Consider the following 288358-nt stretch of genomic DNA (forward strand, 5'->3'; position numbering starts at 1 on the left):
TAAATTTCTCTTGCTGCTGGCTGGAGAATAAATGCTATCTAGAGAGTGTTTTGTAAATGTAGAGAGATTGCTGCAGAAATCCCTGCCAATGATTCCTACAACTATGTTTATAGCTTTATCTTTTCATCTGAGCCTCATATCCCAACTTTCAATTAGCAATATCCTTTCTTATTAACTATAGTCAGATCAAAACTAATTGATTAAATCTAAAGTCATCTCCCACCCTAAAAACTCATCCTACCATGTTTTGGAGTTTGGATATATATAGAGAGAGTTCATCCACCCATATTCTCCAGCCATAAAATTGAATGATGGTTGTATTAATCAGGGTAATTCTTCCTGCTTTTTAAAAAATACAACTCAAGTACTGGTCTTTTACCTCCTTGGTTAACTTTATTTCTAAGTATCTTTTTTTAAAATATATTTTTATTGATTTCAGAGAGGAAAGGGAGAGGGAATGAGAGATAGAAACATCAACATTGAGAGAGAATCATTGATCGGCTGCCTCCTGTATGCCCCCTACTGGGGGTCGAGCCCACAACCCAGGCATGTGCCCTTGACCGGAATCAAACCCAGGAACCTTCAGTCCTCAGGACAATGCTCTATCCAGTCAGCCAAACCAGCTAGGGCTATTTCTAAGTATCTTAATTTTTTGTTGCAATGGTAAATGGGATTGTGATTTTAGTTTCTCTTTCTGAGAATTCATTATTGGTGTGTAAAAAATGCCTTTGATTTCTGATGAGGAATAACGATGGTTAGCTAGATCAGATGTCTTGTGCTATAAATAAAACAAAACTATATGAATAAACCATCTCATATCTATTATTCTTTCCTGTCTACATTTAATTTCCATTGTAATGTGAAATTTTCTTTTGTATAATAATTGCCTCAAGAATGTAGAAGAGCCGCAGTAGATTTGGCTCAGTGGATAGAGCTTTGGTCTGTGGACTGAAGGGTCCCAGGTTCAATTCCGGTCAAGGGCATCTACCTTGATTGCAAGTTCCCTGGCCCTGGTCAGGGTGCCTGCAGGAGGCAACCAATCGATGTGTCTCTCTCACATCCATGTTTCTCTCTGTCTCTCCCTCTCCCTTCCACTCTCTCTAACAATCAATGGAAAAATAGCCTCTGGTGAGAATTAAAACAACAAAAACAAAAAAAGAATGTAGCAGGGAAGGGAGAAAGGTCTACTTCACAAACTAGAAAGACAACATTATCGAATACCATGGCTTCAGTCTGCCAAGAAATCATTCAGATAGGAACTGGATTCTTTAGTTGGGAGAAACCAGTGAAAATCTCAATGATATCCTGGAGTAACATGGCAGATGAATGAATGAATGCTAAGAGTGGATTTTCCTCAGACTAAAAAAAAAAAAAAAAAAAAAAAAAAAAATGAAGCACAGAACTTAGGGACACTTCATTATTCAAAAGGTCACAGAAGAAATTCAATTTCCGTTACTTCTCATTTGAATTGCTTAAAGTGTACAGGGTAATAGTATTAAAAGGATCAAGAGGATAAGGCCAGAAGTATAAGCTAAAAATCAAATGTTCCCTTCAAACTATGTGTGCTCTCTCATTAATGGTAATGAGAAGAGTGGAGTGAAAAGTGACATAAACTGGTTAATCCAGTCCTCAGTCATCACTCATTTGTAAGTATTTTGTACAGTGTGATGCCCACTGAATCCAATTACCTCCCTTTGGAAAATATGAATTTCTAAACACACTTCTTCCCCACCCCAAAGGTGAGTATATTCATTATACTCGTGTCTGTAATCCAAAATTATTTTAGACATGACTGCCCTAATACTGTTTTAATCATGATTAAGTCCTTTATTATTTATTTTCTCTCTCTCTTTTCTTTAGCTTCTATCTATGCTAGCTTTAACTAACTATCTTCAAAGTTCTGGACTCTTCTTATTCTGACAATTAGGAGAGCATTTGGTATCCAGTTCTTACAGCTAATGCTCAACATTAGGTAGAAAATTAGCCAGAAACCATATAAAATGCAGGGAAAACCAAAACTGGACATTCTTCTCCAGGACTTCAATGCACACCTGATGATGTTAAATGCACACTTGAGCTGATTAATTAAGCTAATCAAAACCTGAAATGTGTGTGTGTATATATAAATATTTGAAGAGTTATTAAAAATGCTAGGGATTTTTCTCTCCAATTTGGGCTGCCCCAGAACACAATTCTAGATACGAATTAGGAGCCTGTTGACCATGAGACTAATACATATACTATGTGTTCAGTTGCTCATCTGTGTTCAAATCTCAAAATTGTCTGTTATTGCTTTCTAATTAATTTCATTGGGGTCAGAGAAAATAATTTATGTAATTCTTTTATTTAAAATAAAATTTAAATTTCTTGAGACTTCTTTTTCTCTCATGGCCTACCATGTGGGTTACCCTGCCTAATGTGTTATATGCACTTGAAAGAATGAGCCACTAATCTCATCTCTCACACACAGAAATGTGTATTCTGCTCTTGCTGTGTGGTGTGTTTTGTAGATGTCTGTTAGGTCTCATTGCTTATAGTTGTTCTATCCATTATTGAAAGTGGGGTATTGAAATCTCCAACTATTATTATTGAATTGGCTTTTTCTCTTTTCAATTCTGTCAGATTTTGCTTCATGTATTTGGGAATATATATAATTAGAGGCCCGGTGCATGATATTTGGGCACTCGGGGGCAGGGGGTGTGTGCCTCAGCCTGGTCTGCGCCCTCTCGCAGTCAGATATCCTTAGCACTGCTGCGGAGGCGGGAGAGGCCTCCCGCCACCTCTCCTGCACCACCACCGCTGCACTCGCCAGCCATGAGCCCGGCTTCTGGCTGAGTGGTGCTCCCCCTATGAGAGGGCACTGACCACCAGGGGGCAGCTCCTACATTGAGTGTCTGCCCCCTGGTGGTCAGTGCCCATCATAGTGACCAGTTGTTCTGCCGTTCAGTCAATTTGCATATTAGCCTTTTATTAGATAGGATTGCCACATCTTCCCATTTTATCTGACCCTTCTATCATCATACAAATCCTTGTTTTCTAATAAAAATTTTTGTCTTAAAGTTGATTTTGCCTAATATTAGTATAGTGACGCTATCTCTCTTTAGGTTGCTGTTTCCATAGTATACCCTTCCCATCCTTTTACTCTTAACCTGTTTGTTTCTTCAAATATAAGATGTGACACTTTAGTCAGCATAGATTTGGATTATGTTTCTGTAGTCATCCTGGAAATCTCTACATTTTGATGAAATGTTTATTCCATTTACATTTAATATAATTACTTATACAGCAGTATTTATAGCCGTTGTTTGGATACATCTTATGCCTTTGTCCCTGTATTCCTACATTATTGCCTTTTTTGTGTCAAGTAGATATTTTCTAGAGCCACAATTTTCATTGTATTGCCTTTTTTCTTTTAATACATTTTTGAGCTATTTTCTTAGTGGTTTTTCTGACAATAACAATTAGCACCTTAACTTAAAACAATGTAACTAAGATCAATACTCTCTTAACATGTTAAGCGTCATGTCAGTCACCGGTGACTGAAAAGGAAAGGAAAACGAAACAGGCTTGGCGCTTAACATGTTAACTTTAGTAGTATATAAAAATGTGGCTGTGATATATCAATAAACATTTACATTTTGTGTGTAAATTCTTACACACATTTTTAAAAATATACTAAGGTACAGATATATGTATTATTAAAACTGGGTCAATAATTTTGTTAAAAATCATTCACAAGTTAGAGGCACTTATCTAGATAAAGGGTTCAGTTTATAGATAGTGGAACAGAGATCATAGAGATGAAGGCAGTCCCCTAATCTTTATATCCTGTTAGTATCAGTGCCAGGACATCTCATCCTTGGATCAGTGCTCTTTCAATCACATGGGATAATGGCTCTTTCTTTGGGGGATTTTAGCTCAAAAATACATTTTTACAGAGGTATATCAGTGATGATCTCAAAATTTTACTGACCCTAATATACAAGGTATTCAAGTGTGAGTCTCTAACTCTCGATAGTTCTCTTGATTTAGCTCACCATGACTAGCAAGGATCCAACCTGCAAGAAAATAATGATTTTCAAGTTTTCTTTCAGTCAATATGAGAATCCCAATATAAAAGTAAAAAGAAAAGAAAATATCAAGTTGAGAACTTGAGCTCCCTCCACCTCCTATATCTCTTCCTCGGGCTGAACAAGTCAGTTTAGTGCCTAGTTTATCTCAAAATCCGCAATCCCTTCCTGTGCAGTCACAGGTATTATTACTGCACTGATCTAACTGCAAACTACAAAGATTGTATTGGAAAGGAAAAAATATCTTAGAAATAATGAGAGAGAAATCTCCCTCTACCCTCGACCCCACGGACACCAGAGAAGTTATGAAAATAAATGAAAAGAGTCCACTGACTACAGAAAGCAGTTGGACACCCTAAGCAGCCACAAAGAGGGCTCTTTATATGATGGCTATTCACACCCTACAGATAAAAACCACTCAAGTTCTGGGCACTTGATAATAGAATGAACTCCAAAATTATTGGTTCTTGTCCTGTTACATGGCTTAACCAGTTCACTCAGGGGCAAACCTTTTGTTCTCTGTATAATAGGCAAACATGATTGTCAACTGCATCATCTTATGGTCTGTGCCTGTTACACTGGCTTCCAGCCCAGCCCTCTACAGAACATCACTGATGAAAATCACTTAGTATCCCTGCTTTCATCTCTGGAATGCTGAAAGAGGAGCCATATTTGTATGTCAGCTGAAGTCAAGTTAGTATGTAATAATCAATGACACTAATAGTGAGCTGAAAAATTAAAAGTTTATTTTCTGCCACATTAAATATTTATTATGAATGTGTTCAGCTCTACTCCATGTCACCTTTACTTGGGGACCTAGAAACAGCCTCATTTTCAAACACAGTTGCATCATTACTGAGAAAAAGATCTCATGGCAAAGTACACACTGGCTATTCAAGTTTCCTCTTAGAAGGTCCACATTTTCATTGTGATAATAGTTCATTCAGCAAAGCAAGTCAGATCATCAAACTTGATGGCAATGGGTCAAAAGTATATATAATTTTTTGTGTAAGGAATAGCACTATTTGCAGGGCACACCATGAAGAGATATGCAATGGAGGGACCACAGCATTCATCAAGGGATATCTTCTCTAGAAAAGCAAAGCTCTAAGGCAGCGCAACCCAAAGAATGCTCACTGATAATGGGAATATTCTATAGCTACAATGTTCAATGTGGTAGCTACTAGCCACATTCATTGAAGCTAGTGAACTAAGAAAATAAAATTATAATTTTATATAATATTTGAAAATTAAAACTGAAATAGCTACATGTGGCTAGCAGCTACTACATTGGGCAGCCCTACTCTAAGACTTAAATTTAGAAAAAAAAGGAATGAGGCTGACCACCACGGCCCTAAATAAAATAAACTTGATAATGATGCTTGAGGGAGAATAGAAGGGGAGGAAGCGGGGAAGGGGTGGAATCACCCAAGAAAGTCTCCACATGGATGATCAGAGTTTAGTGACAAAACAGAGTTTGTTTTTGATAGGTGCCTCTACAAATAGCTGGTTGTTTACCGAACATGGAAAAAAATGTTAAGGTGGGGCATTATAAAACGGTAATATAACCCTGTCAGACTTTTTATTTTTTAATTGGCTCTGTGCTCCTGGGACGGAGACTAAGTACACCTCTCCAATTCCTGGTGACTACCCAATATCACCAAACGGATTTTTGAACTTTCAAGAGAGAAGCCACATGGCCCTATGGCTTTACAATCTCAAGTTTGCCTGTGTGCCCTTGTTGAAACAGGTTTTCCAATCCATCCTCATTGTGGGATGTATACACTGCTTCAAGGCCCGCATTGTGAAACTCTTGCCATTTCGCATGTTTAGTAGAAACTCACCCCTGTCTCAGCCCTACCCCCAAACTTAGTCTCACCTTAGTTCCATTCACTGGCCTCAGGTCACTGATAAAACCGGAAATAGCTAGCCTGGGAGTGGAATCTGACTTTGTGTAACAGATGGTTAAGGATGTAGCTCTGGAATCAGAGACCTGGTTTGATTCTGATTTTTCCACCTAAACCTGTGGACCAAGAGTAAATTACTGAACTTCTCTGGGTCCCATTCACCTCATCTGTGAAATATAGATAATAGCACTTACATCATTTCTTCTGAGGGATTTATACATTAAAGCATGTAAAGAGCTTAACCCATTGCCTGGCACACAAAAACGTACTCAATAAATGGCAAGTTTATGATCGTATTCTAACTCCTCAACTTTTAATGGGAGTTGGCAAAAGGGAGAATATTTACTTTAAATTCATTACGTGTCAACATTACTACAACTAATATATCCATAATACCTCATTGTGACCCCGTCAAATATTTCTTCTACGTATCTGGATTGAAAGGATGCCAGCAAACCTGGATATTAATAAATTCTAGCATTTCCTATCTCTGTGAGGATATGCACACTGACATCCAAGTTAGTCCCTTATCTTTGGAATGGCAATAATTATATCTAACTCACCCTGTTGGTTTGAGGATTAAATGATTAACTAGGTATAAAGAGGCTGCCAAGTGTTGCTCTCTAAAACAGATGACTCTCTTTGGGTTCTGACTCCATTGCTGTATTCAGAGAAAGAGATTTCAGAGAGACAAAAGGCATTCAATATTCTCTAATCCTATAGTCAACTTCTCCCTTGTCAAAGATTTATGACCATGTCTCTCATTTGAAACAAAATTAAGAGGAATACACCTTAATAATATGGAGAGAAATCCTACACAAGTTTAAGCATTTCTTTCGTTGGAGATAAAAAATGCAAAGTTTAATTGTACATTACAGTTTCATAATAAAAGAAGGGGAGGTTGATTTATGTTGATGTTCTCGTCCTAATATAATTTGCAACTAACAGCAATACTGCTCTGGCTGCATGAAACCTAATTGTTCCCCTTCACAGCATCTTGAGAGTTTTCTGTTTAATGTCAAGAGAGAGAGACACAGAGAGAAAGGGAGGCAAGTGCTAGAAAATCAGTGAGAGAAGACCCTAGAACTGTTACTTATTTCAGGTACCATCAGCATCCTTTAAAGCTTGTTTCAGGAACAGGGGATCTTTGACTCACAAGGACTTTGCCTGGTGGACTGAGTTGTTTCACATGAGGCCAGTATTAATTAAATAACAAAAACTGATTACTTGAACACAGATGAAATAGACTACTATAAATTACCCAGACTTTGGCAAGCTAACTTTCAGGCTTTTATAGTCAAGGCTGTTTCAGCATACGCATTGGGTATAGTAGGACCCATTGCAAGAGCTATAATATGTCACAGTGACTTAACCAAATTATTGAAACTCAGCATACTTTACTTGATGTAGTATCTGTCTCATAGAGGCAACATACTTTGAAATGTCTCTATGAGATTTAATTAGTGAATTGTTATTCAAATATATCCCAGAAAGCTCCTGTATGCCAGGTACCAGAATAGGTTTGTGGCAATTAAAACAAATAGAATATACCTCTGGTTCTAAAAGGGTCTTAAGTGTGTTCAAATATTTTTTTTTCCATTGGGGTGGTGATGGATACATGTACAAATAAGTTAAAAATGATTATTCCAAAATAAAAATTAGTTAAATGTATTAGTAAATAGTAGAGGATTCAATCTGACTATACACATTACAACTATAAATCATAGCTAAATCTCATACATGGTGAGGCAGAAAGATGAGGGATCTCCAGCCCAAAAGAAAAGCTTGTAATCTGGCCAGGCTGTGAAACCAACATGGATTCCACAGGTCTCCTCACTCCCACTTGATGTACATTATTACAAGTCAAGGTTTCAGAACAAGCCAATCCACACGGTCATCTATTTTTTAATTTCCATTTGCTCTTGCACCCAAATTTCCACAAGTTTACTCTGAAAGGAAGAATTATTCAAAAATTAGCAAAATGTGGAAAATGGGCGTATTCATCTGCTAGGGCTACCATAACAAAATACCTCAGATTGAGTGGCTTAAACAACAGAAATTTATTTTTCAAGTTCTGGAGGTGAGTTCAAGAATTCAGTTGCCTTCTCACACTGTCCTAATATGGCCTTTTTTCTGGTTGTGCTCTTCATGTTCTTAGGTGTGGCTCTGGGCCCCACCCTATGCATTTAACTTTACCTCCCCTAAAAACCCCACCCCTGTGGGTTAGGGCTTCAATGTATGGATTGGGAGGGGCCGGGGGACACTATTCCCTCAATGACAACAGGGCTGTTGAAAGATGAAATTTTGCAATTGTATCATTCATGGACCAGGAAGGAGCAGAATATTAACTGGGTGCCCATTTTAGATCCTGAATCCAATAAAGACATTTGTAATCACTTAACTGAAACACAATTCACTCTTTAAATAAGTTATAAGTAACACGCTCCTCACTAGGGTTTAGAAAGTAACATTTGCTTTCCATTCCCACAGCTCATATTTGATTGTACTGGCAGGAAGTCAAGGCTCACAGAGCCACCTCCTGTCTAATCAAAATTAATATACAGCAATAATGGAGGGACACTGACACATAACATTGAATGGTGCCAGTTAGAAGCAAATATCACACTGAGTTCAATGTGAATGTTTTAAAAAAAAAGGCTGGAAAAAGCAACTTTAATCTCTATGTCAAAGGGGAGAAATTTTTTTTGAAAGTAGAAAACAAGAATTACTGATAACTCATCCCTCGTCAGTGTATTTTTATGAGATTCCAAAGGCCAAACTATCTCAGGGTCCCCAAGGTGTCTCAGAGTCTACAAAAATGCAAAAAAAAAAAATTGTGTAACAAGTATTATGCAGGGTGACAAAGCCAATAAAGTCTTGAAGGTAGAGATTCATGCATGGTCTTGAGAAATGACATCAGCAGCCTTTCTTCTGTTCCCATTAGAGAAACCGGAATGTGGTCTACAGCAACAAGAAAGCTAAGTAAGCTAAGTCCACCATTTTGAGGCTTCTTTGCTAATTATTAGAAAATTTAAATCACTTTTATTCATGTCCATGAAAGAGTCGGAAGAGGCTAGTTGGGACAATCCTTAACAGTGACGATGCCTTCCAACTCGGAGACAGTAGGCTGGTGGCACTTCTCTCTTGAGGTCTCTTGGCCCCAATTCTTTTTTTTTTTTTAAATATATTTTATTGATTCTCTCACAGAGAGGAAGGGAGAGAGATAGAGAGCTAGAAACATCGATGAGAGAGAAACATCGACCAGCCGCCTCCCGCACATCTCCCACTGGGGATGCGCCTGCAACCCAGGCACACGCCCTCCACCGGAACCGAACCTGGGACCCCTCAGTCCGCAGGCCGACGCTCCATCCACTAAGCCAAACCGGCTTCGGCTTGGCCCCAATTCTGACTAACAGTAGTGATCTGACTCAGGAAAAATTACCTGGTTTATTCTATACAGCCATTCCCTCAGGGGGGTCTCCTAATCACAATCTATCTTTGCCCATGTTGAAACCAAGGTTACAGGATTGAAACCAAGGTTACAGGATTGAATCAGATATATTTTTTTAAATGTCTGGGTTTCTAGCCTGACTTATTTAATAGTCAAATAAATATTTTCTCTGAGAAGGCAATTTGATACCAAAATTAATTATCTGTTGCATGTAAAAAATAAAACAATAATTATTAGTGAGTTAAAATAGCAGAGTTGTTATTTTTCTCTTGTCCTTCAATAAAGATTCTGAAAACACAAATCTGAAAAGATTTGATGATGCATATTAATAAATCTATTCATTTCAAGAGATATTCTTACTGAAATGTAGTAATATCTGTTTGTTTGTTTTTTTGCTTACCAACATATTAACACAGTGAGTTTTTAAGCAAGTCTTCATGATAAATAACTAAAAATGTTAGGAAAAGCGTATACAATGACAACCTTAAAAACAATATGAAAGCTAAGAAGTCCAATGTTAAGAAAAATAGTAATATTGTTTCTTTCTACTAGAGTCTCTAACATTATTTTATTTTCCAAGGACCTTGGCATTCTCTAAATTCAACAAAATATTGGGGCTCCCACCTAAAAATATAATATTTTCTTTTTTAAGTGAGGAATTAAATGCCAGACTTTCCATTAGGTGCAACCCATTGTTATTGGAATTAAGCAGAGAGTGATATCTGGTTTCACTGGATTGGACTGGCAACATGAAATGATGCAGGAGAAAGAGCCAGCATATGGCATCAACCTGCTCAAAGTGACAAAATAGTATCACCTGGGTCAGGGAAGACAAAAGAGTCTATCAATTATGGTTCAAGCAAATGCAGGGCGGGTGCGAGGAAACAGAGTCTACAAGGAAGAGATCAAGAAGTGAATTAATGGGTGTGAGCCAGGTGTCAGAGACTGATCCGTACCAGACAATGCATGGAAGTGGAGAAAATCATACAGGCCCGGATGCTTGAGCCTCTTACAACTCAAAACCCCAGTGTGCAGATCAGCAGCCTTATTACGACCTGGGACATGTTAGAGATGCTTAATCACAGGCCTGACCCAAGAACCACTGAATCAGAATGGACATTTACCAGATCCCCAAATGATGCACACAATATGCATTTAAGAAACACGAGAAGTTCAAGAAGCTCTGCTCTAATTTTCCAGTTCCTGCCCAACATCACCGGAGGAGCTGCCTTTGTTCTCTGCCATTACAGTATTCTTGACCTTGAACGACTTTGCCATTTATCCACTCTCCGCTAACTTTTGTTTTGTTTTCATCTTTACTCTCTAATTATGTACATTCCTTCCTCTCTTATAAGTGTATTAAAATTCTTATTAAAAACTTAAAGCTGACACTCATGTATATTTATGATTTGGGCATCTAACTTTAGTCAAATGATAAATGAAGAAAATTCTTATTTAATAATTACTACGTGATGAAATATTTCCCTATTTGGGAAAAAAATAATGAATTTGTCTTTTCATCATCGTACATGATATGCAAAACAATTTCCAGGTAGATTAAAAGTTCTATGTAAACAAAAAGCCATAATATCCTAGAAAATATGTTGTCTCATTTTGAAGAAAATAACACTTTTTGAAATATAAAATAAAAAATATATTAATCTTACGATATAAAAAATTTGAGATCACTGTAGTTGAAATACAATAAGCAAAAGTAAAAAAGAAACCACAAACTATGCATATTATTTGCAATAGAGTAACCAAAAGAATTGCATGTTTATTAAATCGAAAGCTCTTACAGTCCAGTAATATAAATACCAAAATAGAAAATTAGAAAATGAAATAAGCAATTCATTAATTGCCCAAATCTTAAAAACAGTTCAGCACTGTTAGTTTAAATATATATAAATTTCAAAAATAATGAAAGACATTCTCAAGACCCATCATGCTTTCCAGTAATCATGACATCATGGGCATGGTGGAAGGATACATAAGTGGACTCTGAAACAGAAAAGAGTCCTGAGAACACACCTCGATGGTCCATCGATTTATGAAAAAAGGGCACTAAAGTGCAGTGGAAGAAGTGTGGTCTCTCCAATAAATGATATTTTTATTGAAAAATAATGCATCTTGATCTCTACTTCAAACTATAAACAAAAGCTATTCCAGAATGGATTGCAGATCTAAATATGAAAAGTTAAGAAATAAAACATTTAGGAGAAAGCACAGGAGAATGTCCTTAAATCTTTGGAGAAGGCAAAGATTTCTTTAAACATAAAAAAAAAATACAAAAACTGATGTGTTGGATTTTATTAAGATTAAAATAGTTCAATTTCATAAACAGTGATCATTAAGAGAGAGAAAAGGTAAGCTGCAGATGGAGAGAAAATACTTGAGTTCATCCATCTGACAAAGGACTCTTATTCTTATGTATAAAGAATTTTGTAAATCAGTTCAAATAGACGTTAAATAGAAAAAAATAAGCAAAAGGTTTAAATAAAAATGTCACAAAGAAAACTATCCAAGTTGCCAGGAAACATGTGAAAATATGCTCAAATTTCTTATTAAGGTTAAAGTGAAATATCATTAAACCTCCACCCAAAAGGCTGAAAATAAAAACAAAACAAAAAAAAATAGTGTTTCTAAGACTCTCCAGCTTTCTTGAAAAAAAAAATCGACTCTTCGTATTTCTTTCCCAAGTTTTCTCTTTTTAGTATAATTTTAGATTATGAATCCAAAGATTGGAAAAGATATGGTTACATTTCAATCTTCACAATATAGGAATCAAGTCCAATATTTGTAATTCATAATGTTGCATCGAAAATAACAGCACAAAATCCATGTATGTCTAAACTGATGTTATCCATGGAATTCATTAAAATCTGAATCTTAGTATCAAAATGAAATAATGGATCTAAACTGTCTGGTTACTAAATCATTCATCAAGTCAGCAGAAAATCAGTCACATGTCAAGTGCAAGACACTGTAGAACACACCTCTTAGTATAACTAGCAGAAAAATTTAGATTATCAGGCTCAATTAGATTATTTAAAATGTATGACTGATTAGCATAACGCATAACTCATGGACACAGTGTACACTCGGGCGGTGGGGGCTTGCCCGGGGTGGGAATGGCTGGAGGGGGGGGGGTCAAGCGGGGAAAACGAAGACATATGTAAACCTTTCAATAATAAATTTAAAACAATGTATGAATGTATTGTGATCACATTTTAATTGGGAATACATTTTGTCATTAATGGTGTTCTTCAGACCTTAGCTGAGAAATTAAATGGTACCTTAGGAAAAGTTAAAGGAGATACCTAGGGCAGGAAACTTTTGACCCAAATTGCTTTAGGGATGCTGGAAATATATATCCTCATCTGGCCCCACATCAACCTAGATGTAGACAACCAAAGAAACATAAAAGTAATCGTGGTTAGATTTCAGAAAACCAGAGGTTTGCTTCTTAGATATGTTCTTGGTTCTGTTGAACATGGGCTGACCAAAGAATTGAGTGTCAGTAAGCCAGATAAGAGAAATGCCTACAACAGCTACCACATGGAAGTTGTGGAAAATTCTCAGAGACTTATATATGTACTAGAGCCTGTTGCATGAAGAGATTCGTGCAATAGGCCTTCCCTTCCCTTGGCTGCTGGCACCAGTTTTCCACTGGCACCCAGGACCCAGGCCTTCGCTCTGGCTGGGCTCCGGCCAGGGCCCCCTCCCCCACCACAGCCTTCAGGCTTTGCTGCTCTGCTGATCCCTGGGCGTGAGGCCTCCCGGCTCCGCCCATCCTGGGGCGTGAGGCCTCGCTGCTCACCAGGCTTTGGTACGTTTGGCTTCACTCCACTGCTTGGAGCCTAGTATGCAAATTAGCCGCTATCTTTGTTGGCGGTTAATTTGCATATCGCCCTGATTAGCCAATGGAAAGCGTAGCAAAGGTACAGTCAATTACCCTTTTTGTCTTTTATTAGATAGGATATGAGTAAAATAAGAGATGAGGTTGAGTCAGCTAGAAAAGGATACAAAACTGAACAAGCTCAGAAAATGGAAAATAAATCTTTCAAGTGTGTTTTTTTGGGGGGTGGGGGTGGTATGGGGGGTGGAAATGAAAAAAAACACACACACTAAAACCTAATGGCTTATTTACTCACATTTCTGTAGGTTAATAATTCAAGAAGTATGCATTAGGGGACATCTCAACTCCATCACACGGTGTCTAGGACCTTTCTGAGGTGCCTTAAATACATGGGGGCTGGCTGGATTACTGAATTGGGGTCATATATGTCTGAAGCCTCATTCTAGCTCCCAGTTTTTTCCTCGGCTCTCTTTTATGTCACTTCTCCATATGACTTGACCTTCCACGCAGCATGGTGGTCACAAGATTCCCAAAAGTAGTGCTCCAAGAGGACTAGCCCCATTGAGCAGGGCTGATTAACAATTGGCTGGCATAAGACTTGCTAATGTCAAAATCTCCAAAGAAATTTTTTGTGGCCAAACTTCTATTGCTGGATATTCTGCTTTTCAGGAAAACCTGGACATATAGACATTTAAAGGAAATTATGTTTTCTTGTGTTTAAATAATTCAATTTCTGTTCTATTTCCTTCCTCCCTCCTTCCTCCCCTCCCTCCCTCCCTCCCTCCCTCCCTCCCTCCCTTCCTTCCTTCCTTCCTTCCTTCCTTCCTTTCTTCCTTCCTTCCTTCCTTCCTTCCTTTTTATTCTTGTTGTTTAACATCATACATCTCAATGTTAATTGATAAAACCAAGCAATTTTGCAAATTTTGGGCAACTGGCTTTTTACTTCTGGGCTTCTAAGAGGTGCATCTGTACATTTGGTCTAATCTATGAAAAGTAACAAACATGCATGCCCCTACCTCATTGCACTGCTAGGAATTAATAATTAAGTCCAGGTTCATGCGACTACATATCCAGTATTATTCCCACCGGTGCATGCTGTGTCTTAGGCTAGAGAAATATGATTCACCTACTAAAAGGTGAATCAAAAGGAAGCATCAAAACATATTTTATAGGGACACAAAATTTTAGGTCTATGATTATTGTTAAATATATCTAATTGGTGCATTAAGTACATAAGCAGAAGTCCTTCCATACTAACATTAATAAGAAATATTCTGCATCGGTCCCATATTTTTTTGCTGTAATAGGGTCACACAAAGTTCAATAATGAAACCCCCCTTCCAGAATCTCAGGACCTTGGAAGTTCTGTGGCAGAGCAACTGCCAAGATAACATTGGCGACGGATAAAACCCAACTGCAATATTAATTAACAGGTGTTTCAACCTCCCTAAGTCCTATTGTATTATCTTTAAGATAAAGTTAATATTCTTACCTACCTCAGAATGTTATTTAGAGAGAAAATAACAACAAATGCAGAGACTTCAGCACAGCACATATAAGCACTCAAAAATTAACATTGTTTTTCACCTTATTCTAGAAATTGTGGGTCAGCTTGTGACAAAAATTCCAAATGTTTTGATTACTCTGAGAAGAACTTAGAACATTATATTTGACATCCAAATCACAGGCAATCAGAAGATAACATAATTCTTTTTTTTGTTTTGTTTTACTGCTGCTGCTTTCCATTCTGATTTGTTTTTACAAATACTCCTCCCCCCAAATAAGAAATATCTGCAAGAAACCCCTGTGATGAAGTAATTGTGTGTTTGTGTGTGTGTGTGTAACACATATCTATATTTTCAGACCATATTCAGAAGTTTTCTCATTTACATTTAGAGTATATTTCTATCTGCAGGAGGCCAGTTGGACCTGTCTGCATTTGGAAAACCATTTAAGGAAACTCTAAGTCAGCCTAAATGTCAAACAATTCTTTCTGGGTTGATGAGATTATAGGCTCTATAAAAAATTTATTTTTGTATTTAAAAAAAATTGTCTTCCTTAATGAACATGCAATGTTTTTAAAACAAGAAAAAGCCACTTATTTTAAAATGAAAATAATTAGTTCAAAATAACATTTGCAAGTGTTTAGTTATTCCTGATATACATTAACATGATGAAATAAAATTATATTAGTATTTGCAAGTATTGTTGAAACAATTTTGGCATTGAGAATTTGACCAGAATGACCTGGAAATGTACATCGACAATTTCCTTAAGCAGAAGAGGATAGAAACTCAGGTCAGCACATTTACCTGAAATTGTATAGGAATGAACTTATATTTTTCACTGTAAATGCAGTCAGAGCAAGTGTTTTAATTATTCTTGCTCAAAACATGACAATTTAAATCCTGTGTCAGTTAGGTGTTTCTGCGTAATAAACCACTCCAAACACAGTGATTTAAAACACTGGGGGCATTTTAAGCCCATGACTCTGTGGGTAGGCTGATGGTTGTTGATCTCAGCTGGGCTCACCCATGTGACTGTGGTCCTCAGTCTAGAATGGCCTCATTCACGTGTCCAGTGATTGACTGGTTGCTGGTCCAGTGAGGGGTCACCAGTCTGCCTTCTCCCAACAGGCTGGCCTAGAATTGCTCACACGGTGATCATAAGATTCCAAAGAGAGTGAAGCCTAGGCTTGAAATTGGCACACATCCCCTCTACTCCATTCTTTTGTCCCATGTAAGTTACAATGCGAGACCAGATTTAAGATGCAATAAAGGGGAACTTTGCCTCTTGATAGTAGGAACAGCAAGTCATATGGCAAATGGCATGGATATAAGAAGTAAACATAAATAAATACAAGAGGGTCATTATTAAAATTGATCAACTATAAACCTTGCTCATATTCATAAGACAGCAATGAAGTGGAAAGGCTTCCAATGTTGCTCATATAAAAGACAAAGTTATATTCTAGAATAAACCTTTCTGAGGTTTATACTAGAAGGAGGCAGATGGACTGTTTAAAAATTATGGTTCTACAACTGATTCTTGAATACCTGAATTTCCTCATCTATAAAAGGGAAATATTACCTACTTCAAAAGGTCATCGAGACAATCAGTGCATTACAAAATAAAGATCTATTTAAAAGTAAGAAATAATAAATGAAATAGATTTGGATAAATCTCAAAATCTTTCTTTGAGAGAGAAAAAAATTGATTGCCAAATCCTACATTTACAGTAAGATTATTATAAAATTTTGAAAATTGAAAGATATTATTTGATGTTTTAAAATTATACTTATAAAGTGTAATAATATAAAATCACTCAGGGGCTAAAGAAATGTTGGATTCAAGGTGGTAGTATTTTTTCTGGAAAAGGAGAGATATGGAATTGAGGATGGGTACTCTATAGTCTTCAATTTATATGCCATGTTTTTGCTTTTTTTTAAATCAGAATGTGTAGGATCATAAAACCTTGTTTAAGTGGTTGTTATGGAGACAACATAAGATAATAAAAATAGAAATTCTGGAGTTGTGCCTGACACAATCCTGGAATTGTGCCTCTTATTAAACGCTCTCTCCTGACTCTCCATCTAGTCCTATTTCTTCCAGGTCACGCTCCCTCTCTCTGAGGCTTGTGGTCTGCCTGAGGCAAAGTGAAAAGTTGATTTAATGGAAGCAGAAGGGGAAAAGGGGGCAGCCAATCTGGACTCAAGCATCAGGTCTGCCCCCAACTCCGTGTACCTTGGAGCAAGCCACTTAACCCCACACACCATTCTGAAATGAGAAGGTTGAATCAGGTCATGAGTAACATTCCTTCCATCTTTAATAGTCTGCAGCTCTGAGTTCCACAGGTACACTTAGGGGTCTGCATTTTAGTCGGTTATAGTCATTCAGAGAATATTTGAGTACCTTTCAAAATAGTTCCTGTTAACTCATACCACACCTAGAGCTGTCCTCTACCATAAAGTAAAACCTCTATTTCAAGTCAATGCTGTAATCAGGACGAGGTGTCAGCATTGTCATGAGATCAACAGTTTTGAGGTGCATACCATGATCACCGCACGGGAGAGGACCTGCATGATGGAGTCAGTGATGTACCCGCATCACCCACCACCAACGCCCTGTCCCCCTTGCCAGCTTTATCCTTTTTCTTCTTTAAAACTTCACACCATCAACTATATTTCAGTTTTGTAAATCTTGTTTACTGCCTGTTTTTTCCTACTCTAATGTAGTTCCATAGAAATGGGCTTTTTTGGTCCATTATATTCTCCCAAGGTAACTAGGAAAGTATGTGGCATAGCAGATGCTCAGTAAATATTTGTTGAAAGAATAATTAAGTGAACGTTCTGATGGCAGACTTCAACTTGACAGAGGTCCCTGTTTTAACTACCAATCTATACTGCACAGGTCACCCTGATTTCTATCCATGATCTCCTGCCCCTCTCTTATCACCTCATCATATTGCCCCATAAACAAAACATTAATTCTCCCTCAATTGTGTTCCAAAAATATCATGTATGTACCGCTTATGACATTTAGCAAATCCTGCACTCTATTGTAGTTATTTCATCTCTCCCCTAGTAGACAGTGAGCTAAGCTGGGGGTTGAGTCATCGTGTTCTCTAGCCAGCATGTACTTCACAACAATTTCTTTAACTACTGTATAACCATGGACATTCCTGTCCTCCTCACTATTTTCTTTCTTTCTCCTTCCATTTTGCTTTTGCTCACACTCTTTCTTTGCTTACATACACTTAAATGCATCTCATCTTGGAGGAACTCAATCACCCTCTCTTTTAAATTTTAGGTTGTAGGACCAAAATATCATAAGCACATAGACAGTGGCTATTAAATAGGCCTACTCATTAATCAGGTGGCAATTTCTTTACAAGCTCTTGATCATATTTTGACCCATCCTACAATTATTTTTCAATTTTTTTCACCTCTCATTAAGGAAAGGGTTAGAAAGAGCAGTCTAGGATTTCTGGGCACACACTACTGCAGGAATATTAACGCACAAATCCATGCACACAAATATTTACATGTGCCTCTATCAGTTAAACAGCTTTCCCAAAACAAGGCCATCCTCCCCCCAATCCATGCTTATTACAAATAACAACATTTGCTAGTGTATTAATTGAACACATATATTATAAAATAAACACAAAAATATAAAAGTTAAAAAATAGGTAAAAAACAATAATGATAGAAATGTAACATTTTCTCACTGCCTTCTACCAGAGAATCTCATAAGCCCTGGGACGCAGCTCTTCTCCTGGTATCGGCTGAGGAATAAAGTAGGAGAATCCACTCTCCGCCCATATTGTAAGTTTCTTGGTGTGATGAGTTTCTTAACCTGATTTTCTCCACATCTCTGGAAATACTAGTATTTAGCACAGATGCGTGTGCCTCACAGGCACTCAGCTTTGCTGAGAAGAGTTTTTAAGTACATATCGACTTTACATTGCTGGATAAGAGGATAAATTGTGGAGAAAAGGTCTTAAAGCAGTGGTTCTCAACCTGTGGGTCGCGACCCCTTTGGCGGTCGAACGACCCTTTCACAGGGGTCGCCTTAGACCATCCTGCATATCAGATATTTACATTACGATTCATAACAGCAGCAACATTACAGTTATGAAGTAGCAACGAAAATAATTTTATGGTTGGGTCACAACATGAGGAACTGTATTTAAAGGGCCAGAAGGTTGAGAACCACTGTCTTAAAATCTTTACAGTTCAGTTGGGCTTGACCTTTTACACAGAAGACATAGAGTCAGATATCTGATGCCAGGAGAATGCAGAGTGAATGGTTTTATTTTCAGGAATCCGCAGGTATGGGTTGTCTTTCTGTGGCTACAATGTGCTTAACCCAGAAAAGTCCCACCCATTTTGCTTTAACTTCAAAATCCAGGAAGTTATATTTCAGAAAATTTCATTTGTCAGCCTAGTAGACAAAGAATGCCATTAAAGTTGCCATATCCTTTTTTAAAAAAAAAGTATTGATTTTAAAGAAAGAGGAAGGGAGAAGGAGAAATAGAAACATCAATAAGAAATATCGATCCAGGGGGTAAGGGGGGCCAAAGGAGGATAAGGGCACATATGTAATACCTTAATCAATAAAGAAAATTAAAAAACAAACATCAATCCGCTGACTCCTGCATGCCCCCTACTGGGGATCAAGCCCACAACCCTGACATGTGCCCTGGCCACAAATCAAACCAGTGACCTCTTGGTTCATGGGCTGATGCTCAACCACAGAGCCACACCGGCCAGGCTTCCATATTCTTTTTGTTCTCTTGCTCTCTCAAAAAAACACGGAAGGAGTGATACAGTAACGACACTTCAAACCGACAATAATTCATAAGGTCTTTCTTCACCAGGAAATAATTTTGTAGCTGCTAGATTATTTTTAGTCATATCAATAATTTCTCTTGATTAAGGCAGACATTTATTTTAGTCATCCGTGACAAACTATGAGATGTCTGCTTCATCAGCCCATAAAAACAGCCTTCCTTGTCCAATCCTGGAGGCAACAACAAAGGGAGATAGATATCTTGAAAAGAATAAAGCTATAAAAAAAATAGTAAGTCCAAACCTAACGTGCATTGCTCCTGCATTAGGTGATTCAATCACATATGGATTCGTAGTTTTGAGTGCCAACTATGTGTCAAACCCCGGGCTACTTTCCAATTAACCATCAGCCTTGAGCATAAGGATACATACAGTGTAGCTTTAATAGAAACCATTTACCCAATAAGAAAAAAATGGATGTAGTGAGTTCAACCTGCTCTCTCTGCAGGCCAGATATATGAATATTTTTGTCTTTAACTGCAGAGGAAACCTTGCCAACACAGGCACCCATCCTCTGCTCCTGTCTCCTTGACCAAGACCACATTGGAAGACGGGAGTAACAGAGGATTAAAGCAGTTACCTTGAAAAGGTCACTGAGTGGAATCTCCATTTTCTATGCTCTAGAAAACCTGGCCCTTTCACCCGTGGATCAGTTAGCAAACTATGGCTCCTCCCCACAATAGCTTTCATTCTGTTTGTTTTCTACATATGTCAGCAACTCTTTCTTATCTCCCTCAGGGTCGTTTCCTCAAAAATTTCTTAGAAAACTGGTAGCAAACAGTCTATTTGAACTCTAATTAATTCAATAAGTACATATGAGGTACATGCCAAGTGTCACCCCAGGAACTGTGCTAGGATCGAACTGTATGCTACCCTCCACATGTACATACTTACATGGGGGAGACACACCTCACAATTCAGGGAAGAAGAACGGTGTCTATTATGTTTTAGTTTAAAATATATACATCAGGTTCTTTTTTTAATTTTATAAGCCAGAAAACATTCAAAACAACAACAAAAATAAACATGTCTGGAACTCATACGCAGTAATAGTAAGGTTGCAGGATACAAGGTATTTTGGTTCGCTAGGGCTGCCATCACAAAATACTGCACAGACTTGGCTTAAACAACAGAAGTTCATATTTTTTACCTTCTGGAGGCTGGAAGTCCAAGGTCAAGATGAAAGCAGGATTGGTTTCTTCTGAAGCCTGTCTCTCTCCGGCTTCTATATGTCCACTTTCTTGCTGCATCCTCACTTTATCTTTCCTCTCAGTGTGTCCAGATCTCCTCTTTTCTAAGAACCTTTGAAAAGATAATTGTGTTAAAAAATGAAGTCTTGCCCTCACTGGTTTTGCTCAGTGGATAGAGCATCGGCCTGCAGACTGAAGGGTCCCAGGTTCGATTCCGGTCAAGGGCATGTACCTTGGTTGCAGGCACATCCCCAGTGGGGGTGGAGGTGGGGGTGAAGCAGCTGATCGATGTTTCTAACTCTCTATCCCTCTCCCTTCCTCTCTGTAAAAAAATCAATAAAAATATATATTTTTTATAAATGAAGTCTTTAGAGTTGGCCCTAGCCTAATCTGACTCACACAGGAGATTAGGGGGCAGGCAGAGAGATGTACAAGCACATATCAAGGACCATGTGAAGAGACAGGAAAAGAGTAGCTATTTGTATGGCAAGGGGAGAGGTCTCTGAGGAATCTACCCCTGTCACTGGACCTTGATATTGGGCTTCTGCATCCAGAAATATAAGATAATTAGTTTCGATTCGATTTTTAAAGCCACCAGCCTGTGGATTTTTTGTTATGATGAGCCCTAGGACATTAATACAATAATCAACACAATATTGAAGGAGAAAAACAAAGTCAGAGAACTTCAAGACATACTCTTGCCCAGTTGGTGTGGCTCAGTGGTTGAGCATCGACCTATGAACCAGGAGGTCATGGTTCGATTCCTGGTCAGGGCATAAGCCCCAGTTTAAGGCTCAATCCCCAGTGTAGGGCATGTAGGAGGCAGCTGATCAATGATTCTCTCTCATCATTGATGTTTCTATCTCTCTCTCCTTCTCCCTTCCTCTCTGAAATCAATAAAAAAATTTTTAAGGCTACAGCAATAAAGACAGTTCAGTATTGGTGGAAAAAAAAATAGAAAAATAGTTCAATAGGACAAAATAAAGAGCCCCAAATGAGACACATGAAGATATAGTAAACTTGTCTTCAACAAAAGACAAAGGCAATCAAAGGGAGAAAAGATAGCCCCTTCAATATATGGTTCTGGAAAAAATGGACATCCACATGCAAAAATAAAGAAAAGAAAATGAAAATAATCAAGTCACAGAACTTACACTCTTCACAAAATAATAACACAGAAATGGATCATCAATTTGATTATAAATTGCAAAACTATGAAAAACTATGAGACTGCTAGGACATAACATAGAGGAAAATCTAGATGACCTTAATGATGATTTTAAGATACAGCATCAAAGGCTTGAGCCATGAAAGAACTGATAAGTTGAATTTCATTAAAATTAAACACTTCTGTTCTGTGAAGGGTACTGTCAAAACAATGAGAAGATGAGCCACAGACTGGCGGAAATATTTGAAAAAGTTCTACTGATAAAAGACTATTAGCCAAAATACTCAAAAGAGCTCTTCAAACTCAAAAATAAGAAAACGAACTACCTTTTTTGAAAATGAGCAAAAGGTTTCAAAAAGGAAAGACACCAATCTCAAGAGAATACATACTGTATAATTCCCCACTCTAAGACATTCTGTGAAATGTAAAACTATGAAGACGGTAAAGAGATCTGGTGTTGCCAGGGGGCTGGGGTGAGCAAGGGATTAATCAGTGGAGCACAGTGAACCTATTCTGCATGGTACTATAATTGTGGGCACCTGTCACTTAATTTGAATAAAACCAATAAAATGTCCAACACCAAGAATGAACCCTAATGTAAACTATGGACTTTGGTTGATAATGAAGCGACAGTGCTGGTTCACCAATTGTAACACATGTACCACCCTGCTGTGGGCTGCTGATTGGGGGGGGGAGGGGGGAGGCTAAGAGCATTAGGGGTCAGGGGGTAAATGGGGCACCTCTATACTTTCTGTTCAATTTAGTTGTGAACCTAAAACTGCTGCAGACAAAAAGGCTGTGTTTTTAAAAGCGTTAGTTCCTCCAGTCTCCAGTAACTTCAGAAATATATATAGTACCAAACTTTTCTGAAATCTTCTTCCAATTAAACATACGAATACAAAGCAAACATACAACGTGTATCTACACAAAAGGAGTCAGTGCAACTGATCTGAACTTTGCTTTTATCATTTATTAATAGATTTTAATATCTATTAAACATTAATAGATATTAATATCAATGGGGCCAATGAGGGGGAAAGGGGGGGCATTTCAAAATAAAGGTAAATTTTAAAGTAAATTAATTAAAGTAAAATTGTCTCATATTTCCAAATCACTTTCTAAAGTGGTACAGTTTGAATTTCAATCAAATGACAGTACCCATATTCCAAGACCTTTGTTAAAATTAGTATTACCAATTATATTCACATTTTCCAATTCCATTGGTGTAAATGCTACCTGATTTTATTTTTTATTTATTTAATACTAGAGGCCCGATGCACTAATTCATGCATGGTTGGGGTCTCTCGGCGTGGTCAGTGATCGGGACCAATTGGGGCCAGCCGGCCAGGGGAAGAGACCACCAGAGGTTGGTCGGCGGGGGGAGGGGGGAGTTGGCTGTGGGATCGCACTGACCACCAGGGGGCAGCTCCTGCATTGAGTGTCTTTCTCTAGTGCTCAGTGCATTGTCATAGCGACCAGTAGGTCGATCATTCAGTCCACCAGGCATAACAGTCGCTTAGGCTTTTATATATATAGATAAGTAAGGCTGAGTATTTTTGTATTCGTTAGCAGCTTATCTTATTGTCTGTAAAATAATTACTAAATTTATGACTAGAATACTTAGTAAACATTTTTACAAGACTATTGTACATATTGCAAATATTTTGTGCAACTTATTTTGCTTTTTTCATAATACCATGTTTTTGTCATGATCTAATTTTTAATTTTTAAATAGCCACTGTCATCAATATTTTCTTTATCATATCAGTGACTTTTTTGCCATCCACATTTTCTTATAATATTTTTAAGGTGTTAGTTTTTACATTTATGCAATTAATATATCTCAAGTTCATGTTGCAACAGAAGTAGCCATCCAGATTTATTTTTTCCACAGTCAATTCAAATTTTACAACATCATTTTTTTTTACTAATTCATCTTTTCCCACTGAATAAAAGTCATCTTTATCATCAATAACATATTCATGTATATCTGTTTATTTCTAGGTTCTATATTTATTTCACTGAATCTATTTGTTCTTATTTTTCAGAACCATCATATATTCCTCAAAAAAATCATTTTGTAAAGTTTTCTCTAAGACATCTCACTGGTATTCTAATTTGGATGGCATAGGCTTCATAGATTAATTTTAGAAGATGACATCTTTATGATATTGAGGTTTTTCGACCTAACAATAAGTTATGACTATTTTTCTGTCTTCTTTTATAATCCTCAGAAGAGTTCTAAAGTTTCCTTTACATAAACCCTGACTAGTTTTGTCCCTAGGTTTGTTTTGTTTTAATGTTTTTCTTGGTATTGTAAATGGACTATTTCCTTCACTAAATTTTCTGTTTATAGTTGGTATATAAGAAAACTAATGATTTTGGTATAAATTTGGCAACCAGGGAATTTTCTGAATTCTCTTTTTTATTTCCAATTGTTTTTCCAGACAACTCTCATGAGTTCTAACAGTATACAATTATATCATCTGCAAATAATAATAATTTAATGTCCTCCATTCTCACTTTTATAGATTTTTTCCCATGTAACTGCACTAGCCTACACTTTCAGAGCTATAATAATAATAATAATTAACCTCTTTGACAACTTCCTGACTTCAAGCTACTTTTGGAGTGGAAATACTAGAAACACTGCCAAGCTTCTGGTATTTTTGCACTTTTCTTTCTCAGGATTACACTTTTCAAGACTGTAGTGTGAAGCCGTGCTATTTCATGTGTTTGATTATGGCCAATGCAGCAATAGGGCATCTATTTTTGTTCATAGCATTTAGGCTACATGGAGGGAGGTTCTGACCCAACTCTGCCCCTCCCTCCCCCATGCTGTGGCAGAAATGCCACCCCGGTATTGAATGTGTGCCAGACAATTCCCTGGGACATTTACATTCAGTGGCACATTTAACTCTCACAACAAGCCAGAGACAGTTGCTATTACCCCTAATCCAGTGATGAAGCCTAGAAAACAAGCTACACAGTTTATTAGCAGCTTAAAGCAAAATTCCTGGGTCTCCAAAGCCCACACTCTTTCTTCTGCATCTCCTTGCATTGCCAAATGGCGGGAACAAGGGATGTACAAAATTCTGGGTGAATGTGGAAGAGGGAGAGATCGATTCTCCTAGGGGCTACACTGAAAGGGAAGAATGAAAAACTGATCTCCCACCATGATTCAGGAAATACTCTCCAAACCCCAAAGGGGAAGTAAGCACATCACAACCTCGAAATTGCCCTGGATTGCCTACCCTCTGGGGCCAGGGCAATTCCTCATGTTACCGTGTGCTCAATTATTTTGAAGTCCAAGCTTACATGCCGTAAGAGTGGGCACATGTTAGTAGGAATGGTCATAGGGATGTAAAGTACATCATAGGGGTTATGGTCAATAATATTCTAATAGCTATATATGGTGTCAGAATGGTATGAGATTTATTGGATGATTACTTAATAAGCTATTTAATGTCTAATTACTGGGGTATACACCTGAAATTAAGTTAATATTGTATGTCAACTGTAATTGAAAAATAAAAAAATTATTTTTTTTAAAGTAGGCACATGTTCAACAAGGTTCTTTAGGGAAAAAAATTCATTTTTACCTGAGGAAACTTGGTTCAAGTTTTAAACTCATTTCTTCTTTCAAGTAGTTTCTATTGTTAACCCAATTCTGTGGTGGGATTTATTGAAGCACAGAACAGAAAAGACATTTGCTCAGAAGTAACTCAGGGTTATGATGTGGATTAGAACTTGGAAAAATAATAAATCATAAAGCTACCGAATCCAGAAAACACTGAGACATACTTGAAAGTAAACTGAATTTTGAACAGTGAGCTATTTTTATTGAATTTATTGGGGTGACATTGATTAATAAAGTTATATAGGTTTCAGGTGCACATTCTATAATCCATCATCTGTATATTGCATTGTGTGTTCACCACCCCATGTCAAGTCTCCCTGCATCACCATTTATCTCTCCTTCACCCTGTCCTACCTCCCCACACCCTCTTTTCCTATGTTATCATCATGCTGTTTTGTGTGTCTATATGGGTTTGGGGCTTAATCCTTTCACCCTTTTTCACCCAGACCCCCAAACCCCTTTCTCTCTGACAGCTGTCAGTGTTCTATGTATCTATGAGTCTATTTCTATTTTGTTTGTCAGTTTATTTTGTTCATTAGATTCCACATATCATGAAATCATATGACTGACTTTCTTTCTCTGACTGACTTATTTCACTTAGCATAATACTCTTCAGGTCTATCCATGCAGATGCAAAGGGTAAGATTTCCTTCTGTTTTATGGCTGAGTAGTATTCCATTGTGTAAACATACCACAGCCTTTTAATCCACTTGGGCTGCTTCCAAATCTTGGCTATTGTAAATAACTCTGTCATGAACATGGGGGTGCATATATTCTTTTATAGAATAGGGGGTGCATATATTCAAATTAGTTTTTCAGGTTTCTTCAGATATATTCCCAGAAGTGGAATTAAGGCAGTTCCATTTTTAATATTTTGTGGTAACTGCTTTCCACAGTGGCAGCACCACTCTGTATTCTCACCAACAGTAGAGACAAATATTACCCAGATGATATAGTTAAACAACTATAAAATAATAAGAGCAAAACCAAGTCATAAGTGCTAGAGTGTAAGTCAGAGCCAAAATAAGAGGAGACATCAAGGTGTCTACTATAGGAGTACCTGCAAAGTTAAGACTTGTCTCTACAACACTAAATGTTTCTATTTTTATTTATTTTTTTTAGGAAAAGTCAAACTCTGAATTACCAGTTTACTTCTCTCTTATATGTCTATCACAAGATTGGTTTTTCTGAATAATGGGAAAACAACCGTCATATTTCGTCTCCTATATATGTGAACAGTGTTTTATGTCAAATGCTTTAGGTACTCTCATCATGGGACAGTTACTGGAACAAAAGGTGCCCGCAGACACAGTTAGGGCTGTGCATTTCATTGACCAGCAAAGGACGTGGAACACAGCAATGTGGAGACCGTGTTGTGTATTTCCCAGTTGGAAGTAAAGCTCTCAGGGATTCTGGTAATTCCATCCTTGGGGAATGAAGTTCTGACCATATTGAGAACTACTACTTTGCAATTCTCAAAGGATATCTATAATCTCTGGAAACGAAATAATCATCTTTCTCTGGAAACAAACTAATCATCTTTCTACTCACCAGGTTCTAGTGACTGTGAAAAACCAACCCCAGGAAACTTCTAATAAGTCCAAGTACAGTTTCCCAAGAGACTCTTGACTTTTCCATCCCTTTTCAGGATCAAGCCCCAAGCCTGTCCAAGGTCTGAATTCCTACAAGTACCAAACTAACTTCGTGTGTGTGTGTGTGTGTGTGTGTGTTTTCAATTTTGACTCATTCCCCCTCTTCTCACTCTTTTGTGTATTTTTAAACATCTTTTGTTAAAAACCAATCTTTCAAATAGCCTCAAATCACAGTGCAAAAATATGTGGTAAGAATAAAAATATGCATAGGAAATTAGATCTGAGAACACAGGCCTATATCTTTTACTTCCCTAGAGGAGACCTAAAAAAATGTATGAGGAAAAACATAATTATAACATTAGCATTAAATATTCAAGAGTCTTCTAGGTGAATCAAACTTGTTGAAAAACGATGAGGGTAAAATGCAGAAAGAATCAGCTTGACAGAGGAGACCACCGATCAAAGACCAGCAAGGAAAGGACTGCTGTGGAAAGGCAGGAATATTTCCAGGGTTCTCCAAGTCAGAGGTAAAAGACATAAGGAGCGGGAAGGGATGCTGAGGACTACTACCAAGGTGATTTGGGATGGAACTAAATTTGAATCAAATTTCTACTTTGGTGGCAGAACTCTCGTGTGGAGATGTGGATACTTGTGTGGGAGAGGCCAGGAAGTGTCAAGATGGGCCGTGACATTCTGAAGGAACAAAGAACATGCTCCCTTCAAATACCAGCCAGTGATGAATCGCACTGATGAACTTACCCCATACCATCCCCACGACTGCTGAAGGCAGGCTGTAGTATACCAATAGGAATGGAATCCCAGAGGAAAGTTGAAAAAAATCACAAAGCACCTGACATTTGAAGAAAATCAAGTCGTATGACATAAGGGAATCAAACATGTAAATAAACCACATTTCTTTAATTAATATTTTAATACATATGTTATATACCTAACAAATATTTATTTAATGATGAATATTTCTTAAACTAATGCACAAGAAATTAGATTTACTCTAGAAAATATTTATGGGAAAGGCCCTATTAAGCAAGTCATAAAACTCAGAGCCATAGGGGAAAAACATTCCTGAGTTTAATTACATAAAAGTCATAAAGTTATTTCCACAAGTACCATAAACAATATTAAAATGAAACTGACAGGTGGGAGAAAATAATTGCAACATATGCGATGAAGAATTTATATGAAGACTATCAAAAGAAACTCTATAAACAAAAGAGAAATAAAATAAAAAAACCTGAATCCCTGGCAAAGTGCCTAAGAAACTAAAGAAGGCAGACACAAACTCTCAAATTATCAGAAAAATACAAATGAAAACAATGAGCTAATATTTTTCACTCCCTAGCCTGGCAACAAGGAATGGCATTGATATTCAAAAAACTACCTGTTAAAACATTCTACAAACACAAGTTAAAATAAAGAGAGTTAATGATCTCAAATGACAAGGAATACATACTTTGCAAAAATAGTTTGGAAAACTCAGTTAACGAATGGATGACTACAGCCTTCAACAATCTATTCTTCAAGAAGATATGACAATTATAAGCATATATATGCAACAAAAAACTGAGCCCCCAAATATATGAAGCAAACATGATCAGAATTCAAATGAATTTAGAAATAAACCTTTCTAACACGTGCCTGGGAAACCAAGATGAAGCAGGGATTCGTTTTGCTTTGGTAAGATGATTTGTTTAGGAATTTAAAGGTTCGCAGGAATTTGCCAGACTCTTGAAAGTCAGGAAAGTGAATCCAGCTACAAAAGACAACACGGTAAGAGCTAAGGAAAGGCAGCATCCTGAGCACAGGGCGAGCGATTCCCTGAGGAAGGCTCCTCTGGAAGAGCACAAGGAGTGGAGTGTGCGGATTGGCTGTGGTTTCTTCTGGGGCGGAGCACAGGCATCTCTCACCACATGCACAAGTATCTGAATAGACTTCCAACCTCCCTCTCATCACCTGTTTTGTTAATGGCATAGTTCATATCTACGACTCCGTTTAAAGCTCCCAATTCCAGCAGAACACCCTCATGTTTCTATGAAGTCGGAAACCTTACTGTCACATGGTCCTGGTTACCATTTACTACTACCTTTCCCAACAGAAGGGAAATATTGCTGGCTTTACATTTGCCTCTCAATAGTAGACACCCCAAAACTGAGTTATCAGCTTGGAACGGACACAATTTCTTTAACAGCATTTCCCCTACTGTCACTGCATACCAGCAAAGTTATTTTTCTCCAGGGACTCGTTTGGGGTATAAAATTGGATTCTGGCATAATCTGGATTCTTATTGACTACTTCCTTGTTTATTATTGTTCATCCTTAAGATGTTGCCTCGTTAAAGATGGAAAGGTTAACAGCTGACCCCTGTTTGCCTCGAGAAAAATCACACTCAATTTTCTGGAGCTCGTTGCAAACAATCTGCTCCGAAAGAGCTAATTAGGGCCAAGAATACAAAATGGGAGGCTGGATGGCCCCGTTTGCAGAGTCTCAACTGCAGGCTTTTTCTCCTTCACATCAACAAAGTCATTCTGTGTAAGTTGTTCTCTTCTTTTCTCAGAAGGAAAATGTATGCTGAAGATGGGACCCATGTACTGTGGCATTCCGCTGGCCATGATGGCAGCAGTGGCAGAATGTGGGCCGTTAAAAAAAATCTCATGGGTTTTCTAGGGCTGTGCTAATGGTTATTGGCAGGCTCATAAAGGTGCTGAGACTGCCATTCATTTGATTAGGAGCCACTGAGTGAGGTTTCTAAGTGCAGCACAGTTAAAATATTCTGCCACTCCCCTCACTGTGTGTGTGTGTGTGTGTGTGTGTGTGCTTGGAAAGGAAGGAGAGAATTGTCAATAAATAAAGTAGTTCTTGCTTCATGTGTCAGATTTTGCAGTACAACGGACCACCCAAAATGTACTGGCTTCACACAACAACACTTCACTGGTGCTCTTTTGTCAATGGGGTGACTGCATAGTTCTGCTGATCTGAACTCGGTTGAGATGATCTAAACCAGGCCTACTCATGAGTTTAAAGTCAGCTACTGGGTTGGATGGAGAGTGGACTGAGCTTGGATGGCTCACCTCTAGTCCATGTGGCATCTCATCCTTCTACAGGCTAATCTGAGTTTACTAGCATGGCAGCACAGTAGGGTTTCCAGGGAGTGAACAGAAGCAGGGAAGGCCTCTTTCCCTAGACACGGAACTAGCAAGGTATCCCACCCACTGCATTCTATTGGCCAAAGTAAATCCCAGAGCAAGCCCATAATTAAACTGGAAATATAAACTTTATTTCTTGAAGAGTTACACAATCACTGAAAGAAAGCATAGATATAGAGACAGATGGAAAATTTGCATCATTTTTTTGCAATCTACCTCTAGTCCAGTGGTTCTCAACCTTGGCTGCACATTAGAATCACCTGGGATTCTTTTTTAAATCCTGACTTCTGGGTCTCATCCTCTGGAAATTCTGTTTCTTTGTTATTAATGTTGTGGCCCCACCCCAAAACAAAGAAACAGAATTTCCGGAGGATGAGGCCCAGAAGTCAGGATTTTAAAAAGATTCCAAGGTGATTCTAATGTGCAGCCAAGGTTGAGAACCACTGCTCTAGTCAATAGGAGTTAATAGTTTTGTTCTGACCAAAATAATCAAGATAACCCAAATTATGTGTTGTTTAGTTGTCTTTATAAGAAGATGAGACAGGGCTGTGTTAGAGTATGAGGTAGGGTAGGTTGATTTTTCCATCCTCTTCTCCAACATGTTCTTGTTTTCTGGTATGGGAAGAGCTTTGATAAATTCTGTAGAGCACCAAATTATGAGAGAGACTTTTAGTGTGTGTGAATAAAGAGCTTCTCTGTCTTACAGCACTTACTAAGACACCTTTCTTTCTATTCCATCAGATGTAGAAACAGATCATGGAAACAGTTAAGGACAGTTATGGGAGAGAGCAACCACCCAGATAGCATAGATTCTCTGCCTCTACACAACAGTATCAGATAAGAAGTGATGAGGGTCCTAAAGGATTTCAGGAATTCCAAAAGAATGGGTAAGAACAGCTAAAAGCTGGTGTCGGACTAACTTTGACAAATTCTAGGAAATTTAACATTCAATATTTAGAATACCGAGAGGATTATAGTGGGTTTCACTTAACAAATAAGAAAGAAGGTATTCATTCATGAGAAGCTTTGAAAAAAGCATCATGGCACAATGGAAGGCTGGGGAGGGAGGGGGGAGGACAGGGCACCAGTTTTATAGCTAAATAGGTAAGTTTGATCAGTTTCAATTCCAGGGAAGACGGAAAAATGACACTACACTTAGATAGGAGGCATAATACAGCCATTTAAGAACTCTGAGGGGTACATAATAGAAGCCAAATTGAAGAAGAAAGCCATATTTCAAAGTACCACAGAATCTGTAGTGAATTTACCATCTCTCCCCCATCTCTGGTATTCCCTGACCTGGATTGAAAACAGTCTCAAGTGAAGAATTGGTCATCAAGAGAACACCAAGAGAAGCCCTCTAAGCTAAAGAAGGAAGGGGAATTATCATGCTCCGAGTGGAGGAAATTCCCATTGCTCTTTTAAAAAAAATAAATACGTATTTTCTCCATTCTCTCATGCCCCAATGTCACATAATCGTGTATGGCAGCTGTGATGGTATAGTTCAGTTGCAGAGGGAGACTGGAGGTCCCAACAGTTCTGAGGCAGAGGAAACTATTCCATCAATAGCAGAGTCTGTGGTTCCAAGAGATGGAAATAAACCACTGTTGCATTTCGCCTCTCTGTCCTCGCACCTAAGGTCATGGAAGCAGCCGTACTCATGAGAAATTCACAACACACCAGGCTTACCATAGTCCCAGATTTCTGGCTGGAGAGGAGAACTGAAGAAGAGAGCCTCAGAGATCTGGAAAACATCACAGAGACCACAGAAAGGTGGGAGCTTAGGAAAACAAGACATGAAGTTGGGCTCACCCAAAGCTGCACATGTGTGGGTCCAACTCCAAACGGCAAAACAAAGACTTAGAGAACTGAGTCAAGATAAAAGCCACTAGCAGGGGTGGAGGCTGCACTGTCAATATTATCCTAGAACAGCAAGTTATTTGACCCAGACCTTGGACCAGCTGTTTTTACCAACTGCACTGGAGTATAAACTTGTGAAATGTCAGAGTGGGAAGTCTGCCTGTGCCCCCTTGGAAAATGAGCCAAGAATCCATCTGAGTGCTCCATTGGACATATGGGAGGAAAAGCTTTTCTGAGATAAACCTTTGAACTTTTCTTTCTGTGAGACTCAGCGCCACTAAGGAGTCTTCATAGCAGAATAGCTGTCTATATGAAAGGTTCATATTATTACCTGCAGGACACCAGGACCATAAACAACACCAGAAGACTCTAGTCACATCACTGATGTACTGCATGTTATTCGTTTGTTCATTTTCTTGATTATAAAGTAATATATGTTCAGTATATGAAATTTGAAAATACTGAAAGTAAGAAAAAGAAACTTGCTTATCCTCTTACTAGAGATATTTATGTCAAACATTCTCTGCAAAAATCTTATCAAATTGTAATTATGTGATATAAAATTTCATGTCTTGCTTAATCACTTAACATGTATTGCATGTTTCCACCCCTTTAATAATTTTAAAAAGTAGAATATTTTCAATGACTGTGTAGTACCTCATCCTATGAATATGTTATAATTTATCATTTTTATTGATTATTCACTGTTCAATACTAATATTCTATAAATAAAAATAACAGTATGGATAATGGTGTTCATAATATTGTGTGGTCCTGCCATCATAGTCTAGTGTTAAATTGCTGCAATTTGGAATTACCCAATATGTTCATATATATGGTCAAGTTATCTGTTAGGATCTTTTGGTCAATTCAAAGGCCAACAGGCATGGTACAAGAGAATATAATAATTTTTCTAACTTCTGGCCAAGAATATATATTGTATAGCAATAAACTGTTTTTTCCTAATATAATAGCAATTACCATTTTTTTCCTTAGAAATGGTAAGATTTTTCATATGTTGTGATATCAAAGTGCTATCTGCCATTTAATATAATTTATGTTGAAACATCAATTTCCTGTTTGTATTTTAGTTTGCATATTCCATTTAATTATTTTTCCCAATGGGTAATTTTCAGCTATTTTTAATGTAGACAGTGAAAGCTCTCTTACCCCAACTTTTAATTGTATACATTTTAACTCCCCAGACTTTATGTGTATACTTTAAAAGATTTTTATCTGCATATCCACAAAAATAAGTTTATCTTTATTTATAGTATTTTGTTATTATAATCACTGTTTGACATAATATCTTTGTACCTGTTATTTGATACATGTATAAGTTAGCTAATTTCTCAGAATTGGATTGCTAGATTATATTGTATGTTCATTTTTAATTTCCATAGATAAAGCCAATAAAACTTCCATAGGAATTACACTAATTTATATTCCCACAATGTATGGATTACCTACATGTTTCCCTGAATCCTCATCAACACAGTGTGTTATTGAACTTTAAAAAAAATATTTTCTAATATATTGAGTAAAAAGTGGCATCTTCTTATAGTTTTTATTTGCATTTCTCATATTACGACAAAAACTAAGCATCCTTTCATAACTTAAGTTCCATTTCTATCTCACTTTTATAACATGGCAAATTCATTCAAATGCTATTCTCATTTCAATTAGATAGTTGCTCTTTTACTTTCTGATTTCTAGAAGCTCTTTATATACTAACAGATTAGCCCTTTGTTGGGATGTAAATTACAAATACATTTTCTAATTTAACATTTACCTTTTGACCTTATTTAGTATGTTTTCTTTTTGCAGTTAATTTAATCAGCCAGTTCTGCCGTGACTTCTGATTTATGAGTCACAGTTTAAAAGGACTTCATTCTGTAAGTATGAAAGAATTTGTCACCCGGCCGGTGTTGCTCAGTGGTTGAGGGTCAACCTATGAACCAGGAGATCACAATTCCATTCCCTGAGTTGGGGGCTCAATCCCCAGTAGGGGGTGTGCAGGAGGCAGCCAATCAATGATTCTCATCATTGATGTTTCTATCTCTCTCTCTCCCTCTCCCTTCCTCTTGAAATCAATAAAAATATTTTTTTAAAAGAATTTCTCAATGTTCATATCTACTAACTTTATGGTTTCATGTTTGTGTTTCAATTTTTGGACATTTCATTAAAGGATAACATACATATATAAATATATATATATATATATATATATATATATAAATCATAAGCATGTAGCTGACTGAATTTTCACAATCGGAATGCACCTATGTAATCAGCAGCCACGGGAACCCAGTCCCCAAGGTTAAACACTATCGTGATTTCTGAGACAAAACCCATGAGTTCCTGGCAGAATTCCTTCCACGTCACAGTCTAAGTGCCTAGAAAAGTACTCAATGCTGAATAATTGTTTATTGAACAGGCCACTTATAACAATCAGAATAATTACCCCTATTGCCAATAGATTTGACTTTGTACACACAAAGGAGAGTGTACATTTATAGATGAGTCAGACATTGCTATAAAATACCTAGGACACTGTAAAGAAACTATATCTACTTAAAAATTAAAATCCTAGAAAGACTGCCTTTCCCATCACTGCAAGATCATTTTTGTTATCATTGAGTATGTCATTTCTGGGTTCTTTCCTTTAATAAATAGCAAGATTCTCCCCAATCTCTTTGATGCCCCAAATGAGTCCAAACCATTAACAATGTATTTTTTTTCTTTAATATTGCTCTAACGTGCAAAGCAAACTCCAGAATTTAGAGATGCTTACTATAATCCTTTTAAGAGGGTGATTCACATGTTCAAAGAAAGGCAAGAAAACCAATTTTGATAAGGAAGAAAGTGAGTCATTGTCCGTTATGTAAAGTTAGAGGAACCAAACAATTAAGGGATCACAGGTAACTGAAAAGAGTAGGGAGTATAGGATAAGGTCAGAGAAGGGGGTTGGGGCATCACCAGAGGAAGTGGTATAATCGTTGTCATACAAAAATAAATGCAAAATAAATTGGGGAGACAAAAGCAATAGGGTGAACTGTGCTTCAATCATTGCAATATTGCACAGATTACTTCCCTTAGAGGAAAGGATATGTTACAGTTTATACCCTGGAAATTCAGAAAAATGAGGAAGATACAGAGAGACAGAGGTTTTAAACAAATTTCAACAATGGGAGAAAATCTACTTTCTTCATTGCATTGACAGTTCTATTCCAAAGTTGCCTATAACCTTCCAATAGCTAAATTTGATTCTTTTCAATTCTCATTTTACTTGATCTTTCTATAGTTTCTTATGCTCTTAATCATTGTCTCTCTTGAAATTCATTCATCCTTTGGCTTTAGTGAAACCACTTTCTCCTATTTATCTTTTCACCTCTCTTACCAGTTCTGCTCAATCCCTAAATTTGGGTTCCCCTCAATGGAAGAAACTGAGCAATAAGTGTGCCCAGAGTTGACTCAGGAGGAAAAAGGGTGAGGACAGGGGAGGGTAAAGGAAGGAGAAGAAGACATAAAAGGACATGTTATTGTGTTCACGACTGTGGATAGCTGGGCTTGATTTCATTATGAGCGTCTGATTTCTAGTATCACACCTAATACTGGTTCTCTTAACTCGGGATCCCCTCAAAAGTAGAGTCAGAGACAGGGATTTGTGGGCAGGTGTTTATTTTGGAGTTATTCCAGGATATAGGTGTGAAGGACCCAAGAGGCAAAGGGAAAGAGAGAACCTCCATAAACAGGTTCTCTACTGAGGTCACCCCTGAAGGTATCTGGAGCTTGATCCTCTCTGGAGTCCTCTAGGGAACATATAGGCTACTTCTCAGAATTGTCCTCCTGAAGTTTGACCGTAAGTATTTAACCATCAGCTCCCACTTCATTTCCTACTTGTTGAAAGCTGCCCCTGGAATCATTAACTGCTGTATTTCCAGACTGTAGCCATGTGCTTCACTAATGGGCTCCTGCCTGTGCCTGAAGTGTTAGAGAAACAGTGGCCTATGCTGAAGGCGAAATGCTGTCCACATGTGGTGCATTGAAGATCATGAGGAACTGTCTGCTAGAAAAAAGCCGAAATCAGAAATGAGGATATGATTTGAGGCCCCAGATTTGTTTCATATATACTCTCCTTCTTTTACTCACCAATCAGAGAGATTGTAACTAGGGAGTCTATTCAATCCGTGGTCCTACCCACCTCCACCCCAGAGTTTTTATTTCATGAAGTACCTTAATGCTTCTGTAATGGGAACATGTGATTACTAACACTAGAGCATAGCTGTTTTGCTGGGATATCTGTCCAATCAGTTGCTCTTCTGCAAACTGATGGACTAATTCCTCTTGCATGTGGGACAGAAAATATTTTTTTCAAAATTGCTGTGAAGAGTTGACCACTATAAAAATATACCTATAAGCCCACAGTCTTCTTGCCTTTGAAAGATGGATGTCACCTGGTCTAGACAGCATGTTAGTAGTTAGAACAATGGAATCTGAAACAAAGCATTTCATTCTTAAGTACTGGTCACTGGAGTTATGACCATTAAAGTATCCCTGCTTCTTACTAGCTAATCTGCCAGGCTCTGAACCCCTGCCTCCTTTTCCCATCCTCACACATCTTCTTTCTTCCAAGGAAGTCTTAACCCTTCTCTCATAAGGCCTTTCGGTATCTTTTCCTAATTTTTTTTTACTCTGGGTTTCTTCTCATTAGCCCCAATCTTCTAATTTACAGTGGTATGAAGGTTGCTTTGTAAATTCTTATCTAAATGTTGTCTCTTACACATAAGTACAATTCATGAATTGGGTTCCTCAATGACCTATCAAGTTATAGTTAGGATTTCAATACTTGTCAGTACAACATATTCACGAAAGTCCAGATAAATGCAGGGTAAGGACTATAGGACAAAAATAATATGTTAGAAAGGGCTTAACATGGAACAACCAAGATGCAAAGTATGAGAAAAAGCCATTTTTTTTTTTTGTTAGCAGAGAGGGAGAGGGGGTAAGAAAAGAGATCAATAAAAATCGAATAGGAAAGGACTGCCCAGCTTAAAGAATCAGGAGTGATTTGTGGAGATTTGAAGGGATGCACAATAAATGATAACCGAAGACAATATCACCCTGCTGTGCCTTATGCAGAATGTGTTCTGGTCTAGTTCTATCTGTAAGGAGCTATGCAGAATAGGTATTTAAAAATTTGGTATCGTGGCAGCTCTAATTGTCAAGTTTCTAGTTTTTGTTCAAATTACATTAGTGGGGAAGTTAAGAGTGAAAGAAATTCTGCAAACTCCAAATTATATGTCAGTGATTAGAAGTCTCCTGCATGCAGGGGAACCAGCATAGGAAGCCATAAAGTGACATTAGGTGTGGAAAGGAATAATACACAGGGCAGTGGGGCCCGGGGTGTGGCAGGTTCCACATATTACTAAGAAATATTCATCTCCTGAAACAGGACCATACTTTGCCTAAGAACTGCTGTGAACTGGACTGGGAGTAAACAAAGAATTTGGAGAAATGAAGAATGAAGACATGGAAAGTTTGTAGGAGGGCCCGAGGTGATGGTTTTCAGCAATAACCACCTTCTAAAGGAGAGAAGAAACTCTAGAAGTCAGTGAGGCCATCCCTTGGTAGTAACAGCCAGTAGAAGAAATTTTAAAAATCAGTATTGTTGAGAGAAGCCCACTCAAACCAGGTTAGAATCTAAATCTCGGGTTTATGAAAAATAGATTTTTAAAAAACTGTTACTTGAAGCCAAAAAATATAAAATAAATAAAGGGTTCTTTTTTTGGTTAAGAAGCGAAGAAAGATACTTTAGTCTTTCCCACCTAGGTATGATATAATGACTAGGCAATGAAAATCCACTGCATTCAATAATTCAGTATGGTTTTTTTTAAAGTATAAGTAAAGCATCTACCTAGAGATACCATATGAGAAACTACATGAAAAATAGCAGTAAAACTTCTCTGAAGAAAATCTCTCATCGGAAACCAGAGAAAAATTATAACGCAACATTTCAGCATGAAAAACAACAATAACAACCACCAAACTTTCTGAACAATTTTATGAAGACAGACCACAAAGCATAAATAGAAATATTTGGGAAAGAGATGACCAGATAACAAGAGATGATGGCCTGTCAAAAGTAGAAGGTGAAATAGAAACTGATAATAATTTAGGAAAGAAATGAAACAAAAGAAACACAATTCAGCAATGAAGACTACATATAAAAGAAAACATGGCACAAATGAAAGTTACCCCAAAAGGCTTATTAAAAGATAAAGATAACAGAGACAAGAACAGAGAAAGAACTGAAGAGGAAAATGAATTAGAAATATTATTGGTATGAAAGTAGTCAAAACACATACTTGGGATCCCTGAGGAAGAACATCAAAACGAGGGCACAGGGCAGATATTTAAAATTTAAATTAAGAAACTTTCCTAAAGTAAAGGGAGATTCTAATTTACATATTCTAAGAATTAAGAACACACTATTTTCTAAAGAAAACTGATGCCCCAAAAGTCAATGCAAAAAATAATTCAAGCAAACTTATTGGACTTGAAAGATAAAGAAAGAATACTTTGGCCATCTAGATACAAAGATCAGGTCATTCTTAGGGAAATAAAATTGGGTTAACCATCAGACATTCAAGCGATGCCAGAGCAACACCTCAAGCGAAGGGAAAGAAAGTATGAGCCAAGAATTTTACATTCTGTTAAATAGTAATAGCTACAGGCAATTTGGCTTTGCAAATTCTCAGGAAATATTGTACCTAAGTGCTTTTTTAAGGACTCTGCTAGATGACTACAGACTGTGGGTAAGCATTAAATGTATTATCTATAAAATTAAGAATAAAACAAAATGTTAGCATAGGTAGCTTGTTAGTATTAATATAGGAAGGAAGCAAATGGAATCAGATATTAAGACTAATAAGCTAGGGAAGTGAATGGGACAGTAAGCCTGCTGCATTAGGAAGTTGCAGCATTCACAGCCTCCCAAGAAACAGATACATTGTCCTCCCTCAGGACTTAATCCCCAAGCAAGAGCAATCCCAGCAAGAATCTCCCCAGGGAACAAGGCCAGGTACTGGGATTATGGGGTAGAGGAGGAGGAAAATTCCTTTGCTAGGCACATGCACAGTAGGAGCCAAGATGAACACCATAGAGGGGAGGTGTCTAGCCCAGGAAAAGAATCGATTGGATGAGGCACAAAACCCTGGGAGGTCCAAGAAAGGGATTGGTTGGGGGAAGGGCTCAGCACAAGCCTGGGAAACTCAGGAAATAGGTCGGATAGTTTGAATGGTAAACTGCTTGTTCCCGAAAACCAAGAAAATATATGGAGAATTATCAAGGATCTTGGAACAGTTGCTGCTAGAACCCTGAGGGTGTAGTATTTCCTTTCACCCCAATAAATCTTGCCAATATGTTTTAACTTCTCCCAGGTTGTGTGCCCTTTGAAATTTTTTCCATGAGCACACATTTTCACTGGCAACAGCAGGAGGTCAGAATAAAATAAAAATGTACATGCATAAATATCAGAAAAAAATAAAGAAAACATATGATACTGTGAAAGTAGGGGCATGATCTTAATTTTAAACAGGTAAACTTGGGGCAAAACACATTAAATTAATCAAATAGGGTGATTATATTGCTAAAACGTAAAATACTGCGGTAGTCATAATAATAGCCCCCCTCCCCCAAGGGTGTTCATGTCCAAATCCTGAAAACCTGTGAATACGCTACCTTAATATTTCAAAGAATTTGCTGATGTGACCAAATCAAGAATTTGGGGATTAGATTATCCTGGATTTTCTGTACTCACAAGGGTGCTTATGAGAGTGAGACAGTGGAGTTAGATTCGGAGAGAGAAGATGTACCAATGGAGCAGAGATCAAAGAGGAGATGCTTTGAAACTTGAGGAAGGGGCCTGGGGCCCCACAATGAAGATGGTTTCTAGAAGCTGGAAAAGGCAAAGACATGAATTTTCCCCTACAGTCTCCGGAAGGATCTAACCCGGCTGGCACTTTGATTTTACCCCCATTAGGTTTATTTCAGAACCTCCAAACCTATAAGAGACTAAATTTGTGTTTTTTAAGCCACCAAGTTTGTGGTAATTTGTTACAGCAGCAACAGGAAACAACCATTACAGCAGCAACAGGAAACAAATATGATCGCATTCATTACATAAGAAAAAGCCTAAAGAAAGGGCAACTAGCAATCATGAACACTGCATTTTTTCAAAAATATATTTAAATTTTAAAAATATATCAGCTGTAAAGGAGGGACTGGTTTCTGGTAAATTTTGGGTCGATTCATGGTATCTACTTCATAGCTGGCTTGCTCTGTAATGTACAATAATAAAAACCATTTCTCACAAACAACAATACTAAAAGGTATACATTATCACCATTTGGAGAATAAAATATAAAATAGAATAAAATAAAATATAGTACTGTTCATAAAGGGAAGGTAATTTTCCCCAAGAACAAGCTAGAAATAACTGGAGTTCGATTTTAAACCTTGCTTTGTCTGGCTCCAAATTTATGCTCTTTCTAAAATGGCTTGTAAGACAGTAGAAAAAAAAAAGAAGGAAAATTAGGATTCATTGAGCAGCAAGTAATACTTTGGTCTTTCATATGCATATAATTGTATTCATTTGTCTAATTGGAGACAGAAACTAGAGAAGAATGCTGGATTCGGCAGCATATCATCAATGTAAGTGACCTGAACCCAAATATTTAACTCACAGCTCCCAAAAACCCACTGAAATAAATCCAGTGGATTGTAGGTTATTAGAGGACCTAGTGAGGGTGTTATTCACTCACCTGAATCTTACATGCATTTCAGCAAGCTGCCATTCACTCGCCTCAGAGGAGGATCTAGCTAGCACCTGAGGGATATAGAAGAGGCATGCGGGGACCCTAAGGAGACCACACCAACATTCCTGGCTCATCTTACTGAGAACCACAGGGCAAGGGGTTGAAGGGCAAATCTCAGAGTTCTTTGGAGCCTCTACTCTGGGCACCAAGGTTCACCTCCCACAAAAACTCCAGAGTGTTCGCCTTCTGAGAGGATTCGCCTAAGGCAGATCTGCATGTTCAGGAAAGTGGCTGCGCTTTCAATCCGCTTCTAGCAAGTGACAGAGGGCGTTTGGAAAGGCAGTGACAGCTCCAGGGAGCTCTGGGGTGTCAGAGCAGGCCAGATGTAGCAGTGGGACATGAGCTGCCTCCCTCCCAATGCAACTCTCCTCCTAGACCTCTCAGCTGGCAACAAAGGATTGCAACGAATTTAAACTTCCCATAACTGACGGTGACTTCCCAACATAACTAGAAGTGAGTTATTTAGTTATTAATAACTAAAAATAAACGAGAAAGAGGTGGAGCTGAAATTTTTCATTTTTAAGCATCTCTATTTCTTCTTTCATAGTGATGATCACTCCTATGGACTCTTGGAGAAAGGGAGGAAGGAAGAAAGGAAAAGGGAATAGTGCGGAAGGGAAAAGAAGAGATAGGGAGACACTTGCCCGTTCTAAAAGAAACTGTATTTGATCCAAGTGCATAAGACAATCAAGATCATTACCCCGCCAACATGGAATGAATAATAGAGAAAAGTCACCAAACAGTGTAAAGACTCAACACATTGGAAAAGGCTAAGTGTGAGCAATAAAGATTTTCCTCCCCGTGAGCTTCCATTGCTGAAAAGAGAGTCCTTGACTTGGGGTTTAGGCCGTGAGAAAATGTATTAATTCACATAAAAGGAAATGGAGGTGGGGAGCAGATGTGAGCTTGAATCCACACTCCATCATTAACTGACCGGCCTTGGACAAAGCCTGTCCTTTAATGGAGCCTCTGTTTCCTCAAATTAGAAATGAGAATAACATTTGGCATTATCTGTGGTTCTGACTAACGTAAGCAAAAATGGACACTTGTTAGAAGGGTATTTGTAATTTACAGAATTAACAAAGGAGCACAGGACACAAGACAACACTGTGGGCAAGTTAGCAGGAACACTGTAGCTCATCCAGGGCTTCCACAAAGCAAATGAATCCCAACAGTTTTCAGTAAAGCTCAGCTTAAGAGATATTTACCCAGGAATAACTGTGAATGGCTTGATTTGGTTCACTTTCCTACCATGGCTAGGGCATCTTCATCTACTGTCTCACTGGGTAATGTAAAATGAGGAAAACGTAATTTCCTAAAAGGAAGTCAAGCTACTGTCGCTGGGGGAAAAAAGGTAGAATGAATGTTTAGTGGGCCAAAATAACAAATGCCTAACACCCATCCTCTGAAGGTTGTTATGAAAATCGAATAAGATACTTGGCAGAGCATTGAATCAATGAAAGTTGAAGTCAGACAGGGGAAGAAGAAGGGCCTTACGTTCCTGTGAGCCAGAGGACCTGGCCATCCTGACTCTTTGAAACAGAAAAATGACCTGGGAGGTTTTGAGGTTTTGCTTTCAATTAAGCGCCTGCTAATGGAGAAGATTCAGTTTAGCCATTTTTTCCTTAAACTGATCTGAAAAGAGTCAGCACAATCGGCTTCAGAACGCTTCCTCCTTTTGTTCTAACCTTTATTTAATGTGAACACTTTCCCTCTGGTCTGTGTCCTTTCATTGTTTTATGTTCACGTACCCCGGAAAAGAAAAAATAAAAATTGTAATTGATTGGCGGATGACAATTCTAATTGTGGCTGTATCCTTGGAAACCACAGAAAACTGGCTATTTTAGACTAATTTGTTATTGCGATTTTCATGACAGCAGCCAAGGGTATCTTTCAACTACCGTTTTTACATGAATTCAATTAGAAAATTAGAAAATGTTGAAAGCCAAACAACTCGTAGACTCTCGAAGGCTGTTTCTGTTTCTTTATCTGCCCCAATGGTGAGTAGGATGGGAGCCAGGAGACACAGCCAATAGATAAGTCATTTGCTTTCCTGGACCTAGCTGTGAGAACAATTTGGTGAGAGCAAGGCGATTTATGGCCAACAATGTGTTCAAACCTTTGGCAGGCAGTTCAAGGCCATAGAGGCAGACCTGCCTTGGCCAGTCAGCTTTCTTTGGAGGGCATGAATAACTAAAAGAAAACCATTTCCTCTCAAGGTGTAGGTATGAAATCCATATGTCAAGTTCTTTCAGGCAAGAAATACATAACTGTTGCCAAGGACTAACTGGAGCCCATCCCCTTAAATCTAAACTTGCAGCATGACCTGGGTTGCAGGTAAAGACCCCATATCCTCTCGGCACAAGAACGAGGGATGAAGTCATCCCGCTTCGCTTCATTCATCTTTCTTCACACATCCACCTAGCAGAGGGGAAACTGGGTAGAAAAGAAAGGAAAGGAATGTAGTTTTATCTTACTGTGAACATCTTTATTGCTTCCCAACCAGTATCTCAAAATAAATTGAAAACAGAGTCCTTCCATCCATGCTGTAAGTTCCAAAGAATATAGACATTCCCTTCACCACTCCCTAGCACACAAAATGTGGACACGTATCCTAACCCTGGGCTGTCCAGTACTCTCACCTGTGAATCTGAACCTCCAGGGTAGGAGGTAAAAGCCCAGGTTTAGTCAGGGATTGGTCACCTAGGCTGCTATACGTGGCTGAAAATCCAAAGGCAAGACAGCAATTGTCCTGCCAGCAGAGCTTGGCAAGCTCAGCTCAGTCTGTGGTTATAGCTCCCGTGATGCTTCCAGCAGTGGTGACGTCTCTCCGGGACAAATGCCCCAGCATGGCTTGCTAAACGGAACAATCCCGCCTCACCAACCTGCAAAGATTACTTGATCATAGAAAGAGAAGGAATAAGGAGTAGGGAGGGTGAGACCAAGAACAGCTCCTTTTTTCCATAAGCATTTTTATACTGTTGGGGTATTAAGATTTTATATGTATAGCTTTAATAAAAATTAACATTTCATTATCCTAAAGACTTTGGAAGATAGGAATTTTAGATTAAGTTTACTTTATACAAACTTCCTACGCGCTCTTAAATGCCTCTTACAAAGTCTTATAAAAAGAATATGAAGAAATGCCCTTCATGAAGCACTAAAGAAACTGGAGGGCAAAAATAAAATAAAATAAACTGGAGGGCAGAAAGCAGGCATTTCTTCTGAATATTCTTGCAGTTCTTGGTAAAATATGCCGGATTTGAAACTGACCACTTGACTTTCAAAGAGGCTGGAGGATGCTAGAATAGCATGACCCTTTAGTAAAAGGCAGAACTGCCTGAGGAACAAAATGGTACGTGGCTAAAAGCAACAGCAATAGAGGCAAGTGATCACAATGGTCTGACCCCCAGGAATAGATGGTGATTGTTCATGGATAATGGTGTTCTGTGTGACAGAAAAGGATTGGCCGCCCACCAAGGTTCTGCTTGACATTTGTAACCTCCAAAATTCTATGCCTGCCAGGCAGTAGCTGAGCCATCCCGGTAAGACCACTTGAGTTACTTCCCAGATTCAGACCTCTTTGAACTAAGAGAAGGCTAGTTAAATTGGGGGAGGATGCTGCAACACGTAACAGCTACTTACCATGAATCTTTCTCCTAGCCTTCACCAAAGGCCTTGTGGCCACTAGCCAGGCTACTTAGGCATTGAGTAGAGAGGTTACCAAGATGTTGGGAGCTTGAGGGAAGTTTGATTTAAATCAAACCCCTGGGGACCTAGAAGGTCATCATGATCCATAGGAAACAATGAGAGCTTTACAGAGCTCAAGTATTCAACAGGTTGTGACTTGACTCCACCTCATAGCAGTCCCAGCTGCTATTTCATCTATGTCATGTATATTTCCTTATTCTCAAGTACATTTTAGACTATACATCCTCAGCAACTGGCATAATCGCAGTCATTCTCTGACCCAGGAAGGAAGGTTTATTTTGGTGTGAAGGTGAGTAAAAGGTTCTAAAATGCCCTTTCTGTACTAAAACACTGGTCAAAATTATAACGCATCCCTGGAGAAATCTCAGAAGTGTATGCCATCCTTTAAGACTTGAAAGATTTAGAGTGTTGAGTCTTCCCATCTTGCCGCTCAACTCACCAATCTGGCTAGTACAGAAGATGGATGGTCCTTGTGGAACACAATTAATGGTCATAGGTTTAGTTAGGTAATGGCTCTATTTACTGCTGATTTGCTAAATATGGTCTGTTTACTGGAGGAAATTAACATAATCTACAGCAGCCAGGGTGCTGCCATTAACCCAACCACTTATTTATCCTTGTCCCAAAAGAGACACCAGAATCCATTGCTTTTACCTATCAGAGGAGCTATGCAACTTTACTCTCAGACTTAGCATTATCTCAGTGTTCTGTATCTGTTTCACAATTTAGCTTGCAGGGACCTTGATCTTCTCACCATCCCAGAATATGTCATGCTGGTTTATCGTGTTAGTGAGACTAGGAAGCTAAAAGTAGCAACTACAGCAAATGCCTGGGAAACATATGCAGGATAGTGGGGAGGAGATGAATCCCTTACAAATACAGAGTGCTTTTGGATTTGGAGGACCCAGTGATCTGGAGCATGTTGGCATATAGTTTCTTAGGTGAAAGAAAGACTCCTGAATCTTGCATTTCCTATTACTAAGAAAGAGGCACAGATATCTTGGGAGATTTTTACAGGCAACATATACCATATTTGGTGGTGCTTTTCCAATCTATTTACCAGGTTATGAAAAAGGTTTTCTGCTTTGAGTGAGTTCAAGAGCAAAAGGAAACGACCCAGACAGTCCAGGCTGCAGTACAAGCAACTCTGCCACTTGGCTCTCACAACTGGGCAGATTCCGTGATGCTGGAAATCTGTGGTAGGGAGGTCTGTTAACTGGAGCCTGTGACGACTCTGATGAGAAAATCACAATTCTAAGGACATAATGGATTAAGAAACCTGTGCATTCTTTAAGTAACGATTATTTTGGAAAATACTCTTGCCTTATCTACATTCTGGTTGATGCTTCTCCATGTGCCCATTCAAACTGAGGTAGACATCATGGACTGTGTATTATCTAGAAACTCCAAGCCATGAAGTCAGATGCACCCAGCAGCACACCTTTAGGAAATGGAAAAGGTGTGTGGGGGACTGGACCCAAGCAGCTCCTGAAGCAGCAGAAAGTGGAATGAGCAGATGGCTCATGCACGCAGCATGTCTTCGTTTGGCACACAAACTACTGCTCTAGCAGCTCACAGGTTTGATCTCATGGGGAGTCCCTTATGGCTGGAGCAATTACAATTATAATTTTTCATATAAACAGGGACAATTTTGAGCGCAAACATAGGCCACAAAAACAGATCTAAAATGGGACTGGCCTAGCCACTTAATTATGTATAGTCACCCTACCTCAGTGGTTTTTCAAGTGAGGGTAATCTTGTACCTTCCAACACCATTTGGCAATGTCTGGAGACATTTTTGGTTGTCACAACTTGGGTGGAAGGCATACTATGGGCATCTAGTGGGTAGAAGTCTGGGGTGTTGTTAAACATCCTAAAATGCACAGAAATAGTTCCCTGACCACAGGAATTATCCAACCTAAACTATCAATAGTGATGAGATTGAGAAACCCTTCTATAACCATTTGGCATAACAAAGGAAAAAACTCATCGATTTATAGAGAGTTCTACAGGGCAGGATAGCAGCAGGTGGACATGAACAGCTATAGCATTATAACCACGTTCAAAGGTGGACTGGGTATGAAAGAATTTAAGAAAGAAAAACACTGGTTACAAATTCATTTTCCACTTGGATTGGAAGGAGAGATATGCTGAAGTAATGGTCTAGATAGATGTATGAACATGGGACCATGTCCTTAGAAGGAAAACAGTTGCTGACAAGGAGATTTGGGGAAAACATATGCTAATGTACCACTTGTAAATGGACCTCAGAATCCCATTGCACAAGAGGCTCTTAATTAACAAGATGGCATACTCTGAGCTTGTCGATTAAGCAAGTTTGGTCAATTGGCCCACGTTCCCCAATGAGATTCAAAATATGTGGCCATGGTGGCAAGGATCATCTGGATACCACCTGTGTTGAGTTTGTTGAGTGTCTTATTCATTTTCATTCCCTAATAGCCATGATCAACCAGGAGCCCCAGATATGGTACCATACTATGAGATCAATTCATCTCCTGATGGCAAGGTGATTACATTGGATACCTTCAATCTTAGAAGAGCTAGTAATTAATTTGTCCTCATTCTAAATAACACATATTGGGACTCAAATTTTCTTTATTTGCTAAACATGTTTCTGCCAGCATCAGTCAGAAGTCTTAGAACATTAATATAATATCATATACAATAACACTTCCAATCACAAAACAAAACAAAATGAATAAAAATAACAGGTGCATAGGATTTAATTTTATTTTATGTACATTATATTCCAAAAATCACTTACCCCATAGAATGTGGCCTGCTGAAAAGTCAGTGACAATACCAGCTGGGAATAACACCTTGCAATTTGAGGGCACTACAAAGGAGGAAATGGTTTGTATTCTGAACTAAAGATAAACATGTGGTGATTGTTTTTTCATAAAGCCAAAATAAATAGGTCCATAAATCAGGGAGTTAAAGAAGAAATGGCCATTCAAAGTGATCTAACATTATATTCATTTAGCTTTGTATCTCTGTTTTCTATAAGGCCACACTAATCTCTTGCTCATATAATATTTGTGTTTTTTTCTTATTGTACTTACCATATATAATAAAGTACCCTATATCTTTCTATATGTGACTTTCTATGAGGCACCATACTTTCTCTCTTTGTCTTCCAAGTACTTAGTAGAGTGTGGAGGCACCCAGTAAATATGCTAATAAATGCATGAATAAATTAACAGCTTAGTCAATAAAAGATAAATAAAGCCAAATTGGATGTTCCAATATTTTTGCAAATGACCACATAGGATATTTACCTTCATTTGTAAATGTTCCTACCCAAACCAGGCATGACTTAATGCTAAAAGGATTATTAAGTAAAGGATGTAGTTACTTAACTTTCATTGATTTTACTGTCCACTTTCAGGAAAATTAATGAAAAAACAGAAATGCACTATTAAGGCTTTTATCCCATCACCTTTTCATAGTGATTTTCTATTGGATACAAATCTCAATGATTTAGTACAATCAGAATGCCAATGATTATACTACTACTTAATGCTCATGCAATTAGAACATAATCTACCAATCTCGAATTATACTAGTTATCCTCTATATATCTATCATCTATCTATCTACCCATCATTCATCTTCCTCTCTCTCTCTCTCTCTCTCTCTCTTTCTCTCTCTCTCTCTCTCCCTCCCTCTCTCTTTCTTTTTTTCTTCCTTGGGTGGCACCGAGTGCATGATGAGCAGGCATTACTCATATATCACTTCCAAAAACCTTCTCTATGACTCTTGAGGCACTCTTCTTAGTCCATGGCCTCTCTGCCTTCAAAGAATCCCTTTGCTACTCTAACTTGAGATATTTGACAACTCAAAATAGGGGAAGTGGACTCTACCTACCTTCTGGCTGAGCAGAGTTTCAAATTAAAAAAAAAACCTCAAACTTGATGTTTCACAGACTTTAAAAAAAAAACTCCCCCTGCTCCAAAATTGTTTTCAATGCAACACATGGAACACTTTTAGAGTAGGATCAAATTTTAATGAATACCCGTGAAAAAATAGAAATCCCTTGTAATCATAATAAAGGATGGAAGAGGAATCCAATGTAGGGATGCCCAGGAAGCCAAGAGACAATATGTAGCACCCTGGTAAGTCACTTAACTTTTGAAGTATAGTAAGCCATCCTAAACCTTAGGGACTTAAAAACATACCCCTTTGTTTAGCTCCACTTTGGCAGGTCAGCTTTTGGGGCTGGGTTTATCTGCATGGTTCTTGTGTTCTCAGTTGTGCTCAGTCATGCATCTGCAATCACCAGCAAGGTTGACTGATTACTAGCTGTCCTATGATGCCCCCAGCAGGATGCCTTGGGAGTCCTTCAGAAGACTACCCAAGTCTTGTTCGCATGGCAACGGGAAAGAGTTCCAAGAGAGCTAGCATAGCATACAAAGCCTTTTGGGGCCCAGGTTAGCAACTGCCACATCATTCTGCTGCATTCTATTGGTCCAAGCTATTGGTCACATGGCCAGTTCAGACTCAAAGGGGAAAAGTAGATTTTATATCTTGATGGCAGGAGCTAGAAGGTCAGATTGCAAAGGGCATGGCTGCTGGCAGGGGTGGAGGACAGGGGTCATTTTTACAATTTCCTGCCCCAGTGTCCAGAGAGAAAGATGACTCATTTACAGAGCCTGGCTGGCAATCACTGACTGGCACCATAGAAGAGTTTTATCTTACTGAACTAATGAATAGAATCTGGCGTTTAGAACACAAAGACTCCCATGTGACCAGATATATGACCTTGGACAAGTTATTTAACCTCCCATATCCTCATATTTACATGTGGACAATGATAACATTTAACTCACATGATTATTATGATAATAAATGAGTTAATTTATGAGAAAGTACTTTAAAGTCTGTGAAACATCAAATTAAATATTACCATAAGCAGTAAAAAGTGTGGAAGTTAAGGGCCCTCGTCCTGGAGTCAGACTAGCTAGAATTAGAATTCTGTGCCTTCCATTCATTAGCTTCTTACCCTTATTTCTAATACTCTCTGCAACTTATTTTCTTCACCTGTGAATGACGGGTGTTATTATTTATACTGTTGGTATTAAGATTATCAGTGCTAGAATTTGGGGACAAAGAATGCTAAGACCTGATATAATACTTCACATGTCTTTATTGTAAACCGGGAACATTAGGCAGGCTTTGGCAAGTCACAAACTTTCTGTTTCCTGAGGTGTTAAATAGGAACACTTCATGTGGCTGCTCACAGAAGTATAGAGCAGTGGTTCTCAACCTTCCTAATGCCACGGCCCTTTAATACAGTTCTCATGCTGTGGTGACCCCCAACCATAAAATTATTTTCGCTGCTACTTCATAACTGTAATTTTGCTACCGTTATGAATTGTAATGTAAATATCTGATATGCAGGATGTATTTTCATTGTTACACATTGAACATAATTAAAGCATAGTGATTAATCACAAAAACAATATGTAATTATATATGTGTTTTCCGATGGTCTTAGGCGACCCCTGTGAAAGGGTCGTTCGACCCCCAAAGGGGTCGCGACCCATAGGTGGAGAACCGCTGGTATACAGTATAGTGAGAAGTAATTAAGACATGGTGGTTACAGTTCCCTTAGATGGGATTGCCAGGCTCACAAGTTCTGAAAGCTCTCGGTGATAATGGTAGAGCTTTAGTCTGGATGGACCCTCACCATTTTAGTAAAGGCAGTAAATTAAAATGGGAGAAGCTAGGTTTTCCAGTCTGGTGGAGCTGGATTCAAAGTCTAAATCTGCCATGGACCTAACTTTATGTGACTTCTGAAAGTTGCTAAAGCCTCCAAGATCTTTAACTCATTTGGAAAAAAAAATGAGTTCTGGTGACTGTTTATTCAGGCTCTCTACCCCTCCCCACCTTTCCTAATGGTCCTCGCTTCTTCAGCAGTTCCTGCACCTGACAACTTGGTCAGCTTTCCACTGGTGGTTTGCACTCCTTGATTAAGAATATGCCGCAAAGGTCTGCTAAATATCAGCCTCTCAGCCAAATGACATCGCTCCTGTGACAAGGACCCTTCTGATACATCTTTTCGTGCATCATAAGAAAGCAGACAGATGCTGACGCTGATGTGACTGAAGCCCAATTAAAATATTAATTACTGAACTTCATTAGAACTCTGCAACCTGAGCTACTTTCCAGTGAACTGGTCTCAAAGGCCATTTTCTGAAAAGTTACGCCTTAATCAGAGGTTCCATCTCCTTCCATCTTTATCATCTCCACTCCCACTCAAAACCTACTTCTGGTGTCTCCTACAACACAGAGGCCTGTGACTCAACTTCCCTAACAAGTCTAAAAGTCATGAAACTCATCGAGTGGATCTAAGAGTCCCACAGCAGCCTTATCATGTTTTCTTATATTGCTGTTGAGTCAGCAATGCTGGGAGGAGAACTGGACTGGTTATCAATATCCCTCTAAAACTTCTACCCATCCAAGTACAAAATCGTCTTGCTTCAGAGTTCTGGTTTTGTTATTTTCTGCCTGTGACTTGGGGTTCAAAAACATAAATTGCGAATCAAATGTAGCCATCCCTATTTGGAAAGGCTGGATAGGTATAATGATATCTATGATTATTTACCTTTACTCATAGGGTTTTAATTCTGATAAAGGTAATGTTTTATAAATAATAAAGATACAACTGAAGTCCAGTCAGGTAGATCTGAGGGAAACACTCTACATGCAGTGTTAAAAGGCAGCAATAAATCTAGTCACATCTAATTGTCATTATCTCTTTAGAAGAAATTTCATGTCCAATCTCCTTTGCACAGGCTCTTGATTCCTTGCTCCTAACTGTCCACAGTTTGCTTTTCTCGATAATTATATTAAATTAAATAAATTAGAGTCTAACCAAAACTAATTTTGCATAATATTCTAGTCCATTTGTGCAGAGTCCCAAAAAACCTCTAAGCTATTTCTCTAGGCAGTAGAGTAGCTAATTATTTACCCTCCCAGCAGCCTCCCAGGCACTTCTGATCCTATGTTTAGAACAGAGGATGATTTCATTCGATTAGGAGAAAAAAATGCCCACAGCTTTCCTGAGATAACATGAAAATTCCATCCATCCAAGGGGACTAAGTAATGTTACTCTCTGCGGATTCCTTTGGATCCTGAAATAATGCACAGTGATGCAGAGGCACATGGTCATTACACCCCAGATTTTCTCATTTAGGAAATCAATTCTTAAACATTGGGGATATGCAAATTCAATGATTCCTGAACTGGAGAATAATAATCATGCACTGAAATCTGTATTAGCATATCTACGTGGAGCAGGCTTCACCTCCCCCCAGGGTTCTTTGCCACCTGTTGGATTAATTTGGTCTCATCCCCTGACATCCATCAAATTTCACAGATGATAGGGGCAGACAAACTTAATCTGTTGTCAGAGGAAACTGCAAAGTTACAAGAGAGTCACATCTCGGCAGAATACTACAGAGGAGAGGCAAAAACTAGAGCAAATGCTTAGCCAATCAGTCACCAGATAGCCCTGAACAATGCACCTTGGCAAACAAGGGCCATTGAAACCTAATTAAGAAGTTTCTCTTCTGGCCCACTGGGGACCTGCACAATGACACAGGAACAGTGCTTAACTGGCATGGTGCTTGCTAAGCAAGCACTTGGGAATTAAATTCTTTCTTATTGTTTTTTAAAACTATTTCTGAACCACCGGGGAAATTCTGTTGTCATCATTCTAGAGGAGCAGAAATAAATTTCATTTTCAATCTGATTTTAATGTACACACAGAGCACAGAAGAAAAACATCTTGCATTGTATTCATCACTTCCTGACTCAAAATCTCCCCAAGGCTTCGGACACTTGTTCTATATGAAGATATATACATCACATAACATGTCTGCCCCCTAAGAATTAGTACACGATACACTTCCCAGCATGTCTTGATTAATTTGGGTGGCAAAATTCAGTTACCTAACACTTACTTGCAAATGGGGTATCACTTTTGTTCTCCAAAGAAACAAGTGTTCCTCTCATCACCCTCTCCCCTAGTTTCCCTGATGCAAGGCACCTTCCTTTGACTAATGATGAACCCCACAAAGAAGCAAAAAAAAAATTTATTCCCACTTCCCTTCTAGGTTCTTTGGCTGATCTAATAATTAAATTGACATAAGACAGATTAATGGGAGAAAAATAAATGTTGTATGTACGGAAGCCCCATAAAAATATGAGATTCCCTGGCAGTCTGGTAATTTACTTTAGTATTGGAATGAGCAGTGGGCTTTAGGAGGGAGGTTGGGCAAGGTGATTAGGCCATTTAGGTTTGTTAATTGGTGTTTATCAAGAAACATTATGCCCTGCTTGGGGCTTTTGCCCCTCCCTGTGATTTTCCTGTTATTCTCATTGTAAGTTTCCTGATTAATGGCTTTCAGTGTCCAGTAAACCTCCTCACCCAGTTTCCAGTGGACTGTCTAAACCTGGCCACCACTTGCACCTTGTCCAACTGGTTACTCTGCCTGACCTTTACAAGAGTCATAAATATCCTGATACCCCCTACTCTGCCCCATTGATGCCCTTTTGGTCTCAGCGCTTCTGCTAGCAGATGTAACAATCCTATATAATAAAAGCCTAATGTGCTAAGTGTCCCGTCGTCTGGTCAACCAATCAAAGGGTAATATGCTAATGATATGCTAAGGCCGCTCAACTGCTCACTATGACGTGCACTGACTACCAGGGGGCAGATGCTGCGACCAGTAGGTTAGCTTGCTGCTAGGGTCCAGCCGATTGGGACTGAGCGAGATGGGCCGGACATGCCCTGGAGCCCTCCTGCAGTCCCTCTCTGGCTGGCCAACCTCCTGCATCCATTCCCGGCCCCAATCATGAACCAGTGGCGTCCCTCATTCCGGCCTGCAACCCTCTCACAATCGGGGACTCCTTGGGAGATGTCGGAGAGCCAGTTTCAGCCTGATCCCGCAAGCCAGGCTGAGGGACCCCACTGGTGCACAAATTTGTGCACCGGGCCTCCAGTAAATTTATAATTCTTTACCCCTTTCTGCCTTGTGCGTTCCTCCTTCAGTGACTCTAATGGTAGATAGGCTACTGCCTGATTTATCAATTGCTGAATAAAGCTAGTAAGTTCTTTAAGTTAACTCAGTTAAAGTTTGCTGTTTAACAGGGTTGCTGTTTAACAGGGTTTAAATATAGTACTATTTAAAAACTCACATTAATTTTGAAAAGAGTTGAATTTATCCACATATTAGCAAGGAAACTATTAGCCAAAATGTTATTACTTACTGAAAACCATGTCACAAGTTTAAAGATGTGGCATTTGAACCTATAATTGTCTAACTCCAAACCAATGTTCTTTCTTTGCAGATAGTAAAACCAGTTTCCAACGCTGTTTGGCTGGGGGCATTTGCAAGGAAAATTAGGAAGTGCTCAACGCCCACTGTAATGTTACAGCTGAAAATAAACAAAGTGGAAAAACTCAATAAATCCCAAGCTCCAGCAAGTTATTTGCCTCTAATTTTAGAATGCCTACAATAAAACAACAGTAACAACTAAAGTGACTGCTGTCATCACCTTCCCATTGGAGTGAAGGCTCCACATTTGTGAAACAAGGAAATGTGATGATTATTCAAGAACCGTACTTTTGTATGCACAAATGGCCTGCCTGCCTGTGATAAAAATGAGCTGACAGCCTTTGGCTGTTTTCACATAAAATTTGGGTCCAGAATGTCCCTAGTTAAAACAGGCCTCCCTACTTTTGGCCCATGTGCACATTTTTTCCCAACATAGAAATAAGAATTCTTTAAGACTCAGCACCTTCTACCAATCTTTGGGAGCTCTCTTATACTTCCCCAGCTTCATGTTCATGGTATCACATACATACAGAAAAGTGCACAAATCATAAGGGTAAATTTTCACAATGTGTAAACACTTCTACAAATCATACACACCAGTCAGATTAAGAATAAAATATTACGAGCAACCCAAAGCTCTCCTTTAGGCTCACCCCCAACATGGCCCCTCATCCTCATTTAAACAAACCAGGATCCTGATTTCTAGCTCCATACATTAGTTCTGGCTGTTCTTAAAAAACAAAAGTTAACCTAGAAAACTTGGAAGACCTAATTGTTTTTACTAAATGATTCATGAATTGGGCAGCATCTAATCTAGCAACTAGAGCAGTTGTTCTCAACCTGTGGGTCGCGACCCCTTTGGCATTAGAACGACCCTTTCACAGGGGTCGCCTAAGACCATCCTGTATATCAGATATTTACATTATGATTTATAAGAGTAGCAACATTCCAGTTATGAAGTAGCAACAAAAATAATTTTATGGTTGGGTCACAACATGAGGAACTGTATTTAAAGGGCCAGAAGGTTGAGAACCGCTGAACTAGAGGGATACTCCAAGGTGTAGGAAATGGAAGATTTTTATAGGAAGAGGGCAGGACAAGGAAGCTATTAACAAAAGAAAAGAAAAAAAAATATTATTAGACCAGGGCATTTTCCTTTTTTTTTTTCCTGGGGAGGGGGGACCTGCGAGGGTTTTTATCATGCAGATTGCCTTTGTTTCTGGGGTAAGAGGGTAGAGAGGGCCCATGTGACAGATTATCTCAATTATCTCATTGATGTTACCCAGAAAATTCCAGACTAGTTGATTAAGATTATGTTTTGGGGGAGGTAGATACAGCAATTAGGTTGGATATTAAATCTAGATTTATTATCATGAGTTAGCAAAAGTGATGCCATTTTAGGCCTGTGGTATTCTCTTTAACACTGTGCATAAACTTCATTTAAGATAATCCAATGCCAAAGTAGCATATTTTGTGTTACATATTCTGCTCTTCTTCAGTCTCTATAGTATATTCCTCTTTTTAAAAATATATATATGTATATAGTATATTGATTTCAGAGAGGAAGGGAGAGAGAGAGAGAGAGAGATAGAAACACATCAATAATGCAAGAGAATCATTGGTCGGCTGCCTCCTGCACGCCCCACACTGGGGATCGAGCCTGAAACCTAGGCATATGCCCTGACCAGGAATCGAACCATAACTTCCTGCTCATAGGTAGATGCTCAACCACTGTTCCACATCAGCCAGGCGGTATATTCCTCATTTAAAAATATATATATATTTCTTTGTGTGTGTTTTATTTTGCAATCCTAAAAAAGTTTAAAAGCATTCTTATCTCAAAGGCTATACAAAAATATGCCTATAGGAGGTAGTTTGCTAACTTCTGGGCCTAGAAACAAAAATACAATAGTAGCAATGAATATACCTAGCACTCAAATTTTGGTTCCTAAAAACAATTCCCATGTAAAGGGATCCAGTGCTCTTTAGAGAAGCAAATGGCTCCAGTTCTAGGACCAGGAAAGTACACAATAATCCTGGGACATCTCATACTATAAAGTAAGAAAAAAAATAGCCAGGAGACCAAATGCAATGCTTCCACTGGCAAATTTAGTATAACCTGAGCACAGTGATGAATTATAACACATTTTGGGGTAGGAGGGAATCTAAACAAATTCTGTGAGTGATACCAAAGGAAAAATAATAGGTTTACAAAATCACAATTTTGCTACTAGAATGTGATTATTAATTCAGGCAGTAATCAATTGAAAACAAAGCAAGTGGTAAAGCTTGTTGAGTAATAGGACAATCACAGAGTCTCAAATTAATCACGTAGATAAGTTATAAATTACATAAATTACATGGACAAAGCTGGGGATAACAATCTTAACTAAGTGGTCATGTGAGCATCACAAACTGAAATTGTATTACCTGTGGATGGGATGAAATGAGAAGCACACAATATCATATATGCAATATTATTTCAACAAACTTTTAATCTGAATCTAATCATGAAGGAACAAAGAGACAAGTCCAGACTATGGAACATTCTATAAGATAAATGAACCAAACGTTTATCCCACCCCTATCGGGGGCGGGGCCGGCCAGCCAACCTACCATGTCCCCTCCCCTGTGCTGGCCAGGCCCAATCAGCCCCCATCGTGGCGGGCCGGCTGAGCATGAATTCATGCACCTGGCTCCTGTGTATAAATATCAATATATACTTAGAGAGAAAAAGCAAAAGTGATTAAGTATTTACCATTAGTGACTCTAGAGAAAGGAAAACCGGGGACTCTGTATGCTTACCTTTCAACTTACTGTAGGTTTGAAAATTTCTTAATAAAAATATTGGCAGCCAAAAAAAAAAAAAAGTGTAGCTTTTACTCATGTAACAAAATAATGTAAACTATATCTTTAAGGGTATTTATGGCACTGTTTTTAGTAGCAAATAAACAAAAATAAAACTTTAAAAAACTTAATGTTAAGAAATGAAGTAGATCCATGTATAAATACAACCACAAGCACGCAGACAGGATATATATTTAAGAGGAAAAGTACAGAAGAGTATGAAAGATTGCTCATTCCTGTTACAATAGACAATTTCTAGAGGATACACAAAAACCCATTATCAGTGATTTCCCCTGGAGAACGAGAAGGAGGTCAGGGAAAGAATTTTAATTTTCACATTGCTCACTTAATCACTAATATAATTTGTTTACCTTGAGCAAGTTATCGCTTTTATCATAAAAATAAGTATCCTCTTGGCCCCTCAAAAGAGCACAATCTTATTACACCATATAAAATTCTTAAACTAGGAAACCAAAACTAATAGTTTTGCTCGGTTGCTGAATTAGGCAGTCTTTGGGTTTGGCCAACCTGTATAGGGTCAGGGCTGATATAAGTGGGCACACCGGACTTAGAGCTCAGAACTACTGTCTGGCTAGGTGAAATGCCTTAAACACATCCCATGTCTAGATTCTGGATGGTCCTAAAAATCTGAAGGGAAGTTACCGGTTTCAGTCTTACCTATTTATTTATTTATTTATTTACTTACTTACTTACTTATTTATTTAATCCTCACCCGAGGATATTTCTATCAATTTTAGAGAAAGAAACATCAATGTGAGAAAGAAACATTGATCGGTCACCTCCCACATGCACCCCAGCTGGGGATTAAACCCTCAACTCAGGTATGTGCCCCCACCAGGAATTGAACCTGCAACCTTTTTGTTGTACAGGAAGATGCTCCAACCAACTGAGCTATCTGGCCAGGGCCTCGCTAATTATTGAAAGGCCTTTGTAAAGTGTAAACCAGAATGCACATGTGGATTATTCTCACTTTCTTGGAGTCTTAGCATGACCCTGGAGTCAGAGCTATTCTTAATGCTTTCAAATGGGGAACATGAGTTCAGGGAGATGAAGGGACTTGTCCAAGATTGTGTTCTTGATGCTATACTTCCTCCACAATGTTCTTGGCTCCCACTAATAGCTGGTAAGTGCCAGCAAATAAGAGTATCGGGGACTATTTCATCCTGGAGACGAGCCCATGAAGTTGGGAGAAGTCTGTCCCCATTGTGAATGAAAGGGGATTATGTGCCCCTTTCAAGGTAGCTCTTTTGTTTGTTTAGATACTCACAATCACATCTCTAGTTGAAGCAACCAACTTGCTACATTTTCTCATGAGCCTACCGGAAAATATCTCAGGAGCTTGGAGGCCAAAACGAACTTTTATAGCCACACTTTAAAGAATTTATTTCTATGTAATTTACATGAGAAGTTAAGCATCAGAACTTGATGATAACATCAAACATTACCGATCTGATGATACCTTTTGTTCATTTGTGGATAAAGTCCAGCGGGCCAGAAAGGTTTAGGCAAACACAAAGTAAGGTGATGACGGTACGTCGTACCAAGAGCATGATTCAGTAGCTTTAGTTGAGCCAAAGGCGGCTCAGCATCCCTGATAAGAGCCGTTAGGTCTATAATCAATACGTTACCTCTGACATTCACAAACCCCCTTTAGAAGCAAAACACTATTATAAAACCTTTTAATGTCACTTTATGTGGTTGGTTTCCCTTTAAATGTCTTTTTATTCCTCCTGAGAATTAAATTCATTTCAGGCAGGATCCCTTTTTGATTATTTGAACAGCAATTGGGGTAAGAAACTTAAAAAAAATGAGGGCTCTTACCTGCTTGTAGTAATCTATTGTCATTGTGACTGCCGACCTTCCAACTCTTCTCTTACTGATTCATGAAAGGCAATGACAGCTTTTTTCTCTAATGGAAGTCCCTGCTTGAGAACCAAATGGGACTGAAGAAAGGTATGGATGAGGCTTTTTGGAGAATGGCTTTGACAGAGCCATCAGCCTGCCAGGTCCTGGCACACAGGCGATGCCCATTACTGAGTGCACAGAGGCACATACTTACTCTTAAAGGAGTGTTCAAACGTACAGATCCCTCTGGTGAACATGGCCGGGTACAAGGCGCTGCGTGAGAGGCAGAGGGACTGGACAGAAACCACAATTGAGCGGGACAAAGGCTGGGCATGTCAGCTATGTGGCCTGCGGTTGAGATGAACATAGGCACAAATGGGATCGCATGTGCCTAGATAAGGTGAGACAGGCCCCAGGTCAGTGCACATATGATGCTGTTCTGTTATAGTCCTGAAAACCTCTCTATCTCGGAAGAACCCCAAACAGAGATAGTACATGTCCAATCTCCTGAAGATGAAACTACTGAGGGCAAGACAAAGCAGTTGAGCTGCTTTAACAAAATGGAATAAATTTAGAACGAGACCCACAGCTCTCTCTTTTAAACATATGGTTCACCTAGGACCTTCAGAATAGAAATTTTGGGGAGTCACGAGAAGAAGAAGCAGGAACTCTATGCAAGAAAATTGAGACAGAAGCCAGAGCTAAGCCAACCATCAGGATGAGACTTGATAACATAAGTTTCCCCAGAACACTAACTCTACCCTTAGGATCTTAGTTCAGGTCTTCAGCAAATAATAAAGGCTATATCCTTGGGGCTCAGGTTGTTCTAGTTGTATATATTACAGCAAGAATTTCTCTTTGGAAGGCACGGCCATGTAGATGTATAGAGAATGAGCATAAGAAGTGAGTCAGCTACCACTAGAATGAACAGATCTCTACTCAGTAACAATGCCTGGTGCCCTTCATTTAGACGCATCTACCTAGGAATAACTCACACTGTCCAGCTTAGGACTCATGTGTGTGCATCTGTCCTTCCCAGGTTAACTATAATGAGAAGACTAGAGCTTAATTGTAACTAGCCTGGGACTCAGCATAACCCACACAATTACTGTAGTTGGTCCCTTGGACCAAGACACATAAGGAAATGTCATAACTTGTAAGGATCATACCTGTATAGCTCTTAATCTGTAACCTTGTCAATGAACTTAGTGGCCACTTGCCTACCTCTGTTTGCTTAGATTTCACCAGAGTGTTAAAAGTCATTGATTCTATCCTCATGTTAAATGTAAGGAAATTAAAGCTGACTCAGAGACAGAATGATTTGTCCAAATCTCTATAGTCAATGAGACTCTAAGAGGATAAAGTATTTCTGATTTCATAATTCTCTACCAGCCCTATAGCGAGAGTGAGACAGGAATGAGGACATTCAATAACGAATGTATAACTTGAGGGTTGCCATTGTAGGCAGCTAGGAATCTATTCTGTTGGGACCCTCTTAGGAACCATGAACTACATGACAAAGAATTCTCTCTGAAGAACAGGAGTCTGAAGCATTTATCCACTGACTCCTCCTCCCAACTCCTACAGCGGGGAGGGGTTACCCCTGGAGTCATTACCCAACCCACATCACCATGCTGTCCTGGCCTTCATGAGCCCTAGCACATTTCAAAACATCCAAGGCAGAGAGGTAGGCCATTGGCAGTGCTAGGGACGTGCCGCAGCAGCTAAAATCCAAAGAGGGCCAAAGGACACGATGGAGCACAGAAATATATCTATTAAATTCCTTCATAAAACTGAACCAACTGCTAAGGATCCTTAGATATTTAGGAAAAATTTATAGTACCACAAAAAGCCCAAATGGATAAAAGAATATTTGACCCAGAGGAATTGGAGGTGATCAAGAAACAGAACTTTGAAGTTATTCTAGTGAGTATCTTCAAACAGCACAAAAGCTGTTTCTTCCAAAAACAAAAATAGGCATCTGGGAAGAGACAGCAAACATAAAAAAAAGAAAGTTTCAGAAAAGTAAACATGTTATTGAAAAGAAAGTTCAGTAATTGGACTAAATAATAGAATACATAGGGCTAAATACCAAGACCAAACTAGAAGAAAGTTTCCTTGAATTGGGAAAAATAATGTCATTGCAAATTCATTCAAATAACTACCAAAATCATTGGGGGGGGGGAATCTGCACATTGAATAATTCAGGGAATTTCAGAAATCCTAGAACAAAGAGAAATTATAAAAGCTTCTAGAGTCAGAGAAAAAAAAAGTCATCAAACTAACATCACATTTCTCACCAGCAACAATGGATGCTAAAAGATAATACAACTATTTTTTTTTCAAATTTCTAATTTCTAAACCCTAAAATGTATTAGAAAAAAAAAGCTTTTCAGACATGCCAGATCTCATAAAACATAAGAATTAGATAATTCACATTTAAAAAGAAACCCCTTGCCTGGCCTGTGTGGCTCAGTGGTTGAGAGTCTATATATGAACCAGGAGGTTAAGGTTCTATTTCCAGTGAGGGCATATGCCCGGGGTTGCGGGCTTGATCCCTTGTAGGGGGCATGCAGGAGGCAGCCGATCAACGATTCTCTCTCATCATTGATGTTCCTCTCTCTCTCTCTCTCTCTCTCCCTTCCTCTCTGTTACAAAATAAATAAAAGAAACCTCTTGAAGAGGTACTCCAGGAAAACTATGTAAAAGAAGCTAATGTGACATATACAACACAGCAGTACTGAGTAGTACCTAGAAAACATGAAGAAAACTAAAAAAATAATAATAAATTAATTAATAAAATCTATAGAGTCTTGACACTTGAGTATTTAGGGGGTAGAGGCAGCAGGATTTTAATAATATAGAAATAAAACTCCTTCTTTATGGGACTTTACCTGTTTCAAAATAAGTAATAGTCATATAATCACGATTCTAAGTACTATTTGGGGGAATTTAGATTTTAAAAATAACCTATAGACAAAATGCAGAAACTAATGTTACTGGTATTGGAAAACAATATAAGCGCAATAAACCTCCAAGTACAAAAGTTTAATTAAAAACAAAATAAAACACAATAACAAAAGTTAGTAGGTGAAGGGAAGAGAAGAAACAGAAGCAATTACAAATATACTAATTTATTCTCCCTTTAAGAGTATTCTCTGAAGTTGATAAATCAAGAAATGTGAATGTGAGTATCATTCATAGTTATAAAGGTAATTAGTAGAAGACCTAAAATAATAATATAATTGACCAAATTGAAGCCTTAAGGCAAGAAGATGAGGTACAGAATAGAAAAATATGTTCCTAAAATTTTGATTTTCTTATTGCACAGAGTCGATTGGTGCTGTCTAAAGTTGATATCTCGAGAAATAGAAGCAGAAATTTAAAATAAAATAAAAACATTTAAAATTCAATGGTAACTGCCCAATGAATAAAAATAGAGAATGATTAAAAAAATACTTACCTGTGGAGTGTGGCCTTGGGGTTGGGGAGAAAAGAGGGAGATAGATATTTTTATACTGCATTTTAGACAGTTTTCAGAAACTGGATATTTTTCCAAGTTTAGATATTGCTTCTAAAACGGATACTGGGATAGAGATTCAAAACCCAATAGTTTGCCATCTGCAAATGAATTTTCTGGCCTCAGCCATGTAATCGCTGTGATTAATTAAACCTAACTAGTGCCCAGGATATTGAGAATAAATAACCTTGTCATTTCCAAACCCCAAGCTGTGGCTTCATTTTATACAGCCCTGTTAATTCCACTTGTAATCCCCATGAAGTGCGGGGAGTTCTGCTATTTATCTTTTAAGCCTCTTTTTATCTCAGTTGAACTCAAAGGGATCGGTTTTTTAAAAGCTGATGGGGTAGGGAAAAAAACAACAAGTGACGAGGGTGCTGGGAGATGAAAAGGAATGACAATGATTAGACTAGAATAATTAGATATTTATTCCTCCCCGCACAACTCAAAGGGATCAGCATTTCTCTTGTGATAATAGGAATTTCATATATTTCTAAAGTACTTTAAGAAAGCTTTTGTTTTCACTGAAAGTGTGTAAGATCCTAAAATATTCAATAATGTAGCAAATCAAAAATATATGAATTTAGTTTCTTAGTTCAGGGAGGAAAGCCTCTTTTTAACTTTCTACATTCCTTGGGAGAAAGGGAGGACACAGAATTGAAAGAATGTTGAATTGGTGAGTCTCTAGTTAAAGTAGAACCCAGCTGGTTCTACCAGTTGGTTTTGTGTGTTCAGATATTTCTGAAATCTAGTTCCCCACTAGCACTAATATAGAAGAGAATTTGATGAATGAAATGATCAAATCTCGGTTTCTTCCATTAATAAAAATCATATGGCTCCTGAATTATCAGGGCTCTGTGAGGCTATCAGAATTTAGAAATACATACTCTATCTTTTTGGTAGGGAGGAAAGAAGGGAATGAGGGAGGGAGGGAGTAAAGGAAGGAAGAGAGAGGGAGGGAGAGAAGAAAAGAGGGAGGAAGGTGATGGAAATGTTCTTCAGGTAGATAGTGATGATGGCTGTATAACAATATGAATGTACTTTAAATACCTTAAAATTTGATGTCAATTATACATCAATAAAGCTAAGAAACACAAAATAATGTGAATGTACAAATGCCACTGAACTATAAACTATAGTGAATTAGAGCAAATATAACAAAATATTAATTGTTGAATCTAGATGATATACATTTTGTAATTTTTCTCCATATTTGAAAATATGCAATATAAAAGTTTGGGTTGTGGCAAAATAAGAATAAATTTCAGAGGAGCCAAGATCTAAGAAAGAAAATGTCCAAAGAAGACCAAAAATCTAGAGAGATGGACTGTATAGAGTGCTAAATACCACAACCTATGCCCAGAAATAATCCAAATCTAATTTCATTATTCTATTAAATTTTTGTTGGATATTACCATGTACCAAGTACCAAACCAGACACTTCACATACATTATTTATTGCAATTTTCACAATGTCTCTAAAACTAGAATTATTATCCATATTTTGCTAATAGAAAAAACTAAGGCTGGTAGAATTGAATAACTTGGTCAAAGTTATAGAGCTATTAAGTAGCCGAGCTAGGATGCAAACCAAAATCTATCCAGGTCCAAATCTGGGCTAATTGCCACTTGTTAATTTACCATCAGTAATCCTTCTCCTTTCCATTCAGTAGTGAAAGAAGAAATTAAGTCTTACTAGTAATTACACAAGAGATAGAGACAGACAATGATAATGAGAAGTAGAGAGTGAGGATGAGTATTGATTCTGGCTACCAGGGCTTCAGCAAATATTTTATATTTTGGTCTTCAGGATTATATGGGAAAAGTTATAGGGTTTCAAATCATAATGAGCATAACCCATGGACACAGACAGTGCAGTGAAGGCCTGGGGAGGGGGCAGGAGTAGAAAGGAGGAGGTTAATGGGGGGAAAGGAGGACATCTGTAATACTTTCATCAATAAAGATTTTATAAAAAACAAACAGATCATATTGAAGCCCTACTATCCCTTTGTCAAGCATCAGAATGCACAATGGATTGAGCCCATCTGGCCATGGTATCTTGGAGGTCTTAAAGGGGTTGCCAAATCAGCTCTCTCTCAGCACTCTAGATTTAAGTCAGGTCATTACCATAACACTTAGTAACAGCACTCATAACACTTATTTTCTATTGTTGTACCTTGTCCCTTTCCTTCATAGCACCAACAAAACTTTTATTCTTCCTGTACTTGTTTATTTTCTGTCTTCATCACCACACGGTTGGCTTTATAAGAGCAAGCAATATGCCTGTTCTTGGCACAGGGCACACACACTATGGCTCCTGACCACATTCAGTGAATAGGATGCAATGAATATATCTGATAAGATGATCTGATTTTCTCAGCCCAAGATCAATGAGGAGGTCTTCCAGGCAGACATGCCATATCTGCATATGTCAGGGGCATGACCAAGGCAGATGGAAAGGAGAGATGTTGGGACATTTATTCATCTGTAGAAACTAGAGCCCCCCTCCCTCATTCAAGCCATCCTCTCCTCCCCACAGGAAGATTGGTGAGTTCATGCCCTAAAATAATTCAATGTCTGATCCAGAGTAGGTGCTAAAAATATGTCTGTTGAACTGAGCAAAATACAAAGTCACTATTTCCAAAGATTCCTATTCCAGAGGATGTCACAGAGGTCAAGAGGAATCCAGGAACCAGCAAGATCAAAACTATTAGAGAGGATGAAACTGTGACACCGAGCAAGTCTTGAACTTTAGATCAAGAAATAAAAATGTAGATTTCTTTTTAATAAGTCATTGCCTGAAAATTTTTAAAACAGACGAGAGTATTTTCATACACGAAAGGCAAGTAATGATTGAAACAATCTAATTTTCTGACTCCAAGGGGCCTTATTAAGCTCTGCAAATAAGTCTATTCTAGGTTGTGATTAAAAAAAAAAAATTGATCCCACTCTGGCAAGAAAAAGGAGCCCTATAAATCTCTGTAATGTCAGGAACCAAACAGTGCATTGAATAGGAAACTGATTGGAAGGCCTAAAGAAGAAAATTTGGTTGATTGCAGTCCTTGTATGTGACCGAGGTTGGATTTTCTCAGCCCAATTGTGCTCTACGGGTATCTGACAAGTCTAAACTGCCAGCTTAAAGGCGTTCAATAAATTTCAAGTTGTTTTTTATGTCAAAGGGCTGAATTGAGGCAAGCTGTGTTGACTTGAAATTGGACAGCTGGAATTTGTATTTTCAGTTGCTGGAAATTTCAGTGCAGATTTGACAAGTATTGATGATTCTTTATTGACATGAAGCATTTGTACAGATCATGGGATTCTATAAAGTACCATTCTTTTCAGCTTATAAGAAAAAATTACTTTTTTGCTATTAAAAAGGGGCCCATTCTTCCAATATTTTAAAATCATTTTCAGAGCAGAGAATATAATGAATTGGTAGGAAAGTCAAGACTCCATGTAGCTTAGAATAAGCAAAACTTGTAATGAGGCTGTTATTAATGTTAACTTCCACGGTAGCAGTTTTCAGGGCATCTCACAAATTGCATAATTTGTCTTGTGTTTCTAAGTTCAATTTACAGGTGCTGTAATGTCAGTAGTGTAGGAGCTGTGATTACAAACAACATTGATATATTCTGACTATGGCAAAGGTCAATGCTTCTTCGAGAAAGCCAGAGAGAGTAAAGATGGAAGTCTTCTTCCATAATATCTACACATTAAGCAAGGCTTGTTTGCTCCTGGTGAATAGACTCCCATACAGAAATGCTTTCTTTGGGGAGTTCTTTGCCACCTCTTTCTGAAACATGACTCTCAGAGGAAGGCTGAGATTAATAGTGCATCAGGTTATGCTTAATCTTCCCGCAATATTTCATTTTGCTTTAATCCTATAGCATTTGCATTTCTGAAATTAGGATATGTGATGCATTGGGGTGGGACCCAGAGGCCTCGTTTGGGTTAGATTTATTATCTACTAAATGACTTTCTTAGCAGATCTCTTTATCTCTGTGTCTGCCAGCTAATCTCAATGCTCTATCTTGAACAGATTCTATTATACAAAAATTTATTATTACTTTTTTTTTTAGATCTTCTACATAGCTGTCAGATACTTTATTGTTGATAGTAAACCTAGCTGGCACCTTACGACAGAGTTAGCAGAGCTATGTAAAGTACCCACTTGTGAATGAATATATCTGATAAGATGATCTTGACCTTCCAGGTATCCCCAAATTCTTGGTTTTAGAAAGCAAGTTGAGTATTATCTCCAAACTTTGTTTCAGACCCAACAAGTCAAATTCCAAGGAATAAGGAACACTGATAAGAAGAATGTTTCTTGCACAACGTCATGCTTGGGCAAACAATAATAGACACGCTATTAAATAGAGGTTTGGGTTTTAGGTAAAGAAAAAGCATAGACACTCATATTACAAACATGGGAACAGCCCTGGCCAGGAGGCTCAATTGGTTGGAGCATACACCAAAAGGTTGCGGGTTCGATTCCCGATCAGGGCACATACCTAGATTGTGGGTTCAATCTCCTGTCGGGGCGCATACTGGATGCAACTGATGGATGTTTCTCTCATCTTTTAGCAACCATTGTTGCTGGTGAGAAATGTGATGTTAGTTTGATGTTCTCTTTCTAAAGTCAGTAAAGACATATCAAATTATCCTGGGGGATGAGCATCACTATTTAATTACTAATATTACTAAATGCCTTAGAGGAGTTCAATGAGAACCCCTCCTGAGGTCCTGTGTCCCTGGAGAGCCTGACAGTAAAGTTTTGTTCCAGCCAAAAAGAAAATACATATATATCTTCAGGTGAGGATTAAAAACAAACAAACGCGTGAACAAAGATAGAGTTAAGATATAGACACAAGTGATAGGAACTAGAGGAAACAGGAAAGGGCCAGGGATGTGAACAGAGAAGAGCTACTGAGGAAGCTGGAGTAGCACCTACTCAGCTGAGTATCTGTTACTCACCTAGCGTAAATGTTACTTTGTATCTATCATTTGGCTGATTCCATAGATTATACATGACTGAATGCTATACAATTTGGTTTGGAATTTCACAATAGGTTAGCACATTGAGTCATCCTGTGACTGAGGGTGGTAGTAGGGTGCAGGAAGCTACAAAAATATTGGTGCATAGAGTTGAGGACGGTAGGGTAGATGGAAGTAAAGATGGAGATGAAGATGGGTATGGGTTGAAGATAAGAAATGGGGATAAGGATAAGGATGGCATAACAGAGCTGGTCAACTATGGGAAGGCAAGACTAGGCAGATCTTCGACTGAAAGGTCTGAACCAAAGTCAAGAACGTAAAACAGATTGCAGTTCTAATATAGAAAATTCTAGAATGAGCTAGTCAGAATATTGACAGAAAATAAGTGAATTGTTGCTCAGAGCAGGGCTCCAGACATAGTAGGGTAATTGGAGTTCCATGGCATAAGATAAGGCTGAATTCAGCAAGCCTTTCTTAATGAACCAAAAAGGCTAAATCATGTTGCTGCTGGCTGGACATCAGATGCTAACCTCATATCTACGAGGCATGAGCCCTATAGCTGCACAGCAATTCAGGCCTGACTACGAGAAGACTGCTAAACCCCCTCTGCTAGGTCAGGATAAGAGCAAGATGCAACAGGCTGTGCTAGAAATTTGTAAAAGAGAGGCAGACATGTCAGAAGTGTGTGTGTGTGTCGTTTATATGTCCATCCTAAGACAGCTCCAAAGGCAACAAAGTCATGAAATCTGTTTTTCCTTAAGCAGCAGCCTTATCCAGTAGGAATACCCTAAAACATGTTCACCTCATGTGTGTGTGTATGTGTGTGTGTGTGTGTGTGTGTATTCTACAATTAGGAATAATTTTTAATAACTATAACCAGAGACCACTTGTCATTGCATTTTGCCTCTGATGCAGCAGATAATACTAGACAAGGGTTACGTTCATTTTAAAACCACAAGCAAAAATATGAACACATTTTGGAGGAAAGGCCTTTCCAATATTTAAAATTGAAATAGTCACTGGATTTATTTCTGAGAACAATTGAAGACTCTCACTGGGGGAATATGAACCTGACTTGAGTTCAATTCTGTTGAACATCTAGATGAAAACAAAATATGGCTTGGGTCTCAAAAGGAACATACATTTTCCAGGGCTGTCAGTGTCGGAGCAAATAGATTTGTCATAGATATAAACTAATTGCTCCTCTTGTGTGGGTGCGTCACAATATGGCAGTCAACATCTGTTTTTTCTTCATTCAAGCAAAAGCACTTGTGGAAGACTAATAGGAGATTAACATACAGAGATTGAAAAAAGATACAGGCTGTGTGTGCAAGAAAGGGAAAGATTAGAGCAAGAAACAGGATGCTGAGAGAGACCCAGAAAAGAAAAAGGAGGATTCACAACCCCAAGCAGTTAAGAAAAATGCTGATTTGCAGTGTCCTTTATTGAAAGATTTGTGCCTGCTGATTGTTGTAACTTTCAAAGGAGGACTTCTGGCCAGCACACCTTAACCGTTGAGCCCTTACAGACACGCACTCCTCCTGCATGTTAAGGTTTGTGATGGAGTGACAAAATCAGAGGTCTTTTGTGGTCCTTTATGGCTACATTTATTTTAAGACATTGACAGGTAGAAAAATGACTGGAAATCCAAAGAACAAACTGTGTTAGCTTTCCTCTGTCTCCTGCTGCTTCAAACAGGAAGTCTTCAAGGGCAAGAAGAAGGAGCAAGTGGATTTTTAAGAACAAAGTGCTTTTCTCTCATTCACAGACATTAATAGGCAGCTCAGACTTCAGGGTCATATTGGGTTAGAGTCCAGTTTTTGTAAAAGGATGTATTCACATCCTCCTGGAAACATGTGAGTAAGGTAGCAGCTAGGCAGCGGCTAGGAACAGCCACCATGTGCTACAAAGTTGAGTGTATCACCCGTCCAGTCACCACCACCACCTCCCCGTGCCAACGCCAACGTTAACACAATGCCAAGGACACTGCTAAAATATATTGAAGAACCACGTGGCTTAAGGAAAGGAAAACACATTAAAAAAATCAAATGGTTCATGTCCTGACTTCCAACCCACACATAATCTCACTTCAGAAAGCCAACATCCCTATTTTTAAGATGCCTATCAGAGATTTTCATACCCAAGGAAGCATCTTAAAGGAAACAGCTAGTAAAGAACTGGGATTCAGCATGGCCGGGGTGGCTCAGTGGTTGAGCATCGGCCAGGAGGTCACAGTTCAATTTCTGGTCAGGGCACATGCCCGGTTGCAGGCTCAATCCCCAGTGTGGGGTGTGGAGGAGGCAGAGGATAGATGATTCTCTCTCATCACTGATGTTTCTAACTCTCTCTCTCTCTCTCTTCCTCTCTGAAATTAATAAAAACAATTTTTTTTAAAGAGCTGGGATTCAGAAGTCCTGGGTTCTGTGAAATGGGGCAAACTCACATCACCTCTCTGCACCTCAGTTTCTTTATTTATGAAGAAGAAATCATGTCTATGCATTAGGGTGGTCCTGAATGTGAAAGGAGATTACTTACACTTTGTGAGCTACATGTTGCCAGTGCTAAAGATGGAAGTTTCCATTTTCTTCCACTACATATCATTTATGTAATATAAACTTTTAAAAAATCAAAGAATTTATTCTTCCAATTATTAAATGCAGCTATCATCAGATTTTGAAAATACAAAACTCCTGCCTCCAATAAAGTTTCTGCCTGTGGTCCTACTATGACTTTGTGACCATCTCTCGTGGATAAGCATCTAACATTATTCTATGTTTGACATGTGAGTCCTGAACTTTCCAATGACAAGCAACTGACCATGAAAATAACTCTAGAAACATAAGCCAAATTCTAAGATGGTTTTATCACAGTAAAATCTTATCAGAATGCCCTTCTGAAACAGCCTGCCGTGTCCCTAACTCTGTGCTAAGCACCAGGAGAAATGCAAGAGGAAGAAAAGACACACAGCCCTGTCTTCTGAATATGTCTTACAGTTCTGGCCTCCGGGGTTTTGACATAAACAAATGTAAGCCTGTTGTCCTTTATCTTTCACTGAAAGGCTGAACATAGAATAAGCAGTTCTAAGAACAGACCTTGGCATTACTGGTAAAACATGTTCAAAGACAAGGTCTCTCACCATCATTCAATGACTCTTTATGCAAAGACTCACAGGACAGAGATCATTTTGCATAAAACCTGAGAAAGCATGCATCTTCCAAGACAGTAAGAATAGTTGTTCTTCCTTAGAAAGAAGTAACCCTTCAAGTTGTTTCTTCTTTCTCTGTGCCCTGAGGAAACCCAAAGTGAAGCCACACTGATTGGTTTGCAGGTTTCCAAATTTACCAGGTTGCTCAGACCAACATACCTTTGCTATCATCCCAAGAAAGTTCCCTGAAGAGAAGAACATGGAATAGGGGATGGGGGGGGGGGGGGGGGAGGGGGACGGCACACAAGGAGCAGTAAATGTTCTTAATACCAGTGGAAAGGAAGTGACATTTACTAGTACACATATGAAAGCCCTGTCAAGTTGCAAAAAAATGGGCCAGAGCTTCCACATGTTGACTCATCCAATCCGCATTTCAGTTTTTAAAAAAGGTTTATTATTTTCCTCCTCACCATCATTTTGAAAGGTATGCAATTTCAACATAGAACAAAGCCATCCACTATGTGGTCATTTATGATATCTTTACTCCTGGAAAACTTCGTGTATCGGGTAGATATGGGGAAATATATTATTTATTGAATGCTTATAGACACAGCTAAAAGCTAATATTACTTTCATTTAGAAGTTTCAGGTAGGTTTAGTGCCAGATGGGTAATATCTGCAATTGTGGAGTAAACAGAGAGTTGAATTTGACCAAGGTGGTGCTTTTACCAACAGAGTTAAGTATAACAAAGTCAGAGAGGGCAAGAGAGATAATGATCTATGAGAGAGAGAGAGAGAATAAAATGATTGAACATGGCATTATCCTATTATCCTGCTCCTAAGAAAGACATATTCTGTATTCCTTTTTTTCAGGGTTTTTATAGCTTTTGTGGTTAGGGCAGTGGTTCCCAAACTTATTTGAACTACTGCCCCCTTTCCAGAAAAAATATTACTCAGCCCCTGGAAATTAATTTTTTTTAAATTTTAATAGCAGTTACTCATTGCCCCTAAATGCACCTGTGGCCATCACCGCCCCCCTGGATCGCTGCAGCGCCCACCGGGGGCGGTAGCGCCCACTTTGGGAATCACTGGGTTAGGGAATAGTTAAAGCTGGTTGAAGTTCCTCCTGTATGAAAATCATCTGGGACATGTACTGAAAATGCAGATTCCCTGACTACCCTCAGTCTCAACCAGACTTATCTGACTGAGGATTTTCTGGGTGGTTAAGCTTAGGCCAAACATTTGTATCAAGCTCCTCAGTGATTTGTTTGCACACGAAAACTAGAGAGCCATGGAGATGGATATTAGTGTGGTCCTTCACCATCCTCTACTTATTAGTGAGGTTTTGTGTGTCTTTGGTCATCCAACTTTGGTGATTTGCTGCTGGATATCAAAGAGGCCGCATATGGGTGGTATCTTTTGCTTTAAAAAGTTCAAACCCCAGATCCATTTGAAGACTGTACTACATATGGTATGATGGACGTGGACTGTATTTCACAAGAGCTTCCCCCTCTACCACCTCCCTCCCTTGCCACAAACTATTCTAGAACCTTGAAGAGAAACTACCAAAGCTTCATATATTTTTATCTCTTACTAAAATTTTAACTTTTCTTAATAAATTAATGGTTGTTATGGAAACACTAGAGACCTGATGCATGAAATTCGTGCAAGAGTAGGCCTTCCTTTCCACAGCTGCCGACACCGGCTTCCCTCTGGCACCTGGGACCCAGGTTTCTCTCTGGCACCCAGGACCCAGGCTTCCCTCCGGCCACTGGCAGGCACCTGGGACCTGGGCTTTCCTCCGGCCGCCCACTTTGTCCGGAAGGTCATCTGGAAGGACGTCTGGAAGAACGTCCATTCTAATTAGCATATTACGCTTTTATTAGTATAGATGCTTAACCTAAATTTGGAAGATAACAAAATATATAAATTAACAGAAGAAAGGGGCTTGATTTATTCCTTTGAGCTGGATTTGATATGACACATTGTCTACCCATACAGCATTCACACCATTCAAAGACAAGGACATGTCCACAAATTCTGCAATTCAGACTTTGTATTATAAGTGATAAGTAATATCAAGGAGTCATACAAAATAGGCTTAAATATAAAAGCAAGTGTGGCCTGAAGTTCTTAGAAACTCTGTTTTGCTAACTTCACTTGAACCATTTTGTGTATTTTTACTTACAGTATTTGCTTTCAGACTCCAGGCAGGTTTTCTAGGAGAGTTATGCATCGTGATTCGTTCATCCATCAAACAATTGTGGGTGCTGGAATGAATATGATGAGTACGTAAGATGTCCTGGGACAGAAATGGCATTAATATGGTCAAGAGACACTCCACAAGGAGGTGAGGATGAATACGAATCATCAACAATGAATAAAAAGTTTACTAGTCATAAATCATGAAGTAGGACACACCAAGTCAAGAAAATTGCTCTTGGCCTGCTCAGCAAACAGCATGTAGCTCAGTTTAGACCCAGCAAAAAATTGAAGAAGGATCAAGTTTCGAACGGCATTGGAACAGTGTCATAAGCTGCCTTTTATGTCATGCTGGGTAGTTTGAATTTCACTTGTATTCAAATGGGAGGGAATTTCATCAGAGTAGTAACATGATAAGAATTAACTTTAACAAAATCAATTTGACCAACATTTGGAGAATGGATTAGAGGATAAAGACTGACACCGGATGCCAGTCAGAAGGTTGATGGGGAATATGAAAGTCTAAGTGCTCCTCAATAGCAGACCTTATATTCTTCATTTCACAGTGGTTGCCGAGGCCCCTGTGGAGACATGGTAATAGGTGGTAGCTTTTGTGAAACATTGGATACTACAATGTGTCTTCACCCTTAGATCTCATACAGAGAAACAGACTTTGGTCCATCAGCTGTACAACAAAAGCACTGAGCTTTCTTAGGATGCAAATTTAACCCAAGCTTTACTGGATCTCACTGGATTGGATTGCTAGTCTCGACAAACTGATATCAACATCAATAATCCAAATGGTACTTATTTCTTTTCTCTCTGCTTACACAGAAACTCCTTCCCTCTCCTTTCTCCAAGTCTCAGCCAATTATGTCTGAGAGCCTCTAGGATGCCTCACAGGGAAGACTGGTGATTCTAAGCCAGCCGTGGGCAAACTACGGCCCGCGGGCCGGATCCGGCCCGTTTGAAATGAATAAAACTAAAAAAAAAAAAAAAAGACCGTACCCTTTTATGTAATGATGTTTACTTTGAATTTATATTAGTTCACACAAACACTCCATCCATGCTTTTGTTCCGGCCCTCCGGTCCAGTTTAAGAACCCACTGTGGCCCTCCAGTCAAAAAGTTTGCCCACCCCTGTTCTAAGCATTTCAGGTATCACTGGTATTCAGCCAGCCATCCTTCCAAAGCCTGCTGGGCACTGCTGCCCCTTAGTGAGAAACCACCTCTATGACACTGGAGCTACCCTAGAGCTAGAACAGACGGTTGATCTTCGATGAAGAAGAGGATAATGCTTTAGACTACATTCTGTTGCATGACTATTTTAGCTTGGGTTTCTAGAAGCAGAGTCTGAGACAGGGGGTTAGGTACACATGATTTACTGATGCAGTATTCTCAGAAGAGTGGGAATGAGGTAAGCAGGATGGAGCAGGAGAAGAGGCAGACCAAAGATGTAGGTTCAGCTGAAGACTAAATTCAGGCTGACCCCAAGGGAAGACATTTAGCACAAGTTGCACTATAGAGTTGGTTCCCCCTTCAGACAAGAGGGCAAGCTTTTATATTCCTATTTCTTTCAAGCACTGGCTAAACGGTTGTTGGGGTGACAGGTAGGGGTGTGTGCATAACTCCTGTAGCAAGACAGCCTTTTCTGAAGAAAAGGACGGCTGTGAGCCATTAGCAGCCAGCACCACAGGATGCGTTCACCAGCTCAGTAACAGGGATCTGAGTGGATATCAATAGCACACCCACTCTGTAAGTTTCAGTGCCATTCTGCTTATAGTCTAGGTTACAAGGTTTAATAACAGAGCTCCTCCTATTTCCATTTACACCATTCCTGCTTTCCACAAAAAATAAGGAGGAGGAGGAGGAGGAGGAAGAGGAAGAAACACCTGAGAATGACATATACAGTGAAATAGCCAGGATTACCCTTTCTCTCTAACAAGGATGGGCTGCTGCCCTCATGTACATCACATGGTAGAAAGCGAAAGACATTTTGGGGGTCTACAAACCTGGAGACTTGGCAGACAGTATGTGCAGTAGATTGCAATGATAACCCTAATTTTTTACTCCTTCCCTGTGGCCTTATGTTCCATGTCACTTTGCAGCTTTTCTTACTAAGAGAGAAAGTCTGTTTTCCTACCCTAGCCTTTGAATTTGGGCTAGTCTGCATCTGGCTCTGGCCAAGAGAATGTGGCAGAAATGCCAGTGTCCCAGTTCTGGGTCTACATCTCAAGAAGCTTTGTGTGCCTCTGCCTACCCTTTTGAGCCTCTGCCATCACTACAAAAAGACATGCCCAGGCCAGGCCAGTGGAGAATGAAAGACACATGGTGGAGAGCCAAGTCATCCCAGATATCCCAACCAAGGCCATTCTAGATTAGCCAACAACCAGCCAACAAACCTGTGGACTCATGAGTGAGCCCAGCCAAGATCAACAACCACTTCACTGTCCTCCAGCTAACTCCAGACACAATAATCACTTATTCTTGTATACTACTGTGATTTGTGGTTATTTTGGAGCATTACTGTGGCAAGAAATAACGGTTACAGTGGGTATGCAGTAAATGTTTATTGCCTATGAATCGGTATGTTATGTGAGCAGAGGGGCACAGAGCAACACCATCATGAAAGAGTTGGACTGAGGCAGAGAAGAGAGATTTTATTCCCCCTGTCCACTCCCAGAACTATGTCCAACCAAGGCCTCATCAAAAACCTGGGCAATGCTGAGTGATATTTCTAGAGGGAACTGTAGCAATAGATGTGGAACTGTGGTGATAGATGTTGCTAAAACTGTCCCTGCTCTCGCAATCTGTCATACCTGGTCTTGGCATACGCCCCGTTGGAAGGAGGAATGCAGCGCTGGCATAGAGTAAAATGCAGGAGGGTAGCCATCGGCACACACAGAGCAGGATACTCACTCTTGAGAGATTCTCCGTGTATTTCGAGCCAGCCCTGCACCTTCTCTCTCCATCCCTCCATAGCTGGCAACCAAGGGCAATTAAGTGGAAAGGCACTTAAAAGCTAGAGCCTCGGAAGCATACTTTATATCTGTCTCAGTCTCACCAGGTTCACGGGCCCATTTTTAATTTTGTCCGGCAGCCACTACAGGAAACAGGGAAGGTAAATCAAAGAGTTCCTCTTCATGAGGCCTTTGAGACTGTACCAATAAGTTATTCCTGCGGTTGTTTTATTTATTCTCGTGCTCCAGGCAATTTCGTTTTTTCTTGGATTCTTTCCTCTTGTTGCTCTTCTGCAGCACCTTCTCTCCTGCTCTCAGCTCCATTCTCTCCAGGTAGAATATGGTCCTGGTTAAAAGACAGACTCCACACGCCCCGTCTCCAGTGGTTAATTTCAGCTGTATTAGCAACGCAGCGCTCCTTCTCTGGCTGTGCCTATTAAGGTTCACACTGAGGATGTTTGAAAAGAAATCTTTCCGCAGTGAGAGATCATTTTCTACCTGACAGCCCACCCTACATGGTAACTCTTGTGAGCATCCAGCCATACTCTTCTTTTTTTTTTTCAATTTGAAACTTATCTTGGGGAAAATATGAGTTTTCCAGTTTATTTCTTTCAATCCCAAATAATCATGGCTCCCTGTGAAAACACTGAGTCAGAGCATGAAAGCACTAAGTGAACAGTGAGTCCTGGCAGGACACGGGGCAGTAGGAGAAGCTCTGGGATTTTACATTTGTGGAAAGAAGAAATGCACACCAGTCCTTCATCCAACTCTTCCTGCATCTGTCTCCTGCTTTTGTTGCTTGTTCTTAATCTACCTGATTTGGCTTTGGGTCTCAGGACCAGGCTGGAAATACTTATGTCCTCCAGGTCCTTGGCAAATAATCACACACACCCCACAAAGGCTTAGATACTCACAGGCAAGGGTGCTCCCCTCCCCCACTGCCACAGCCATAGAATGGACAGGAGAGAGCAGGAAGGCAAAGACCTGATATAGGGGCCCTGCTGGGGAGGGGAGAGGAGAAGAGGCTAGAGTTTGAGGCGCCCTTCCTCCAGGCTGGACAGCTGTCCAGGCCACTTCCTTCTAACACCTTACTCCCATTGGCTTCAGGGACCTACAACCTCTTTGAGTGCATTATTCTTCTGAGAGTCTTTTGAAAGTCATAGACATTACCCACAGCTACACCTACTAGTATATGTATATGCATCTATATGTGTGTCTATGGTTCCAGTTATCATGAGTCATTGGCCCAGAAAAGCATTCTCTGACCTAAGATCCACACACAATTGTCTTTCTACTGATGGCATAAATGCCTTTGCCTCATTCCCTCTAGGCCGACTGAACTCAGCTCACCCTCTTCAGGTCTCTACTCTCTTGGCTTTGGCTGACAGCTCTGCCCTTAACCAGCCTGGATCTCCACTACTCAGTTCCAACAAACGCACTTATTACAGAGGAGCATGCACGCCACCCCTGGACCTGACAGAAAGGTGTTTTCTCCAGCCCTTGGGATCTGCACAGCATGTGACTTCATTCAAGGTGCCAGATGAAGGCAACTTTACCAACTAAAATTCATGTGAAAATGAGAAGAGTGTCTAGAGTAGAGCTGCTTTGGTGTAAAATCTAGTCTCAGCACTGTCTAGCTGTTAAGTCCACTTGCTGATGCTCAGATTCTCTCCATTTAAGGGGGAATGATAATAATAGCCCTCACCAAGAGTTTCAGTTGTGATTTAATGAGATGATTCTTAAAAATACAGCCCAGATTGCACTCATATGTAGAATCTAAGTAACAAAATAAACTGATGAACGGAGTGGATCCAGAGACATGGAAGCATGGAATAGAGTGCGGAATCTCAGAGGGAACGCTGGGGAGGGTGAGTGGGTGGGAAGTAATCAACCAAAAACCTTGTATGCATATATTGCATCACCCATGGACACAGACAACAGGATGGTGAAGGCCTGAGGCAGGAGAGAGGGGGTGGGGGCAGACTGGAGGGGGTCAATGGGGGAAAAACAGGGACATACATAATACTTTCAACAATAAAGAATTATTAAAAAAAAAAAAATCAGCCCTGACCAGTTTGGCTCAGTGGATAGAGCACTGGCCTGCAGACTGAAGGGTCCCAGGTTCGATTCCAGTCAAGGGCATGTACCTTGGTTGCGGGCACATCCCAGTAGGGGGTGTGCAGGAGGCAGCTGATCCATGTTTCTAACTCTCTAACCCTCTCCCTTTCTCTCTGTAAAAAAAAATCAATAAAATATATTTTTTTAAAAACAACAACAGCCTAACGTATGGCTCAGCAATAAAACAATACTAAATGAACTACATTATTTTATTAATTACTATTGTTAGAATGGAAAGTCTTCAAAATAAAGATTAAATTATATTTAGTAATAAAATAAATAATTAAATTAAATTAAACATTTCTATAGTTGAATATAAGAAAACTACATATATAATCTTTCAAGTGAATAGTGACTATATTTGTCCAATTCTTCCAGCCTCGTTAAGAAATAGAACTAAGGTGACTCAGGACCCCTCCATGACTGTGGAACTTTCCTGATATTCCTAACTGAAATCTGTCTCTGGTTTTGTTTTCTGGGCTCTCACTCTAAGGTTTTAGAAGCAACATTATGTTGGCTTTTGAAAAATAATTTGGAAGCTTTCCTTTTTACTCTGTGCTTAGGAACAATTTAAATCATAGGGAAGTTTCTGTTCCTTGAAGGTGAAAGAATTCACCCGGGAGACCATCTGTGCCTGGCACTGTTTTAAGGGAAAAGTCTTTAAAACTTTCTCAGTATCTTGTATGTTTGCCCATGCAGAAATCTCTATCTCCCGGGTTTCCTTTTAGTAACTTGTGTTTTCCTAGAAAATTACCCATTTCATCTAGCTATTCCAATTTATTTGAAGAGAGTTCTGTAAAATATTCTTTTACAAATTTTTGGATCTTCTGTCTTCATGGTAAGTTCTCAGTTGTAATTCTGTGTTTATACACTTCTTTCTTCATCCACTCCCACTTTTGCACTCATTTGATTAGGCAACTTGGGGTTACCTACTCTGTTTCACCTGCTTTTCTAAATAAGCTCTTGGGTTTACTGCCTAATTCTGCTGTTTTCCTATTTTCTAAGAAACCCATTTCTGTGTTAATTTGATTATTTCCTTACTCCTGCTTTTCTCAGTTACTTGATCTTTTTTTTTTACAACTTTCTTGATATAGATGCCTAATACATCACATTAATGACTATTACAATTATTGCTGCTATTTTTTATTAAGTTTAAATATACAAAAATATCCATTATTACCTTTGAAATGAAAAAATTTTGGAGAGACTTTTAACCTTTTAAAGTAACAGTTTTATTTGTTTTTAAGCTAATTTCAAGTTGTGGTCAGAGAGGAAAGTTTGAACTATTCCCAATTATGGAATTTACTAGCTATAGGATAAGTATATCTTTGCTAGATCAAATTTACTAATCATATTATCCAGACCCATTATAGCTTTACTAGTTTTTAAAAATATATATGTTTTTATTGATTTTAGAGAGAGAGGGAGGGAGAGGGAGAGATAAAAACATCCATGAAGTAGAAATATCATGATCACGTAGCTGACTCTTGTACACCCCCTGCTGGGGATCGAGCCCCAAACCTGGGCATGTGCCCTAACCAAGAATCAAACCTGCGATCTCTTGGTGCATGGATAGATGCTCAACCACTGAGCCACACCAGCCAGGCTACAGCTTTCCTGTTTTTGATGCCCTGTATTTCATTAGCCCTGGTCTAAGAGGTGACCTTCCCTACTACCATGGTGTTTGCCAGTTTCTTCCCCATTCCTTATAGGTTGTATACTTCAGGTTTTTGAAGCTCACGACAGGTATTCCCCACTTTTAAAAAGTTCGCATTCTGCCAGTTCACTTTTACAAAAGACCTGCATTCGTACTTGTTTTTGCTAACAAAAGAAAATAGGAAGGGGATTTTTATTTTTATTTTTTTTAAAAAAAGCATTCGGCATTTGTTTTACAGCCCATTGTCATAGAGGCAGCGCACACCCGGAGCAGTCCCTCCAGGAGTACACGTCAGCCTCCTACCTGAGGGACCTCTACTCTCACAATTCTCAGCCCCCCGCCCACTCTATTTTCCATTCTCTAGTCAAGAAAAGCTTCATTTGACCCAAAGATGATCATTCCTCTCTCCTACCTAACACATCCAGGGACTTCCATTCACCTTTAAGAAGAAATCTGAACTTGAAGTGACATAAAAGACCCTTTACTCCTGCTGCTTCATCAGTCAGTCGCTCTCTAAACTCTTGTCCCTTTCAACACGAGGCTGCTTCTGTTGTTCAAATACACCTTGGTCTCTGCTTCCAGATCCTTCTGGATGTTGTCTTCCTTTGCCCAGAATACTTGCCCCTCCCTCTTCTTTCCTGCTCACATTCTGTTAATATGATTTGTTTTGCTACAATTGTTCTGTTATTCTCTGTTTTCATGTCTCCTCACTTTTTCATTTAATTTGTGCCTTCTATCACAGGATTGTGTTGTTTTATTTTTTCTAGTGATTACACAAAGGTATACTTCCACTACTGCTAAACTTTAAGCAGTGGTGCGTTAACAACAGGCCCTCTGGAATTTTTTTTTAAAAAGCCTTAATGTGTAGCATTTGCACAGATATTAACATCAGTCAATTTCAGGCCACCAACACAGTGCCACTGAATGCAGAGTTGCAAAGAGATACAATTGGGCCTCCAAAGCCAGTGCAAGCTGGTTTCAGCAGCTCACTCTCTTTAATGTTCATAAAATGTAATTGAACCTACAATTTTCTAATAGCTATGAAAAGAATCAACTAGAATCTACTGAATTCACCCATGCAAAAGGAAGAATTGAACACACAATTTCTTTCTTAACTGCTTCTCTAGCTTCCTGAATTTTATTATTTAACTAGAGGCCTGGTGCATGAATTCGTGCACGGGTGGGGTCCAGCCGGCCTGCCCCAATGGGGGCCGATCGGGCCAGCCCATGGGGGGGAGGGGACATGGGAGGTTGGCCAACCAGCCCCGCCCCCAATTGGTGTAGGGGTGGGGCCAATTGTAGGCAGGGCCACAGGCAGTTGGGGGGTGCTGATTGGGGCCCCGATCGGGCTGATTGGCCTCTTCAGTGTGTGTCATAGAAACTGGTCATTCTGGTCATTCTGTCATTTTGGTCACTTGGCTTTTATATATAGAGATTTGGGAATATAAGTTATTATGTAATTATATTTACATTACCCATTATTTCTTCCAAGTATTATTATTTTTGACATTGTCATACAGATTTAATACTCTGTTTGAAACCATGGCTTTTAGATTTTGTGATTGACTTTTAATTTAAAAGTATTTTTGTGCCCGACCAGTGTGGCTCAATGGTTGAGCATCAACCTAAGAATCTGGAGGTCAAGGTTTAATTCCCAGTCAAGGTTTAATTCCCAAGCCCATGCCTGGATTGTGGGCTCAATCCACAGTAGGGGGCATGCAGATGGCAGCCAATCAATAAGATTCTCTCATCATTGATGTTTCTATCTCTCCCTCTCCTTTCCTCTCTGAAATTAATAAAAATATATTTTTAAAAAAATATTTTTTGCCATAAAAGAGAAAGGCACTTATATACATACTTTCACCTTAATGTATCATCCAGCAGCCCTATGATGTTGGGAATGGGGTTGAGTGTTTTCTGTTTCCTGTGACTTTGTCCTATGGTGATGGAAGTTTGGGCAATAGGTCACTTTTACATGACTATGTCAGTTCATAGCACAATCATTTCTCTCATTGTATGTTTCCATTAAAACAAGCACTAGGACACAGAGCAGCATAGCAAAGTCTCTGGTCATGGGTAGAGGGCTAGTATCCTTGTTTTGCAAGAATCAACACATAACCTGGTCTTAGATTGAGATTTTGTTTCAAGGCACACCATTTAGTCTGTGTAATTGCTGAGTCATTTATTATGTTAAATCAACTTTTCATGTTGGAAACATTCAAAATGTGGTCTGAACAGTTCTGCTTTCTTGGCATTCATTGTCTGGGAACTTCATGCTCAAAAACAATGCTTCTTATACCTGCATGTTTTCAGAAAAATCAGTTAGAGCTACAATTACCTAGACACTTGAATCAAATTCTCCTTCAAATTGTTGATATAAGCTTTGATTTAATCTCTTTTTCTCTCATCTCTGATACTAATTGGGTATATTATAGAAGACTTACATTTTGAGATATAATTATTTTTGCCCAGTATCATTAAGTAAATATTTATGATTTCTACTTGACTATGAGTAAGATACTAAGTTTCTTGAAGGTAACGGCAGTTTAGTCTAATAAAAAGAAAATTTTGAAATCAAGCAGAACTGGGTAAATACATGCCTGTCACATTTTAGCTGTGTGGCTTTGGGCAAAGTGATTAATCTCTCTGATTCACAGAGATTAAAAGAGCATTTAAAACATAATTCTCTGGGTAGTTTTAAGAACTATATAAGAAAATCTATGTAAAACATCCATCCCAGTACCTAGAATTCTTATCAACAAATATAAGCTCCTTTTTTCTTTTTACTTTTGTATTCATTTCCCTGCAGCAAAACTCCATTGATCAATGACAGAGCTGTTATAGGATCTCTTTTATAGGCTTGGAATGTCCCTTTGGATCTGTTTCAGGGGATAGGATTCGACAAGTATTCCCAAGTCCACGTACTATAAACTGGGTCATCACAGAGAAAGTTCTTCCCTATTCTGTCTTCCCTGACCTAAGTCCACTAAGGCAGGGCCCTGAGAGGAGGAGTTCAGTGATTCAGAACGTGAATTTGCATTCGCAGATCACACTGCACAGTCAGAAAGCTATGTAATATCATTAAGAATTATACATCCCTTTATTCGAAGGGATAAAATGGAGGCCCAGAGAGGTTAAGAAATTGACTTAAGATCACACAACTAGGAAGGGTCAGAGTTCCGAAGGAAACCAAGCTCTTTGGCTCCAATCCTGCAATCTGCTCCCATAACCGGCAGCGTTCATGCCTTTGTTACTCCATAAGTCTATGGCAATTTCAAAGATGTAAATTAGTTTTGTTTTGCATGGAGTCCATTCCTAGAATATTCTGCACCTTCCTCGTTGAGTTCACCCAGTCAAGGAATGATGGGTTGGACTCTGTTAGGATCACCCATCTCTGCTGAACCACTGAACCATAAGCCAGATCGATTTTTTTTCTTCTGAAGTAAAACATCCTTGAAACTTCTTGGTGTTTACACCGCTAGTAATTGCAGTGCAGATGTGGTTATGTAACTGAAAGAGCAAAAAAGAATGTGATCCCTAGAAACTTGGAGTTAGGAGATTCAAGAAACAAAAGCATTGACTTTCCAGTCCTACCCTTGCCACACACCTCACTCCACGACAACGGCAGCAGAATGAACTATCAGAAAAACACAGACAGATCACTGGTTAAATCACTCTGATTATTTTTTGCAAGGAAACAATTACACCTAATTACAAGCAAGGCTGAGGTATTTCTTTCCTAGCAAAACAAAAAGGGAAAGTGTAAGTTTCAGATCTCATTATTCAGCTTCGACTAAAGCTTCTAAATATAGCACTAATACACTTCCTGCTGGCATTTTGCTACTGTATTGATTTGGAACCAGTAAGGTCCTCATGAGGTTTTGCTAAAATAAAACTCCACTCTGGGGCTTTCTTCTCATGTGTGACTTTTGGAATTCTGCTGAGATATATAAAACAGAAATCAGCAGGAAGTAACTGAAGGACTGTCAGGGTATAGGCTCTGTATCTGAGGCAAAGAAAAGGCCCTGTTTCTATCTGTGAGTAATCTAGGTCTTCTGAGCTATTTTAAGTAATGATGCAGCCAAAGTATGCAGTCCAACTTTATTTCTGTAATTTAGTTTCCCCAACTAAATATTTGGTTAGGATTTTTCTTTTTCTTTTTCTTTTTTTTTTAGAGCTACCTAGTGAAAGGAGACACATAGATATTGGGGCATGAGATTAATGCATATTTGGTAATATGCATAAAAATTATGGATCTGGTTCTGAGTATTATTTACAGAAATTATATAAGGACTAGAGGCTTGGTGCACAAAATTCATGCGGGGGGGGGGGGGGGGGGGCGGTGTGTGTGTTCCCTCAGCCCAGCCTGCACCCACTCACAGTCTGGGAGCCTTCGGGGGATGTCCAAGGGGAATGAGCCTAAGCTGTCAGTCAGACATCCTTAGCGCTGCCTCTCCTGCCACTGCCGCTGCATTCGCCAGCTGTGAGCCCGGCTTCTGGCTGAGCAGCACTCCCGCTGTGGGAGCACAGTGACCATCAGGGGGCAGCTACTACATTGAGCGTCTGCCCCCTGGTGGTCAGTGCATGTCATAGCAACTGGTCATTCCGCCATTGGGCCAAAACTGGCTCTCTGACATCCCCCGAGGGGTCCGGGATTGCAAGAGGGCACAAGTCAGGCCAAGGGACCCCACCGGTGCACGATTGGGGCTGGGGAGGTTGGCCAGCCAGTATGTCCAGGGTGTGTCCTGATCAGCTGGACCCCTGCAGCAAGCTAACCTACCGGTCGGAGTGTCTGCCCCCTGGTGGTCAGTACACATCATAGTGACTGGTCAAACAGTCCACTGTCTTCTCCCTGGTGGTCAGTGCACATCACAGCAAGCAGTTGAGTGGTCTTAGCATATCACTAGCATATTATGCTTTGACTGGTTGAAAGGCCGACTGGAGGACCGGACACTTAGCATATTAGGCTTTTATTATATAGGATTAAGCTCCTTTACATTTGGTAAGAAGAGAGAGGCACAAAGAGAACTATAAGTCTTGGGTCCATGTAGGATTTTTAAAATATAGATTTTAATCCAATTATGTTTAAACTAATATTTTTTATTGCTGAAACCTGATGTGAAAGGGGGATGTAATCTGGGGTTAAAGGAGAAAGGAATTTGCAGATATGGGAATAACCCTAGAGGAGAAAGGCTTCTAATAGACCCTGAATGATAAGAAACATTTAGAAAGATCTGAGCAAATGAAATTTTGGCAAGCAAAGAATGGGAACATGAGATGGAGCAGCGTGATAAAACATAAGGACTTTCATGGTTACAGAGGGATAGAGGAGACTGTCCCATAAAAAACAGAATTGTGGGGATTGAGACTAGACCTAATGTATCGGCACCCAATATACTGAGCAAGATGGAGCCAGACCAAATTAAAAGCTGGGAAACAAGTGTCAATCCTTGAACAGCGAAGATTCATTAAATAGACTAGGTGAGCTTGGCTGTGGGGGCCAGGCTCAAGATGGACTCTATGGTAGGTAGAAATCTCAAGATCTCTCACACCTAAAATTCCTGTTCCCTGATTATTCTACAAACATTGGTTAGGTGTACCCATAAAGGGATTTTGCAGATGTAACTAAAGTGAGTTGATCTTGAAATATGGGGATTATCGGGTAGACTTAACCCAATTGGATGACCCTGTTCAATGCAGAGAGTTTTTCTGAGCTAGACGAAAGTGGATGTCAGAGAGATATGAAACATTAGATTCAACATGTCATTGCTGACTTATACACGGGAGAGACTTCATGATGAGAAAATGGGAGTGTGATGAAGGATGGTTAAAGAACTTTCAGAACAGAGACTGAATGGCAGCCATGTAAAATGGTGGAGGAGCTGTCCACACAAAAGGAACAGGGAGAGCAAAGAGCCCAGGTCAGAAATGAGCTCAACGTGTTAGAAGTTCAGAAGGAAAGCCAGTGTGGCTAAAAGATAGTATAAAAGGGGGCAGAAAATGGAAGACCTTTAGGTTCAAGAGGAAGCCAGATCATGTAGGGCTTTGTTATTAAACACATCTAGTCTTTTCCTAATGAGGATGGGAAGTATGAGAGATCTCTACAGCAGCCAGACAATGAATTCGAGAGTGGCAAATATGAAAGCAGTACAGTTTAAGCAAATTACATTAATAGTGCTGGCAAAAGGAGACTGTATTTTGAATATATGGGACATGGTGAGAAGGGTAGGACAATATAATTATTTTGATGGTAAAGATGACATAATATTCTGATAGATTAGAGTGGGATGTGAGGGAAAAATGAATCCATGGATGACCCCTAGATTTTTCACCTGAACAAGTAGGTGACTGAAGATGTCTTTTACTGAAGTGTGGGTTTCCAGGGAGAATTGTATTGCAGGAAGCAGAGAGAGGAATCCAGACTTCTGTTCTGTGTATGTTAACTTCAGACCGTCAAGGCGAGATGCTGTGCGAGTATTTAGATAGTCAAGTCTAGAGCTCAGGGTGTGGGAGAAGTCAAGGCTAGACAACACATCTAGTAAGCACTTAATCATGGATGATGAACAAAGGTAGGAAAAATGTAAAGTAGGACTTGAAGGCTCATATCAGACAGCTTCAGGCAGGATATAACTCCAGATCCCATTGTGGAAAAATGAATAAAGAGGTCCCCACCACCCTCCACCCCAAACCTCATTCTCAACCCTTCCTCACAAGTTTAAAAACACATTCTGGGAAATAAATGTTGTTTCCTTGAATACCCTAAATGGATCGTTTTAATTTTGAAAATAATACTTAAGACCATTGTTATCGTCAAGAGAATAAAAAGAAAGAAAAGAAAAGAAAACTCAAGGTTGAAAACAAATCTGTGTGTTTAACCAGACAGAGGCGTCAGGGAGGACCCATTATGAATAAAGAAGCAGCCAAAGAGGGGTATTCTAAAGTGCCACGGAAGCAAAATGTAAAGATTCTCCTTGATGCATATCCAGTGTTTATAGCAAGCACAGAATCAGAAAATGTCAACGTGGATCCTGAGAGTTAACCAGAAAGAGGGCTGCTCTCTCCATCCGACTGAGACCAGATCACCCTCGAAAGCAAGTGTGACCTTGTTCCCAGCACCTATCATTCCAGACTATCCAGACAAGCTGACTGACAAGTGGAAACAATAGGCTACTTTGGAAGAACAAGGAATCTGAAGCCAGATAACCAATCGTCTTTCATGAGCAACACCTCCTTTCTACTCCAGAGTTCCCCCAGGAACACGTTGAGGATAAGTGTGAGGGATATATGTAGTCAGGATCTCAAAGAGTTTGGGATTCAAATCAAGGCACTCAAAGCTACTAGCCTGCAGTAACTGAAATCAATAAACCCTTTGCTTAAAACTCCTCACTGAAATTGACTACCAGACCAACACTTGCTTCCCACTAGGTCACTGGAGAATGGCTGCTGTGGGGAACCCATGAGTACGGAAGCTTTAAAGCTTACAACCTCAGCTTTAAAGTGTACTGTGTGACCTTGAGCAACTTCCTTAAACTCCTGAGCCTTAATTGACTCAACAATAAAATAAGGACTATTTTATATCCCTTCCAGAATTGTTCATGACTGTGAAAGATATAAATAAAATGTCTCATAGGGTTTAAGGCACAGAGTAAAAGCTCAAAGGATGTCATTTCCTTCTCCATAATCTTTCTCTCTATTTCTTGAGCATGATGTGTGTGTCCCTACTTAATTCATTCTACCTGGCAGCATAATTAGCCATTTATTGTCATTCTCTCCCCCCTCCCAATATATTGCAACCTCCTAGAGCAGCGGTTCTCAACATGTGGGTCGCCTAAGACCATCGGAAAACACATATATAATTACATATTGTTTTTGTGATTAATCACTATGCTTTAATTATGTTCAATTTGAAACAATGAAAATACATCCTGCATATCAGATATTTACATGACGATTCATAACAGTAGCAAAATTACAGTTATGAAGTAGCAGCGAAAATAATTTTATGGTTGGGGGGTCACCACAGCATGAGGAACTGTATTAAAGGGTCGCGGCATCAGGAAGGTTGAGAACCACTGTCCTAGAGGGAGGACACCCTGCCATATTCATATCATTATCTTCCAAGCATTTCCAGAGTAGGGACTCTCCCATCATTGGTGGCAACTAAATGTTTGCATAATGAATCAATAAATGAAAGAGTATAAACAGAAATGTCTGTTTTCATGATTCTTCTGAACAGACCCAGGCATCTCATAGCAAGTTTGCCCTGGTTCACAAAGAGGGTTCCCACCAGACTTGCATTTCATCCTCCAATAGCAGCAAGCTCAGAGCCTGCCATGGCATACACCAGTATCAAGCCCCCCACCCCCATCATAAGAGCCTACGGAACCTCATTTTTATCCCAACTCATTGTGTCTTTATGTACCCGGTCAAGTCTTGAAAATGAGATCTCCACTTTATAGAAGGTAGAGAATGGCTGCATGAGAATAATTGGAGGGTAATATGTGAGCATGCACACGATCTTTTTTCTTTTTTTAGTGTTTTTTAAATTGATTTTAGAGAGAGGAATGGAGAGGGAGTGGGAGAGAGAGAAACATCAATGTGAGAAAGAAGCATCAATCGAGCTGCAACTCGGGATGTGCCCTGACCGGAAATCAAACTGGCAACCTCCCGATGCATGGGATGACGCTCAACCCACTGAGCCACACCAGCCAGGGCCGAGCTTTTCTCTCAGTTGTTGTTGTGTGTTATGCATTTAAATTACTTGACCTCAATAGGAACAGCTCTTTCTGCTCTGGGATTCTGACAATATTTCTCCTGATCCCTAAGGTCATCTTTCCTTTCTGATGCTGTAGTCAAGCTTTAATTTCTCCTCTTATTTTTAATTAAAGCCCCCATCACCTATTGACTCTGCAATCTCTTTTGAAAGTGCCTGATGAGACGAAAGGTTCATTGCTTTCAAATCAATTTGAAATCTAGTCATGCTTCCTCTCAGGCAGTGGGACCTGGGCCCTGTGAGTCTGTGCCTGCAGCAATGCCCAGAATGCACACACTGGATATTCCAATGAATCACATGTCCACGAGCAGCTGCCCCTTGCTGATTCCCAAGACATATCCCCTGGATTCCAGTGCAGTCTTTTAATTCTGGTTGACCACACTACCCTCCCTTCTACAGGAATCATAAAGTGACAAAGATGTAATAAGTAGTCAGAGAATGCATTTTATGGAATTAACAACTTGTCCTTCATCTGCAAATAAGGATATTGGATGTGGTGATCTCTAAAATTTGACATACCTCGTTACTTCTCATAAACTCACATAAAGTTCAAGCTTAAAGGAACCTTAGAAATTATCTTCCTAACACCCTCTTTTTAGAGATGTGAAAAAGAGGGCAAAAGATATTTCTGATTAGTCATCCAGTCATGAAGCCTACTATATGGCGGGAATTTATATCCCTATTTATAGGTGAGGAAACTGAGGTTCAAGAATGTGTAAATGCTCTTCAATAAATGGTGTTGGGAAAATTGGACAGATACATGCAAAAAAAAAAAATGAAACTAGACCACCAACTTACACCATACACAAGAATAAACCCCAAATGGATAAAATACTTAAATGTAAATCCTAGAAGAAACCATAAGCAGCAAAATCTCAGACATCTCTCATAGCAATGTGTTTATAGATACACCTCCTAGTGCAAAGAAAATTAAGAAGAAAATAAACAAATAGGACTACATCAAAATAAAAAGCATCTGCACAGCAAAAGAAATCAGCAACAAAACAAATAGAGAGCCCTGTATTGGAGAACATATTTGATATATCTGATAAAGAATTAATAACCAAAATATATAAGGTACTCATACAACTTAACAAAAGGAAGACAAGCAATTCAATTTAAAAATGGGCAAAGGCCCTAGCTGGTTTGGCTCACTGGATAGAGCGTCGGCCTGGGGACTGAAGGGTCCCGGGTTCGATTCCGGTCAAGAGTGTACCTTGGTTGCAGGCACATCCCCAGTGGAAAACATGCGAGAGGCAGCTGGTCGATGCTTCTCTCTCATCGATGTTTCTAGCTCTCTATCCCTCTCTTTTCCTCTCTGTAAAAAATCAATAAAATATATATTTAAATAAATAAATAAATAAATAAATAAATAAATATAAATAAAAATAAAAAATAAAAATAAAAATAAAAATGGGCGAAGGACCTAAATAGACACTTTTCCAAAGAGGACATACAGATGGCCAAGAGACATATGGAAACATGCTCAAAGTTACTAATCATCTGAGAGATGCAAATCAAAACGACAATGAGATACCATCTCACACCTGTCAGAACAGCTATCATCAACAAATCAATATGATAAGTGCTGGCAAGGATGTGAAGAAAAGGGTACCCTTAATACACTGCTGATGGGAATGCAGACTGGCGCAACCATTACGGATAACAGTATGGAGTTTCCTCAAAAAATTAAATATGGATCTGCCATTTGACCCAGTGATCCCACTTCTAGGAATAGATCCTAAGGAACCGGAAGCACCAATCAGAAAGAATGTATGCACCCCTCTGTTCATAGCAGCACAATTAACAATAGCTGAAATCTGGAAACAGCCCAAGTGCCCATCAGTAGATGATGGATAAAAAAAGCTGTGCACATTTACACCATGGAATACTATGCAGCAGTAAAAAAGAAGGATCTCTTACTCTTTGAGACAGCATGGAGGGACCTGGAGAGTATCATGCTAAGTGAAATAAGTCAGTCAGAGATAGAGAAGTATCACATGATCTCACTCATATGTGGAACATAAGTAACAAAATAAACTGATGAACAAAGTGGACCCAGCATGGAACAGAATGTGGAATCTCAGAGGGAAGGTGGGGGGTTGGGAGGTAATCAACCAAAGACCTTGTATGCATATATGTATAACCCATGAACACAGATAATAGGGTACTGAAGACCAAGGGGGCGGGGGGTCAGGCTGGAGGGGGTCAATGGGGAAAAAAAGGAGACATATGTAATACTTTCAAGCAATAAAGAATAATCTTTAAAAAATTTGTGTAAGTGACTTTTTATGTCAAGGTTAGGGACAAATTCTTCTAGTCTATATTAATTTATTATATTCTCATCTATTCTAATTAACTGATAATCATGTTTTCTTCTTAACAGGAAGATGTACTATTTTCTCATTTTTCTTTGGAAATCAGCTCATACCTCAATGTTTTTTCCTGATGTGTGATTCATTTATTTCCCTCAGAGTAATGTTTGCTTAAAGCTTCATTAAATGGGAAACCTTTTGAGCCAAGACCAGATGGACCACACCAATGAATGAGCTCAGAGGGAATAAGATAATGGTGTATTGTCTGCGTGACGACTCACCTGCTCTTCTTTACTGTGGTTGGTGGTCTTGGCTCTGAATATATCTGGGCACTTTACTCATTCCTGGTACCCTCAAGCACAAAAGGAACAAAGCCAGGTCTGCAGCTCTTGGAGAAGGCTGAGCAGATGCACAAAGCTGGAGGTGCATGGATGTAATTGCATGTTCTGAATAACACCAGCCTTAGTTCTTCCCAGATTTATGCTCTATCACTATGACCAGGGGCATTCCTTGATCTGGTCATCAGAGCCAGACTAGGAGACTGAAAATAGTCAGTGAAATGCTATACCTGAGCTCCAGAATTTAAGAAATATGCCAGCTATTGTGTTCCAGGATTAATGCAGTTTTACAGTTTGGATGTGCACAAATGTACCCTTTACCTAAAATACTTTAATGTTTACGGTACTTTATAAAGAACGTTCTGATGTATCCATTCTTTTTTATATCTTTATATTAACCCTGTGATATAAAAAGTTTTATTGCCATGGATTTATGAAATTGAGACTCAGAAAGATTAATGGACTTCCCCAAAGTCACACAGCTAATAGGTAAAATTTAGAAGTAAAAAAAACCAGGATTCTGCTTTTTAGTTTGTTGCTCATTTCATGATGTTATATTTTCATACACACTAATACTAGAGAAACATTCAGTACATGTCCATAACTATAACTTATACATCAAATTATTATACATTTTTCTCATATTAATTTTGTTTGTCTCCTGAAATAAGTACTATTTTTGCCAAAGATGAAGTTAAATAAAAAGTTGATGTCAGCTCCGACTGCAACATTATTTCATCCATAGACGGGGGCTTTCCTTGTGAAGGATTTCTCCCCCTCTACCATCGGAGGGCAAGGCAATACAGTAGACTTGTGCAAGGTGAATAAAATGTACTTTACATTCTTATGTATGCTTTAAGTGCCTTTAAATTATGCAATAAATGTTTACTCCCTAAGTAATTTCACCGAGAACTCGAGACTTCTTTCTTTCTAAATTTGAAACTCAAACCAAGAGGTTATGTATTCTTCCACAAATACTTTTATTTATAGACCAGAGGCCCAGTGCACAAAATTCTCGCATGGATAGGGTTCCTAGGTCTGGCCAGCAATCAGGGCCGATCAGGTTCCCTACCTCCAAACCTCCTCCTTCCCTTACCACCTGTGCCCGCCACCACTGCGCAATTCCCCCCTCCTCCCTGCTTCCCCATCTCTTCCTTCCCTTGCTCCCTCAGTATACCACTGCCACCACCACTGGTCAACCGCCATGTTCTGTGCTGCCCTCTGGTGGTCAGTGCACGTCATAGTGAGCTATTGAACTCCCTTTCTCCCAGTCGAACTCTGGAGGGGACACTTTGCATATTAGCCTTTTATATATATAGATTGGTACACCAACCATCCTATTCAGCATAGAACACAGGTCAAAGTGTATGAAAATACATGATCCTGCTAGACAACCCCAAGGACTTATGTGAAAATCTAGATATAAAATGTGTGCCACATAATACCTTTTTAAAAATTCCCTTTTCTTCAAACGGTGATATTTAACTAAACCTACAGGAAAGAGACTTCAAGGCACACAAAACTTTTGACTGGCTAAATGTCTACTCTCTTGTTTGTGTATTCCTTGTTTACATCGCTTCCCCCCTTCTAAGCTCTCCATCTCCCCATCTTGGGATTCTAGAATAGTAATTTCATCAGCTTCATGTGAATATGACTATTATTGTCTCCCTATTCTGTGGATTATATTGAAAGGTCATCCATCAAAAATATCTTCCCCCTAAATCCATGGTCGGCAAACGGCGGCTCTCGAGCCACATGTGTCTCTTTGGCCCCTTGAGTGTGGCTCTTCCACAAAATACCACGTGCGGTCGCGCATGTACAGTGCCATTGAAACTTTGTGGCCCATGCGCAGAAGTCGGTATTTTGTGGAAGAGCCAAAGAGCCGCATGTGGCTCGCAAGCCCCAGTTTGCCGAGCCACAGTTTGCTGACCACCGCCCTAAATGATGCTAAAAACCACAGGTGTGTGAAAAATAGAAGAAAAAGCTAGATATTCTCCTAGAGACAAAAAGGTACCCCTATCAGATTCATTTCCCTATGGACATCAGCAAGAGCAGCAGTTCCCTCGAATATAAGCCAAAGGTCCAGGGAGGAAACATACACAATATTTCAGGTACTGTACTAGCAATTTTCACACACAAACTTCATATGATACCCTTATTCACTAAATTTTGCAGATGGGCAAATAGTAGTTCATAAAGAAATTTAAAAATGTGCTCGTTACAGCACTACTGAATGGCAGAATCAGAATTTAAGTCCAGTACACCAGCAAGTCCCCATAATGACAACAATTGCTCATTGTAATTCCTGTCCATAAGTCTCCTGGCTTCCCCAGCTGCCCTCACATCTTCAATCATCAGCTAGGAGCCTTAGGATGATGGCTCAATGCTTTTCACTGTAGCTATTTCAGTACCAGGATTGGGGACACCTCCCGTGACTTGTACAGAGGCGTAAAGGTTCATTCAAGGGATTTAAAAAAAAAAAAAAAAACCTGCTAGAATTATCCTGTTTCATAATGTTTTCATCAATTATTCAGAATTTCCTGGGGGAATTGACTCTTCTTTCACCCCCTCATGATCAGTTCTGTTTTCTGAAAATAAATTAATAAAAGCTAAATAAATAAATACATACATACATACTGCTAGAGACAGTCAAATTAGTGAAATCAAAACCCTTAGACACTATGTCTCCAAATGCCTCTGCAATTCTGTCTTTTTCCACCTGAGACAGAACTTAAGACTTAGATTTGTGTTTCTTTTGCAGCTCAGGTAAGCATTCACATCGTTTCACACCCACCAATATATTGCATATTTCTCCTTTAGAGAGACAGAAGCCTTGTCAAAGGACCCCCTTTTTCTTTACTTGTCTACCTTGTATCTAAGCTCTGTCCCAGAAACCTACCATGGGATAGCCAATGTTTCAGCAAACCTCAGAAGTGACAGTGTAAGACAATGAAAAAGCCTCCATGAGAAATAGCATTTCCTTTTCTTCCAGACACTGGAGGAATTTAGTTTCCAGTATCAATTTTATCCTGCAGCTTTAATTAAGACCCCCGTTGTCTATCGATCCATGCAGTATGGAGATTTACCTTGGGGGCAGAAGAATCATAAGCTAAATAAACAATAGTAAGCAGGGTGTCAGGAGGATCAAAGAAAGACTCAGGCTTGATCCAATTGATGTGTTAAAGACAGAAGCAGGAGCTGCAGGAGGGAAAAGATGAGCTTGCCAACTTCCCCAGTGCCCTTATTTGTGTGCGAACACTCCCGTCTGCTTGCCCTTCTGTCTTCGTGTGTCACTGATGGATCTGCGACATGTCTGGTCCTGAGAGGAGCATGGTAGACCAGTAGCTTGAGGTCTTCCCCTTGGAAGCTTATGGTAAAGCTTTCTAATTCCTGACTATCAAAAATTAAAATGCCTCACTCAAGGTTTTCGGGGCCTGCCATTTCATGTATGTTCACTGTATCACTAACATCACCACCAACGTTGTCTAAGAGACCAGTCGCTAAAAGAATTCTGTTCGCAGCCTTGCAGGGATAAAAGTAATCTCATGGGTGTTTGTATAACCTTACAAATCAGGGTGATGGTAGATGTGCTACAGGTGTTTGTTTTTTTTTAATTTATACACTGATGCATGTCCAGCAGAAGATCTTCAGAATGCCAAGTTCTTAAGTAAACAAAGCAATATTATTATTGGAGCAATAACAGCATTCAAGAGGGCTACTGGAGCATGTGTCAAGGTCTGAAAAGGTATAGCCTTAAGGGGCTTCTAACCTTGAAGGAATACTTAGCCATATGATATCATGCACATATGACCCATAAGCATGTATGTTGGAGACAGTATTGAGAAAATTCTGATGTACAAACTAATCCCCTGAGGATGCAAAGGCCTCTGGTGTAGAATTTAAAAAAAAAAAAAAAAACACTAAAAATTGTACCTGAAGAACTATTTATGTAATAAGGAAGAGAAAGAGAAGTGCAGGGGGAACAGACAAGGAGTAGGAGGCTGGTCATATTTGTTGAGCATCTGCTAAGTGCCAGGCATGAGTTTAAATAATTTTTATCCATTAACTTATTTAACCCTCATAACAGGCCTGTGAGTGATTTCCTATTACAATTTCCATTGTTCAGATAGAACACCGAGACTTAAAGAGTAATTGACCCAATGTCACCCAACTGAAAAAGCTTTTAACTCTAAAGCCAATGCTCCTAACCTCTATAAAAAGACAAGAGAGAAAGAAGAGATGGAGGAGGAGGAAAACATGCATTTTAAAGTGCTTCCTCATCAGATTTTCATCTATTTCAGAGCACTGTGGAAGAACACTGCTACAAAAACTTACTATGTGGCCCTCTCCAAAAATATGTTTGCCAGCCACTGAAGTAATGTACAGGAAAATGATATGTAAAAGTGTAGGATGCTTACAAAGAAAGGTAGTCTATCTTTGTTGCGCAGCCCTCACCTAAATCCTTCCTTTTTTCCACTTCCCGAATGGTAAAAGCTCATAATTTCAGACACTTGAAATGTAGATACTGCGGGAATTTATGAATTTTTAAAGATCAAATCTCTTCTACACTCCCAGATGAAAGCCTGGAACGGCTGAAATCACACTTTTGCTTGTGAAGCAGCAACTTGAAAATTTGATTTCCGTGTCTTTCTCCATGCAGTGATCAAAAAAGCTGTCTCCACTCATCAGTTCCTCTGGGATGGGAAGGCATGTGGCGTGATGGCAACTCCAAACAAACTTTAGGATCAGGGCAACAGCGTTAAATTCCTAGCTTTCCTGCTCGGTTGCACAAACTTTGCCTCTTTGAGTCTGTTGCTTCATCTACATATAAATTTCACCCAGGTCTGAACTCAAATTTACATCCTCCATAGAATGTGATTTTTGGCAGCTTCTGTAAAGGCATAATTAATGAAGAACAAGTTTGAAACAGCAAATGCTGAGCATATGGGTATTCCAGAGACATATCAACATCATTATCAGGAAAAATGAGATGTCACTCAGTGTGTGCATAGCAGTTTTCATATCCAACCCAAATGAAAATTAATATCCCTCCCTTTGGTGCAATATGGACCAAGTATCCTATACAATCTGCCCTAATGGCAACATTATAGGTGACTTGGAATATAATAAACTAGAGGCCCGGTGCACAAAAATTTGTGCACTTGGGAGGGGGGGGTCGTCCCTCAGTCTGGCCTGTGCCCTCTCGCAGTCTGGGACCCCTCAGGGGATGACCACCTGCTGGCTTAGGCCCGCTCCCTGGGGGATTGGGCCTAAGCTGGCAATCAGACATCCCTCTGGCAACCTGGGAGCCCTCGGGGGATGTCAACTTGCCAGTAGAGAGCAGGCCTAAGCTGCAGTCTGACATCCTTAGCACTGCTGAGGAGGCAGGAGAGGCTCCTACCACCACCGCTGTACTGGCAGCCATCAGCCTGGCTTGTGGCTGAGCAGAGCTCCCCGCTGTGAGAGCGCAGGCGCTCCTGCATTGAGCGTCTGCCCCCTGGTGGTCAGTGTGTGTCATAGTGACCAGTCATTCCCAGTCTTTCTGCTGTTAGGGTCAGTTTGCATATTACCCTTTTACTATATAGGATAGAGGCCTGGTGCACGGGTGGGGACCGTCAGGTTTGCCTTGAAGGGTGTCCCGGATCAGGGTGGGGCTCCCACTGGGGTGCCTGGCCAGCCTGGGTGAGGGGCTGATGGGTGTTTTCAGGCTGGTCACACCTCGTTCAGGGTGGGGGGTCCCCACTGGGGTGCCTGGCCAGCCTGGGTGAGGGGCTGATGGCTGTTTGCAGGCTGGTCAAGCCCCTCCCAGTGGGGACCCTCACCCCATGGAGGTTTGGCCAGCCTGGGTGAGGGGGTGATGGCTGTTTCCAGGCTGGCCACACCCCCTTTAGGGTGGGGGGTCCCCACTGGGTTGCCTGGCCAGTCTGGCTGAGGGGCTGAGGGCCATTTTCAGGCTGGCCAAGCCCTCCAGCGACGGAAGCTCCCAGCCTCTCCCTTTATTCTTTTTTTTTTAATTCTGGGATTTATTTACCTTCTATAATTGAAACTTTGTTGCCTTCAGTGGAGCTCAGAGCCACTACAGGCAGGAAGCTTGGCTTCCTCCATCACTGGAACAACCAAGTCTCCTGCTCACTCCAGCTCCGTGGCTGCCGGCCACCATCTTGGTTAGGTTAATTTGCATATGGTTGCTCTGATTGGCTGGGGCGTGGCTTAAGGTGTGGTGAAGGTATGTTCAATTTGCATGTCTGTCTTTTATTAGTGTAGATAATATCACATATGAAATAATTGCATGTTCTTTCTGTATTTCTGATATTGGACAACTCCATGGGCCTGGATTGGTGCCAGGAGCAAGGACATGGACTAAAGAATTTTAGCAATTTGTCCAAGCTTTTCCTTAATTCAGATCATTTTTAACTTCCAGCAATATACTTTATTTTTTTACACAAACACATATTTATTTATTTATTTATTCCAGATATTTTACCTTTTTTATATGCCTAGTCCTTTTTAAAAATCTATCTTTATTGTTGAAAGTATTACAGATGTCGCCTTTTTCTCCCCATTGACCCCTTCTGCCCCCTCCCCAGGCCTTCACTGCTATATTGTCTTTTTCCATGGGTTATGCATATCTATATAGGCAGCCCTCGGGTTACGTCAGACTCGACATACATCGTTTCATGGTTACGTCGCCATCTCCCATTTATTTATTAAAAAAAAAAAAAGTTCCATCATTTTGACATATGTACATATATGCTTTATGTTTTTTATTATTTATTTACCACAAGTAAAGGTCAGGAATTGTCATCTTTCTTTTAATTTTTTTTTTTTTTTTACTGTTTTATTTCATTACTGCTGATGTGCTCCATTGAGTGACGTAGGTGCTTATGTAAGTGGGTTCCAACTTACGGCAAAAATCGCATTATGTCAAGCTGTAGGAACGGATTTCCAACATAACCCGAGGGCCTACTGTATATATAAAACCCTAATATGCAAATAGACCAAACAACCGAACAACCGGTTACTATGACATGAGCTGACCACAAGGGGGCACGCACAGAACATGGTGGATGTTGGCAGCAGGCAGCAGAGTATAGAACATGACAGGCATCGGCCACAGTGGGATGATGGAGCAGTGAGCAAGGGCGCCAAACCAAGGTGGGACACTGATCTCTGTCACTGGGGTGAGCCTGTGGTGATTACTGAAAATTCTTTGCTCCCACGTGTCACGGTCCCGCTGGGCGCTAGCACCCGCTGCCAGCACCAGAGCCGCCACTCACACCTGCTACTGACGCCTGGCACTGGCCCCAATCACTCTGCACCATCAGCTGGTGTGAGCAGCAGCTGCCAGCCCTGATCGCCCCTCAGGGCTTCTCCACCTCCCCCTGCTCCTGAGGAGCAATCAGGGCAGCAGCAGCTGCTTGCACCTGCTGCTGGCACCAGCCCTAATTACTCCACGCCATCAGCAGGTGCGAGTGGGGCTAGTGCCGTCAGGGGGCGGGAGTGGGGCTGCTGGCAGACAGGGGACTGGGGACCACAGTGGGAGGGGCTGGGCTGGGGCACGGAGGATGGGCCAAGACCTACCCCTGTGTCCACCACAGCCTTGTGGCCCACAGTTCCTTTCAAGGTGCACAAATTCATGCACTGGGCCCCTAGTATGCATATAAGTTCATTGGTTAATCTCTTTTCACTCCCCAACTTCTCTCTGAGAATTGTCAGTCTGTTGCATGCTTCCATGTCTCTGGATTTAATTTGTTTGTCAGTTTCTTCACAGCAAAAAAAAACTAGCATCAAGCTGAAAAGGGAACCCACTACATGGGAGAATATATGTGCCAATGATACATCTGATAAGGGATTAATTTCCAAAATATATAAAGTAGTCATACAACTCAACAAAAGGAAGACAAACAATCCAATTAAAAAATGGGCAGAGGACCTAAATAGATACTTCTCCGAAGAAGACATATGAATAGCCAAGAGACATATGAAAGAATGCTCATTGTACTAATCACCAGAGAGATACAAATTAAAACAGCAATAAGGTACCACCTGCCAGAATGGCTACCATCAATAAATCAATAAACAAGTGCTGGTGAGAATGTGAAACCTAGTACACTGCTGGTGGGAATGCAGACTGGTACAACCACTATGAGAAACAGGTGAAGTTTCCCCAAAACTAAAAAATGGAACTGCCATTTGACCCAGTTATCCCGCTTCTAGGAATAGATCCTAAGAAACCGGAAGCATCAATCAGAAAGAAATTATGCACCCCTATGTTCATAGCAGTGTTATTTACAAAAGATAGGATCCGGAAATAGTCCAAATGCTCATCAGTATATGAGTGGATTAAAAAGCAGTGATACATTTACACAATGGAATACTATGCAGCTGTAAAAAAGAAGGATCTCTTACTCGTTGAGACAAGATGGAGGGAACTGGAGAGTATTATGCTAAACAAAATAAGCCAGCCAGAGAAAGACAAATACCACATGATCTCACTTATATGTAGAATCTAATGAAAAATATATTTTAAGTGAACAGATTCACTTAGAGTTTATCCATGTGTTGAATAACTAGCCAGATGGGAATTTGAACAGCTTCTATGTCCTCACACGAGGACACAGCATTGTGAAGAGAAAGCTTGTTCTACATCTTCTTGCAGACTACGCCTGTCCCAAACACTCAGGTCCTAATGGAAAGGAAATTACTTTTATTCATAGCTTCCTGCTTGCCAAGCATACCACCAATACTCTCATATTTCCCTCATTATATCCAGGTTTTATAGATGTGGAGACTGAGCTTCCTCAAGATAAGTAAATGTAGCTCAGTAGTTGAGTGTCAACCCATGAACCACAGTTGGATCCTAGTCAGGGTACATGCCCGGGTTGCAGGCTTGATCCCCAGTAGGGGGCATGCAGGAGGCCATCGATCGATGGTGATTCTCTCACCATCATCTCTCTCTCCCTCTTCCTTCCTCTCTCTGGAATGAATCTAAAAAAAAAAAAAAAAACTGGCCCAAGATCACAAGAAAAAAGGAAAATATTCCATCTTTGAGATTATAGGCCTTCAAGTATGAGTCTCTCATGGGAAGTCTCAGGCAACCATGACAGGGAATGATGATTAAGAATTTATGATTAAAAATTCCTACTTAGAGATCCTCAAATGAGCACAGTTTCTACTTCTCTCTTTATCAAAGTATCTGTATCTGCCCAATGTATCAGAATTTTGGGTTCTCTTGGTGTTTGGAGGAGTGTGATTGGCTGGCCAAATAGGCGTCACCAGCAGAGAAAAAGATTTTAAATGCAAGCTTTCTGAACCTCACAGATAAAATCAGCAAGGAAAGTTAGAAGAAAACTTTGCACCTGTGGCCCCTTTGAAAACAGCTGTCAAACCAGAGAGGAGACAACAAATTATATCTTTTATTTCTTACAAAAGTAATCAGAGTAGTAGAACCTTGAGAAGACTAACGCTCTGGATTTTGGGTTAGGCTTTTATCTATCTGTATGTCTGTCCCTTCACACAGCAGTCACCAGTATATACCATAACCGTGAATGACAAATGAGTGAAAAAAAATTAATGCATGGAAGGATAAATGGATTTGTTAATTAATTAGTTAGTTAATTAATTAATTAAGGAAAACTCTCACAAAAATCAGTCATAGACTTCTAGCTCAAACCAGGAAGGACCTACAATGACAATAATGAAACTTAAATTTCAGAAACCTTCATTTTCACAAGGTTCTTCCAAGGTCCTGGGAGGAGCTATAGCAATACGTTCACAAGGTCTAAAGATCTTGAAAAATTTGCGTAAGCAAAAAGTTTAAACCACAATTGCTGAAAACTTTTGTATCTGCTTTCTTAAGTGAGTGACATTAGAGGGGTTGTCTGTATTTGTTGATCAGCTAAGGAAGGACATGTATTTTGTTTGGATTCAGTGTTGCTCACAGTTCTTTTCACGTAAAGTTACTGTTGTAGGAAGGTCATAATAACTTCCAGGAATATTCTTACTGTGCTGACTCACCTGGCATCATGGCACAGGACTTGAGGTGGAAGCATGATACAAACATGTCCTAAGGCTCTTGGCATCGAAGTATGTAGGCAATGGAAGAAAAATAGGTTTGACATATGTGGGGGCAGACACTCATCTGTGGAAATTTCCTCCATTCAACAGACGTAAACCTGTAAAGCAGAGGATTTCATTCAAATCAATCTCAAGTCAAAATGAAAAATTTCTTCTGTCAGGAATATACGTGATGCTGTATCTTAAACAATTATAAGTGCACTCTTTATTGATGTGAGTCATGCAAAATAGACTGTATCGAACCAGATCCTATGTTAGTAAAATGCAAACATGTAGCAATACAACACACAGCACTATGTCAAGATGCATGTTCTATGTGTGCCAATGTATCAAATCGGAGCTTAGCATATCAAATATAAATATTTAAGTACATATCTGTATAGATATATACAAATAATTATGAATCTTGATACAATGTGGCCACAATTTGAATGCATTATTTGTAATTATGCCTCAATTTTAGAATAATTTTGTACATTTTTACAGAATTAACCATATAAATACTTAAATATATATATGTATAGGTATATATACATAAATATATATCTCCACAGATATATATACATAAATATACACTAGCAGTTAAAATTATTAATAGAAATTTACAGGTAATAAATAAAATTTATATTTTCTAGGCTTTTCTTGTCTGTTATTTTTTTTATCATTTTTAATGTTATAATTTTTATGATTTATTTTAAAATAAAAATATGTGAAAATAGGTATTCATTTTTATACCTAATTTTAAATGTATTTTAAATGTTGTTTGTCTTAAGAGATCTACACACACGTGCATACACATACTCACAAACTAGATAAGCATCCACCCTACAAAACCCAAATCCACCTTCGAGCCCAGAGGGGAGAGCTTTTTATCAACTGTTCAGCCTTTGAAATTTTTTTATTTTGATTTTTTGCCCTCCTCTCTCCTTAAGCAGCAGATGATTCAGAGCTAGCTTATAGCAAAAAGCCGAGGAGCATGCTGGGAACCCTGGGACTGGCCAGTGATGGGGCCGGCAGTGGGGAGCAGGGTATCAAGACCTTCTGATCCTTTTTCATTTTCTCCCCATCCACCTGGTCCAGGAAATCAGCCCCTGAAAACTCTCCAGGCCCATGGAACTCACATCCCACCACAACTGCAATCCTGGTTGGTCTGCTTCCTCTCCCTGCTCTGCTCCCCCCTCCCCAACACATTCAGGGGCAGGCTTTTCTGCACATGCTGGCTCATGTCATAGTAACAGATGATTCCTGCTAAAGGGCACTGGCTCCGGGCTGCATTTACTAGCAGCCGTTTCCTGTCATCGCTGGCAGAGTTAGTCCTGAACCTGAGGAGGGAGAACAGCTGCTGAGCCAGTCAGGGGCCTCTGGGTGTGCAGTTATGGAGCCGGTGTGCATGCTTCTGCAGGCGAGCATGGCCATTCGTGTGGCAAGCCATTTCCACCCGGCTAGATTCTCATACAAATTCTCATAACATCGCTAAAAATACAACTTTAAAAAGTCTTTTTAAGCATCTCTCTCAAATACGTATATGTCCATGTCTTGTTTACCCTATGAGCTTCCATGTCCTACGGCAACTATGCATAGTTGAAGTCACGGACAGAGCCCCAGGGGCAGACTCAAACCTGCTGAATGAGGCCAAAGGTAGGACTAGTTTTGATGCTCAGTGTGTGGAAATGGCTAGTTAAGTCAGCTGACCATTGCATCATACAGTGGTTGAGTTGGTAGAGGCATATGTCAACGGCATCCTTCTCTAGAAGATGAGCAGGCTCTTGGCTATTCTTTGCTACTGAGTCACTTAAACCTGCCCTCTCTGGAGAGATATAACTAATATTAACAAATACAATGCTAGACAGAAATACCAAGGGGACCAAAACAGGGTGCCCACCTTCAGAGTTCTCAATTCAGAGTCAGAAAAAAGATAAAGAATAATTTCAAGACAGTGGTGTTACCCAGTTGTGTGGCACGGGAATCTACGGGGGTCGTCCGTGGTGCATCAGTGAAAAGGAAGGTTTCTGAATGAGGAGTGAAATTCACCAGGCAGACAGGCAGCAAGGAGAAATTCACCAGGCAGACGGGCAGCAAGGAGAAATTCACCAGGCAGACGGGCAGCAAGGAGAGTGTTTTGGGAAGAGACGCAACAAAAGAAAAGGTCGGGGGGGGGGGGGGGGGGGGGGGCGCACAGGAGGTGGGGATAGGTGCAGTGTATTCCAAGATATATAAGGAGTTTGGCTTGGCTAAGGGACAGGGTGATACCAGGAGATGCTGCTGAGGGTCTTGAGGCTACCTCCTACAAAACCTAGTGAGGGCATTATTAAAGGTGTTTACCATGTGTTCAACTCATGAGTTTGACAACCAACAGTTCTTACACTTCCCATTTTAAAAATATGAGAAACTTAGTGCCCCCAACTTGCAGGAATTGTATTCCAGAAGTTATTTTGTGTGGTTCAACTAATGATTCCTTCCAGCTCCACCTGGCACTATTTCCTTACTGGAGCACCTCCAAGAACTGACTCAAGCTTCAATTAAATGAGAAAATTGTAAGCACAGGCAAAGCAATTATAGGGCAGCCCAAATGAAATAAGGTAGGTGGGATTTCTTCTCTAGACTGTGCTTCAAATCCAGTGTTAGTTAATTAACTGCAGAGTTTTAGCTTGTTTTCCTACCCACATGGAATCTCCTTCCAACTAGTCAACAAAAATACAGGAAAATAAGATTTTTCAGAGACATCCATCCAAGACATAGAGCGTCCAGCACAGGCATGTGGGCAACCTCATGAGACCACAATGACTATTTCAAGCCTCAGTGAACACTGTCATAGGCTGTATTTGGTAATTACCCTATTATTGGAACTCCTTACTCTGTGCATTAAATAGCTGAGATTGTCAACAAATCCAGGTGGGTATATGGTGTGGGTATACAGAAAACAGAAACCTTTTTGACAAATATATGTGAACACACAAATTCTAATGAGTGTTATCTCCAGGAAAATGAGAAGTTACTAAAAAAAATAACACTTCTTCCAATGATGCTTGCATTGTCAAATATGCTAAGTTTGCCTTTCATTTCGTTGTTGAAATGTGTTGCTTTTAGAGCCTGAGAATCCTGTTAAATGCCATCAGAAACTTTTTTTAAAATCTCTCATCTTCATCTTCCAAATCAGTCTTAACTCTAAGTGTTCCAACTGGGGACAATTGTGTCCTCTAGATAGAAGACATTTGGCAATAGCTGGAGACATGCCTGGTTGTCACAACTAGAGGGGATGTGCTATTGGCAATTAGTGAGGCCAGGGATGCTGCTCAACATCCTAAACACATAGAACAATGCCCTCCACCCCCAACAAAGAACTGTCTGGTCCAAAATACCAACAGATCTGCTATTTCGAAACCCTGCTCTCAGCATAGGTTGAACTTCTGGAATAGTAAACAACTACCAAGGCCAAGCCTGCTCTCTTGATGTTCTAATGGCTTCAACTCCAGCAATTTGGTCCCATGCTCTACTCTAGCAACTCACACCAATCACAATATCTTCTATGTTTTGTTGGTTCCACCTATAAGACTGTGTTTTCCTACTGGCCATTTTTTTTCATTCTCAACTTTGACCTTCTTCATGAATTACCTGAACAGTATTCTGAATCCTAGTACTTAAGTGAGTTTATATATCAAGTAATAGAACTATTTTACTACACAGGATATCTCATCTTTTTACTTTATAGTCATGCCAAACATTAAGAGGGCAAATGCACCAATAATTTGCTGCCCCCCCCCCCCCCCCCGCCCCCAGCTTCATTCTTTGCTTTGTATCTGTGTCATTTTCTGGTCTAAGGCCGTAGAGGGCCAGCATCTATAGATTCTCCAGAAGGTTAGAGTATTAAATGAAGCTGAGTTATCAAAATGATGATACCACCCCGCAACTCCTGTTCTAGCCCAAACAGCGTCCTCTAATTATATTATCAATAACAATATAGAGTCGCAGTCCTTGTACAGACTAATCTTGAGACCTAAGCCCTCCATATGGCAATGCTACATGGACCTGTGACATTTTAGAACATTTCTTAAGTGACTTAGGATAAATGTCACCAGGCTATCGGAAAAGTAAATGGAAGACCTTTAAATATAATCATTAACTAGCTCTTTCCTTGTCCAAGCATGACTTTCACTCTCCTGCACATACTCCAGACGTTAGACTTATCTGAACCTGACCACCCTAATTAGTATAGGGCAAATCTTACTTTGACCATCTCATGTTCAGAGTTAGAGACATTCTCTATCAAGTATAATAACACTTGACTTTTACATTCCATTCAGCATGCAGTTTTCATTTTGTTCATGAATAAATATAAGTGATGTGGTTATAGATACTTACAGATGTATTGAGAAAAGCTGTTCTTTTGGGGGGCAACTAAAATATAGTTTTAAAATTAATTTTGCCTGTTTCCTTTTACCTTTTAATGTAGTTACTAGAAAATTTTAAGACATGCATGCCACATGTTCTATTTCTCTTGGATAGCACTTCTCTGGGCTATAGAGAGAACACCTACTTCAGAGTCTCTGAAATACGGCACATTTACCATATATAGTATATAGTACCATATATATATCTACTGGTTGCATACCACTCAGAGATTTAGCTCAGAGCATTTAGTCATGTGGTGAATAAACTAACTTAAAAAGAAGTCTGTGAACTAAATTGGAAACATTTCAGGGCTCTTTTAATGTTAGTAAAGAAGGCTGAGATCACAGTTAGTTGCATTATTAATAATATTCATTATAGCAATCACGCAATCACAATGCCATCTGGCAGGTAGTGACAATGTGGGACGCACTGCAGAAAATAAACATCAAAAAAGAATCATCTTTCCTACCAGATCAGTCATAGGACTGATCTTTTTTTATTTGTTTTTCCCTAATGCTCACAAGCCTTGTTTTTGGTGTAAAGTATAAGCGGGGGTAACCCTTTCTTTGTTAAACTATTGATTTAATGGTTCTGTCTTATAAAAATAGCAAACACCAAAACCCAAGAAGAGTTTCAGAGTGAGGATTGCGAACTTACTGGAAGGAGCTATTAGATAAAGAGAAGGAAGGGAGGGAAGGAAGGAAGGAGGGAAGGAGGGAGGGAGAGAGGGAGGGAGGCCCAGACTATAAATCAGAGGGTCCCAAGACCCCCTTCTCAGTTGCAATTAATTTACTAGAGTGGCTCACAAAACTCAAAGGAACATTTTACTTATTAGGTCACTGGTTTATAAAAGGATAGAACTCAAGAACAGCCAGATGGAAAAGATCCATAGGGCAAGGCATGGGGCTGTGGAACTTACTCGCTCTCTGCAGATGAGCCACTCTCCCAGCACCTCCAGGTGTTTACCAAACAGGAAGCACTCTCAGTCCAGTCCTCTGGGGTGTTTATGGAGGCTTTATTAAATCATTGGAGGGGTGGGGAAGCTGAAAGTTCCAACCCTCTAATCACAAGATTGGTTTTCCCTGGCAACCAGCCCCAGACCCAATTCTTGAGTTACCTAAGGGCTTTCCAAAGGTCACTTCTTTAACATAACAAAGGACACCCTTATCTCAGGAAACTCCAAGTGTTTGGGGAGCTGTGAGCCAGGAATCTTAGAGAAAGACCAACTATATATGAGAAATATATAATTCACAGTATTACCGATTCAGATGTCAAAGTCTTTCCAAAGGTCAAACGTTATGTGTGTATTAGTACTAATAAAAAATGTGGCAAGCATGGCAACATGTCCCAGCAATTACAAAGGACTTCAAGGACATAAGCTTATTAACCCCTTTCTTTATGCCTAACATGTCATGATGACTGTTAGCCTCCATTCTAATTTCAAATGAAATAAAAAAAATAAACAAAGAAAGTTACAAATATTTTCCAGGGATTTATTTTAGATTGCTTACCTAATTGAGGATTTGAGAAACAAACATCTCATAAAGTTCAAAATAGAACTGACTAGAGAAAACAAATGGACATAATTTTTTTTTTTTTTTTTTTTTTTGCATACCAATTATGCCACTAGGCTAGATGCTTTAAAAACTTTATCTCTCTTCACCCCTGAGATTTCTGGCCCTATTTCTCAGATGAGAAAACTGAGTTGCCCAGGAGCCCTTTAACTTGTTCAAGGTCACCCATCTAGCAAAGACACAGAGCCTGGTGCAAACCCACATGGAACTCCAGATCCAATGGTCTCTCTAACAGTAATCTCCAAATTGTCCTGATTGCTTACCCCATCATAATTAATCTCCACAACCAATATAGAAAGTTCTAATTATTTTAGGACATTTAAAAAATATGAATAGATTTTTATAATAGCAGGTTGCTAAAGGAGTAAGAGCCGAAGCCGCGTTATCCTAGGATGTTGTTATTGCTTACTTTCTTTGCTATCAAATTTATGACTGAAACCTTAAGCAAGACAGGAATGGGGAGAGCCTGTAGGAGGAGCTCTCACACCCTTTGCCAGACCTGAAAAACCTATAGAGAGAACTCTATGGTGATAACAGCCTCTCCCCTTAACTTCCTCCTTCCCTCTAAGACAGCGGTTCTCAACCTGTGGGTCGAGACCCCTTTGGGGGTCGAACGACCCTTTCACAGGGGTCACCTAAGACCACTGGAAAACACATATATAATTACATATTGTTTTTGTGATTAATCACCATGCTTTAATTATGTTCAATTTGTAACAATGAAAATACATCCTGCATATCAGATATTTACACTATGATTCATAACAGTAGCAAAATTACAGTTATGATGTAGCAACGAAAATAATTTTATGGTTGGGGGTCACCACAACATGAGGAACTGTATTAAAGGGTAGCGGCATTATGAAGGTTGAGAACCACTGCTCTAAGAAGAACTTCCTTTTTTCTTCTCTAGGGAACTTGCACATTGCATGCCATGGCTGCACATACCACATTGCAATCCTTTCTCTTTCCTGAATAAATCCTTTCTGCTGGTGGAATACCTAGTCAATTTTTATTTACAATCAACATTACAGGATTAGAATTTTTTTCAATCTACACTTTGCTTTGCAGAAATCTTGTAAAGTCAATTGTCTATTTTGTGAGTGTTGGTTTGGTTAAAACTAAACAGTAGCTAAGAATCCACTTAGCATTGGACAACACTGAGAGCAAATGAATGCAGAAGGGTCCCTGCTTCCCTCAGGAGGCCTTGGGGATCTGCCATACAGTCTGAATGAGGGCATCTTTCTAGATCTATACATTAAGTATGCGTTAGGAAGGCTTTTGTTATTTCTCAAGAGTTCCAGACATCAAGGGATTTCAGATAGAACTTCTATGACTTTCTTTTTGCAGGTTTTGTAGCTGGCCTTTGGTACTTGACTCTTCCCACGTTGCAGACCACTCTTCTACCCCATAATGCTTCCCAGGAGTCTTAGCATCCAGTCATTCTGTAACCCTACCGCTTGATTTCAGCCTTTGCTACCAGATCTTTCCCCTGGAATCAGTATTTGGGTTTTCTTGCTGCATGATAAGACCCATTAAGACCTACTGATTAATTCAGCTGCACGGACCTTCAACTCACCTCCTCGCTGATACCATCAGATGATGACTGAAACAGAGCTCTTCTGACAACCCGCTCTAATGTCTTTGTTTTGGTCCGACTTTAAATCAGAAGAGGAGAATGTGAATTCAAAACTTCCTCTTAAGGACTCTTAAACACATTTACCCATCATGTAAATGACTGACAACAGCTGGAGATGCTGCCCTTACCCAGTGAAATTTCCATTTGAGAGAAAATTAAAGTTTAAAATCCAAGAGCAGGAGGTATAGCTGCAACTGCCTGTGAAGGTTCTCTCAGGGGTTTAGCAGAGCCCTATTCCTATCAAGAACCTTAAGAAAAAGGTTTTCTATTTTCAAACATACTTGGGAAACCTTCTACTGTAAATTCTTCTGTGGAATATTCATTCATAGAGCACATTCAGATGTATAGTTAAGCCACTTATAAAAACCAAGTTAGCTTAGTTAATTCTTTTTCTCCAAAATTTATTTAACTACAGGATTACCTTCCCCCTCCACACCCCACCAAAACACTCAGAAAGGTCACTTTAGTACAGAATATTTACTCTGCACTTAAAAGCAGAACTTGGTGAAGCCTCAAAGGCAGAGCTTCAAGGGGGTTTAGAGTAAGTACTCTATCAGTCCACAGAGCAACTATGAGTGCTAAAGGTATTTCTAAGTCAACCACAAGGAAATATACTAAGTCGTGTTTTATACTGTCATTGCTATTTCTTAGTTTTTACAGGAGAATGGCACATAAGAAGTGTTTAGGGACCTGGTCAGTTTTCCAGCATCTACATTACACAAAGCTGTATGTCTACAAAAATGCAAATCTATATATATAAAAGGCTAAGTGACCGACCATACATCCGTCTGACTGTCCGACCGACTGGCCAGCCGGTACATATGACGTGCACTGGCAATTTAAAAATAAACGTTGACTCACGCATGCACAATACATATAAAGTTCTTGCTGGCGCCAATCTAGACAGAGTAGGAATATTCCTACCTGAACCCATTTTCAGACATGGTCAGTTATATATTGCTTTCTCTCGAGTTCGAAGAGCATGAGACATTAAAGTTAAAGTTGTAAATACTTCATCACAAGAGAAATTAGTCAAGCACTCTGAAAGTGTTTTTACTCTTAATGTGGTATACAGGGAGATAATTGTTTTTATCGATGTTGTTTTTATATCATGCTTTTGTTGTTGTTATATCATGTTGTTGTTTATTTATTAATCAATTTATATATTATTTTCATATACATTTTACTAATTTTCTTTCATCTCTGACACTTCTATTATAGAGAAAGGGTGAATAGTGATATTAAAATAATTCTTCTAATTAATTTCCTTTCAATGTACATGAATCTGTGCACCAGGCCACTAGTATCGATACAATGATTCAGAAATTCAGAGATAAGGTAAGTGTAAAGACCTCAGTGGCATGCACAAACTATCTTCCTTCCCATCAGCCTCTTTTTCAGTTCTACATTGATTTTCTTTATATATGTGTGTGTGTGTGTGTGTGTGTGTGTGTGTCTATTTCAGAGAGAAAGGGAAAGGGAGAGGGAGACAGAAACATCAATGATGAGAGAGAATCATTGACTGGCTGCCTCCTGTACATCCCCTGCTGGCAACTGAGTTCGAAACCTGGGCATGTGCTCTGCTCTGCCTGGGAATCAAACCCTGACCTCCTCATTCATAGGTCAAAGCTCAACCACTGAGCCATGCCAGGCAGGCAATACACTGATTTTCTACCAATTGACATTAGGTTTCCCTTCTCCCTACAGACCCAGGTCACCCCAACCTTCACATTCTCTACCTTTAATTAGCACAGGTATCCCTGTCTTTCTCATATGCTCTTACTGATTTGTCATGGGGCAGAGTGCAAAGAGCCCAGGGCTTGGAGTCCAAGCACCCAGCATCACTTTTTTTACTCTACCACTTTCTTGGGTATATTATATAACTTCTACAAGCCTCAATTTTCTTTTCCTTAAAATACGATAACAGCAAGAGAAAGGAGTTGCCAGATACTTGTCCCTTAATAAATATTAGTCCAATCTAGAATCTTCTCCCTTCCAGGAGTGCACACACATTTATTTCCAAACTACCATTCCATCTTCTTTCTTTGTGACTATGCAAGTATAAAACTGGGTCCCAAAGTTTTATCTCTTAGTCAGTGACTGGCTGAGACAAAGGAATGAAATTCCAGTGTCCTTGCCTCAAGGTGGGCAAACTCTGTGCTATGGCTACTGATCTACTCCATCAGATGGATTTCCACTCTCCCGTCCATTCCATGATGGACCATCAGCTGAGGCTCGGCTGCTTGTCTCCTGTGCTGCAGCATAGATCTGTAGGGCTTAAATCCCAATGGACTTTAAGAAACCTTCTGTGATCAAAAACTTTACTTCTCCAGGAAGAACTACACAATAACTGGCCCAGCTTGCTTTGCAGCTAAATGACCTGAAATTGTCACCCTTCAAATGCTCGAGGAAGTGATGCATTTACTTGTGATCACACAGCTCCTTTGCATGCAGGCTATGGCCCACCTTCCTTAACAGGGAATAAATGTAAAAACTATGTTCTTTCACCTTTATTTAATTAATAGGAACACTTCCCAGAGGATTAACTCCTTTAAAATTTTAATGGAGTCCCTGAGCTCTTGGGTTGCTGTGCCATAATATAGCTCTATAATTGTTATGTTGCTTTAGCTCTTGTAATTGAGTGACTACAATGTGCATATATGCTAGAAGGTTAAATGGACTGAAACATGACAAAAGAGGTGGTTAATGAAGAATAGGGTTTATGGACCCAGCTGTTTCCCTCGCCTGCCTAGAAGATAAGTGAAGGTTTGCATATCTCTGAGATCCATCACCTTTCCATAAAGGGTGGAGTGAGATTGGATGAATAACCCCACATGTGAAACTATGAAAGAGGGGCAAAGTGTAAGTATAAGTCTCTACTTCCGGGAGTCTCTCTTCATGGTTCTGCAAATCTGGGAGTGCATTCAATTCCCCCCGACCCCAATGCAGTTAAAATGAGATCATATTCTGTAAAATCAGAAAATGAAATCAACAAGACACTGCAACCTATTAACAAGGGATGAAAATGATTTAACTGGATTTATGTGAAGACCTGGCTCTTCCTCCCTAGATGAAAAATTTAGCATCATAATTGTGTGACAGGGCTATTCTTACATTTTTAATGGGAATGGCTGTATTTTGGGTTTCAGTTATAAGGGGCTAAATTTTGCTTAAAAAATTAAAAATGTAAGTGCTTGAAAAAAAATAGTGACATTTAATTAAGATAAAAATGAGACCCTGGAGGAAGATGATGGCTACCTTAAATATCTAGAAGACATGTGTCCAGAGAGTAAAAATAAACTATGATTGAAAGTTACATTGAGGTATGTTTTTATTCATTGTTTTGAGCCCCACAAAAGTGAAATGAATGGCTTAGGTAATTAGTGAGTTCCTCATTACCAAAAGTAGTCAAGCACAGGGTAGATTCCATCTTACAAGAGATTTTTAATGTTGAGGAGGTTTGTCCTAGATCTATCATAATGTTAAAATTCTATAATTCTAAGCATGGGCAACAAGTTGAAGACTAATGTTGAAAGGGCCAGATACACCACAGAGTGATCCAAAATATGAACAAATGATCTAACGACTATGATTAGACTATATTCTAACATCAATTATCTCCCTGTGATGATTAAGGCAAATGAGAGTTCTTTCTGTGTAAGTCTACATAGAGAATTTAGAAAAATACACTTACTAACATTTTGTAGAGACCTAAATTTATGTTGCAACCCCTGTTCACTGAGATCTACTATTTTCACCTGCCTTTGGCAGTATGTCAATATTGTTTATAGATCCTTTGGAAAGTATTCAATATGGCAGTAAATATTTGGTAGTTACTCCGTTCCTTCTTACCAAAATCAGTTACGGTATAAAACTTATTTTTTTAAAAATTCAAAAAGAGCTATTTTGGAATTTGCTTTGTGCTTTCACTAAGCAATAATCAAATGCCAAGTGCCATCACGGCTTGGAGCAAAATCAAGTGTCCTGGAGTATAAGCCATGTATGAACCCAGTTTTCAACTGACCTCCACCCCGTTCATTATTCTCAGTATTGTCCCGATGGACTCTGCCACTATAATCCATTTGTCAATCTATAGTCTTTCTCATTATTTTTGTTTGTTTGTCTACTTCATGGACTTCAAATGAAATTATTCTCTCCCAGTTAGATGTCTATTGAATAATGGATTCCACCAACCAAGCCTAATTTTAAAGAGCTAAGATTGTATAAATAGCAGTAGAGTAGAAGTAGAAGAGTATCCAGATGTCCAAAATTCTCCAATGTAATTTGAGAAGCTATAAATGGCATTGATAATACAATCTTTGACCTCAAGGAATTTATGTAAGGGTTATACTTAGTAGGATTATGTTCTAAAGTAAGAAATAATCCTGAAAATATACCCTGTGACTTTTTGAATATTAGGAGTACCTATCTTGGTAAAATGCTCAAACTTTGAGAAGTACATGGGAACTAAAAAAAAAAACCTGCTAAGATCTCAGAGACTTATGTCACTCATCTCAACAGACAGTGAGAACACCAAAAGGAGTTTTAGGGGAAATCTCTCTTCTTCCTCTATTTTGTTTAATTTTCAGAAAATTTTAGATGAATTCATGTTTGGTAAGCATATGTATAATGTAACTGCATAATATTTTAAACAATTTAATACATTGGTCCAAATAGTGCATAAAGTAATTTAATATGGAAATGCAAGGGATTCAAAATAAGAAAAGAATCTTGATAAAAAGTTCTAAGACTTGACAAAGTTATAAGACTCACACCTTCTGATTTTAAAACTTAACACAAACAGCAGTCATCAAGACAGTGTGGTACTGGCATAAGGATGGACCTATCCATCAATTGAATAGATTTGAGAGTCCAGAAATAAATCCTTACACCAATTGATTTTCAACAAGATAATTCAATAAGGGAAGAATGGTCTTTTTAACAAATGGTGCTGCAACAACTGGATATCCACAGGCATCAGATTAAAGTCATTCCTACCTCACACCACATGCAACAATGGCCCCAGAATTAATAATAGACTAAATGTAAGAACTAAGGTTATAAAATTCTTAGAAGAATACCTAGGTGTCATCATGACTACAGATGTGGCAACTCTTTCTTAAATATGACCAAAGGCATAAGAAACATATTTTCTAAAAGTGGAGACTCCAAAGGATTCAAACAAAAAGCCAGCATGCAGGAGGCTGGAAAGTAACTATAGGGCCTCTTCTACTCCCATCCACCTGAGGACTCTCCCTAGCTTATCTGTCTTTCTCTTTTTCCTCTGCAGCCTGTCAGAATGCTCTGAGTCACCTCAAATTTTGTATTTGAGTGGTGACCCATACTAAGGTGAGGACATTGAGGCCGGGCAGGGGGAACAAGACCCTGCCTAACTCCTAGGACCTCTGGAGTCAGGGGTGTAACCATTTCTCCAGATAACAATAAAGTTATGCTTTGCCTTGCTTTGCCTAAGTTTTGCAAAAAAAAAAAAAAAAAAAAAATCATTCTTTTAAGGAATCTCACAGTGAAAAAGGGCAAATGGGGAGAATGAGGATTTGGGTTTCCCTAGCGACCCCAGCCAGATAATGCTGAGTGGGAGGTGCTGGACAGAATTCAGAGGCTCTACACTCTAGAATATGAGGAAATCTCAAGCTAAATAGAAATGCTGATCTGCTTGGCATGGAAGAGAGAGTCAGACCTTGTAGGAGAAAAAGACAAGTATAGAAAAATGCAGAAAGGGAAAGGTTTGCACTATTTTAAACCACAACACTGAAGAAAGCCAAAAATACAGTACAGGTCTAACCGAATAGAGCTATAGGTCTTAGTCACCATTCAGTGGTGTTATAATAAGAATAGCCACATGCAAATAAAGTGTTTTTTAAAAAAGCAGGGCCATATGTCTTCTATTTGATTCACTCTTGGGAGAAAGTCTTAGGAGGTTGGAAAAGGATTATCATTAAACATGACATCAACAAGAGAAGGAATATGACATATTAAGTAACATATTTGTGTCTGTGCTTCTTGCCTGACTGACCAAGTCATGTAACTGCCCTCCACATTGCCTTGCACGGCTCCCTTAAAGGAACATTGCACTGGGAAAATAGAGACAGCAACTTCCTGGTGCATGAAATTTGAATATAGTAGCCTGCTACCCCCGGATAATTTTCACTGCCTTTATCATCACCTCAGTAATGGGAGGCAACACATTCTATAAAATGCTATCTCATTAGCATCCCTTAATCTCACCTTATTGGCAATAACCTTGTTAGTACTAATGGTCATTAAACTGCACAGAATGGTAAAGAGAATATAAAGAGTATAGGGTAGAGATAAAGCTCAGTACGTACAAATGCAAATCGCTCCTTTCAAGAAGAAGAAAATATTTTCCCAGACACTGTGTTGGAAGCCTTGCTATATAGTCTCATTTCTTTTCTCATGGGTTATAGTCAGGATTATTTTTATTTGACAGATAAGGAAACCAAGGCTCAGAGATATTAATGTTGAAGTAGCACTGTTGTAGGGACATTGCCAGAACTGAATGTCAGGTTCCTCTGGTTCAAAGGCCACTCTTTCTATGACTCCCTAACCCATAGGTGAGCCCAAAGTAAGAGCATTTTTACAAAGTGTTACTCAATTATTATTAGGACTGGTTTAGTAATAAATTCAACCGAACTTAAAATACATTTATTTTTAATTATCTTTATATATACATAAACATGAACTGTATGCTTATTGAAAGAGACAGCCTTAAAAAAAAACTTTGATATGATACCAGAGGACATTCTAATTAAAACCTGAGTGGCTTTATACACTGCAACCAAATCAACTATCCTCAGTCAAGTTTAATCGTGATGTCCCTGATTATGGGGATGGCTCAAATATTCGTTTCATCTATCCTCCCCACTTTTTTCTTTGCTTTGTTATTTTAAAACAAATCCCATATATCAGGTCATTTCCATGATAAATCTACAGGATGCATCTCTATATCATTTTTTTGTTTACAGAATGAAACAACAAAATTAAGAATAATTCCTTGACATCATCAAATATGTAATCCATGTTCAAATTTCCTTATTTGTTTCAAAGGATCTTTTTACAGTTGATTTATTTAAATGTGGAAAGTAGTGTCTATACATTGCATTTGGTTATTATGACTTCAGCAATTTATTACTGCATAAAAACTACCCTCAAATTTAGTGGTTGAAAACAATAACAATTTATTAGCTCTACCTTCTACAGATCAACAACATGATCTGGGCTCAGCTGAGTGGTTCTTCTGCAGGTCTTGTCTGGGGTCCTTTACGTGGCAGCAGTCAGCTCATGGCTTTAGTTGTTCTGAGATGGCCTCCTCATGCCTGGTGATTAGTGTTGGCTGTCCCCGGGGTCTCTCTTTCCACATCGTCTTTTATCCTCAAGGAAACTATCCTGGGCTCCTTCACAAAACAATCTCGAGGCTCCAAGAGTATAAAAACAGAATCTACAAGCCTTATCAGGTACAGATTCCAGATTTTGAGTACCATTTATTCTGCCATAGTGTATTTGTCAAGGCAAGTTACAAGGCCAACCCAGATTCAAAGGGTAGAACAATACACTCTAATTCTTGATAAAATGAGAAGCAAAATGATATCTAAAATAAGTGACATAAGGAAGGCCAAGGGACATATGAAAACATGCTCAAAATCACTAATCATCTGAGAGATGCAAATCAAAACGACAATGCGGTATCATCTCACACCTGTCAGAATGGCTATCATCAACAAATCAACAAATGACAAGTGCTGGTGAGGATGCAGAGAAAAAGGAACCCTCCTTCACTGCTGGTGGGAATGCAGACTGATGCAGCCACTCTGGAAGACAGTATGGAGTTTCCTCAAAAAACTAAAAATGGAACTCCCATTTGACCAAGTGATCCCACTGCTTGGAATATATCCCAAGAAACTAGAAACACCAATCAGAAAGGATATATGCACCCCTATGATCATAGCAGCACAATTTACCATAGTTAAGATTTGGAAACAGACTAAGTGCCAATCAGCAGATGAATGGATTAAAAAACGGTGGTACGTCTACACAATGGAATACTAGGTTGCTTAAAAAAGAAGGAATTCTTACCATTTGCAACACCATGAATGGAACTGGGGAACATTATACTAAGCGAAATAAGCCAGTCAGAGAAAGATAAATATCACATGATCTCACTCATTTGTGGAATATAATGAACAACATAAACTGATGAACAAAATCAGAGAGAGATACGCATTGGTCAGACCATCAGACCTCAGAGGGAAGGTAGGGAAGGGTGGGGGTAAGGGGGAGAGATCAACCAAAGGACTTGTATGCATGCATATAAGCCTAACCAATGGACACAGACACCAGAGGGGTGAGGGTGTGAGGCGGGGTTGGGGGGGGGGGGGGCAATAGGGGAATAAAGACATATATGTAATACCTTAATCAATAAAGAGAAAAATAAAATAAAATAAGTGACTATTATTGCACACTATCACATTCTTTTAAATCTTCTTTATTCTCTGATATATTTACCCTTCCTTTTTATGATATTGATAGTGGAGAAAGTCATTTATCCCAAAGAATTTTGTATTTTTGTGGTTTCTTCAGATTATTCATCTATCCCCCGTATTTCCCATAAACTGGTGGTTAGATACAGAGGCCTGTGATAAATTTTAGATTTGATTTTTTTAGTTCAAAATGCTTTTTATATTATATTGAATATTGTTAGTATTTTTATATTATATTATGAGCTACAGAATGACTTATCTTTTCCAATTTAGTGATGCTAAGATTGATCAGTAGGCATGTGTTTTGCACCTGATTCCTCTTTATAAAATCCCCCATCAACCTTTCCTCCAATGGCTTTCACTGAATTGTATCCCTGAGGCCTGTTGCTTTGGACTTCCCTAAACCAGTCTACAGGACTAGCTGTGGCTATGCAGTCTGTGTCGAAATGCCAGACCAATGGGATGAGCCAACAACACACCTTCCTAAGGCACTAGTAAGAACATTGAGCTATGTAAAGGGCCTTTGAAGGGAGTAAAACTTTCTGCTAACCTGTACATTTAGATATTTGAGCACTGGGTTTGGAGATTCTACTAGGAGAGAAAGGTACTCATATCCCAAACTCTAATTTTACAGAGAATGAATTTCCTATTTTCTTACTTAACAGTTTCCTCCCATCAGTTTGCATCACCCTTTCAAACAATGTGTTGAATTGACAGTAATGAGATTGAAATCAAGACTCAAGTCATGATCATACCTGCCACTGTCCTATCTAATTATCCTATAACCTTGTATATGCCACACAAATACTTTATTTTTTTTTTAATTTTTGTTAATTCTTACCCAAGGATATTTTCCCAATGATTTTTAGAGAGAGTGGAAGGGAGGGGGAGAGATATAAACATCAATGTGAGAGAGACACATAGACTGGTTGTCTCCCACATGCACCCCGACCAGGCTGGGGATTGAGCCTGCAACGAACATATGTGCCCTTTACTGGAATCGAACCTGGGACCTTTCAGTCCACAGGCCGATACTCTATCCTCTGAGCCAAAACCAGCTATGGTGACACAAGTACTTTAAAACACATTGCCTCAGCCTTCATCTGTCATATCTACTTCAAGGGGTTGCCTTGACGATAATTGAGGCAATGTGTGGGAAATACCCAAACATACTGAATAATCAATAAATTTTCATTGAATCAAAATCTTTCCTCTACCTCTGTCTGCGGCTTCTCAAAGAAAGAGATATTTTACTTGACACTTTTTTCTTATATATCTAGGACAGATTAGTCCTGAGGAAAGGTCAAACATTATGATATTCCTCTTCTTTCATTGTTTGCCCATGAAGAAAATATCTGTATTTTCCCAATGGCTAGGTTGAACTGAGGCAAGTGCTATATAGTCTTTCTCATACCTCTGGCATACATCCTTGCATTAGAAACAGTTTGCATAATTATAAGAATTAGGCAGTTTTAATGTCTTTCATTTACAATTTAAATAGCTATATCATATTCTTTAGGAAACTGAGTAGGCCAGTTTACAATGTCTACCATATCTGCTATTTGAAACAAAGCCAAAGACTCAGGCAATGACTTTGAAATAGTCCCAACTTATAATGTAAATGATGCACATTGAATGCTGTAAAAAGTAATAATTTTAAAACTCCTACAGCCCATCATATATTTTGAAGACAGCTACACGGAAACTGCTAGGCCAATTCTCTTGATGGCTTTGTGTGAATATATTGAACCAATCCATTAAGCCTCGATAATAATCCAATTAATTGTTTAGAAACATTACCCAGGCTCCTGTGTGTGGTTTTTCTTGCAGAGAGATGAGGTGTCTGTTTATATCACAGAAGGAATGACCAAGTTATATATCAATATTCTCTATGAGCAAGCTCTCTAAAATGGATTCACTATTGATCAGTCTACTTGCTATTGTTAGCAATCTTGCTTGACATCATGAGGCCTCTGAATTTTTTACCCCTTCATGGCACTGTGATTCATTCCTCCTCTAACCAAGCAAAAGTAAAATGAGAGTTTGCATATATACAGTTTTTCCTTCCACAAGCACAATATTAATCCCCCCAAAGTATGCTTTTATTACATATAGATTTTTGAGGATTTAGATGTGCTATTTAAACTGCTATCATTTCATAGTAAAGTTCAATGTGCTGCAAAGTGATGTAGGGAAAGCATATAACCTTCCTCTCATTTTCCAGGTAACATGACTGAGACTCAGAGAAATCAAATGCTTTGGGGTTAGACAGACCTGTGTGGAACTGTGACTCTGAGACTTATCACTAGGAGAACTTGCCCTTTCTAACTCTCAGTTTGCTCACTTCAAAATGGGAATAACTGTAATGTCCACCTCCCCTGGTTTGGTACACATTTAGTAAAATGGCTCATAGAAAGTATGGTAAGGACTTAGTATGTGTTACTACCGTGACCACAGGGCTATAATTACTTCCCTGCCTTGCCTCTTATTTGAACCTTTTCCAATTCCAACTCCTTATTAATCAATTCCCCAGGAACCACCTCTAGGGGCTCCTCAATGCCATTCCCATACACACCCAGGTTAAACTTGTTTGCCATCTCAACTATAGCCTTGTTGATATATGCAACCTCCTTATTCTTGGCAAATACTTTAAAGTCATGGACACACTTGAGTGTCTTCGTCCATATGCCCTTCATATACTCCTTGATGACCTCACTCAAAACCCAAGCAAGGTTCTTGATGCAGTCATGGGTGTTGTAATCCTTCCAGAATTGCACCAATGTCTTCTCAATTGTCCTCGACAGTTCAGCAATAGCCTGGGCTACGGTCCTTCTCAGGGAGAAAGCCTTAAAAGTTGTTACAACTGCTTGGCCGGCGTTGCTCAGTGGTTGATCATCCACCTAGGAACCAGGAGGTCACGGTTTGATTCCTGGTCAGGGTACATGCCTGAGTTGCAGGCTCGAACACCAGTGTAGGGAGTGGAGGAGGCAGCCAATCAATGATTCTCTCTCATCATTATGTTTCTCTCTCTCTCTCTCTCTCTCTCTCTCTCTCTCATCAATAAAAATATATTTTTTAAAAGTTGCAACAAGCCGAAACCGGTTTGGCTCAGTGGATAGAGCGTCAGCCTGCGGACTGAAAGGTCCCAGGTTCGATTCCGGTCAAGGGCATGTACCTGGGTTGCAGGCACATCCCCAGTAGGAGATGTGCAGGAGGCAGCTGATGGATGTTTCTCTCTCATCGATGTTTCCAACTCTCTATCTCTCTCCTTTCCTCTCTGTAAAAAATCAATAAAATATATTTAAAAAAAAAAAAAGTTGCAACAAATCCTCGATCCATTGCTTGGATCAAAGAGATGATGTTTGGAGGGATAAACACCACTTTGATATTGGGATAAAGGTCACCAATAAAAGAAGGATGTCCAAGAGCTTTATCAATAATAAGCAAAATCTTTCAAAAGTATGTTATTCTCTAAACAGTACATCTCCATCTTGCTGGCATAACAATTCAGGAAGGCATCTTGGGAAAGGAGCTGGTTCATCCATGACTTCTTATTGCTCCTGTAGTAACCTGGCAATGTGTGCTGATTGATATGTTTGCAGGCCCGAGGGTTCTCACGGTGCCAGATCACAAAGGGTTTCAATATGTAGCCTGCAACATTGCCCCCAGGTAAGACTGTTCTCCTGTCCTTAAAAGCCTTGAAACCTGGCATTGACTTGGCCTCCTTATGAAGGAAAGTTCTCTCAGGCATCCATTTCCAGAATAGGACAGTTTCACCCATACTGAATACTTTCTCGGGCAAGTGATTATCCTACACAATCAGCTATTTAGATCCCAAAATTCTTGAGTTGCCTTCATACCACAACTCTTGATGCACCAATCACGTTCACCAATGTAATGAATAAGGATTCTTGACTCATTTAAACCACCCAGAGCAAACAATAAAGTCAACATCATAGTTAAGTCTAGCCTTTTCTTTCAACATCACCAACAAGTTTTTGCTTTGGCCATGATTGTCGTGGTGCTGGGTGGGATATGCTTCTGCGCCTGGTCTTCAGCCCAGGTCTTTAGAAGTTTCTCCATGTTTCATTTAGGCCCTTGTCAAATTTTTGTTAGTCTCACTGCCTCCAGTGAAGCAGATCACTTCACAGCTTCCATCATTTGTTCTTCTTTTTCAAGGTCATAGCAATGGTGGAATGAGACTTGCCTGACTGGTGAGCAATAACCATCGCTGATTTTCCACCTTTGTAATTCTTTGACACTTTTATTTCCATTTCCAGGTCAGTTACTTGGTGTGGCCTCTTACTGGAAACATTAGCAGTGGATCTTGTACAAAGAGGCCATGTTGGACAAAACAACACAAGATTAAATCAAACACAAGAGAAAATGATGCAATTAAGAGACACAATAAACATGAGGTGTATAAGGCTGCTGCCAGCATTACACAGCATATTGTTTTACAGCAAACTTATTTTTATAAGGAGGGACTACACTCTAAAATAATGAGTACAGTGTAGTCAATACATAAAAACCATGTAGTAAATACATAAACCAGTAACATAGTCATATATTTTTATTATCAAGTATTATGTACTATGCATAATTGTATGCACTATACTTTTATAGAACAGGCAGTGCAGTAAATCTGTTTACACCAGAATCACCACAAATATGACTAATGTATTGCACCATGACAATATGAGAGCTAGGATATCACTAAACAATAGGAATTTTTCAATACTTTATGAGACCACTATCATATATGCAATCTAGATAATGTATTTATGCTGCTCATGACTATGATGCAATATGGATAAGGTAAAATGTGTATCATTGGACTCCAAATTATGGGCAACACCACTACCTCATCACAGACTTTTTTTTGTTGTTGTTGTTGATTCCATTGTCAGGGTGAGGAAAAGTTCTGTTATGTTGATGGTATAACCCATGAATATAAAAGAGTATTTTGTCTGCAGGATATTTCATGTTTGGTTGAAAAGACAGTGAAAGATGTCTAAGTGGTGAAGGCCTTTGCACAGTCTCCTGAGAGCCTCACACGACAAGATTAAGAAGACACAGCTGCTCACATAAGCCCCAGAACTCAGGATCCTGGACCATGCTATGTCAAGCAGAGATTGTGGAGTAGGAGAACATTGTATGTGATCGCCAATCACGCAACATGAAGTTTGATTCCATCATGGCTGCCTCTGCTGCTCTGGCAAAGTGGAGGGAGTCTTTCAAAGGGCCTGAAGCCCCATGTCAGGTATAAAAAAGCTGCCTCAGTGACAGCAAAAACCAACCGCAGAAATGGAGTTGCATTTACTTTCATCACTTCATGCGTAGTCCACAGCCCTGAGTTCAAACAAGTGAGCTGCTTACCTTTCATCATCTACAGTCAGTCTAATCTCTATTCTTCAGGGATACTGTGAGGGTTAAATAAGATGCCAAACAGCATGGAGGGGAAATGGAGTCTGTGTGTCAACAAGAGACCCATGTTCTGATGAGAGAGATGCTTTCGCCCTGGTGCAGAGCAAGGGAGGGACAGAAACACAGCAACGTGTGATTTTTCAGAAGTGCCTGGACTCAGGGCTTCCCTCCCACAATACTCTTCACACCTATCACCAAATGTAAATCAACCACAAAGATCATGTTTCTATGAAGATTTGGCAAAATGGGCTTCTGATCATTTGATCTTAAAAGGGGTCATGGGAAAGGGTTAACACTTACTAACTCTGATGCAGTTACATGAACCACCTGTGGTGGTTTTACTGTAGTTCTTAGGCCTGACAGTCTGCCTCCAGGCCTCCTGAGCACTTTGGGCGTTCCTCAGTTGCAGAGCATGTCTTACCCAGGCTCTGATACATCTATTTTTTTCCACTTATTGAAATCCAACTTGGGGCTACATTCTTTAGATGTCACATTTCATTGAAGTCTCACAACAATGCAGTTAGACATTTTTCCTTTCGTTTTGAAAGGAATCAAAGGTTTGAAGGGTTCTTAGAGTTTTTAATAACCTCACCCAAGTTCACACAGCTAATGAGCAACAGAGCCAGAATGTAACCCTGGGATAGTTGTGTCTTTGCCACCATGACAGGCTGAAAGAATATTTATTTAGAGGCTGCTTTTCGATAGGGCTGTGTCTCGTTTACTGTGGTGGCCTCAGTGCCTAGGCACTTAAATGTATTTTCAATGAAGAAGGAATGAATGAACAATCAACCATTGATTTCCCTAAGATTCCAGGGCATAGGCAGCATTCACGCTTTCCTTTCCAAGATTGCAGCTAAGGGGGAGAACCCTAAAGTTATGTCCTAGTAGAGACAGGGTTGAACAAGTACCTCTGGGATCTCCAGGCCTCCTCTTGATTTTGCACCAAAATGTGAATCCGGTTGTGGGGGATACGTGCTGTTTGACTTTATGCTTTTCCTAAACCAATTCCAGTCAACTGAGTTCAGTGTAATAGAAAGAGCTAAATTATACGCCCTTGAGCTTAGTTCATGACCTTGGATGAGTCATTTTGCCCATTTGGGCCTCGGCTGAAAAATGCATTGAGGAAAAACAAAGATCTCTGATCTCAGGAAGACATCTGGAATCAGAAACCTATTTTACCCGCCAGGGTGCTCAGTCACTCAGTGCCATGAAGTGGTCAGGCACAGGCACAGGAGCCTGCCTGTCTGGGTTTGGAACCCAGTGCTAGCTTCAACTAACCACATGATCTTGGCAATTTCCTTCATCTTTCTCATCAGGATCAATATTTGTCTCATTTCTCAAAGCTGTATTTTTACAAAGTGACAAAGAAAACAACGTCTAAACATTACTGAGAATGTTAGAAAGCATTAATGGAAATATACATAAAAACCAGTGGCAGAAAGAGATGTTTGGTTGTGTGTAGAAGAATAAAGGGGTGGGGGTTAATTGGAGGTGATGGGGTGGGGACCTTTGTATTTAAAGTCTAGGGCAGGGGTGGGCAAACTTTTTGACTCGAGGGCCACAATGGGTTCTTAAACTGGACCGGAGGGCCGGAACAAAAGCATGGATGGAGTGTTTGTGTGAACTAATATAAATTCAAAGTAAACATCATTACATAAAAGGGTACGGTCTTTTTTTTTTTTTTTTAGTTTTATTCATTTCAAATGGGCCGGATCCCGCCCACGGGCCGTAGTTTGCCCATGGCTGGTCTAGGGGGTATTTTCTATGTGGATTCAAGTTTTAGCTGTTTGAACTTCTTGACATTGATCAGCATAAGAAACATGGCATTCTCCATGTGCTGTGTTTTATCTAGTTAGTCATGAAATATCATAAGACTTTTAATAGAAGTAACAATTGGTCGAGGAGTTGTTAGAAGTTCCACAAAGACTATTTTAAAAAAAAAGATTATAGCGTGGGTAGTTTTATAAAATCACTATGTGACATTTTTAAACTAACATAGAATGTTCATAATTATTCAGTCCCAACATGTACCTTTTATGAATAAGTAAATGAAAAAATACTTGCTTTAAATTGAACACAACTGAATAAAAAATAAAAGAAATGGGGCACAGTGGGTATCGATCATCTACTAATTGAGTAGGATTATCATAACGGTAAGCTTGCTTTTCAGAAAAATGAGAAATTTGAATGCTACCCATGGTGAGAGAACATTTTTCCTCTGTTACACCTTACATTGGTATTCTGTGGCTGCTGTAACAAATGACCACAAACTTAGTGGCTTAAAACAACACAATCTATTACTTCACAGTTCTGTAGGTCAGAAGCCTGACACTGGTTTCAAAGGCTAAATCAAGTTCTAGGGAGAACCTGCTTTCTTGCCCTTTTCTGCTTCTAGAGGCTGCCTACATCCTTTGGCTCGTGGTCCCCACCCATCTTCAAAGCCAGAAACAGAGGGTTGAGTCCTTCCCACATCTCATCACTCTGACCTTCTCTTCCTCCTTCCTCTTCCATTTTTAAGGACCATTGTGATTATATCAAACCCATCCAGATAATCTAAGAGAGTCTCCCCATCTGAAGATCCTTGACATAATCACATTTTAGAGTCCTTTTTGTCATATAAAGTAATATATTCCTAGGTTCTGGGGCTTCAAATATAGACTATCTTTGGGGAGCCATTATTCTGCCTTCTACGTACCTTTTTTGAATCCGTGTGTTGTGGGTAAGAGCATGTACTCTGGAGGCAGACCCTGTAGGTTCAAATCCCAGCTCTGCTGATTATCAGCTGTATAATCATAATCAAATTTCTTAACCTCCCTGGCCTCAGTTTCCTCACTTTTAAAGAAAAGCTTTAATAATTCATACATATCTAGTTTTTGAGACTATTAAATAAATTAATAAAGATAAAGTGACTGGGCATGTTACGTGCTATATAATTGTTAACTGTTAGGAAATAGAAGTATAGCAGTTAAGACAAGCTAACTTCTATCTATATATATAAAAAAGCCTAAGTGACTGTTCAACTGTTCAACCGGTAGCTATGATGCGCACTGACCACCAGGGGGCAGGCGCTCAATGCTCAGGCATGGAAACATGGAAAAGACTGATGAATCTCAGAGGGAATGGGGAGGGATGAGGATGGGAAGAGATTAACCAAAGATATTATATGCATACTAGAGGCCCGATGCACGGATTTGTGCACCAGTGGGGTCCCTCAGCCTGGCCTGTGCCCTCTCGCAATATGGGACCCCTCAGGGGATGTCAGACTGCCAGTTTCAGCCCGGTCACCACAGGCCAGGCCGAGGGGCCCCACCAGTGCATGAATCCCTGCACCAGGTCTCTAGTATGCATATCAGATCTTTGGTTAGTCTCTTCCCACCCTCCCCTCGCCCCCCCTTCCCTTTGAGATTCATCAGTCTGTTCCATGTTTCCATGCCTGTGCACAGAGCATCTGCCCCGTGGTGGTCAGTGCGCGTCATAGCTAGCAGTTGAATGGTTGGACAGTCGAACGGTTGGACAGTTGCTTAGGCTTTTATATATACTAGAGGCTCTGTGAATGAAATCTGTGCACAGGTAGGGTCCCTAGCAGCTGCCAGCTGCCAGCCATGGCCTCCCTTCCTCAACTGCCAACCGGGGCCTTTCTTCATTCCACACTGCCCCCTGGTGGTCAGCACACGTCATAGCAATTGATCAAACTCCTGGTTGGTCAAACTCCCAAGGGGACACTTTGCATAGTAGGCTTTTATATAGAGAGATAGATTAGGAAAAAGTTTAGCCAGAGTCATAACAGAGGAACCGGCACTGCACCATGCAATTAATTTGTCTCAATCTTCCCCTAGGGCTTCTGAGTCCTGACCATTCAGCCAAAGGGATTCAAAGAGAAGAAATGAAAAAATCTCAAAGGAGGTTTTTATGGGTCAGGTCTGCAAATTACTTGCATCACATTCCATTCAGTTACTGCAAAGTAGGTTGGTAAATGTGGTCTAACTAGGTCCCCAAAAAGAAAAAAATGGATTTGGTGAAAAGCTAGGCAGTCTCTGCCACAAGAAGCCACAGGGTCAACATGGACAGTGAAGTTCCAGGGACTCCTGGCCCCTCTGGAAAGCAGACAAGCCATTCAAACCAAGGAACACGTTGGTCACCTTGTGAAAGACCATTTCTGGAGGAGACAGAAGGCTGGATTGGAGATTTCTCCAGCCCAGACTAGATGCTGCTTTGCAAAAATTGGAAGCTGTGACTGTGGATATAAGGGGAATAGTTCCAATGTGAACATAGCCACATGGTTGCTGAATGAAGCAAGGACCACTGTGGAGATAATCAGTAAGCAATTAAGTAAGTGAATCTTGGATGAGAAAACAAATTTGGACTATAGATATGGATCTAATCATTATTGGAAAAACAGTTGACTTTAAAGTAATTAAAGTCAAGGGGTGTGTAAGAGCAAGTACAGCGAGAATAGGACCAATGAAGAACAGAAGGAAAGGAAACCATAGGAGAAGAAATGACTGGGAATGTGGCAGGAGAAGAGAGTGGGGACAGGGGGACAGTTGCAAAAGAAAAGGCACCTTGTCAGCAGTGTCAGATGCCAACAAGAAATAAAATAGCAATGGCCCATTGCCTTAAGAAACTGAGAGGTCACCGGTATCTGTACCAGGAGCTATCCTGGTAGAATTACAGTGGGAGGAATGTTGCTGAAACAGATTGTAGTGTGATGGGAGCGAGGAAAAAAGAAAGGTGAAGGAGATAAGGTACATAGGGACAATTCTTCCAAGAGGTTTTATAGTGGAAGGGAGGAGAAAGATAGGAGATGGTGGTGAAGGGTTCTTTTTCTTTTCTTTTTTCTTTTTTTTTTAAATTTTCTCTTCTTTTCTTCCCTCTTTTCTTTGCTTTTCTCTTCTTTTATATTCTTTTCTTTAATATTGGATAAGTTTGAGCACATTTCCAAGATGAGGGGAAATAACCAGTGAATGAAGGCTTGAAAAACAGAGAAGACAGGGATGATGGACAGGCAGGAGGTGGGAGGCAAATGAAGAACCCCAGCGTGTTCTAGCATTCACCGTCCCATTCTTGTTAGGATACTGAGGGGACAGAGGAGCCCATTCCTGTAGGATGAGGGGGGGGGGGGGGGGACTGAAGAACAATGCAAAGTAGTGGGGCTTGAAAGGCCCTTTCAAGGACATGCACAGTTGATTTTGTGCCACTCGACATCACTACGTGTAATTATGGAAATGAGCAAATAGCTTGATTCACACTCTGCCTAATAAAATGCAACTTCTATTTTCATTCAATAACCTGAAACCTCTCACCATACACCGGAGAACAGAGCAGATCCCAATCCTAATTAGGAGACTCTTTCATTTATTTATACCTACTTCGACCCAAAAGGCTTTAAGGTGATTAATTAAAAAGAAGTAATCCAGATAGTTCACTCCTTTCCTTGGATAAGGATTTAATGCCAGAACAATCACAGCAAGCAAGGCGTTTGGAGCTATTGCACCCCCTTAAGCCCATCACCAGGAGACTATGGAGACCACAACCAAGGCTTTCCAGTGCCTGAAGCAGGAAACCGAAGAAACACTACTCATTTTTTAAGTGATAAGAAAAATCAGTGTTAAATGAACTTGATATAAGTTAATTTAGAGATTAGTAGAATTATTATGGGGTGGGGCCACAACATTAGCAACAAAGAAACAGAATTTCCGGAGGATAAGGCCCAGAAATCAGGATTTTAAAAAGATTTCCAGGTGATTCTAATGTGCAGCCAAGGTTGAGAACCACTGTTTTAAGGGAAGGAAAGAATGAATTAGTAGAATTGACTCATATTTCAGTCTACCACTGTCTGCCATTTCAGCCTCATCTTCCAGTGCTCCCCAGGATCGAGCCACACCCAAGATTCCTGTTCTTAAGTGGCCACTGCTGTTTCAAGCTCCTGTGTCTTTCACACAGTTTCTCCACTGATTTGGCATCTCTTTTTCTCCTTACCCCCTTCTCAACACACACACACACACACACACACACACACACCTTTTTCTGCCCCAAAGATTCCTACTCAATCTTCAAGCATCAAATATCTCAGCTTAAACATTTCTGTCTCCACAAAGCCTTCCCTCACTACCCCAGATGGTTTTCTCACTCTTTCATTCAATATTTACTCATTCGGCTGATGTTACTGAGGGTTCTCCATGTATCTGTTCCTGTGATGGACACAAAGAAAACAGACTTGTGGACCTTGTGTCTGTGGAGTATACAACAGCACCCCTGTGCCTTTCCCATCTCTATTTCAGCATCTGTCAACCTCCAATGCAATTGTGTTTACATCTATCTCCTCAACTGGATGCTAAAGTCCTGCAGGGCAACACCATTTTTTATTTGTTTTCATTTCCCCAGCATCTAGCGCAGTGTTTGCTGCTTGATAAATGTTTGAATGAATGAAACCACTTAATGACCAAAGAACATGAAATGTACTGTTTCTTTCCTTCATGTTAACAATCTTCTTTATAGTCCTGGCATTGTAGATTCCTGGAGCTGTTGATGTTATTTTTACTCATGGTCTTTTTCTCTTTCTATCCACCTTCTACAATGGCTCCCTCTCATTCACTATCTGCTTTGCGCTAGGCACTATGCTAGACACGGTATAATATTAAGTACCTCATTGCATACTCACAACAACACTGCCAAGCAAATAGGATTGTCCCTATTTTACAGAAAACTTTCCTTTTCCTTTCCTAATACCCCTTCTCACTGTAAATATCCTTCCTTCCTTAGTTTTGCCCAGAGCACTGCAGCCCTGCCCCCACCATTAGAGGAAGGCTCGGAAGCCTCCATGTTTTACAGGGAGATCCAGATCCGTTTATCAGTTCGGCCACTCCTCTTCTGTTGCTAAACTTGCCTTTGACCATAAATTGTCCGATACAGATCTGGGCAAGGTAACAAGTCTAGACTGTATTGATTTCCTTGACAAGTAACAAATAGAACATCATGATGAGTTATTTCAGTAAAAACCAAAAAGAGTTACAACTTCGGACAGCTGTCACTGAACCCAGTGCTACCTGAAGATTGATACCAGGTCCTCTCTCAGAGAAAAAGCTAACAACAGTCAGTCCTCCCCCTCAAGCCCTTTGATTGCTGGTATTTATGGGCATTTGAGTTATTTGGCAGCATCTACAGTGGCCTTAGTATGTCACACCTCACCGAGACATTATCCTGTACACAAACCAAAGGGGGTTAGTAATTAAGGTATGAGAATGACCTCACTATACCTCAGCCTCACCTGTAACACAGTATTAAACATGCATCCTCAGTCTGATTGTATGGGGAGGTTTGAGGGTATCTCCAGATTTTGAGTTCAGATAGACACTGTTGGAATCCCAACCCCTCCATTTTTTGGCTACTGACCTTGAGAAAGCAATTTAATGTTTCTTAGGATCTTATACCTTACGGTACAATGAAACACTATTCCCAGCCTCCATAGAATTTCTGGGCCAATTAGATGAAATAGCATAAAGAGTCGAGTGTTTCATGATTCATGTTAATTCCCTCTCCTTCTTTTGCCCTATCCTCCCTATTTCTTTTGCTTTATATCATGGAAATCTAGAATCTTACAACTCTAATGGAATGAGATATCATCGATGTCAAACACCCAACTTCTACAGAGAGTACTCCATTAAAAAGGACATCTCGCTTCCAGGGCTCAATCACCCATAAAATCACCTCATGAAAGCTTACGACTGTCCAAGGCAGTTGATGATGAATGAAGGAATGAATGAGTAAAGAAGTGACAAACGAATGGAAACAAAACACAGCCCCATACTTTTATGCTTCCTTGGCTATGACCCCATGATCCTTGGTAACCCAAATCTGTCTGTTGTAACATCAGCCTTTCTCTATTATGTGTGTGTTTGTCTGCCCCTCTCAGACTGAGGCCCTTTCACCACAGGGTTCATTTTCTCTAGCACCAGGGAGAGTACCTGGTACAAAGAACTGGATCAATACACATTTGGGTGAAACATGAATGAACAGATGTCTGAATAATTTAGAAATCCTCTTTTCTATTAAAAAGATTTTACTATAATGACCTACACTCCTGCTGCTGGGCATGTATATTTTGTATAGTTATGCTGGTGGCGATCATTCTCACACACACAGCCACATTCAGCACCGTGGACAGGGACCCTCTCCCAATAAAGGGGGTTGGGTTCTCCCTGGAATAAGGTGGATGTTCTCTGCATGAGATATTATCATAGGAATTAAAGAGTGTCAATATATGGAAATGTGGATACTATGAGAGCCTGAAGCCTCATAAGCCTCTTTATAGAGTAGGCATCTGATAAATGCTAATTGATGACTGAAGGAAAATGAAATTCCATTGCATCTGATCTAAATTATACATGAAGACTGTCCTGACTCTTGGGGACCGATAATAAATGGAAAAAAGAAAAACACTTTGGAACATAAATTCTTAAAGTGCAGAGAGTTTCTTCCCCTAAACCTTTCCTTAATTCTTTTGTTAAAAGAAGTTTTCTTCCTTTTTAGTGACAACAATCTCAATTCCACAAGGTCTTTGGAGGACTAATTATAAAATATGCTCTGTGCAATTTATAAGCCATGAATTACTGCCCCAAGCCCTGAGTTAGCCCTCGGAGTGGGCTGTTTGGGGAGAGTCAAGGAAGAATCCCTGCCCTTGAGAAGCTCCCAGGTTCATGGGACCAACAGGTAGCAACATAACATAATAAAAACTGTATTGGTTTTCTAGGCCTTCCATAATAGATTTCCACCAAGTAGGTGGTTTAAAATGACAGAAATTAATCTCTCTGTTATGAATGCAAGAAGTCCATAATCAAGGTGTGAGCAGGGCCTCAGTCACTCCTGAGCCCCTAGGGGAGGCCCTGTTCCATGCTTGTTTTAGCTTCTGATGGTTGCTGGCTTCCTGGGCTTGTGGCCACATCACTCCAGTCTTTGCCTCCATCTTCTCATTGCCTCTTCTCAGTGTCTGACTCTCTTCTGTGGGTTTCTTATAAGACTACTTCATTGGATGAAGATCATACCTGAATATTCCAGGATGACCTCCTTATCTCAAAATCCTGAACTCAGTTACATTTACAAAGACCTTTTTTTCCCCCAAACCAGATAACATTCACACGTTCTGGACATTAGGATATAGAAACATCTTTCATATGGGGCCACAACTCAAGCCACTGCAATAACTAAGCATGCCAAGTGTAACTGTCTTCATATGAAGAGCAGAAACTGAGGTTTCAAAAGGTTAGATAATTGGACCAACATCACGGAAGTGGGATGTGGAAGAACTGGGACTTATGCCCAAGTCTGACTCAAAGGCATTTGCTCTCTACTTCTCAACTATACCTCAGTCATGAGATTATAATATAGTATCATGCAGGATCCCAAATGATTATAAGATCTAACTCAGATCAAGTAAGGAAGATTGTGAAAAGCCTTGCTGAGACTGGTCTTGAAAGATGCATGGGTAGTAAAAATGTTGCCTGTAAGGAGAGAATGGTGCATACATAAATAAGAATCAAATACTATATTATGCACAGTTTGCCATAATGAAGGTGAAGTAAACATATTTTTTTTAAAAAAAGGCCATCACTACCGGGATGGGGATGGGGGTAAGAGAGCAGGAAGCTGAAAAGGCTCCCTGGATGGGTAGCAGTTGAGAGAGAACTAGAAAGAGAAATGGGATTTGGATATACCAAGAAGAAAAAGAAGGTACCACAAGCACTGAGAATATTAAAACAAAAGCATGGGAATCTGGACAAATATAATTTGGCTATGGTGCAGGGTACTCGAAAGCGATTATTGAAAGAAAGAGAGATAAGGCTGGGAGGCTTGGTAGGGACATTTGATGAAGCAACTTAATGCTGTTCTTAGGAACTTACACTTGACTCTAAACTGTGGAAGCCAATGAATACTTCTGTTCAAGGTACACAGTGAAAGAAGCTGATTAAAAAAAAAAGTCAAGGAAAATTAGATTTCCCTCTTGTTCTTCTAGCTTCTTTGTGCCTTCATTCTCAAAGTTCAATCCTAATTAATCCTTCCTTTAGCCTTTATTTTGTGAAAGAAGGTGGTAAAAGAAAGATAGGCTCTGAGGTATGTTACGACTGTAGGAATTTTAAAATGGTACAGTGTCAGCCATTTGCTCCCTGTTAGGAAAGTAACTCAATTGTTTCTGGTCTCAGGGCAGAAACTTGATTATCAGCTCCTTTAAGCTCTGCAATGTGTGGTCTGTTTCCATTGACCATCTCTCAACCAGCTGAACTGTTATGTCTAGACACTGCTGCGGCGTAATAGGGCTGGAATGTCTAATGAACTTGCAAATGTTTGATCACAACTTCTTCAAAATTGAGAGGACGTGACCTTCAAGTTCACTGAAAAGAATCTGAAGCAGAGTGAAACAGGGTGAGTAGGGGAGCTGGAGGTCATTTCCTTATACTGGAGGGGCAAGTCAATCCCCACCATCACTTCCACTCTGGCCCTGGATGAGACCATATGACATAGAAACAGTGACTGCTCACCTCTGACAGCACCATTGACTGAGCACCAGCAGCTCCTATGGCTAAAGTCAAAAGAGGAATTAAAAACAAGAATCTAAACAAAGACCCTTCCAGAACACTTCTTCCTTGTCCCCTGAACCCATTCATCTGCTTCTCCCATCACCTTTCCCCACTTAGGTGAGATGAGTAAGAGAAAACTGACCTTCTGCTGCTTCAGCATAAATGAATATCTGGTAACAGAAAGCAGGGAATGGTGTCAAATGAATCTTAGGAGACTTTACTGTAAAGGAAAATACTTAATTATGCCTAGCATTTGTAGAGCATATTATGAAGCACTTTCACATGCATAATTCCATTTTATCTTTACAGAATTAAGGAAACAATACCTTAAGCATGCTTAGGCTTGTGTCTGGAACATAGCAGGTGTTCAATAAACATCATTCTCTTCCTCATTTACCACTGAACTATGCTTGCTGTCTGTCACCTTTTCAGCCTGACTCTAGGCTGTCACTTCCCATTACTCTCTGCAGTGAAAACTAGGGCAATATTGTTCTCTTCCTTTCCTGCTAACAAACAGAATCCTACCAAATCCCTTTAAAATGAACCTGCAGAAGTGCAGAGTGACAGTTTTTGTAAATCATTTTAATGGGAAAAAAATTATTTCTCTGCTCAACATGAACACAGCCTGGGTCTGTTAAACTAGAACAGTCAAACACCGGCAATCTATTTCAGCTGCCTAACAACCAAATTACATCAGGACATATTCGGTCCAGATAATTGCCTCATGATAAGTTATGCAGATGATCAGAAATGTTAGTACAATCACATTATCATGGCTTTTTCTATGTCGTGCAAGTAGGAGACTGGCCCTTTAAAACAAACTCATGGGAAACTTGTGATAAATATAATAATTCATCCGTAGCTAGAGTTCTGCAGGGTGTGGGATATTTATTTCCCATGTGAATCTTTCCTCCACAGAAAACATCTATGCACACTAGCTTACATATGTAGCTCTACTGTAGGAAAACAGTTAAAGAACTGCTGGCATGCACCTCTTTTCTGTTGCCTGCTGTGTTAAGTAGAACTAGCCCCTTTTCCTTGTCTATCAACATTGTATTCATCCTTCAAAGTCATTGCCAAATCCCCTGCAGTCAGAATTAACCACTTTCTGGGCTCCCGCAGCTGGGTGCAGGAATGACCGATTAGCCCTTAATTCTTTCTGCCACGTGTAATACTTGGTTGTTCATTTGTTAGGCTTCTCTACAAACATGAAGGCAAGACAACACCTTCTTTATCTTTGTAGTCTCTCCAGGGCCTAGTGTGGTGCCTGGCACTTGGGTGGTGTTCAGCAAATGCTTGAAGAATTTAAATGCAAGTTGGGTAAAAAAGTATAGCGCAATCATTTTTTGAAACAAATCTGCAGACCCATGTTGTTAGAGCCCTCCTGGTTCAGAAACATGGGAGCCTCAGTGGAGACCTTGTTCATTGCCTACAGTGTGTTCTCAGCAGGGCCTATGGTAAAGGAATCTTTCTCAATACTATATCGATGGTTGGGGCATTATACTGACCCCGAGACACTCTGAGGCCTTTACAAGTTATAAAGAAAAGAAGATTTAACTAAACTCAGCATGACAATCAAGGTGATCAGTCTTTATGAGCAAGGAGTCCCAGGGACCCTCCATTGACATATGTCAGTCAGGCCTGCCAATCAAAGAATTACCAAGTCAGAGGAGTCATCAGGTGATCTGGAGATCATATGATCAATAGATATGGAAAGAACCAGACCCCACTTCCGATGTTTCATTGGATAGAGCCATGGACTCTGAATATTTTAGGACCCTTGGAAATAGGGGTGCTGCTTCTTTTAATCACCTCTCTAATAAGCTACTTGCTCTTGAATTCTGAACTCAGAGTCTTCTGGGAAAACCCAACCTAAGTTCATGTTTAACCACTAAGACTCAATATCCACATTTCCAGCATAGCCTAGTTCATAAACAAAAGTGTATTATATTAAGATGTATGATAATTCTTTGTTAAAACATTATTTGATTACTTTTAATTTTACAGATCATTTCCCTACAAGGTTTAAAAATAGTTAAATGTATTTGTGTATACACGCACACACAGAGAAATCTCATTTGGAATGTTCTACAAATTGAACAAGCCTTTTAAAGTATATGAGTATCAGAAGTTGCCCTTAGAGTCCCTGACTGACAGTTGTGTATCCCAGTCTTGACTCCGAGTGCTTCCCCCAGCACCAAAGCTGCTCCACTGATCAGTGGAATCAGGCAAACAATCTCTCCAACTCCTCCTTCTCTCTTCCTTCTCTCTTCCTCTCCTCCTCCACTTCCTATTCCTCCTCCTCTCTTTCTTCTCTTTCTATTTTCCAAATTCATGATCATTAAAAAATGCTAAGCCATTTGTAATTCCCATTCTTGCTACACTAGCAAATCTGAATTGTAAAGTAAAATCAGCTCTGTAAGATGAAATGGATCTATTATTTCCTGTACTTCTCCATGAGCTGAGAGAGTGACAAATGGGGGACCAACACACCAGGGCAGTTTGCCTTAATTAATACTAAATTTACTGAATTAAACAATGAATTTTAAAGAAATAATTCTCAGATGTCATTTCAATTAAGGCACTGCCGCTGCAATAATGGATGAGGGTGGTGCCCAGCAAAGTTGATCATGGCACTGTTAAAGGGCAGCAAGAAAGAAAAGAAAGCCCTTCTTCTGGAAGAAGAAGAAATCACAGAGCTGCTTGGCTATGAAATCTCCCTACCTTTTCAAACAAAAAGATGTATCTCAATTAAGCTCAATAACCTAGAACAGGTCAACTTAGCAGTGTCTCCATTTCACTAAGGCAAAGCAGAAGTCATTGCCTCCCTGTATTTGAGTGGAAAGTAGAGCAGATTACAGCAGATCCTTCAATAAAGTTGTTTCGTTCATTGTAATTTTGTTATAATGTTGATGAGATGCTGTAGGAACTTAACTCTCGTTTATATCAATTACCCTCTGGTGAAATTGGTGTTGTTATACAAGTCATTTCACTTAAAGTCATAGAACCTATCAATGACATTAAGTGAGAACTTGCTGTATTTAGGGTGAATGTTTCTAACTGACACAGCCTTGGCTTTCCTTCCCAAAATGATTGCCTCTGTTGGACCCTGAGAAATGAACCACAGCAGCTTCATCATGTTTGGGAAACTGAAGCATGAAGGGGAGAGGAATCACAGCCACAGAATGCAGATCAAGAAGAATCTCGTGAAAAGTCATCTAGTGCAACTACAGAATTGTCTAAGCAACAATGAGGATCCAGAAATTGGAGCCTAATCAAGACCACACAGTCCAGACTTCACATCTGCAGCCTGTCATTTCTCCCTGCCCAACAACGTGGGTCTCTACTGGTGCCAAGTATAAGAAAATATACTGAAAAGACTCATTGAAAAATGAACTAGCAAACAAAATAGATAGAGAGCAGGCTGACAGCTGTGGGGTTAGGGTAGGGGGGTGGAGGGGTAGAGCAAAAAAAGAGAGAAAACAATCACGGCATGGATAACAGTGTGGTAATTGCCAGAGGGCAGCAGTGGGGGACTTGGAGGAAGGTATAGGAGGGATAAATGGTAATGGATGGAGACTGGACTTGAGGTGGTGAACACATAATACAGTGTACAGGTGATGTGATGCAGAATTGTGCAACAGAAACTTGTATAATTTTTTTAACCAGTGTCACCCCCAATAAATTCAATAAAAAGGAAAAAAATGCAAAAACATTTAAAAATAAATAATACAAATTTTAATTAAGAGAATCAGTCCTCTAATATGTCAATAAGAACATGCACACAAAACACCTCTTGGTTTCGGTTTGTTCATCTATAACATTGCTATAGTAATTACTAACTGAAGGATAACTCCCCATGTGCACACCACACTCTATCCTCCTTGATTAATATTCACTGTCCCACTAATTAAACTCTGAACATGTTCACTATGTCTGGAAAACAAAACGTGAGAGCTACATGATTGGTCTGAAGCAGGATGGTGAGGAGGATGAGGGAGTGAGTAGCCAGGACTTGTCCTCAAAAGTCTTTCCATCTATGTCCTCTGATAGTGAGCAGTGTAGAAAGGATGGAAGAGACACTATCCATCTAACAGTGTTTAACTAACCATCCATTGCAAATATGTGTATGTGTGTGCACACGTGTGTGTATTTGTCTTCTGTATTTTAGAATTTTTCATAAAACGAATAGCTCTTCTGGCCTGGACACCCCTGGGAATTTCTGTTCATTTTCACAATCTGAAAAAAGAACAATTTCATTTTTTATTATAAATATTCATGTGTTCAAGATTGTGCATGTCATTATAATTCCCAAATTAGTTCAGAAGGAAACTGACATTTTATTCAAATTCCTTTCATCTTCACTGAAACAGAATAGGATGACATTTTACTCTGAAAAGAAATAGAAAATTTTCCTTGTCTTTGTCACCTGAAAGTTTCCTATTCCCAATAAAATTCCATTTACAGAGCTTCCTCCCAGTGTTACTAGAAGAATCCAAGTGATGAAGAGGGTGAGGACATTACAAAGTCTATAAGGAAGGAACTGACCTAGACAATATTAAAGCAAAATGAAGGTGACAGTATGAATCATATATAGTAGCTTATTTAGTTCCTACACCAGCCTATTATTATCCCTCACTCTACAGATGAGGGTCAGAAAAGTTAATGGTTTACCTAAGGTCACAACACTCTGAAAATAGTAGCATAAGAATGTAAATGTTGCTATTTGGACTGCAGATCTAATCATCTTTCCAATCTACGATAGCTGCTTATAAATCCAATAAGCCCCATAGATTATAGTTCTGTTTGTAAAAGCTTCTCACCAGCCTGACTTCCTCCTAATGAGCCACGTGACCTACCTACCACAGTGACTCCTGCTTCACAGAAGAATAAAGGGAAGCATAAAGAAATTAAGTAATTTAAAAATATATTACACAAAAGCACCTGAAGTTATATACATTCTTGTCCTTGAATATTGTCACATAAAAAATATATGCAAGTTTAAGTAGAGGAAGAAAAAATTGGAGAAATTATGTGCAGGACAACTTGTTAACCATACAAGGTGGGGTCCAGATTCCTTTCATGAACACAGCTTTATTAGTTTTCTGGGCTGTGTAACAAATTACAAAGTTAGCAGCTTAAAACTCATTACCCCACAATTTCTGAAGGGCACCGCTTAACTGACTCCTCCGCGCAGGATCTCACAAGGCCAGAAGCAAGGTGTTGGCTAGGTCTCATCAGAGCTAAGCATCTTCTTTCAAAAATCACACAATTGTTGGCAGAATTTATTTACTTGAAACTGAACAACGCAAAGCTAGCAAAAGAATCTAACTTCAAAAGATGCTTAACCCCTCTTTGAAAGGGCTCATCTGATTAGGCCAGACCTACCCAGATAATCTTCCCTTGATTAACTCAAGGTCAAATTAATTAGAGACCTTAATTATATCTGTAAAATCCATTCACCTTGACTATCTATATAAAGATTAAGCAACTGGCCGACCAGCCAACCATTCAACCATCCAACTGGTAGCTATGATGTGCACTGACCACCAGGGGGCATATGTTCAATGCAGGAGCGGAAACCACAGGCATGGAAACATGGAACAGACTGATGAATCTCAGAGGGATGGGAGGAGAGGGGGCAGGAAGAGATTAACCAAAGATCTTATATGCATACTAGAGGCCCAGTGCACAGATTCATGCACTGGCGGGGTCCCTCAGCCTGGCCCCTGCCCTCTTGCAAACTGGGACCCCTTGGATGATGTCAGAGAGCCGGTTTTGGCCCAATCCCTGAAGACCAGGCCGAGGAACCCCACCAGTGCTGCACGAATCCTTGCACTGGACCTCTAGTATAATATAACATCACCATGGGAGTGACATCCATAATATTCACAAGTCCTGCCCACAATCAAAGGAATGGGACTATATCTGGAACATACACTAAGAAGTGGGACTCTTGAGGGTCATCTTAGAACTCTGCCTACCCCAGAAGCAATTCCACTCCCCAACTTACAGTTCTCATGTTCATGTTCAATATATTACTGGTAAGCCATACACCAATGTGACATCATTTCTGGGTCCATTGCAGGTCTTTTAAATGGATGCCAGATCATTACTCAATCAGTTATGCCAGGATGAGCATCTAACTGTCATGCCTGGCACAGAACAAAGAAGCCAGATAGGCCAAAGCAAATAAAAGACTCAATGCTTTCTAAGCAGACACTTCCAATGTACTCTGAAGAGAGCTGGATTACACTATTTATAAAAATTAGTAGCTAAAAAATTAGTAGCTAAAATAAATAAATTTTATTCATGAAAATTGGTAGATCTCTTTCACACTCATAGGCTTAGTCACCAATGAAGAACATAGGAATTCAACAAGGAGGAGACCCAGAATAAACAAAGGGGCTGTTTCAGGGTCTGTAAGACTAGACCCAAGAGTAATACAGCCTCTGTAAAGTTTTGTTAGAATTCAGCTTTAGAAAGAACTGGGGGCGTGGAAAGGATCCTAGAATAAGCATCCAAACACCTAGAATAGTGGTTCTCAACCTTCCTTTAATACAGTTTCTCATGTTGTGGTGACCCCCAACCATAAAATTATTTTCGTTGCTACTTCATAACTGTAATTTTGCTACTGTTATGAATCGTCATGTAAATATCTGATATGCAGGATGTATTTTCATTGTTACAAATTGAACATAATTAAAGCATAGTGATTCATCACAAAAACAATAGGTAATTATATATGTGTTTTCTGATGGTCTTAGGCGACCCCTGTGAAAGGTTCGTTCGATCCCCAAAGGGGTCGCGACCCACAGGTTGAGAACCGCTGACCTAAAATGTGGCCCTAATTTGCACTATACTCTTGTGTCTGAGTAGCTCTCTTCCCCTCCATGTGTCTCAGTGTCCTCGCCTATAAAATGAGTGAGAGACCTGCCCAAGTTGAGATGATGTCTAAGGTTGCTCCTCTCCTCCATATAATTGCTGTGATTTTTGGTCACGTGGAAGGGCCTGGAGTGCAGTCCTTCAGCACCCTTATGAGTCACTACAGTGACAGATCTCACTTCCCAACCAGCATGGTCCTCTTCTGGCATGCGAGGAATCAAGGGAAGATGACCTACTGAAGGAAAGCACCTTTTCCTGTGTAGCCAGGAACATTTTTGGCAGGCCAATATCTTTCCCCTTCTTGGCGTTTCCCCTTCAAACAAAATATTAATCATTCTTAAGCTCAGGTATAGTTGATGGTGCCTGTCTTGTAAGTCCATCGACAAGTCATTTAACCACCTAAGCCTGTTCCCTGTTTAAATGGAGATAATGATGCCCACTCAAAGAAGTGGTAAGATAATTCACTAATGGATGTACAATCAACTATCCAGCAGGAGTCCTGGCACACAGTAGGCACTTTTGGTCTATCCTTAGTACCCTCCATCTTCTTAGAAGGCCAGATTTGAGGGCATTATTTATGAAAGGTTAGAGGCTGTCTGCCTGCTAAGTGAGCTTACAGAGAATTCAGGTCTGATAATCAAAATTAATAATGGTATTCAATCTAATTTTCCGAGCCAGAGGAGTGGAAGGCTGAGCTATAATCAATCTTTAGAGGTCAATTCACAGGGGACTTGCCAGGTAAAGGCTTAGTGTGTCCCCTTGTGCAGAAAAATGTCACACTCTCATCCACCCTATGCGCACACTTGTACTAAGATGCCCTGTGGCTCTCTTAGACCATTGAAAATACACCCACCCTCTTATCTGCCCCTAGGTAGCCAACTCTTGGTTAATGTCAAGTCTTTCTTTTATAAATTGTGAGTTGTTTGATTAATTTCTAAATAGGATATACTTGTCTTGTACATGGAGCAAAAATCAAAAGTGTTTGCTTTTAGTCTCCTTGCCACTTCTAAGCACAAACAACCAGATGCCAAATTCCTGTGAATCCCACCATTGATAGGATTTACAAATACATGTATATATTCCTCCACAAATGATAACATACTACATGCATTGCATTTTCCTTTTTTCTGCACCTTATTTTTTACAATACATGTTGGCTGTCATCCCATATCTGTACTTTGCAAATTGCTTTATTTTTTATTGACTGCATAGTATTCTATTGTATGAATGAACTGTAATGTGTAAATACATACACATATAGAAATAATATTTGTATATATGTTCCCAATCTTTAGCTTTTTCAGACAAGCTATTGCTATGTCTATAATTAATAATCTTCTGTTAATATTAGATTATATTATTAGAAAAAAATTGGGGGGATAAACTCCAAGGAATAAAATTGTGCCAGCTCTTCTAATTGTTTTACATGTATTCACTCAACAAATATTTATTGAGAATCTAGTATGTATCAGGCCTTATTCTACGTGCTAAGGATATAGCAGTAGACAGAATACACAAAATTTTTCTTGTGGTGTTTTTACATTTTAATTATAATAATTTAGATTCTAAAGATAAAAACTTCCTCCTGTCCTTCGTCCAGCCTCAATGAGTGCTTCCATAAAAGTTCAATTTTACAAGCATTTACTGAGAAACTACACTGTCCAGGGTCAGATCTCAGGTTTGTCCTTTACAAGTTGTGTAACCTTAGGCAATTGCTTTAAACACTCTGAGCTTCATTTGCTCCCCTACAAACTTTGGATAATGAATGCCTAACTTCTTAATATTGTGGTGAAGATTACATGATAGGATTTTGTAATCCTCACAGTAAATGACTCATTCCATGTTTTTCATTAATGTCTGTTAACTGAATTGATAGCACATATAAACTACTTAGCTCAGTCCTTAGTAAGAGAACTAATAAAATAACCAGTGTACTTCATAGAGACTCAATAAACATATCTTCTCCTTCCTTGTATTCCCCTACATTGTAAGGTGGTGAAGTCAGCCTGTATCAAGACTAAAAAGCCCACAGTAGAGCCCTGGCCAGGAGGCTCAGTTGGTTGGAGCATTGTCTCCTACCCCCAAACAGTTGTGCCTTCAATTCCCAGTCAGGGCACATACCTAGGTTGTGGGTTCCATTCCCAGGAGGGGTGCATACCAGGGGTAACCAATCATATTCTCTCCCCCCCTCCTCTATCTGAAATCAATAAACATATCCTTGGGTGAGGATTTTAAAAGGAGTCCACAGTACAATTGAAAAATGGCAGCCAGATTTAGTTTTGAATAGTTACTTACTACACGCCCACAACTGGTATCAGCAACAATGCATCAATGTCCACACCTGCATTCAACACCCAATTTCAGATTCTAAATCAAACTTTCTAAGAAACAGGCCTCTCTACAAGCAATAAAGGCTCCCTCCAGCATTCTCCTGTGTCTCCTCCTCTGGGGAAACGTTGGGAGGACTGTTCCAGCCACTGCTTTGGCAAGTTTTGTCATTTGTGCCTCTTCTGTAATGAAGCAAGTTATTGAAATTATGGGCTGTTGGCCATTTCTCCAAAAAGAGAAATCTTTTCAGCATGACATTTATGTGGAGTGGGATGTTTATCAGCAAAGAGCATTTCTTCCTAAAGCAGCAAATGACTCCATGAGGTAAAATTATGGGGTGATCTCATACTGATGTCGAACAGGAAGGGGGAAATGTCAGCAGTTACATCCAGAAGATTGGAGTGTCTGTAATGTGTCCTTCCCACGGTGCACTTAGCATGAAGGGCTATTTCTACAAGCCATTTCCAGGGTATTTTACCTGGAGTAACACAAATACCTGATCACCATAAATAGGGAGAAAATCACAGGCACTTTGACTTCTGGAAAGAAATGTACTCATTACTATCAAAGAGAGGAACATTGGGCTGATTGAACATATATAAATTGACTGAAGACCTGTCTAGTGGCTAATATATCCTCTCCTCTCCATTAGTCTATGACTGCGTTTTTTAAAAATCCATTTCCGCAGTGCTGCTTAATAATAAATATAAAATAAAGTGAAGGTGATTCTCCTTTCCCAGCAAACAGAGAAAAATGGGTCTTGTCTCCCACCCTGGAAGCTGTAGTTTGTCCATATAGCTAGTTCTTTCCTAATCTTGGGGCTAGCGCACACATTAAAACTTGCATGTGACAGTATCAAACAATTGCCCTCACAAAGGCAAAATGAAATATGGGAATAGCATGGCCCAAAAGTCAGAGAGCCTAGGGAACATTGCTTTTCTGTCCTAGGCAAGCTGTCTTCAGCCTAGAGAAAGATGCCTCCTTTCCCTGGAATGGCTCTGTATGGAGCGTCCTCCCCATATTGTCCTTCCCATCACTTCTCATTCATCCTTTAAGAATCACCTCAGCTGTCATCTTGGCAAGAGTTCTTCCTGACACAACCAGGTTTGGGTGCAAACCCCACTGTGTGTCCTCAGACCTCTGGGATATCATCTTCATTTGTCTCTCTCCTTGAAGAAACACTTAATCCTGCATGGGAAGACCATGCTGCCTTTACCTCTATAATCCCAGCAACTAGCCCTGGGCCTAGAACAGTGATGGCGAACCTTTTGAGCTCGGCGTGTCAGCATTTTGAAAAACCCTAACTTAACTCTGGTGCCGTGTCACATATAGAAATTTTTTGACATTTGCAACCATAGTAAAACAAAGACTTATGTTTTTGATATTTATTTTATATATTTAAATTCCATTTAACAAAGAAAAATTAACCAAAATAATGAGTTCGCGTGTCACCTCTGACATGCGTGTCATAGGTTCGCCATTACTGGCCTAGAATGTAGTTGGAGCTCTTTAATGCTGAATGGAGTTGCATGGATGGGAATAAACAGATCCAGAGTGGCCCTTGGGGTAGATCTTGTACATGCTCCTCATTTAGTAGATACCGATATGAGATCCAAGGAGACTGAGAGGTTGTCCAGCATCATACAGCATGTTAGCTGCAGAGTGAGGATTGGAATTCAGTTCTCCTAAATCCTAGTCCAGGACTCTGTGTGTGTGAGGTTCTGTGTCATGAGCATAGCTCATGACCTCAATGAATTTATATTTCAAATGCAAAAGGAACTACAGGATGCATGAGGCACGGTTGAATGTAACCCTTAGAGATGTACAAATGAAATAGTATGGGAGTACGGAGATAATATGAGGTTGATTCCAGGGCAACTGTAGCAGACACTTTTGCTGTTTTGAGTCACATTGTCTTGGCCACCTAAGTTTCAGCATCTCACCTTGAGCAAGCACTTTATATTTTCTTCTCCAGTGTCAGAAGTCACCCAACATTTATACAAGCCCCCTGGAAAGGAGGGAACAACCTCTGGGGGCAATGTTCAAAAATAAATACCTTGACCACTCATCCTTCAGTTGGGGAAGACATTTCTTAAATGTATATTTTTATTGATTTTAGAGAGGAAGGGAGAAGGAGAGAGAGATAGAAACATCAATGACGAGAGAGAATCATTAATCAACTGCCTCCTGCACGCCCCCTAATGGGGATCGAACCCACAACCCTGGTGTGCCCTGACGGGAAATTGAACCACGACCCTCTGGTTCATAGGTCGACACTCAACCACTGAGCCACACAGGCCAGGTTGGGGAAGACATTTTTATCTTTAGTAAAGGAAGTCCTGGAGAAACTAAACCCTATCGCCCACAATGACCTTGGGAACACATGCTTTCATTGGAGTTTTCTCCCTCCATCTCTTTCTCTCGGCTCCTTCACATCAGCTTGCTATGATCATGTCTCATATAAACTGCCTGCTCTCAGGCTCTGCCTCAGGGGAAACCAAAATTAATACAGGAAGTCAGAGGTTCAGGGTTGCTTTAAGACTTCCCTGGGCTCCAGACACTTGCCTTCATGGGTCCCTCTCCATTAAAAATATTTATATATATATAAACATTATATTTTACCACAGCCTTGGTATAAAGACAAATATAATCTAGGCTGTAGTCATTGTTATATGTTCATTATTAATATCCTGCTTTTCCTTGTGACTTTAAAAGCATTTAAAATTAAAATACTGTCATGGCCCTGGGCGCTGTGCTCCCAGTGCCTAATGGATGAGTCTGTCCGGCAGTTAGCCGAACAGCAGGAAAGCCTCAAGGATAAAGCGACATTGAAGCTCATCCTTAAAGAATGGACTTAATTTGAACAGACACAGACTTGGTCTTCCTATCCTTTCAACACAGATTATTGTTTTTTAATATTTATATAATTACATTCGTAAATCATGTTTATTGTAGGAAATGCGAATCATTCCGAAATATTAAGATAAAAATAACAGTCACTTTTAATTTTACCAACCAGAATAAACTCAACACTTCTTTTCCTGCGGGTGTTGGTTTTGTGTTTTGGGGTTTGGAGCTTTTTTCCTTTTTTTTTTTTTTTTTTTTTGCATCATGTACATGTATACGTGCGAAATTTTGCCTTAGTCTTGGAGATAGTTTTTTCTTCTTCTTTTTTTTTCCCCTGGTATCATGTCATCATGTATTATCGATGATGACAGTATGTCTTTTGTCTGACAGTGACTTCTTGAAGTAATCTGTCTTTTCTGCCTGGTAACTTTCAGAACTTTGTCTTTATGCAGGAATGTTGCCCTTTCATTCCAGTGTGTCTAGGGCGAGATGTCACATTCTCTCCTCCATTCTTCAACTTCTCTTTCACAGTTTCCAACTCTTTGCCCCTCTCTGCTGTATTCTGGATGACTTCCTCTGGGAATTCTTCCGTTCCATTTAGCCACTCCTCCCGCATGGCTGGGCTACTGTTCAAACAGTGGTCAAAGGTTTCTTCTCGCCCATGGCAATATTTTTTATTTCTAAAACTAGCTTTTTTCTCTCTCTCTTCAGATTTGTCTGTCCTCTTTGATTATCTCCATTTTTAGGGATTCTATCATTTTTTCAACTTTGAAAAACAATATATTAAGGTACTTTGTCAGCTGACTTTATTATTTCTGCTTTCTTGGGTATCGATAGGTCCATTTCTTGCACCTGCTGACCATCTGTCACGGTGGTGTTTCTTAATGCTCTGTGATAGCTGCTCCTCAGCTTATCTTCGATTGGGATTTTCTTCAGTGGGAGCCTGGGGCATGCACTAGATTATAGAGCCCTCCCTTGGAGGATATTGCCTGGGTGCCTGAGCCAGGGTCACAAGGTTCACTGGTCCTAGGCCTGTTCACTTAGTCCGCGGCTTGGGTTTCCCATGCATGCAGGCAGTGCTCGCTCAGGGCATGGACTCCCTGGTAAATCTGATTCCACCTGAGACCCACCGGAATAGGCAGCAAACTTTCAGCCACGGCTATACAGTCTGCCATTCGGACAAATAAATTTGCATTTACTTAAATTTTGCATCCTGTCTTTTATCCCTTTGTTTTTATAATATGAGTATTTAAATAACAAAAGGCCCCTTAACCTGGAGCCTCCAGAACTTTAGGCAGTTTATAGGATAGGCTGAAATTGTCTGAATTGTTTGTGCTTTTTTTTTTTTTCTTTCCTGAGGGGTCCATAGCTTTCATGACATTCACAAAGGGATCTGAGACCCAAGAAAGCTTGGAAACCGCTACAAGGGCGGGCAAAAGTAGGTTTACAGTTGTTCTTAATACAATTATCATTCAATAATAACACAAGAATAAAATCTGTGTTTCACATACTCACAACTATAAACCAACTTTTGCCCACCCCATATTTTAAATAATCCTAAATGTTTCCTAAATAAAGTTTAACCCTTAGAAATATACCAAGAGCTACAGCTATAAGTTTTAAAAGATTTTTCCTACAGCTTTCTAGTATAGGTGAGAGGTGAGAGGGAAATGTTTGGAGCCCAGTGTGAGTGGGGCCACGACGTACAGGCAACAAGAGGGTTTCTTTCAGAGAACGTATATATTTGGGGCTTCATGGAGCTCAGGGAGCAACAGTCTTTGGGAGGCCAGTCCAAGCACGTTGTGTGCCTCATCCAAACAACAGCCACCTGAGCCTGCACTTTCTCTACACCCCTCATCCCTCACCCCTAGCTCCAGAGAAACATGAGGGCCCAGAAATATTGTAAAAATAAATGTAATATGGCCAACATATAGAGACACTTAGCTACCAGCACATAAAATAGCACCACACAAAATTATTTTAAGATGAAAAGAATGATTCGAAATAAAGGAAATCAGCCTGGCCAGAGTGGCTCAGTTGGTTGAAGTGTTGTCCTCTGCACCGAAAGGTTGCTGGTTTGATTCCTGGTCAGGGCACATGCCTGGGTTGTGTGTGAGGTCGATCTCCGGTATGGAAACATATGAAAGGCAACCGATTGATGGTTCTCTCTTCTCTCTCTCTCTCTCTCTCTCTCTCTCTCTCTTCCTCTCTCTAAGCATGTCTGTAGGTGAGGATTTTTAAACAATACTTTAAAAAAAAGAAATAAAGGGGATCACTTTCTAATGACAAAAGGCCCAATTCACCAAGAAGGCGCAGTTATTTCAAACTGAAGGCACTGAGCAAACAAAGCCTCGCAATGCGTAAGTCAAAACTTGACACGACTACGAGAAGCACTTGGCAAGTCCATCATCCTAAGAAGAGATTTTTAACAACTGAACACCGAAAAGTGACATCTCTGACCGTGTTTTCTCAAATAGCATGGGACCAGGTGACTGTTCACAAATGAGATTCGGTGTGGGAACTTGCATAGACACACGGCGGGCAGGTGGCCAAACTTAGATTCAAATCCAGGCTCATCTGACCCCCGAGTCAAGGCACTCTCCGGTAGAGCCTGCTAACAAGCACCAGGGAAGAAATCACAACATCGGAGCGACTTTCTCATCCACAGAATGCATTCGGGTGAGTATCTCCCCTTCCGCAGCCATTAGTTGCTATTTCTCCCACCTGTTAATGACTGGGGCTTGGGTGGGGGTGGATTTGGCTTCCCGAGGCGGCCCACACAGGTTGTCACACTGTCAAGGATCCCTCTATTAACAAGCTGTCAATACGCTGCCAGCAGCCGCCATTTGGTTTGTTCAGGGAGCAGGCGCTCTGGTGCGGAGACTTGGCTCCATCGTTCAGAGGAATTTGAAAAAATAAGGCACGAGGCAGATGTCTCCCAGTCTGTTCTTCCACGACAGGCCCGGGGAGATGGCGTGGGTTTTCACTGGAGGAAGAGGGAGACGGGCTTTCAAAATAAGTATAAAGGAGGGGAAAACGAGGCACGGAGGAGTGAAGAATTAGAATGATGCACTTAAAAGTGCTGTCTTCCCCGGCCAGTGTGGTTCAGCGTGAAGAACTAGTTGAGCGTGAACCCATGAACCAAGAGGTTGAGGTTCTATTCCCAGTCAGGGCACATGCCCGGGTTGCCAGCTCAATCCCCAGGAGGGGGCGTGCAGGAGACAGCCAATCAATGATTCACTCTCAGCATTGATATTCCTCTCTCCCTTCCTCTCTGAAATCAATAAAAATATATTTTAAAAAGAGAAGAGTTGTCTTTCCTCTCCTCCAGACTTCCCATGGACAAAGTTCTAAAAGCCAAAATTGTCTATTCCTTGCCACCATGGACACCTCAAGCTCCAATTTTAAGTATAGTTAAAAAGGCGTGGTTCAGATTTTTTAAAGTGAAAGGTGCCATTTGCCTGCAAGCTTTTCAAAGTCACCCTGATGAAATACAGGGGAAATCTGTCTGTTTCTGAGGCCTCTGCCCCTTCTGTTAATTAGGAAGATTAACCTCTGAGCCGACAGGCCCCCCAACTCACCACTAACAAAGATGTCTGTAGAAATGCCAGCTTTGCAGGTTGCTTCCAACAAGGTAACGGAAAGCCCAGCTTTTGAGCAACTACACTTAGAGCTGGGGCCTCAGTGAAAACCTTTGTTTGCACCTGTAGCCTCAGGCTGGACTCCTGCCTGCCTACCTACAGCTTCCAGCACCTGCGCCATGAAAATATGCTTGAATTCTCTCCAACCAGTAAGACTTCACAGCCAGCTCACCACAAAAATTATACTGAAGCTGCCTTGGTTGGAAACGTGGTGTTTTAGTACTCAGATTTCAGGAAATTATAAAATACATCTATCTCTCCATTTCTGCTTCCTTTCCAGCTCATGTGACAAATAACATTACAGCTTAGGCCCGGGGAGTCAGTCAAAAGCATAGACTTACTTCATGATGGGGACCTAAGTTGGTTTAAGAAAAAGGAAAGAGCCACTATCCTGACCTCTACCACCACTAAAGAGAGGGGAAGAGGGGGGACATGCAGGTTTGCAGGTTGTGCAGACAGTGAGGAACAATGGGGAGAACAGAAGGAATTTGGGGATTTTCATGAATCTATGATCCAGTAGGAATCATTACAAGCACCAGGCAGGAGATCGTATTAGAATGAACCTGAAGGCAAACAAACCAAGTTTCCCAACCTCCTGACTCCAACTGGTGCCCAACCCCCCCATGCATGTTTCTCCCTATAGGATTTTCTCCTGTAAGACTTTAAGCTCCAAATCGAAAGGAAAGAATCAATCAGGCAACAGCGTTGGTTTCTTCTGTTGCTATGACAGCCAGGAATGCGAGAGGCAACATTTTCAGATTCTTCCAGTGTCTTCTATTGTCAGCTGTTATGGAACAGGGGTTGAAAAACTAAAACCCATGGGTCAAATCCAGTCTATCACTTACTTTCATAAATAAAGTTTACTGGAAATACCAGCATACCCACTTGTGTATGAATTGTCTATGGCTGCTTTTATGCTACAACGGTGACTATCTAGCACATTATAGAGAAAAAATCTCAAAGTTCAAAACATCTATAAATACTGGATAAAATATCTAAAATACATTTTCCAAAGAAGAGCTGAGTTGGAAAGAAAGTAAGTAAAAAGCTGAACAGGGGAAAAAACCGAAGTCACACCCTGGCCAGGTGAGTCAGTAAGTTGGAGAGTCGTTTTGTACACCCAAACGTGGTTTGATCCCCCGTCAGGGGTCAGGGCAAGAACGGGAGGCAACTGATGGATGTTTCTATCACATCAATGTTTCTCTCTCTCTCTCTCTCTCTCGCTCTCTCTCTCTCTGAAAAATCAATACAAACATATCCTTGGGCGAGGATTTTTAAAAAATTAATTCATAAAAGCAAATAAGCTAGTGAACGATCCAAGGTCATTCTTTTCTCCCTGATTTGCAGAATGTGGGACCTGCAATCAGGGACACCACAGAATTCTGGGACCCTAACGAGTGAAAACCTCACCAGGCAAAGCAGCAAAGAAACTACCCTGCAAAGAAAGTTTGTCTATCTTAGTCTTATCTCTGGGTGAAGGGAAAACAAGTCTCCCCTGATAATTAGTAACCACAATCCCACCTGCAGGCAAATTTGGGGCTGGAATTTACACACTGTGGCAGGAAAACAGCTAAGGCAAGAATTTAATTTAAAATAATTGGGATCAGTAGTAGCCTCATGGCTTGGAAAAAGCCAATGCATGTCCTCTCTGGAAGAAAGCACCTTATACACACACAAGCCTTAAGGAATGTCTACTGTTAATGTTCCAAGGAACATGAGCTTCTAATAATAAATAACAACACACGAGAAAAACAAACCATTTAGAGGAAGTCAGCAAAGAACAAAATCAGTTCTACAAATAGCAGCAATAATGCTAGTGACAATAGCTAACACTTGTATGTCTTATACTCCATGCTAGATACTCTTCTAAGAACTGTGCATATATTTGATCATTTAATCCTCAAAACAATCTATTGAGTAGGAATTGTTTTTTCTTCCCATTTCTCCAGATGAGGAAAGTAAAGCGCAATGTCTTTGGATTTTACAATTATTAGAATTAGAATCTGGGAACTATATATGTATTACATTTTAAGACATAAGTGATTAAGATTATAAGTCTCAAACGTGAACAGGTTTATTTGAAAGAAAGATTCAAAGAGAATTTATAGAAATAAAAAATAAAATAAATTAAAACTCAAAATGTAGGCTACATAACAGATTAGACACAGTTGAAACAAAAAATACTGAACTGGAAATAGTTCCAGAATGAAGAGTTTTATTCAACTAGAAGGTGAATGAATGCATAAAATATAATCAATAGTAATAAATATATAGCCCAAAGATAAAACATATGAATCAGAGGTTAAGAGACATAGGAAATAGAGCAATGAGATCTAAGACATGCCTCATCAGAATTTTAAAAATAGGTAATGGCTTGTAAATATATAATATTTGAAAAGATAATGGCGCAAAATTTCCCAGAATTGATGGAAGGCATGAGTTCTCTCACTTCTCATCTGAATAGGATCATTAAAAGAACCCCACATTGAGATACAATATGATGAATCTATCAAACACCAAGTAACAGGAAAGACTGTGAAGGGACCCAGAGAAAAGGAGCTTACCTCCAGTGACATGGCACGTAGGCTGATGGATGACTCCCAGCAGCAACCATGGAACACAGCTGAAGTGTTAGAATAGAATAGCTGTCAGCTGAGAATTTTATCACCATCAAGGCAATATTTAAAGAATGAGGGCAAAATAAAGACAGTTTCACACAAATAAAACCTGGGTTGGTTTCCAACAGACCTTTACTAAAAAACTGCTAAAGAATGTACTTTAGAAAGAAGGAAAATGATTTCGTAATAGGTATGTTATTCCTCCCCCAGCTTTGTTGCAGTATAATTGGTACGCAAAGACTGCACATAATGGATGTATGCAATTTGATGAGTTTGAACATATGAATACACTTGTGTTACCATCACCACAATCCCAGTAATAAACATATCCATCATCTCCAAGAGTTTCCTCCAAAGTGTTTATTTGTTGTTAGGTTCTTTTCTTCCTTTCTTTCTTTCTTTCTTTCTTTCTTTCTTTCTTTCTTTCTTTCTTTTTCTTTCTCTCATTCTTTCTTTCTTCCAAAGTGTCTATTTGTTATGTTCTTTCTCTTCCTTCCTTCCTTCCTTCCTTCCTTCCTTCCTTCCTTCCTTCCTTCCTTCCTTCCTTCCTTCCTTCCTTCCTCTTTCTTCCTTTCTTCCTTTCTTTATTCTTTTCTTCCTTCCTTCCTTCCTTCCTTCCTTCCTTCCTTCCTTCCTTCCTTCCTTCCTTTCTTTTCTTCCTTCCTTTCCTTTTTTTCAGTGTAAGAACACTTAACATTAGATCATACAAAGGAATATATTCAGCCGTAATGAAGAAAATCCTACCATTTGTGAGAACGTGAATAAATCTGGAAGATAGAATGCTAAGTAATGTAAGTCCTTCACAGGACACATACTGCATGATTCCTCTTACATGAGGCATCTAAAGTCCCCAAAGGAATAGAAGTAAATGATGAAATGGTGGTACCAGGGGATGGGGCAGAGGGGCCTATGGAGCAGGAACAACTATGAGATAGGAAAGGGCAGAACCACAGAGGCTAGGGAGGGCAAGGGAAGAGGGTAAGTGCAGAGGACTCATTCAGGAAGCCTGGTCTTAAAGCAGGAGGAGCAGGAGGATGTAGAAACAGGGGAACTTAGGACACAGGACAGTTTGTTCCTTTGCAGTATGAGGCATATATAAAACCAAGCATGTTGAAGAGTTGGTAGCAAAGAGAGAAAGTAAAATGCTAGAGAACTGGCCACTCAACAGGTGAGAGGAACACCTTTCTGCTGTAAGAGAGGAAAGGAAGAAACCATCTCTCAGAAATACAAGGTAACTAACAGCGGAGAAGGAAGTGGCCACACACCCACTTTCCCACCATCATGTGCAGGGCCCAGTATCCGGCCTTCCTCCACAAATGGCAGCACGCACAGAATCCAGTCAAAGGAGCCTGAGCTTAGAATCAAAATAAACCTGGGTCCCAAGCCTGACAGCAATACTCAGTAACTGAGCAGCCTCGGGAAAGTAATATAACATTTCTGTTCAGCTCTTTCTCAATCCTTAGCTGGAATCCTGATACCAGACCCGCACTGTTGGTGAGGATCACATGGGTGGCATGTGAACCCGAGTTCTAACTTCTCCATCTATAGGCATGCAGACTGGACTAATGGACTTTCCAGGCTCCTTCTTGCTCTGATGTTCTCAACATCTACAGCTCTCCAGCCTATGACCTCCCAGGCATTGACAGGAGGACGAGTTTATATGATGGCAGAGAGAAAACCCAGAGTGCACACCCTGGAAGCTCCTGGCAAACTCGAGCAATGCTGTTTATGCTTTAAATGAAGAGGCAGGAGTCACAGAGCCTAGTGAACGAAGGAGGCTACGTGGTAACTTGCAGGTGATTTTTATGAGGGAAGTACTTTTCTAGAGGCTGACAGTCCCTCTCTAGATCTGGGAAGGTGGCAGGCTGCCAAAGCCACTGTCTTCACTCATTTGGAAAACATCACGGAGTGCCTATTTTGTGCCAAGCACTCTGCTAGACACGGGGGCTATGACAGTGATTGAAACAGCCCAAAAGCATTGCTTTGAGCAACCAACATTCTAGTAAAATAGAAAATATATATGGTAAGGTAATAAGGGCTATAAATAAAAAATAAAGCAGGGATGAGGAGAGAGGAGATGGTGGATGGATGCAGATGTTATTTTAAACTGGATTGTTGGAGAAGGCTACACTAAGAAGGTAATGCTTGGGTAAAGGCCTAAGAATGATGAGGGCAATAGCCATGTGGACATCTGGGGGCCAGCAAACCAAGCAGAGGAAACTGTAGGTGCCAAGGTAGGAATGTGCCAGGTACTGTACTTTCAAGCCCGGATTCAGGAACAACGCTTGTCATGGCCAAGTGCATGGTCATTATGCCAGACTCCTCGTTAGACAGTTGCATGGAGCTCAGTTAATATCATAAGGAGCTGTTATAAATCAAATGGATTCAGAGTCGGTCCCCTGACCTCACCCCGGCTGTCTGCACACAGCCATGTGCCACCTGCAGGAGAATGTGAGAGGTACACTGAATTATTGAAAGCTCACGTGGCCTCTAGATATGGTTTCCTTAAGCAGCCAAACTACTTATTATATTTTGTTATTTTCCTTTTCTTTTTGACAGGACAAAACTATTGGAAAATCTATTTTGTTCTGCTAGAAGGGAAGCCCCTTTCCTACTGGCTCCAAAACAGACTCCAAGATTAAAGCTTCTTTCTTCAGAGAATAAATTCTATAACCCAGCACTGCTATCCAGTCACCAGGATTATTTATTCCAACATAGCAACGACCCCATAATCTGCTGTTTCACTCTCATTCTTTCTTATGCCACCAATTTTATTTTTGCTCCTAGGTGACACATTTCAGGCAATCTTCTGGAGCCAACAAGAAACTAATTTTGAGATAAGGATGGAAAAGTGTTCAAAAGCATTCATTACGAGGACAGGGGTGACTATTTAAAATGCTGATGTTCTGTTCTCCACGGGCCACGAAGGAGAAGCTGTGAGTCTGGAGTGGTGAATTTCACGTCAGTCTCACTGCACATTCTGAATTGATCAGCCTAAGGTGGCTGATTCCTGCCTCCATCAGGAAGTGACATTTCATTTCCATGGCTCTTCAGTTGTCAAAGCCTTTTCACACGCCTTAATGTACTGTCACCTGGCTCCCTCCCTCCCCATTAACCACCTAATCACTAAATTCCATAGGCAGTCTTGGTTTCCACTGACCTTGGCCTCCCTGCAGCATGTGCAGCTCTCAGCCAGTCCTCCCTGACACATTCTGCTGTGCCCTCGGCAATGAGACTCTATCCAGTTTTTCCCCATCACTCTCCTTGCCAGGCCTTGTTGGTAGACTTCTCTTTCTTAACACACTCAAGGTTTGGTATTCCACAGGATTCTGTTCCAGTCCTCTTCACAGTGAGATCTTCTCGTCGAGTGCCCTGTCAAGGGTCCCTAAACATGGTCTCTGGTCTTAAACATTCAGTCTCTGCTGATCTGGCTCTGGGTGTCCATTGTCAGGAGGACCTGGGGCTCTCACAGATGCCTCTAACTCAACAAGTCAACAACCAAATCATGTGCATCCTTTTGTAGCTGTTGTACATGAGGTGTGGTATTGACTTACTTTCCTTCATCCGCACTGTGGCCCCAACTGGTCCACTTCACACGCTATTTCTTTTGCAAACTGTTGCTTAGACTTCATGTTCTCTATTCCTTCACAAGCGATTAGCACTTTCTCTTTTGTGCTGCTGCAACTAAGATAGACATCCATTCCTGCATATATGTACTGTGCTGTCATTGTTTCTTGCACTAGGATCTTTGCAGTCACCAATGATTTTGTTTATCTATGTTTGTCCAGTGCCTAGCACAGCAGCTCAATAATTCTATTGAATAACAGGGACAGAAGGAGGTTGGGAGGGAGGGAGGGAGGGAGGGAAGGAAAGAGGAAACATTTTATCTTCAAAACTGATTTTACAGATGGGGGAGGGAGGGAGTGTTCAGAAAAATAGAAAAACTTGCTCAGATCCACAGCAAGAAACTGTAGTTTTTTTACTTCAAATGACCAGCAATTTCCCCCTATGATAGGAGCCTCAGCCACCACTTTTCTTGCACTTGTCCTAGAAAATGGCATGGGTATTTTCTTAAAGACAAATCAAGAAGTTCAATTCTCTGACCTACAATTGAGTCAGGGCTTTTCACCTGGTCTCTCCTGTGCTCCCACACAAGTGGGAGGGAAAAAGTGTGTTGATCTCACCAGTCAGAAGGAAGTCATCAAAGCATTTCTCAGCTAAACCCTGCAGAATTGAAGGTGCCAGACACTAGTATACCCAATCCCATGACCATTTCATAGTACACAATCCCAGTACACAAAACAAAAGGTTGTGAGCACACCTCACTCCTGCCACCACTGTCCCTGGCACTGCCGTCACTCTTTACCCTGTTCTGGGCCTTCTGTCATCCTCTGTCCCACGGCAACATTACTTCTAGTGCCTGCCAAATGGACAGATCCAATGCACATAAGGAAGGCACTGACAATGTCTGCCCACTAGAGCTTCTCTTGACAGTGGGTAAGCCCAAGAAGATGGGGCCAGAGGAGTGTAAGCCAGAAATCGAGGATGGGCATGAACCCAGGAAAGTGCCCTGCTGATATGCTCAGCCTACCTGAACAGAGGGCCAGAAGGAGTGTCATTTCTGCAATACCCCTGAGGGTACAGGGCCCACTGGCTGTGTCCATGTCTGTCACAAGCTGCTTTCTCTCTGCTTTCCCAATCAGAGCCAAGACTGTAGTAGCCATGTGAGTTCATTGACTTTTTTCTTTTTTATAGGATAAATATCAAGTAATATAAAATTTAATTAAGGATTCTTGAACACACAGGAACATGAACAAGGAAATTGAAAGCCCTTGTGACTTTTTTTTTTTTCAGAGAGGCAGCTGAGGTTTTTCATTCCAGGATAATCAAAAGGAGAGAATTTTTCATTAACCCTCATGTTTCTTCACTGAGCATTTCTCTAAAGAAATCAGAGTCGCAAAGACCTATTGGGCAGTCGCATTCATCCTGATATCTGGGCAATAGGCAAGGGCCTAAGAAAATGGATTAGGAAGGGCATGGTCCTCAGTACCAATAAGACTTGTATTCTCGTTTTACTGTTTACTAACTGGGTAACCCAGGGCAAGTTGCTTAATCTCTCTGAACCATATTCAGCAAATATTCATTGAATGTCTCTGTGAGCCAGGCAATGTTCTAGGCACTGAAGACAACACAAAATAGCATCAAAACATAAAGTCCCTGCCTTTACAGAGCACCCATTTTAGAGGAAGAATAAACAAAAGACAGACTATGTCAAGTGTTAAGATCTGTGAAGTAAAAAAAAAAATCACACAGGATAAAAAGAGCAAAGCATGATGGAAGCGGGGTGATATTGGTCAGGCTTCCATGTATAAGGAGCTAAAGGAAGGGAAGGTGGAAGCCACACAGATATCTGTGGAAAGAATATTTGATGAAGAGAAAATATATGCAAAAGATCTGAGATTCCACTGTGCTTGTGGTGTTTAAGGACAGTGAGTAGAAACCCCAAGGAGGTCAGGGTGACTGGGGTTGATCGAATGGGGAGATAGATCGGGAAGTAGAAAAGTGGCCAGATCGTAGAGGACCTCACAGACCAGTGGTCGGCAAACTCATTAGTCAACAGAGCCAAATATCAACAGTACAACAATTGAAATTTCTTTTTAGAGCCAAATTTTTTTTAACTTAAACTATATAGGTGCCGAACTGGTTTGGCTCAGTGGATAGAGCGTCGGCCTACGGCCTGAAGAGTCCCAGGTTCGATTCCTGTCAAGGGCATGTACCTTGGTTGCGGGCACATCCCCACTGGGGGGGATGCAGGAGGCAGCTGATCGATCTCTCTCATCAATGTTTCTAACTCTCTAACCCTCTCCCTTCTTCTCTGTAAAAAATCAATAAAATATATATTTTTTTAAAAACTATATAGGTAGGTACATTGTTATTAACTTAATTAGGGTACCTCTAAGGCTTAGGAAGAGTCATACTCAAGGGGCCAAAGAGCCGCATGTGGCTCGCGAGCCGAAGTTTGCCGACCACTTTCATAGACCATCGTAAGGACTGTGGGTTTATTGGAAATTATGTGGAGAGCCACTGGATGGCTTTGTGCAGAGGAGCGACATAATCAGACTTCAATGTACATAATGGATCACTCTGATCATTGTGTGGAAGCAGGGAGGCCAGCTGAAAGATTCTTAAAATAGTCCAAGTAAGAGAAAGTTGTGGCTTGGCCCAAGAGGCAAGCAGGGAAGCGATGGAGGTAGTAAGAAGTGGTTTGGTTGGGGTCGTATCCTGAATATAATAGAATGTGTGGATAAGTTAGAAATAATAACACCAACACGAGAAGGCTGTAATGAGGATCAAATGAAATAACATGTGAAGTGCCTTGTGTACTGTCATATTCTAAGCCCACCTCTGCCCCACACTCCCGCCATTTCTTACAAGTAAAGCAAAACCACTGGAGAATTAACACAATCTGTTGGAAGGAGAGGAGAAAAGAGAAGGGATCCAGAGTCCCTCCTTCAGCCAGCACATGCATGCCCACCTTCCCTGCTCCTAGATTGCCAAAGTCCTCTACACCCTGGAGAGCCCTGTCTAAGAGGAGGCTCCAAAGTTAGCCTATGCAGATCAGATAGAGGAATCGCAAGTGTCTCCCCTATCACGAACCTTGCACATACCATTAATCCCCCTCTCAAATCCTCCTTTGCATGGTTCCTTATCTGGGAACCTGCTATGGGCCCTAAAAGATTCAGCTTACTGTGAGTGATTAATTTTAGGAGCCACTCTGATTAATTTTAGGAGCCACTCTGGCCCTGACCTTCTTTATTCTGAGTCAGAGATGGCCTCTGTAGCTTCCCCAGCACCCTAGACTGACTTACCATCACTTCAGACTTCATCACATTGGATTGTAACTGGGGTAGGTTAGAGAATCTATCTATATTACTCTTCCATGTACAAAGAAAATGTCATTTCTTCATTCAGACAATAACTGATCTGCTCTTCTCCACAAGCCCCCTCCCAATTGGTAAACAAGATAAGAAAACTAAATTTAGTTTAAGCTATTACTCTGGGGTCTGATTCTAAACTTAAAGAAACTGTCTCTCATCCTCCTTGGACTATAGATGGAGCACATCCATCGCATGGCTGTAACAAGAGATTAAACCAAAGCACCCAAATGTTTTTTAAGCCTCTACTCACATCAGGTCTGCTAAGATTCCATCAACTAAAGTAAATCATATGACTAAAATCAAAGTCAAGGAATGGCAAAGTACACTTCACCTATAAAGGTGGTGGAATATATGATTTTTCTAGGATTGCCATAACAAAATACAAAGGAATGGGTGGTTTAAACAAGAGAAATTTATTTTCTCACAGTTCTGGAGGCAGGAAGTCCTAGATCAAGGTGTTGGCAGGTTTGGTATCTCCTGAGGCCTCTCTCCTTGGCTTGCGGACGGCCACCTTCTTACTGTGTCCTCTCACCACCTTTCCACAGTGTGTGCACACTCCTGGTGTCTCCTCTTCTTATAAGGTTACCAGTCATACTGGATTAGGGCCCAACCCTTATGAATTTATCTGATCTTAGTTATCTCTTTAAAGATCCTATCTCCTAATACATTACTTTGTTGGTTGGAGTGTCAAAATATGAATTTGGTGGAAGGGACACAATTAAATCCATAACACAGGGTTGGTGAATTTTACTGAACAATAATTTTTGTTCTCATTTTAAGGTTTTCCTTAAAGTTGGAGTCCTACTGACCACAATTTGAAATTCTGACTCTAGCACTTAGCTATACAGCCTTAGGAAGATGACCCATATTTCCCTACTTATAAAAGTGAAATAATTGTAGTTACTAACTCATATGTTTGTTAAAAGTTGAATAAAACAATTCATAGAAAGCCAACACAAAGCAATTGCTCAATAAATATTGTTAGTGTGTGGCTCTTTACAGTAAGCAAGCTATCATTTTACTCAGCGAGGAGGCTGTTCGAGTTGTAGCATCAGCCACGACTTCCCTTCTGGGACCTGGATTCTCTCCTGCAGCAAACATTATTCTCCCAAATCCATCTTTCTTCAATCTGTTTCTGCAATATGGTGATTCTTTTTTTAAAAAAAATCCACTTAACATTTCTCTGCCAATAAGTTAGAGGCCAGAAAGAAAGAGGATGGTAGACATTCGTCTTTCTAGACATTCTGCAGATGGCTGGCTGCCTTGAGGCCATGTCATGGCTGCCGAGACCTCAGCTAAGTGCTTGATTTTTATCGGCTAGGTAAAAAGCCTATGAGCTTAGAGGAGGACGGTGCAAGCATTAAGATTAAAAAATAGATAATAGAGAGGGAGACAGAGGAGGAGGAGAAGGAGGAAGAGGAGAAAGAATTGTTGCATTTTATCACATCCCAAGCATCGTGATTCTTATGTCCTGGTTACATACTCATGAGAGAACTGAGACCACAAGAAGTGAAGTGAGTAACTCAATATACACAAATAGCAAGCTAAGGAGTGAGTGATCTGGGGAGGAAAATCAAGTCTTCCTGATTCTAAAATCCATTCTTCCACTTCACTATCATGTCAAGTAGGATTGCTGACCATAGGAAAATGACGAAATCTGGGGACAGAAAGCCAGAGAGGAACTGTCTAGAGATATAAGGCCACTCCTTCTGTGTTAGGGTCTCATCATTTCCTTTTCCTTCACCTGGGTTCTGTTAAGGCTGCAAGATCCAACATGACTCTTCACGGTAATGACTCAGGACCTTCAAGAAGCCCCAACTGCTCTCCCTAGATCCAACTCAGAGACTCAGACTCTCCATTCCAAGCAGAAGAGGTAAGGACTCTCTTCTGGGAAGGACCCGGTCCCTCCTGGATGATCAATCAATGTGGCTCTTCATGACCAGGGGCTCTAGTTGACTTGAGATACCTTTTTTTTTAGTCCTAGTTCTAGTCCTAGTGGGAGGAAAATATACAGCAGCTTTCAGTTTTCACCCTCCAACCAGAGCAGCAGCAGAAGCTTTCCAGGGTGACCATAACCCACTGCAGAGAGAGAGCAAGGGGAAGGGAAGGAGAAAGATAAAGTGCTCTCTCTGTGGCCTGGCTTTTCCCTTCAATCCTAGGAGCATCCTTCTGTGAGGGCGGAAATGGAGGTCAGAGAAATCAAGTAATGTGAGCCAGCCCCTGCTAGTAGGACATGAAGCCCTGGGATACTCTGCAGTTAAATGGGGCTCAGTAAAGAAATTAGGAATGAAATCACAGTGTGGTAAAAAAGAAGGAACAGGGACATGGGAACTAGACAGCTTGTGATGTGTGCCAACGGTGCAATTTTGCATATTTTTAACAAGCCAGTCTGGATTTCTTTACCTCAACTGATAGATGGGCATGAGCTGCCTACGATCATTCTATGGGATGAAAAGAAATGACATTTATGAAAAAGTTGACATGACTCTCGTTCCTTTCCCCAATCCGTTATACCTTTGGCCACTGTCCTAGGAAATTAGAATCTTTAGAGAAGTTCTCAAGGCTTACACAAAAAATGGGGTGAGAGCTGATTATGATATTTGTAATGAGTGAGAACATCCAGCCAAAGCCCAGGCCCCCTCCATCCCTGAGCTCATTAGAGTCAGCCACAAACATTGTGCTCTAAGCCTGTTGTTAGGCTCGCTGTCAGACCATGTCCCTCGGGGGAAGACAGATCGCCTGCTCCCCTTCTCCTTCTCAGAACCAGAGTGATGGAGTTAATGAAGGAATGTGAAGCGGAAATAATTACATTTTAACTTTGAACACAAAATCCAATTGCGCTGCCAATATCTTTCCACGGCAGAAACCCTTCTAAGAAGAGGGAGGAAAACTGAAGCAGAAAACACAGATTCAAATTGGCAGCCGACCCCTGAGTGGCAGACTTTAAAAGGACCTACCTGGGCTGATAAAGCAGCAGGCACATAAGGATCCTAATACCCCTTTGCCAGCCAAGATGAGAATGTGTCACTAAGCCCTGGAGGCTGAAGCTGCAGAAGAACTGGCTTCAGATGAAATGCCCTCATTTGTGCCTCTCAGATACACTACACCACCTTCACCAGGTGTTAAGAATGCCAAAGTAAATAGAAAAAAATGTTCCTATCCATAAAAGCTCACCAGTAACAGGAAAAACATACTATCGTAATCAAGGTAATGAATGCCAGCTTCCCCAATGGACCCCAACATTTCAATGGCTTATAAAATAAAATGTCTTTTATGCTCACATCATACCCAAATATGTCTTGAGTGGCTTTCCTTCAGCCTGTAGTTACAAAATCTGAGCTACATGATCTTCAAGGTCAGAGGATGGCTAGAGGATCATGTGGGATGATTTCAAGGGCAGGGTCCAGAAGTGATACACATCACGTCTGCCCAGATCCATTGGCCATGGCCCCAATCTAAGTCCAAGGGAGGCTGGGAAATCTAGAGGAGCACACAGATATTGGCTGAGAATTAACAGTCTCACCACAGTTAAGCAAATAAATAATGCGATGAGTTAAGGACACGGTTGATTTATGGTATAGGATTGGCAGGGACCCAATGGAGGGAATAGTAAATTCTGCTTGGGCAGGTCCAGGAAAGTTTCATGGAAAAGGAGATGATTGCTATGGATCTAAAAAGGGAGAAAAAGCAGGATAACAAGGAAGATAAGCAGGGTATTTTCAAGCAGAAACACAGACACATGAAATAACATGACAAGTTTAGAGACTGCACCAAATTTGGCATGTGCAGAGCATAGCGTGCATGGGGAAGGCATGGAGGAGGGACTGGAGAAGTGAGAGGGACCTAATTCTGAGGTTAGGAGGGAAATTTCAGGGCTACGGTAAAGGCATGCTTAAACCTGAAGTCCTCATCAGGCCTCAGGAGAAGTCTGTACCCCAGATGTATGAATCAGGGGCTCATGACCCACAGCCAATAAGCAAGGCCTCCTATGTCTCCTGCTCTCGTGACAAAATGATACAGGCTGCTTTAAGGAGCAGCACAGGCTTCTTCCCCCTGTTGCAGGAGGAAGAGGCTGGGCTTCAGCATCAGACAGATCTGGCCACAAATGCCTATTCTACCACCACTGGGCAAACTTCTCTCTAAGCCACAGTTTTTCTAGGAACGCAGCATGCAGATGAAGTGAAATGCTGCTCGTAAAGCTACAAGAATGGCATCTGACAGGGGAGCTTCCAAACATATGGGTAGCACTATCCACCCTGTCACGCCCAGTTCTTTCTCCCTCTGTCTAGTGGAGTTTTTGCTCTCACAATTGATGGATTTGGATTGCTTGCAAGGCACTCTTTCTTCGCACAGGGGTGTCCTTAGGCTCCGTGTTGGTTGGAGTAAAGATGTTTATTGCCTTAACCCCCAGCTCTGACACAACCCCCTGGACAAAGTTCCTGCAGGTTCCTGGAAACAGGAGACCGCTCAGTCTTTCCTTGAAGCCAGACTGACACTGGAGTCTAGGAGTCGTCTCAGATCCATTATCTCATTACATATTGACAATCGCCCTTTGAAATAGACAGCATCATTCCCACTTTACAAATGAGGAAAGCCACAAAGGGATTTGAAAGGCAAGGCCAAATGTATTCCACTTTCTTTAATATAATTCTAATTCTCTCTGGTATTAAAAAAGAAAATGACCACTCTTAGTTCCTGTCTTAAAATATAGCAGGAAAAGATGGAGGTATTTTGCCAGGAAATGCGTTGACTCTAAAATCAAAATTGTCTAACTAGTTTCCCTTGTAAACACCCTGGAAAGTAGGTATTCCCAAAGCACTAAGCAATAAACACCAAACTCCAGAGAAAAAATACAGAAGACATAGCAGGTATTATTGCTTTTGCTTGTACTGAACTGAAATACACTTGGCATAGGATTACCAACTAAAAGAGCAGGTCCCTAGTGGTTAGTACTATGTTACTGAGAAATCTCATAATTCATACAGAATTAGATACATAAGATGTAGAGGCATATGCACACCCAAATATGTTTATGCATATGAACATGTACATGTGCACATACCCAATGACACTAACCAGACTATTCACATTTTTTTTTGTTTTGCTTTATTGTAGCATAACATGCCCACAGTAGGAGAGTGTGGGAAGGGGACCTTTGGATAATCTGACCCCTCCTCCTTCTATCAAAGACAGCAAACACAAATGGAAAAGTGAAATGAGGCCTAGAGTGCACAGCATTTCATGGCCGACCCCCCTGAGTCAAGGAACATTAATGCCCCACCCTAGTCCTTCCATTGGTTCCTATAGCAGAAAGTATCAGGGCCCCATGTATGTGCTCCCAGCCCACCTCGGAGGTCATCTGTCAGGGCCCCCTATAGGGCTCTCTCTGGTCTTGGGAGTGTGCTCAGCCTGGGCTCAGGACAGGTCAGAAGGACCCCGGAGTCAGTGTTCCAAAGCTGCTCTCAATACTGAGATGTGACAGGAACTGCTGGACAAACACCCCAGCTTCCTCACCCTCAATGGGACAGAGTCTGGGGTGTGTTCTCTAGAGCCTCTCATCAGGACTGCGCCCCAGTGCCCATGGCAGGGATCTGCCTATCAATGGGCCCTTTATTGGCCTTCCCCACACATACCTGTCTCACTGCCCCGCCCCATTACTGTGCTCCCTGAGTTCACTGCCCAAATAAGCTACTTACCTAAACCCCTGTTTCAGGCTGTGCTTGTAGGGGACCCAAACTACAAAAGCTTTCCAATTCTAATGCCTCCAAACCAGGTCTCCAACACCTGACAGTTCTGTCTCTCCTGATAAATGCCCTTGGTTGGGCATGCTTCTCAGCCAGGATGGCTCCCTCCTCTGCGCCTTGACTATTTTGTCTCCCCTAGTGGCCTGCAGGGCAGCACTAGGACAAAGCAGGTGTTCAGTAGATAGCAGGTGAATCATCTCATCTCCTCTAGGCCCAGCACATACAACTCCAGCACATCTGCCTGGTGCTACAGCCTGGAGTCAGGAGCCACCTGGGAAGCCCAGAAGTATGCTTTACTGTAACAGATGGACAACCCAATAGGCCTCTGGCCACTGGGCCCCTCTGTTGCCAGGGTGTTGCACCTAAGAGGAGCCAGCCTTGCTCTGGAGCCAAGCAATTTGCCACAAATCACTCCTTACCCACTTGTTCCCAGCTTTACCTCTCATAGCCTCTCTGTGTGAGCCCCATTCCTCCTAATGTCCCTGCATATTTCCAAAGAGCACACCCCTCATTCCCTCAGGATGAGGCTGTTCTGCAGCTGGGCTCTCAGACAAAGTCACCCCACATTTGAAAGTTCTCGTGACTATCTCATAAGTTGTTGCAGCAACTCGGAGGGTGACAGACACCCCTCTGCTCCTCACCTTCAGTGTGGACTGCCCCCCCTACTTTGCCTCAATCCCCCATCAAGCCCATGCCCTGATACCATGACCATCCTCTAGCCTGAGTTCCCACAGCCAAGCTGGCACTGTATGGAGATGTCTTTCCTACCAAACTCCCGTCCCCACAGCTGATCATGGTGCCAATTATACATAAGGCCTTCTATGTGTGTTGAATGCACAGAACTTTCCACACCAGGGGGCACAGGCCTTGAAGTGCAGTTACAGATACTCCTTAGAGAGGGGACACGGTCGCCTACATTCACTGAGGAACACTGAGTCTCTGAAGTGTAGAGAAGTGGACTCCTAAGGGGGGAGAAGGCTCAGGAAGGAGAAACATGAGGACAACAAAGGCATGCTTGCCTTCATTCGAATATGTTAGCCTGGGAAGAGGGTGGGGGGATAGAAGCCGGTTGGATGTTACAGAGAAAGAGAGAGGATGACATCTTCTCTCAGCAGAATATTTCTTCTTGCAGTAAAAAGATTAAGAACTCTGTAGTCAGACAGAATTTGATTTGCAGCCTCACTTTCAGAGGTTGTTCATGAAGGATGCTGGAAATGCCAAAACGCAGAGGCAAAGGAGCCTTTGGAAATGAGCTCAGGCCTGTGGGCACTGCTGACTGGTAACCAGTGTGGTTTATCTCAAGCTTGCGGGAGGCCAGTGGGGAAATGAACAGAAGGCCAAAGCTGTGCCGACTGCCTTCCAGATGACTCTTCCACAGAGTGGAGGGAGGAGGTGGTTTCTATTCATTGAATTAACTTAGAAAAGCATTTAGAAAATTCCTGGCCCGGATTAGCAGGGACTTGATCCAGGGATAACTCTGGGTAGGGATGTTTTAATGAGATTCAGAGTAAACAGCATAAAGAAAGTCACCATCACAGCGAGGGAGAGATGCTGGCCTTTTAACACACCTGGTGGAGGCTGAACCTAGCCAGTGGCACACAAAGCTGGCCTGCAGACCTGTGGGAGTCTCACCACAGATTTGGCAGTGGTGCAGCAGCTGTGTTAGAACCCTGGCCCGATGTCATGGAAATAAAGTTTTACGTACAGGCCCAACTAAGGTCTCCTAACCAACTGTGGGAAGCAAGATCCTTCAACATTCTCCATCCATTTCCATTTCAATATTTCAAAATAGGAGGTGATCCTTTTTCTTTAAAAAGGTGGGGGAAGTGGGTGTTTATAGAGTGCCCCCTATGCACCAGGTTCACACTAGGTGCCCTGCATGAATTATTCCATTTAATCCTCACAATGGCCTGAAGTAGTGAAGTAGTGTAAGGTAGTATCTATCAGTCAGGCTTCAGTCAGGAGAAGAGAAACCTCTCTAGGTATTTTAGCAGAAAGGGAGTTAATACAGAGTTTATTAAAGACAGGGCAGGGGAGTGAAGGCCACTGAGAATCCCTGTTGGCTTTGAAGAAATCAGAAAACTCTTGGATCACAGGAAATCTCGGCCAATACTCTCACCTGCATGCCACACAGAGGTGAGGGTTCCCAGAAGCTCACCAGGAAGCGCCTGCAAACAGTCTGTCCCTATCTGTTGGCATGACTACCCACCCCAAACACAGGGCAGGAATGCGTCTCCTCCTCTCTGCCTTCCAAGTCTGCGTGAATGTCTTGCATTGGCAGGACCCAAGCCAGAACCTTTTTGACCAAAAGACACTATAAAATGTAGTTTTCAGCCTTCCAACCTCCCCTACCCCCAAAACAATGAAGATCTTAAAATCCACAGGCAACATCTGACATAGAGAGGTACTATGCTGCTCATTCCACTATTGAGGCAACTGAAGTTCCTAGAAGTGGAATAACTTTGTCTAAAAGTTCCCTCTACTTCTCTGTGGTAGGAATGGGATAGGAATCAGCCTGAATTCCTCTGCCCCCAGGATGCAGAAAAACTCATGGAATTTTCATTGATGTGGAGACACAAATTTGACCACCACTTCTGTGCTCCGGTGGCTGCTTATTCACCAATGCTGACAGCAGAAGAAAGATAAATAAGGCACTCAGAGTGAGGTTTTCCCATCAGCCATACAAAGGTCTATTTGATGTTCACCCAAAGTCATTAGGAGGAATCTGAAGGCAATAATATTAAAACCTGAAAAAAGTACCAAGTGTTATCACAGAAATGCAAGTTAAAACCACAATGAGCTGCTCGAGCCCAGCAACATGAAGGGTTAGCAAGGATGTAGAGCCTCCCAACTCTCAGACACTGCTGGTAGGCATGTAAATTAAACAACACTTTGAAAAATAATTTATCACTACCTCTTAAAGTTAAATGTGTTCAGCATCTATGAGCAAGAAATTCCACTCATAAAATAAGTCATGGGAATGTACAGCATAGGGAATATAGAGAATAATATTATAATTACTAGACTGATTGTGGAGATCACTTCTTAGGGTGTATAAATGTTGTATCATTGTATTGTATACCTGAAACTAATATATATTTTATGTCAACTATAATTAAAAATTATAAAAGAAACTCCACTCATAAAAATATTTCCTAAAGAAATTCTTGCATTTATGCTCCATAATATGAAACACGTGTAAAAATGTTTATAGTAGCATCGCCCCTAGCAGACTAAAATTTAAAGCAAACCTAATGGCCACAAACAGGATGAATAAATAAAATGGATTATATTCATACCATGGACTCTTAGAGAGCAATGGAAATGAATGAATTATAAGTAGACTTTGCAAGATGTATGAACTTTGTAAGTTTGATGCTGAAGGGAAAAAAAAATCAAGTATCACTCCATTCATACAAAAGCCAAAACTAAATAACACTGTTTAGATTGCATACACATAGTATAGAATTATAAAGACGACCAAGGTAAATATTTATTTAAATGGAGAATAATGGGCTATTTTAGAGAGAGATGGGAATAGAATGGAATGGGGGGTTTCTATGGTCTTGATTATGATCTGTTTCTAAGTGGTGTTTATTATTCCTTATACTATATCGTATGTGTAATAGACACTGTTTTACGAGTATGATGCACTTCACACACAAAGAAACTTAATGTCATAGTGGAGATGATCTGTCAGCCTCTGTCTTTCGTCAGGCCCATCCAGCCACAGCCTGGTACTAGGGGTAGTCCATGGACAGCCTGTTCATCCCATCTGGCCTTTCAAATGCAGCCTTGCTCACACTCCGAGACAATGTAAATTTTACTGCAGGCATATGAACTGCATCCCCAGAATTCCTCCTGGCCACTGTCCCTTGCCAGCTCCACAATGCAAACAAACCACAGTGGTTTAGAACATAGATTTTCAAACTTGATTTGAATTTCAGAACCTGGATTTGAATCCCAGTCCTGCCACTCACGGTCTGTGCAATCTTTGGAACATTACCTAACCTCCATGTTTCTTAGCCAGTAAGATAGTACTTATCTCACGGGATTGTTGTTTTATAACAACAACGAGATGCAGTGAGCTAATGCATGTAAAACACTTTGAAGAGTGACTGGCATACATTGACTTCTCATTTTTCCTATTGCTAGATTTGTTGATCAACTGACCCTTCTTGTTTGACCCCACATCTTAGTAATTATTCTATCTGCCTTGTACCAGTCTCACAAATAGAGATCAGCAAACTATGGCCTGTGGGTCAAATAGGGTCAACTACCTAGTATTGATAAATATAATTTTATTGGAACACAGCCATGCCCATTCATTTATATATTACCTGACTGCTTTTGTGCCACGATAGCAGAGATGAAATCATTGTAACAGAAACTGCAAAGCCCCTCTGGCCCTTTACAAAAAATGTTTGCTGACTCCTGCTTAAGAATATGATTGAACTCTGCTCTCCTGGCTTTGATCTTGCTCCCCGCCCATATCCTCCTTATCACAGACCCCATTTCAACCTCAGTGGTATCTGTACCCCACCTCAGGCACATGACTAGTGAAACTAACATAATCTTATGTCCTTGGGCTTGAGGAACCATGAGGTCAAGTCCAACTATGTTGGCCATCTCCCTTCATGGGTAGAAAACTGGACATATCACATACCCAAGCCATTCCTGACCACAGTAAGTCATTTGACAGCAGTTTCTGATCCTAGGGTCTCGTTATCTCATAATAGAAATTTCCAACAGAAGAGCATGTCATTACCTCACCTTAAAACAGAACATGTGAAAACATTATAAACATGCCAATACCATATATCTGTAAATCATACAAAGATAAGTATTAACTAGCAGCATGACTTGGCCATAAAAATGTTTTAAATCTTAAATATTTACTATATGCTCCTCTTAAGTAAGACAAAATCTTTAAGATAATAATCATGAAGCCATATGATTCCTCAATATGTCTTAGGAGGAAATAAGTCAATGTGAAACACACATCTATTTTTTTTAATGTTATCCCTACACCACTGACTTGGTCCCCATGACCTCCCCCGCCCAAGACAGCACACCTACTTGGCAGCTCTAAATGAGAAGTCCTCCCATAAGGATGAAGGATGACACTAAGACAAAGACTGAAAAAAGAAACCAGAAAGCATGCAAAGACAAGAGTTTCAGCACATCACCCATCCCCGCCCAGGGAAGGAAAAAAAAAAAAACACAAAAAAACAGGAGTGCCCTCCTTTGTGTGCTATTTTGGTCACATGTGATTAATAGCCTGTCACACTGTCAGGGGAACCCAGACTCCATCAAATCGACACACAGGGCACATTTCTGTGCAAAAGGTGCCAGGGGGTTGTACTGTGTGTGTGTATATATAGAACACATACCTGCCACTTGCATCCCTTGATCCTGAAATACTGCTGAAATTCCTCTCCCCACACACACTCCCAAAGTGTGTGTGTTTTGCCATTTCATTCAGCAAGCAGCTGTGAAAGCTATTATACTGCCTGCATAGCAACAGAAAAGGATCTGGTAAGTGTTTAATGAGGGGGAGGTGTGATAAAAGGGATAGGGCAGTTAAATTGGGTAACTCAGGAAAGATTGAAATAAGATAATGAATGTTGTTGTCATGGAAACCAGGTCACAGTCTATAATCTAATACAGCTCTAGCTATAATATTCTATATTCTGAGAAATGGGCAAATGCTTACTTTTCCACTCATGAGTATTACTTTTATAGATATTAACCATCTAGTCAAAGTACTTCATTTTCCCACCCATTAGTGAAGCAATACATAAATGAGATATAAAACACTCCCTCTAGAATAGAACACAAAAACCCTTTGTGAATCCTAAGAAGACTATAATTTATTTTTGTCCCTTATTAAATTGGCTGTCACATTTCTCTTTTCTTCCCATACACATCCTATCGTCCAGGCCTGCTCTTTAATATATATATATATACACATACACATGAGAACACCCAAGAAATTGATATTTTTCCGTAAAGTTTGGCTTTGCAACCAAATGTGCCCCAAATTTCTGTGTCAAAAGAGCCTTTCCAATAATCATTCCTGGAAGTTTCTGGACTGGCTGATTTCCCAGGAAGAACTTAGCACATGGGATTTAAGGTGACTTTAAAACACACAGTATTACTATACTAAAGTAGAAATAAAAATTTAGGACTCAAAAATTGAAATCTAAATGAAAGATCAGCATGGGAGAGAGAATGGTACAATACATACTTGTAGCCCTGAATGTCCTAGTGGTACTTGTGGAACCAACAATTTGACTGAGCTTCCGGTGGTCAGAGCTAAAGAGAAATCACACACAAAAATAAATATGTAAAATAAGTGAGAATAATACATGGCATTTAAAAAAAATAAGTCAAGCTTTTTAAAACTCATATTAAGAAACATTTCTTACTTGGAGGCTCATATATGGACCACTGAGAGATATTGTGCCTAGCAACCCAACTGCAAATGCAGTGATGGTTCCAGTAGGTGTGATCCTTTGAAGGCAGTCTGGAGGGGTAGGGAGAGAGGTGATGGAGGGAACGGTGGGGGAATAATATAGAAGATCTACAGAGCATGTAAACTTGTCCTGCTTGATCCAAGAATAACAACATTTCCAAGAACTCCCATATATTCACTTCCAAATGTTCCTTATTTCAATTAACCTATAGGTAAGAATTGGAAAGTAGGCTTTTTTTTTTTAATTCTCTAATCTAGACTGTAGATCTACTCTGGCTATAATTGATATTATTATTGACAACTTTTTATGAAAATAGAGGAGCAAGTTCAACACTCTCCAACCAACTGCCAGATGATGGTGGCATTGCAAAGGCGTTATTACAACGGAAAAATCTCTGAAGATGGTTCTAAAACATGCATGCTGCAACTGTGTCATCCTGGAGAACTTGGTCCTATTCATACTCTATCAAAGGCAGAGGCCAGTGCTCATCAGATCTTCATGGGCTTCTCTACATTTCCCAGGCTCCTTTGCAGTTAGGTTGGGCTCTATGGCTAAATTCTCACCAAAGGAATGTGGGCCAAAAAATGATGTCAGCCCTTCAAAAGTCCAAAGTAACCCTCCAACTTGCTTTCTTCCCTTGTTATGGCCACCTTGGAGGTTTCTGATATGTGTATATAAGCATATATTCCAAATAACATGACTATAACTAGCTGTGATATGAGCAAAAAAATAACATTTAATCTTGCTAAGCCATTGAGATTTTAGGGTTTATCTAGTGTGAGAGTAAGCATCGATTACCTGGATGACTAATACACTGGCCAAGAAATGACCTTCACCACTTTTTAAATCAAGTGTTATTAATTTTATTATCTTACATATTTTTGGTTTAAATATTCTTTATAAAAATACAGACTTAAACTTACATAAGTTTTAACTACTGCACTATCTTTGGACATAATTTATTCTCTCTCTCTCTCCTCCCCACCCCCACTGACCCATGCCTTCTTAACAGAGAGAAAAAATATAATTAGAAAAAAAAGGATAAATATGGTACATGCCAGATATAGATAAATACAGGGAAAATGGATACAATGCTTAGATATGCTTCTGTAAGTTTCAGATGGGCATGGTTTTTGCATTTACTTCAACCAGTAAGCATGTAAAGGCCACTGCTGTTAATTTATAAATCTTGGCACTGAGTATTGAGAAGTAGACTGAGATTAGCAGACACAAAGTGGTAGGGAAGTGTTTGAACTCAAATGCAACAGTGCTATTCCAGACTCTGCATCGGAGTCACCTGTCTCTCTACTGCCTTGAGTGGATTATCTTCCATTGACTAAGTCAACTTTTCCAAAACCAATTGTTGCTTAATTAATGAGGTTAGTGGTAGGTCATTGTTGTTGTTTTTCTGTTTCCCGACAACTTGCTTTTTTTTTATTTCTGTAGACTGCCTGCTTTCTTTAAGGATATTTATCTGTTTATTGATTTGCAAGAGTTCTGTATAAATTAAAAATATTAATCTTCTACCTGTCATATTTCTTCAAACATATTTACCCAGTTTTCTTTTAATTTAATTTAAGGTAAATTTATTTATTTACTTTCAAATTTTCCTTTATGATTTTATCATAAAGTTCTTGTTTACTCCAAACTAACATAAATATGAGCTTATATTGTCCATGTATGTTCACAGTTTGCTTTTTTCACCTTTACATCCTTTGTCCACCTAAGAATTGAAGCAGGAGGTCCCGCGGGGGTGAGGCCGAACGGAGTCCTAACGAAGCATGCCCGACTCCGGGGACGGGGACGGTTCAGTGACGCAGATCCAAGTTTATTGTGTGAGTGCAGCAACATATATAACATTCCAGACCAATCAGAAGTTTACAACATCCATAGGGCAACCAATAGTAGGAAAGATCAGGGTACTACGTAGAGGCTCCTGGGGGTCTTCTCAGGCGGGCGATGCCACTTCCTGGTGTGCCGAGGAAGCTTGTATAGGCGGAGCGTGCTCACGCCATTGCATCTGCCGCAGCACTGAGATAAATCTCCTGAGCTCTTCCCACAAAGAATTATGCTTATAAAAGGCTTTGGATGTTCCTTTGTTTCCTTGAGTATTTTTCAAATAGTGGGTTTTCCCAATAACATTAACAAATATTTGTACTTTATCTAACTGATTTGAAGTACTTTCTTTATTATACATTGGGTCAATTATGGTACAGCTGGGAGAACAGAAATCTTGACTTATAATGAGAATGGCTCTAGTGTTTGCATTTAAGTGTAATGCACGTGCTTTGGTCAGATATATTTTTATTATATGCAGGAACTATTCTTCTAGTCCCACCCTATCTAATAAAGAGGAATGTGCTAATTGACCCTCATGCCGTCCCAAAGATGGCGGCGCCCACAGCCAATAAGAAGGGAATATTCTAATTGCTGCCCCGCCCTCAAAGATGGCAATGCCCACAGCCAATAAGGAGGGAATATGCTAAAATTGACTGCCCCATCCTCAAAGATGGCGACACCCACAGCTACAAGATGGCGGCACCCAGTCCCTCAGCCCTGACAGGGTGGCAGGCGCGCGGCAAGGCCTGGGGGCAGGCCCGGCCACTCTATGCACCTGCCTCCAGAGTCCCCCAGTCCCCTCAGCCCCCCAGCCACCCAGGGCCGGTCCAAGGCACAGGCAAGCTTCAGATGGCAGCTGTCCAACCATCCAGGGCCACCCGAGGTGCAGGCAAGCCTTGGATGTCAGCTGCCCAGCTGCCCAAGGCCACCCGAGGCTCAGGTAACAAGGGTCGGCCTAGACTTGGGCTGCCAGCAATGGCAGCAGCAGAGTTGTGATGGGGCATCACCTTCCCCTGATTGCCACGTCACCTCCCGCCCCTGAGGGCTCCTGGACTGTGAGAGGGGGGCGGGCCGGGCTGAGGGACACCCCCCACCCCCGTCCAGTGCATGAATTTTCATGCACCAGGCCTCTAGTTTTACTATAATTTACTTTAAATCAGGAATAGTCACACATTTTCCCCTTACTAACATAATGGATTATCATAATATGTTTTTAGTATTATATCATCATTAAATTCCTAGAATAAAATCTACTTATTCAGAGCACATAATTTCTTTAATATACTTGATTTCATGCAGCCATCATGTGTTTAGAAATTTGCATGTTTATTTATAAGAGAGATTGGTCTGTAGTTCTCTACAGTTATGCTAGTCAGAAGGGGAAAAAGGGAGAAACTTCTTTTTGTGCTCAAATATTTCCAGTGGCATGATAAGTTTTTGTTCTAAAATTGTTAGAAAGAACTAATGCCTAAACCCATATGGGCCTGACAGGCTTCTAAGGATTATTTTTTTTGACATTTTTCATAATTTATTTTAGATTTTATTCAGTTTTTTCCTATTTCTTCTATAACAGTATTTTTTATATTGCCCCTAGTCATTCATTCATGTATTTATCTGTATTGACATGGAATTCTACATTTTCTGATATGTGTATCTAAGCATATACAAATAACTATTTACGTCTTTTTGATAATTCCTAATGAGGTATATGGCTATTTTTATTTCCATGATCACCTTTATAAGAGCTTATTTTATTGGTCTTGATCTTTTTTTAAAAAGGGGGGTATAAAGAGAAAAAGGAAAAAAGAAGCAAAAAGAACAGAAACTCTATTATTTATTGCTTATTTCTCATATTCATATGCATTAATTTCTACTTACATTTTCATTCACTTCTTCGTTGGATAGGACACGATTCAAAATACAGCCATTAAATAAAGTCCATCAATTCCATTATTGATCTCTCTTTATTCTGTTACCTACTTAATAATTAAAATGTTTTATACTATTTCCTTGAGTCTTCCATTTTTCTCTTTTTTATTTTGTACATCTGTGTAATTCATCACCTAAAGTTTTGTGATTGTTATATTTTCATTTGGATTTCACCATGAGCAATTTAGACTACTCTCTTTCATACATTTAATTTTTTCATATCATTTACTTCTAATATCAATCTGGTTTCCTTTTGTTTAAAATTGCATATGTGTCCATTCCTTCACTATTAAGCGTTATTCTTTCACTTATTTATGGGCACCTACTGGGGAACTTACATAGTTGGATTTCATGTTATTCTAGAAGTTTTTCACAGTTGACATTGACAGGTAGGTTTAATGCTCCCTAAATGTCTTTCTCCTTTATTATCCTGCAAGACAAGTTTAAAGCGTGGAAAATGCCAATTAAAATAAGAATGGGGAAAGCACACTCAAGTTTTTGGGTGCACACATGCCCATGCAAGCATGTATGCATGTATGTATGTATGCAATTGTGCATGTTTGCATTCATTTGTATACATGTATATGTATGTGTGTATAACCAATGACACTGAAAGGTGACCACAACAGACCAACAAAGACCAAAAAACCACACTGTATCTCATGGGGCATGTTCATTAGCTTCTCTGTGCTACAAAGAGTTGCAGTCCAGTATAACAACGGTAGCAAGAACCTATCAAATATGGTGAACTATCACACTCTCGCTGCGGGAGAGGCATATGGGCAGTACTGGGAGATAAGTTCCAGATTCAGAAGGACAGGCAGAAGCTCATTTAAATAAATAATTGAAATCAAGGCTTAATGACACTTCCAGGGAGCTGCAGAATTTTGCCTTATATCCTTGTGTATATAGGTCTCTGGTGATAATAACCGAATGAACAATCTGGCTTGCCTGAGTCTGAATAATCAAATTTGTAACGGTGTTGTGATATTTCTACCAACTCCTTTCAAGCTCTCAGAACAATTTCTTCACAGTTAGAGAGAGGCTCATGCTGGCTACCGCTCTGGACTACCTCAACCCTATATCACCCTCCCCTCCCAGTACTGCCCTCGGCTGTTCCAATGAGCTACCTAATTCATCTGAGGCAGGGACCTGAAAGGGCCTCTCTCAAGGTCTTGGCCAACTGCCAGATCCTAGTGATGGGACTGGACCAATCTGTTTTAGAAAGAGCTGTGAAATCTGGGCTTTCTAAAATGTGTTACAGAAACGTGTACTTCTGAAATTCAGTATTCCATGAGGAATTCTCTCTCCTTCCTGCAGAGAAAGACCAGTTACCCTGAGCGTAGAGAAACTAGGAGCCAGAACACACCTGCTCCATGCATTTATTCACAAATAGATCCAAAAGAACTATATGAGGGGTTTTTTTTCCTCCAGCCAGGTATAAAAGTATGCCTCTTTTAAAGGAAGAACTATCTTAATGCAGCCCTGGGATAGTCACACGGGTTTCTGAAAGTGAGTTTAATGCACTGCCCTCACTGGGAAGCATTTCTATTTCTTAGGCATCATCCTCTCTTCCACTTTTTATGCTCTGCACGTTGAGCTCACCTGTTCAATCAGCCTATAGTCATAGGGATCAGGGGAAAAGATGTTTAACTACATTTCAGATGTCAATGGACATCTGGGGAGGGGAGCATCCTGAGTCAAGAGCCATCCTCACACACCTGTGGCCTCCTGAGGGCGGTTGCTCTCGCAGAGTCCACTGCGACCTTGTTGGCAGGTGGCCCGACAGTCTAGGAAAGGACCCACGTTGGCGCTTGTCCATCTCACCTGCATTATGCTATTGGCAGCGTTATCCTCCTGCGATGGCCCAGCTCCAAAAGGCCCAGACATACTCTATCAAGAACTACTTTACATACCGGTCTTTCCTTCTTAATTGTTCTATCACATACGGAACGTGGTAAACATAAAAACCAAGAAATATGATAAACAAAGACTGAATGAGGCACAGGTGTTCCATGCAGGTCTCATCGAAGCACAATAAAGCCAACCCATTCACGGGGTTTAGATGCATTACTTTCTCCTTCAGCAGATTTTTACACACACACACACACACACACACCCATCCCACGTGCACAAATTAGGAAAAATTGGAAAGTCAGATGTATGTTACCTGATGCAGCCTGGCTAATGGGCCCTGGAGGAGGAGGGGATTGTGTTTTTCCAGGGAAGCAGCCAAAGAAACACTCTCTCTGTGTTTTCCTTAGTGAGGTCATGAGCAGCAACCCCACGCATCAAAGGTGCAGAAGGTAACATTGCCGAATGCTTCGCACAAAGCCCCATTTGCTACCAGTGCCGGTGTTCTCATCCCTCTTTTGAGATCACAAAGAGCCCAGTCAAGCTAGACAAAGCCCTCCTGGCTTCCTCGAATGCCAGCCCCTGGACAGTCCTGAAAGGCAGCCTTATCCCGGCCTTGAAACACCAGGTTCATTTTCCAAGATCCCCCTGTGGCACTCAGACATTGTGTGATAAAGCTTGGCCTACATATGAAATGTGCATGGCTGTTTCCCCCACCTATCCTGCCAGCTGCAGCTGGTTAGAGTGCCAGGCTAATGAGGCCAAGGCCCCCCACAGCCCCATCTCCAAGGGGTTTCAAGAGAAACTGCCGGTTCAGGTCTCTAACATTTGTAAGAAATTGTCATATGAGCATTTAGCACAGATGCTTCAAGGGGAAAGTCCCTGCCTGAGATAGGAGACTCAAATACTTCAACCTTAATGTCCCTTCAACAAAGACGCTACCAATGAACGCATCTACTAAGCCCATCAATTCCTTCATGAATCCCCTTTCTCCATCTTGGCTCAGTCAGCAAAGATAGGGTAGGTCAATCAAGTAAAAGTATAACTAGAATTCAAGTAACGTGAATGGTTATAGGAACATTTTACCTCCTCTCTGGTGTTGCATGATATGACTTTTTTTTTTCATACAGAGAACAAGATAGTGATTATCTATGACCCAGAATCTCTGCATTGTTAAAGCTCATCCATCAGAATTACCTCTAAAAGGAAACTTCATGAATGAAGTGTGTCTACACCCACTAATACTCCTTGTTTCAGCCATAATGAGATCACTACATGAACTTCACTAAAAACAAAATAGGCAAACCCAAAACTTGGTAGGTTCCTCTTTGTTGCTATGATCAGCAGCAGTGTCAGCAATGATTGAGCTCAGAAAGTAGCAGGAAAACAGGAAACTATCAATAACCAGAGCCCTTTTCAGCCCAGGAACAATCCAGCAGCCATCTCCCAACACCGTGCAACCCAGAGCTCCAGGGTGGGCCAAGGAGCCGATGGATTGCTAGCCTTTGTGAGGCATTCTTCTTGTTTGAGAAGGAGCTGTAGGCTAACCATCACATCACTCTTTGAGCCTCGAATGGAGCCCCATAGCTCTTTGGAGCTTAGCTGTATTTTGTTTACACAGCTCCTCAGTGAAGGTTAACAAGGTATAAAATAATACAGCACACAACCGTATGCACCTCAGTATTCCAGAAATCCAAGTGCTAAGTGCTATAAGAGCAGAGAAAGAAAATAAGAGGCATTCCTAACAGTGTGGATTTAAATTCCAACACTGACATTATTCTCTTCCCAGCATTTTTTTTAGGTCAAATCTGAGTCAAAGAAAGCAGTGCACTTCAAATTCTCTTAAGACACTGGGTGATTGGTGTTTCTAGAATATTCAACAAAATGCCAGCACTCTGTTAATTTATAGTGTTGCTTGCTCTCTATCCCGAGTTGACTCAAGAAAGAAGTTAGAAAATATAGGTTTCATTTCCTTGGAAGGAAATTAGCATCATGATACTTAATCACATACAAAAACTATTTGAGAAGCCTATGAATAGAATTTTAGTTGTCTAGAGAATGGAGAAATATGCAGATTAGAAACGTGTTTGCCATAGTTTTAATACTCAGGATAGTATACTTAGATGAAAGAACTGAAGCCCAGAAAAAAGGTCTTACACTGAAGGGTACTCAATTAAGCCCTTAGAAATCCAGAAAACAAACTGGAAAGAAATGAATAAAATTGATTGAAAACCCATTCACCAGAATAGCTAAAATGAAAAAGAGAACAGTGACCAAATGAGCATAATGACATGGAAGAACTGAACCTCTCATAGCGCATGCTGCTGTTGGGACTGTAAATTGGTGCAACCACTTTGGAAAAGTGTCTCATGATATCTACTAAAATTGCTCACCTACCTATTCTATGACCCAGCAATTTCACTCTCAGGAAAGTACACAAAAGAAATGTGCGAACATGTTCACTAAAAGACATGGAATATAATGTTCATAACAGCATCATTCACAACAGCCCAAAACTGGGTACAACCCAAAGGTTATTAAATGGAAGGTTAATAAAGTTGTAATATAGTCATACAACCAAACAGTCGAACAGTGGAACAACCTTCTGGACAACCTTCCAGATGATGCCGTGGCTGCGAAGGCCTACTCTTGCATGAATTTCGTGCATCAGGCCTCTAGTAACAAACAACTCTACACAGCAGCACAAATGAAAATCACTTAAGTATTGCTGAGTAAAAAAAGTTGAAACAAAAGATTATATATCATCTAATCCCACTTACGTAGTGTATGCAATCAGATCTAATTAATCTACGGTGTTAGAGGTTAAAATGGAGGATGGTGTTGGAGAGGGTAGAGAGTGGACATGAGAGGCTTTGAGAGGCGGATTTCTTAAACTGCATGTTTATTACATAGATGTGCTGAGGGAAAAATACTCCACAAGTATTCCTTCAGGTAGAAAGTATAAAAGCAACAAACAGACATTCTCTAGTATGCAATAACTTACAATGTCCAGCCTTTGTGGGCCTTTCTTGCAAAAACTACTAGAGGGTGAAATTTGCTAGCAAAAAAAATCCATCAAAATTTGTACAACAGGAAAGGAGAAGGCAGGAAACAAGGGCCGCTAGTTAGATTTAAATTCATTTAAATGTAAAACTTAGTCTAAGCAACTATGAGAATTATGAGGTCTTTGGTTCTTTTCATTTCACTGCAAATTCATCTCTGCTAAATTTAAAAAAATTATGTTTAATTCTTTCAGTAAAATTAGCATGTGCTATATGAAGCCAATCTTTGTTCTCTATCTCTCTCTCCTTCTACCTGTATGTATATTAATAAAGGGATATCTGATGTTGTATTGACCAAATATTAAAAACAGTTGTTTCTGGGTAGTGAGATTTTAGGTACTTTTTTTCTTCTCTGCATGGCCCATTTTACTGTATTTTTTTTATTTTAAATAATGAACAGTTATATGTTTATAAAAAAAGTTATTTTTCTTTCAAAAATAAAAAATAAATTGAGAACAATATATATAAACAAAATCTATACACACGAGTCAGGTAAGAAAGCATGCTTCCCTTAGCAACACTAAAGGAGATATTTAAACACAGTCAGCATTCAATGAACACATAATTTAGCAATCAACAAAATAACTGGGAGTCAGCATGTAAATTATTCATATTTTAATTTTTCAACTGTTTACTCTTTTCAAATATTTATTTCTCCTTTAAAGCAAACTCATTTAAGAGTCTAAAATAAGAATAAAGAAATTTTGTATTAAACTGGGTTTAAGTTACATATTGAAAATTTGGGCTCAACAGAAGAAACTTCTGATGGCAGAAAATAGTCAAAGCTATCATAAATGGTTATAGAACTATATAGTTGATTAAAATTGATTTATATAAACCATTTTTCTACCTTAAAAATGTCCCTCCCACCCCCATATATCCACTCCTAACACATCAAATCTTCTGAAGCAGGCCAAAAGCTTCTATCACTTTTGATGCTCCTTTTTCATTGCTCATGGCACCCAGTCAGGGGTTGCTATTGCAATTTCACTCCTGAAAAGTCAAACACATCCTCTGATCCATACCTTCCCATTGTCTCCAAAGACCGGCTACCTCTCTAGTCTTTTTACGTCTATTCTCATAGCATTCATTCATTCCTTAACTCACTCATGGAACCTACTACGAGCAGGGCACTGAGATAGGCCATGAAGGAAAGACCTCCTGAGTGAGTTTTCTGGCATCAGTTGGGTTAGAGCTCCATAAGGAAAAGGACGAACAAGAGACGGCTATGATACAGTGTAACAGAGGGAAGTAGCTGGCCCTAGGAAGGGGGCACTGTCCAGGCTGGGGAAGTCAGGGAAGGCTCCCCCTAGGGGTGAAGGGTGAGATAAATCTGACCATATGACAGCCAAGTGCAGAAAAGGCTGCACCAGGCTGAGAGAGTGTGGTGTGTTGGGGGAAATGTCTAATCATTCATTTAATCTGACACATTCAAGAGGAGAAATGGAGAGAGCAGAGAGGATGCCGCGGCTCTGGCCCACGGCTGGTGCCAAGAGGCACCAGCAGACTCCAAGCCTCACACGATTCTGTCTGAACATCACAGCCAGATATCTTTCCAACAATGTATCTCTAATTTTCTCATTCCCTTGATTAAAATGTGTCAGCATTTCCTCAATTAAGTATAAGCATCTTTGAAATAAATGACAATTGTTTTGTCCTTTTGCAGCAGACTGGTGGACAATGCTGCACAGTCTAAGCAGAATCCATATGATAATGAGGAGGAGGTGAGAGAAAATACTAGGAAAATTACCACTTTGGCTCCCCATATGCCATAATGTTAAACTGAAAGTTCTCATGTGTATTCGCATGTCCCTAAATGACTTTAATCACAAAAGCTGCCCTGAAATGACTGCCCTGGCTAATGTGGCTCCATGGTTAGAGCATTGGCCTGCACACTGAAGAGTGTCAGGTTCGATTCCTGGTCAGGGGCACGTACCTGGATTGCAGGTTTGATCCCCAGCCCTGGTCGGGGGATGTGCAGGAGGCAACCAATTGATGTGTCTCTCTCACATCAATGTTTCTGTCTCTCTCTCTCCCCATTCCTCCTTCCTTTCCACTGTCTCTAAAATCAATGAAGAAAATATGGTCAGGTGAGGATTAAGAAAAAACAAAAAAGTTGCCCTGATTGGAACAAAGGGACTTTTAAAGTATAATCATACAACACTAGTTCTGACTAATTAAGAGAAGTCAACTAGTTTATGAAAACTTTGGAACAGATTTAAAATTTCTATCCAGAAATCATGCGCCTTTATCATTTCTGAGTGAATAAGGGAATGAATGAAAGTATAAAAACTGAAATATGGATCATTCTTGAAGACATGACATTGCATACTTCCAAGTATGCAAAATGATCCAAAAAATGTTGAGAAAACCTTATAGACTTATTGCAATGAACTGATAAGTATAATAGATCATCAAAATAGTGATTTAACTAAGAAAATGTAGGTATTGGAAGTACAGACGTGCTTAAAAACACTTTATCTTTAGTATTCAAGAATCTCATTGCAATTTTCTTTCTTCCATCAATTCTGGCAAAACCCAGGCTTTTTTTTCGGGGGGTGGAGGGAGGGCTGTAATCAGTGATGATTCAAGCATGGTGATTTCCCCTGGGGAAAAGGCCTAAATGTGCCCATCTCTTTGGGGATTCCATCTAGTCAATGTACATACATTAGCACATATTCTGATTTAATGGAATCAAAATAACTAAGTTGTAGTCCACTCCCCATTCATTCATGTGCTGAAGATGTAATGACAAACAGAAGACAGTCATAGAGTCATGAAGGAGATAAACATGAGTCATAACAAAAATATGATTAGAGCTTTAATAAAAAAATATGTACAAGACACTGTGGGATCCAAGCTGATGCATCCCAAGTCTGTCTGTGGATATTCTGAAAAGTGGTCTAAAGAAGACAGAAACTGAGCTAAATGTTGGAGAACGAGTGAGTTTCTCAGGCAGGCAAGGGCGGGAAGGGCCTCGGAGCCCCTGCTCAAAGGTCTGAAAGGTGAAACCACCTGCCTTGACCACAGGGTGCAGGAGACAGAAGCACCTAGAAAAGGCAGCAAAAATCAAATGATCAGCCCCGGGGAATAGTTTCGGGTTTGCCTTTTGAAAAGTTCATTCTGGCAAGATTGAGGAGTCAGGGCAGTAAAGGATGAGACCAGTGGCAGGAAGGCAGTTAGAAAATGTCAAGATAAACCCGGTGAGAAATGATGAGGCTTGAACTCCTTAAACATGAGATGCTGGAACCTGGCCTTTTTAAATAAAGTGTTTGGTTCCATTCTCTCTCAGCGGGAGCTTGTTGACATAAATGGAAAACTTCAAAAGCAATTAAAATTAGATAATCTGACTCTGAATTTTCATTCTTAGATTTCTGGGAGAGATTTCTAGTCAGACTGTGACTCTGGTAAACACCGCAGGGCTTGCTAATCTGTCAGTGACTCTAAATTGTGGCATGTCCAGGAGTGACCAAGATGCAAACAGAGAAAGCCCATTAAGGGAGGACCCCCGCGCCCCCAAAAAATCTAGTGTCCCCATGGCCCTCAGTTTATCATTCACATCCCAGTCCACTTGGAAACCCTCTTGGAATTATCCCCACTCTGTACAAATCCCTGCATACCTTGGTTGGAAACTAACATGACCATAATTTGTTCCCTACGCATCCATTACTAATAACCAGTTCTAATTTCCAGGCCCTGGTGATTCAAGAGGAAGATGCTGAGCTGTTTATTTTGTTTGCCAGAGGTATTCTTAGCTTCTTAGGTAGGTCACTTTGCTCTATGGAGAGAATGGGAGCTTATCAGTTTTTCCTTCTCATCTCTATTGTTTCTTGCCAAAAATCCTTAAAATTTTACTATGACACCATTTGCAGATTTATACTCATGATATAGAAATGTCTTTGTTATTAGATTAAAGCCGTGAAGATGGGAAAGACTGGAAGAATCAGTCCTGTGAATTTAGGTGGCCATCAGGACCAGAAGTTGGGAGAAATCCCCATTATTCGGTTCATTATCATAGGTCAAATCCATTCCAGGATGCCTGTAGTTCAGTGGGGTCCAAAGCAAGCCAATGGAAAATTCTTCAGGTATATGAGATAACAAAATGATCTCTTATATGAGACCTTTGGAACACATCCCTTCCTTCTAGAGCTCTGCCTGTCATCTCAAGAACATCAACAGTTAAATCACTCTGGAACCAGCTGGTAGGGAACACCAAAAAAATGGAGTTGACTTTTCCAAGGTAATAGTACTGAGTACTCTTCTCTTAGTCTTGCTGTGGCTCTGAAGCCAAGCTGCTCTCTCTCTTTTTTTTTTCTTTTTTCTTTTTTTTTTTAATATCAGAGAGGAAGGGAGAGGAAGAGAGATAGAACATCAATGATGAGAGAGCATCATTGATTGGCTGCCCCCTGCACGCCCCACACTGGGGATCGAGCCCACAACACGGGCATGTGTCCTGACTAGGAATCAAACTGTGACCTCCTGGTTCATAGGTCGATGTTCAACTACTGAGCCACACTTGCTGGGCCCAAGCTGCTCTTCTATTTAAGGTACTGAAGCTACATAAACTATTTGATGGAATATATATTTGATGTAAGCAGTTCATTCAGGTTACACCCCCTTTCTTGGCATGTGATTCAACTTTGTAAACATTGTCAATAAGGTTTATAGTATGATCTTTATCCTCCGGGTGCTTTACATATATAGAAAATTCTTATCGCATCCTGCTTTGTGTGTTGGGGAGGTTGGTTTAGGGGTGAGAGTTGGAGGCCCAGTGTGGTAATCAGTGGCTACTGTCTTTGTTTCTAGTTCCGTTAAACCACTGACAAAAATGCTGACAATTTAGCTGCACAGCAAGTTTCAAAAAATATGTGTGTGTTTACTTGAGTTATTTTTACGTTTGAGCTCCACCTACACACACCTGCTGAAAGTGTAGAGGAGATGTAGGACACGTGGTGACAGTCCTTGGGCTGAAAGACCTCAAAGGAACTTAAGAGAAGCTTAAGGGCTCTGAGATCCCCTTGAGGGAATTGTAAAGTCTGTGAATATGCTTCATCCAGGTGTCTTTCTTCTATTTTGAACATTAAGCAGTCAGGGAAAAAAAAAACAAAGTGCCAATTTGCATTTTCAGTGGGAAGCAGAAATGTAGACCTTCAAAACAGACTATCCCCACTTGAAAAGATCAGCCAGCCATACATATTAATAGTGAAGAGATCAAAGCCAAAAGAGGTTAACAGTTTTATTCCCAGCTGGGTAACCAGTTAGTGGAAGGGGTAGGAGTGGGTCCGGTGTGTTCTAATTCCCAACCCAATGTTCTTGCCACCACCCTAAGAACACTTCTCCATATTACCTATGATCAAAGGGAGTTGGCCATGATGGTCTTGGTAAACATGTGAGACTTCCTTTTGTAAGACTGTTACTTAAGTTCCAAATCATCTGTGCTAGAAACTCTGAGTCGTCTTTGACTTTCCTCTCACATGCATTCCTCTATCCACTGTAGAGGGCTACGACATATCTGCCTCTTCTTTTCCTACCCCCACAGATGCTGTTTCACTTCAGGTCTTCAGCATTTGGGTCCTGGATTCCTACAATGGCCGCTTAAGGCATTTCCTTTCTTTCAGCCTCTCACTTTTTCAGTTCTACATACTACCAGTAGATTTCTCTTTCTCCCAAGTGATTGGATCACTCTCTTTCTGAAATACCTGTTCTGGATTCTCATTGCTTATAGAATCGCATCAAAAATTCTAAGCACAGCCTCCCAGGGTCTGAACTGAACATGCTTCTCTGACTTAATCTCCCACCATTTGTTTTGAGCAATTCTGTACTGTTGACACTGGGCCCTGCTACACCTTCCCAGAAAAAAAAAAAAAAAATACATATGTTGGCCTCCATTTATGTCCCAGGTATTGATACATGCTGATACCTCTCTCTGGAAACTATGCTTTCCCTTTCAGAATATCACTATTTGAAGCAATAGGTTAACTGAGTGTGAATGAATAAGACAACAGTTGAATTCAGTACCTGTTCATTCCACTTTGTTTATATTCCATAATTTACTCCTTCAATTTCTCTAGATAATTAGTTCCTTGAGAATAGGGACCATAGACCTTCGCTCCTATGTCATGCACCTTCCTGGAGATGAAGGCTTACCCTGCTCTGCCCCTGCTGCTGTGACATCCCACAAGCAAGTCTGCTGTCAGGGCTTCCTGAGCTCATGGACATGTGACCTGCATACCCCATTGTCCTGTCACTGCATACTCAGCTGGAGGAAAATAGTCAGGGTCACCAATACAACAAGGATCTGGTCCATGCTCCCTGCCACCACTGGTTCACCCCCAAAAGCCAGGTGCATACCCAAGGTAAGGAGAAGGCCCTTGGCTAACTGTGCACAATGCCAAGAGGGGCCATATTTGGCCAATAATAGGGACCTTATCATCTGGCTGAAGGGTTTCAAGAAGAGAAATTCTCCAAAAATTTGGTGATAAATTTCCAAGTGGGTCTCCTGAGGCTACTTCTGGGTGTAAGAGCCCTTGAGAAGCAAAAGTTCTGATGGAGAAATAGTTCTTTTAAATCAAGGACTTCGTGCAGAAGGGTCTTCCTGGGGTTAATATTTAATAGGGAAAATGTCTTCTTGGAAAGATTAGTACTCAGATGGAAAGGGTCTTCATGGGAAAAGGGTCTTTCGAGGGGCAGGGTTCTCGTGGAAGGTAGGTCCTCACATGTGAAAGATGCTTTTAAAGGAAGAGTCCTTAAAGGGAAAAGCTCCTCATGGAGAAATGTCCTCATAGGAAAGAGTCCTCATGGGGAAGGGTCTTTATAAAAGAAGAGTCCTCCTGATTTCAGAATCCATATAGGAGAATGGTTCTAATCTCCTATAGCAAGAGTTCCCCTCTGTGAAGAGCCCTTATGGAGGTTATTCCTCTACCAGGACCTTTCCTCTATGAAGACCCTTCTTCATGATGACTTTTCTAAGAAGAGGGGGAGCTGTGAGGATGAGGCTACTGGTTTCTGTGCTTAGGAACAACACCAGGGAACTTAATAATAGCAAGTACACATTGAACACATACTATGTACCAAGCACAACCTAGCCCCCCTTACAGTAGTAGCTCATTTAATCCTTAAAATAATCCCAGAAGGAAGATACTGTTGGCATACTATCCATTTAACAAAAATGAAACTAAAGAATAGCAAGGCTAAGAGAGGAGACTAAATCATACATTTGGAAAGGGGTAGAACCAGAGTTTGAGCCTATAACTCAGCTTCTGACCCAATACATTATCCTACAATAAGGCCAAAGGCTTTACATTAATCTAAAAGGTCAGAGGTTATGTGCCTGGAACCAGGACCTCACAGATCCATAGACTCCATTACTCCCTTATTCTGTTAACTCTGAGATATCTTATGCCCAAAAGAATAAACAATAAAACATTAAAAACACAAAGTTTTGGAATTAATAAAAATAAATAAAAACAGACTCTGGAAGAGGAAAACCCAAATGTGCAGTGGGAAGTGGCTATTATTGAGGAATAAAACGTGGATTGGTGCAAGCAAAAAGTCAGCTCACTGAGCTGGTTTGAGCCTAAACAGAAGCAGCTTACCAAGAGTCCTTGACCCTCAGCAGCAGCTCCTGTGATATGAGCACCTCCATTATAAACCCAATTCTGAAACACTAGCTAAGGCCTCTCTGATGGAACACCCACTATTTGAAACTGGTCACCAGCCCAGGAAATAAACCTCCACCTTTAGATTTGCACTGTGTTCCTGCTTAGACCCCAGCTAAACTGTAATTCCAGATGTGCAGAAACAGCACATTGACTCTCTTTCTCTGAGTTTGGACAAAGTGCTTTCTGAGACTCCTAAGCAAATGAGACTTCCAGAGATAATGCAAAAAGAAAGCAGGTGGGATGCCAGAGGATGGCCCAGAAAGCTAGTGAGATAAACATGGAATTACTCTGGACCACATGGACCTTCAAGAACTAAGGGGAGAATTAAGGCCAGGGTAAGGCATTTCACAGACTAAATTACAGCATGTTTAAAGTCACAAATTCTTAACCTAAGCCACAGACATCTTTGGCTCAGTCCTCACTCCCCATACAATAACTAGTTGACTCCACGTAAAGATGAGAAGATGAACCATAAGTGAAAAGGAACCAGATTCATATATAAGACAAAAAAAGGAAAGAAAGGTAAACAAGATAAAAGTCATACATAAAGAAAGAAAAGAAGAGCTCATGCAAATGACTCTTCAGAGTCTCAAAGAATTACTTAAGACTTTCTTTTTTAAAAGGCCCTTAAAAAAAGAAGTAAAGGTTCCAAAAGCTTCAAAAGAGATAGTAAGATAATAGAAGGAGCATTAAAGTGAGCTGACAAAGCACAGATAGAAGCGGAAAAGAAAATGAAAACATTATAGAGATTAAAGTCATATTAGAAGCAGAAAACTATTGAATATATATAACTAAAAACATAGCCAGGTCCCTGGCTGACAAAGTTCGGGTAATCACTCAAATAGTAGGAGGAAGAACAGATATTTAAAGGACTATTAAGGGGAGAACAATGGTGCAAGATTCATAAAGTTATGAGTTAAGTAAGGCATGGCTCAACAACTGTACACCAGCCAAGTGATTCTTCAAGTAAAATTGCAACTGAGAAATATTCTAATAGATGCAAGAATGCAGGAAATATAACATCTGTGAGTCCTTTATGAAGAAAATTATTAGAATATTAAAGTGAACATAAAAATTAATAAACCAAAATAAAGAGAAAATGTGAATAAAATGGTAAGGTAAAATAAATGCTGATGATTTGTTTTAAAATAGAAGAAAACTTGACAACTGGGGATATTATAGTTAAAGACTTGTAAATGTTATAAGACTTGACAACGTTAAAATAGTGAAATTAGAAGTGTTGAGAAAATAGAGAAAAAAGTATGTTTGCTAATCGTTCATCTTTTATAGCAAAGATTTCCAAATACCATTTAAAGTTAAATTATGTAGTTCAAATATTATTCCAAACTCATAAACTTTTTTATAATAATCATCTTTTAGGATTCACATATTTTGTAATGAAGAAATACTTACTGTAAGTATAGTCACTTCAATAACAACTATTGTATTTTTAGGCAATTCTTCTAAACCAGTGATGACGAACCTTTTGAGCTCAGCATGTCAGCATTTTGAAAAACCCTAACTTAACTCTGGTGCCATGTCACATATAGAAATTTTTTTGATATTTGCAACCATAGTAAAACAAAGACATATTTTTGATATTTATTTTATATATTTAAATGCCATTTAACAAAGAAAAATCAACCAAAGAAATGAGTGTCGTAGGTTCGCCGTCACTGTTCTAAACTTTGACCTATCTACCTAGTTAGTTTTCTCTGTATATGCATAGAGAAATGTCTGAAATGAGTTTCATCAGAACTTTATTATTTCTGGATTTTTTGTGTGTCTTGTTTCGTCTCTGGGGAGTGGAATTTGTAAAAATGTTTATCTTTCTGTGATCTTTTCTCTATTGGTTGAACGTTTTATGATGAGCAAGTAGCATTTTTTACAATAATAAAAGTTACTTTTCATAAAAGATAAACAAAATGAGAAAAATATTTGCAACATATATGACAAGCAATAGTCCATATAAAGCAACATAAACATTAACAGTAAAAAGATGAACACCAGAGAATATAGGCAAAGGACATTAAAAGTCAATTCGCTAAGAAAAAATATAAATATTAAAAAACCAATGAAATGTTACTCAATTAATTGTCAAAGCACAAAAAATTTAAAGGCAGAATTAAGATATAAATATTTGTTTATCAATTTGGCAAAAATTGGAAATATTATCAGTCTACATTTGGTGAAAGTGGGCAAATGGCTTCCTCATACATTATTGGCACATGACTCCTACTACACCATTCTTACAACTTCCAAGCATATAATTTGGAGAAAATAAAATGTATTGTGCATTTTTAAACACAGTGAGTTTCAGGCAAAATCAGGACATTCAAGAGGTAGTTTTGGGGCAATAATGATCTTTTCATGTTCTCATTCTCTTCCAAACTATTCAATATTCGTCTTTTATCTCATGTTCCTTAAATGAAATTGTGCTACTTTACAGTGATTTCCAACATAATTTCATTACTTTGAATCACCAAAAGCAACTAGAATTTTTATGCACTGTTAGTAGGAATATAAAATGGTAAATCACTTTGGAGACTTATTGAGGAGTTTCTAATAAAGTTGAAATATGCACTACAACCCAGAAATTCTGCTCCTAGCTGTGTACCCAAGAGAAATGAATGTGTATGTCCATAAAAAACATGTATGAATATTCATAGCCTTATTCATAATAGACAAAAACAGAACACAACCAAATGTCCATCAACAGGAGAACGTCTATGGTTTATTCACACAATGAAATGCTTCTCAGAAATTCAAAGGAGTGAGCTACCGATATACACAGCACACACGAATCTCACTGACATCATGTGAGCGAAAGGAGCCAAGGGAGTACACGCTATATGCTTTCATGTATATGAAGTTCTAGAATAGGCACAGCACCCTATGGTGGTGCTAAGTGTCAGAATAGTGGTCATATTTGGGGAGGAGGCTATTGACTGGAAAGCGACATGAGAACACTTTCAGGGGTAAGAAAAATGTTCCATAAATTAATCTGGGTTTGGGTTGCACAGGTAGATGCAAAAGTTAAAATTCTTCCAACTGTCCACTTATGGTTTCTGCATTTCACTTAAGTAAACTGTACACAGCAATGGACTACTGGCTTGAAAGAAAGGCCATTTCCCCATGGGGAAGGATCAGTTCCATTCCAAGCACCTTCTCTCCCAACGCTTAGATTCCTGGTTGCCTGGGAGCCTCAGAGGCTGGGAGGATCTGAAGAGCAGGGTGGATTCAATCCAGGGAGAGGAAGGGGTCACTGACCTCATTTCCTTACTTTGGATGGAGCTGTATCTGTGCTGTTTGGTAAAACAGCACAAATGTAAACGAGGTGTGAACTGCTTTCACATCTCATTTAGGCAACAGATGAGGCGTGAAATGCATTTCACAGGCACAAGTACTGGAGGGGTATGCTTAACATGGCACAATGTAGAACATTTGTTCCTCTTCCCTCAGGAATGCTGGATTATTTCTGCACATGGCTCCTGTAGAGGGTAACGGAGGAGGGGTGGGGGTGTAACTGCAGGAGGAGGAAGAAGGGCTCTGCTGTCTCCTATACCTATGGCACCTTCCTTCCTTTCTCTGCCTGACCACCTCCTTCCTACACATCTGTTCAAGTCCAGCTCAAACATCACCTCCCCGCCCATCACTGGCTCTCAGAATCTGTGGCTCTCTCCCCTGGTCACCCACAGCACTTGGCTCAGCATTCAGGTTTGTCACTGATTTCCCTCCATCTTATGTTAGAAGGACCAGGAGTGTGTATTGCTCTTGTAATCCCAGGCTTGGACTCAGTAGTTGCTCAATTAATCTTTTAGGAATGACAGTAAGCTGAAGCAGGGGAAGTAGAAAGGGCCAAGAATGTATTCGGGGATGGCAGTTTAGCAGCCAAACCTTCTTCAAATACACAGAAGAAATACAAGTTCCAAAGAGGATTTAAAAGCTTAGAGGATTTATATTATTTTAGATCTCTCAAAGACGTACATGTCTGTACCCTTCAGGGCGAGCTTATTTGTAAAGATAAAAGTGGGAGTTAATGTGTTCTGATCACTGAAACAGTGTTGTGCCCCCTTCTGTGAGAGGAACTTTGATATCTCTGGCTGATAATTGTTATATCTCTATCACCTATTCTAAAATATGTGACTGGGTTTACAGGCCTTTGCCCACTAACAAGATAGATCTTTTTGAAGAGAACAGGTTGGGTTTAAATTCCCAATGCCTCTCCTGATAAGAGCTGCTTATCTCTGCATCCACTGCAACATACATATTGAATGTTGACTTTTTTTTTTTTTTTAGAAAAGCAAGCAAGAATTTATTGTCTGCAGCAAAAACATACTTAGGGCAATGAAACAAGGAAGGGCATAGAAGAAGCAACAGGAGAGCCTAGGCTGGGCTGCTTTGGTTCACTGGGAAGTCAGAGAAAAGTGGGGGAAAGGGGCCTGGGAGACAGGTTCAGGGGGTTAGCCCTGGACAAGCTCCCACTGCCCATTGCTCCCCTGATTGCAAGTCTCATGGGGTCCCTGAGAGGTTAAGGGATACATGTGGGTGGTGGGGGAGGTCTTAGGGGTCAATCAACAGAATATTCATCAGTTTTATGCTGATGTACGAAAATGAGATTTATTCTCTTAATTTGTCTGTCCTTGGGTGTGGTTGGCACTTCTGTTCTTTGTCTGCCTGAGTAGGGTGATTTAAGCCATCTACCCTCTGGCTGGGGAGAAGTGCAAACAATTTACTCTCAAGTGTCCTTGGTTTAGGGAGGATAGGATTTACTAGGTGGCTGCAAACTGCTGTTTAACTGTCTTAGTCTCCCTATACCACTTGTCTTGGAATTTTCTTAGTGTCTTACTATTTACTCATGGTGGCCAAAACAAGACCAATTCCAAGCTATACCACAATTAAACTAGCATACTAGAGAAACTGTACTTGGAAAATTCCAGGGAACTCAGGAAAATTGAAATGGCAGCATACTGTGAAATAACTATTTCACCAAGATTGAGATCTGAGATCAAGCCTAGCCACAAACTTGACCTCAGAAAATTGTTTAACCTCTGCAGATCTCTGTTTCCTCCTCTGTAAAATATGAACAATTCGGAATTTAGTTTGCACTTTCCCTACAACCCAATGATTGCTTTCCTAGGACTGTATCTCAGACAGGTACTCAAATTCAGATGCACACTAATGTTCATCCCAGCACTGGTTATAAAAACAAAGGGTTGGAAACAATGAAAATGCTTATTCATGTGGGCATGGATAAATAACATTTGCATATGAAACAGACCTACATAGCCTACTTAGATGGGTCTTAAAAACAAAGGATGCGTAACATATTAAAGGTACAGTTTTGAATTTATAGTACAATAGCATTTGAGTAGAGAAACAGTCAAGATAGACAGGGATAAGAGAGTACTAGGGATGAAAGAAACAAAAGTAAAATGTCAAATAAAATAAAAAGATTTAGGAATCTAGAGACATTAAATCTTGGTTTAGCAAGACAGAGACAAAAAGATAGGCAACTATTTCTAAGTGGACAATGTTTGATTTTTCCTGTTTATCTCAAGTCAGAGTAACAAAAACCTAGGATTTTCAATGGCTTTAAATGTGGCCTCACATTTTCACCAGATCATCTACTCTGTGTTTATTTTATTTTATTTTTTTAAATATTTTATTGATTTTTTACAGAGAGGAAGGGAGAGAGATAGAGAGTTAGAAACATCGATGAGTGAGAAACATTGATCAGCTGCCTCCTGCACACTCCCTACTGGGGATGTGCCCGCAACCAAGGTACATGCCCTTGACCGGAATCGAACCTGGGACCTTTCAGTCTGCAGGCCGACGCTCTATCCACTGAGCCAAACCGGTTACGGCTACTCTGTGTTTAAATAACATATGCTGCACAACGTAAGCGGTAGATAGTCACCGATTCTGCTCAGTATTGACAGTCAAGGCATTTTTACTGTTAATGCAATGTTAATTGGGACCATGCTAACATTTAATTAATTTTAAGTACAAATAGATCATTTGTCAACAAAGGGGGGTAAAAATATTAATTGAAACATGTGAATGGTTATTTGCAAGTGGAGGAAAGATCCCACAATTAAAGTTAATCACAGTGTGATTAATTGATTTTAATTGATTCAGGATGGTTTCCTGTGGCAAAACACAAGTCTGTCAATAAAACTTACAATTAAGACTCATTATGGAAAACAAAGTTACTAAGGCAAGCAGCGACGGGACAGAGCAGCAGCGGGCTGCTTTCCTTATGATGCGGAGAGGCCAGCCTCCCAAGCAGGACAGCAAAGGCCCAGGGACTGGGCATTCTGGGAAGGTGGAAGATGTGCTCAGGAAAGTCTTCAGCCAAAGGTGGGCGCATACTTGGGTCTGAGAAATGGAAGCTTTGGAGATGAGAGGGTTGGGTCCAGTGGTGGGTGGAGGAGGACAATTGTGTCAGCAGCTCTATCCCTCAAGGGCTCAGCTACCCTCTGGGGTATACAGATGCATGGAGCCAGAGGTTCTAAAACACAAGATTTGTAGTCTTATGAAATAGAAATGGAGTCTCCCTACAGATGGGGATTAACACAGACAGGGTTCTGAGAGCCTGCAGGGCCCCAAGCCTCAGACATGACTGCTGCTCAGAACAACAGGCCCACAAGGCACTCCAGGAAAATGCATGCAGGCTCCCCTGTTCTGCAGATGATTCTGGTGGGAATTCAAGGTCAATCTGTTTACTCAATTATCCCGTTCTTGGGAAACTGAAGAGATTGTCACTTGTTTTCATTACATGCCTGGAAGGTGAGGCCTTCCATGATGTCGTCCCATCAAACTTCTATGAATTCCTCTCCCTCGCCCCAGGGGAGAATCTTGGAACTTGTCAACAAAGAGCTTTTTTTATAGATGTCGGGCATGAGCGCAAAAACTTTTAGTTTATTTTTTAAAAATTGATTTCAGAGAGGAAGGGAGAGTGAGAGAGATAGAAACATCTATGATGAGAGAGAATCATTGATTGGCGGCCTTCTCCACGCCTCACACTGGGGATCAAGCCCACAACCTGGCATGTGCCATGATCATAATCAAACCAAGACCTCCTGGTTCATAGGTTGATGCTTAACCACTGAGCTATGCCAGCTGAGCTGTTTTAGTTTGCATTCCCCACAGAGTACAGCTGTGATATAACAAATATATCTGGTCTTTGTCCCCAGTTCCTGGCATGGTTTTAAAAACCTTTGGAACTTTGACTGATAGGAGTGTCCTTGTTATGGTAACAAGGTGATTCCTGGCTGAGGTCCTACACAGCTTCAGGATGGGAGCTGGTCACCAGGAAGACAAACCAGTGACCTGGCAACTTTGGGCCAGTTCAGCCTCTGGGGAGAGGAAGAAGGCTGGAGATTACGTTCAGTCATGTGGCAATGAGTGGATCAATGTCCATAAAATAAAATAAAACCCTAATAAAAACTCTGGATATCAACCCTCAGTGAGGCTTCCTGGGTGGTGAACACATTGATATGCAAGGTGGGTGACATGCCCAGATTCCACAAGCAGAGGGCATGAAAATATGGAATAGGAATGGAGTCTAGCCCCCCTCTGCTTCTAACACTTGCTCTATCCACCTCTTCCATTTGGCTGTCCCCAAGTTGTATCCTTTATAATAAAAATGTAACCATAATAAATATAGCACTTCCAGAGAGTTCTGTAAGTTGCTCTAGCAAACTATCAAACTTGAGAGAGTCATGAAAGTCTCTGAATTTATGTAGCAGGTAAGACAAAAGGGCAGGTGGCATCTGAGATGGGGCAGCATTGTGAAGGGCTTTGCCATTAACCTCTGGGGTCTATGCTAATACCAGGTACTTAGTGTCTTCACTGAATTGAAATTTAGGACACCCAATTGGTTTCAGAGAATTGGTGTCAGAACACAAAAGCTTGAGACAAGAGCTTGGGTGCAGACAATTTATTTAAGAGGCAGTCCCAAGAGGCAAATGAAGGGAGTGAGACAGATACGCCAATGCAGAGTACACTGAGTGCTGGTTACCTCTATGGGCAGTGGGGGTCAGTGCTGTTGGGGATGTTGTTGTTTTTTCTGTTTTGATGTGTGTGTGTGTGTGTGTGTGTGTGTGTGTGTGTAACTATTTTTATTGATTTCAGAGAGGAAGGGAAAGGGAGAGAGAAATTTCCATGATCAGACAGAATCATTGATCAACTGCCTCCTGCATGCCCCCTTCAGGGGATCAAGCCCACAACCCGGGCATGTGCCCTTGACTGGAATCGAACCCGGGTCGCTTCAGTTCGCAGGCCAACGCTCAATCCACTGAGCCAAACCAGCCAGGGCTGTTGAGGATGTTTTAAAGAACCAGATAGAACACAGCTCCAAGAACAAGGAAGCCAAGGGGCTCCTCCGCTGATTCTCTTCCCCGGCTTGTTAAGGGTTTCTCTGGGGAAGGGGGTTGTTAATTTCTCTATCACTCTGGTGGTAGCACTTTCCTTGGCTTCAGAGAAATTCCTGAACCAACAAAGCAAAGAGACACACAGGTATGAGCTTGACGTGAATACTAAAAGCATGCAGGAATTTGAAAGGACGTAGTTTGGTGCATGGCAATTACCTGTTGCACTCAAAAATCTCAATGCCCTCTATAAATTATTCCAAGCTGCTTTCTTGGAGTAAAATTATAAACAAATCATTTATTAGGCAAAAGTAAAGCTTTGGAATGCCTTTCTTTTCCTCCCAGTTCTACCCTGCAAGAGAAACAGCCCTAGGGGGTACTTGCAAATAAGTCATCAGGCTCATACCATGTAACATGGGTCTCCTTGCAAGGAATGATTGAATTATGGATGGTACCAGCCCCTAAAAAGCTAATCCATGGGCCAGTCAGAGACCCATGAAAGTAATGAAGGAGAAGCCATGCTGTCAGTGCTGGAACTGGAGCAGAAACAAAGGGAGCATACCAAGTCCTGACAACGAAGAAACCCCAGTATCACAAACAAGGATGTGCCAAGATGGCCCGAGGCCAGAGCTATCTTGGGCAGGGCAAATATCTAATGCCCAAATCACATTCTAATATGCACAGAGCCCGCGCTATGGCTGTGTTCCGCAAGAGGCCTGGGTCCCTCCCTGATAACACAATGGTAGCCTGAAGGAGTGCTCTCTATCTCCGGCCACCGTAAGAACCCAACACTGCTGCCAAGGGCAGGGCTCTCACAGATGCCCAATCTAAAATCTGCTGTGGCCACCAGAACCTGCTTTGTCCACCTTGACTTTTACTTTCCTCATCACATCCTTGGGCCAACAGTTGTCCTAAAAAACACATCTCACAGATATTCACTGAGTAAAGGTTTGGAGGAGAAAAAGACTCCATTCAACTGTAGGTGAGGTAAGACGCATGGGTGCTCGCCAAGGAGAGAGGAAGAAGGATTAAGAAGACATGAATTTTGAGCCAGTTCTGTACTATTTCTTGAAGCACATACACCTACTGGGGCACTGGAGTTGACAACCAAAATGAAACCCCCTTTCTGAGGCAAGTCATCACTTTCAACCTGCCTTTATTGACTGGAGCAATAGTACTTGCTTATAAAATAGTCAATTTGACTCTTTGAATTACAGGAAAATTGAATTATAAATACTGTCTTCGCTTCTCTCTGAATGTTGGCTTTATTCTTTCATATTGCAGTCAGTCTTACTCCATATACTGGGACATCTGGCCAAACTCACCCCTTCCAACTTTGGGATGGACCACCATAACCAGGAGGATATAAATTGTGTTGGCCTCAGCCTGAGTAATTTGCCCAACACTTTGGCTAGACACATGGGATATGGACCCAAAAGAGAATTGGCAGTGTTCAAATAGGACAAACACAATAACCATACCCATCTCCACCACTTCCCCATTTATCTATCGCATAAGTATATATAGTACCTACTATGGGCCAGGTACTAGGTTCTGAGCTTATGATGGTGAACAAAACCAGTATAGTCCCCACCCTCACTGAACTTACAGTTGTGGGTTTCTATCTAACTTGGGGAACAAGCTACCTAACATCTCTAAATTGCACATCTCCTCTGTAAAACGAAGATAATAATATTTACCTTTCCTTGTTGTTGCAGGGAAAATTTGACATGGCTTCCGGCGTTCAGCATTAGCAGCTCGGCTGTGGCACTGCGCCCAGGTGGCAGCTGGGATGTCCCTGTTACCTCCAATTCTGCAGTGAGATTCTGGACATTGCTCCTGGCTGCACAGCTTCCCAGCTCTGTCCTTCAGCCTTGCTGTGCACATCCTAAAGTCCTTTCACAAATTACCCTCCCGCTCAAACGAGTTTTTCATTGTTTGCTACTAAAAACCTTAACTGATAAAGAATGTGCTTGATACACGGTAACTATAGTTACTAATCCCTCAGCTCCTTGTCCCTTTAATAAGAAAAGTACAGCTGAGAGCCATGCAAAGTGGAACCCGGAAGGAGCAGTTCTAAGAATTAAATCAGACCCAGACCCTGGCCGTGGCAGGTGTTGACGACAGCCCCACGTCTGATGCACAGGCAGGGGGAACCGTCCCTGTCATTTTGCAGGAACCAGAAGTAGAGAAGCAGTTCTTCTCTCCACATTCAGAGGTAAAATAATGATTTCTCCAAAGGAGCTTTCATGCACTGCACTGATTAAAAGTAATAAGAGGCGGCTGCTTCGACTCCAGATTTAATTTCAGACACTTAAATGTGTTATGGCCTTTCAATTGAGTTCTGTGTGTTCAGTGGAGCAGGAAGGCAGGGAATCTTAGATGTTTCCTTGTCACTCGGCAGACATTAAGGGGAACCAGGTCCCCATCTCTGACCTTCAGAAGGTGGGCACAGGACATGATTGTCTCGTTGGCTCCAAACCTTGATCTTGGTTTCCACAGGGGGAAAGTCTCGGAATTTTGCTAAACTGACCCCGAGATGATGTGACTATCAGAAAACCCTTCAAGGGCAGCTGGGCCACTGCTCAGAAGTCTGGGCAGGTCACTCAGAACCTGCCTGTGAGGAAATGCCTGTCTGCCCAGAGACACCTCTGGCTGAAGTGAAATGGCTGGGATTTACCTGGTCTCATTTCTCCTGCTCCAGCCTCACCCAGCCCAGGATTCACATCACCCCCGGTTCCACCACTTACACCCTGTGATACTTTACTTCTCTTGACCTCAGTATTCTTACCTTTAAAATGGGATGATTATATTTAAGACACAGAGAGTATTACATGCAGTGTCTATAACATGCTAAGATGATGGAAAATGGTTACCCACTATCTCTTACTAAAAGGCCAATAAATGCAACCTAATGTGCCAATACCTAAACCAGGGCAGAGAGTTCAGACAGGGGCGCAGCCTCCTTGCTGACTTGGCCCTCGTGGCTCTGCCTCGCCTCTTTTCTCCCATATTCTCAGTCAGAGAGATGAGAAGACCAGCAACAGTGACTGGGTCCCATGCCCCATGTAGAAGCTATTAACATTTTCCAAGGACACAAAAGATGCAAAACCAATAGAACAGAAAAGCATGGTTTGGATGTAGGAGAAGTATAAAGACAATTTATAAGTTAGAGTGGCTCTCTGCTTAGCTCCTGGGCAATAGTATTGCAACCCCACACCTGTCACAGAGGCCACGAAAAAACCTGGGCTGGGCTGGGCTGGGCTGGGCTGGGCTGGGCTGGAAAAACAAAACAAGGAGCATATTATTTAACACGTTGAATGGAAAGTTCCTCTGCAAAAGATAGATATCCAACACACAGTGCTGGTGATGAGGCAGGGAGCAGGGTACACAATTATGTACATTTCTTTTCTCAAGGTAAGCTATATTTTTGTTATTATTAGGAAAGTAATACATACACATAATAGAAAACTGAGACACAGACAATTACAAAGAAACAAACACACAAAACACCCAGAACTGCCACAAAAATGGCAGCCACTGTTTCTGTTTAGGAATACGCCAATGCCCAAGGTGCTCATGGGCTGGAGGGGAGAGGTGAGAAAAGGCGTCATTGTAACTAAGGGACAGTTGCTAGGAGACCGTGCTGGGCAGATGCTGAGGAAGGACAAGGGGGAGCAATAACTCTGGGAGAAAGGGGATGAGGAAAAAGTCATCCAAGAAGTGATGTTTGAGTGCATTTAAAGTATGAGTTTGCCGGTTGTAAAGTAGGAAGTTTAATGAAGAACAGCAAGCCACTGGCTGGGAGGAGACAACTGAATTGCTCAAGAGTATCCATCAAAGAATTTATATCCCCTAGAACTCCTACAAAGCAGTAAGAGCAAACAGAACATCTAATTTTTTAATGGACAGAATACTGAACAGGTACTTCACTAAAAAGGGTATTTAAATTGACCAGTAAATATATAAAACAGTGTTTCTCAACTTTCCTAATGCTGAGACCCTTTAATACAGTTCCTCATGTTGTGGTGACCCCCAATTTCATTGTTACAAATTGAACATAATTAAAGCATAGTTATTAATCACAAAAACAATATGTAATTATATGTGTTTTCCAATGGTCTTAGGCGACCCCTGTGAAAGGGTCGTTCAATCCCTAAAGGGGTCGCAACCCACAGGTTGAGAACCGCTGATATAAAAGATGCTCAAGTTAATTGATTACTGGAGAAATGCACACTAAATCCACAATCCTCGATCAACACTCACCCACCAGAATGACTAAAATTAAAAATATCAAATGTTGGTGGGGCTGTGGAGCAATTAGAACTCGTGAACTTTCCTGGTGGGGGTATAAATTGGTAGAGAAACTTTAGAAAACAGTTTACTGGTACCCACTAAGTCTGACTAAATGCCAAGCTAAGGAAGAGCAATTCCACTCTTATGTATAAATCCAACAGAAAGAGGATGTATGTTCATTGAAAAACCTGTAAAAAATGTTAACAGCAGAAAATTTCCTAGTAGTTTCAAATTGGACAAACCAAAATGTCTATAATAGTAAAATGAAGGTCGGCCAGTGTGGTTCAGTGGTTGAGTGTCAACTCATGAACCAGGAGGTCATGGTTCAATTCTTGGTCAGGCACAAGCACAGGCTGCGGGCTCAATCCCCAGTAGGGGGTTCTCTCTCATTACTGATGTCTCTATCTCTCTCTCCCTTTCTTTTCCTCTCTCTGAAATCAATAAAAACATATTTTAAAAATAGTAAAATTGCCTTAGCTGGTCTGGCTCAGTGGATAGAGTGTTGGCTTCTGACTGAAGGGTCGGGCATTCAATTCCAGTCAAAGGCACGTACCTAGGTTGTAAGCTCGATCCCTGGCCCTGGTGAGGGCATGTGCGGGAGGCAACCAGTAGATGTTTCTCTCTGTTTCTCCCCTTCCCTTCCACTCTCTCTAAAAATCAGTGGAAAAATGTCTTTGGGTGAGGATTAACAATCAATAAATAAACAAAAATAAATGTTAAAAAATAGTAAAATGAATAAAGTATGATATGTTCTTTAAATAGAGGCAGTTGGGTGGGGTGGCGGGGAGACAGTGCACAATGAAAAAGAACAAATTACAAGAGCATGTAACAACATAAATGAATTTCACAAAAATAATATTGAGAAAAATAGCTAGACATAAAATATGAATGGTTCCATTTATATAAAGTTATTAAACAGTCAAAATAAACCTGTGGTTTAGCAGTCAGGAGAGTGGATATTCCTAAGGGCAGGACATCACTGCAAGGGCACCCTAGGGGCTTCTGGGTCATGTTCTGTCTCTTGATCCGGGCGCTGGTCACTCCGTATGTTCACTCTCTGAAAAATCCATCAAGCTGAAAGTGCATGCTATATGCATTTTTCTGTCCGTCTGCTGCGCTTCAGGAACATTTACATTAAGCAAAGCAGAAGTGAAGGTGGGCTCATTTTGCCTGAAATGCAAATTGCCTGGGAAAGCTCTAGAAACTGAACCTTGTGTTTCATAACCACCTACCCAGTCTGCTCTTAAGAGCCAAAGACTGGAAGGAAAGGTGGAGAGAGGAGCAGAGATCTGAATTCCTCATAGAGAAAAAAAGAAGAGGGAAGCAGCGAGAAAGTACAAAATGAAGACACAGAAGCAATCAAAACAAAGGCAAAAGGAGGAGCAATGCTCAGCAAGGCTGCAAAGATGATACTTTCAGGGGTCATTTCTATAGTTTGTTACTAGAAGGCCTGCAGGCTAGACATTCACAGACAGAAGCAGGACAATGACTTGAAAAGTCCAGCGTTTTTGTTTTCTAACTTTTATATAAGGCAAATGCAAGCCAATCTATTTAGAACACACCGTCTGCAGGAATTGTTCGCACTGCTTTGATTCAGGTGGGGTGGGATACATTCTGAAGCAAGTGGAGTTTTCATGAGATTCTCCCATCAGGGAAAAAGGGAGGTCCAACAAGGGTCTAGGACTCTTAGGACAGAAGAAAATCCTTCCATTGTTTCCCACCGCTCCCTCCTCTCCCAGGATCCATCCCCTTACCCTCATCCCTGCCTCAGCCTAAATCCGGAAGCCGCCACGCCCACTTTGATACCTCTTTCCCTCCCTCTCTCCTCCTCGCTGCCTGTCAGCTGCTCGGATGTCTTCCTGTCCTGCAGATGCCTTGACAGGAAGGGCCGGAGGGCCTGGGCTCAGTGCCTGAGGTCTCCACCCTGCAGGCTTTGATGGAATGTAAGTGGAATCCAGCGTCATTCATCACTGTCAGGTCTGCTGGGCCCTGAGTGTTCACGTCAGCGAGTGCAAATCCAGCTTGCCCCACATCAGAAAGGCCTCACACATTTGCTTTCTGTTCCAGATTCCCAGGGAGGTAATAGCTCTTCTCCTCTCAAGGTAAAAGATTTGAGGTCAGAGGCTGGGCTTCATGAGAAATCCTGGTGTCTTTCCACGTCCTCCGAGTGCCTTTGGAGTAGCTGGAACCCGAGGTCATGGTGAGGAAGGCAGCTTGCTCCTACTCAGGCAGAGACTCTGAAGAGCCTCTCGTAAAGGAATAGCCTTCCTTTGGGAATGTGGGGATTTTATGCCTCCTTTTGTAGAAAGACTCACCTGTTAGCGTAAGAGCACAGCTTCTGGGTCATGAAATCATGAAGGCCAGTGATTCTCAAAGTGTGGTCTCTTGACCAAGACCAATAGCATCAGCATGACCTAGGAATCTGTTAGGAAGGCAAATTCCTGGGCCCCACCCCCTGATGTACAGAATCAGAAACTCCGGGAAAGGGGGCGGGGGGCTGCAATCTGGGGTTTAATAAGCCTCTGGTAATTCTGTGCAAGCTCAAGTCTGAGAAACACTGCTCTACGCAGAAGACTTAGACATCACTTACCTGCCCTCTATTCTAATTAGCTGGATCTTCTGAATTTCTTCTGAGGAATGGGGCCATTTATGCAGTACCTGCTTGAAGACCGAGGAATCCTAAATTAGCAGATCTCTGGAGGAAGCTTTCTTTCAGCTTTAATATCTACAATTCCATGACTTCAAAGTACTCTCATGATTTTCCCAGGGTAGAGCTAGCAGGAGTTCATTTGTTATTCAAGCCAGGTGCAATTATCCAGCCCCGGGGATCGAGTCAACACCAGAGCAGCTGAGATACAGCCAGGAGTAACCAAATGCTAGGCCATCACAGTGTCCTACAGTGACAGGTGGACCCTTCCAAGCCTCCACACTTGCCCCCCACTATTTACAAATTTGGCACATGCTGCAGCATCAGTCATGTGACATGGGTAGGGGAGAGTCTCCCCATTTTGCTGATGGGTATCTCAAAACAAACCACAGAGGGGAAAAAAAAACAGACTTCCAGGATTTCTCCGCCCCTTTTATTCAAACCAACTTCTACTCTATAGTCCCCAAGACTGGTAGCACTAAAGCCAGCCTATTTCAAATAAATCTACCACAGTCTGATCCAAAGATATTTGTTTGCCTGATTTTGTCCCAGACTGAAAACTGCACACGTCCAAGGTTTAAGAGCTTATGTTAGGAGAAATTGAACCTTATCTCAGGATAATGTTTTCCTACCGCTACTTAAATTTCCAGAGGCATTTACAAAAATTAAACATCAATGGGAAGCCAAGTCCTTTATTTATAAAGCCAGCAATAGACACTGATCCAGTGATAATGTTATTATTTTCCTTATTGCTCCTGTCAGTGTGTATTTCATCATCATTGGGTTGGATGAGTATAGGGTGTCACGGGAATAGAATGTTTATTGGCTCACAGTTTCTTGCTGCTTTGAAAAGGTCTGTGGTTCTGTCTTAAGGCCTTTAGAATGCTAGTTATGCACAAACTCATATGAGCATACTAAAACTCTTAGATAATTGGTGTTTCTTATCATTACTTCTTGGCTTTTTTTTTTTAAGTGACACATATTTTTTTAATATGGTCAGCATTTTGTTGACATTATTGAACTTAGTCATGCATCTTGAAATTAGCTTCAATGACACTCGAGCCACTTAGCAAACACAGGTGAGGCAGATGGGCTCCTTTTAGGCAAATGGGGACAGTAACTTCATTTATAAGAAAAATGGACAAGAACACTGGAGAGTGCTGACTCATTCTGGACCAAGACACAGAGGAGCCTGAACCAGACCAGGGTAAATGAGACCCTGCAGTTGTCCAGTGGTCTGAGGGGAGGGAGAGAAAGAGTCAACTGTGGTCAGCAGGAGGTGAACTTAGGAAGTCAGGTAAGAAAGTCAGGAAACTTGGGCATGAGTAACTCTCCTGCTCTGACACTGTGTAAACAGAGGCAATAGGAATTCAGTCTCAATCACTAAGGAGATGCCTACGAAGTCTCCTTCTTCCATCTGACACACACACAGAGTTCAGGCTGCTGAGAACTGAGGTCTAGATAAAAGGTACCAAGCAGATACTGTGGGGAGGGTGATAGAAGGAGAATAGCAGCTGGCCCAGTGAATTCATGTGGTTTCCACAGCAACACATGTATTCCTGAGGTTGCATTCAAGGCAGTGTCCTTCTCCGCCAAGGTCAGTTTCTCCTTTTGAATTCTTGATCTCTTCCCTCATCTTTTTAGTGTATCAATTAGTCCATCTCTCTGCTATAGTGTCTCAATCACATCTTTCCCAAAAACACTTAAAAAGACTCGTCTTCCCCATCTGAAACGTATCTCCCTTCCCCTCCACATTTCCTGAAGCTACAGCCCTGTCTCCTCCTCCTCACACCCAAAGTTTTCCAGAAATTTTCTATCCTTGCAGTCTCCATATGCTCCCCTCCCACTCACTCCTCAATTCACTCCATTCTGTCTTCCACCCTCATTACAAGCTTCAAAAAGCTTCTGTGAGTATCAGGTGACCTCTCTGTCGCTAAAGTCCAAGGACAATTTTCAGTCCTCACTTTGCTTGAAATGTCAGCAGGGGTGATGACTGCTCCCCTCATCTCTAATCATCTGGGCTCTCAGGATTCCACAATCCCCTGGTTTTCCTCTCACCTCCCTGGCTGTCTCTATATTTTCTTTGCAGGGTCATCCTCTCTATCCAACATGCTAGAGTTCCTACAGTGTCTAAGGGTCATTTTTGAACTTCCTCTTCCTCACCACCCCCATCAAAAACATCACCAAATCCTGTTACTTCAGGCCCTTTGGATTTGTTTGTTCTGTTCACATCTGTCTGTCTTTACTCCTTTCACCTGTTGAGAGCTGCAGTAGCCACCTCCAGAAAAAGAGAGAAATTTGCCTAAGGTCATACAATTCATTAGTGCTCACTAGCAGTAGGCCCAGGTATTCTAACCTCTGGTGCACTGGTGCTTCCTCATTACCCTAATATAATCATACTTTATCCAGAAAAGCCAAAAATTAATTATGAATATGATGTCATTTATCATCAAGACATTGTTGAGGAAGAAGAAGGGAATATGAGATCCCTCTAAGCAGAAATATCTTCTTTTGAGTTGGCAGGATTAGAAAAACAGAGCCAAGATTTCGTGTATGTCCTCAGAAGACCTTCCTGAAGACCATTCTCCTGGGAAGTTAACAAAAATTGAGATTCCAACTTTCTCCATCTCATCTGGGTAACAGAGGGAGCTGGTGACAACTGAGGAAGGAAGCAGACAAGCAAGACTCAAACTTCAAAGGTTTGACTGCAACTGTCAGCACGAGGTGAGAACAACAGATGAGACAGTAACACTGCCTGCAATAATCAATCCTTAAGGACTGTCTCATGGAATGCAGAGCAGACTTGTGCTGAGTGGCTCCAGGAGGCAAAATTAAGACTCAAGGGAGAAGTTACTGATAGACAGAGTTCAGCACAGAAGAAGCTCTGTTGGAACTGTCCAAGGTGCCAGCTGCAGGACTGGGCAGAAGGAACACTTCCATCTAGGCTGTATACCACATTTTCATGGGGACTGTCACACAGACTTTTGTACAAAGTAAGTGAGATAAAGGAAGACCTGGCTTTCATACCCTGCCTCATGGCTAAGACAGTGCTGGGTGGCTTGACCTTCACTAAAACCATTGGCTAGGTATTATTGCCTACTTATACAGCTGAGAATTTAGGCTCACAAAAGTTAGGTATATGACCTTAATTACGCAGAAAAGTAACGGAAGATCCAAGATTTTATTCACCCACTCAACACAATTTTATGGAACATTATTATGTTATACCTACGGAGATGGGGATGATAGATAGTAATTGGAAGGGTATTCCCATATCATCAAGAAGATAACAAATAGAGGAGGTCCATTAATATACAGTGAGCTGAGGTGGAGATTAGTAGGTCTAGGAGGCTATAGGACACAGAGGAGGGACACCTACCTTGCTAGAAAGAAAAGAAATGGTCAAAGAATATGTGACCAGAACCAGGTCTTGAAGACCCAGTGAATAGAACTTGAAAAGGTAAAAAAAAAAAAAGGGGGGGGGGGAGTGGAAGGGATGCTGTTGATGATCCACCAAGATCTCCTTTACCAGGATAGGCTCGTACATTGTTCAGCGGCTATACTGACTGGTATGGTTCACACGTGTCCCCTTCTCAGGATAACTGCTTCTGGCCAGTGGCAGCCTCCTCACATGGAAGGTCACACACCCCACCTACAGGCATAGTCCTCTCCAATGACTAACATGGAGGTCCATGGGCCTTGCCTGAAATTGGGACAATCTCTATGGTGCAACTCATACTCAGAGGTCTCTGTAGGATCAGTTGAGATCACATTCTTGCTTAGCTCCCTCCCCTAACGTATCCTACTTCCTTCCCATCTCCTGAGACCAATCCCTTAACAAATCATATGAATCCCTGTCATTCTCTCTGCTTTTAGAGAACCCCACCTAATCCTGACCCTACCTATGTCAAGGGGGAAGGATGTTCTAGGCCAAAAAAAAAACCAATACGTGTGAAGGCATGGACATAAGAAAACACAGTGCAATTCAGAGAAGCAGTAAATTGAAGCAAAGGGGCGAACTACAGTGTGGCATGATATAAACTAGGTAGGTAGAAAGGGAACACAATCCTATTATTTCCTGACATCTAGCCAGTCACAATCTCCCTCTCCATGAGACCAGACTGACCCGGGGTATCCTACATGGCTGTCTTAGAAGCAATATTTCAGAGCACATCTAGGCAACAAAGTGAGTTTATAGAGGAAGGAGTTACAAAGCAAGATTCCTTGATTTATTCTGTGGCATTTCACAAAGCAGGAACAAAGACGAGCCCCCTGGAATTTCCTGATTCTCAGGCCACACTGCCTCTATGGAACTCGCCACTAACTCCACTGGTGGGTGAGCGAATGGTCTCGGTAGGCTATTTCTGTCTTCCTTTGCCTCTCCAGAAACAGTGGTCTCCCCTGCTCCTTTCACTGGATCCATCTGCTTTCCCCGCTTTCAAATCTGGCCTCTATTCATAAGGTCTTGCCCCCGGGTCTCTGTCAGCACTCGGCATTCAATCCTAAAACTTTCCAAAGCCAATGAAGCTCTTTAATCACAAAGTTGGGCTGCCAGGGAAAGAATGCTAATTGGAAACTTTCTCTTTTTTTAATATATTTTATTGATTTTTTTACAGAGAGGAAGGGAGAGGGATAGAGAGTTAGAAACATCGATGAGAGAGAAACATCGATCAGCTGCCCTCCTGAATACCCTCTACTGGGGATATGCCCACAACCAAGGTACATGCCCTTGACCAGAATCGAACCGGGGACCCTACAGTCCGCAGGCCGACGTTCAATCCACTGAGCCAAACTGGTTAGGACTAATTGGAAACTTTCATTTCATGAGGTCCTAGGGAGTTGAGAGAGGGATGTGTTTCTTTTGTCTATCATGCCATTAGCACAGAATAGACTCAGGAGGGGCAGAAAATCAAATGCAGGCCCAGTATGAGAAATTAATCCAAGAAATACACAAATCCCTAAGCAAATGAGAGGCCTCTGTACTTTCAAAAGGGAAGCATAATGGCCCAGTTGGAGGCAGCTGAAACAGTTATTTTTTTCTTTGGAAGCACAGGACAGGTCAAAGGTGAAGAGAAACAGACCCCAACCAGACAGGTGGAGTTCACAATGAGGTCGGGTCCCAGACAAAGTCCAACCCCTGCATCACTGCTCAGGTTCAGAATAAAAACACAGAGTTTATTCTTGTACTGTTATTAATTAATTAATTATTGTGTTGAAAAGTGAATAAAACTGTAAACCTACTTTTGCCCCACCCTGTATACTCCCATTTCGCAAGTAGCTCTCTGAATTCTAACCCCCTCGCTAGCTCCTGGAATGACAGACAGGAGTAAGACACAGTTCTTGTGCTCAGAGCCTAGAAGGAGAAACAGATACACAGAAAAGTATTCACAGCACAGTTGCCTACACTCAAAAGCGAAGAAACACATTACACCCTCTGGGGTGGAGGCGGAAGCCAGTGTAGACTCCCTTTCATGGACGGTACAGAAGAAAAACCTTCATTTCCTTCCTAGACATAACATCTAACAAAAACCAGAACACCAGACACATGTCAAGGTTTCATGTCCTCCCCTGCTTCTGTTGGTTTTACCACCAGAACAATTCTGGCTGACTTAGGCCATAAAGTAATCTATCTGAAGAGTCTGTGATGCTTCATAGAACAAAGGAAATGATTGAAGGACTGAACTTGGACAAAAGCTGGGAACAGTGAAGCTCTGAGGACGTAGGTAGCAGAAGTTAATACCAGCTGGGCAGCATACCTCTGCAGAAGCAATGGGCTCCAACAGATTCTTCCTATTGTCACCTCACTCTGGGAAAGACAGCATCCAATTGGACCAGCTAAAGGCATAAGACCAATTATTGCACCCTTCTCTACTCCACAGGATGAGCAGAGTATTTCTACAAAAGAACATGAGGTGTTCTTGCCAGAGGAATGGAGGGCAGTTCCTCAGGATTCCATATAGGGCGCGTAAGCCACATGGGCCTGCCTGAGATTTTTAGCCAAGAAGTGCATCAGAAGAGTTCTTATTAAGAAGGCAGAAATTAAGCTCTTTCCCTGGATACAATGACTCAGAAGTCCCTGGATGGAGCCCAGGAATCAATATCTTAATAAGCTCTTAAGTGTCTCTACCAACAAAAAGTCATTGAAGCTGGACCATCTCCTGGATGAGGTCTGCCAATACCAGGAATAAGCTTAAAAACTGCCACGAAAAAGATGATTTTTCCCTATCCTTTCGAACTGCCTATATTTAAATCCAGCATAACCATGTTATAAGATTTGAGGAAAACAGGGCTGAATTCCTCCCTGTACCTTCCTGGTCCTGGAATATCACCTGGTTCAAGAAAGACAAACATGGGGATATGGCTGACCCTTCACTGTTTTCCACAAAGATCCACACGTCCCCCTATCTGGATTTCTAGCCATAACCAGCAACACTGGTGGGCTGTAGGTTCAGGGGAGAGCCAGGGTGGATCTTGCACCTAAACTTATAAGGCTCCCTGATACATGTCAGACACCTTAGAACAATGGCTGTTCCATATTAGGCTTTCTTTGTTAAGTGGAGGGAGGTAAGAAGGGAGGAATTTTCTGAGCCACTGTCCAAAATTTAACTAGAGAATTAATCAACTGAGTACCTTTTCACCGAGACCTAAGAAAAGCTCTGTGCCCTTTCCCCAAACATTGCCCGATGTGTCTCTTCCATCTGGTTGGTCCTGAGTTCTATCCTTTTACAACGAACCAGTGATCTAGTGAGGAAAATGTGTCTCTGAGTTTTGTGAGCCATTCTAGCAAATTAACCAAACCTGAGGAGGGGGTCTTCAGAACCTCTGATCTCAGAAGCACAGGCATCTGAGTGGGGGAGGAGTAGACTGAGCCTGTGAAGTCTGGTGCTATCTTTGAGTAGATAGTGTCAAAAATGAGTTGAATGGAGCTGAATTTTGGGATACCAACCTGAGAATTGCTTGTTGGTATGGAGAAATACTCTCCCACCCTCATACACACACACACACACACACACACACACACACACACACACACACACTGGAAGTAGTTCCAGGGACCTAATTCAGAACTGATTATTTACTGTTCATGACTGCATGGAGATGGAGGTTAAGGAAAAATTCTTCCCCTCTGATCCTCCCTTCCAATTTAAGCCACAATGCAAATGGGGGGCGATTTCATGGTTTAACAATAGTCTCCAACTGATCTTTGCAGGATTGCAAATAAAGGAGGCTGTATCCTCAGGAGTGCTATTAGAGCTAAGGTCTCTCAGCTCATATTGTTAAAGAACATTCATTAGCAGGCTCATATAAAATCCTGAGAAGGAAGCAAATATGAGTCTGCAATGTTCTCTGTAGTTCTTATGCAATTGCCTCTTGGGGCTCATTAGAGCTGCTTTTGTAATTCACCAGTTATAAATTCCTTCCAATGCTCTCATAGCACTGGGAGATCAGTCATCCCAAGTCATCATTTTGTGCTGACACTGCAGGTCCCCCTTGGTGGCCCAATGTCCATGGCAATCTCTCTGATGACCACCTGTGGGTGGTGGCCCTCGGACAACCTGGGATGGCTTCCCAACTTGTTAATGGTTTTCCTGTTCTCTGCTGATTGGGTTAAATGATAACTTTGCAGACTGTGTTAGGCAGCACCTGCCTTATTTTCAGCTAATTTATTTTAAATTGGTTTAGTACAGATTTTTTACCCAGCAATGTCTACAGAGCTATGAATTCATTTCCTCACCCACCCTCTTGAATGTGATCAAGGAATGAAAGTGGCTATAAAGCTTTATGGCAAGATTTTAGAAGAACAGACACAGGGAACCAAACCAAGCTAACTCCCAAATGGGAAAACAGACATCTTTCAAAAGGTTCTTGTCCATGGTGGGAAATGATGGGATAGGCAGTTACACAAAATCTAACATCTGATTATGTAGAAGAACACATTGTACTTATTTACTGAACTTCTATAAAATATATGGCCCTTTATATATTTTCTCCCTTTTTCAAAAATATATTTATTGATTTCAGAGAGGTAGGGAGGGAATGAGGAAGTGAAGGAGGGAGGAGGGAGGAAGGGAGGGAGGGAGGAAAGGAGAGAGAGAGAGAGAGAGAGAGAGAGAGAGAGAGAGAGAGAGAGAAACATCAATGATGAAAGAGAATCATTGATCAGCTGCCTCCTGCAGGCCCCACACTGAGGATCAAGCCCACAACCTGGGCTCATGCCCTGACTGGGAATCAAACCGTAACCTCCTGGTTCATAGGTCAATGCTCAACCACTGAGCCATGCCGGCCAGGACATATTTTCCCCCTTTTATGTAATCCTCCAATAACCTAATGGAGGTAGGTATCTATTAATATATTTAATAATAATAATAATAATAATAATAACTAGGGCTTAGGGAAATTAAGTAATTTGCCCAAGATTACTCAGCCAGTAAAATTTGAACATGGAGCAAGTCAACTTTATATCAGAGTCATTTCTACATCATCTATATTTTGTTTTGTTTTGTTAATCCTCACCCTAGGATATTTTTCATTGATTTTTAGAGAGAGTGGAAGGGAAGGGGAGAGACACACAGAGAGAAACATTGATGTGAGAGAGACACATCAATTGGTTGCCTTCCATACGAGCCCCGACCAGGGCCTGAAACCGAGGTATGTGCCCTTGACCAGAATCAAACCCAGGACCCTTCAGTCCGAGGGCCTACGCTTATCCACTGAGCCAACCAGCTAGGACTACATCATCTATATTTTGAAATCCTTTTGCCTTGACCTGCCAAGCAGCTAAGACAGGAGGTGATTTGGGGTGTTATGAAAGGATTCTTTACTTTCAAAAAGGATTCTCTACAGGGTTCTTTGAAATTGCCAACTCCCCTATAGTGCTGAAAATATAATTTAAGTTACAAAATTCCTATTTACAAGAAACATTTCTGCACCACTTCTGCTGTGAAAAGCAGAGCAGGGTTCTTAAACCGTCACTTTCTTTTTTTAATGGAAGCACCAAAGATGTAGGACTGAGGAGGTCAAGTGTCGTGAGATCATGTAAATTCAGTGATTAGTGTGATGTCTGGTACATAGTAAACATTCAAAATTGTCATCTGTCATTATCACTATATTTCTTCATGTGTCTCAAAATGCACTCTGTGCAAAAATGCTCATACATTTCTTCCCTCCCATCAACATATTTCTTCTCTCTTTGAATCTTGAGTTGTCCACATCATTGCTTTGGCCAATGGAACATTAGCAAATGTGATATCATCAGAGACTTGAAAAATGCTTCAGCATTCTGGCTTGCCCACCTACTGAACTTGGAACCATAAGACCATCATGGCATTCAGTCTAAGCTAGCCTCCTGGAGGCTGAAAAGTCATGTGGAGGAGCACCCTTACACCCCAGGGAGAATCCAAGCTGATAAGCATCCAGACCCTGTCTGCCAACCTGCCAATCACTAGACATGCAAGGGAGGCCATTCTCCATCACCCAGCAGACCTGCCCACTGACCACAGATGCCTAAGAGCCAGCCATGATCAGCTGAGCCAGCCCATGCCAAGACTGGATGATTCACAGACTTGTAAACGAAATGAAACGGCTTTTGTTTGAAACCACAGAGTTATAGGATAATATTTTACACAGCAAAAGTTAACCAATACACAGTCCTAGGGCATTTTCTATCTGGTATGTTCCGAAGCCTTACAAGAAGTAGAAAAGAAAACCACAGAATAACAAGAAGTAGAAGCTATCCACAAGAGAAAACAGTGCCCAAAGTATGAACTGAATCACTGGGAAGTTAAGGGGCTCAGAAAATGGCAATTAGCATTCAGCTCTTCTTTCTCCCCGTTCACTGATCTCTCCACCACACCAGTCTCTCTCTGTGAATTTTTTTTTTCAGGCTAACTGGACCAATTCTATGCTCCCATTGTCGTCTCCAGCCCCGGGGGAAGCAAGTCAATTGGAGTTTTAAGTTCATAAATGCAGAATTTTCCCAGTGTGCTCCTTCATTTCTTCTTCCCTCTTCAGATCTCTTTTGCAGGTTACGCAAGTCAGCTAGCAAACCAGGGGGGAAAGTGGATGAAAGACGGACAGAAGCTGCCGGAATGTTGTATGACTAGAGGGTGTTTCTCACCTTCAAAGCACATTGACCATAAACTATAGGCTACACTTTCACAGTTCACGTTTCTATAGAATGTCTACTTTTGAGTTCCCTGGCAGAGGAGAATATGTTCCTTAAATTAAAAAAGTATAACACAGACGACGAATGGTGTGTTCCGCTCAGCATGGAGGGGAAGGCAGTGGTCACTCAGGAGGCATCTGTTTGTCTGGGCAGTGGTCAAGTGAATCACTCTACCTTCCACCCTGGAAAGAGCTGATAAACCATTCTGATGAAGAAGGAGAAAGTGGCCCATCCCCTCCCTCAACCATAAAAATCCAATGGCCCCGGAATAATGAAGGAAGTTTTCATTCAGGTTTGAGCACTATATTTCAGCTCCTCCCTCCTGAAGACATTTAGGGGTGGGGGAAAATGTAACACAACAGATATTCATTGAGTCCATACCATTACACGCTATTCAAATATTTAAATCCCTCCATATTGGCCAGTAAATAGTAAAACTGCCATAAATTCCAGGATTAATAAATAATGTCAATTCTGGTTTATCTCAGAAAGCACACATCGCTGCAATGTCAAAATGCTTTTCTATTTTGGGTTCTGGATCTGCTGCCATCCACTGTTACTTGTTTAATGAGCTGAGAATTTGTCTCCTGGTTCAAAAACCTTTGGGAGAGAGAGGGAGACCAATCAGCCATCTGTACACACCCATAAGAAACACCTAACCCTGCTGGGCTCAGGTTATGGCTGAAGAATGTTCAAGGTCAATGGGCCTTAAAATATGTCAGAGCCGGACCCCCGACTTGAGCGCAGGGAGCTTTGCTTTATTTGACAACACATACCCCCGTGGGGAGCAGCCATCCCCGACATTCAGAACAAGTCTTGGGGGAGACTCTGTCCCGATGTCTCAGCTAATGTCTCCATGACCCCCCTGTGCCTCCTCAAGTGACCTCTGTGCAAACGAGCCTCATACCCTCCTCCCTTTCCCTCCCACACCCCACGCTCCCCAGGGCAGACTGAGCCCATCCAAACAGCCTCTCAATAACCATAGTTCTTCTTACTTTTTGTCCATGTCCCTTCTTCTTGCCTCTGCCCTTCTGTCTTTGTTCCACTTCATGGACAGCAGCCTAGCCAGCTGTCTCCCTCTCAACAGTGCCTGCTCTCCTGTGACTGGCCTGGGCAGGACCCACAGTCATTTGGATTCCCTCCATGAGAAAGGCAAACAAAAGGTCCAGGTCCTGCAACCAGGAGAGGCCAATTTGCCCCTGGCCTGCTATCTTCCACTCCTGCCTTCTGTTCTCTGCCTGTCCCTCCGGACCCCTTCCCCCAGAGGCAGCCCCTGCATGAGCCAGCGCCCAGGTATCAACCTGACTAACTGCAGGAAGGAGACATGAAAGGAGATGGGTCAAGGCCTGGGGACCATTAGAGACCTCAATGTAAGATGGGGCAAAGGCATGAATCCCACTCAGGCTGCAACAAGATTGCCAGTCTCCCAGTGATTGTCGTCATAATGAGGAAGATGTTGGAAGAGTTTGATGCACTTGTCAAACCATGGCTCTGACAGAGCACCTTTGAGCTGGTGAATGCTGTATCTGCCAGAAGAGCATACTGAGAACCTCAAACACCCGACAAGCAACTAGGAAATTATTCTATTGATGGGATGAAGGATTTGTGTTATACATATGGCACTTTGAAATAAGTTTTTAGGTTATATAAAATATATATGTGTGTGTGTGTGTGTATAGATATATATAATTTAGATATAGTAAAATTATAGTATATAAATATACACTATGGCACATAAATATATACTATGTAATATAAATATACATATATGGTATATATTGATATAATTTATATGTCGTATATATAGTTTAGTTCTAGAAATAAAAGGGGCTACATATACTTTTTATTTTTATATTACATATCAGTTATTAAATGTTCTACATATTGTGGTATAAGTAACCTACCTAATTAGTCATAAGTAAGAGATATAAAGAGCAGATAATGACCTTGCACCATCACAGATGTGGAACCTTTAGTGTCATGGCAGGCTACAGTGGGAAGAGGGGGGAAGATATCATAAAAACACACAAAAAGTAGTGAAAAAAGGACTTCCTGATGGTGATTTCTTACAAATATGACTAAACCAATCTAATCTTAAGAAGAAAATCAACAAAATTTTCCAACTAGAAATTATCAAGACAGAATTAAAGACATTTAATTATTGAAGTTGAGATCATGAAAGATTATCTAAATGAAAGAGCAGTTATTAAGGGAGCTACCCCAATGGGAGAGTGTGTGAATGAGAACAATCAATCTGAGAATGCCAATGGGGATTAGAAAGTTAAAATTATTTAGACATAATGTTTTTAATCCTCATCTGAGGACATGTTTTTATTGATTTTAGAGAGTGGCAAGGAGAGAAATGAGAGAGAGAGAGAGAGAGAGAGAGAGAGAGAGAGAGAGAAGCATTAATGTGAGAAAGAAACATCAATCAATTGCCTCCTATCTTAAACGTGCCCCAACTGGGAATCAACCATCAACATTTTGGTGTCCAGGACAATTCTCCAACCAACTGAGCCACCCAGCCAGGGCTAGACATAATATTATTTTTTAAGTATCTTTTTATTGATTTTAGAGAGAGAGAGAAAGGGAGAGATATAGAGAGACAGAGGCAACAATGAGAAAAATCCATGGGCTGCCTCCTACACACCCCCTACTGGGGATTGAGCCAGCAAACCAGTGATCTCCTGCTTCATGGGTGGATGCTCAACCACTGAGGCACACAGGCCAGGCTACACATAATGCTCTTTAAAGAATGTAACATAGCTATGGCTGCTCCTAGGTAATATAGCTATTATTGATGCCTTTGAGATGGTGTCAGGAATATTGTAGTTGAATGGAAACAAGTGCTCAGATGGCTTTCCAAATAATAACAAACAATATGTTAATGATATATATTTGAAGAATCATGGGATGCTATGTTACAAACGCCCACAGTAGTTTTCCTGTTTGAACTGACCCACACATTGACTAGTTCCCCTGTACTGACTTGGTCATTGACTGTTTGCCCTGAACTCATTCTCTATGTTATGTGGAGTGATTCAGATCTGTTGTCTTCCCTGGACTGATGAAATCATTGCTTGTCATCTCTTTAACCGTTTTCCTTGGAATAACACAGTCATCTACTGTTTTCGCTTCACTAAGGGTATGTTAATGTCATTTTGCCATCAAGTTCTTCCTGGATTGACTTATCTATTGACATAGTCACCAATTATCAAATCTTCTCCGGGGGGGACTTCATTTCTACTATCTCCCCTGACTCAGTCATCTTTTTCCCTTGGCCCAACTCCATCATCCATATGTGCCCTGAGATGCGTTGGTGATCAACTCTTTTCCCTACATTGACTTAGTCACAGTTTTCCTTGGAGTCCCTGGATCATTAGTTGTTTCCCATGGACTAAGGAGATCACTCACTGCCTGCCATCTCATTATTAATCATTTTTATTGGAATGACTTCCTCATAGGCTATTTTCCTTCAGCTGAGAGATTTAAGCCATATCCATCAACTATTTCCAGTGGATGACTCGGTCTTTGACTTATTTCCCCTGACTGACTGGTTTTCAGCTCTTTTCTCTAGACTGCCTCAATCATTGTTTTCTTGAGAGTGACTGGCTCACAAGCTGTTTTCCATGGATTAAAGGGATGATTCACTGCCTGCCATCTCAATATTAATTGCTTTCTTAGAGTGATTTTCTCATAGGCTATTTTCCCTCACCTGAGTAGATTTCAGTGATTTTAACCATCTATTTCTTCTGGTTGACTCAATCATGAACCTATTTTGCCTGACTGACTCTGTCATTGACTTTTTTTCCCCTGGGCTAACTCAGTCATTGACTTGTTTTCCCTGGACTGACTTGGTCATCAACTTGTTCCTGTTTGCCTAGACCAGTGGTTCTCAACCTTCTGGCCCTTTAAATATAGTTCCTCATGTTGTGACCCAACCATAAAATTATTTTCATTGCTACTTCATAACTGTAATGTTGCTACTGATATGAATCGTAATGTAAATATCTGATATTCAGGATGGTCTTAGGCAAGCCCTGTGAAAGGGTCGTTTGACCCCCAAAGGGGTCGCGACCCACAGGTTGAGAACCGCTGCCCTAGACTGACTTGATCATCAACAGTTTTTCCTGGAGTGACTCTGTCATCGACTTCTTTTCCTGAGGTTGATTATTCTTTACTATCTAGGTTATAGTTTGTGAAAGTTGGGTTTCTAAGATTAGAAAATAGTAATTTTAAATTAATGTATGTGAACACACACACATATCACATATACATGTATACACATATGTATGTGAATTTTCTTCAGAAGTTTTATCGCAGGTTGTATTTCAACAAAAAAAAATATGAGGAGGCTTTCCAAAGTCTGTGTTGCCAAAATTTAATTTTCCCCCTCAATATGATAGATGAGGAATGGTGTAATAAGTATATGTAATGTTTTGCTCATTTTTGCAATTTGTTTATTTGGACTTGTGTTTAACTGCTTTCTTCTAACTTTCAGAGTGCTTGTTAACACTGCTCTTGAGGTAGAGTTATCATTGTACTTTTATTAAATTATAATTTATCAAAATATAAATATACAACATATTTTCACTATGTAAGTTTTATGGGGGATGCTTGGGGACAGTAAAATAACAGGAAGTTATACAAAGGTTCCAATATTCTCTTGGCTCAATCAATTAAGATTGAACTACCCAACTGGGTACCAATCAAACTGCATCAGTCAATGATGTCAATCAATGGAATAATCAATGATACTGGCTCCGCCAGTCACCTGACCCAGAACTCACATCCCTTCAATCCCACACTCACATTTGCCTGTGACATTAAGTTCTAAATAACATACTCATCTCACACCCAATTCATATAGTTTTAAATATCTGACTGCATTATAGTGGGGGGTTATTGACTATCATGAATAGCAATACATATAAATAAACTACACTATCTAATACAAAAGTAGATTGTTAGAATGGAATTGAAATGTACAGTGGTTTCCCTGGAGTGACCTGGTCATTGACTGGAAACCCACCAGAGGATAAGGAAATGCCTCTCTGTCTAGGGAAATAAAATTCAGTTCAATTCAGTCTGGGTGTGACATGCATATAAAATCAATAATATGGATCTACAAGCAATAATACAAATATCAATAACACATAAGATCAAACATACCTTCAAACTCCTCAGCTGTTTCTTATTCCTACCCACGTCTACCGTATTGTCGGTTTGCAGAAATAGGAAGAGGGGCATATCTTGACGATACCATCTGTGGGCTACTGCATAACAAACAGGCATCCTTCCAGCTTCACCCCTCGCCTGTCTGGAGGAATAAGAAGGAAATAGCACTGTAAGAGTCACAGAGAAGGCAAGCATTTTACCTGTTTCTCAGATCCAGAAGTCTAGAGTAACAGAGTCATGGACCACTTTGCTTACTAGTACTTCCTGTGGGGTCATGCTCTGTGATATTTTATTAAAGTGAGAATTAGATTCACCCAGCAAGAGATGTTTCCTGGCTTATTGTTTGCATATGGGCTGAATGCAGCACCAGTGGTAGACAGAGCCCAGAGCCCCAAATCTATCCAGAAAAACTGTCCCCAAACCTCAGATTTAAAAAGACCCCTAAAAACATTGACAGTATATATGAAAAATTTTCAACACTAAATTTTAACTTTATTTTTTAAAAATCTGACATCAGGTCCCTGCCAGTATCTTCCACTGATAAATATGAATGAGAGAAGGAATATTTGTGCTCTCCCCCAAACACAGCTCTCACTCAGCAGGTCCAACTTCTGAGGGTGGGAAGTTCTAAACTTCCCTGCTCTGAGTAAAATTTTGAAAACAGTCAGAGTTAATGAGGCCACTACAATGGACAACTCTTCAAGAGAAGAAGGGTGAAATAAGGACTGAGAGATGGCAGACCCTGGTGGTCAGAAATCTCATCAGAAACCCAGCAGCAGGAACAAACCAGGTTGATATATTAATCCAGGGAGCCATATGATCTGGGGGAATGGCAGACTCCTTTCTCAAAGACCAATTTCTCTTCCTGCTCAAGCTCATCATTCTTATAGGGATAGGAAAGAGAGGGCACCTGCCTCACAAGTTTGGCTTTCATTGTGACAGGCAGCCAAACCTCTGGGGTTTTTTTGTTCAGTTACAATTCAAGGAGGCAGTTGATCATGGATCTTTAACACACAGTTTCCAAAACGCTCTAAAAGTACCTCTAGTCCAGGCAGTTGGAAAGGGTGAGGAGCCTAGAGGAACTTGCATGGGAGGGTTTATGCACTTGGTGCCCATCATTCATTCTCACAGTCCATTGGCTGGAGTTCGGTCACCTGACCAGACTGAACTGCAGAGAAGGCTTAGAAATGTTGTCTAGCCTTATGTGTGAGAAGAAGAAAAAACATCTTCAGACTCAGTCATTGGTCTTTGCCTAAGGACCAGTCCAAGGATGATGATCAAAACTTACTAATGTACTTCTTTGATTTTCTATGAACCCATAAGAGGAAAGAAAACCCTAAAGAGCCACTTTAGAATCTAATTTCATATATCATTACATTCACATAGGAGCAGGAGGCTATGAAGGTTCCCACCTTTCTGCTTTGGCCTCAAGCAGCTCAGTGTTTTTATAAAGTCTATTCGCAACTAGTTCTGGAATTCCAGTTTCTTTTGGGGTTAACAAATAATATAGAAGCATCGAGATGTTTTTTTATTTTTTATTTTTTATTTTTATATTTTTTTTATTGCTTAAAGTATTACAAAGGGTATTACATATGTGTCCTTTTTTTCCCCCCGCCCTTGACAATTCCCTGGCCTCCCCTACCCCGCCAGTGTCTTATGTCCATTGGTTATGCTTATATGCATGCATACAAGTCCTTCAGTTGATCTCTTAATCGAGATGTTTTTTCATAAGAAATGGGAATGTGCTATACAAATGTACTTTCCTGAGCCTGACAATACTAGAAAATAGAAAGCAAGCACAACAAAATAATACTGTTCAACTATAAAAATAACAATGCTGCTTATCACAAACCTGCTGTACGTTTTTCATGATAGAAAGTGTAGAGGTCAGGTTGGAATGTTCTTTCTGCTTAGACCATACAGACTTCTTTTCATTTTAACTTGTAGCATGTTATAGTGCTTATTTAGATATTTGGAAAACAGACTAAGCTCTCTGAACTGCTGGCTGTGTGACTTCAGCCTCCCCATCTGCAAATATAGGAGTACAATGAAGACAAATAAGATGTTACAAAGCACCCAACCCAGCATCGGCTTTATTGTAGGTGCTTAATAGCTATTACAATTAGTTGTAGACAGAAGGACGTAGAAATGGCCACAAGAAGGTCCCCTCTGGGATTTTGACAATGTATGGAAAGGTGGGCTACAATAATTCTACCTAAATTTCAATGGGCAAAGCAAATAAGTTGTTGCAAGATAAGCTCTTTTCTGGCCCTTTCTACAACTGGCAAATTCCTATTTGTCGTTGAAAGAAACTTAGGTGTCACCTCCTCCAGGAAACTTCTGTGATCCCAATAAGGCTGGGTAGGTACTTCTGGGCTGTGGTCCTTCAGTCTACTTTCAACCTGTGTCTGTCACTGACATCATATTTATCAAGAAGGAGCCCATAATTGCTTATTGATCTCTAAGATGCGGTGATTTTACGGCAGTATTATGTCTTCTTTATTATATCCTTGTCGCTTTGCAAAACATCTGGCACTTAGCAGACTATAAGTGAATAAAGGAATGTATGTTCGAGCCCAGTAATGCCCCAGTAATGCTTAGGAACTTGTCAAGAGGAAGGTGTTTGTGCTAGGCACTGCCCTGCAGACCTTGGAGGAAAGCCATGTTCACGCCCACTAACTCTGGCTCCTTCCAAACCAATCATTAACGTCCCCATCAGAAAGCTTTTAACCAAGACTTCCGACAGCTTCCTCCAGGCTACTATGGAATAAGACTGGGGGCTGGATTGAGAAAAGCAGGGAGGATAAGAAGGCCACAGTTCCTTTTCATTGACACCATGGAAAAGATTCTCATCCAATGAAAAAAATATATACGTATCTTGAATGGAGTTAATTTCTTTCCTTTTCACTCAAAACTGAAATAGGGTTATTTTCTTAATAGCTTGTGGCAGCTTGTTTTCTATAGCAGCTTTTCCAATTGAGCTCATACAGTAACAATTTACTTCAGAACAACTGAAGCAGTTGGGAAAAAGACCGGCTGAGGAAAAAGAGGAGAAAGGCACTGGCCAGGGGAGCTGGTTGGATTGTTTCCTCTATTTTGGAGATTATTTATCATTAAAGCGCAATATATTTCTTCCAGACCTGGAAGATTCACACAAAGACTAACAAATCACACAGTAAACCAGCAATAAGCCGAACAATTACTCCAAGCCAGAAGATGTATTTCCTATGGGAAATGTGATTTGAATCGCTGAGGTTTTTAAATTCACCTCAGGATGCTCCTGGGCCATGCTGCCAGTAACGGGGAAATTCCCCTATTTGGTATTCTCTCCCAAGTGAGCTGGGCATCATTATGACATGATCGCTGTTGTTATTTAACATTCAACAGATATCCACAGAGGTTAGGTACCGCTCAGATTCCATTAAAGACAGCTCCTGTCTCCAACCCATTTGCATCCTCGAATGACAATAGAAAGAAACTTGGGAATGAAATACATCTTAGAGATATACTGTGAGTTTTGCCTGGGATCCTTTACATGACTTGCATTCTTAGGTGTATGTGGTAACTTCCACAAGGAGTGAAATTTCTCTCTCTTAAGACAGGTGACTCCAACACTCAAGTCATTTTATAGGTAAGTGCCAGAGGCCAGGCAGGGAAGGCCTTATCACCCCCAGAGTCATTAAAATTAGCATCAATGTCATTTGTAGAAGAAAACATTTGGTACATTTTTCTCTTTTTGTCAGGGCCAATAAAATGACCAGTTAGCCTGAGCATTTTGTCAATAGAGGTAGCTAAACAAGCAATCTATTAAAAAACTAAACAATGCATAGTTAGAATTTCAGACCTAGGTAGAGGAGGAAAAACCAGGTGACTTGCCACAGGTCACATAGCTATTTAGTGACAAAGGCTACTCGGGTCTACAATTAAAAACACACATCTATAATAATAAAGGCACAATATGCTAATTAGACCAGAAGTCCTTCCAGATGAAGCCGGGGCTGCAAGGGAAGCCCAGGTCCCGGGTGCCAGAGGGAAGCCAGTGCCGGCAACCGGGGAAAGGAAGGCCTATTCTTTTTTTTTTTTTTTTTTTTTTTTTTTTTTTACTTTTCGCTTAAAGTATTACAAAGGGTATTACATAAGTGTCCTTTTTTCCCCCCCGCCCTTGACAAGCCCCTGCCCTCCCTTACCCCCCAGTGTCTTATGTCCATTAGTTATGGTTATATGGGTGCATACAAGTCCTTCGGTTGATCTCTTAATCCCCCCTCTCCTCCCCCGCAACCCTCCCTGGCCTTCCCACTGCAGTTTGACAATCAGTTTGAGGCAGCTCTGCCTCTGTATCTATTATTGTTCAAAAGTTTGTAATGGTCTTTATTATCCATGAATGAGTGAGATCATGTGGTATTTTTCCTTCATTGACTGGCTTGTTTCACTTAGCATAATGCTCTCCAGTTCCATCCATGCTGTTGCAAATGGTAGGAGTTCCTTCTTTTTAACAGCAGCATAGTATTCCATCGTGTAGATGTACCACAGTTTTCTAATCCATTCATCTACTGATGGGCACTTAGGCTGTTTCCAGATCTTAGCTATGGTGAATTGTGCTGCTATGAACATCTGGGTACATATATCCTTTCTGATTGGTGTTTCTGGTTTCTTGGGATATATTCCTAGAAGTGGGATCACAGGGTCAAATGGGAGTTCCATTTCCAATTTTTTGAGGAACCTCCATACTGGGAAGGCCTATTCTTGCACAAATTTCGCACATTGGGCCTCTAGTATGCTATATAAAAAAAAAGAGGTAAGTCCAGTCAGTCAGCATGGCTCAGTGGTTGAGCATTGACCTATGAACCATGAGGTCATAGTTTGATTCCCAGTTGGGGCACATGCCTGGGTAGTGGGCTCAATCCCCAGTGTGGGGCGTGCAGGAGGCAGCTGATCAATGGTTCTCTATCATCATTGATGTTTCTGTCTCTTTCTCCCTCTCCCTTCCTCTCTGAAATCAATAAAAATGTATTTTTTTAAGAGACAACATGAAGAATATAAAAGAAGAGAAGTTAGGGAAAGAAGGTAGCAATTTGGAAGACTTTATCCGAGTGTTTGTATTACTTATCTGTATAGATTTCCTGAGATAGTTCAGCCATATTTGATAGGTGAGGAGCTTGGGAAAATAAACTTAGTCCATCCTCTATTTGGCCTCATCTCATTAAAAGCCAAAAGTGATCTGGGATAGGTTTCTCTTGCTCTCATCTCATTAAAAGTCCAAAATATTCCAGAATCATTATCTAGATTTTATCTCATCAGAAGCCCAGAGTAATGCAGAACAGAGTGTTTCTGGAAGGAAAGAATTTTCAGAAAGTTCTGAAAAGACAGTTTTTCCCATTGAGATATGCATGACTATTCTAGAAAAGTAGAAAAATAATGAATGGATATACTAAGGGCAAAGCTGGAGAAAGGCAGTGGGCTTTTGTCTTGCATAAGTTTCTGCATATAATCCTCAATTTTAGAAAAGATCTCCAGTTCTAGGATTTCTTTCCTTTTGATATCTAAAGATTAGCTGAGGTCACTTTGGTTCCAAAAATGACATACAATGTATGGGTTTGATCCCATTTCACACACTGTGGGAAATCCATGCCCTGCTCAAGATTTCACTGAATTCTCTGTGGCTTTTTGTTCCCATGGCCACATGAAGCCATGTTGGCAGACACTTTCCACCTTACTTTCATTGCACTCTCTCAATGGCCATGTCCCTCTGCCTGCTGCTGACCCAGAGGCAGAACACTAGGACTTCCCTAAAGCACCAATCCCACAACCCTGTGCGTTGCATCCATTCACGGACTCCTCACAGTAACAATGGGTGAGTATTACATTGCATCGAAGTATAGACTAGCAAACAAACTTGATTGCTAGACAGCCCTGTGCTGACATAGTGCCTGGGCACACCTGCTGCACCCCACAGACCCACACACTTGCCCCCTGAGATGTCCACCTCAAGCCTGTTGGACACTTGTGGTGGTCTCCTTCCAAATTAGTTTTGTATCTATTTACATGGCTACTTCCAGCTCCCCAAAGTTCTTTTCTTTTTTAACCCAGGATAATGAATCCACGTACAGGTTTTCCCCCAGCATGCCAAAGGGTCCATTAGACATTGTCTTCAACCGTTCCTGAAGTAAGACTTTTTCTCTCCACCATACCCCCTTCAATTCCCAATCACTACCCTGGTTCAAATGTTCCTTACCTCCTGCCTAAGCAGGATTCTTCCCTGCTTCCAGTCTCTCCCCTTTTTAATTTACTCTTGTGCTAACAGATGCATATTCTAAACACCAGCTTCCTGTGAGCCACACACTCCTCCCCCTCTCAGACACCTTCAGTCACTCCTCCTGCCACTCATATTTGCACACACATTTTCAAAATTTAATTCTCTAAAGAGAAATCTTGAAAGGCATGAATAAGTACCTTAATATATCACCTCCTAAGGAGAATTGAAGCTGATCGAAAAATAAAGCTACAATGAATGCACCATTAAACAGGAGCTGGTAAGAGCACGGAAGTCAAGAAGTTCAGTTATGTTTCCCATGCATAATCATAATTAATAACACAAGCTATCTGTGGCACTTCATGCTCAGAACACTTTACGGACATAGGCTAATTAATTACACAGATAAAGATATTGCAGGTCTGTCTTTTGATATCTGTGAGTTCATTAAATTCCCCATTTGGCTAACAAAGTAATTTCCTGTCCTTTTCAATTCTGGTGTAGGGTGGAAGGAAAGGAGAAAGCAACAGAAATGTCAAATAAGACTTAGCCTTGTCCTCCCTCCACTTCCTGGGAATCTGTAAAAACGGGTTTGCAGGGGCCCTCACTCATCTTTTGGGGAAGGGGATATAGGGAGGGCTTCCCAGCCTCAGCCAACCTCTATGTTAGAGCCCACAAGTGCCACCCTGACTCTAAGGCCCTGGGTGGAAACACCTTGTCCATCAGGTTTACCCCCACCTAGGACATGGCAAGAGCATGGAAGTCTTCCCTTGAGGGTAATGAACCCAGGGTTTTTCTGAGACCCTCTGCATGCCCTGGATCTCAAATAACTCCTGAGAAGATGCTAGAACTCACCTGACAGGCCCAGACCCATTCTATTTCTTTCCTCCCCTGGATTGTCCTTCCCACCTCACACAGACCTTCCCTAGAACTTTAACATTCCTCTGTGAACTCCTTTTGGTAACCTTGGCCCTAGACACACAGCTTTGGACATCTAGCTTCACTGTAACCCATAAGATGGGGGCTCCGTCTTCCTTGGGAGCTGGACCCATAGAAACTTAGTTTACCTATCAGACTAGAACTGAAATACAGTACATTCTTAATGAAAACTGTTGGAGACAGTCTCCCACCACCACTGCCTAATTACCAAGCAGTATAACAAGGGTTATGTTATCTTGTGCCATATCAAAAGGCACAAATTTGTCACAGGTAGGATCATCACAGGAACTTGATAGAATTACAGCACAAACTTCTACACAGCCCTAAGGGACAACACTGTATTATGGAAAAGGTTTGACTCTGTCACTGACTGGTCCTGGATTCAAATCCTACATATGCCAACATGAAAGGAATAAACACGTTTATTATACTTAGCCAAGTATAATACATCTGGCATATAGTAACTACTAAGTAGAGGGATTTGCTTAGTTCAAGTCAGTTACTATTACCCTACTCAGGAATATAATTATGGGCCCAGCGGTTCTGGAATGGCACAAACCAAGACTGGCTCAGTGGTTGAGCACTGACCTATGAACCAGGAAGTCACGGTTTGATTGCCAGTCGGGTTGCAGGCTCAGGCAGGAGGCAGATGATCAATGATTCTCTTTTATCATTGGTGTTTCTGTCTCTTTCTCCCTCTCTCTTCCTCTCTGAAATCAATAAAACTCTCTCTTCCTCTCTGAAATCAATCAATTTTGGGGATGAGAGAATTAAGAATTATTTTTATTTTGTTTCCGTGGAAACAGAGGAAAAGATTTATACAAGGTCTTCCAAGCTCCAAAATTTCAAAATCACCCCTAATTGCTCCCATCAATTCTACTTGTTTCAATATAATTCCACAGTCACCAACTTGTTCCTTTAATGTCCTATGAGTGATAGATTTAGATACTTGAGCATCCCTTTCCTTCCATTCAGTTTTTCACAATAGGTTGATGAGACAAGCCTAGAGGGAGTTATCTAAATATAGGACCTGAGGTGGCAGCCTTGATTCCTTCTGGTTGGTATGTGATAAGCAGGGGACTTAGAAGACTTGCTGTGTCCTAATGAGGGGATATGAAGGTGCCAAGAACACTAGTGAATCAAGTGAGTCTGTGGTCTAAACACAGAGGTCATGGAGAACCAGGACTTTGCAATAAGACTTCAGGTTCAGGTGATAGCATGCTCCTGGAAAGGCCAGACAAGGTCAACCGTAACCAGTACACCTCCCAATGGCTCAAGAATCAGCCAAATTATCCAGTTCATGGCAGAGGCCAGTAAGAACCCAGAAAAAGCACAAGGATTTCTATTAATGCGTGTAAGGATCTCTCTCCCAACACCATGAACAGACATAATCGCCTCCTGAAAAAAATACCCAATGACAACTTGGGAAGGACAAAGAAAAAGAATGAGAACTGTCTTTTTCCAGAAAAATACTGAGTTACCTCAAAAGCATAGTTTAAAACTAAGACAGGGAGGGATAGCTCACTGATGTATTTTGTAACTTCAGTGATGGATGGGGAGAACAGGGTGGTCATTATTAACATCAGATCAGTGACGGGAATAAAGAAGCCACACTGTCTTCGCCATCTGAGAGAACTGTGTGCATGTACAGACCCCTACAGATGTCACCAAAGCCCTGCAGCTTAGAGAAGGTTCCCAGCATCATGTGGGTCCAATTGATTATTTTCTTCATATTCTAGGGTCTTCATTCACTTTCCCATCTGCAGTTGTTACTATTTCATGTACCTCAAGTCATTTTCTTATATTTCTTTTTCTGATTCAGGAAAACTCCTCAAGTAATTATGTTCAAATTGGCTACATGGGTGGTAAATATTTTGAGTACTTGATTTCTCAAAAACATTTTTAATCAAAAGCAGGGCTGGGGACATTCAGAATTTGAAGTTTATTTCCTTCAACAACAACAACAAAAAGTATTTCTTTACCCTTGACTGTGAGAAGTCTGATGTCAAGCTGATGCTCATTGCATCTCAGGTAACCTGCTTCTTATTTGTAGAAACTTTCAGGATTTTCTTCTTATCCTTGGGGTTTTGTATTTTAATTTGGTTGTTTCTAACTGTGGACCTTTTTTCTTAGCAGCCTGCTTCATGTGTAATAGGCTAATATACTCTGAAAACTATTTTCTTTCTTCACCTCTGAGAAACTTTCCTCTATTTTTCATTGGTTTCTTCCACTGCATTATATCTCTCATTATCTAAGAGTTCCTTCTGAAATTCTTAATGCATGAATTTCAACTCTTTGTTGCTCAACTGTCTAATTTCCTTATTTTCCAAATAGTGAAAACTGAATCCATCCTATCTTTCTAACAATAGAAGATTGATTAAATGAATCATTACACATTTGTTGTTGAGAGAGGAAGTCATTTTTAAAATGATGATTTGTAAAAGGAAATCTAGACGGGCATGCAATTTAATCAACAACTACAACAAAATTAAAGTACAAATGTACTAGAAGACAGCACCAGGAGAAATAAACTTGTAATCTCAGACTAGGTAAGGCTTTCTGAATATGATACAAAACCCAGAACTATCAAAGATAATTTCATAAATTTGAATGCATGAAGCTTTATATTTGTTTTGCCTCTGTTTTTGATAAGCCTTAGCCAAGTATAATATCCACAGTCCTGGCCAGGTGGCTCACTTGGTTGGAACATCATCCCATGCACCAAAAGGTTGTGGGTTTGATTCCTGGACAGGGCACATACATAGGTTGTGGGTTTGATCCCCAGTCAGGGCACATACAGGAGGCAAGCAATTGATGTTTCTCTGTCACATCAGTCTCTCATATTCTCTCTCTCTCTCTCTCTCTCTCTCCATATACCCTTGGGTGAGGATTTAAAAAACTATAATATACACAGATAAAAGTGCACAAAAGTGTACATTGATGAATTTTCACAAACTCAACAACTTTGATCTAGAAAGAGAATGATACCCATACCCAGAGCCTCCTCCTGTCACCACCTCCTTGAGGGTCACACTTGCCTGTTTTGAGGATGGATAGATAGATGATAGACAGATGATAGATAGATAGATAGATAGACAGACAGACTTAGAGATAGATTAACACAGCATATGCTCTTTGTGTTGGGCTTCTTTTGCTCAGCATTGTGTTCCTGAGATTTATCCACATTGTGTGTGTGGTTACAGTGTGCTCATTCTTATTGCTGTATGCTTTTCCACATGCGAATATAATCCAATTTAGGTACATTCTATTGTTGATAGGATGATCTCTTAGACTCGTTTTTCACTGTGGAAGATTTCCTTGACTACTTATCTTCTAGCTTTGGTCTTTAACCTTGGCTTTTCTCTTTTTTTTTTCTCTAATATATTTTTATTGATTTCAGAGGGGACGGGAGGGGAAGAGAGAGAGATAGAAACAACAATGATGAGAGAGAATCATTGATTAGCTGCCTCCTGTACACCCCACTGGGGTTTGAGCCTGCAGCCCGGGCATGTGCCCTTGACCGGAATCGAACCCGGGACCCTTCAGTATGCAGGCCAACACTCTATCCACTGAGCCAAATCGGCTAGAGAACCTTGACTTTTCTTAAATATTACTGATTTTTTTTAAGAGAGAGGGAATGGAGAGGGAGAGAGAGAAACACTGATGATCAAGCCACCACCTGGGCATGTGCCCAGAATGGGAATCAAACCAGCAACCTTTCAAAGGTGGACAGGACTATGCCCAATCAACTGAGCCACACTGGCCAAGGCCTAAGTTTTCTATTTCTTTTAAATCAGTCCTTTGATTTCTTTTTCCCCAGTTTTATTGAACATATTTTTAGTTTCCAGGGATTCCTTTTTGGCTAACTGCTTGTTCTATATATAAATGTATATAAAAAGGCTCCATGTAGGAGGTAGAGACTAGCGACTTGTAGACATCCCTGTGGGGTTCAGGCTAGGGAGCTGTCTGCAGGTGAGGTCTCCCACAATCGTCATGTAAAGAGATCTTGGGTTTTACATTGAAAATGATTTCTTGGATGGAATTGCTTTGTTCTTGATGCCCTTATTTCTCTCTTTCTAATGTTAATTTCTGCTGAGTTCATTTCTGATCTGCTCAGCTTTTCGGCAGATCCCCAAAACCACAGGAAGATGCCTTCCTAAGAAGATCAGACATTTTCTATAGAAACTAGTTCTTGGATTGTGTGCCACTGTCATAGGCTCTGTGCATGAGGGGATGTGGGAGGAAGAGGGACGCTCCCCAGGAGACTCGGCTGTGGCCATTTCATATTTTTAAATGCTAACCCTGAGGATCATCCCACGGGCAGAATTTTGTATCTGCTGACCTCGACCTCAAAGCTTTTTGTGTTCTCCCTTGGAGAAGACTGCTCACAACTCCCATGTTTCAGGCGGCCTTTCTCCAGTTCTATTGTCTCTATCAAACCGATCACAGCTGTCTTTTATCATCAAGGATTTCCTTAAACTTGTTCTTTCGCTGTTGGTTTCTGCCCTTGCCTCCTAGCACTATTATGTTTAAATTATTTTTCCTAAAAACCTTCCTTTGTTCTTTCAGGGGGCTTTTGGGAGAAAGGAAGGCTAGACGTGGCAGTCTGCCATCTTCAACCTGAAACCAGGGGTGCACTTTTACAGGTCACTCCAGTGGAATGAGGAGACTGGCTGGTAATGAGGCAAGAATGGCTTCAAGAAGTCCCGATTGTGATAATTCAAGCATGCTCTGACAGCTTATGTTCGAATGGGGATGGTAGCAATGTAAATAAGTGGAAAGACTTATTAAGAATCATGGAGGTGGTCCAACAGGCGTGGCTCAGCGGTTGAGTGTTGAACCAGGAGGTCACAGTTTGATTCCTGGTCAGAGCACATGCCCAGGTTGTGGGCTCGGTCCCCAGTGTAGGGCATGCAGGAGGTGGCTGGTCAATGATTCTCTCTCATCATTGATGTTTCTATCTCCCTCTCCCTCTCCCTTCCTCTCTGAAATCAATAAAAATATATATATATTTTTAAATATATTTTATTGATTTTTTACAGAGAGGAAGGGAGAGAGATAGAGAGTTAGAAACATCGATCAGCTGCCTCCTGCACATCTCCTACTGGGGATGTGCCCGCAACCCAGGTACATGCCCTTGACCGGAATCGAACCTGGGACCCCTCAGTCCACAGTCCGATGCTCTATCCACTGAGCCAAACCGGTTTCGGCAATAAAAATATATTTTTTAAAATAAAGAATTATGGAAGTGGAATCAACAGCAATCAGTGAGGGATTAGACATGGGAATTGAGAGTCAAGCTTCTGTTGCTGATGTCATTTTATAATTATGAAGAGATGACATTCTAATGCATCAAACTTGTCCTGATTGTAGCCTAAACATTGCATAAGCTATAAAGCTCAGTATGTCCAGGTGAACCCAGTTGAACAGTCTGTGCATTTTCAGAGTGAGCCTTGCGGATAAGATGTGGCCAGGACTCCCTGGAGACTTCACCAGGCAAGTTCAGGAAATAGACATCAATAACTTCCAGCAGGTTCGGGCCCTGAATTGTTCCTTAGGCTACTAAGCTGCTAAGACTATGTCTCCTGAACAAGTTTTATGGTAAAGTGCACACATTTTGAGAAATGGAATGTCTTGGGTAGAAGTTTAATTTTTGTATTTCCTCTGGTGAACTCCAATATAATTAACTTCATGTCAATAAATGCTATACTTTTATAGCATACAAAATCTGGACTGTTATATTTTGATGTTGTTTGCACTCCATATGGAGGCAGTCTTTGGGGAGGATGCTAATATCTGATTTCAAGTGGGAATGAGGGAAATAAGAGTATATTTTCAGAAGCAAGAAAAAGTGAAAACTGAACTCGAAGGAGGTAGTCTTCAAACCCAGACATCTTCGCCCCATCACCACATGCTCCCTATCCCCTTCCTTGCATGCCTACCAATGCCTTAGCTGTTGTGTGATCACAGCGGACTGAAGGATGATTTTTTAAGAAGAGTGGTTCTTTAGTTCCAGATGTTTCATAAAAGAAATGCTGAGCGCTTTGGGGGTATTTTATAGAAAAATAACAGGGCTTGTTCAATATCTTGGTTGCAAATAACAAAAAAATCCTATTGCAGAATAAGCCAAAATAAAAATAAATAAATAAACAAACAAAAATGACACACCTTTTAAAATCCAGATTTGAAGCATCTATAGTAATTAAAATATCTGTAAAATTCCAGCCAAATCAGAGCATTATTAGGTCATATTTCTATCTTCTTGGTCAGATTCATGAGGGAAAAAAAATTCTAAGAGACTCAGAGTCCCTCAAAGAAATCATAGAAAAGGCTTTTTGGGGCTTTGCTGGGTCGTGGGGAAAGAGAAAAGGGCAGCAAGTGCTGGGTTTGGGACAAAGGTAAGGAAGGAAGAAGCTTGACCAAAGGAAATGGATGCTCAAGTGATAAAAAGTGAAAGTGATACCTCCCTCTTCAGTACCTTGTGAGCTTATAAAGCACCTTCACTCTAATAATTTTATCCTTGTTTTCTGAGATAGGCAAGGGAGGGTCTATTACTAGCCCCATTTTATGGGTAAATAAGCCAGAGATTTTAAAGGAACATACCCAGGGTTTCACAGCTGGCCAGTCAGGGAAGCCCCCAAGACTTCTGAACCCCAGTTTTGTGCTCAGTGGTAGCTCTTTAAGGACCACAGTCCTTCATGGTTTTGTACTGGCCACAATGGTTCAGGTAAGCCAAGAAGCAGCCTTATCGATGTTCTTCTCTGCTGAAGGAAAAACAAACAATCCATTCAGCTCAATCAGTCTAATTTAAAGTTGACTTTGTGTAAATGGGGAGGCGGGGAGGCAGTAATTTTGATTTCTAGCTAAGATGTTTTGCGACATTTAAAATTGCTTCCTAATCACACTATATTGATTATCTCAAAGCAATGTCCCCAGACTAATGAGACCCAATCTGACATGAAATTCATAACCATTGATCTGGGCTCAGATTTTTCGTTTGTTTATACACACAATGCAAAGTCCCAACCGGCTACTTAGGGCTGCCCCGTCACCATCTGCCATGGGCGCTGTTTTTGGTGTGTGAGAAGGGGAGCTGGGTGGTGATGAGAGTGTACGCGTAAGTGTGTGTTTGGCTCTCTTCGTCTGTGGGTGGACAAGTAAGGGTGTGTTTGGGTCTCTATGTCTATGGGGGTGAATGAGGTGCTCCAAGGAAGTCTGGGTGGAGTGTAGAACTTTTCTTCTCTAAAATGAATAAGTGAAAAAGAAAGCGACATGAGCATGTAGCTTTGCACAAGTTCCCTAGTAGCGGAGTCTGGCACAGGGATTCAATGCTCATTGTTTAGGGAGGAAATGCTCTCAGGAGAAAGGGAGTAGGGGATGAGGATGGGGCAAGGAAGGGAGCTAAGCAAGAACATGCTCTCAGGTGGAAAAGAGTTTCAGCCTGATCCTCCTGGTGTCATAGGCCTGGTCCCACCTTGAAGCCTAGCACAGGCTTTATTTGCACCGGACTGCCATTGGCTGCAGACTGCAGGCTGTGGGAAGAGGGGAGGGGGACAGAACATCCTGGGCCAAGCAGCTCTTGCTTAACTGAGAGCCTGTTGTCTAGAGGAGGGGAGCTATAAGCCAGTAGCACAGACACTACAGCAGCTGGAGACAGATACTGGCCCAGGAAGGGGAGTCTGGTCGGAGCATCAATCGTGCCCCGCGGGTATCCCATAGGTTTTTATTTTGCAAAAAGCAAATGCACCCAGAATACAGTTTGTATCTCCTGCATTTTCCGATCAGCGGCTATGATCCCAGAGGTCAGGCACCATCATGGTTGTGAACCAGTATCAAGGCTAAGTGAGGTCTACAGGTCCACTCTGGTGGCTTTGGGCTGTAATAAAGAGTCCCAAACAGGTGAAATCTTAGCAAGGTCTGTAGTCCAGTTAGTTGTACTGTGCCGACGCCAGTTTCCTGGTTCTGATAACACACTCGTTTTGTAAGATGTTACCTTAGGGAGAAGCAGGGTGATAGGTGCACAGGAACTAACTCTCTGTACTATTTTTACAACTTCTTGGGGGTCCATAATTATTTCAAAATAAAAGTTCTTTAAAAGAATAACATCAGGAATGAGAACACGAGGTTTTAGTCCTGGTTCCAGCAATGGGCTGTGCAATCCACTACATTACAGCCATGTGAGGGGAGCTATCATGCTTTATTCTTCCGCGTATTTCCTGTCCTATCACAGGACCTTTAAAAAACAGACACTAACAGCATGAGCGAAGAAATCACTCAATGACTCCATGAATGAATGATTACACAGTTAAGCTTGAACAAATTACTTAAGCCCCCTGAGCCTCAGCTTCCGCATCTAGGTATGGGGTGATTGCAAGAACCCATGGTATTCACATATAAACAATGTGTGTCACCCAACTGCTGTCCTTTATACTGTCCGCAGGCCTCGGGCCAGGCTGGTGGGCTCAGAATCACCCGGGGAGAAGCTTATAAATGCAGATTCTCTGGCCTAATGCAGGATATCTAGGGTGAGGTCCCAGAATCTATAGCTTTAATCAGCTCATCCAAGTGACTGGGTCAAGTAGCACGTTTGGGACCTAGCTATGGCAAAGATGCCAGCATGTTATTAACCTGCCAAGTCAGAAGGGAAGAAGAGGAAAGTGAGAGAGGAGGAAAGGACAAGGAGATGAAAGCGTTACTTGATGCAGGGAGCTGTCAGCATCCCCTCCAGCCTGATCTCTGCCCAGGCCTCCATCATACAGGGAATCCACAAACAGAACCGGTGAAGCAATTTGCAGTCCCATTGCCCGTGAGCCCACTGATTTGAAGATGTGTGTGGACCCCTTCTGACTACCCTCAGAGTAGCTTGGGAATTTACCAGATATAAAATGACTCAGACTTTGATTCCAGATTTTTTTTAAGTAGGTAGTATTGTTTTGATATAGAAAAAGTCTGTTGTCATGGAAACATATCTCAAATAAAGCTCCTTTTAACAAAATAAAAGTCTTCTCCTTTGCATTTGCCAATATCAATTCATACGAAGAGAAGACATTAGGATAAGGAAAACATTAGGGTAAATCTGTGGGGGAAAATAAAATGTGGAGTACCTTAATACTCAGACTAGCCTGTTACTTTCACACTGCTAGGGTTAACCCAGCAAGTCTTTCCCTCATAGCTGGTCTCTAAATCAGACTTTCCCATTATGTTTCTCAAAAAAGTGGTGATTGGCCTTTGGAAAGGCCATCTTTCTTTTTTAATGGATTATAGGCAGGTACTTGGCAAATTATTTTGACTAGCTGTCAGGTTTTCTTTAGGGGTGTGTGTGTGTGTGTGTGTGTGTGTGTGTGTGCGGGCGCGCGCGCGCATATGTGCAGCCACACACATGCAAGCGTGCTCTTTGAGCCACAAAAATGAGAGAAGTGGTGGTCTCCTCACTTTTTCTATCACAGGAATGATTCCTTTGCTCCAGAACTAAGATCTACCTCAGTTTCCTTCCTTTTACACCCAGCAGTGCCTGCTGGTACCTTCAGGGATGCATCAGGATAGCAATGCGCTTGGCATGAAAAGATCTAGGTAAACAAATCTCTCAACTTTCTCATTTCTCACTTTGAAGAGTACCACTTGCCTTGACATCCTCACAGGAGCTTGTGGGGCACCGTGAAAGAACAGTGTGATGGTACATTGCAAGCTCCAAAAATGGATACAAATGTCAGTTATTTCTATTGCTGGGCTCGGTTCCAGCACTCTTCTGCTCTAGAGTCCTTATCCCCTATGACACTTTGGAAAGACCCTCTCTGGGTGTCCCCAAGCATCCTGGTACAGGAGGATAACACCTAAGGAAAACCTCACCTGCCAGCCACTATGCTAAGTGCTTTGCTTGTTTACCACATTTACCACCTTACACAAGCCCCAAGGGAGGCATGAATATCCCCCTTTCAGAGAGCAAACAGACTCAAGGAGGATGGGACTCCCAACCGTGTATCACTAATACGCAGCTGGGCAAGTGGTGGTCCCCCATCCCGTGCTGTCCCCACAAGGCATCCTGATCTGTGTTCCAAGTCACCACTGTGTTGGGGAAATTGGACAGATACGGGTGGTGACACTTCATCTCCAAAGCTCTTTACACAATCTAATTACCAATTCATCTAAAAAGTTCAAGCATTATTTATTGATTAGCTGTGCACTCTGAATGTGAAAATGTCTGCATTTAAAAGTAAGACTGTTAAAACTCTCCCAGGATGCTTTGAAGTGGGGAGGAGGGGTGCGAATAACTCCCAGAGAAGGACAGATCACAAGTACGTCAGCGAGATGAGACTCCCTCAGATTACCGTATTCTGAGAACTGTTCTTATCTCCCAGGGAAACGCTCCACAAATATTCTGTTGGAAGTTCGCTGGAGGAATGTCTCCCAAAGTAATGATGCTCCTCAGTTGAGCAATGAGCTCTGACGTGAGAGACTCAGCTGCTCTGCCCTTTCATTCAGAGTCTGCAGAGCTCTGTCCATGGCTACTCCCTGAAACAGTGCTTTACAGAGAGGAGGCCAATTGGATTGACCCAACAGACAAATGAATCATCAAATCCAATGAATGGGGGAGGGAGAGGGAGGGGAAGAGAGAATAAGGGAGAAAGAGAGGGGCAGTTGAGGAAGTTAGAAAGGAGGAAGGAAGTTCCATGAAGTTGGTTGAGGTGGCAGGGACAGTGCTTGGCATTGCTAAAAGCATGGACTTTTCTGCAGAAGAAACACGAACTGCAAGACTTACTGAGTCTTAACTTCCATTTTAAGATACAAAAAATAAACTCTGTTCCAAGAGTAATTTTTTTTCTAAGTAAGCCAGTTGGCCAGGCCTCATCCAAAACAAGCCTCTCTTTAGCCCCACCTGGTGGTCCGTCTGCCTTCAAACCACAAGTTACACTGAAAGCTATAAAAAATGTGCAGAAAATCCATGTCCAGTCCTGGGTTTGGGGCACACGATGGACTGGGAAGATTTTTTTCTAGAGGCTGAAATGAGAAAATATATCTAGAATTAGGTTCTCTCTCCCCCTTTCTCTTTTTTCTCCCTCCTCGCCTCCTCCCTTTTGCCACAAAATGCGGTCACAATTTATTTCAAAGGTGACAACAGAGCGAAAAGCCCAGATGACACCTCTGGACCCCTCCTGGTGGGATAGTGGGGCCGCCGAGCAGACAGGGATTCACAGCTCAGCAGGAGCAAATCTGTCATATCCAGGCTGTGAAAAATCTTCGCGTTTCCACGATGCAGAGGAGCAAAGCGCCTGAACTGGAAGCATAATTCGGACTTTGAAAAAAGAAGAAGGTACATTCCAACTCTGAACCCTGGAGCACACAGCTTCCAGGCAGGGATGCTTAGCTGGTACATTATTAGGGTGTTTTTAGGTGGACATATTGATTGATTAATATTTACCCACAGGGTCTGTATTACAGGTACAAGAAAGGGTAGAGACGTCTATGGATGGTTTACGAGGTTCCCACCCCTTCCAGAAGTATCAGTACCTTAGAATATATAACCTAGGCCTGTGGAGGGTCTCGTGTCTCTGAGGACAGGTGAGGGTATGACTGCTGGCTATAAAAGCTTTGACTGGAACCCCCCACACTGTTGTCCAACCTCTGCTCCCTGCAAAGTTGGCCTCCCAGGGCCTGCTTCCCTGGTTGTACCGTGGCTCCGGCAGCAACACAACTGTGGGAAAGAAGCTGGCGCAGCAGTGAGCTGACAAACATCATTTTTAATTAAATAGTGTATTTTAAAAATGTGTTTCACACGTTAAGAGCACAGATGGTGAGGCAGCCATGCCTTAGGAGAGAGCCGTGCGGGAGAGAACCGGTGGGGACTGTGGTTCATCGGCGCCCAGCGTTCTGACTCGGATCCTCCCAGTATTGCTGTGACCTGCTCTGCCTCCTGCCCTTGAGCTGGGGATCCTGCTGGCAAACGCAAGCCCACCTCGACCGCGTCAGAGTTCCTTGTTGTCCCGAACTGGGGTTGCTTCCAACTAAGGACAGTGTCTGAAACCATTTTACAACACCCAGGTACATAGTTTTTGTCTTATGTTTTGTGTGTGTGGTGGTGGCTATTCTTGTCTAGGGTCATTTTCATTGTTCTGCATTTATTTTTCTTTCTGTTTGGTTATTTTTACAAGGAAGAGGAAAAGGATGCCCAGCCGGTATGGCTCACTGATTGTCAGCCCATGAACCAGGAGGTCATGGTTTGATTTCCAGTCAAGGCACATGCCTGAGTTTCAGACTCCATCCCCAGTAGGGTGCATGCAGGAGGCAGCCTATCAATTATTTCCTCTCATCATTGATGTTTCTCTCTCTCTCTCCCTCTCCCAAATCAACTGTATATATAAAAGAAAGGAAAGTGAGAGAAGAGGGAAAGCAGTGTGACATGACCCTGATGAAATGCCAGCTACCCCTGCAGATCCGCAGCATCCAGAAACCACGGAAACCATGCTCCCCTCCCTGTGTAACCCCCAGATTGGCCTGAGGAGTGGTTTTCAAAGCGGGGGTCCCTGGATCTACAGCATCAGCATGTCGCTTTGCAAATGCCCAGGTCCCACCCCAGACTTACTGACTCAGCAGAACACTGGGAGCAGGGCCCTGCCGGCTGTGTTTGAACCAGCCCTCCAGGAGGTTCCAATGCTCTTGAGTTGGAGAGCCAGTGCCTGGGTGTCCAATGCCGGTTTGCTCACAGGGAGGCAATGCCCTGGTCTGGCCCATTCCAGCACTCTGGGCTCACAAGGGTCTGTTTCCTACTGCAGAACTCACACATTCCTGGTTAGCCCAGCTCCCTGGTCTGTGAGGAATTCCTGGAGTTCTGGTTCATGGGCAGGTCTGGATTTCCACGCCTACAGGTGAAGGGCCAGAGCTGGAATTGTGGAGAGGGTGTCAGGGTTTAGCCATCTTCTCTTTCCACAATGTCTCTTCCCAGCTTCTCCACCAGCAGGTTCTGTGCTCAGAGGGAACAAAGGACAGAGAGCTGACCTGAACAGAGAAACACCCTTGGGAGCAGATCCTTGTGATGCAAACTGACTAGCACTAGAGAGAGGCCTGAGCCAAGCCCCGGGGCACAGAATGTAGCCCCAGGGAGCACAAGGACGCAATTTACCCTTCACCTCTCCAGCCTGGGCAGAGACCCAGCAGCCAGGCAGGGAAAGGCACAGAAAATAAAGCATCTCGATGTTCCTTGTAGGAGGACAGATACAATGCCCAGGAGGGGTCTGCCTGCCTAGCCCCTGGAAGCAGTTAGGGAAAGGAGGCGAGGAGGCCTCCCCAGCTGTCCCAGCAGTGCAGTCTGCTCTCTCTGAAGCTCCAGGCGGGGTGGGGTGTGTGTGTGTGTGTGTGTGTGTGTGATGGTGGGTGCATTTGCTAGGAAAGGGAAAGCCTGTCTCTTCCCTTCATACCCTCAATTACTAAGATGCAACAACTGAAACTAAATTTCTAGAGCTCTAAGACCAGAGTCATCTCAGTCTGAGGTTTTGCCATGTCCCGCTCTTTTGGGCTTATTCCTCAGTTAAATACTCATCACACTACTACCACGGTAGTAATGACCAAGCCAGGGTCTTCTACTTCAGCAGAGGGGCCATCTCCCACAATTCTGACCTCTACTGAAAGTAAGGGGAGCTTTTTTCTATCCATCCGCACAGATTCAGGCTCCCCATCTCCCACCTGTAAATGCCCTCCACCCAGCATTCCAAAGCACTCCTCCTGGGAGCTCTGGGTCTATGAGTCGGGAGGACTGGACCCTGTCCCATCCCGGTTCCACCATTTATGAGCAAGTCCACCACCTCTCTGAGCCTCCTCGTATCTGCAATGAAAATGGAAGCAGTCATCCTGCCAAGCCAGGGGCATGTGGTGAGGATGCAATGAACGATCTATAGAACGGGGCCGGGCCCCTGCTGGGTCTTGGTAAGTGATGGTATTAGGAAAGCAGTTTTCACGAGGCGGGTGTTGGTCGGGAGCCTCTGCTTTGAACCAATTTAGACAGAATAAAGGAAACCGTGGTGCTGTGCTCTCTGCCTGGCAGTGCAAGTCTCTGATCTCTGCCTGATAGTCACCCAAGGACAAGATGCCTCATGACCATAAGAAGCCCCAAGTCAGGGCAGAAGAATGGAACTGGGGAATGGCAAGCCAGAGAGGGAATGAAAAGAGTTGAAAAAGAAACCAGCTGAGGGTGGCATGGCGAGGGCACCCGCTTCATGGATTTCATTTCATTGCCAGTGGACAGGAGCCCAGGGCTGCATGTCCTCTTGCACTGGGTGAGCTGAGCCTGGTGGCAATGCCTGCCCAACTTTGTTCTGACTACCAAGAGTCATTAGCATGTCCGGTGCCCAAATTATCTAAATGGGCAAGGCTTCCAGGGGCCAGACGTCAGCATGAAACCTCATCATACCCTTTGGCCCTCTCACAGTGGCTACACTGAGATTGACTGGGGCTTCATAGTCACCAGGAGATGGTGCTTCTGGGCTAGCTAGAGCAGGGGTGGGCAAACTTTTTGACTCGAGGGCCACAATGGGTTCTTAAACTGGACCGGAGGGCCGGAACAAAAGCATGGATGGAGTGTTTGTGTGAACTAATATAAATTCAAAGTAAACATCATTACATAAAGGGTACCGTCTTTTTTTTTTTTTTTTCAGTTTTATTCATTTCAAACAGGCCGGATCCGGCCTGCGGGCCGTAGTTTGCCCACGGCTGAGCTAGAGACTACACCCCAGTGCTGGAGAGAGACCTTATTCCTGGGAGCCCAGGGATCAGGCTGTGTAGGGAAGAAACCAAAGACTCCACAGTCATCCAGGGTACCCCTCTGGGAAATTTCATGGGGAAAGGGAAGAAAGCAATTCTCTAGGGAGCCTCCTATAATGAACAACACTGTCCAATCAGCCCCATTATTGTTCCCATTCTACACACGAGGGAACTGAGACCTCAGAAAGGTCAGGCAATTGCCAAAGGCTACAAAGTGGCAAGGGATAGAGGCAGAACCCTGTGCCCTAACTTTCTGTAGGTCCCCCTAAAACAGTGTTTCTCAACTTTCCTAATGCCGCGACCCTTTAATACAGTTCCTCATGTTGTGGTGACCCCCAATTTCATTGTTACAAATTGAACATAATTAAAGCATAGTGATTAATCACAAGAACAATATGTAATTATATATGTGTTTTCCGATGGTTTTAGGTGACCCCTGTGAAAGGGTCGTTCAACCCCCAAAAGGGTCGCGACCCACAGGTTGAGAACCGCTGCCCTAAAATATCCCCTTGCCTATTGCACTCAGCAGATAATCAGAAAGATGGTCGTGATCATATGTCCTGCTCCTTTTAACTGAAGTCAGTCCCCAGGTCTATTAGATAGCACCTGGGCAGGTGAGGAGTGGTGGGAAGTCCATGGGTTAAGGAGCCAGTGTGCCCTGTGTCTAAAACCCAGCACAACCACTTACATCATCCCTCAATTCTTCTAACCCTGGGTCTACTAAAATGTCAGAGGTCTTTTAGCAGTTTTGTTCACTCATAACCACTTTTCCTCACTACAACTGAGCAGGATTGACCTCCCTCTTCCAAAATTCTTTGCAGTGATTTCTCTCTCTTCCTCTCCACCTCAATGGCTTTATCTTTCTTTCTTTCTTCCCTCTCTATTATCTCCTCCCACTATCTCTCCTTCTTCTGCTTCTCTCTTATTCTCTCTTTTACCACTCCCCTCTCCCCCATACTTCCTCTCCCTTACCCCCTCCCAGTTCATCCACAAGAACAGGAGCTAAAACGACAAGACAAAACAAACCACAGTGTCTAAGGTGATCGAGGGCACCTCATATAATCCCTCAGCATCAACCTGGACCTCGTACCTTACAGCTGCTCCATTAAAGCACCGAAGGAGGTCTGGTCTGGAGGTGGTTTTATAGTGTTTGCTGAAGGGGGTGGTTGCATTTTGTCTCCATGCCAAAATGCAGCAAAGCTTTTTGGAAGGGGAAGTAGAAAATAAAGATCCCAGCCAGACCCTCTTAGTATTGTTCTGCATGCCAGAAACTGGATGCTTTTTCCGTGTGGGAGGCGAGTAACTGCAAATGCCACCCTTGGCGCGGGCCCAGACTTCCTCGGGCCAGCACAGTCCTCAGCCTGGTGAGGGCCCCTGTGAACAGGAGACAGCAAAACAATGGGAAAACCAGGCTCGGAGCCTTCCACCCAGACGCAGAGACTAAAAATGACTTCCACCCACATGCGTTGTGGTTTTTAGCATAAAGGGGACAGAAGGGAGCCGAAGGCTTTGTAAAGGTGGCTTAGAAAAGGGGGAGCAGTGAGCCGAGGACAAATTCTATCTATTTCTGCAGCCCACAGCCTTAGGATCCGCCCAGGCAAAACAAGGAGATAGATGTTTTTAGCATTTGCAATTCCATTTCAGAAGATAGCATTTAAGCAAGGTCTGGAAGAAGCTAAGATTATGTGGTCCCACCCTTGTCTTTTCAGATGAGGGTCCAGCAACTCCAGGTTCATTGCTTAGGCTTCGCCTACTGAACAAGATGAGAAGAGCGAGGGTCACTTACTTTAGACCCTCACTCTGCTTTCCATCACCTCCCACATCTGCTTTGCAAATAGCTGAGCAGTGCCCCTTAAATCTTGGAATCTTCATCAAAGGGGATTGGAAGTCAGCCACACAGACATTGGGGGTCCCACAGGGCCGCTGTGATCCCTATACCTCAAGAGCAGAGTGCCTACACAAGATGCTGGATTCTCTTTCATAAGCTTGTTGAGAAGATGACAGTCTTTCCCCTCCATTCCATTTATCTACAAATATTATACTCTCAGAACTATTTGCTAGTTCTCATCCCTCAGGTGGGTAGCTCCTTGATAGTCACACCATTCCCTCAGGTTGGTTTTCCTTGATGCAAAGACTGAGACAGGACTCTGGTGCACATACTATATGAAGGGAGAGCTCTAAGGAGAAACAGGAGGGGAGAAGGATAAGGCAGAGGGCAGACAAAGGAGCAAAGCAAGGACATGGTGTTATGTAAAGTCTAGGCTTGACTTGACCACAGTTGGCTCCGGAGATAAACTACAATGCAAAGTTGTCTTCACCTTTAGCTTCCTAGACGAGTCTGTCATGGGCTGTGGGCTTCCCCAGGATGGAGCATGTGTATCTCCAAGGACCAAGCAGCTCCCATCAATTGAAGACCATTCTCTGAAGAAGGGGTCCATCTCTGAATTTTCAGCAGCCTATACTCTCAGCAGCTGGGGGGTGGATGTCCCAGCATGATGAAATCTGGGCAAGGCACCAAGAGGATCTACTACATTTGGCAAGCCAGCAGGTAAGCCTTTCAGATGGTTCTTGATGAATCCTACCTTCACGGTGCCCCCTCCTGGACCCTAAGCCAAGCAGCATCAGAAGTGCAATGTGCCATCCTTACTGTCTTCTATAACAATGCCGGGCTCAGTAGCTCCTGTCTTAATCTCTACTGACCACTGCCCTCATGCAAATCCTGCCATCTGTCTCCTAAACCAGCCATCAGTCTCCCCACCAGTCTTCCTGCTTCCAGTCTCTTGACTGCTCACCCACCCTCCTGCCAGCTTCCAAAGAAAACTGGGTCATTAGTGCCTGTCGCTCTGGCTTAAAACCCTTCAAAGGCATCCTATTATCCTCAGTACAAAGCCCAAACTCCTCAACATGACAAATAAGACTCCTTGTGACCTGACCCCAGACTGCCTCTCCAGCCATATCTCCACTTTATTCTTCAATCATACTTTATTCCTTTTTAGTATTTTTTTTCTCCAATCCAAGTATACCTACTGTTTTATAGCTCTGGGCCTTTAAATGGTGTTCCCATGGCCTGGAATGATCTTATCCCTTTATCTACCTGGTTTATCACTTGCCCATTCTTCCAGATTAAGTATAAACGCTTCCTCCTGCCTGAAGCCTTTTCTGACCTCCATCAGAAAAGGCTTGATCAAGCCTCTATATTACAATTCCCATGTTGTATAGATGCTATTCTTTTAATAATCAGTATCCCCCACTAGACCATGCGTTTTATGAAGGCTTGATCTATGTCTTATTTTTATACGTAACCCCTTCTAATCCAATACCTAGCATATGATAGGCATCCACAGATCTTCCTTGAAGAAATGGATATACTGGAGCAATTCTATCCAAGAATCTGAATATTTCACCTCTATATATCTCATCACCAATCCTGAAAAGTTAGGGAATAAGTCTTCTGGGTAGTTAGCAACTGTCTCAAAGACTCTCACATCTGAGTGGTTTTCTAATTTCATGCTAATGGTACTATTTATAAACATTCCTGTCTCTAAGTTACTGGTTACATGTCCCAAGGTCTTGAAACATTTCTTTTTTCCTCTATCCAAATTTTATGCATTATTAGGTCATAGTCTAGCAGTTGTTCTACCAGGAAGGTACCCCCACTAAATATTAAATATGGGAATTTATTTTTCTCTTTTAGACAGAGAAGATTCAAGCTATGCTACAGTCTTGGTACATAAAGCAAATATCTTTTTAATTACTGGAGTAATATCCCTTTGACAAAAGGTACAAATGAATAGTCTCAGTTTTCTGTGCAACAGGGTCATTCTCTTTTGGAAGTTGTGGAAGTATCATCACTATTCACCCATATCCACTTCTCCTGCCCGTCCTGAGTTCGTGGAGGATCATGCTTCACAAGTCCTTGTAGTAGTTAGGCCATGACCAGTTCTGGCCAATGAAAGGGAAGCAGACTGCATAATTCTCCAGTCTCCCTCCTATCCTTATCTGGTAATCCTGGAGGAGGCCTTCTGTTGAGGACACCACTTAAAAACAGCGATTCTGGAGAATCACCTTGACTTTGCAAGAATAATAAATAAACTTCTCTTGCATTAGCGCGGAGACTTGGGGATTGTTTTTTCCTGTAGCACAGCCTATCGCATCCTGACTAATACAAGAGGATTGGAAAAGAAACCACCACACAAACTGTGTGGACAAGCATAACTTTGAGTCATAAAGTACTTCACCCCAACAGGGTCTTGATCTAGTACCCGGAGACTAGCTTGTATCCTAGCAAATGTATCTGTGTATAAATTAAGAAGCCCAACACTGATAATTACTGACTGGGCACCCAAATTTTATTTGCTTTTGGCCAAGCCTGGCAAAGAAGAAATGGGATTTTTCCTCAGATGAAGGATCCTTGTTATCTGTGCCAAGACCTGGACTAGCAAAACCTCCCAGCAGGAGTGACTAGTCATCTATTGGAGGGGGCAGGATCAGCAGTGTGGCCAATATGCATCAATCTCCTTGAGTTTGCATGAGGACAGCTAAGCCTTCTCAATATATACATAAACTCCTTACGATATTTTTAATCTTTGACGGACTTGGAAGGTGCTGGAAAGAATCAGACCCAAACGTTCCCCCAAAGAGCAGTCCAAGCGATCCAGAATGGCAAGAGAAAAGCTGACATCCACCAGGTCGGGGAGACCCAGATCTTGCCCTGCCTCTCCACAATGTGGGAGAATATTGGCCCTGAGTTGGGTCAGAAGTAGACTGACTATGAAATTTATAATTCATTCAACAAATTTTTAATGAATGACTATTGTGATCTCAGCAGTATTCTAGATGCTGATGACTCAGCAGTGACCAAGACACCATCCCCGATATCACGGAGCTCCTGTTTGGAGTTGGCGAGACATATCAAATAAATAGTAGAACACATGCTTAAGTCAGATAATGCCAGGTTGTGGTAAGTGTCATGAGGACCATAAAACGGTGAAGTGATAAAGACTACGTTGGGTTAGAAATGACTGCTTTGGATTGGGCGGTCAGGAAAGGTCTTGCAGAAGGGGTAACTTTGGAACTGAGCCTGAATTACAATAGCAATAGTTAACAATAATTGAGATGTCTTCATGCTAAGAAATGTTCAAAGCACTTTATATGTGTGAATTATTTTGATCCTCTCTACAACTCCATGAAGTCAGTACTATTACCTCCATTTTAGTCCTGAAGAAACTGAGGCAGATAAGGGTTTGGATACATGTCTAAGTTCCCACAGCTAGAAGAGAAGGAGGCAGAAGTTAACCCCAGAAGTCTAGCTCAGGTCTGTGCTCTTAACTACCACAGTAAACTGCCTCTTAACAAATGCTATAAAAAAAATAAATCCTGGGAAGACCTAGGCAAGTACTCTAGGGCAAAGAGTGGAATAAGGATAAAGTTCCTACATTTGAAAAGCAGACCTCCTGGCCCCAGTAATTTCTGTTGGGACCCAGGAGTCATTTCCAATTCTGGCCATACCCAACAACTGTTAAAACAGCATATTCTCATGCCTCCCACCATCATGCCTAACAAGCTCCCACACAAAAAAACTACATAAAAGAAGATGTTACATCTTTTACATGATTTTGATATCAAGCCTAACGTAATTGCTCTCTGGAATATTAAAGCCCTGCTATGGCTACCCAACTATGCAGGACCTTATAAAATTTAATTTCATCTTGGCAAAGTTCCTTTCAAGATAAACACAAGCCTACTCAAGGAAGTCATAATTCAATAGCATTCATAATATGCCAGCAGCTGATCAAGTCAGACCTGGAGGCTCTATAGAGGTTGGATATGCACTGAGCATGTCCATTCCATGGAGATTTATTGAGTAACCTTTAGTGTGCCAAGTACTGGGCACAGAAGAAATACAGAAATAAGGATGTTCCAATAATAACCTTAAATGTTCATGGATTAAATGCTACCATTAAAAGACATAGGGTAGCTGAATGGATACAAAAACATGACCCAACTATATGCTGTCTACAAGAAAACCACCTCAGAACAAAAGACATACACAGGATGAGAGTTTTAAGGGATAGAAAAAAAATTTCCACGTAAATGGAACAGAAATAAGGCTGTACATGATAATATTCAGGATCCCAACTTTAAATAGTACAGTTATAGGAATTTGGGGTGCTCTGCTTGACATGGTGAGAATTTCCCTTCAATTACAAAAGAGGTGACAGATTTTAGAGCTGGAACGAGAGGGAAAAGTTGGCATATGCTCTCAACCTCTCATCCGGGAAAAACACTCAAGACTATTAAAGTGTTCTGCAACACTTGAAGGGTTATTTTTCCCTCTTCGTTTTGGCAAAACATAATCGTTTCAAGGACTGACAGGATGTAAAATACAAAGTAAGAGGAAAACTACAATAAAGTTTATGCCTCATAATCCAGATGCAGGGCTGTGGGGGAGCTGAGAGGAAGGCTTCCCCCTCCCCAGGCTGAGGCCGTGCCAAGTTCTGAGCACCACAGGTGTGCTGGGCCATGCACAGGTGAGAAGAACACAACGCGATCATTTGGCAAGATAACGTTTTCACCATCGTGTGGGCATCTGTTGGAGATATGGGTAGAGACTGTAGTTGATTTCTCTGCCCCAAGGTAGGTAAGCAGACCAAATAGGTAAGAGCAATGAGAGTTGGAGTCAGTCCTTAGACTGATGGTTTCAAACTTGAGTCTGCCTCGCCTATAAGGCTTATTCAAACACAGGTTACTGAGCCCCAGTGCCAGTTTCTGATTAGTAGGTCTGGGTGAGGCCTGAGAAGTTGCATCTCTAACTTTCTAATTTTCCAGGTGATGCTGATGCGTTTTTTTAAAAAAAATATATGTTTTTATTGATTTGAGAGGGAGAGGAAAAGAGATGGAGAGAAACATCAATTGCTGCCTCCTGCATGCCCCCAATTGGTGATTGAGTCTGCAACCCAGGGACTGTGCCCTGGCCAGGAATTGAACTGTTGACCTTTCAGTGCACTGGACAATACTCAACCAACTGAGCCACACCGGCCAGGGTGGTGATGCTGATTTTCTCGCTTTAGGGACTGCGCATTGAGAACCACTGCTTAGTAAAATGGGAGGTGGTGGCAGAGAAAAGAGAAGATTCCCAGAGGCACAACAATTATTAGAGTTGTACAGAAGCAGGTGGAAGTAAAGTTCCAGGAACTCTGTCCTTCATGGATTGTCAGGGAAATCCTCTGATGGGGACCCATCACCAAAGGTACTTCTCCCCTGAGAGCAAAGAAGGGAACTGGCCCTTAGGGCATAGGCTGTGGGTGGACACTATGCCCAATGTGTCCACAAGGGTTATTTTCTTAATCTCACAACAATATTATGAGCTAAGTATTATGTTCTCATTTCAGACATGGAAACCCCTGAGAAGTAGACAGATTCATCAGTATTTAAGTGCTCCAAACACTAAAGATGAGCTCTTCCCTACAATATATTTAGCTTTCAGGTGCTGCCTTTTGTGACATTTCATACATATGTATCAATAAAATACTAAGGAAAATTACCAAGGCAGTTGCAATGTTCAGTAATCAGGATCCTATCTGGGAGATGAACTTGTTTTGTCCAAATATTTGTTCAAAGCGTCAGTCCTTTGGGAGACTTCTGGGGTTCTGAAGAGCAAAGCATTGTTTGACTGGGGCCTGAGAGCCCAAGAATGGGGGTGCACACAAATCTTCAGCTCACTCATGAGCATCCTGCACCACAACCACCACCACCTTCACCTTCACTGTCACCTTCAGCTTCACCCCACAACCATAAGTAACAACTTAAGGAGCTGTTATTTACATTAAACCAACCCACCCCCCAACACACACACACACACACACACACACACACACACACACACACACATCATAATAAAGCCATGGTTTTGGCTTAAGTGTGTTTGTACAACACGCCCCTCCCCTCACCCCCAACAACCCCCCCCCCCCTCCTTCTATCTGTTTCTTGGTCTTGGGAATTTCTCAGGTGACTCCTTCCTTGGCCACTACAGGATGATAAAGGATGTGGTGGTCCTCCTTTGGGAATGTGGACCCATTTTCTTTCCTTTAACTTGTACAAGGTTGTTCGGCCTTGTTCTTACATGGTTAAGTGAAATAATTTAGAAACATCATAAATGCTGCCTGGGTTAAGGAGAGATGGGTTCCAGAGACCATCCAGGTCCCACCGGGGACCCTTCTCTTCTTGTTCATAAACACCGTTTTCACAGGTTCTGTGGTCGGGAGCTCTGATGATGGCAAGGCCTATGGAGTTCCTCCCATTGCAGGGTCTACCACAAGATTCCTGTTTGCAAAATTTCAAAGTGTTACTAAAACTGGGAGCTATCACTCAGAATTGTCCCTAACTATGTGTTTTAGGGACAATCAGAACTCACAGTAAGTGCCCTTCCACTCACCATTGGCAGGACCCCAGGTAGCAGGTAAGGTCTGGGATTGGCTACTATCAGAATGACCAAATAAGCTGGCATCACAAGTAGGCAAAGTAGGAAAGGTCAAGATTTTGTGGGCACTTATATGTGTGTGGTTGGCCATTGAGATAAGCTGTGAGGACTACCTCATCCCACCCTTTCCCAAAGGTGTACGCAAATATATTTCGACCCATTGTTCCTCTCTGTTAAGCAAATATGCCATAACTTTTGGAAAGAAATTTGACAGTGAGAATCTAAAGCCTTAAAATGTTTATAGCACAGGATCCAGTAATTCCACTCCTGGGAATCTAGCCTGCAGAAATCATTCAAATGCATGAGAAAGTTTTATGCACAAAGATATTCATCATAACAGTGAAACAAGTAAAACAAAATAAATATTCAACTCTAGAGAAAAGGAAAGCCTGTGACTCTGAGTGTTCAATTTGATCAAGGAGGAATCACCAAAACCTGTATATCTATAATTTCCCCCATTCGAGTATATAAATTAAGGTACATCTATGCTCTGAAATATATAGCAAATAAAAATGGTTTTGAAAGTGTAATAATATGAAACATGCTTACATTGTTATAATTTTACACATTGAGTAGAAGGTCATTTCTACTAGTGTTATGAATCTCACATAAATGGAGGAAACCGATATAAAAATATATGAACAGCTGTACAAAAAGGATGGTATATTATAAACATTGATTTCCTTTCTTTTCCAAAACTCCAGTAGGGTGAGAGACAAGACAAATTCACAAGGATAGATGAAAAATCAGGTAGTGTCCCAGGTCCCATGCTCACCCCACACTACAGGATGACTTCCTACCCAGGAGGAAGACTGGAAGTTTCTTTCTGAGAAGGTTAGACAGGAAGCTTCTGGGTCGACAATGATGACAGTGGGAAACTCTGCCAAAGTAGTTGAGTCAGTAAAGTGATGTGTACTAAATGCAGAGGCCAGGCCTCTTCTCTCTCATCTCTGAGAACACTGGCAGCCGTGCCTTTTCCTCTGCCCAACCCGAGAGGAAGGACCTGAAAAGAGACATCAGGGGTTCCCCAGACAGACCACCTGATCTGCTCAGGATTTCCAAATTCTTAGTCCCCACACAACCAAGAATCACCAGCCTTCTAGGAAAAGCTCTAATATAAAATATACTGGCAAAAAGAAGAAAGGAAGGAAGGAAGGAAGGAAGGAAGGAAGGAAGGAAGGAAGGAAGGAAGGGAAGAAGAGAGAGAGAGAGAGAGAGAGAGAGAAAGAGAGAGAGGGATGGAGGGAGGGGCAATTCAAAGGAAGTAAAATCTCTGCAGAAAGACAAAAACTTCTTCCATAAAATATGGACTGTCAATCACCTCAAAGAAATAAGAAACGAGATTGCATTTATGGAACAAGAACAAGATGCTAAAGAAGGAGCTCACTGCCACAACGTTTCCCAGAAGATCCGATCTGTCTCTGCATGACTAATGCCTCACATTGCTCTTATTTGCCACCAACCTTATTGCAGGTCCTTCTGCCTGACAGAATCTAGGTCACATGAAAACCTTATTGCAAGGGCGTCTGGGAAATGTAGTTCTTGGCTTTTCAGTCTCTGTTGAGAGCTGAAAGAGGGGTGGAATGGGATCTGGCTAAGCCAGTCAACATTATCAGCTACAAGTGATGCCTGTGCTACAATTATAATATCAAATCTTTTGAACTACATTCCACCCTTCATCATGGCTTTCTAGCCTTATTACCTATATATAATCAGGTCAAATATAGTTCAAATTTTATTTCTTCCGCAAGAAATAGAGTTGACCTTCAGAAAAGTCAACCACAGTCACAACTGAATCCTGAATACACTTAAAATTCCTGACCATTTTTTCCTGATTTCTACCCTCAAGGGAAAATATCATCCATTTGTAAACCAGGGATATGCTTTCCTGACTCATATTTTTCCCATTGCCTTTTACAGTCCCTCCACACTGAAGAGTCTCCCAAAATGCTAAAGCATTCCTAGCTGAAGGAAAAAAATTAATATTCCTGAAAATGTGGAGGAGTCAGCTGATATAACTGTAAAATGTAAGTGCAGTATGGATGGCGCATCAGATGTTTGTTTCAACAAATGAACCTGTGGAATCAGCAAAATCCAGAGAAAGTGAAGAGTCTGTCTGTGGCAAGGAGCAATCAGCTCCCAGGATTTCATAGTGGGCCCAGTTCCTTTCTTCTCTAGCGCTCCTCGGTCCCAGACTTCCCCACCCCATCCTACTTAAATCCTGAGTTCATCAGCCTCAGCCATACCAATCAGTGGGAATATGGATTTAATTGTGCTGCCAAAGACCTCAGATCTGCTGAGCCAGGGACGAGCCATGGACATCCAAGTCATCACAGAGCCATCTTCGCCCTGGAGATGGACAGAGGTGTCTTATGCTAGAGCCCCAGCTCTTTAGGCTTGGCCACAGCCCCAGTCCCTGCTCCCCCTCAGTGCTGAATGTGCTCTGCCCATAACTGGCTGGTTAGCTGTGCTCTGTTTCAGTCCCTTGCCACATCCTGAGTATCATCAGCCTGTGACCATGCCTTCCTGACAAACTGAACCACCCAAACCAGCACCACTGCTTTGAAAACACACTGGTAACCCCTCCTTCCACCAGGTCAGATAGTAAACCTTGATTTCTCCTTCTTCCTCTTCTCCATGGACCCATGAAACAGAGATCTCTGCAGACATTTTGAAGGACTCGCCCCCTTAACTATGATAATAGAGGTCATTCAGCCTCTGGTCTCGTTGCTTTGTAGGGGCCACATCTAGCTGGAGTGGAGGAGATAGGGGTCAGCACATGACAGCTCTTCACCCATTTCCCTTCCTCGTGTGGAAGAGGAATAGTAATCATGCCTCTTTACACTCAGCTGTGTCAGGCACTGGGCTATGTACTTCACAAGCATCAATTCATTTGATTTCCACAGCAACCCTTCATGGTTGATATGATTATCCTCATTTTACAGATGAAGAAATAGAATTAGAGGAGCTCAATGAAGCTCTCAGAGTCACACAGCAAGTTAGAAGCATTTTGTGAACTAAAACAACACTCTGAATCCTGGGCATGCATCCCTTGGATGACCAATACGGACATATTCTGCAGCATGCTGCCAGGATCTTCACCCTGAGGCCTGCAAAGCCACTGGATTAGAAGAGGATTAGAGGTAATGACGAGGGGTCATTACTCCCCCTATCCATTTCCTGAGAGATAGGCAGGTCCTCACACAGGAAATAGAAACCTAAGAGGCAAGCTGGAGGCAGACAGACGATTGCAAGTCTCCGGCTGTTTTCGCTTGGACCTACCTCTGATCATTTAGTCACGTTTAGATTGGATAGAACGGCCTCTTTACCACTGCTCTGCATGGAGCATGGCCTCGCTTCCCATCCCATTGTGTGTTTCTGCCTACACAATCAGTATTTCCTCTCCCTATGGAAAATTACTGCTTTTGAGAGCCTAATCCTCCATCGCCCTTGGCCCGGGAAGAATTAATCTTTTTTTTTTTAACTTCATGCTCTCCTAACACAGTGCTGTATTATAACCAAGTGTTTACAAAGAGGCAGTGTCATATTGCAGGAAAAGCTCTGCACCAGGGGTTAGGTGACCTGGATCTGAGGCTGACACTTGCTAGCTTTGCGCTTCAACGAGGCCCTTGTTCTCACCTGTCAGGTACAGATCACACCGGCCTCGCTTGCCTTGCAAACAGGGCTATTTGAGATGTTTGTGAAAGAGCTTGGAAATTCTCCAGCCTGGTGCCAGGGTTAGTGCTCTTTGTTCGTTTGTTTTTTTTTTGTTTGTTTGGTTGGTTGGTTTTTGCTTTTCCCTCTAGACCAGTGGTTCTCAACCTCCCTAATGCCGCGACCCTTTAATACAGTTCCTCATGTTGTGGTGACCCCCAACCAAAAAATTATTTTCGTTGCTACTTCATAACTAATTTTGCTACTGTTATGAATCGTCATGTAAATATCTGATATGCAGGATGTATTTTCATTGTTACAAATTGAACATAATGAAAGCACAGTGATTAATCACAAAAACAACATGTAATTATATACGTGTTTTCCGATGGTCTTAGGCGACCCCTGTGAAAGGGTCATTCGACCCCCAAAGGGGTTGTGACCCACAGGTTGAGGACCGCTGCTCTAGACTGTGAGGGCAGAGACTCGCCTTAGAGGGCTTTGTATTCCACTCAGCGCCTGCGGGAGTGGGCTCTTGGTAAATGTTTCTTAAAATTAAATACTACTGTGAAAGGTGACACCTCTCATCCCCAACACAAGATTTAATCACCATACCTCTTTCCCTCCCTCCTTCCCATGCCTGTGTGGTGTGATTGTACACGTGTGCATGCGTGTGTGTGTGTGTGTGTGTGTGTGTGCGTGTGTATACACATCCCAAGCATTATCCTTCTTTTTCCCTGAGCTGTGGCATCCCAGCCCTGCAGAGGAATTCTGGGGCTGACTGGTAGAACCAGATCAGAAAGGAGTCTTTTCTCCAGGTTCATACTGTGAGTGGGTTTCTTTATTTTCTTTTCTTTTCTTTTCTTTTCTTTTCATCTAAACCTGCTGTGCCCAATCTTGAACCTTTTAAACTGGGTCAGCCCCAACTCGGTGTGCAGGCCCTGAAGGGCAGCACAAGCAAGACCTGAGGGAGAGTGATACCCAGCTCCCCAGCTAGGTTGCCAGCTCAAAACCAGGCTCTGCGAGTCTCAGCACAGCCTGGGCACAAGCTTCTGTGCCCACGGGGTCACGGGGTTCACAAAGCCCGGCCCACTCATTTCTGACACATTTTGTTTGTTTGTTTGTTTGGAGTGATATCGAGAAATAGTTGGTGCTGTACAAAGCAGAAAGCTTTCCAATTCAGGGCAGATAGCCACATCAAGAAGAACAGTAACTCCAAGATGGGCAGATCTATAGGTGGTTCATCTAAGAGATACAGTGCAATATTTCGTGTGACTGACTTTAGGACATCTGGGACGATGCTGCACCTGCCACTGATACAAATTTATGGCAAGACTGGGAGGGAGGGGAGGAATTTACTAAGACAGATCTGGATTCTAATATTAGCTCCATCCATGTGTTTTCAGGTGCGTTAAGTTCTCATCCTCCAACCCATTTCATAAATGCTTATGAAATACCTTCCACAAACCATGCCACTACTGCACTAGAAAATAGAAATAGACGGGAATAAAACACAGTCCCAAAACGGAGGTACCCACAGCCTAGTGAATGACTGTGTATAAGTGTCTAGCCAGACAATCAGCAGGTGCTCATTCTATGGATAATTGTTCTCTCTTCATCCCCACTGGGGATTGAGTCCCCTGGTATCTGAAACATGGCTATTAAATCTTTATTTCTTTAACTCAGGAGTCCAAACTTTTCATCATTCAAACTGATTTTTAATCTCCTCTGTAAATCACATCTCTGATGGATTTTTGAATAACAAATATTTGGTATTTATAAATTATTCTTCAGCACATGTTAACTCAAATTACCACACTGACGTTGATAAAATTAAAGTTCAAACGAGGAAACTTGATTTATCTGCTAGATGACTGTCTTATGGGTAAGTGTCTTTTAAATATTGAAAATAGCTCAAAGCTCTCTCTTCTACTATCTACACAGAATCTTGGGGCCTGGATGGAAGCCATCGCTATTCTATAATAGACATCCATCCTTTAAAAAGGCATCCCATGACCACCTTTGAGAAGAGTTTCAGATATTGCTACTCAGGTGAGTTGCTTATGTTTATACAAAAAGTAACCATAATCAAATGTACCACTCTGAGGCACAGCCCATTATAAAAAAAAACCCTTCAAGAGAAATGCATGTGTACACAATAAATATATATATATATATATATATGATCTGTGTTCTGAGGAAAGCATGTAATATTAAGACAGGGTCTTCCCTTCCTAAGACATCATCATCCCATCATGCTATCAAAGAAATGACAAACACCAATAGTCATTGGATAAAGTTTCCTTGAATGTTAATGGGTTCTTCAGAACCACAGTTTGAAATAAAGTAAGAAGAGATGTCTAGAGTCCCCATGATAGATTCACCTTTTTTCAAGATGATTTTATTTGGAAACTTATTTTCCTCCAGGTCATTTCCAGTAAGGATTACTCTCCCCTGTGATAGGTCTAGCAGTCCATCCTCGGTAGGAAAGAAAGTTAGGGTTTGTTATTAATCCTAGAGTTGACTTCCCAACTTTTAATGCTTTTACAATGTCTTCTGCTTGGTACAGCAAGAAAGCCTCACTTAGGCACCTATATCTGCAAACTAGACCCTGCTTGTTTCTGCTTGTACCCAGTAGGGGAAAGTGGTAAAACTGATCTTTCCTCAAGGGCAAGATATGACCATCTCTAGGTATTTGTACAGCCCGGTTCTAACTAATGAGGAGCTCAAGCGAGACTGAAAGAAGGCAGCAAGAGACAGATGAACCCATAATGTCTGGTCAGGGCCAATATGTGAAGGCCAAACTCTGATTTCTTCTTTTGCAGGAATGCTTATAATACTTTATGCTATTAAAAACATGAATTAATTTTTAAGTTTTACTATAGTCACAACATTTTAAAAGAAGCCTCCACTTCCATTTCTAATGCAAAAATATGTGCAATCTGCACCTATCAGGCTCTTTTTCATTTGTTTTTCTTTATGAAAACAATACTGCACCTGGAAGTGGGCTGGGGGCGCAGCATATTCCTCATATTTTTTAACTCTATTTTCATTGGGGGCATTTTTAGTGAAATGGTTTTCACTCTTATTCTGCTAACCTTTTTTTATAATTTTTTTCTTTATAAAAAGTTTTCCTTTATATGTAAGCCAACATGTTTGTGAAGGTCCTTTTAAATTCAAAGAAAATGAAGTCAGGCATTTTTGGTGCCGAGAGCAATTCCAGACCCAGTAGGGGAGCGCTTATGACTGAACAAAAAGTCTTCCCTCACACAAAATGTGAGCTCTCTGCCTGGGGTTCACACTTTAATGACTGTCTGACTCATTATTATATACGCCTCCAAAGCTGAGGTTCTCCCCTCTGCTAACCTGCTCGGTACAGCTGATGTCAAAATGTTAACCAGGCGACAGCAGGTGTGGCTAGAGATGTTTTTCTTGAGATCTTTTCTGTATCAGTCTTCCAAGCCCTGTGATTCAGCCAACACCAAGTTACACAGTTACCCAGAGGCTTTAATTGATATTTGGCATAAACTCTTATTTTCATTAACAAAATCACAATTCTTCCCAAGAGTGCATCCTCCTACAATAGGGAACAGTTGAGAGTAGCTTTTCAAATGTCAGATGGCTTACAACTTCTGTCTCTGATTGTCTTCTATGAGCAACATGCATCTACGGAGTGCTGAGCAATCATGAGGCTTGGGGAAGAAATTTAATTTGGAGAAGTAGAGGCAGAAAAGCATAGACTTTCTGGCTAGAAAGACCTAGTTTGAAATCCCAATTAAATCTTTTAGAAGGTGTTTGATGGTGAGTAAGTCATTGAAAATCCCTCAACCTCAGTATCCTCGTTATGAAATAGAAGGACATTTATTTTGTACACGTATCTGGGGAAATAGGAGATATGAACAATCCCTGGGAAGGACATGGCATAGCAGCTGCATATAGTAAATAATTTTGATGAATTGAATTTTTAGCTCTATTTTTTTTTTTGCTTCCTCCTTGATTCCATGTTCTCTATCATTCTTTCCACTAGAAATTGAATAGATTTCTTTGTTCCTTGAATTTGGACTCAGTCATCTGACTTGCTTTGGCCAATGAAATTGGATCCAGATAACAGTGTACCAGTTCCAAACATAAGCATTCAAAGGAAACACATGTTTCCATGATCTCTCTTGCATTTCCTTTATTACCAGGAAAAGAACTCTCGCAGATACCTCAGCCTGTATTCTAAAATGAACATATGTAGAGAAAACCTGAGCCCAATCTTCAGTGTTAAACTATGCCCAGTAAGTCTAACAAGTAAAGCAGAGTTTCCCAGCCAAAGATAGCCTAGACCCATGGTCGGCAAACCGCAGCTCACGAGCCACATGCGGCTCTTTGGCCCCTTGAGCATGGCTCTTCCACAAAATACCACATGCGGGCCTGCACGTACAGTGCTATTGAAACTTCGTGGCCCATGCGCAGAAGTCGGTATTTTGTGGAAGAGCCGGTATTTTGTGGAAGAGCCACACTCAAGGGGCCAAAGAGCCACATGTGGCTCGCGAGCCGCGGTTTGCCGAGCCACAGTTTGCCGACCACTGGCCTAGACTAATTGATGCTCAGCCAAACCACAAATGAGCAAGAATAAGTTATGACTATTGGAGGTCACTGAGTTTGGAGGTGGTTTGTTACACAGCAATAGCTGACAGATACAATACTAGAAAAAATGAGTTTTCTGGCTTAAAATAACATTTGATTAGCAATCCCAGTACATGTTTTTCTATCTATCTTCTCAGTGAAAATATAGCAAAAATATAAAATCATACTATCACAAATCTGAAAAAAACAGATACAATCTATAGAAAATTCTATTTAAAAAAGTAATAACAACAGAATTGAAAATTGAAGAACAACCCCTCTCTAATGCCTATCTCCACTCCCAACTATCTATATCATAAAAGGCCTGTGGTGGTGACGCCGTTACAGCATCACGACCAAATGAGCAGCTGCTCTTGCGGTGGGCGGGGCAGGGCAGGGCATGAGCTACTAGTGGCAGAGAGCTATTAGCAGCAAGCTAGGAGCAGCGGAGGGCGGGGCACAAGCTACCAGTGGCAATGGGCAGGGTGGCCAGCTGAGGCTGGGCCTCTAGTTCTGTAATAAAAGCAGAATAGTAACCTCACCTCCTCTACCCACTCCCCAAATGTTCCATAAACAAGTGCTATTGCTTTACATCCAGGATAAGAGGGCAATACCCAGAAATTACACGAACAACAGCTATGGCAATATGTATTTAGGTACACTGAGTATCTGGGCAGTAGGAGTTCCATGACAAAAGTGTCATGGGCAGGAGCAGAGGCAAAGAAAGGAGAGCACTCGGAGACCAAGATGGCGGCGTAGGTAAACACCGGAGACTGCTGCCGCAAACAACCATTTCAAAAATACAACTAAAAGACTGAACGGACATCACCCAGAACCACAGGAAGGCTGGCTGAAGAGAGACTCTACAACTAGAAGGAAAGAGAACAGCAAATCGAGGCTCAGAGGCGGCGCAGTGTGGAAAATACAAAGGTACCGAGGTGCGCGCGAAAGCGGGCTGGTGGCTGAGGGCGCGGTTGTCGTTTTCTGCCGGGAGTGAGTCTCAGACTCTGGGCTCCAGATCCGGGCGAGTCTCTAGGGACCCAGACTCAAACGGGAGAAGCGGGATTATCCGGCATCAGTTGGGACCTGAGGGCAGCTTTCTCTCCGAGGTTTGCAGCGGCTGCCGGGGTTCTGAGAAGCAGAGCCTCTGGGAACGGGACTGAGCGCGGCCATAACTGCTCCCTCCGCCCGCCCTGTGGATCCTGCCCCGCCCAAAACCTGCGCACAGCCATTTGCCGATTGCCTCAGGCAAAGGCTGGATTAGCGCCTCCCCAGAAGACAGACGTTTTCCGCATAGCTGATTTCCACAGCCAGCCGGCCTGGTGGTCAAACCCCTCTAGTGTTAACTACAACAATTAAGGCTTGGCTAGAACAAGACTGCGCACAGAGACCACAAGGGGGTGCACCAAGAAAGCATAAAAGATGCGGAGACAAAAAAACATGACAGAAACGGAGGATATGGAGCTAAGAATCGCAATTTTGAGGGCTTGCCATAAATTTGTGCAGAGCCTCACGAAAACTAATGAGACCCTCGATGCTACGATAAAGAAATTAGAAAGTAAGCATACACGGACTGAAATAAAGAATATTATACCCAATAGCAGACCAGAGGAGTACAATAATCAAACCAAAGATTCGACAAAAAACACCCAATTGGAAAAGCAAAATGAAAAAAGAATCCGAAAGTGTGAAGATAGTGTAAGGAGCCTCTGGGACAGCTTTAAGCAGACTAATATCAGAGTCATTGGAGTGCCAGAAGATGAGAGACAGCAAGATATTGAAAACCTATTTCAAGAAATAATGGCAGAAAACTTCCCCCACCTGGTGAAAGAAATGGACTTACAGGTCCAAGAAGCGCAGAGAACCCCAAACAAAAGGAATCCAAAGAGGACCACACCAAGACACATCATCATTAAAATGCCAAGAGCAAAAGACAAAGAGAAAATCTTGACGGAAATCTACAAAGTGATGCAAAGCAAAGGACTGAATCCAAGAATACTCTATCCAGCAAGGCTATCATTCAAAATTGAAGGGGAAATAAGAAGCTTCACAGACAAAAAAGGGCTAAGGGAGTTTATCACCACCAAGCCAGCCATGCAAGAAATGCTAAAGGGACTGGTCTAAACAGAAGAAATATCAAGCTCAGAAAGAAAACAGCCACATACACACACACAAAAAAAGAAATGGCTTCAAACAAATACCTTTCAATAATAACTTTAAATGTAAATGGACTAAATGCTCCAACCAAAAGACATCGAGTGGCTGAATGGATAAAAAAACATGACCCATACATCTGCTGTCTACAAGAGACCCACCTCATTAGAAGGGACTCACACAGACTGAAAGTGAAGGGATGGAAAAATATCTTTCACGCAAATGGAAAGGAAAAGAAAGCTGGGGTAGCAATACTTATATCTGACAAAATACATCTCAAAGTGAAGGCCATAACCAGAGATAAGGAAGGCCACTTCATAATACTAAAGGGATCAATACAACAAGAAGATATAACCCTGGTAAACATATATGCACCCAATGCAGGAGCACCCACATACATAAGAAAACTTCTGGAAGATATCAGGGGAGAGATCGACAACAATACAATCATAGTAGGGGACTTTAATACACCACTGACATCACTGGATAAATCCGCTAGACAAAAACTCAGCAAAGAAACAGCAATCCTAAATGACTCACTAGATCAGATGGACTTAATTGACATCTTCAGAACACTTCACCCCACAGCTGCGGAATATACATTCCTCTCAGGTGCTCATGGGACATATTCAAAAATAGACCACATATTGGGTCACAAGCAAAGTCTCCACAAATTCAAGAAGATTGAAATCATAAAAAGCTTCTTCGCAGACCACGATGGCATAATGTTAGAAATAAACTACAATAAAAACAACCCAAAATACTCAAACACTTGGAAGCTGAATAGCATGTTATTAAATATTGATTGGGTTACCGATGACATCAAAGAAGAAATTAAAAACATCCTGGACACTAATGACAATGAAAACACAACAATCCAAAACCTCTGGGACACAATGAAAGCAGTCCTGAGAGGAAAGTTTATAGCTCTACAGGCCTATCTCAAAAAACAAGAAAAAATGGTAGTCAATCATCTAACTCTACAACTCAAAGAATTAGAAAGAGAGCAACAAGAAAACCCCAGAGTGAGCAGAAGGAAGGAGATAATAAAGATTAGAGCAGAAATCAATGAAATAGAGACCAAAAAAACAATACAGAAAATCAATGAAACCAAGAGCTGGTTCTTTGAAAGGATAAACAAGATTGACAAACCCCTAGCCAGGCTCACCAAGAAGCAAAGAGAGAGGTCCCAAATAAACCAAATCAGAAATGATAGAGGCGAAATAACAACAGACCCCACAGAAATACAAATGATTGTTAAACAATACTACGAGCAACTCTACTCCAACAAACTGGACAACCTGGAGGAAATGGACAAATTCCTAGAAAAATACAACATTCCAAAACTCAATCAGGAAGAATCTAAAAACCTCAATAGGCCAATAACTATGGAAGAAATTGAAGCAGTCATCAGAAAGCTTCCAGCAAACAAAAGCCCAGGGCCAGACGGCTTCACAGGGGAGTTTTACCAAACATTCAAGGAAGAACTAAAACCCACCCTCCTCAGACTACTACAAAAAATTCAAGAGGAAGGAACGCTTCCAAGCTCATTCTATGAAGCCAGCATCACCCTAATACCAAAACCAGGTAAAGACATCACAATGAAAGAGAATTACAGGCCAATATCCCTCATGAACATAGATGCCAAAATCCTCAACAAAATCTTAGCAAATCGGATCCAGCAGTACATCAGAAGGATCATACACCATGACCAAGTAGGATTTATCTTAGAGATGCAAGGATGGTACAACATCCGTAAATCAATAAATGTGATACATCACATAAACAAATTGAAAGAAAAAAACCACATGGTCATATCAATTGATGCAGAAAAAGCATTCGACAAAATCCAACACCCATTTTTGATAAAAACTCTCAGAAAGGTGGGAATAGAAGGATCATACCTCAACATAATAAAAGCCATATATGACAGACCCACAGCCAACATCATACTCAATGGACAAAAACTAACACCATTTCCCCTAAGAACAGGAACAAGACAGGGATGCCCACTCTCACCACTCCTGTTCAACATAGTCCTGGAAGTATTAGCCATTGCAATTAGGCAAGAAGAAGAAATAAAAGGCATCCAAATTGGAAAAGAGGAAGTAAAACTGTCCTTATTTGCAGATGACATGATATTATACATACAAAACCCTAGAGACTCCATCCAAAAGCTACTAGACTTAATACATGAATTTGGCAATGTAGCAGGATACAAAATTAACCCCAAGAAATCTGAGGCATTTCTATACACCAATTGTGAACTTTCAGAAAGGGAGATCAGAAAAACAATCCCATTTACCATCGCACCAAAAAAATTAAGATACCTAGGAATAAACTTAACTAAAGAGGTTAAAGACCTCTACTCAGAAAACTACAGGACGTTGAAAAAAGAGATAGAGGAAGACATAAACAGATGGAAGAACATACCATGTTCTTGGATTGGTAGAATCAACATCATTAAAATGTCCATACTACCCAAAGCAATCTATACATTCAACGCACTTCCCATTAAAATACCAATGGCCTTCTTCACAGATCTAGAACGAACTCTCCAAAAATTCATCTGGAATAAAAAAAGACCCCGAATAGCTGCAACGATCCTGAGAAAGAACAAAGTAGGTGGGATCTCAATGCCAGATATCAAGCTGTATTACAAAGCCACTGTTCTCAAAACTGCCTGGTACTGGCACAAGAACAGGCATATAGATCAGTGGAATAGAATAGAGAGTCCAGAAATTAGCCCGAATCAATATGCTCAATTAATTTTTGACAAAGGAGGCATGAACATACAATGGAGCCAAGATAGTCTCTTCAATAAATGGTGTTGGGAAAATTGGACAGACATATGCAAGAAAATGAAACTAGACCACCAACTTACACCATACACAAGAATAAACTCAAAATGGATAAAGGACTTAAATGTACGACAGGAAACCATAAAAATTCTAGAAGAATACAAAGGCAACAAAATCTCAGACATATGCCAAAACAATTTCTTCACTGATACAGCTCCTAGGGCAGTTGAAACTAAAGAGAAAATGAACAAATGGGACTACATCAAAATAAAAAGCTTCTGCACAGCAAAAGAAACCATCAACAAAACAACAAGAAAACCCACCTCGTGGGAAAACATATTTGCCAACGTCATATCTGATAAGGGCTTAATCTCCAAAATTTATAGGGAACTCATACAACTTAACAAAAAGAAGATAAACAATCCAATCAAAAAATGGGCAAAGGATCTAAATAGACACCTTTCAAAAGAGGACATTCAGAAAGCCAAGAGACATATGAAAACATGCTCAAAGTCACTAATCATCCGAGAGATGCAAATCAAAACAACAATGAGGTACCATCTCACACCTGTCAGAATGGCCATCATCAACAATTCAACAAACGACAAGTGCTGGAGAGGATGTGGAGAAAAAGGAACACTTGTGCACTGCTGGTGGGAATGCAGACTGGTGCAGCCACTATGGAAGGCAGTATGGAGGTTCCTCAAAAAATTGGAAATGGAACTCCCATTTGACCCTGTGATCCCACTCCTAGGAATATATCCCAAGAAACCAGAAACACCAATCAGAAAGGATATATGCACCCAGATGTTCATAGCAGCACAATTCACCATAGCTAAGATCTGGAAACAGCCTAAGTGCCCATCAGTAGATGAATGGATTAGAAAACTGTGGTACATCTACACGATGGAATACTATGCTGCTGTTAAAAAGAAGGAACTCCTACCATTTGCAACATCATGGATGGAACTGGAGAGCATTATGCTAAGTGAAACAAGCCAGTCAATGAAGGAAAAATACCACATGATCTCACTCATTCATGGATAATAAAGACCATTACAAACTTTTGAACAATAATAGATACAGAGGCAGAGCTGCCTCAAACTGATTGTCAAACTGCAGTGGGAAGGCCAGAGAGAGTTGGGGGGCAGGAAGGAGGGGAGTAAGAGATCAACCGAAGGACTTGTATGCATGCATATAAGCATAACTAATGGACATAAGACACTGGGGGGTAAGGGAGGGTAGGGGTTTGTCAAGGGGGGGGGGGAAGGATACTTATGTAATACCCTTTGTAATACTTTAAGCGAAAAAAAAAAAAATAAAAAAAAAAAAAAAAAAAAAAAAAAAAAAAAAAAAAAAAAAAAGAGAAAATCTTAAAAGCAGCAAGAGAAAGAGGCTCAATTACCTACAAGGGAATACCCATACGACTGTCAGCTGATTTCTCAACAGAAACTTTGCAGGCCAGAAGGGAATGGCAAGAAATATTCAAAGTGCTGAATACCAAGAACCTACAACCAAGATTACTTTATCCAGCAAAGCTATCATTCAGAATTGAAGGGCAGATAAAGAGCTTCACAGATAAGGAAAAGCTAAAGGAGTTCATCACCGCCAAACCAGTATTATATGAAATGCTGAAAGGTATCCTTTAAGAAGAGGAAGAAGAAGAAAAAGGTAAAGATACAAATTATGAACAACAAACATGCATCTATCAACAAATGAATCTAAGAATCAAGTGAATAAATAACCTGATGTACAGAATGAACTGGTGATTATAATAGAATCAGGGACATAGAAAGGGAATAGACTGACTATTCTTGGGGGAAAAAGGGGTGTGGGAGATGCGGGAAGTGACTGGACAAAAATCATGCACCTATGGATGAACACAGTGGGTGGGGAGTGAGGGTGGAGGGTGGGATGGGAGCTGGAAGGAGGGGAGTTATGGGGGGAAAAAAGAGGAACAAATGTAATAATCTGAACAATAAAGATTTAATTTAAAAAAAAAAAAAAAAAAAAAAAGAAAGGAGAGCACTCAAAGGTTGCACAATGTCCCTGGAAATAACCAATCAGAGAACAGATGGTAGATAGATGATTGATAGATAGATAGATAGAGATAGGTAGATGTAGATGTATAATCATGAGGTGATAAAAAAGAGAAATGTCAATAAAAGGACTTGTTTCAAGATAATTCAATAAAACAATAATAAATCTCGAAGGAGAAAAGTCAATGCAACACAAATTAAATTTGTGATATAAAGGGCAAACCTGAGAAGCTGAGAACAATTCTAGAAAATAGAGGGGGAAAGGTCAAGTAAGTATCAAAATATAAATATAAATATAAATATAACAAGTACCCCCTTTGTTTATGAACCCCCTCTTTGCAGTGTGCCTGGAACATCTCCCACGATGAGGTGGGGTCTGTTTCCCCACCCACCCCTTCCACATGAGCTCACAGCCTCAGTCACTTGCTTTGGCCAATAGGATATGTTAGGAATCATCCTGTGCCAGTTCCAAACCTAGGCCTTCAGGAGCTCTGCATGCTTCTGTGCTCTCTCTTGACACCCTGCCCAGCTGCCAGGCCCACGCTATCCTGCTGTGGGATGAGAATGCACATAGGAGCAAGCCATTCCAAATGAGGCCAACCCCTAGCCCACCTAGCAGCTGACCACGATGCATGAGTGAGGCCATTCTAGGCCAGAAGAATTTCCCAGAAGAACCCAGCCCAAACTGACAAATTGCAGAATTGTAAGCTAAATATGATTATTGTTTTAAGTCACTAATTTTTGTTATGGCCTTTTAGGCAAAAATTGCTAACTAATGCATTCACATTCACCCCAGCTATCATGGAGGTGGTAAGGCAAAGAAAGATTGTCTCAGGTATAAGAGGGACCTAAAAAGATATCCTTTCTAAAAACCTATTTGAAGATGGACATGAAACAATGGAAATGATCAAGCAAAATAAAGAGGTCAAAAAAGGAGATGTCACAGTATGAAATTATTAGAGACTACTGGAAGCAATCAAAATAATTTGGCTAAATTCATATAAGACTGCAAAACAAAGCAAAAAAAAGTGAAAATATGTTCAAATTCTTATTTTAAAATATAAAGGGACTTAAAAATACCAGTTTTTATACCACATAGAAAGATATGTGTTAGGATATATTTAGAAAACTTTTAGAAGACTAAAAATATGGTTTTACTAGTAAAATAGACTGCAATCAAAATATGCAAGCCACCAAAGAAGAGAAAAACAAGGAATGTAAATTCATATAGCAAAAGACAGAAACAACAAAAAGAAAACCAGGAACATCAACAACCAAATAAAAACAAAATGATAGAAGTAGGAGCAAATATATCAGTTATTGCAACGAGCATAAAAGGGATAATATTCCATATTAAACATGCTTGATATAAAAAGAATCCAATTAAACAAGAAACTCATAGTTGAAAAAAATATGTCAGACAAATAAACAAAAAGCTGTAATTTTGATAATAAAATCAGATAAAGCTGAATTCAAGGCAAACATATTAAAAGGAATTTTAATGATTTTATAATTATCATTTTATAATTATAAAGAATAAAATTCACAGTGATATTATAAATTTCCATGAATCTTTATGCATCTATCAACATTGTTTCAATATTAAAAATAAAAAGTAGGCAGGAAAACAAAATTGTAAAAGCACAGTTACAGTGCTATTGACAGGTCAAATAGATACAAATAAGGGAATATGAAACAGAAATCAAGACCTTGTGGTCCTTCATTTTTTTAGATTCTTGGATACTTATGCGAATCTCAGAAAAGCTCTCTCCTTGCTCAGAAGCAGGTGCATATTGCCTATGTGTCAGGGGATTTATGGATACCCTGAAGCCCATTCATAAATCTAGTTGTGGTCCCTATGGGTTAACAATACTAGATAAAAGGATTTGAGTTAAATAATTAATAAAGGTTGTTTTAATAATTACCAAACTTTAATTCTATGGAGAATAGATTTCCATTGCCCATGGCCTATTCACATAAAACTATCATATATTAGACCACAAAGACAATCTAGAGTTCTAGAAAGTATTTTGCAGCTCACATTTTCTAATCAACATGCAAGAAAATTAGAAATTAATAAGACCATTTTAACCCTAAAAATAAACCACTTGGAATTGTTGAAAATCACTCTCTAAAGTAACCCTTCAGTCAAAGAGGAAAAGAAAATGTCCATTAAAAGTGAACAAAAATAAGAATACTATCCCTTAGAAATGTAGATTAATGATAAAGTTAACTTATGAATGAGTTATTAAAAGCTATCTCTTTCAACAAATTGTGTTGGGACAACAGGGTAGTAAATTGGCACTTGGGCTAAAAGGAAGAACAAAGACCATGAAGAGCTAAGTCGGTTTTGAAATAGAAGAGGAAAGATGGGTCAGGGAGAGGGTTACTATACATGATACTGAGATGCAGAAGAAGGCCATGGAAATACAAACAATATGAACTGGTGCAGAAAGATAAATATAACAAATGTAGAACAGAAATAGAGACCTAAGAATAGATCCTAGTTTGTATGTGACTTGGGCACATAGTAACATTGACTCTATTGACTTTTGCAGGGGAGGGGAACCTTTTGTCTGCCAAGGGCATTTGGGTATCTATAACATCATTCGTGGGCCATACGAAAGTACCAACTTAAAAATTAGCCGGCTATCTTTGGTCAAATATTTAATTAACTCATCCCTCGTGCCTTGGCAGGTCCAGACCAAATGATTTTGCGGGCCTTATACAGCCCACAGGCCGTGTGTCCCCTTTGAAGCAATGGGGATAGGATGGTCTGGTTAGTATACAGCGTTGAGAAAACTGATTCTCTAGGATAGAGAATGATCCCTCCAACACACTCCAGTGTCTATGCTGGTGTTAGGGTGCTTGAAACATTATTCAAACTTGTGGATCATAAATCATGTTACTAGGCACCACAGACACCAGGCTGGATGCGGACTGTAAGAGCAATGAACAAAGATATTGATGCCGTAGTGATGATATCAATCACAACACAGCAACACAAGAATGGATGAATCCTGCCCTGACAGCTCCTCCCTATGGAGTCCCAAACAAACTATACACAAGAAACTAGAAGTGCTTTAAAAACGCAGCTGAAGATGATGGCTCAGGCTTCCTCCATCCTCTTCCTCAAATAAAGATGACTGTGACTGACCTTGTGTAAACTTACCCAGAATCTCACTCTTTGGAGGCAGATGGGAGCAAGGGGAGTCACTAGAACATCAGGTAGTCACAGTCCCTATCACAATATTTTGATCATTGTATTCCATTCACTTAAAAACATTATTCTGAGAAAGGGTCCGTAGGCCTTACCAGACTACCAAAAGAAGCCAGGGCACAAAATAAGACTCTCCACATAGAATAGAGCAAAGACATCAGTAGAAGAAGCTTAGATACTGAACAACTGCACAGAGCAGAACTTCACCTATAACCACCAACCCACTTTGGTCAATGACATGATCAAGAAATAAAACTCTATTGTTTGAAGCCAATGATATTCCAGAGTTGTTATAGAAATGCCTATGATGGCTGATACAATACTTGACACATCTAGACAGTTTAAAACCACTAAGAAAGAGACCAAAATCATTCAATTCATGTTTGACATCCAGCCTATGTAAAATAAAGTGGGTTAATTCAAGGTAGAATCATTACAGAGGATTCTTACCCCTTGTCCTACCCCAAACAAGGGGGGAATGGGTCCCCAAAACTCATTTTTAAAGATTGTATTACCTGATAGGAGGAACAAGTAGAAACTTCTTCCCTGGCTGAGGGCATGTACAGCCCAAGAACTCTGTGATGAGATTAGAATGTGAGAGAGTTCTCATAAGAAAATGACATGGGCCCTAACCGGTTTGTCTCAGTGGATAGAGCGTCGGCCTGTGGACTCAAGGGTCCCAGGTTTGATTCTGATCAAGGGCATGTACCATGGCTGCAGGCAAATCCCCAGTAGGGGGTGTGCAGGAGGCAGCTGATCGATGCTCCTCTCTCATTGATGTTTCTAACTCTTCATCCCTCTCCCTTCCTCTCTGTAAAAAATCAATAAAACATATTTATTTTAAAAAGAAAAGAAACTGACATGGGTTTCTCCTAGAACCTGAGGAGATATGAAGGTCAGGTTCTAGCTGGAGTATCATCTGAGGGCAGAAAAGAAACAAACTGTACTTTGAGAATTGGGGGAATCAAGGAAGCCAAGTTCCCATGTGGACCCTGTGAAGTTTAGTCCATGTGTAAGCTAGCTTGAGAAGACTTCATCCAAGAGGTCTGCCTAATGAAGCAAAGCATTCTGTGATGTGTCTTGGCAGGCTGGATATGAGGAGGAGTTGTAAGAAGTCAGAAGAGAGTATATCCATTGTCTTAGAAAATTTTGAGACATAGAGGTCCTCACAGGTGGTCTCTGAGGATACACAAAAGAACCAGCAACTGAATTCCTGCCTTGATAGAGGGCTTCTGACGGCCACAAGAGAAACATATATCAGTATCAAGTTAAAAAACAGCAACAACAAGCCAAAAATATTGACTCTGTCTCCTATAAATCCTCCACTCTATATTCCCTGGCTCTGTAGAAGCCAAAAACAGTAGTTAGTTGGGAAGGAGATGGTATAAGGCAGTGGTTCTCAACCTGTGGGTCACGAACAATGAAAATACATCCTGCATATCAGATATTTACATTACGATTCATAACAGTAGCAAAATTACACTTATGAAGTGGCAACGATAATAATTTTATGGTTGGGGGTCACCACAACATGAGGAACTGTATTAAACGGTCGAGGCATTAGGAAGGTTGAGAACCACTGGTATAAGGTGACAGAAAGAACAGACCACAACCTTCCCTGTCTCCTGCCTATCCTCATGCCATGACTTCAGTGTGACTTTGGAAGAGAGATGTTTTGAATTGGAGAACTGAAAATTTTGATGTTAGAGTAGATTGAACTTTTTAGTCCTCTAAATGAAATTTCTAATACCTCAAAACAACTGAAAAGAAAATATTTCTATGGCATCATCCAAGATGTAGGGAAAGAAAAATGTTTATGGGGAAAGAATGGTTCCTATTTATACTGCAATAAGCCCAGTGACAAGAGCAAACCAAGCCAACTCACAAAATCCACCAGAAGGTGGATTCCATGTCCTACAGCCCAAAGTTTCCTCCACACAGTTGATCTGGCTGGAAGGAGCTGAAAAGCAGCAGGGCTTCGTACAGACTTGGCAGGTCTGCATTACCACCACTGGAAAGGTGGTCAGGCATGTGCCATCCCCAAGATATTCTGAAGGTCACAAGATCAATGCATCCTTTTTCATCCAACTCAACACTTGTCAATAGAATCTCAGAAGCATTCGCTACTGAAACCTATCTTACAACTACAAAAATACCAAAACTCTAGTCTCTTCTTCTGAAACATGTCTGTGAGTCCAAATGTCTTATTTCCCAAGACATGTTTTACTTCCTAACCATATGTTTTCCACTATATTCCACTTCTACCAAATATATATATTGTACAATATAATACCAAAGACCAGATACATCATTACATACAGAAGGCACATTTCCATAAATATTACTTAATCTTTTCCTGTTTGAATGTGATTAATTACTTGTCTAATCAGCATTACCCATATTAGCCACATTGATCTGTCAAAATTAACCTCAGAAAAATCAACCAGAGGAACACTTGGGTTTGGTATTGTTCTTCAGCCAAATAGAACAGACACTGTAAGTCCCATCCATAATCCTCAGAACTTGCCATTTGGGGTGTATGCAGGCACACTTCCAGCTGCCAGTATCTGCATGTCTTTGGCTGAGGGCTTTTTCCAAAGCTTCCAGCAGGCCTTTGAGTCTTGGAAATGCCAGAGAATTAACATTTCCCAGAGAAGCCCTCAACTAATGATTGATGGAAGTTGGTGTATAAACACCCCAACTCCCTCACTACAGGTTGAGATACCTCTGAGTACTCTGTTCTGTTTCCCAGAGTGTCCCTATGGGATTAGACATTAGTTGCCTATGGTGGTAACAGCCTTTATTGGCTGACTTCTCTTCCCCATCCCACTTCTCCATCCTCTTCTTGAGTTCTTCTTGAGATAAGCAATGCACCTTTCTGGGGAGCAGGGAAATAAGTGTGGATGAAGCTAATGAGTGAGCAGGAGGTGGTGGGAGCAGGAGGCAGGCGCATATAGCCTTGCAGCCAGTGGAAGGATCTGACTTTCCCTCTGCTTGTCACTTTCACAATGGCTTTCATTCAAAAGTCATTGGAGGGTTTTGAACTTAAGAGTGATGCAATCTGGCCAAGGATTTAAAGGATCATGCACACTGTAGGGGGGCAGAAGGAGTTGTTGCTATTGTAATAATATAAAGACAAAAGACGGTGGTGGATTGGATCAAGTGCGAAGCAGTGGAGGTGGCAAATGGTCAGATTCTGAATATATTTTGAAAGCATAACTGACAGTATTTGTTGATAGATTGGGTACATTGGCTGGGAAAGGAAAACAGGAAACAAGGCTGATTTCATGACTTTTGACCCAAGAAACTGATAAAATTTACTGAAAGCAAAAAGTTGCAACAGAATTAAACCAGGAATAGTCCTGAATTGGATTACGAGTTTGATTTGGGATGTATTAAATTTCAGTTCATATATATCCAGGTCAACCTGGCCAGTAGGCCATTGAACTTACAAGTATGGAGCTCAGGGAAAGGTTGATGTTGAAGATATACATGTGGGAGTTATCACCCATGTAGCTGGCAATGGAAGCCATGAGCACATTCTTGTTCATGTCTCCTAAATTTTACTAATTGAATGGTAAACAGGCATAAAAAAAAATAGAACAATACAAACTGCTGTCTCTGGAGCTTATGTAGTCAAAGTAGGAAAGGGAAAGCCTGTGAGCCTGAAAGACTGCAATCTGTTTACCTGTTCTGCTAAAGAAATCTGATGGGCACAAGTGTGAACATAAAATATAAGCATGACCAAAGAAGAGAATTTAGACCAAAATCACCAAAAAATGTATTCATAGGACACATCAAAAGGACATCAGAAACATACACGCACACACAACACACACACATGCACACACATATGGGAGATGCAATATATATACATATATATGTATGTATATATATATATATATATACATATATATATACACAATATACATATATACACACACACACATATCTGTAGGTGAAGTCATACACGTACTTGGAGTGGGCATTTATGCTATTCATAAGGAATAGAATAAAATTCCATCTTTTAAAAAATTCTTTATCTCTAGTCCTCCTTATCTAACTCAAGATTTTCAAATCTTCTCTCTTTTTCTGTGCCACCCCTGCTCATCTCAAATCAAAATTCCAATTTATAAGATGACTCTCAGCACACCGAACACTTAGAATTGGGGGAATATTTTTTACAAGCGAACTTGGAATCTGTTATCATTTTTTAAAGATGACACTTGATTTCTCACCTAATGTGCTAAAGAATGGCAGAGAGGAGGCCTCTAGGGACAGAATGAGATTTTTCATAGCTTAAATGCTAAAAATAACAGCCCCCTAACACTGAATCTCATTACTGAGCAGCAAATGCTCTCACCTCTCTCTTCTACTGCGGTGTTCACAAGATGCCTTTCGGAAGCCCACACATTCACTCTACCTCCATCACACACACACACAACCACCACCACCACCACCACCACACCAGCTATGCTGTTACCTCCAGTGAACTTGGAAAATATGTGTCATGACTAGAACCTTCTCTTGTCACGCTATCATAATTTACTGCCCAGGGAATGAGTCTGTGGTTGTAGACCGTTTTGTCCCTTATATGGGAGATGTGGGCAGAGCTGGTGAGAGTAATGAATGCCACTGCATGTCCAGTGTGCTGGGGGGATAGAAATTCAGACCTGGAGCGAATGAGACAAAGAGAAAAGCCGAGACAGCGGCACGATCCAGCTCACTCAAGCCCTGTCAGTCACTATTTACATCATGCTCGCCCATAAAATAGATAATGACAATATTTCCACATCTTCCTAAGCTGCTTCTCTCTGGGGAAGTCTAAAGGTTCGTAGTGGCCTTGTAAATAAGTTCCAAATCTTTAGCAGACAGTGAAATCAGCCTATTATCAATCATTGGATCTGACCTCCCTATGCCTCAGGCAAGGGCCCATTTGCAAGGCCTAGAAGAGATGAGCCAGGGAGAGAGTGAGGGATCCCACACGGGCGTGCTCTGGTCCTCCTCTGCTATTTTGTCCTTACAACCTGTTGTAAGTCTCCTGGGGAAAGATATACCTCCACCATCACCCTCAAATCTTGTTCTAGAGCAGGAACCCTTTTTCTGCCAAGGGCCATTTAGTTATTTATAACATCATTCACGGGCCATACAAATTATCAACTTAAAAATTAGCCTGCTATACTTGGTCAAACATTTAACTCACTCCTAATGCTTTGGCAGGGCCAGGCCAAATGATTTTGCGGGCTTTATAAGTCCCCGGGCTGGATGTTCCCCACTCTGTTCTAGGAGGGGAGAAAGTCATGCTACCCAATAAGTCTCACCTTTCTCCCTCTTCCTATCTCACCAACCCCTTCTTTACCACCCTCAGAAGAGCTGTATTTCCTATCCTGCCAAGGCCCCAAATTAGCAGACTATAGGATTACCATATTTAATTCCATTGACACTTAATGTACTAGGCCTAAAAAAAAAATCAATTTCTGTGGGACACCACAATTTGCAAATGTCTTTACATCCTTTACTGCAGTTAAAGTTTTCAACAGGTTCTGGGAGAAGAACTGTGGGTATTAATCTTCCCACCTTCCAATTGAGTAGGGAAGGCTCAGAGTTCAGCCAATACAGAGATCAGTGGGAAAGACTGTCAACAGGACACTAACTGGACGCCCCTGTGTTCAAATTCACCTGAATGGACTATATTAACTTGCCCTTCTTTATGGGAAAAAGGAATATTCTGGAGTCAGATGGACCTGGCTTTGCCATTCAGGAAAACTTATAAAAATTCCTCCAAGTTAATTCACTAGTCCTTAACATTGATTTATTGTCCCTGCAAAGACTAGTGTGATGAAGGGAGATGAAGGGTTGCAAGCACTGAGCACAGAACCTAGCACGTGTTCTGGGAATGTTAGCTCCCTCTGTGCCTCTTTCCCAGCTTCAATGCCCAGCACACATTATCATCACTGCAACTGTTACTCTGATGGGGATTATATCTAACTCATTTTTTGTGCTTCGTATCCAGCAGACACTGCACCAAGTGCATTCCAGGCACCCCTACAGTTAATCCTCACCACAACCCTATGAAGTAGTATGTTGTGTGCCTCACTTGACAAGCTGAGTGGAAGAGATTCTCAGAGCAGTCTCTGGTCTGACTCTACTGTCCTAACCTCAAGCATTCTGGTACCCTGCTTAAACCCTCAGGCCTCCTACTCAGCCCTGCTGTTCTCTGCCAGACTCAAAAGTCTGCCCTCTCCCTCTCCATTCTCTTGCCCCAGTCTTCATTTGTCCTCAACCACCGTGTAACTAGACCATTAAACAGCTCCAGGACCTGAACCCTGATCCTGTTCCTAGGGCTCTCACCTAGGGTAGTCAGATTTAGTGAATGAAAATTCAGAACACTCAATTAAGTTTGAATTTCAGAAGAACAACACACAATTTTAGTATAGTATGTCCCACATATTGCATGGGACATAGTTTTACTGAAAAATTATTTATTACTTATCTGAGATCCATGTGTTTCATGTGGCAAATGAAGGAAGGCACTTCTCAAACCCGAGCAGCTTCTGTTTATTTCTGTGTCCCACGTCTGTAAATCCCGCCTTCCTCAAACCACACTGCGGTAGTCTGTTAAATCAATGGATTTGGGGGGACCAGGCCTCCAATACACACATCCTTGTAGAGTTTCCTTTTCTTGAATCTGGGCCAATCTATGATACAGTGTAAGTGATTCTGTGCCTGTTCTGAGTTTAAGCCTTCAGAAGCCCTGGCATTTTTTGCTTTTGATCTCTTGGGAGCCCCTAAACTCTCACCACCTGCTGGAGAGATTACATAGAGAGGCCTTATGGAGAGAGAGAAGCCTTGAAACTACATCAGGGGCAAAAAAAAAAAAAAAAGAAAGTAGCCAACAGTCGCAAGAACCAAGGCCAAATGTATGACCCCAATTGAGCCATTACAGCCAGGCCCCGGCCACTGGACCATCCTTGATCAAGAGTCAGACACGTGAGTGAAGAAGCCATCTATGACATTCCAGCCCAGAAGACATACATGATATTCAATTTCAATGTGCCCTGTCCAAATTATAGACCCTCATAATCGTGAGAATGTAATGATATGTTCTACTACTGAGCTTTGGGGTGGTTTCTTATGCAGCCATAGATAACTGAAACATGTGCCTAAGCAATTTTTCCCATAAAGTTTGGGAGTTAAACCTAAGCACTCAGCTCAACCCAGTTATCACCATGGATGTCCCTCAATCCAACCTTACAAACTCTGATTCTAGATCCAAGCTCCTCCTGTAGTTATGACTTTAACAGCTGCTGGAGTCCAAGAGTCAGTCCCCATATTTCTCAGTTACAGCTGGGAACTAAGACATGACAGGGCTCAGCAGGCAGTGATCTTGTTGTGCTGCATAACAGAAACAGTGCCAGCCCACATCCAAAGAAGCAATAGCAGAGCCAAGCTGAGAGGAGATTGCCCGGCACCTGCCAGTTCTCAGCTGGGGCCCCCTGCCAATCCTATTAGCTTTGTGCTTACATAATCACAAAGTCCACCTTTCAAAAGAAAAATTCCAGGAACCATGGGTCATAATATCCATCTGAATTATTATCTGAGTTGGTACACTGAGGGGAGGGTTGATAAAAAAACACAGCGAGGAAAATATGCTAGCAGCATCAATAGAAAAACACAAAGTCTTCTAATATTTATTTGCAATTAAAAGTAATAATAATGCCATTATTTGACCCCCAGAATTGGTTCAATAACATCCTCTACAATGCTCATGCTAGGTGTCCAATAACATAATTAGGCTTGATTTTGGTAGTGGAAAATTTCTGTACAGAATATTAAGAAGAATAATTCATAATTACCCAGAATTAGAGTTGATGTCACTGGCCCTTAAAATATGTATAGCATCTAAAAATGTACTGAGAGTAAAAACCTTTTGACATAATTAGTTGATGCTGCTGAAAAGGAAACCCCAGAGGAAAGATTCCCAGTAGAGAGAGCTTGAAGTCTTTGCAGTAAGCCATGATCGAGAGTAAGAAATTAACTCGAGATATTGAAGTTCTTTTCTAAGAACACAGAAAAATCCCCTTACTTTGACTTAACTGATTTCTTCAGAATGGACTTTTCATGAAGGAAATGATTCTGTTCAATTTTTTAATTGAAGGCATGTTCATTTATACCTCTTAGGTGCCAAGCACCATGATTGGTTCTGGGGATTTTGCAATAAGTAGTACACGGTCCTGTCCCCAGCGAACTGGCTCGCACAGGAGCCATATGTGAAGGCAGACTCTGGAAGCAGGATGCTGGTAAATGTAGTAGGTGAGGAGGGACAGGCTAAAGGAGAAACTAGGACAGTCAGCAAGAATGTCGTAGAGCTATAGGTCAATTCTGCTTCAAGCCTGAGACCTCAGATGTCATTCCTGTCAATTCAATTCAGAAGACTAAGTATATGACTTGAGAAAACAACTGAGTTTGTGAGGAGACCACCGGCTAGCTTTATCTAAATGCTGATTATTTTTCATGGCATTGAGTTCAAGGTATCAGATGAAACTGAACTTGAATCACTAGCTTTGGACATATTACCACCTCTTGAGACTTGGTTTCCTCATCTGTAAAATGTAGATAGTAACATTTACTTCACACTTTTTTGTCAAGTACAAATGAGAGCAGGAAATTTTAGATAAGATTCCCCAGAAGTAGAACTCAAGACTAGGGTTCATATACAAATGATTTAATAAGAAAATGCTCCCCAGAAGATCAGCAATGTCGAGGAGAAAGCAGGACAGGGAAGAGGAGGAAGCCAAGTGAGGCTGCCATTGGAGTGAAAGACTTACCCAGGGTGGCTTCAGCCTGACTCCCCAGGGGACCTCTCTAATATGATATGCCTCAGAGTTTGTCTCCACCAGAAGCAAGAGAACAAGACCTTTGCATTCTATATCCATCAGTTACCAGGTAAGAGCCCCCTAAGGGCTAGAAGAGAAACCTACACTCACAGGCACTTTGAACTCTACACATGAGCAAAGCAACACACACAGCAGAGCAGAGTTCAACAAAAAACAGTCTCAGGGGCTGGCTTTGAGATACTGATTTTATTTCCTTCAGATATATGCCCACAAGAAGAACTGCTGGATCATATGGTAGTTCTATTTTTAATGTTTTAAAGAACCTCCATACTGTTCTCCGTAATGGCTATACCAATTTACACTCCTACCAACAGTGCACAAGCATTCCCTATTCTACACATCCTCACCAACACTCACTATCTCCTGTCTTTTTTATAGCAGCCATTCTCACAGGTGTAAGGTGGTATTTTATCGTGGTGTTGATTTGAATTTCCCCGAACATAAGTAATGTTGAGGACCTTTTCATGTACCTGCTGACTATTGTCATGGCTTCTTCGAAAAATGTCTACTCATATCCTTTGCTCATTTTTAAAACAGATCGCTTTATTGTATCTCGCTACTGAGTTGTATGAGTTCTTTACATAGTTTACACTTTAGCCCCTTATCATATGTATGGTTTGCAAATATTTCTACCATTCTATAGGTTGCCTTTTTATTTTGTTGATTATTTCCTTTGCTGTGCAGAAGCTTTTTAGTTTGATGTAGTTTATTTTGTTTAATAGAACCCATTTGTTTATTTTTGCTTAATAAAACCCACTTTCTACTTAATAGAGTTCTTTTAGTATAACGGGGCTTCATTTGTCATCTGACAATGACCATAAATTGTGGTTAGCAGGATGGAGGGCGGGCAAAAGAGGGAATTCTGACTTTGTTGGAGAAAGTATTAGAAAAGCTTCGCAGAGGAAGGGATACGCCTTGGAGCATTTTCATTAACTCATTCATTCAATCAACAACATTTTAAACATCACCAATGTCCCAGGTATTGTACTGGATGTTGAAATGCAATGAACAAGCTCACAGCTCCCCACCTCAAGGATGTCACTATCTAGTGTAGAATGAACGGCTTGAAGTGTGAGTGGACATCTGCCCCCCTGCAGCCTTTCGATGGTGACCAGCAGTGCCCCAGTTCTTCCCATCATCCAGGCTTCCTTCTTGGTATCCGAATTTCCCCTTTCGTATATGTACTACATGTACCGGTTAATAAAGCGGATTTTGTAATCAAAACATGATCATTTCAAGAGAAACATCAAAAGTGCTTTATGCAAAGTAATGTCCATCACCAGCTACACATTTCCCCCATCTTTAGGTAATTTGTGGATACCATCCCGATATAACTTTTCTTGTTTTGAGGAAAACCATTCAGAGACCCAATTTTCCACTTCTTCATACGTTTTGAAGTGCTGCTCAGAAAGTGCGTGTGCCATCGATCAGAACAAGTGGTAATCTGAAGGAGCAAGGTCTGGTGAATATGGCAGGTGGGTTAATACTTCCTAGACAAGATCTTTTAATGTGTCTTTAACTGGTTTTGAAGTGTGTGATGGTGCGTTATCAAAATTACTTTGCCGTGTCTTCTGGCCCATTCTGATCGTTTTATGATCAAAGCGTGGTTCAAATTGACCTGGACGTTCTCTGTCTTTCACATCGAAATCATCACTTTTAAAGCATTTAAACCAGCGTTCACAAGTATCTTGAGATGAAGCATGTTCACCATAAGCTTCCCAAAGTATACGATAACTTTCAGCAGCACTTTCTTCAAAATAAAGTAATGAATTAAAACTTCCCACAAATGCTCTTTTCTGGCATGAAATTCGACATTTTTAAGGTAAAAATATCTATGATGTTAACACCTTTAGAAAATTTGACATACGAAGTTTTGAAGCTTGTTGTCAATACAACAAAATAGCATACATATCAAATCGCATATATATCAACATATGTGTAACTCCATCTATTGGAAAAAATCCGCATTATTAACCGGTACACCTAGTGACTAATAGCTCTTGTCAACGAAGCTCCACTCCCACAGGTCCCATTTAAAATCACTGGTCCCTAGCTCTGAATAGCCCATTGAGTCTACACTACAGATGCCAGTCATGCTCTCCCTATATCCTCATTCTACCTTCTGAGAGAGTCGCCCCCCAACAGCCCTGCTGAGTGCCCCCTGGTTATATCTGATTGGACAGAAGAGGACCCCAGATTCGAGCTGAACCAATCAGGTGCTCTCTTCCAGGAGTTAGGAATGAAACACACAGGCTGTGGGGGAGTCTCCATTGTGTGCTCCTGAACAGTTCTACCCAGTCAGGTCTGAAGTAGCCTTTTTTTGACTGGAGGCACTAAACATTGGAGGAACCAGGTCCAAGGAAAGAGAGCAGATTGAAATAGTGACCAGAGAGCCAGCTCCTTATGGAAAAATACATAGTGAGCTGCTATGTTGCCACCTCCTGCCTATGGATTCTGGAAATTTTCTCCCCTGTTCTCCTCTGTTTTAAAGAATCTTGTTTAGCCCAGCCAATGTTGCTCAGTGGTTGAACATCAACCTATAAACCAGGAGGTCACGGTTTGATTCCCAGTCAGGGCAAATGCCCGGGTTGCGGGCTCAATCCCCTGTAGGGGGCATGCAGGAGGCAGCTAATCCGTGATTCTCTCTCATCATTGATATTCCTATCTCTCTCCCTGCCTCTCTGAAATTAATAAAAAATATTAAAGAATCTTGTTTAAATGAGTTCCTTCTTCCTTCAAATCACACTCTTTGATTAAAACATCTCCAAAAGAAGGCTTCTTCAAACCCTTGAGAGAGATACTCTGATTGGCTCAAGACTGGGTCAAGCTCTGGGACTTGCATAAAGCAGATGCTCAATAAATAATTGTTGGCTGACTGGATGAAGGAATGAAAAGGTGCCCCAAAGGGTCTTCTCTGACTGCCTGAGAGTCCTCGTTTACCTGCCTAACATCACAAGCACTACAAGGGAAGGGATCACAATGGTCCATGCACAGCTGGGATTCTCTGCCTCAGACTTGTTCCAGTAATAATTGAACACCTGCTTCTTTGGCAGTTCGGATTGCACTGAGCCATTTCAGCGGATATGAGAGTTCATCCCTGCTCTCGGTCTCCAGTGAATGATGGCTTTTGCAACAAGGAAAATGCTCAGTGTTCTCTGGAGTCCCATCAGTAGTCAGAATTTTAAAGACTGGAGCACATAATTGAGCATAGGAAGCCCACTAGTGAAGATTTAGTTCCTGGTTAACAGAAACAGGTTTCACAAGTAGTTCTGGAAATGAGGTCAAACCCATTTGTTCCCAGATGGTCCCAGACTACAAAAAAAAAGGGAGTGGGGTAATGAAAAATGTCCAGGCATCATATGATCATTCATTACATCTAACCAGCACCTTGATTCCAGAAATGTTTGATATATCAGTCTTGGAAGTTATCCATGTAGCTTTCCCATATTGTGATCTTCATGTTTTCAAAGTAGTATCTTCTGATTCAAGGATTCATAAGCCATTCTCCCTAAAATCACTCTTTTCCCATTGCTGTCAATAATTCATTTGCCTATTTTAGCTTTATCTTTTTTCTACCTTGTATTATTCATTTAACCATATTTATTGAGCACCTATTATTTGTCAAACTCTTTTCTGGACAAAGGAATAGAGCAATAAGCAAAACAAAGTCTCCTACTTTCACGGAACATGTACATCAATTGACATTTAGAAGAAGGCAAACAAACAAACAAAAAAGAAGTGAATATATATAAATTAATAAAAATTATTAAAGAATTTAATTATGGAGAAAAATAATTCGGAATTATGGAGATAAAAAGTTCCTGGGTGAGAGGGAGTTGCTACCCTATATTGGATACTCAAGGAAGACCTCACTGAGATGGTGACATCTGGGCCGAGATCTGGAGGAAGTATGGAAGTCAACCCTTCACATTATCGTGGGAAAGAACATTCTGGGCAGAAAGAGCTGCAAGTGTGAAGGCCCTGAGGCAATGGATGCTTGGTCTGTTTTAGAAAAAGGAAGGAGAAGAGGGTCTTTAGAGTGGAGAGAAGAAAAGACATGAGGTGAGAGATGCATATGTACATACTTTCTACTAGACTGTGAATTCTAAAAAACAAGGGCCACGTCTTATGCATCTTTATACCCTTCCTAGCTCTTTCTGTAGCTCCTGAGACATAAGAATGTTTTTACAAATGTTTGTGATAGTTATAAATTCATGCATAGCTTACTTATGTTTTGTGTCATTTCTAGTGTATTTCTTTATTATGAAGCAACAAAATTTAAGTTAGCTTTCATTTCCATTCATACTGAACTAGTAAGTAGATGTAATTCTATTTAGATGATGAGTAATTAGATGGATGGATGAATGGATGGATGGATGGATGGATGGATGGACGGACCAACAGACTTAAATATATATAGATGTCAGATCTGACCACAACCCTTGAATCTGGCCATGATCATACATCTGCACACATGACCAGAATTCAATAAGCTTCTCAGTTTACCCTTGACCTATTTGTAATTTTATCCATCAAGTGATGCAGCAGAAGTGTAAACCCCCCGGCTAAGTGGCTGAGATTATGGCTGGCTAATGCCCGGCTGTCCCAAGCTCGAGAATGTTGTGCTGTCATCACTTAAATATAAGCCCAGTTCTGAGCATCTTTATTCAGCCCTGCTGATATGACATGATTGCTAATCGTCACTTAGCTTTATTTCAGCATTTCTCATTGATATACTCTTTATACTAATGCTTGGGGAAGTTTGAGTAATGTCCCCATGAGAAACAGAAAGAATACATATGCTTAGTAAACAATGAAGTATGTGATTTCTACATTAAAACACAGGGTATTGAGTCGTGTAGACCTGATTTCAAATATTAACTTATTAAAAGTGAGAGCCTGATTGAGCCATTTGCTTAAATTCTCTGAACTTAAGTTTCTTCAGCTAATAAATAAGGATAATAATAATAATAAAATATTAAGAGGATTATATGCTAGTAAGATACTGCATAGAGAATGCTTAGAACCCTATCTAGCACTTCGTAAGTGTTTAATAAATGATCTCTCCATGTGAACAAATTGGAGCCAATGAGAGACAACGTACTGATTTACACAATGTTTGAGAAAGTGTTTCCAGTGAACACAAAAGAGTAGCTAAAAATTCAGACTCTGTAACTAGTTCACGTGGGTTCAAATCCCAGCTCCATAATTTATTATCTATAACCTCAGGCAGGTTTCTTTCCCTCTTTATGCCTCAGTTTTCTAATATTAAATGAGAATAAAAGCAATATCTACCCACAGGATTATTTTATAGAGATAATATAATGAAAATGCTTTTAAAAGTGTCCAGCATACAGTAAGCACTCAATAAATGCTACTACTACTACAACTATAATAATGAGGAATAGGAAGAGGAGGGGGGGTAGAGGAGAGGAAAAGAAGAAAAGTATAGTGAACTCCCTGCTTCAAACTAAATTTTCAAAAGCATCTACTCCATTTTGTCCCCAAGAAAAACTGAAAATAATAAACACAGAAAACGAAATTGCTCTGGGAACACAGAGGTATTTTTCCTGGGTTTGTTTTTACTTGCACATTGGGAGCTTTGTTGATAATATCAAACACAAATATTTGTATGGAAATAAATATGCAACATAAGACCAGAAAGTATACACTGTAACTTCTCTATAACAGAAAGGAAATGTTTGGAAGGATGCATCTCTCTTATAAGTATTTCCTATAGGGTATATGTATGTCTTATAGAATCACGAACCAAGTGAACTGAAGTAGACCACACCTAATCATCAATGATTTCTTGTGTTTTTATTTTGTTTTACTGTTTGCAATATGTTCTCCTAGTTAGTCACCATTGTTTTAGATCCTCAGAGTGAGCCAGGGGGAAAAAAGGACAGATAAAATTGTTATCAATAATAAAGTGAGTAATAAAGTGAATTGACTATCTCAGGGCTACGGTAGCAAGTGACGGAGTTGGGTTCAGTACCAGTTAATTTCTTGCCTTAAAATATGTACATTGGCCCTAAGTCAACTTCCACACGGGAATAGTTTCGTCTGTAAGAAATCATTCTACAGTGAGCCCTGGGACATCTAAAGAGAAGACTCCAGACTTCAGCTCCTCCAGAAAGATGCTGCACCTGCAACTCTCAGCAGAGGGCGTCCTTGGGAGAACAGGGGCCTCTTCCCTTTGTTCCTTGTGAGCCCTGTCATCCTAGCTGTCCACTGAGCACCCACCACCAGCACTAAAGGAGAAACCTCCTAATCCCTGGTAGTTAAAATGGAAAATCATAGCCCATAATCACAGAATTAGGAAGAGCTGAATCTAGGGACACTGAAAAAACCCTAGAACAACTTGCCAAATAATTTTGCTCTTTGCCAAATCTCTTTTTATTCAAACCCTTTGAATTATAAGAGAAATGTAATTAAAACCATGATTTTCTCTATTCAAATGAACAGCTTCTGCTATCTAAGAAGAAAGGAAAGCCTCAGTAAGATAACTGTGCCGATTCTAGCCCTTGGAGGGAAGGAAAGGCCTCGTGCGTCTTCCAGACTTAGGCTGCTGGGGAATGGACCATAGATGTGGGATCAAGACCGGTTATTAAGCTATTGTCTCCAAGCACCACCCAACCTTCTGCTCTCTGATTTATGATTCTGAGGCTGGACTCCATGGATAAAATTTCTCCCTTGCCATCTGACTTTCTGTTAGGATCTGCCAACAAAGGGTGTCAAAGGGAGACTAGAAGTCTAAAAGAAGGAGAAGGGACTTGCTCTTTGCTGTTTGCTTCCCGTTCCTGTTAATGTCACCTCGGGAATGTCCACCCTAACAGCACCTGTTGCTGTTAGGGTGGACATATACAGAATCCACAGATCAGGCCATCATAAGAGTAGGCTGAAGCATCAGGCATGAACTAAAGCAGTCCACAGGTGGAATTTCTCTCTTGGGAAGCCTCATTTCTGCTCTTAAGGCCATTCAACTAGCTGAATCGGGCCCATCCAGGTTACCTAGAGCAATCTCCCTTACTTCAAGTCAATGGATTATGGATGTTAATTACATGTATAAAATACCTTCGTAGCAATGCCTACATTTGATGGAATAACTGGAGAGTGTAGCCTAGACAAGTGAACACATAAAACTGGCCATCACAGTCACATTATTTTGTGATCATGAGCCAGTTATTTGCTTCTTTGAGTCTGAATTTCAACATCTCTGGAATGGGAATAGCTGTCCACCTCACAGGGTGGTCATAAGGATCCAGTGAAACACTATGTGTTTAAAAGAATGTTAACCTTAAGGACTGTCACCACTAAGGAGTTGAATTTGGCTAGCTAACTCTTAGAGAAACAAAAAACTCGGCCTTGGGCCTTTATGCCACCAGGTTTTAGGTAACAGGGAAAAATTGCAGCTACCTACCTATTTCACTAATAATGTAGGTGAATTTTTCAGCTCACCTATAAGACAGGGTGTGATTGCAATTAATGTGATTTACACCATAGATCTTTTAAAATAATCCTATTTAAACACTGTTTCAAGATGTTTCACTATCTCCAGCCTGTCATCCAAGGTGATACCTTCCTAGGGTCCTGGAGAGGCTCACTTGCCTTGCTCTGTCCCTGGGGATCTAGCAGAACAATGTTTTGAGTCTCATTATCTCCTGAACCAATTCAGCCTTTTAATAATGATCTTTAAATCAAACTTGCTTTTAATAGGTGGCTGAGCCGTCTCCTTCATGGAGAAAAAATCCCCAGCATATATCATAAACTCCACCTAAACCAAGCAATTTTAAAGATTTAGACTGTAGATAATAGTGCTTTGACATTTTTTCAAAATTGTGTCTTAAAAGGATAGACCAAGTAAAATAATAATAATAATTGCAAATTCATCCCAGCAGATCGAGAGAAACCTGGAGATTTGGTCTAAAATAATACTTTTGCTGTTTGTAGATGGTGGCATTTGGAAGGATATTAGGTTCCGCAGTAGTTAGGATGAGGCTTTAATAGCCATTTGTGAACAGAACTAAAATAATGCTAAAGCTGATGGTAGATATGGCCTCTATCAATTCTCAAGAATACCACTTTCCCCAAATAGAATTTCATTCACCTGCCCAATTTTCACTGGGTCAGATCACATCAGATATTTTCTAATCATCAATTCCCACACAGCCAACCAATTGAATACCATGAAATACTTAAATGTCTCCCTCACCCATGTTCTATAATTTAACTCCATTGTATTTTTCTATAGCACCTTGTCTCCAATCAAAAAGCAATTTCTTTTAATTATTTAATCAACAACAGTCTTTGAATACCTACAAGGTACCAGGAACTTTTACAATAGACTGAGATTACAGCAAAATATAAAATAGGATTCTCATGATTTAAAAGACTAATATAGGAGATAACTAAACAAATCATCCTATATAATAAAAGCCTAATATGCTAAGTGTCTGGTTGCCCAGTTGGCCATTCAACGCATAATATGCTAATGATATGCTAAGACTGCTCAGCTGCTCACTATGACGTGCACTGACCACCAGGGGTCAGATGCTCCAACCGGTAGGTGTGCTTGCTGCTGGGGTCAGGCCGATCGGGACTGAGCTAGACAGGCCAGACACTCCCTGGAGCCCTCCCGCGGTCCCTCCCCAGCTCTGAGCATGCACCATGGGGTCCCTCGGCCTGGCCTGCGCCCTCTTGCAATCCAGGACCCCTTGGGGGATATCAGAGAGCCAGTTTCGGCCAGATCCCGCTCAACACAGGAGCTGCCCCCTGGTGGTCAGTGCACTCCCACAGGGGGGTGGGGGGAGGGGGATGCCATTCAGCCAGAAGCCAGGTTCAAGGCTGGCGAGCCCAGGGGCAGTGGCGGGAGCCTGACCTGCCTCCGTGGCAGAGCTAAGGATGTCCGACTAGCCATCAGTAGGACATCCCCCAAGGGCTTCTGGACTGCGAGAGGGTTCAGGCCAGGCTGAGGGGACCCTCCCCGCCCACCAGCCCTGAGTGGACAAATTCATGCACCGGGCCTCTAGTTATCTATAATAATAAAAGCATAATATGCTAATTAGACCAGACGTCTTTCTAGATGACCTTCCAGAAAAAGCTGGGGCTGCAAGGGAAGTCCGGGTCCTGGGTGCCTGCCAGCTGCCAGAGGGAAGCCTGGGTCCCGGGTGCCAGAGGGAAGCCAGTGCCAGCAGGTGGGGGAAGGAAGGCCTACTCTTGCACAAATTTCATGCATCAGGCCTCTAGTAATATAATTTGTGAAATAAGAGAAATAAGTGCAAATACTATAGGAGGTCAGAGGGAGAAAGACCAGATATAACTGAGCATGGGGTGGGAAAGCTTCATGGAGATGACATCTGAATTGTTCTTTGAAGATGAGGAGAAACCTTCCAGACATGCCTGGTATTTATGAGTATTTACACAACTTAAACTAGGCTTAGAGTTTTATGGGTGTCAGAAAGGAACCATCATTATCCATTTGGAGACATAGAGAATGCATAACTTGCTTTTATGGTCCCATCTAGTATGAGGTGGCTATAGTCACTAGAGTCCACTAAGGCCTTCCATGTGGAAGTAGTGAAAAGAGGGGACTAGGAGCATTGTCCAGGCCAACCAGCAAACAGCAACAAAGAAGGAGAGGAGCATGAACGAGCGTGATCAATTGGGAAGAAATGCTAAATATCTATGAGTCCTGGTCTCTTGAAAATATGGAGTAAAAATTCAGCAAACATTTCATTCCTTTTAAAACAATTCAATCTGTTTGTATCAACTGAGCTATTATCTCCCACTCTCATGATTTTTCTCAGACCTTCCAAGAGCTGGGAGTAGACATATGTATATTTAATGCAGGAAACCGTACTTAAGAGACAAGACTGTGTTTTACATATCTGTATCCCCTAAGCACCCGGCCCATGTTGGTTAATTAATGAACTTTTTGGTCAATACTTTGCTGTTAAAATTCAACACCATATCTGACTTCAAAGGCAATAGTTACTGTGAAAAATTATTTCGCCAAATCAAGATAATCGAACATTCAAGGCCTAGAATTGGGATGTAGAGGAACTAGGTTATAATTTTACACAATTTTCTCTTTTCTAAAAAGAGCCCCAATGGCAAAGAAGAAATTCAACCTCTCTATTTAGTTGGATTGAAACCCAACCACTAATTAAGGTGATTTTCTTTAATCTTACCTCCATTTATTCAGTGATTACTAGGACTAAGGAGTTGTGATTTAGGAATGAACATAGGCCACTAAGCTAACACAAAGCTACAAAGTTAAAGAACATGTTGGAAGTACAAAAATAAACTTCTCTGGAAAAGTCAAAGGTGGAGGAGGTGAGTGGGCAATATTATGTGGAGAGCATGCTGTGAAGATGAGGAGAAACCTTCACAGCATGCTGTGAAGCTCAGTATATAACCAACATAAAAATAATTAAGACATTTAAAAAATTATTTTACCTTGGGCCTTAATAAAGATCAGAAATATCAGGAAATCACATTTGGATGAAATAGACTCTAAATAAGGGAGTCACAAAAATTTCTCCCAGAAGAACTTGGGGTGCTATACTAGTTTGTTAGAGCTGCAATAACTATCACAGATTGGGTGACTTCAATTTATTTTCTTACACTTCTGGAGGTTATTCGTTCAAGATTAAGGTTAGTTTTTCATGAGGCCTCTATCCTTGACTTGCAGGTGGCTACCTTCTCACTGTGTCTTCACATGGCCATTTTTTGTGTACATAGGCAATCCTGATATCTCTACATTTTCTTCTAAATATACTAGTCCTATAAATTATGCCCTTCTCAGGGCAGCCTGTATCTGGAAACTATGAGGGAGGTATAAACGTGCCATGCCTATGACCTCATTTGACTTAATTGCCCCTTAAAAGGTCCTATTTCCAAATAAGGCACATTGGGATCAAGGCTCCAACATTTGAATTTGGGGGGACACAATTCAGTCCATAACAGGTACATTTGTAAAAGGAAGTAAGAAAGAGCCATTTTAGGGTCTCATTTGAGGACATTGCTAGAAAAAATTTGTATGTCTTTATCAGAGCACCTTGCTTGAAGGTATTTTGCATAAAATACATTTTATGGATGTACAGAGTTATCTCTATGAAAACAGTTAAGTAAAATACAGAAATTTATTTAAGCCTTTCCATTTTTCCCTAACTCCTTCCTCAGGATAGATTAGCCAACTTTCAGATGGCACTGCATCCATCTAACAATAACTGACTCAGCAAAATCTTGTCTAAACCATGGAATGACCAACTTTTGACCCTCTATAGTCTCCAAAAACCTCAAGTCATGTCAAATCATATATCCAAAGTAAAATCAGTATACTTGCTACAGCAAACAATTTCCAAACGCATTACCTCTCACCTCTTTCCAAGTAGAATGCCATCTCTAAAGATCAACTCATGGAAAAATCTTAAGCCAACATTGTCTCCAGTCAACTGTAATTCAAAATACCACAGGGGCATCCTGTTTAGGGGAGAGGATTAAGTGCATGGAGTTATCTCCCCAACATCTCATAAAGAGTCCCATTAAAATCCCAAGGACTGTAATAAAGAAGTTGGAGAGTGAAGAAATCAATATTAGCACTGGAAATAGGGGACAGAAGGAGCAGTAACAGATATGAAATTTTAGCGAAGCTCTGAAGTAGAGAAAACATGGAATCATACTGATAGATAACACAGGCTGGGAGAAGATGCACTGAGAGAGGAACCTCACCCTATCTACCTTCTCTCTGCCCCATGGCTTTAAGTGAAGCCCGTTAGTCACCATGCCCCACAGAACTTGTCGCCAGCCAGAGCTAAAGTAAACTGCAAGCTCCTGGGATAAAAGCCCTCACCCAATGCTGAGCTAAATGAGGACACACTCTCTTGAACTATGAGCACACCAAGCAGGCCATGCCGCTGGATATATAGGCTTTGCTCTGCACAAAGGTGCCCATTCAAGGGAGTGAATGGAGGTTACATGCAACCCATGCTCACCAAGCCAAGCTCTTCAGTGGAGGACTGCACCTACCTAGAGGAAAGGCACTTTTGGTCTTCTACATACAGATGCCACAAGAGCAAAAATAGTGCCAAGGAAAACGACAGCGTCCTAAAGCATATAGAGAGGTAATAAAACAATAATGCCACCATGATCATCTCTGTGATAGGCACAGCGATGCATCCCCGATGGTCCCCCTTCAAGGAAGACTTGCTGCTCAGATGCAGAGAGTACAATCGACACAAAGCCTCCAGCTTCCAGCCCCGTCATGTCAATTTCAGCTACAGAAAGCAGCCTCACCCTAGGTCATGCCATTCTCAGGATAGCCTGTATCTGGAGGCATAAAGGCCCAGCCACTGCAGCCCAACACAGATCACGTGCCATGGCAGGTGCTACGGAGCCCCGAGATCCACAGTTGTGGACCACCTGCAGGGTCACTCCACAAAGGAAGTGAAGTCCTAAATAGCCCAACAATTAAATTAAATTAAATTAAATATTGAATCTATTTTTCAAGCAATGAGAGCATTAGTAAAATGCCCATCCAAAGATACCCACAAGTGATGCACTCAATACATAATTGGTATTATCATTAAAGGTCAAAAATCAGTCATCAGTGAGGAATAGAACAATTATGTGGAACTAAATCCCCACCGGCCAATAAGCACCCGGAGAAGGTGGCTGGCATGCCATCGGGGAGTCCTGTGGCCCCGGCAAATGAGAATTAGACTCTAATTATCCCATTGGCAGGTTTCAGACAATTTTAAAATATATTCTCTGTAACTGTCACAGTGTCAAAACAATTATTTGCCTGCCTGAGCAGGTGTCAGACATTGTAAAGTATATATGCCCTTGTGAAATTAAACGAGAAACTTTCAGAAATTGGAGGTATAAGCTGGGGTCCTAATTATACCACCGCAGTTACCTAAAGTCTGTTGGTGAAGAGAGA

This window comes from Myotis yumanensis, unplaced genomic scaffold, assembly GCF_028538775.1.
Source record: "Myotis yumanensis isolate MYYU_CA2020_CCGP unplaced genomic scaffold, mMyoYum1.0.hap1 SCAF_14, whole genome shotgun sequence".
Lineage (NCBI taxonomy): Eukaryota > Metazoa > Chordata > Mammalia > Chiroptera > Vespertilionidae > Myotis > Myotis yumanensis.